The following is a 288,358-nucleotide window of genomic DNA, read 5'->3' on the forward strand; positions in this document are numbered from 1 at the left end:
GGCGGCGGCGCCCGGGTGCCACCCGGAGCCCCGCTCACGTGCTCCCGCCCGGCGGCGGGGTTAAAGGGACAGGCCGGGGATCGCGGGCCGGCTCGCCGTCGGCCTCGCCCCGCCCGCCGCCCGAGGTCGCCCCAGGGCGGCTGTCTTAGGAAGGCGCGGGAATGTGGCTGCCCTGGAGCCACGTTTAGGGGCTTGGCCTTTACCTGCACCTCCACAATGCGGAGCCAGCACTCTGCAGGAAGCGTCTGGCTGCGCGCGCGGCAGAGTTCTAGTTCCCTGGGAGTGGGGAGTAACTGAAGAGGAGTGGGAGCGGGACCCCAGCAGCCCTGCTCTGCGTCGGAATGCCCTCCTCGCAGATCGCAGGACCCAGCGCGCGCGCACACACGCACACACAGAGACACAGACACACATACACACGCACGCAGATACACACGTACACACGGGCACGCAGTTACACGTGCACACTCCCACAGGCACATGCAGGCATAAACACGTATGTAAACAAACGCTCGCATTTACATGCACACATGCACGCAGATACACATGCACATTCGCAGACACATGCACACGTGCTGACAAAGTACACACAGGCACACGAAGCGCGCCAGCCTCTTTACTGAGCCTTTTTTTTTTTTCTTCCCCTGGGAAGGACTAGAGGCGATTTGAAGTCTCCCTTTGGATGGTGATATGCACCCGGGTTCCAATGCTCTTAGGGTAGAGAGGCTGCCCCACGCCGGACCTCATAGCTTCCTAGCTCCACAATTGCTCCAACTGTCCAACTCTCCCTTCGACTTACCTCGATTTAACCTTATCCCTAGGAATTCCCTTTCTGCCAAGTCCTAATTTTATAGCCTGGGCTGTTTGAGTTATGTGAACACCGTAATGACCACAGTCCGTTTTTAAAAGGTGGAGTACATTTTAAAATGTACCTCTTTTCATCCTTAAATAACAAAAAACTCTGAAAAAATTAGGTTCAGATTTTCACACATCACACCCAAAATTATTTTGGACCAAATCCAAAATAAAAACTTTCACCCAAGGAAGAATTTTTTTCTTTCCCCCAAATATAGACCACCGTGGAATAAAAAACGCCTACTTTACAGCCCCAAGCAAGGGGTTAGGCACCGCCAGGTTCCGCTGTGCCTGTGGAGGAGGCGCGTGTAAAGGTCTGCTCCCGGCGAGGCGGCGCTGATTGGTCCGCGTTGCCATTTTAAATCCATTTCCAGCTGCCCTTTGCAGAGCTGGGACACTTAGCTGCTCGTTGAGTGCCCTGCAGAAACTCAGGGTTTGTCCTGGGTCTGGGAACGCTTAGCTGTGATGCAGAGGGAGAGCCCCCATCCCTCCGGACGGAACCCAGCAGCTGACCTAGGGAGGGAGGGGTCTAACAGGAACCAGAGGTTTTCTGCTTGGGGCTTGGCTGAAAGATGGTATCGTCATCAAAGAGATTGAGATTTCCCGTACTAACGATTGCAGTGACATTTCCTAACTGCCAAGTTTGCACATATTTTAATGTGATCACATTCGCACAGTGGTGTGTACGTTTTACATACACATACAAAATGGGCTTCTTGGTTTGTTTTTGATGCTTGCTTTTTGCAAGGACTAGAGATAAAATTCTGAGGATGAATGTACGAGAAGTCACCGAGGATTTCAGTCAATCAGTTTTAAACTGGGTGCATTATATCCTCAGACTTAAAAAAAATACATGCACTTAAAAAAAAATATGCTGGCAAGGAAGAGATTCCAGAATTTTATTTTTGCATTAAAGCCTTGATTCTAAGAAAAGCACAGGAAAAAAATGGGATTGGGAGAATGTCCAGCCACTTGTTTTCAGACACTGTCACTTTGCTGTTAGACCATTTGACCCTATTTGAATTTATAACCAGAAGACTATGAAACAAATATTGCATCAGGTTTTGTCTAAATCAGTTTTGTATATTTTCGTTCCTGGGAGCTATATGTAATTTTCCAGTTTCTATATGTTTTCTGCCCTTATTTCTCAACTGAAAGATCACATAATATCTGAGGGTCCTTCTAGTTCTGACAGACTTTAAAACGTGTGTAATAGCTTGTTCTCTAACTGGGTCCTGTTTATATGTAAATTGAATGTAGATTCCATAGAGACAGGTAGTATTTTTAACATCTCTTTTTTGTACCAATTGTGTGTAGGTAGTGTTCAGTTCATGATACTTTTGTTACTTACTACTTTACTGCTATGATTGTTACTCTTAATAAGCTACTATTTTACAAATGTGGCAGAGGATGAGAAAAGAATTACGTATATTAAAATATCTTGAAAATTATTTTGATTAGAAGAAGATGCATCTGTGAAGATACTGAGGTTCTCACAGTGCACTTTATCACATTATATTTATCTTTTAATATATTCATAAGTTATAAATAATTTAAGGATGTTCTCAGATTATAACAAATTGAGTTAATCATGGATGTATTTAATACTCAATTAGAGGGAGATTCATTAAAACCGTATATTTTAGAAGTGAACCTATATAGGATCACAGAAAAATATATTTAGTATTTATTGAACAGAGTGCATAGCATACACACATATATACATATATATGTTCAGAATGTAGAAGCTGAGTATAGTACAAGGTTAACGTATTTCTGAAAAATACTTCTAGTGTTTGAACTCATTTGTACTCACAGTTTTAGTGATCATGTCTTTTAAAATATGCTTCGTATTTAACAAAATGTAATGTAAGAGAGAGAATCTCTTAAGAGTGTCAGTATAGTACCACCAAGAAAGAATATAGGCTGCCAAGTTAACATTTTGGTGGGCGAGGGCGGGGTGGTGGTTTTGGATAGTCTTTCTAGTCCCATAGACAGAAGATCACTAAATAAAATGAATTTGCCCACTAATTCACTCAACAAACATTTGTTGAGTTGGTTCTGCAGTAATCTCACCTATTATTCTTTCAGGATTCAGGAATGTAATGCATTCAGAACTGCAGAGAATCTCTTTAGAAACAGCTAGGTGCTCACTTAAAATCTATTTACCTATTATGTTAAGCCTTTCATTTACCCTTACAAATATTTAGTCTCTTCCGTCCAATATACAGCTCATTCAACAAAGATTTGTTAAATACTGAATATATGCTAGGATTCCCAGAACATTCTTTTTTGATGAAAATCATGGAAGCAGAACAGAAGTGAAACAGCTGCATTTCTATGTCTCACCTATTGACATACTGTCAGTCCCAAACAATCTTAGTCTAGATATACTAGCAAGCAGCTTTTAAGTCAGATATATGAATGGCTGTACCCCTGGTGTATGTGCTGTACATAATCCTTGGGACTATACTTGGGGTTTTACTCCCAGGGTTAGATTCTGATAGATGGTACAGTTGACCTTAAGGAAATTATCCTGGTGAGCCTGACCTCACCATATGTGTGCTTTTAAAGCAGAGCATGTTCTCGGGCTAATTTTAGGAGAGGAAGTTAGAGATTTGGAGCTCAAGAAAGATTTGACTGTCCATTGTTGGTTCAAAGATGGAGAATACTCATGGCAAGAAATGTGGGGAGCCTCTAGGAGCTGAGGGCGGCCTCAGGCTAACAGCCAGCAAGGAAACAGGGACCTCCTTTGTAAAATCACAGGGTTCTGAATTCCGCCAAGAGTGAGCTTGGAAGTGAATCTTCCCCAGAGCTCCAGCGAGAATTTAGCCAGGCTAACACCTTGATTTCATCCTTGTGACGCCCTCAGCAGATAGCCCAGCCATACCTGCCTTCTGACCTACAAAAATGTATGCTAGTAAGTAAGTATTTTAATGGTCTTTTTAGTCGTTAAGTTTGTGGAAATTTGCTATGCAGCAGTAGAAACTGATACAGAAGGGATCTGGTCAGGTAAATGTCCCTTCCTTCTGCATCCCATGGATTGCTTCAAGAAAACAGTTAATGAAGACGTACAAATGGCCAACAGGCACACGAAAAAATGCTCAATATTGTCACTAATTATCAGAGAAACTCAAATCAAAACTACAGTGAAGTATCATCTCACACCAGTCAGAATGGCCATCAATCAGAAGTCCACAAACAATAAATGCTGGAGAGAGTGTGAAGAAAAGAGAACCCTCCTATTCTGTTGGCTGGAATGTAGTTTGGTGTAGCCACTATGGAAAACAGTATGGAGATTCCTCAAAAAACTAAAAATAGACAACATATGATCTAGCATTCCCACTCCTGGGCATATATCTGGAGGGAACTCTAATGTGAAAAGACATGTGCACCCCAATGTTTATAGCAGCGCTATATACAATAGCCAAGACATGGAAGCAACCTAAATGTCTATCGACAGATGACTGGGTAAAGAAGATGTGGTATATTCATACAATGGAATACTACTCAGCCATAAAAAAGAATAAAATAATGCCAATTACAGCAACATGGATGGACCTAGAGATGGTCATTCTAAGTGAAGTAAGCCAGAAAGAGGAAGAAAAATACCATATGATATCACTCATATGTGGAATCTAGAAAAAAGAAAAAAGAGTACACTAATGAACCCGTCTACAAAACAGAAATAGGCTCACAGATGTAGTAAATAATCTTATGGTTACTGGGGGTAAGGGGGTGGGAAGGGATCAATTTGGGAGTCTGAGATTTGCAAATGTTAGGCACTGTATATAAAAATAGATTTAAAAAATTTTTATGTTTAGCACAGGGAACTATATTCAATATCTTGTAATAACCTTTAATGAAAAAGAATATGAAAATGAATATATGTGTGTAAATGCATGACTGGGACATTGTGCTCTATACCAGAAATTGACACATTGTAATTAACTACACTTTCATAAGAAAGAAAAAAAATTACTCATGCAGTCTGTCTGGAGATGTCCTAAGTGGTTGGACCACACCTACCAAGCCACCCACCCCGCTATATCTCTTGGGCTTGTGGTGAAGCAATGGCCAGCATGGAAACACATCATCTGGCATTGCTCTTCATCCTTTCCTCTTTCCTTCTCTTCTCATCCCCCCTGCTTCCCCACTACTACTCTACTTTTATGTCTATCTCAGTACCTTGGAATTCCTGAACCCACCATACTGGAGAGACATGGGGAGAGGTCACACATTCAGATAATTCCAGGTTCCCCCAACCCCTACCTCTAAAATACCCCAAGTTAATGTGAAGTAGATCAGAGGAGAGACCCCTGCTGAACACCGCCCCAATTGCAAATTTATGAATAAAATAAATGTTGTTTTTATTCTTAAGCCACTAATTTTCGGGGTGGTTTGTTACATAACCATAGAAACTGGCCCATCATTTTTTCCTCTAAAACAAATTTTCTTTTTTATTTACCTCATTCCAATTAATAACCTCAAATTGGTGATTTCCTTAGCTAGCAATCACTCTTAGCTAGGAATCATTCTAAATCCTCCTCTTTCCACATTAAATGATCCCTAAGTCCCTCAAGTTCTGCCTTCTAAATATTCCTTGAATCTGTCCATTTACTCTCCACCTCCGGTTGCTGCCTTAGAACTCTCTCCATTTCTCATTTGGACAACTCCAGTGTCTTTCTTTCTGGTCTCTTAACCTTTAATCTTACATTTTAAAAATCCATTCTCTACAATGCTTCTAGAAGAATCTATTCCTTTTTTGGATCAGTTATATTTGTTATATTAGAAAATGCAGGTGACAGAAGAGCAAAAAAAAAAAAAAAAAAAAAGATTCTCCAGTTATCCCACCACTGATAGATAACAATGTAGCATTTTAATCCTTCTAGACTTTAAATGAACTAATATAAGTTCATGCTGCACATTCTATTTCATAACCTATTTTTATGTAAATGATATGTCGTGAATATTTTTTTCATGTCAATGAATGTTCTTCTACAAGACCACTTCTAATGGCTCCACTGTGTTCAGCAGTATATATGTTAAAATAGAACACCTGGAATTAAGTAAGCATTTGATAAAAATTTTTATGACATCTTTGTGAAAAGATGAAGAAATATAGCTTGAATGTTATGCATTCCTCTGTGCTGATGTCAACTTCAAAGGTGGTCTTAGCAGCATCCTGGCAGAATTTTCAAGTTTTCAGGTATCCTAAAGATAGAAGGGATAGCTAACTCTATTGATGCCCAAATTAAGATTTGAAAGATCTCAACAAGCCATAGTATAATTTAAGAAGATGAATATGAAGTAGTCTAAGGAGGAACTAGTTTCAAAACGGAGGAAAAATCAGCCATGCCAGTACAGAGTGAAAAATTGACTTAAAAGCGATTCCTAGGACTGTGTATCAAGCTAACCAGCAGATACTGCTCATTTCCCACCTAATATCCATTCTGCCCTTCTAATTTGCAAAAGAGCACCTAAAGTGTTGAGTATGGCAATGTGCCCAACCATGAAACTATGTTTCCCAGCCTCCATTCTAGGTTGGGGTGTTCATTGAAAGAAGAAATCTTTGGGAAGTACTTCTGGGAGAGCTCTTTAATGGGGACTGATTCAGCTGTGAGGTTTCTCCATTTGGATGTCCAGTTGTTCCAACCTGTTTATTGAAAAGACTATCTTTGCTCCACTGTATTTCTTTTTTTTTCAATTGAAATGTTGTTGATGTACAATGTTATATTAGTTTCAGGTGTACTGCATAATTGTTTTGCCATTTGCATACATTATGAAATGATCACCACAATAATTCTAGTAACCATCTGTCCCCATACAAAGTTATTACAATACTAATGACCATATTCCTTATGCTGTATATTACGTTCCCATGGCTTATTTATTTTATAACTGAAGATTTGTACCTCTTAGGCCCCTTCTGCTATTTTGCAAACCTCTCCCCCACCTTCTCTCTTCTGGCAACCACCCATTTGTTCTCTGTATCTATGAGTCTGTTTTTGTTTTGTTTTGTTTTGTTTTGTTTTGTTTTGTTTTGTTTTGTTTTGTTTTTTAAAGCCATTGTATTTCCTCTTTTCCTATGTCAAAGATCAGTTGACTACGATGGTGTGGATCTATTTCTCTGCTCTCTTTTCTGTTCCATTGCTCTCTTTGTCTATTCTTTTGTGAACACCACACTGTCTTGATTACTGTAACTGCACAGTAAATCTTACAGTAGTGTTAGTCTTCTGAGTTTGTACTCCTCCTTCAATACTGAGTTGACTATTCTAGGTCTTTTTATCTCCATATAAACTTCAGAATCAGCTTTTTGAAAGCCACAAAGTAACTTGCTGAGATTTTGATAAGAAGTGTGTTGAATCTATATAGATCAAGTTAAAAAGAACTGATATCTTGACTATACAGAGTCTTCCTATTTATGAAGATGAAATATTTCACCATTTATTGGGTTCTTTTTTGATAACTTTCATAAAAGTTTTGCGGCTTTCCTCAAGTAGATCTTGTACATATTTTGTCAGATTTGTAACTAAGTATTTCATTTTGGGAAGGTGCTAATATTATTGGTAAAATGATTTTAATTTCAAGTTCCACTTGTTCATTGATGGTATATAAGAAAGCAATTGACTTTTATATATTAACATCGTTTCTCCACCCTTGCCATAATCACTTATTAGTTCCTGGAGTTCTTTTGTCAGTTATTTTGGATGTTTTTACATGGACAATCCCATCATCTGTGAATAAAGACAGTTTTATTTTTTTCTTCTCAGTCTGTATACTTTAATTTCCTTTTCCTTTCTTACTGGTTTTGCAAGTCATCAATTACAGTTCAGATTTTCTTACTCCAGTACTGATTCTGCAGTGGTTTCTGCTCTGGGAAGTTGTGATTCTCTGTATCACCTATCTCTCCAATTTTTGACGTAGTGATTTGCCGTGTGATCTCACTTCTCTTATGCGTCTAAAAGAATTTTTTGTGTTTAGTTTGTTCAGCTTTTTACTTGTTATGACAGAATAGCAACTTAGAAGCTCCTTATATGCCAAATCAGAAACTGGAAGTCCCTAAAACTGGCTTTTATAAATACTCAGAATAAAGAAAGTAATAATATCACTGTATTTTGCCCTTGTCAGTGTACATCAGGAGAATTATATTTAGTTCTGGGCATTGTGTCTAAGACAGATTTGGACAAATAATATGTGATCCAAGTGGGTTTTCCAAACGTGTCATACAAAAGACCATTTTAAGGAAGTAAGACTCTGAGCCTGAAGATCGGCTTGTGGCAATACATCTTGGCAATACCATCTTAAAGTACTGCTGTTTTGAAGTAGGAACTTTAGATATATTCCTTATTGCTTCAAGCAGAGGAATGATGGGTCATCGGATTCCAGTCAAATATGAGAGCTTTCTAAATTTAGGATTTTATGAAAATACCCTGGATAATTGTATTGCAGAATAAATGAATTCCCAGTTGGTGGAGATGGTTAGGCAGGGACTGAGCGACTAAGCTGAGGGACGTTGTGGGGAGGAGGAGGTGAGATTAGGGAAGTTGTTTTCATTCCTTTTGAAGACCAGCACCCTTCTTCAAGTGAAAGCCTGCTGAAGGCTTCTCCATCTATGCCCACTCCTGGAAAGACTCTCTGGCACTTCCCAGAACAGAGCTTAAAAGGACTGGATTAGAAGATAACTCTGCCTCTGATTCCAACACATAATGAAAAAGCCTCAGTTACAGATGAATATTTGCCTACACATGATTTTTGTCTTTGATACCCTAGAAAAGTATTGGGAAAAAACCAGATTTATCATCAAAAAACTTTTAAAATAAAAATGAAGCCCTCTATTGTATATGTCTCATCGGTGAATGATTATTGCATGTTTTAAATATAACAGCTCCATTATCACCAAAAGGATTTAGTCTGTGCCATCACTTTCATAATTTTTTTGGTAAAGTTTACATTGCAATAAATTAGGAACCAGTATCATAATAGTAATAAACAGTAGTAAATACTACTAACACACCCAATTGGTATCAAGCTTTGTTTCAGGTACTTTGGGGAGGGAGGCAGAGTTCAAGGAGGAACATTAAGGAGACAGAGAAAAACAAAAACAAGTCAGACCTGGGTGTGGGTTCAGAGCTCAAAGAATTTACAAACTAGCCAGACTTACATGTACGTAAGTCACGATCATTTAAGGCAGAAAAAGATAATGACTCTCAAGTATGTGCTGAGTGAGTTCAAGGAAAGAAGAGATTTCCATGGTATGGGAATTAAGGGAGGCTACTTGGGACACAGTGGTGTTTGAGAGGGCCTTGAAGGACAGCTAGACACAGAGAGGGGAGGGAAGGAAATTCAAGTAAAGGGAAGATAAAGAGACATGTTGCTGAAACGCAGATCTGAAATTCATATACCAAGAGAGGTTTTACTGCAGTAGTCAGATGCCAGCTGGAAACAGTTCATTACAGATGACTCCTGTGAAAGCACTTGCCTGCCAGGAGTATAGATAGAGATTAGGCAGAGTTATAAGAACAAACAAGGCATGTTGAGGCACCCAGACACCAGCAATATTGGGGAGCCATTGCCACCCTAGGGCTGACGAGTTAGGCAAAGGAAGTAGCATTAAGGACACTGCTGAGAGTTGGAACCCTGCTGGAGGGGCTATCTGGTAAGAGCTGAAGTCAGGGAGGGGGGCAGCCACTGCCAGAGGACAGGCACCAAAGTGGGAGTAGACAGAAAGAAAAACCCTGACTTTTTTCTCCTCTTGCTCTGCTTTCTTATGCCAGTGCATCCTGTGGCCAGCTCAAGAAGGAGCCAACAAGCACGGGAACCTGGATGACTTAAGCCACCAGCATCAGCCTCCAGGTAAGTGGGCCACACACGTGGATGGCTGAGAAGGATGAAAAATGGATCTTGGGTGAGTGATTAGCTGAGAGAACAAAGAATAACCATGAGATGAAAGACCAGATGTTTAGAGAAGATTTTGGAAATCCTAATTACCAACATTAAAAAGTTTCTAAGTTATTTGATAGTTGATGTAGAGACACTGATGCCAGATCAGCAAGAGAGTGACAGGACAAAATTTCCAGAAGTGAGCAGGCCAGGTGGGGCAGAGCTCCATGGTGTTATAAGTGTTCCGTGTTCCTTCATCCGTTCTGCACCCTGGTTCTTAGCATGTGGCTTTCAATAGATTTCACAGGGTCACCTCACGGTTAAAATTGGCTACTCCACCTCTAGTCTCACGTCCGTGTCCTAGACAAGGTCAATAGAAGAAAATCACAAAGAAACCAAAGTTTTCCAGAAGTCCACGGCAGATTTCACCACAGGGTCAACTGCAACTACGAAATGAGGGAGGCTGGGGAAAAAAATCACACTGCTACTCTGAATAAATTCATGGTTTTTTTTTTTTAAAGAAAGAAGAGGAAATGAAATATTGGGTAGAAGCTAGCAGCGTTTGATATAAAAGAGAAGAAAGCTTGATGGGAGAAGGGCACTCTAATTCTTAATTATTTGAAGCTTCCAGTAATTCCAAATTTAGGTGTTTTTGCCTGGATAGAGAGGTTGGGAGAAGGAGTTATTTGGGGAATGAGGAGGGTTTTGGAGATTTGACACGTACTAAATTTTGAGTGACAGCAACATCTAATACATAATGGCTACGCCACGTTAGAAAACAAGAGAGGACAGAACTGGAGATAGGGAATTAAGTGGTAAAGTAGACTGGATTATTGTTCACAACTTCTTACTTTTATACTTAAGAAAATGATACACTCATACCCTTTGCTAGTGCAAGCCAAGTTTCCTTACCAGATACACTGAAGTAGGGTTTGGTGATACTAATTTTTTGGACCATGATTTGAGAGCAGAAGTGACCTGTGCCAGTTTTAAGCCATGGAATATTTCTGTGTGCTTGAGATTCTAAGCTCCTTTATGAGAAGAGCACTCCTTGGTCCTAGGATAAAGGCTCGTGAAGTAGATCAGAACTAATGCCCAGCCAAGCCCAATAGAGAGCAAACCCATGAGGGACAAATAGATGCTTGTGGTTGAAGCTACTGAAGTTTGAGGTGGTTTTTATTGTGCAGTGCTATTGTAGCAGAAACCTAACTAATACATGTGGTCATTCTCAAATACTCGAGAGCAGATGGGAACCCCTTCTCCCTTGCTAGGAAGACTCTGATCAAAAAGACAGATAAAACTGCTTTTGGCAAGGATATGGACACTTGTGCATTGCTGGTGGGAATGTAAATAGGTACAACCTCTTTTGGAAACAGTCTGGCAGTTCCTCAAAATGCTAAAATAAGAATTACCATATGACCCAGCAATTCCATGCCTAGATACGTTACCAAGAGAGATGAAAACATAGGTTCGTATAAAAACATATGCGTGAATATGGAGAGCAGCATTATTCACAGTCGCCAAAGAGTGGAAACAGCACAGGTGTCCATTAACTGATGAATGGATAAACAACATGTGGTATATTCATATAAAGGAATATTACTCAGCAATAAAAAGAAACGACATACTGACACATACTACAGCATGGATGACCCTTGAAAACATTATGTGAACTGAAAGAAGCCAGACCCCAAAAGTCACATATTGTATAATTCCATTTATATGAAAATTCCAGAATAGGTAAATCTATAGAGACAGAAAATAAGTTTGTGGTTTGCAGAGGATGGAGGTAGGGATGAGAAATGACTACTAATGGGTGAGGAATTTCTTTTGGAAGTGATAAAAAGATCCTAAAATTGATTGTGGGGATGGTGTCATTTAGTGAAGATACTAAAAACCAGTGAGTTGTGTACTGTAAATGGGTGAATTGTCCGGTATGGTTTGAAACAAAGAACAAAGGACAAAACCACAAACCTGTGAATAAGACACATGCTGTGAGCTGGGGGCAAAAAACCAGTCACACTGTCTCTCCTGATCCAACTGACAAACAGCACATGTGGTTGCAAAAGCTGGTCTGGGGTTAGTAGATGTGATCTTTGCCAGACAAATGGAGATTTTCTGTATGTGGCACTAACTTCCCTATGTAGGAAAAAGGCAGATATTCATGGTTTCATTAGCACCATGATGATCTCACCCAGTCAGTTTCAAACTCTGTAAGAAATATTTCCTTTAATAATGTGCACAAGCTATACCCAACTGAAATCTAATTGTAGAACATTCAAACAATTCAGAAATATCTGAAGTAAAACAATGGAAGTGTGAAAGTCCTTCTTTACCAGCCTATCAGCTCTACACATTTTCCTCTCCTCCCAGAGCTAATTACTGGAAACAATGTACTAAAACCCTCTGGTCCTTTGTTCTAAGCATTTGCATAAATACATAGACAAGGATACAGCCTTATTTTTACATGAATTGGACCATACTACGCACATTGTGCTGAAACTTGCTTTAAAAAAAGCTTAACATGTCCTAAAGATCTTTTCATGCATTTTTATCAGCTGTATAGTATTCTCACAGTATGGTTATACCATAGCTTGATTATCTGTTCCCTTATTGAAAAATGTTCCCAATTTTTCTATATTGAATTGGGAACAATTTCCTGCTAGTACAAAACAATGATAAAGGCATTCTATATATCAGAGGTATATACACCTCTGAGCATATGTATGACTTTTTTCTGTAGGATAGTTTTTAATTTAAGTTATATTTCTCAGTTGAAGAGAGTGCACATCTTGTCACTTTTTTTTTAAATTAGTAAAAACCTTTTTCCAAGTAAACCTTTACAAGGAAGCCCAATATATAGAAAAGTAAGAGAGAAAATGCATTGATCTTGGACAGAGAAGCAGAGCTTTGAAGCTCTAACCTCTTGGCCTCCTTCTCAGCCTCTGGCCTTCACTGCCCCAAGGCACCTTCATGGAACCCTAGGGTTCCACAGAGTACAAATTAGAAACCATTGCTTTAGTGAACTGAGTTGACATGTAATATTACAGAATGTAAAGGTGGATTTCATACATGGTTTTTGTAACAGATTAATTCCAAATCAAAGAATTTTAGCTACCTATAAGAGTAGTGTATTGTTTTATGTCAACCAATTGGACCATTGTCAACCAGGATGACTTCTGAAAGCAGTAGTGGCCCCAGAGGTTCTAGAAGGAGACTGAGGTAAGGTAGGCTGGTTACAGGAAGGCGCTGGACCTGCTGCTGTGTTCACATGGTGAGCTGCCTGCCCAAGGTGGCTTTGGGATGCTGAGGGTGAGTGGTAGAACCAAGCGTCTTCCTTCAAGTTACCACTTGGCCTGATCATATCATAAATGTTTCATAACAAGTTGTCAGGAAGACAGAATAATTCAGATGCTAGATTTTACACATCCTATTACCTGTGGTTCCATGTGAAATCCCAGGCTTAGAAATATGAGCTTTGACAAAGCTTATATTACCATCAGCTAAAGGAATACATCTGGATAGCAAAAAGTCTTTTGCAATCTAACACAAAACATAAGGTGATGTTACCTAATTCTAATGAAATCTTTAAAAGGTGAAGTTCAGGAGCATCAAATACTTCTACAGCAACTCCTTTCAAATACACCAGCATCATTTAGCTTGGAAACCGTCAGGAAGATATACAACTAACAATCCCCAGTTCCATTTCATAGGAAAAAAAAAAAAAGTAAAGGTAGTTAAAGCTGCACAATTGAGGCACTTATTATCTGAAGCTAAAGTCTGGCTGATATTTAAGAAAATAAAACAAAATGAAACCCTGAACATTCAAAGACATCTCATTCCCACTCCTTGTCACAACCACTCATTTCCCTCATTGAGAACAGAGTCTGTGCCTTTTACCTTTATATCCCTTGGACCTTGCATAAGATTCAATAAACCTTTGATAAATGAATGAAAAATGACTGGTTGCCACCAAATCTGAAAGGAGAAAGAACATAATTTAATTAAAATACTCTGGCCTCCTAAAAGAAGTTCTTAATAAAGGGACAGATCTTTTAAGGAGCAAACCAGTTGTTTAAAATAAAAAAAACAAAACAAAACAAAACACAAGCCCATTAAAAAATTCCCAAATAGAAAGATATAAAATGAGAAGAATCTCCCCCCACCCACACTCTAAACTCTGGTTCTAATTCCACTCCCCAGAGGTAATGCCTGTTAACAGTTTCGTGTTAATTCTAAATGTTTTATGCATTTTTGAGTCTATGCGTAGGGAATACCTCTTACTATTTCTGGTCACACAAGATCAGCATCCTTTCCCTGTGCTTTGGGAATTACCATTTAATACTTAGTGGGGCACATTGAAACTCTCAGTATAGAAGCTAAACATGCCAGAGAGTCCGTTTTCTGGCCTCTCTTGTAGCAGAAGATATAAACACACATTCTAGCCTCCATCGCTTAGCCCCCTAGAAGTTAGAGGTAGAAACTCAAAGAGCAAGAACCACAAGGAATCCACGCGAGTGACGCCGACGTGGGCAGGGGCTTCAGTTAGCAGTTGCGAGTAGCAGTGGGCTAATGGTGCGGGTAGAGCGCTAGCAGCCTCCAGGATTTCCCAGGGCAGCTGCATGGTGCGGACTGGAGCACTGTTACTGGCTGCGTAGCTCAAAGCTGGTTTTCCCCAAGGAGTGCTCTGTGTCTGTGCTTCGCACAGATCTCACTGGATCCCTTCTGACTGTGCTGTGGGCTTCTCCCTGGCATCTTGAGGTACTTTCACTTCCAAAAACCAGCACCTAGATTTTTTTCTCAAGAGCTGTCCTGTGGCTCCTGGAACTAGCTTTTGCCAGAATGCCTGGCAAGCCAGAAGTCCTGGGAATTTGCCTTCCTGGAACAGCCCTCATCCAGTGACTTAGAGGTGCAGCGTTGAAAAGCCCGGCCCCCAGGCCCGGGTTGGGACAGTGCTGAAGTGTGACTTCTGCTGCAGTGTTTCTCTGTGGGATCCGACAGCAACTACCCTCGGGACCTCTGCTTGAGACTGCCCCTTTGCTGAGCTTTCTCCCCTCCCCTGTTCTACTCCCCCCAGTCCATCACGGGTGTCTCCTGGCATCATTAATAAATCACAAATCTTCCAGGGTTCGCTTCTCAGCAGTCTGACCTAAGACAGCCAACTTTCTGGAAACCCTGAACCAGTCAAAACCCTTTTAAAAAATTCTCTCTTTCTGCCTAAATTAGCGTAGGATTGTTTCTCTGGCTTGTAATTTGGTACTGATAAATAACAAGCACATGCATGCATAGATCTCGGTTAAAATATGTGTATACTTTTAACAAAAATGGAATCATAAAAATATTTAAGATTCTGAGAATTTGCTTTTTATTACAGCTATTCATTCATTCTGTGTCCATTTCCACCATCTTTGGAGTCTGTCATTATAAAGATCCCCTTCTCACCCCCGTTCGGATGGTTCCTTGAATTTCTCATCAATCTAGCTTGGGTGGAATTGGGCCCAACCAGCTTCAGGGATAATCTACACTTGGCTTAAAACAACCAGCACATTCCTCGGAACTGAGTTTGGTTCATGGGATAATCACAAGACCGATTCTGGCAAATTGGGGTAACAGATTGTGGGACTTTGTTGGAACTGTGTTTCCCCTACTGTGGATTGAACAAGAAATATGTACCTAGACTCACAGCTGTAGGCAACGTTTTGGGGATTAGGAAGGGGCAGGCTGCTAGGGCCTGGGGTCAGTATAGTGGCAGGAGAGCAAAGAGATGGAGAGATGGACATATTTTCTGAGCTGTGGATAAAGCCTTGCCTGAAGGTATGACCCAACACATTTCCTGTTTTGCTTGAGATAGTTTGGGTCAGGCTCTCTGTGCTTTTCGCCCTGTTGGTTTGTCCTGAGATGACATGATTTAACATATGTAAAAGACTGGACATGGCATCCACTAGATTACGGTTGCAGGGGTAGTAGGCCTGGTCCATCATATGTGATACAGAAATCTTCAGTTTATCTTGTTTGTCTCTGGTGCTCACAGCAGCTTTTATTCCAGCCCCCATTTCTGTATGATTCTAACCACTCCTAGGCACCCCCATTACGTCCTCAACCAGCTTTCTTCCCATTTTCCTGTTCTCTCCCCCATCATTTTGTCTTCCTCACCGACTCTCTCTTCTCAAAACTGGAAGTGGTCAGGGCGTGCAGAGTTTAGAATCAGGGAGAGAAACTCTGGAAGGTGAGGAGAAAGCTTTCAATGCCCTTTAAACTAGATCTCTTTTTTTTCTTGTCCTTAAGCTGAGTTATCTTTCTTCCTTCTTGGCACTGAGGGTCGTGATGCTCCAAAGCCCTTGTTGTTGGTAAACAAATAAGAATCAAAAGTTAACATCATGTTGTACTGCACCGTCTGGGAGAACATGCAAGGGCTCTCGTGCTCCCTGAATAGACGTCTGGCAGAAAGGTAGATTGTTCCACCTTTGAATTCAGTCATTTACCAAGGATTCTGTATGACTTTACCCTTTTTTCCATATTTTCCTTTTCACATAAATCCTCCCATCAAGTATTTATAATGTGTAAGTATTCTTCTTTGTTCGGATGAGCAGTCATGTAGCGCGGGGATAAAAAACCCACTGAGGTGTTTGGATGGCTTCACAGTATAGACAATTGAATCTTTAGTGGCTTGGCATCAGGACTGTAGGATAGAATTTCTTTTGTGGTGCAGTCTCAGCCTTAAAATATACATTTCTCCCAACTCTCATTACCAAGAGACAGCATAAAAATTACGTTAATACTGATACAATAAAATATCATTTTATGAATACACTGCAGTCTTGATTATGAATTTGACTTCCCCTGGAACATATGATGTACACAGACATTTTAAGTGGGAACATTCCAGATTAAATTTTAATGCAGGGTAAAGATACAGAATGATTCAGAGGACAAGTATTTTTCTCATGAAGCACTAACTACTTATGATTCAAATTTATTTCCCCCTGTTTACGTCTTCCTGAATCATTATTTAAATTATTTAATGTTCATCTTCTGACTTTTTAACACCGATCATTTATTTGCTCACACATGCAGTCGAAGAACAACTGCGGAGTGTCTGCTCTGTGCAAAACAGCGTGCTAGGTTCTCATCAGAGGGAGAGAAGGGAACAAAAGTAAGTCCCTCCTGCTAAAGAGGTTACAGTTAATTAGGAGCAAGACTCAACATCCAAGTAACTCTGCAAAATAGTGCAAAGAGACTACGTATGGAGCAGGGAGAGAAAAGCAGCCCAGGCCAAACAAGGAACGGTTAGAAGGAGGACATGAGGATGCCTGCGCGTGACTTGCGTTGTTCCGTCTAGAAGGCTGTACGGGAAGGGCAAGTGGAAGTTCAGGGCAGAGAGCTCAGCTGGGCCACACCTAAGCATTTCATGGTTGACAGATGCCAAAGGTTATTTATTTATGGGCCCCCAAAGGATCAAATTGGATTTTGGGGGCTTTTCAACTTTTGGATTTGTTCAAAATGAAATGCGAATGGTTACAAACCAGAGGCGCTATAACTGATGGCATCATGTCAGGTGTTTAATTTTTGTTAGCTACCTAGGGTTTTCACCAACATTGGTGCACCGTAAATATCGGGGCTGACGGGGAATGAAGAGATGGAGCCCGAAGGCCAAGTCAATAGGCACAAGTCGTCATTCTGTGGAACCCAGGGATTCCAAACACTTTGCTGGAAATACTTCAGGTGGCTCTCTACAAGGAACAGGGTTTTCACCACTCCTGGGACATTGTGGATGGAGATGGCAAATCATATCCACCGTTCTTTTAATCCTATCAAGATGCACCATATGTTTATAAATAGTGCTTTTGTTATGACCCTAATTGAGGGAGATTTAGTACTGTAACTGGCCTATTTCTGACTCGCTATTGTCTAAGATCTTGCATTCTTTCAAAAGTTGAAACAGAAAACTAGAGTAAATTACACGTGTCTGCTGCCTAAAGCATTTATATTTTCCTTTTGTTTGTTCTTAAATGCCATCATTCTACTCATCCGCTGACTGTTCAATTGCAGGACATAGTGGCATAAAGCCAGATATCCTGTCCTGTGGTTTCCCCTCCCCCCCCTCATGAGATTAAGAGGGAAGAGGGCTGCGTGGAGGGAGAAGAGGAAAAAGGCAGAGGAAGTTCTTCTGTTTTACTAAAGACCTCATCCAAAAATAAAAGAAAGGCATGTTAGTGTAAGTACCACTACAAAGGCAATTTCTCGTTAGCCAGGAGCTTTCAGTGTTGTAGCTGGCACTGGTTCACTTCTTCTGTACAATGAGAAATATAAGGTTGCATGAATTTCAACAGCACGTTGAAGTGCTCGGTGATGGCACTGAATCTCAGCCTAATGCGCTGATGGAAGAGACCCACCTGCCTTGCTACCCAGGGCAGGGTCTGACTTAAAGCGTGTGATGACTTGCTGCTGCTCTTAAGAGACTGGGCTGCTGGCCTCCCTCAGCGATGCTGTCTTTGGGGCGCCTGTGTCTTGCATCGGCCAACTGTGCCTATTCATTCTGCAGTCAACTAAGAAGATAGCAAAGGATGGGTTTAACAATATATTCAAAGCAACATGATTTTAATACTTAATGAGATGTATTCCACATTCCATGTATCAATAGGGCTCTTCCTTCCCCCTTCTGCCCTCCCTCTGATTTTCTTCCTTTTCCTCCATCACCTTGCACTTTCTTCCTTTTCTCTCTCCCCCCTCACTTCTTTCTTCCTTTCTCACTTTTCTTCCTTTCAGTCTTACTCTTCTTTTCAAGGGGCAGTGAGCCATTTCATGTCATGCGAGTTAAGAAAGATTAAAAGGGGAACTATATTATGCTTAGGAGGCAATACGCTGCCTTCAGGACGTGGTAGATATCATCTGACTTACATAGTCTACACAGAGAACATGGGTTTGTCTGAGATCAGGTTTGTAACTGTAGGTAGTTAGGTGTTGGGTGCTTGGTCAAGGCAATCTGCATTTTGAAGGCATAGGAGAAGTCATGCTGTTTGTCTTTGGCAGCGATATTAGCAAGCAAACCACAGGCTTATTTCTTGGCTACGTGTTTCCATCCACTGATGCCAACAAATGGTTGTCTTGATAGCCATATCTGTGACTAAAGCAGCTGGTGAAGCATCAGTTGTTCTGCCTTCTGTGGCTGAAACATTCTGACAGCATCAAGAACGAAAGACCTGTACCAGGAGCCGTGTAGGCATGCATTGTGTGTTAGTTTCCTGGGGCTGCCATAACAAATGATCACAAACTGGTGGCTGAAAAAGACAGAAATGTGTTATCTCACAGTTCTGGAGACCAGAAGTCCGAAATCAAGATGTTGGCAGAGGTTTCTTCTAGGGGCTCTGGGAGAATCTGTTCCATGCCTCTCTCCTAGTTTCTGGTGGTGGCTGGCAATCCTTGGCTTGTAGACCTAGCATGTCAATCTTTGCCTCTGTCTTCCTGTAGTTTTCCCTTCTGTGTATCTTGTCACAAACCTCCCTCTGCTTTGTCTTAGAAAGATAGCAGTCATTGTATTTAGGGCTTACCGTCAATCCAGGATGATCTCATTGTGAGATCCTTGACTTAATTATATGGGCAGTGACCTTATTTCCAGATCAAGTCACATGTGGAGGTACCAGGAGTTAGGACTCAGATGTATCTTTTTAGCAGACTTTCAATCCACTACACACTGCTACCTTAAAACAGAAATATCAAAGATTAAAACCTATAAAGTGACTGCAGACCAAATCAACATTTAAGCCAGTGGGAAAGGAACTTTGAGCTCCAGGATTAATCTGAGATTTGTTACTGAACAAGAGAGAAAACACACTTCTTTCGCCCACAACCTTTTTGTTTAGAAGGATTTCTGTGGAGTTCTGTAAAGGGTGCTCTCCTTAAACACTGATGTCATGTTTACAGTCATTTCAGAAACCCCATAAAAGAAAACAATGCTGCTGTGTTGCTTCCAAAAGTTTTACCAAAAATAAATAAATAAATAAATAAAAAATAAAAGTAACTGCAAAGAGAAAAACCACGTGGGTGGCTTCACTAAAGATTATATTGGGGTTAAGAACCATGCTCTATGAACTGAGGCTTGCTCTCTCAGGAGACACGATTCAGAGGAAAGTCAAGAGTAGAAATGATTACATCATTTTAGCAGTTCTCATACACAAAGGTCAGATGGTCAGTTTGGAAAAAAAGAAATCTGTCAACTTCATTCTTTTAATCTGAAACTAAAATCAAATGGTAGATTTCATTTCATCACAAGGATGCCTCTGATAGACCACAACTTTTGCATGCTTCTAATATTATGATCGTGCTATACCCTTGCCTTAGAGTAGGGTGAAAAAAAGCTAGTAGCTGTAATAGATGAGACTTTCCTGTGGACAGGCCAGCCAGCACGTGAATGACTGCGGACAGCTCTGTCTTTGCAGACTCCTCTGCTTTGTTGACACTTCTATTCACTTACCCAGTGGAACATATTTTCTACTTTCAAGTGAAAACCTGCTTCTGCTTCCCAATATATTTTTCAACATCTCAACTATTGACTTTGTGCACAGAGAAATCCTTTGTAAAGCACATACTTAAGGAAGATGATTCGGGGAGCGCATCAGCTTGAAGCTTGGAGACGGGTGATTACTTCCAATTCCTGGGGCACTTAGTTCCAATAGAGCCTTAACCTGTAATTTAATCCTCAGAATCTGTATTCAAAGATGACCACAACAATGCGTGCCACAGAAGTAGCTTTCCCACTGTCTGTCGTTTGGGACGACCCCTGCCTCTCCGTCCCGCCCACAGTGTGGACCATCAAGAGCAGACTTGACCTCTCTCTGCATTTATGTCCAGGGACATTTCAACCTGCTGCCATTAGCTGGAAAATGGTTACAACCGATGCTGTAATGCTCATTCTTATGTAAAGGTGACTTCTAAGATGAGGCAGTGCTTAAATTTTTGGACTGGGAAAAACTGCCAACAATTTGACAAGAGCATATGGTAGTTTGGCATTATGTTGACGTGACAAGAAATACCTGTCAATTCTAACTGCTGGCTATGTAGATGTTTGGAGTTACATATATGGTCCACCAGAAACCCAGAATGGGACTCTCTTATACAGCCGTGTGACTCTTGAGTATATTTATGGATCTAGGCACTAACACCTGTGAAAATACATATGAAATATGAACCTTAATTGAAATATACTATCATGCTTAATTGAAACATGTTCCCAGGAAAGCAGAGGAGGTTTTGCCTACGTAAAAAATTGTAGAATAGGAACCAAAGGTAACACAATATTCTTCTATTAGTGGATTTTTTTTTATCTAATAAAACTGTAAGACAAACATCTCGTGTGCTTGGCTCATTAACAATACTTATTTTTTTTATCAGAATTAATATTCTTCCATATTTTCTTTGGAGAAAGCAATATTGATGTTTATATAAAGTGTAAACAAATGATGCAATGTTTCACATTTTCCAGTTTTTTACTGTGATATATTCTCTAAAATTTTATGTTAGCACAACAACAGACAGAGTGCTTCCACAGTTCATTTCAAGATAATATATTGCTCCTTTATAGCAAACGCAGTACAACTTGGGCTTAGGAACTGGAAGCTAAAGCAATCTTGGGACATGTGTTCATTATACCTTGAACAAGACTCTTTTGGTAGGTCTTGGACCACTGATAAGTTATTAAAAGACATAATTTCCACGCAAGTGGCAAAACCTTTAAAATACATGAATGTAAATATAGATGTAGACAGATATATTTCAATGCACTAACTATATCTTTGAAGAGGACATCCTCGTCAGCAAAGAGAAAATTATAAACATGTACTTCTAAACAATTAAATGAATGTTTCAAGAAAAAGGAATGTTGATTTTGACTTTTTATACTTTAGTGGTTCTGTGAATTGCAGATCTCACTCCATATAATCACATATCTCTAACCTCCACCTGTTGACTTTGTCACTAGAGCATTATTAATATATGCTTTTATGTAGAATTATCTGCATAATAGTTTATAAATATTAAAAAATTTAAAAAGCAAGCTTAGTTTGGAAACTTGTTAATCAATCAACTTCTTGGAAATTTTTGAAAGGAAGAGCTGAGCAGAAGCCTAAAAGTATAAGAAGTTGGATTGAAACAGACAACACTGGTCTGGTCTGTAATATATTCTTCAATTTTATTGACTTCTTGGTGTATGCCACGGATACATACATAAGCTCATTAATCCTCATGAAAATCCTTTGAAATAGGTATCTTGCAGATTTCAAACGAACAACCCTGACACTCAGAGAAGTTATATTGCTCAACATAACATTTTTACTAAATGCTAGAATCTGTATTCTTAACCACAGCCATCTAAAGATGATCAAATTCCTCATTATGTATTTCCTAAGAAAATCGCTTGCATTCTTAAATAGTATATTTTCTATTTTTTATGTTTAATTGAACAAAATAATTTTCTCTCTTGTTTAAATAGAAAAATGTAGGAGTAAGTGAGAATTTTAGGTTGTTAAAGTATTTGAACAATGTACACTAAAGCCAAGTGCTAAATAGCAGGGATGACATGACACATATTTTCTTAGGAATAAGGTCTTTCTGAGAGATCATAAATATTTAAGCATAAACATTCCATAGAGTGGCAACCAGGACAATGTTTGATTTAGTGTGGAATTTTCTCAACCTTTAGATGGCTAACTACACAACCTGAATTTCTCATTAATTGACAAATACCCACTTTGCTTTGGAATGTGCAGATCTTTAAGATCTTACCTTTCCAGATGTTTGACCTTTAAGATCTTGAAAAAGCCTTGTGAAAGTAACGGATAAAAGGTAATAGCCCACAATCATCGATTGTTATGTTCCTACTTCATTCAATTTGGATATTTGGGGGCGGGGGTTCTCTTTTTTATAATTGCTATAACTTTACCACTTAATTTTATTCATTAATAAGAGTTTTACCTCAAATATCCATTCTTCCCTTCTTCTCCAAGAGAGAAGTCCTGAGTCTTAGCTGGACACACGGCTTTCCAGAATAAAGGCTCCCTTTCTTAGCTTCCCTTGCAGCCAGGTGAGACCCTGTGAATATGTTCTAGTCCATGTGCTGTAAGTGGAAGAAAGGAGCCACTGCCTGCCCCTCCTTCATGTTTCCTTCCCACAGACTGAAATGGAGATACTCTGTCTGAAGCTTTAGTAGCCATCTCTGAAGATGAAGTGATCTTGGAATGGAAGCTTCACACAGCCAGGCCACCACCTGGAAGGAGGTGGTCCTTGCCACTGGGGAATGCCATTCCAACCAAGATCAGTTGCCTTCAGACTTTTTAAACATAGGAGATGTATTTCTAGCTTATTTAATCCACTTTTTTTTTTTTTGGTAAGTTGCAGGCAAACCAGTTTATCTACAACAACACACAGTTCACTATCCCATTTGACTTTGATTGCTTACAGAGCTGCCCGACAGTGGCAGCACAGTCTCGTGGAGTTCTGGTAGCGGGCACAGACACGGGGCTCGGGGGACCAGGATGTTGCTGGGTTTTGATTGTTTATGAATTTGCTGGCTGGTTTACACTTCTCATGTTTTACATGGCACAAAGTGATCTTTTCTTTATTCTGGATGATAGCTGACAATGTCCAACAGATTTTGCAGGTGAAATGCTTTTTGAAATAACTGCACGTGCACGCTTACCTTTACAGAGTTTTTTGAAACAATACTTGTGTGAGGGATGGGGAATTAATTTGCATGCAGAGGCCTAGTGTGTGACATTCTCAGGTGAGGGAGGCGGGGTCGGGACGTTTAGTTGATCAGTTTGAAGGCCAAAGGAGACCCTGACATCGGAGTTCCTGGTCAGCTGCTGAGCTCACCTTAAAAAAGACCCCTCTCCTTAGAGGCAAATCAGCAAAGGCACAGAGGCAGATACCAAAGGGGTAGCTTTGCTGGCTTTGTCACAGGCCTTAGTGGCATTTGAACAGCAGGCTGTGACACTTTATCTCGCCTCCATGACTGGTCACAGAGATAAACCACTGTGAGCAAAGCTCCAGTCAAGTGTTCAGTCAGGTTCAGCCCAACTGTAGTTCTACAAAGCCAGTCCTGCTTTTACTCCAGATCTGGGCAGAGCAGGCTGTTCATTGAACTTTGTAAAATACTAAGTGAATTTCGTTTCTGAATTCTCACGTGATGTAACATAAAAGAATAACTGAGTGCTACCTGATTTTACATAAAATCTTAAGTATTTAAAAGGTTGAGTTTTGAGGTATTTATACTTAAAACTCTTTGAAAAAAAAAGTGGTTGAATAACTATTTCCTTCTTGGATGGAGAAACAAATTTTCCTTTAACTTAAAAAAAATCACATTTGGGAGGCAGCCACCAGGGACAGTTTCACTTGGAAAGAGACTTTTTGAGGCAGTTCCAAGTGACTGAGAAAAGAGAATTATAATGGAATTTGCTCCACAACTTTCATTCTGACAGAGGGGCTATTCAGCCTATGGAATTCTTTTAAAATCACTGACCTGAACAATATGCTTCTGAGAATGTTTTCCTGCTTAGCTTATAAAGATATTATTATGTATCGGTGATATAATCACTAGAAAATGCTCCCTCTGGGGCATTTGTTGTTTCTCTAGTTATCACAGTTGATTGGAAAACTGATATATATGTACCCGAAGGTATAACAGGAAAGCAGATACAATCTTTTATGCAAACTGCACCTTCTGTCTTTGTATTGCAGTCTGTGGTTATATATAAAACAGTTGAATTAAAAGATAACTTATAAACAGATATTTTTAATATAAGGGACAAAATTATTGTAACAAGGTTAAAATAATAATTCCTATAGTTATTTGTGATTTTGATGTCAAGACAAACCTATTTTCAACGATAAACTCTGATACAAGCTACTTCTAAGCCCCGATTTCCTTCCTGGCAAACGAGAGTAGCAATCTCTCTCATCTCCTAGGACTGTGTTGGGGATAAAGGCAGATGATCTGTGTGAAAGGTCTACCACAGTGCTTCACTCGCTGCTATCTATTCTTAGTGCTATCCTAGAATTCGTACCAGTCTAAAGCCCGCAGCCGTAAATACCAGAAATATGCACTATATTATACTATCATTAGTTTCATTGTGAACCTGAAGAGAAGTAACTCAATAAAGTTAACCAACTACGAAGAAATTGTACCCTTCAACTGTCATTTAGGTCTCCTCAATTATTCAAACTATTTGGGAAGAGATTAAGTTAATGTAAAACAGAAGATCAGAGATTAGGTAGTAAAACTAAAAATTCTTTACATTTGGCTTTGGAATATGTTTGGTTGTTACATTTGAAAATTGGTGTGGCTGGTGGTCTAGATACTCCCTGCAAAGAAAATGACGAGGACAAAGTGAGGAGACGTGGTTCAGGCGCAGAGAAAGATGCCCAGTCTCCCTACTCATCCCCTCCATCCAGCTATTCCCTTAATACGACAGCAGAAAATGCCTGCTTCCTTTAACTGATGAAAATCTGTGCTCTCCCAATACGTCCTTATAAAGTAGGGAGGTGGCTAAGTAGTTGAGCTTCAAAGGGCTTCTCTTCACGCAAAGTACGCAGAGGAAATTTAAGTGTCTAAAAAGCTGTAATTAATCCGTGGCCACACTAACTGCATTGAACTTGAAAGCAAGCTGATTATGGACAATTTAAAACTCTGGTAAACCACCCAAGGACAATCGTGATCAACTTCAGGGTCCTTTGAATATTTATGAGGCATAGATTTGAATATATTAAAACAAACCCTGTTATCACTGACTGTATTATTTATTTAGAGGTATTAATTTCTTTTTAAGTGAGCATCTAAAGAGCTGATATAGTAATAACATTAAGCTGGAAGGATTTTTTTTTTGAGAAAAAAAGCCATTTCTAGGAAATTCTCAAATTCTTTATTTTAGATAAAATATTTAATATTTGATTTGAATCTGATGGAAAATAGTTTAAATAACGCACATTAAAATGCACTTCAATAACAAAACTTGCAACGCATATTTAAAGCCACACATGAATTTATGGCTAATGACAGTAAAATAAACTCTTGCAAGGAGAAGGTGGCATTTTAGCAAAGCAAAGATGTTTAATCAATCTTTAAAAAAACTTAGAGAAAATAATATGACAGTTGTCTTTTTTTTTAAGTATCAATTAAAGAACAATTTAAAAAGAAAAAATTGTTCATTTCTAAAAGATTTAAAAGAAGCTTCGGGGAAACTTGATAGTATGTAATTGTACAGTGATTTTTAACATTCCAACAAAAGCGTGAGCTGCAGTGTTTATGAGTACGACATGGAACAGGGTCCAGGGTCAAACACTGGATTATATAAAGTTAAATGCAAATTTCATTATGCATTAGTTATCTATTGCTACATAACGAACTCCCCCCAAGTTTAGCACCTTCACTGGGTGGTTCTAACTCAGAGTATCTCGTAGGTTGCAGTCAAGATGTAGTCCAGGGCTGCAGTCATCTGAAGGCTTGACTGGGGCTGGAGTAGCCACTTCAAAAGAGGCTTGCACGTGTGGCTGTTAGAGGGAGGCATTCATTCTTTGCTGCCTGGGCTTTTCTTTGACATTCAGCACCTGGCTTCTCCCAGCATGTGTGATCCAAGAGAGAAAAAGAGGAGACCTTAAAACCTTGTATGACCTTGTCTTAAGACTAGGGAGTAACACATTATCACTTCTGCCATAATCTAGTCATTAGAATTTGGTCACTAAGTTTAGCTTATCTGCAACCAGAGGGGAACAAAACTCTATTTTTTTAATTTGTTTTTTATTTTTTATTGACCTATAGTTGATTGATAATGTTGTGTTAGTTTCTGGTGTATAGAATAGTGATTCAGTTTTATATATATATATATACCCTTCATATTATTTGTTATTGTATGTTATTGCAAGGTACTGAATATAGTACCCTGTGCTGTATAGTATACAGGATCTTGTTTATCTATTTTATTTATGGTAGTTTGTATCTGCTAATCTCAAACTCCTAATTTATCCCTCCCTCCTTTTCCTCTTTGGTAACCATAAGTTTGTTTTCTATGTCTGTGAATCTTTTTCTGTTTTGTAACTAAGTTCATTTGTGTCTTTAATTTAGATTCCACATATAAGTGATATCATATGATATTTGTCTTCGTCTGACTTTCTTCACCAAAAATGATAATCTCTAGGTCCATCCATGTTGCTGCAAATGGCATTATTTCATTTTTTGTGTCTAAGTAATATTCCATTGTGTGTGTGTGTGTGTGTGTGTGTATGTACACACACATATATATATACCCCATCTTTATCCATTTATCTATTGGTGGACATTTAAGTTGCTTCCATGTCTTGGCTATTGTAAATAGTGCTGCTGTGAACACTGGGGTGCATGTGTCTTTTTGAATTAGAGTTTTCTATGGATATATGCCCAGGATTGGGATTGCTGGATCATATGGTAAGTCTGTTTTTAGTTTTTTAAGGACTCTCCATACTGTTTTCCATAGTGACACACCACATTACACTCCCACTAACAGTGTAGGAGGGTTCCCTTTTCTCCACACTTTCTGCAACATTTATCGTTTGTGAACTTTTGAATGACAGTCATTCTGACCAGTGTGAGGTGATACCTCATTGTAGTTTTGATTTGCATTTCTCTGATAATTAGCGCTCTTGAGCATCTTTTCATGTGCCTGTTGTCCATCTGTATGTCTTCACCGGAGAGATGTCTGCTTAGGTCTTCTGCCCACTTTGATTAGGTTAATTCTTAAAGGGAGAAATAACGAAGAACTTGTGGCTATATGTTAAAAACACTATACATCTCTATTGAATGTCTCAGAGCCTTCACTAGTTGAATGTGAATCCATTAGTATATGTCCTGTTTCCCAAGCTTACTTGACCCCTGAGCTCATTTTTGTGGATTATTTTGCAGATCTGGTGTTCCATGGGAGACACTCGGGGAAACACTGGTTTAACACTGCCATCACAAGGGAAAGCATATGTATGTCTTCAAGGCTACAATGTATGATATTGTTAGCTTTTAGCAATGGCAGTTCATTATCATCTTGGTGCTAGGTGCAGATTTCTTGGCCTTAGATAAATCATCAACTTCAGTCAAAGAATATTTATTACTATTTTCTGTGTGCCAGACACCATCTAATAGTTGGCTATTAAAGGCTATTAATAGTTGGCATATGAATGATCCTGGCCCCTGATGAGCCAACAAATGAGGCATAGTCTAAAATAGCTCCAGTGAGGTAATAGCAGAGACATAGAGCATAAATTATGTGCCTTGCACCATTCTAAGTGCTTTGTGCATATACCTTGTTAAACTCCACAATAACCCTGTTAGGTAGATCCTTCTTTTACAGATGAGAAAACTGAGACAGGGAGAGGTTAAATAACTTACCCCAGGTTACACCGCGATTATATGTCAGAACTGGGATTCAAATCGATGAGGAGTCTGGCTCTCAACTTGAGCTTTTCGCGTTATGAATATGGCCTTCTAAGTACTATACTACCACATAGTTGTAGAAAAGAAAAGAAGATTGCAGATAGCTCTGATCTAGGAGGCTAGAGGAAAGTGTCACAGAGGAGGCAACGTTTGAGTTAGGTCTTTAAGGGTAACCAGGACTTAGCCAGGTGGAGAAAGAAGAAAGGCAATTTCAGCCTCAGGACCAAATGTCCCCAAAGGCACAGAGTCCTGACTGTGAATTGTGGCTTAGAGAATGCTCGTATGAATAGAGGGTACCATTGATGATGGAGGGTTCCGGGACATGAAGCTGAAAAGTTAACGGCAATTACCTGGGAAGTAAAATTCAGAACCACAGTGTTATTTAGCTCCTATCTGCAAATGTTTACTGTCAATATCCACCTTTGCAAAGAGTGATCCTTTAAGCCAGGAATATCTGTCTAAGACAGTCTCGCATATGGGGTGTGGTGGAACCTTTTTCAGGGATGAAGGACTTAACTCTCCCAGATGCTGGGAGTGCTTCCAGCAGAGAGTCCTCAGCGGTCAGCCCCCTCTGGGGATTGCATTGGCTGAAGAGAGCTGCCTCACCCAGGGTTACAACCCTTTTCCAGGACGCCTGCATCAGTGTTAGGATACAAAGGCTGGCCTCTCACTCCAACTCAGGACAACACAAAGGGTCATCCTGGCTTTAGAGATCCCTGTGGAGTCGGCTGCAGACTTGGTTGAGACTGCAACCCCGCTTGACTTCTCTTTTTCTGCTCAGTCCTGCTTTCATCTCTCCTCTTCTGCGGGAAGTGGTCCCAAGAGGCTCTGTGATAAAACTCTCAAATTCTAATCTCCGTCTCAGAGTCTGCCTCCTGGGGAAACCCGGGGTAGTACAGGGAATGGCTGGGAAAGCAGATACTGGGATGGAATTTTGGAGCTCTTGGCTGGCAATTCAAATTCCATTACTAGGATAAGTGGTGCCCAGGTAACCTCTAGCACAAGGTGGCAGCACAATTGTGAGCACCTTTGCCTGTGGTGAAGTAGGATGGTATGTGGTGATCCGCGGAACAGAAATCACTAGTTGGCGTGGTGCGGTAGGAGTTTGAGAATGTGTGGGAAATGGTAACTGCGAGGTTGGTGGAATTGGTTGGCTATACCTAAACTCAACTGACACTCTGGGAAAAACAATTAGGACAAGAAGCCAAGAGTGACTGACATTTAAAAGCTAAGAATGAAAGCCAGAGACAACCTCCTTGGCAGCATAAAGAGGCTCTCATCCTTTGGAAGGAGGGCAGAGAAAGCTGAGGACCAGAGGACTTAATCATGACAGGAGCAGAGCTCAAAAGAAAGTTAAGCTCCCAAACAAGGCAGATCTGTTATGCAAGGTCAGGGCCCTGAACGGAGGGGGAGAGAGGGGGTGACCCTGGCACATGGACAGGACATCTGGATTGATGTGCATGAGAATCATGAATTCCCAAATTCCCCTGAACCCACTGAGCCTGCACAAGAGGCCCACTCTTCTTATTTAAGGGTAGTCCTTCCTCTCACTTGTTATGAGGTCAACAGCTAGAACTCAGTCACAATATAACCGAGCTGAGCACATAACTGGGCCTGATAAGTGAGGAAAGGGACTAGACCCCAGTGAGCAGGTGAATGGGTGGGGGCCGATGGAGGTGCACCTGTCTGGATTCTTGGAGGGCGTGGGGAAGGGGGGTGGAATGTAAAGTGGGATCAGGGGAAGTTTATCCCGGATATAGGATTTAACACCCTGGCAAGGCCCCCAGGAGATGCTACAAACACACGACCAAGATGCCCCCTAGAAAGAGCAAGGAAGTGCACTAAGTGAGGCAGACATGCCAGAATGGCCTTGAGAGGGAGAGGAGGGGTTTAAAAGCTCGGGGGAATGGGCGTGCTGCAGTGGGTAAGCTATGTCAGGCTGGAAAACCACTGGAGGCCTTTGTTCTGCGGGAACAAGAGAGAAGCATCATTTGCCAAGTAACAGACATATGATGGTGAGAGGGCCCCCAGCATCCCTAAGAAGAGCTCAGTGGTGACTGTCCCCTGGGGGCTGGGCCTGACGGTAGGAGACGCCATCTCTGGTAACAATGGGGGTGACAGGACCCCCAAGTAGACAGAGTTACCATCATGAGAGGTAAAGTCATACAGGCAGACCGAGGGGTCTACGCTCAGCATATTATGGACACTGTTAGAATACAGTATCCCTAAGGGCAAAATCGATGGGCAACCAGGGAGGGTACTACTCAATCCATAAAGTCAAAAGAAACCAAGGATGGATGATCTTGCTGTCGGCAGTCATCCCAATAAAATGTTTCTAACCTGAGCCAGGTTTGGAATGTGGCGCCTAGTGGTTAAAGAAGAGACTAAAAGTCCCCAGGAAGGAGGGCCCTATGATACCACAGCAAGTGAGCACTGTAATGATCCCCCCCGTCCCTGCCTAAAGAAACCTGTGGCCAATTACTAGAGAGAAGGAACACTGATACCCAGAGACCCAAAGAAGCGTTGCCTTAGCTCCCTCTTAGCATGTGGTCACATGGGGGCCAGGTTGTTGATGGAGTCCTGGCCCGTGTCTGACCACCAGTGAGTCTCCTGGGACTGCGGTCATTTCCAGTGGTCATTTCCCTGGTCCCCATATATACCTGAAATAGATATACTTGGTAGCTGGCTGACCTCCTGCATTGGGGTCAGAGCTATCGAAGAGTCCAGGGGAAGACCAAGCAGAAGTCTCCAAAGCTGCCCCTCCTTCCAGCGCAAATGGTAAATTGACAGCAATATTGCATCCCAGGGAAACGACAGAAGTTAGGGAGGCAAAGAATGTTTGAACTCTGTGTATTGTCTACTGAGATCAGGACCTTCCTAGCCAGCTCACTTTAGGAACTGGACATCAAGTCTAATTCATCTCCAAACTGAAAAAAATGATCATTTCTAGTGATGATTTCATTACAGTCATTATAACCCAATTCCATTATGACTAAATGGACTTTTAAAATGGAATTTTGCCTATATGTACTGTCTCTACAGGCACTCTTAAAAAAACACAGTTAAAGAGTTCTAAAATTGTTTGCTGGAAAACAAAAGCTTTTCATGAAAAAAAGCATTTTCATTGTGTGTGTTTGTATAGATGGTATGATTGTTCTTAATATAGATTTTGATCCATAATGACCTCAGTTTCTAAAATACGAAAATTAAAGCTGACCTTATAGAAAATGGTAAAATGCATCCATTCAGTCTTTGTGCTGCTTTTTCTCCCCTTCACCTCTTCAAACTTTTCTTTGCTCAGCTTAACTTGCCTCCAGTAACTTTACGTGAATGTTTTAAATAATGTCTCAGAGAATCCAGAAAAATTAGGCCATGGCCATGTTATAATATTCAGCATTTGATATATCTTTTTCAAAGAGAATTTATTTTTTTCATCATTGTGATTTTTAAATGGGCAAACTTTAAGGAAAAACTAGCCTAATGGGACATTTTAATCACCACTGGATAAAGATTTTTGGTATTTCAGTGAAGCAGCCTCATTCTACAAGCGTGAACTGGGGTTCCTTAGAGTTTTTGCTTCAAACAACAAGATGGCAATAGTGCATTTTAAAAGATTCTCAGAAACTACAGATTGTATCTTTCTTCTTTTTATTGAAGTATAGTCGGTTTACAATGTTATGTTAATTTCTGTTACAGCATAGTGATTCAGTTATGCATGTACATATGTATATTCCTTTTTATATTCTTTTTCATCATAGGCTATTACAAGATTTTGAATATAGTCCCCTGTGCTCTACAGTAGGACCTTGTTGTTTATCTATTTTATATACAGTAGTTATTATCTGCAAATCCCATACTCCCAATTTATCCCTCCACCCTCCCTTTCCCCTCTGGTAACCATAAGTTTGTTTTCTACGTCTGTGAGTCTGTTTCTATTTTGTAACTAATTTCATTTGTGTCATTTTTTTTTTTTGACTTCACTTATAAGTGATCAGATTGTATCTTTCATAGATTCCTGTGTACTTCTCATAACTAACTCAGTGTTTGGCAGGAGGTGATGAAAGCACGGGGCCCTGACAGCTCATAAATGGGTCTGATTTCCGCAGGGTTTCCGTAAATGCTCACCAGTTCTCTACATTCATCTGAACCGGGTAGACAAGGCCCTTCTGCCCTATGCTCCATACCAGGGGCCTCCTCAAATGGTTAAGGATGTAATTAAGAGGAACTGAGGGCAGTTATTCAGAATTATTTACATGTCAACTATTTTTGCTCTTGAAACACACACACACAAAAAACAGGAAACCTGAAGTTTACATTCGACCCTTCTGTTGTTAGCGTGGTGCTATGTATTAGTATGAATGAAAAAGATAAATATGTGCGAAGCACTTAGTTATAGGCACTAGTAAGAACTATAAAAGAATCTGAACAATACTGGATTCTTACTATGACTGTTACTGTTATTATTGTCTAAAAATATTTTGATCACATACCATGGTTCATAGAGCATCCACTTTTCATTTGGTCAACACATTCAACTTTTAAAATTAGCTGGTAACATTTGAAAAATCAGGGCATTACAAATCTTGTCCATACTGGCTGCTGGATCCACTTTCTCTTAGGGCTCAGTCGGCAAGTGGCCACTGCAGGACCGCGTCCAGCTGCCCGCTCCCCTCCCCGCTCCCTGCTGTCCCTGCCGCTGAAGCAGAGTGTCAGTAGCTATTTATTGCAGCATTTGTGCTGTTGTCTTTTCTCATAACTGCCTGCTTTTCTTTTTCTTAATGTTCCTGGTCCCCGTGGGCATTTCAGTTTGCATGCCCATCAATCTGCAAATTGAAAAGGACCTTACAGTGTTGTGATGTCACTTTTTGTCCTTCTTTTTGCTTTGGTCACTGCATGATTGCTACTACCAGCCTGCTTCCTTCTTTAGACAAGATGGCCTGAGTGAAGGCTTTCTCCTGGTACCATACCTCTCCTGGGAAGAGCGTGTGTGGCCTCTGTGCCCAGCCACCTCATAGAATTTTCCAGGTTTAGTCATTGTTGCAAACATAATTTCTACTAGTGAGTGGAGCAGAAGACAGGGCTGTTTCATCGAACCTGGGAGCTTTTATGCTTGCTCCCAGCCCATCCCCACCCCCTCCAAAATTACATTCTCATTCATGAAATTGAGTAGGTAAACACCGAAATTCCTTTTACCAAGAATTCTACGGCTTTGTATTCTGTACAGTTCCAAACAAGTTGTAATTTAGTCAATTCAGAAGGAATTAGTTATTTAGTGTTCTGTAAATGAAAAAATTCTGTATTTTTGTTTTCACTTTTTAGCTCTTTGCTCGGCAATGTTTAGACAGCCTATGGGAAATTATATTCACTCTCACTTTTATAACTCACTTGATCTTTTCCTAGTATTCTTTTGGGACTAAGATTCACCAAGTAGAATTGAGGATGACAAGTTTGGCAGCTTCTTTGTGGAGTATTTCAGTATTTAATTCCAAAAGTTACTCCAGATTTTTACTGTCATTTGTCTTCAAAAAGACTTCATACCAACAAATGTGACTTATCATCCTTTTGAGTAGCAATCGGTTATAGTATTGAAGATCTTAACCAAAATCTTAATCTTATTCAAAAAAACCTTCAAGAAGATAACAGTTGTAAGCGGTTGGCTGACTGATTTCACATCAGTAGATGGTAGGGGAAAACCAAACTTCTCGTTTCGTTCTTCCACTCCTCTTCAGATTTGATTCCTGGGTCGCTTCCCTCCCTCCACCAGATGAAATATTGTCTAGCTTTTTCCATTGCTCTCGGGTAATAAGTGAATAGTGCCTTCATTTTGGCATTTAAAAGGATCCAGTCTATAATTAGATGACCTTAGCCTGGTCCACTGTAATAATCATTTTTATGCAGTTTAAAGCTTTCCCTTTAGATGTATCTGGGCCTGGGCATCGCTGTTTTCCTCCCCCTTCCTGGCTTCCTTTCTCCTCTAGCTGCTGTTTCTGCCCCTTAGAGGGTTGGATCAGAGAACAGAGATGATGAGAGACGAGCTGAGACATGGTGTTGGGGACCTGGGCAAGGCAGATGCTCACAGCTGCTGCTTTTTCTCGCTGACTCCACAGCGCTCCTTGGCCTGGACCTCTGACTGCCACCACCTTGCCATAGTCGGGGGTCTGATTAACACTGCCCCTTGAAGGGCATTTGGGCACCTACTCCTCTATTAGGGTCACATCATCCCTCCAGGTAGTCACTTAACTATTTGGGGAAGACTCCTTCTAAGGCAACGCCAGGCTGGTTCCTTTCCACATGGTCCACATCTGAGCTCCAGGAAATGCTCACATTCTCTCACCATCACTGGAAGTGAAGTTTGTCCCATTGCCGCCCTCCTTACTCTGTGGCCAGATACAGTGATGTGGCCATGGCCGCAGCCTTACACTTATACCATTCTTAGTGGGTGTCAAAGGCACCAGTCCTTATGTTTCCAAACTCCAGGGGTGCTTGTAAGTTCTCTGAGACATCCCTTTGAAGTCCCTGTTATTTATGCTGAAGTACACAACAGCTTTTTCTAAAGATGTTCCCTCCCCACCTCTTCCAGCCCAACTAGAAGGAGGTGACGTAGGCAGAGCCAGCTTAGGGGTCACCCTCTTTGCAAGTCCCATGTGGATGATCTACCATCTCATATATTTATAGGGGGTACTTGGAACCAATTGCTTTATTCTTTGGACTTTGGTGCTTCCACCAGCACTGAAGCAGAATGACCCCAGTTTTCTCATCCAGTTACATAGTCCTCTCGACTCTGGCTCAGTGGTACACTGGAGTTGTTAAGGTTGTTAACCATGGCCATTATTCAAATGTAAATGATACAAACTTACAATTAAATAAATTATATATTTTTAAAAGGTAGCAAATACTCAGATTGTCGCTTCCTAATTATTTTGCTTGATTTTACTATTATCTTTGCTCTTGAGACTTTTTAAATCTATTGCATCTGTATGGTAAAACTATTATGGGATGGTGTGCCACTGCACGTATCTTCCCAGCTCTGCATTCAGTGACCTCATCTTGGTAGCTTGAAATCGGCTACAGTGGAAAGATTTACACCAAGGAAATTGGCAAATGTAACAATTGGGGTGCCGCCCATCCCCACTCCCCCGTCCCGCCCCTATGCCTCCATCTGGTTGTTAAAGATGTACCAAAGCCCCACTGCTCAGGATGCACTCTTTAAGGCTGTTAAAAATGAGTAAGATAGCAGGTGCAGTCCAAGTTAAGGCAGCTCATTTCAATATTAAAGGGTTGCTTTGTAAGTGCTAACACTTCCTAGGATCAATAGATTCAGCGTGTTCAAACAAAGTGTGTGTCTCTCTCTCCCATGCTTTTAGCTCTTGGGAGATCAAATTGATTCCTCTTCACAGGTATCCACCCTTAATACATTTTCAAGTAAAAGTCTGAGATTAGAGAAAGAAGCTCCTGCAGCTGCACATTCCTTGGCAGCCCACATCATAAATGCTTTTGCAAAAATGCCTCACCCAATTTTTTAAACTGTTCTGGGCTGCATTTAATAGACGATGAAAATAATGACTTTTAAATATGCCACTGCACAATTAGGCCACTAAAGTAACTGAGATACTTTGGGAAGCTTGAGCCTAGGAAACAAGACAAAAGTACCTGTAGGAAGAAAGCAAAGCATCCACAGGGAAAAGGTGGGACTTGGAGGTCAAAATTTGCATCTACACAGTCAAACTGAATAAATGTGAATGACACTGTAAAAGAAATAACCTCTCCTTTCTCATTCAGAAGTATACATTTGAGCATTAAATAAGCTTTCTGTTGTATTTTGCTCTTTCAGACCCAGGGAAGAGCTCATGACACTGCTGTTACCCAGGAGTGGGGGCAGGGAACGGATGCTCACTCTCTAACAGTGGAGTTTATCTTAGAAGGAATATGTTGACATGATAGTTGTTGAAAATATGAGAGACTTAAGAAAATTATGTGAAAGCAAATCTGTGAGACATACGGAACAGGAAAGTTGCTGAAGGGAGGTGCCTCCTTTATGAGCTCGACCTCTCTCCTGTCTCACACTATCTGGGGCCCCCACACATCAATATCTGAACCTGGAAATAAGTACCTTTCCACCTGCGTTGTGAGGTATGTTTCCCAGCAGGCACCAGTGTGAGCATATTGCTTATGGCCAGCATCCTTTCTGACTGGTTGCCCCCTGCACTGGACTGGCTGTTGAGCATTTTAAATATCACGTTGGATAGCCCTTTATATCCCACCAAGAACATTGAAGTCCACCATTTTAGGTAAGCTTCACAGCCACTCAGTCAAGTAGGAAAGACAAGCATTATTGGCTCCTCTTAAAAAATGAATTGGCCTCGCTTTCTGGGCCAATAGCCAGTGAAGCTGCAGCCAGAATCTGAAATGCCTGTCTCCTGAGTGTGGGTCCAGCAGAGCCTAGTGGAAAGAGTATATACTCATCTTCTGTTGCTGTGTGAGAAACTGGCACAAACTTAGTAGCTTAAAACAACACCCATTTGCTATCTCAGTTTCTGTTGATCAGAAGTCCTGACGTGGCAAATCCAGATTCTATGCCTAGTGTCTCACAAGGCTGAAGTCAACATGTTGGCCACGCTGTGCTTCTCATCTGGATCCTTTTCCAAGCTGGTGCAGATTGTTGGCAAAACTCAGTAACTTGAAGTCGAGGTCCCTTTCCTCGGTAGGTGTGTGCCAGGGGTCAGGGGCCAGCTCAGAGTGCCCTCAAGACTGCCCTCAGGTCCTAGCCAAGTGGCCCCCCCTCAGCATGGCAGCTGACTTCTTCAAAGCCAGCAGGAGACTCTCCCTGACTTCTGCCAAGACGGAGTCTTAAACACCATAATGTAATCAAGGCATGACTATCCGCTTATATTCACAGTCCCACCCACACTCGAGAGGAGGGAATTACACAGAATGTGGATATCAGAGGAGTGGGGAGTCTTGGGGGCCATCTTAGAAGTCTGCCTAGCACAGGGCGTGAGCCTCGGACACACGAAGGAAGCATCCACTGTCAACTCTGCATTAGCTTTATGACTTAAGTTCTCTGAGCCTCTTGTTCCTCCGAATTAGGGAGGAACTACCCATAGATTGTTGTGAGAAGTAACAGCGCTAACATCTGGACAGTCTTTGACACATGAAACTCCTTCAGTAAACGCTTGCTCCTGCTTCTGCCGCGGCATGCCACAGCGTGTACCGTCCATGCAGGTACCCCAGGTCCGCTCAGCATTTTTGTGTGTTATAAAAGCAGCATGTTGCAAACCACAGTGCATTGACAATAGAACACGGAAAGTGAAAAATGATGACTAGCTCACCTGACTTATCCTTAATAAGGATCTCCTGTATCTTACATGCTTCCTGTGTTAGCTCGTTAACCCTAAAAACCCTGCACAATAGGTCTCACCATCCCCACTTAGCAGGAAAGGAAACCAAGGCTCAGAATATTTTCCTGTGTGCCCAAATCCTCACAATAAATACGTGGCAGAGTTCAGGACTGGAGATCTCAGCCTGTAACAGGGTATCCTACTAGAGAGCCACTGAGAAACCAAGACATGTGTGTGTGTGTGTGTGTGTGTGTGTGTGTGTATGTGTGTGTGTGTGTCTGATTCATCAGGAAGGAATGCAAAGAATTTCCCCTCCCCTCAGGGAGAAGGCTGGGCCCCTTTACCCTCAACAGAGAGTACACAGATTTTAAAATGTTGAAAAGGGCCATCAATTCCTATTGTGAGAGGAAAGGAGCTGAAAGAATATTTTGTAAATAAGGACTCAAGAGAGAGGGTCTGGAATTAGTGATTGCAATCTGTTTCTCCCACAATTTAGTGCTATTTTTAAGGTTCAAAATAAAACTTCTGTTGTTGTTGCAATGTCATTATTTCTATATCTTAAAAAAATCCTCAAAATATGGAATAAGATCAATGACATAATTATTCTCAATTAAAAAGAAAAAAAAAAAAACTTCCTACCCAGAGGATTATATGCTGAACTAAAATTTCTAATTGAAAAAAAAAAAGATATACCCTTTTAGAAAGATTACTCCAAAGCTCTCAAAAATGAGCAGAGACTTGATCATTGACAAGGCAAAGTTTATGTTGCAAAAATATTTCTTGCTTTAAAGATTTTCTGAAAATGAAGAATAAGAACATAGCACTATTGAAATGGATGCCAGTCATTAGACACAGCCATTTGCACTTGGTAAAACGAAGGAAGGGGAAGCTGAACTAGAAATATTTTCTTTGAAATAAAAACATCTCCCTAGCAATAAAAAGTCTCTGCAAAAAGAGAAAAACAAAGGTTGTTCAAAATAATCTTGGAAGTTATGGAATAAGAGATGAAAATCTTTGAAGCTGAAGGCATCAGAGAGAAATATTTGGAGATAAATTATTACCATCTCTTCATCATTTCACTAACTGGTAGAAAATCAGAAAGAGCATTTCAGCAGCTGGCTCACTTACCTTTCACTTATAGATGATTTAGCTCTGAAGAGTAATGACTATATTGGATCTAAAAAGATTTTCATAGGCTGAAACAAGCACTTTCTAATAAGGTAAAGTTTAGGGTCCTTTGCTCGTAAACAAACATCTAACTGTAAGCATGAGACAAGACAGACACATGAGTTAGCAATAATATGCAGTGGGCAGAGACTGTGTGTTGTTGCCTACCCATTTCTATTTTCCCTTCTTATTTGGAGCAGCAAAATAAGTACCTAGCTAAGACTATACTTTGCAGCCTCCCAAAAAAAGATGGTTTGGCCAATGAGCTATAAATGGAATTCCTGGCAAATAATTTTTAAGATAGCTATTGAAGGATATTGACTCCTATAGGAGAGGTATCTCTTTTGCCACTTGTCCTTCCCTTTCTTCCTATCTAGAACATAGATATAATGGCTGGAGCTCTAGCAGCCACATTGTGTCATTGATGATGGACAAGAATAAGGGTGGCAAAGAAAAACAAAGGTACACTGGGCCCTTGATGACATTATAGAGCCTCTATACCAGCTCTGAACTGTACTACCTCTGGACTTTTTTAATGTGAGAGAATAAACCCTTACCTAGTTATCCTGCTAGTTGGATTTCTGTTATTAGCAGAGGAACTCAATTCCTGATACTGGGCAACAGTACAATGTGATTAAGAAAATGGTCCAAATGACCTGAGACTGCATTAATAAATATTTTGTGCCTGGGTAGAAGAACATACAGCAAGAGAACAAAAACAGAACAACAGCAACAAAAATTGAGTGGTGCCTAACTTTCCTTCTACCACAGGCCCCCAAGAGAGGCCAAAACTATTTTCTGTAAGGCCTCTGAGGGGATATAGTCTGATCCAGAAGTGAGGAAGTCAAAGGATATGCTTGGACAGTAAGGGCAGAAGTGGCTGGCCCTCGGGACCAGCGGGTTCTGCAAGCCTGGGAAGAGAACGGAGGGACTGCTTAGCATCCTGGGGAGGTAACAGAGGCTTAGAAGGAAATGGCTGCACAGTGCATCAAGGACAGCTGGGCACCAGGCGTCAACATTTTCATTCTAGTTTCGGCAAATATTCTGATGTCCAAGCTTGTCATGAAAGGAACAGAGCCTCCTGTCTTCGCATGGACTACAATGGATTTGGATCATGACATTCTCATGGAGGACCGTGATGGCCTAAAAGTAAGAGGCACATTCCTCAGCCCTACTCTGTGTAACCCTAAGGAGGCAATAATGAGTAAGGGACATTGAATTTTACATCAGTAGTCTCAGAATTAGATTTAATTTCACTTAGAAAAGTGAAAGTGCCTTCTTGCATCTGTGTGTGATGAAATTCATATTTTTATAGTGTGTTATCTTAAAAAAAAGAAAGCAGCGACAGCTCTGTTCAACTTTGGCAACAGCACTCCATGAGTGACCCAGGAGAGCACTGGGATGATATGGTAAATACAACTGGTTGTCCCCGGTATCCGTGACCGCTTCTTCTAAAGCAACAGTACCTCCAAGGGTTAGCAGGACAAACGGCTCCCTAGAAAACATGGCTCTTCCCAATCTCTCTTCCTTAGATGTGCAAGCAGGCAACTAAGTTTGGATCAACGAGGTATTAGCAGGATTGGCCATTTCTGGACACTGTTCCTTAGGAACAGCACACTTGGGTCTTTCTGTCCTCTCTCTCCTGCTGCTTACAACTTGGGTGCTACCACTCAGACCTTGAGATGGAAGCCATGCACAGATGCCCAGCAAGCCAGAGGGAGCCCGGGTCTGCAGCACTGTGGAGGGCCATCCTAGTCAGAGATCACCTCCCTGAAATTTTAGACAGAAAAATACACTCACATCTTGTCTAAACTGTTACTGGTTAGATTTTCAGTCACTTGTAGCAAAACCTAACTAGTACAGAGGTTTGGGGAGTTCATGACCATGGCTGGGGGTTGAAGGATCTGAGTCGACTTGGCCGGAGGAGAGATCACTCAGAGGGAGAAGGTGGCTGTTTTTAAAAACCTACAGCTTCTTGCAGAAGAGAGAGAAATCTTCTCTTTGGTACCAGGAAGAGAACTCTAGAAAGAAAAAGATGGATAAAATATAGGACAAATTATAAGTATCATTTTTAATTGAGGTGAGGATCTGACCTGGACACTGTCACTGGCTCTATTATCTGATATGACTGGTTAATTTAATCAAAACATTCCTGGACTATTATATAAGCTCAGTGAGGGCAGGGAGAGCATCCCCACCCCCTTACCCCCTCCCAGACTGACCACAATGCCTGGCCTCTAGCAGGTACTGGAAAAAAGTTTGTTGTATAGATGAAAGGACAAAGCCAAACTGCATGGTGGCGTGAGAGGCCTTTGCAGTGCCAGCGGAGTGAGCTTTGAGGACAGTCCCTCCCCTAATAGCAAGCAGAATCTCATTGCTTTTTAAATTTAATCCTTTTTCTTGTTTGGTAAAGTCAAAGCAAAATCTACTTTAAAAGGGGAATGCGTGCAAAAGTGGCCATTATCACATAACAGAAGAATATATGGGACAGTAATGATTCTAGGGAAGAGACAGGGAAATTCTCCATTTGCTTTCTCCAATGTGTGTGTACATATGAGGAAATATCTAAGGAGAAATACAGCAGGAAATACGATATAAGACCTTCACCACTACCACAGATACGTAGACATTTACCATATTTCTCTTATTCCCTTCAGCCACATTTCAAGGCATGCCATCTTGATCCCATTCAGAAAATTTGAACTTTGCAAGTAAAACTATATCAGATGTTTTGCTCACAATTTTCTTTGTATTCCTTTTATCCCAAAAGCTAATTCAGGTGTGCCCTACTTTATGAAAGTCAAGTACAGTATACTAAAACCCAGACTTGACAACATGTAAGTTAGGGGTTGAGAATTTGCATTACAAAAGGAATCTGAATGTATCTCCTTGAGAGAATGACAAACATATTAAAAGTAAAGCCACTTCATTAGAATAAAACTAAAATTTCCCTGAGATTATGATGCAAACCAAAAGGGAAATACTATTTTAAGGACACAAATTCAGTTGAGACATCCTTGTGATCAGGGCATTCATTATAATAGAAGTGATTAGCTATCCTTGGAATCTGGCAAAAAACAAAGGTCTGTGACACACAGAATTGTTGTACAGAAATCCTCCTATGTTACATTGGGGGAAATTATTATTTTAAATAAAATTGACTTGCAGAAAATCACCACAATGATGACACTGTGTTTTACGATGGTGCTTTTTATATAGGAGCCCTTTGAATCAGATATTTGGTCCTGGATCATTCATTCATTCATTCATTCATTTAGTAAACATTACTTAAAGCCCACTGCCCCCAGGCCTAGGCTAGCTGATGGGTATTCAAAGAATGAGTCATGGAGGTATCTTCAAGTTATCCATTCACAGACAAGTAATCGTAACAGTTTATGGTGAGTGTAAAAAGGCATTGCTGATCTGGAAATAAGCTTTCCAAAGAGGAGTTGTGGCACAGGCTACCTCTTGTTCTTTGAGAACAGAGTGAATTGTACAGTCCTCTTCAGCATTTCCCACCAGGTTACAGCAGCGTCAGCAGATGGGGCCTGGATTAACAATCACTGTTCCTAAGGGTTTTGATTGTGTTCTGTGGTGGCCATGTTGACCGTTGACTTTGAGAGAGTTTTGGCCTTTGGATTATGCTTAGCTTCAGTAGAGGATCTGGAAAGGAAAAACAAGAATTAGCTTTAAAAAAAAAACAAAACAAAAAACCTTAGGATACATAATTTCTATAAAGAGGAGGGGATAGATTTATCCAAAAGCTGGATGGACCCAAAGACATAAAATGGCTACCATAAAACACTCCAAGAGAAACTTTCCTTACATTAGATTAGAGACATAGGAAATGGAAGCCAATATTTCCTTAATTTTTTTTTATTGAAGTATAGTTGATTTACAATATTTTATCAGTTTCAGGTGCACAAAGAAACCAGTACTTCTTGATTATCTCTTATGTGTTGGGCATTGTTCTGAGGAAACTTACAGGAAGTGTTCTGCAAGGTAGCTGTGCTCTGAACAGCACTCCCGTCTTACAGATAAAGAAATGGAATCTTAGGTCAAACCAAGTGTCAAGATCTCAGAGCAAGAAAATGGCAGAACCAGCTTGGTAACTCTGGTGTTACCCTCCCCGAAGCTGAAAGTAAAGTTTCTATTTCCAAAACTATGGAAAAAGACCTCTTTTTCCTTTGTATTTCTGGAAGTCAGAGCTGCCCGGAGGGACTCCATATGTCTTTTCATATGTTCTTAATCCAGAGACTATTTCTCCAGAGTCAGATCTTCAGGCTGAGACCCAACTGATGCGGAGGGTATAGAGAGGAATGGGTACAGCTGGAAGAGATTAAACCTTTGTCCAGGGAAGAGTGGGAAGGAGAGTTGGAGCATCTGACACCCCAACAAATGCCACACTGGAGTGAGCTTCCTGTAGGGAGAAGGGATGCTGTCTGCTGGGATATGCAGCAGGGGCAGGGGAGGCAGGCTGACCTTGGCCTACGTGGAATGTGGTGGGAAAGGAGCGAGCTCCGCAGGCTCCTTGAACCAGAGAAAGACACCTTGGTCTAACTGATGAGTTTGGAAAGAGGAGCTGGATGTGCGTTGACCAGCCATTCCTCTTCATTTTATTTTTGGGAGCTACCTCTCTGTGAGAAGATGGCACATGGCTTTACTTTTTTGTGTTATAGTTTTACAATAGCAGGTCCCCTCTTTGGGGAGGAATTAGGGTCACTGGATGCCAGCTGTGCCTGGGTTGGTAAATCTATCTCATCCTGGAAGCCAGCTTGCTGATAGAGGAAACATTCACCAACATCAGTTGTATCAGCAGAAAATATATTTTGTCTTCCTGTCTGCCTTACTCTTTTGTCTTATTTCTGTCTTGGTCCAGAATTCAAGTGTGGGAAAGCAGGTACATTATTAACTGGGCCCCCTCGAATTTTCCACCGGGTGAAGAGGAGGAGGAAGCAGGGTCTAGGGGGATGTATAGCTTAGGTACCACAGGTAGAAAGAATCTGGAGCCACACACAACTGTGCTGTGATGCTGGCAAGAGACATTTCGGTAGGAGGAGCAGAGAGGTATGCAGACTGTATCATCTGAAACTCTTCTGTTTTGGAGAGGTGGAGTCTGCATGAAGACCTCCCTGCGTCAGGCAAGCAGCAGTCAGGCTCAGCCTAGGCAGAAAGGAGGTGGAGGGCGTTTAGGTTGGCCCAGTTTTGCTCTAAGCCTAAAGAGATATGTCCTTTTCTTTTTAAATCCATTTTTTTTTCCTGCTACCAGAAGGTCAAGTGGAAGAATATGACTTATGCTTGTTTCTATCCTAGGTTTAAAAAAAAGTTTTTTTTTAATGGTGGTACTGGGGATTGAATCCAGGATCTCATGCATGCTAAGCACATGCTCTACCACTAAGCTATAGCCTCCCCCCAACCCTCATCTCCGATTCTAGGTTTTTAGCTAGAAAACCAGAATCTGTCTGGAACTCTCAGGGGCCAGTTCATCAGGGTAGGTCATTACAAAGGGATCATAGCACCAGCTACTGACCAAATATTTGGAGCTGCCTCTGTGTACAAAACGAGGTAACATAAGGGAAGGTGGCTGGTGCAGAGATTCAGGATCTGGTTCTCTCTTCTTCGGGTAAGTGGACCAGGGAAGAAAAAGGAATTTCTGCCTCAAGTTTAGAATAAATGTTTTTCCACAACCATTCTCAAGTATATACACACACATACATACACATATTACTTTTTCTAATTATATAAATAGCATATGCTCACTGTAGAAAAATGATAAGTTGAAAGAGGAAAATAAAAATTTTCAAACTCCTTATCTGTTAGGATCATGCTTCGCTGCAACAATGAGAAGTCCAGAGAAAGCAGTATGAAGATGGTACCCCAGCTACATGATTCCTGTAGGAATTGGGCTCTTCCTGCCTTTCCATCTCACCATGCTTATCATAAAAGCCTTTGTCTCATATCTGGTGCCTCATGGTGACAAGATGGCTGCTGTGGCTTCTAAGGCAGGGAGAAGGGGAAGCAAGAAAGAGTACTACCTGTATAGTACCTCCTAGAACATCTTTTTTACCTATAGCACCTCCTCTAACATCTTATAACAATCCTGTAACAGCTTTTTTGGAACTCACTTCAATTCTCATTGGCCAGCACTCTTCACATGGTCTCCTAACTGCAAGAAAGTTCAAGAAAGTGAGTATTTTGGGCTGGGCCCCTGGCTCCCCAAAGTGAAATCAGGATTTTGTTGGTAAGGAAGAGGAAGAAATATTGTTGCAGCCAAGCATGATCCTAACAGGATAGGAAAGTTAGTGCTTCCTTCGGTTCTGGCTTACCCCATGTCCTGCCTCTTTTGCCCTTCCTGCATCACCCATCCATTTTCTTGGTAACTCCTATGCTGTTCTGTCAGCCAGGTTGAAGCACCAGGGCTTCCTCCAATTTTACATTTGTCTTGCAAAATGAGAATCTTCATCTTTTCTAGTTATGCATCCATTTGAGACTACTGCACCTTTTCAAAGTATCATATAAACTTTCCATACCATTTCATAACCTGTCCTTTTCTCTTAATGATATATTTATTGTCAGTCATTTGGCAGCAGTGAAATTCATTGCATCCCAGCTGCACAGTGTGCTTCCTTGAGTCGTTCTATAAATACATGCCAGGCAGTATTGAAGGTGAAGAGGGTAGACACGGAACAAAACATGCAAAGTCTTAGCCCTCATGGAGTGGATGCTCTGGTGGGAGAAGACAGTGAACAAATAAATGAGTAAGGACACAACAGATCAGATGGCGATAAGTATTAAGGAGAAAAATATAGCAGGGGGAGGGAAATAGGGCATGTCAGGAAGGAGAGGAGTCCTAGGTTATATGTATTTAATAGTCAGGTAAGGTTACACTGATAAGCAGAACCCTGAAATAAGGAAGAGCACGAGTTGTGTGCATTTCTTGAAATTTCGCAGGCGGAGGGAACAGCGCATGAGAAGGCCCTGACATGGGAGCCTGTGTGGTGTGTTTGCGAAACAGTACCAGGGACTTTGTGACTGGGTCAGGGATAGCCAGGTGAGAGTAACCAGAGGTGAGGCAGAGGCAGCACTAGAAGTTCTGATATAGTCCGAACAGCATGTTTTTACTAGTTGCATAGTATTTAATCATTTTGTTAGACATTCAAGTTCTTTCCAATTTTTCACACTTATAATGAAATTTTTTTTTAGAGGTTCTGGGCCACTGGAAAAACTTGTTGATGCCAACGTTAAAATAATAATTGACTAATTTTGTTTTTTGAAAGTTTTAAGCAACAGCTCACCTTCTTCTAAAATAATGAACAAGAAAGAAAACCAGTTCCAAACTCCGACTTCATTTACAAACAAATATAAAAATGTGGTTACTTACCTTAGGAATGTGCTGGATATGGGAAAATAGCAAAGGATAAAGCGAGAATAAGAGAAAGAGGAAAAAGGAAGTGAGAAATGCAGACAGAAACAGAAGTAAAGCTTCCTGAAGTAGAAAGGGGAGTGGCTAGTCGGATCTCTGGCTACGAAACAAACCACCCTAAGTTGGTGATGTGAAGTAGCAGCGATTTATTGAGCTCGTGGCTCTGTGGGGTCATGGAGCTTGGGCTTCTGCACAGCACGGCAGCCCTGGAGCTGTTAACTTGTTACATGGTGGCTGGCTTTCTTTCAAGCGGCCAGGATGTAAACCTCCACGGCTAGGCCTGGAACTGGTAACACACACAGCACTACTTCTCCCAAACTCTGTTGGTCAGGGCAGTTGTAGGCCAGCCCAGATTCAAGGGGAGGGGAAATAGACCCCACCTTTCACCGAGAGGAGCGTTGAAGAATTGGAAGCTGTTTTTAGACAGCCAGGTCCCTACCTTTTGCCCATGGGAGGTCCTCCCATGACAAACAGGGCCACAGTCAGGGTCATGCTGGCTTCCAGTCCTGAGTCGGATCCCTCAGCTACATCTCATATATGCTTTATCCTTCTCTAGATCTTGAAAAGCCATCCTTAGTAGATAATAAATTACGACCTTCCTCTCTAGTCTTTAGAAAAATACCGTCCTGCAAATCTTTTTTGTCTCTTGCTTTTTCTTGGTGACATGCTGCCTTTTTTTCCGATTTCGTGATAGAGTAAGCTCATATGTGTGGCCTTATAAACGGTAACTTGTCCAGGGTAACAATTTATGCCGGGAGAGTCTACGAGAATGTTGATTGTATTTATTTTACTACCTGTGTACTTCCTGAAAGGGGGGCCGTTTGATAAAATATTACTGTGAGGCTGCTCTGTTTGGGGTACTTATTTGCAAGGCTACATTAGCTAATTCCCTCCAGACTTTAGGATTCATGTCATCTGGACTCACTGATTTCTGTATGTTCAGGTTTTTCAAGTATTCCTTTACCTGCAATGACAGAGCATATATTTGACAGAATAATATTAAAAAATATAAGATGGCAAGCAGATGGTCAGAGTCTTGACTGGAAGGAGATCTTACTGAAAATGGTTTGTGAATGCAGACCGTGCTTTTGTTTATGTGAATGTCCTTTTAAATACTTAGTTTGATCCCCAATGGAGGTCTTGAAAGAGCCCAGTGCCTGCAGAAATATGTTAGCTGATATCCTCTACCTGAAGTAATGGCTCCCTTAAAAACAGAGAGAAAGAAAGGATAAAAAAGTTTTCTCTAACTCCTTGCTGCCAGATGTCTGCGTTGTCACCTAAATCACGGAGATGAAAAAAAAAAAAAAAACCTTTTCCTGAGCCCCTATGCCTGATGTGGCTCCTCTTTCAGTGAAGAAAGGCATGAATTCCATCCAGTGAAAGTAAGAGGAGGCAAAAGAAAAAAAAGAAATGGAAACACAAAGACTCACACTGAGAAGAATTTCCGAGAATCTCAAGTTCAGCTCCATTGTGTCGGGAAGACAGATCGGTGAGAAATCCGGGCTCTGCGCTGATTCCTGGAATGAGAAAATGAACACTTTTATATTTAAAGAATAGAAAGCTCTATTTAAAATCCGAGACACTTTGCACAGGTTGCAAAGGGAAACAAGGTAATGTAATACTTGAGTTTTTTTCTGCAGACTTTTCTTCCAAGGATGCTAGCATCCTATTAACAGAAAATAAGGTAGACCAATATTTTGACAGTGACATCTAGTACCTTTTATTATTCAGATAGTCAATTCTAGTACCTTCTTGCTATCAGTCTCCGGCTGTCACCACCGAAAACATTGGTGAAGTGGTTTGTCAAATGTCACTGGAATTTCAGAACCCATGTCCTGTCTTTCAGTCCTTGGATCCCCATTTTAATTGCTAAGGTGTATGGATAAGGTGAAGTTGACAAAGCAAGCCTAGAAATTGCTTACATCTGTTACCCAATATTTACTGCTGAGTATTTTAAGGAGGTAGAATATTTTGGGAGGAGGAACCTTCTATCTTTAATACACATAACCTTCTTTGTCTCATCCTGGAGAACACACCCATGTGCATGAGCACCCACCCAACTCTGATGGTCCTGTGCCATTTTATTTCCTCAGGCGTATTTCCTCTGTTCCTTGCAGCCTTAAGCATCGTTACCCATTTTTCTACATATATTCTTCTTCTCTCTCCCTTCCTGTTATGTATAGCCAAGTTGTTCTCTCTTTTACCTCCTAGCCCATACCTCTACTGGAAGTGGTGACAAAGCCATTTTAGTGATTAAAATGTAGTCTTATGTAGAATGCTATCACATTGAAACATGCAATAACAAAGAAAGATTTTTCACAGTCTAAAGACACTTTAGGAGAAATTTTCCTTCACGGGGAATGCTGGAGTTTATTATTATAAAGCTGTATGGCTGGAAAATATGGCAGAAGCTTCCTCCACCTGCTTCTAGATGAGACTGTTTTTGGCAGTGCACACAACTGGGTCTCCCTTGGGAGAGAGATGATTTTATAAGAAGTAGGCCAGTATGTAGAAAATCAACCAGATAGTAAGCCATTGACAACCAATCCATCAAAGAATTAGTTTGCCAAAAGACCAATTTTTCAATGTTATTTATTTACCAAGAACTTGTTGCTTTCTCGTTATTAGAATAATTGCTTGAAAAACTTCCAATCTTAACACTATTGAGCACACTTGTATCTTCACACCCTCCTTAGATCCATGCATGCACTCACTGTCACATGTGCACCAGAGTCCCTCCCTATCCATGGATAAAAGCCTTCCCAGTGAATTTCTTGCAATCCAACTCCTTCCTCTCCCAGTCAAGAAAGAAAATCTATCAATTATAAGAAATCGAAAAAGCGAAAAAGAAGTAGACTGGGTTGAAAATAGATTGGAAGATAAAAACTCAACATATGATTTTTAAAAAATCACTGAGATTGGTGAAATGCCTGATACCAGAATTTTTAAAAACCCAGGAAATTGCCTTTTCCCAAAGTAAGCTGTATATTGAACAGCCTGACTGAAACACACATCCCTGTTACTTTATTACTTGTTAAAAAAAATAATGAAGCCTTAAGTGGACAAATTGATTTATTGACAAATGATTACTATCTGAAAGAAATTCTAATGGACTCATCTAGAACATAAGTTCTCTTTTAAATAATTCTAGAACTTACAAATTTTCTCTTCAGAATTTTTTGCCTTTAAGTCTAAATTCATACAATTTTTTTTTGATTCTCAGCAGACAGACCAATGAGCTCATTGAAACAATGAATTTACTCATTGATAAAATACTCTTTGAGGACTTAATATAAAATATTTTATTAGACACTTACAGGTGAAGAAAAGAGAGAAAATACAAAAGAAATAGGTGATGAAAATTCGGTTTTTTACTGACTCAGAAGACAAAATATTCATATGTTGGCTGACTCGGGAACAATTACAAAGCATCCTATCAACGAGTTTACAGTGGCACTGCAAATAGTGATGTGCAGACAGCTCTGACCTCCTGTTGGGTCGTGCCCACAATCCATTCCCAGTGTCCACACATGAAAGCAACTCTTTTCTCCTCTGGCAGGATGTCTTTTTTTCTGTCCAAGATAAGACCTCTTTCCAATTTTCAAATCACAAGATATTTTTTCCCTATGCAAATCATTCTAAATCCAACAGGTTTTTTTTTTTTTTTTACACTTTCTGCTGTTTTCTTATGTAAGTCTGTTTTGATTTTTCAATTCAATGGGAAAAAAATTGACTTCAGCCTTTATATTTCCTAGCAGAGATGCTTGAAAATATACCAAGACAATAGTTTTAAAAAATACTTGTGCATGATGATTTTAAGCAATACTTCAGGGATCAGATGTCTGTAAACATCTACTTTTGATATCTTTCTTGTGTGCAGAGAAAGTCTGGCCCAACTTAAAAGTCCAGGTGACTAACCAGCGAGCCAGATGAAGATCTACAGAGAATACAGGAGGCTTAAAAAAACTATAATTTCAAAAGGTGGGTTTTCTAATTAAAATGCAGCCACAGATCCCAGGGACGCAAAAAGACATCTAGTGGGTAGTAGGTCCCAAGGGTTTGGGCCTCTGACATTACACATAATTTTGTCAGACATGCATCCTAATTACTTGAAAATACCTAAAAAAAAATAATGAAAACATTATAACAGGTCCTGAGGCATGAGAAGAGAGTCCAAGAATTGAGCAATGCTGTTCCCCAGGGCCAAGACCACATTTCCTCTATTGTTTCATGTAGTGGTGTGCGTAAGGTTGCTAGTCAATAAAGAAATTAATAAAACATCCCCATAATTACGGGCTTCCATGACTGGAGGGAGTTTTCATCGAAGATACAAATAATATTTTACAAACACCGACAAGCAAAATGGTACAATTATGTAGATGGCTTTCTCTCAAATATTTGTTGATGTCAATATAATCAGACATGGCTCACTTCCATGTTTCCAGCCTTAACTGTCTTTAGAGACTACTCAAGATTTAACTGACGCACTGGATACATAGTTTGCTTCATTTGAGCATCAGAATAGTAAGAATTAACAAAACAGAGATACCTGTTTTTGACATACCCATTGCCCTTCAAGCCTACATCTGCTGTCTTGATCTTAGTTCATATACTTTATGAGAAAAAAATTATATATATATGTGTGTGTATGTATATACATACACAAACACACACACACACACACACATATAAAAAATGCTGAGTTTTTAAATCTTTGAAGCACAGGGTTGGAGGAGCCTTTAAAGATGTTCTAGTCCAGCCATCCAAGTCCAAATTCTTCCACATTCTAGTCTAGACGCAGAGATGCCTCGCTGGACTGCGACATCCGTACATTTTTGTTCTGCCCAAAGCAGGGGTAGGCAGACTGTTTCTGTAAAGGCCAGAAAGTACATAGTTTAGGTTTTGTGGGCCACACGGTCTCTGCTGCAACTGCTTCCCTCTGCCTTTGTAGTGCAGACGCAGCCACAGACAATATGTAGGCAAGCGGAGCGTGGCTGCCTTCCATTAAGACTCTATTTACAAAAACAGGCAGTGGGTCAGATTTGGTCAGGCCCTGGTCTAAATAATTTGCTATGAAGCATGGAGCATGGATAGAAACAAAACAAAACAAAAAAAAAAGCCTAAATAACATGAATAAAATTCTCATGATGAATACCAACAAAAGCTCTCCCTGACTTCTCAGTCCAGATGACTCAAGATTTTTAAAGGAAATTGGTCTTCTTGCTAAATACTCCTGTTGGGCCTTCTTAAGTAAGGATCACCTCCTCCTGCCCTTCCCCTCTTGCCAGCCCAAAGTTGAGGTAAAAGAGAGAAGCTAGCAGATATTCCTACAGTCACCTTCATATCTCCTAGACATTCTTTTTTTGAACTGAAGTATAGTTGAGCTACAATGTTGTGTTAGTCCTAGTGTACAGCATAGTGATTCAGTTATATGTATATATACATATTCTTTTTCATTGTGGGTTACTACAAGATATTGACTGTGGGTCCCTGTGCTATATAGTAGGAACTTGTTTATCTATTATATATATACACACACACACACACACATATATATACACACATGCACATATGCATATATACATATATATATACACACACACACACATATGTACATATAGTTGTTTGTATTCCTGGATATTCTTTTTTTTACATTTTTTTTTATTGAGTTATAATCATTTTACAATGTTGTGTCAAATTCCAGTGTAGAGCACAATTTTTCAGTTATACATGAACATACATATATTCATTGTCACTTTTTTTTTTTTTGCTATGAGCTACCACAAGATCTTGTATATATTTCCCTGTGCTATACAGTATAATCTTGTTTATCTATTCTACATATGCCTGTCAGTATCTGCAAATTTTGAATTTTCAGTCTATCCCTTCCCACCCTATTCCTGGATATTCTTAAGGGTGACATTATTTTAAAACGAAATTCGATATACTCTGGTTGATCATGCAAGGATGTTATAACGCTGTCCGAAGAGGATAGGACACAACCGCGTGCAGATAAAGGGAGTGATGCAGGAACACAGGATCAGGAAGAGAACACAGAGCTCAGCTCCACATGGAAGATCATGCAGTGAACCTGATTGTGAAAATGAGAGCCAACCTAGCCTGGTATAAACGCATGGGCTTTGCAGTCAGAAACGCCTGAATTTGAATTGTTCCTGCAATTTAGTAATTCTGAAACATTGGAATGCTTCTTAATTTTCTTAAACCTCCAGTGCCTCTTCTATAAAATGGGGAGAATAGTGTTTATTTTTCGGGATAGTTATAAGGGTTCCACTAGGTAAGGCCTGTGAGGCTCCCAGCACAGTGCCTGGACACAAGAAGCACTGATATTTTCTACCGAGAGAATAATTGACGCTCTGTTAATAAATTTTGCCAACTGATCACCATTTAGAAAAATCTGCAACCTGTGGGACAAAACCCTAGATTTTAAGGAAATATTTTGCTTTCATATTTCCATGGGAAAATGTCAACTGCTTCCACCATACTGCGTAACAGTTATGATCAAGAACTTATAGAAAGGCATTGAACTGAGCACAGAAGTTAACCTGTTTCTCTCAATTTTATTTTCCCTATAACACTCTGATTATTCAGTCAGATTTGGGGCCAGATTTAATTACTTAGGTTTCTTCTCAGGTGTGAACTCAGGGACTCAAGAAATAGAGATTCCAGAATACAGTCTAGCTCTATGCTAACCAGGTCCTCAAATGATTAGGAAGGAGGGAAAATCCAACTTGTTTCCCTTTGAAGGCAGCCCTGAGACCACCCAGGAGCTTGCAATGCTTGACAAAGTGGTGGCATGTTTATATAGGAATGTGAGCTGTATAGAACATGGAACACCTGTGCTCTGTGGTCTTCACAGACCCAATTAGCTTCTGGAAAGAATTCAGGGTCGAAATCCTTAATGGGATACCCTCGAAAGTGCCTCAATTCTGAGCACTGAAATAGTTTCTTCAGCTCTGCTAGCTGTATGTAAAACATATTCACTAATAACTAGTTAGTTACCCAAGTGAGTGCTGTGAAAGAATCCTTGACATTCAGAAAAGAGATTCAAAGGGGGAGGATATAGCTCAGTGGAAGAGTGCAGTGCTTAGCATGCACGAGGTCCTGGGTTCAAGCCCTGATACCTCCATTAAGTAATAATAAGAAATAAATTAATAAATAAGCCTAATTACACCTCTCCTCCCAAAAAAAAAAGATTCAACTTATCTATAATGAGAACTTATAGTGATGGCACAGGAAACTGACTTGGGGCTTACTATGAGAAAGGACTTTCAAAATCCAGAACCGTTCATAAAAGAAATGGGTTTCTTGCAGGGTAGCAGATCTCTGTGGTTAGAAGCAGTGACCTTTTAGAGGTGTTGTGGAAAGTATTCTTGACATGAAAGAAGTTTTGACTGATTTGTTTTATTCCTACATTTTTATTTAACAAGCATTTATTTTGGGGCACCTAATACGAACTAGCACTTTTTAAGTTCGGGCACACTGATGAAGGTTAAGAATATAAAGATAGATATGAGGGCATTTTACCACGAAGGGCTTAAAGATGAGGGGGAAGATAGACAAGTAGCCAGTAGTTACAAGAGAGCACAGGTGCTGTGATAGAGAAATGCACAAAGATGGGGCACCTAACTCGGCAGATAACGATGAGGTTCCTGGAGCAGGTGATGCTGAATCTCAAAGGGTTAATTCATATAAGTTAGTCAGATGCAGGAAGGAGGGAAGAAGCCATTCCAAGCAGGAGGAGCAGCATACACAAAGGCGTGGGGTCATAGAAACACAGTACTTCAGCCATTCTAGAGGACTGTCCTTGGCGGTGGGTAACAGGACTCTGTCATGTTGTAATAAATGTCGTATATGAAGGGCCCCTAATAAAATTTGTGAATAATGTGAGCCTGAAATAACACATGATACATTTGAATAGCAAAATTAAGACCTCCAAAATGACACAGTGAGGAGTCAAATAAATAATTGTGAGTCGGTAACTCCTGACAGGGTGGTTATATGGCTGCAGAAATACCGTATGTGGGAGACCTAGATCAGTAAGAGCACTTATGAAGAAAGAAGTAGATAAAGCGAGCTAACATCTGTTGATCTTGGTGATGTGTGTGTGGATGTCTTCTCTTTTATTTTCTGCATCTTTAAATATTTAAAAATGTTTCAAAACTATTAGGATTTTGGTAACTATAATTCAACAATGGGACATAGTCACTAAAAACCCAAATGAAATTTTTGGCTGGAGTTAACAAAAGTCAACATTGACAACGGTATGTGTGTCTGTCCCCTCTATTCTATGCTGACCTGATCACATATGGACAGTCTGATCAATACTGGGATTTCTACGTAAAGACACATGTTTGGATTTGTTCAGCAGAGAAGTAAAGAATGAGGGGCTCAAAACCACGCTCTGCGAGAAACATTTGAAGGAAGGTGATGTTTCATGTGGAGCAGTCTAGAGAGTTCTAATAACTGTCTTCAAAGGTTTTCATTAACCAGATATTAGACTTGCCTTAGGTACCTTGGAAGATAGGCCTACAGTGATGTCATGTCGTTTGTTTAAAGGACGCAAATTCAATTACAGGTGGTCTGCAAAAAATAATCACATTTTAAAGGGAATAATACAAACCAAATAGTATGGCTGGTTCCTCCAGCCGTGAACTTAATGAGCATATGTGTGCCCCCAAGTGTGCAGGAGGCAAGTGTGAATCACCCATCTCAGGACCATTTTGTCTCTCAGAGCATAAGCATCTCCCCAGTCTGTGTGACTCTAGCCTTGAAAAATAACAGGGTTTTTTTTGGTACATATATCTTCTATATGCAAGCCAACTACTGTCCCTGGTTCTCAGCTAAAGAAACAGCAATCAGTTCCAACACTGAAGGGAATGTTGGCTGAGGGATCATAGACTGATAACTACTCAGGTGCTTTCCTGAGGAACGTTCAAGACCAAGTTTGGCTATATGCAATTGTTGCATTGTGTTCACTTTAGAACCAAATCTCCTGCAAAAGATGCAACTTCACAATGGAACCAAAAGATAATAGTTGACAGGGAGAATATTTTAGCTTAGCCCAAGGAAGAAGTCTCTAATAGTTAACTTCTTTGAAAAGTTAAGAGGTCTCTCCCTGACATCAAAGATAAAATCAGAAACTAGATGATGACTGTTCAAGTATGTTTCAGATGGGGACTCAGGAGTTTGATCAGTGGTGAATTAGACAAATTCTAACTGGCCTCATAGAATTTTGAGATTCTGAAATTCTGTGATAAAAAGATCAGATTCATTACAAGTTCATGACTTAGCTTGTGTTGCCTTCTGCTAGCCTACCCAGCCTTCTTTCTTCAGATTCCTCTTTTTTTGATTTTTTGATGCCAACTACCTCTGTCAAAAGCATCTTCAGTTCATCTCTGCTCTAGTACAATGGATGGTGAATTCTAGGTTTCCAGGAGTGGTACCCATTGCCGCATTATTAATGATAGCTACATTTGCTCTTAAACTTCTTTTTCTTAGTCCATGATGACTTATTTTGCATGGAACTTTCACTTCTTCCTGGGGCTATATCTTAGGAACTCAAGATCTTGGCTTACATGGTTCCGTTAGATGTGGCTGTTCATATGTGTAATATTTATAGGACCAACAACAAACTCCCAGTGGGAGGTGAAAGTTCAGGGTGGGAGTTATCTATCGGTGCTTAAGAAAACACCCCAAATTTAGTGGCTTAAAACAACAATCTTTTTTATTTGCTCACAAACCTGCAGTTTGGACAGGACTTGGCAAGGACAGCTCCACGGAGCCTGAGCCAAGGTGGCTCAAATTTTGGGAATGACTCCTGATGGCTGGGATCATCTGAAGGCTCAGTCACACACACGACTGGTAACTGATACCAGCTGACAGGTGGGGCCACAGCTGAGTTGTCAGCCAGAACACATGCATGTGGCCCCTCTATGGCATCTTCACAGCATAGTGGCAGGGTTCCAAGAGCAAGTGTCTCAAGAGAATTAGGTAGAAGCTGGATCCCCTTTTATGGCCTAGCCTTAGAAGTCGCATAGTGTCACTTCTGCTGTAGTCACAGGCTCTCTCCTACTTGAGAGGAGTGGACACAGCATTGGATCGCTCTGTCCAAGAAGGGTCAACCTCAGGTTGTAAGAATCCCCTTATGCATGATGGGAGATTTTACTGCAGCCAACTTGGGAAGGACAGCCTACCATGAAAGGGATGATTCATTTGGAAACAAGAAAACCTGCAACCCGCTCAGTTTGATTTTTTTGCATCCTCTAGAGCAAATATATTAGGAAAAATAGCATACACTTCCTCTTCACTCTGATAATCCCCTTGGATGTATGGTTTCAAAAATCTAAAAAAACCCAAACAAACAAAGAAGCTACAAACGTTATTTAAAAACCAGAAATAGACTCATGGACATAGAAAATAAACTGTGGTTACTGGGGAGAAAAGGCAGTGGGGAGGGATAGATTAGGAGTTTGGGATTAACAGATACATATTACCTATATATAAAATAGATAAGCAACAAGAACCCACTGTATAGCACAGGGAACTATATTCAGTTTCTTGTAATGAGCTGTAATGGAAAAGAATCTGAAAAAAATATAAATGCATATATATGTATAACAAAATTGCTTTGCTCTACACCTGAAACGAACATTGTAAATGACTACACTTCAATAAAAAATAAGAATTAATCAAGAAAATCTATAGGCTTTTATTTTAGATGGCATGGCTGCTTTATTAAATAGATGCAAGGAAGGTCAGATAGGTGTCTGAAGTCGAGGTAAAGCTCTGTGCAGACATCAGTTTGATGAATAGTCCCTTGCGACTACGTTAAATGACAACATCACTGTCAACACTAACCGTGTAAAAGACCTCTTCTCTCCCATGTGTGGAGATAGCTGGGCATACGCTGATGCTTTGTACTTGTCCTCAGCAGAGCAAACGTGCCACAGTTTCCTGTGTCCATTAGCACAGGGGACTGGAGAAAAGAAGATTCTGACTAGTTTGTTCCCACTTCTTCTGGTCCCCTAAAGCCCCCTTCTGCCACTGGGAGCAGAATTTCTAGTCGTTGCACTGCTTTCACTGCTGTACCCTAAACTATCCAGCCAATGAAATGAGAGAACCAAACCAAACCAAGAACTCAGCATCTAATTAAAGCACCTGAACATTGTTTTGCATCGCATCAATGACTGGGCTCATTGCAGTGTGCACATATGTGTGTGTGTGAATGTAAGTGGACAATCATTCCAAAGCTTTGCAAGGATCTCTGCCAAGGACTAAATATTTTTTGTTTGAGTAGCTTTCTCTGGTTGACTGGAGTAAGAGAGAGGAAAGAAGGGATAGAGGGAGGAAGGGAAAAAGGAGAGGAGGAGGGGACATGGGAGAGGGGGCACTGCCCTAGGTATTTTGACACTGAATTCTCCCTCTGTGGACATATTGCTACTGTTCATTTCTGGTGTATCTCGGGATGTCATGAAGGTGGCGACTATCATGACATGAATGCAATTCTGCAGCATCATGAATGTCAACAAAACTAACATGGAATATGTTCATACAACTTTCTCTCTGAAACCTCTACTAATTCTTAAAGAGTACAGTGACCAATTGTAACTTTTTTTTGTTACTTTGACTGCTTCTTCCAAAACTGTGGAGAAATAAGGCCAATAAAACTATGACAGCTGAACAGCATCTCTAAAATAAAAGTTACGCTAGTAGGCTCTGCTCAGACTATTTCTTTTCCCTCCTTTCCTCAAGAGGACAAAACACTTCTCGATGTCCCTGTATCCCCAAGCCCATCTTTCAGCCACCACAGCCAAATGGCTTGCTCTTCTGAGCGCCTGTTAGGACAGAGCCCAGGTGGTGAGTTCAGTGGGGGTGACGATGTGGTGGAGGAGGCCAGCGCACCTCATCAGTACCTGCGTTCAGTCAACCCACTGGTTGAAACACCCAGGTTGGGAGATACTGATTTAAAAGTTCCCTTAATATAATGGAAATCATTCCAAATTTCTAAGAGGGCCTGTCCCCCCTTTCAGGGTTCAAAGGTTCAAGGGAGGTTTGTGTATGATAAGAGAGTGTTAAGTTTCTGCTCAGAAATGTTAGGGAAGTTAGATAGAATTTTTTTTTTCAGGCTCAGACCGATGCTCAGGAATACACATACATTCAGTATGAAAAGGGAGGGAGTGTCCCCTCGAGATGGGGTCACGGCTCAAAATCCCAGTGGTCAGCTGGAGTCAGACCAAACACACACCTTGGGAAACAGGGACATTAATCTGTCTGGCTTGCGGGTGTGAGATGATTCTTTGGAGACCAAGGGACAATGAGGTAACCAGGAACGAAGAGGAATAAAGGGGGATTTGTGAACAGAGGGAGAATCGATAAAAATGAGGAAGAATTGTGGGGTTTTGCCTACTGAGAATAAACAAGGGGTTTCTGGTGAGATGGATTCAGGCACAGGAGAACCAGAAGTTCAGGTGACATAGAGGCTAGATAGGGAAGTCTGTACTTACCTTTGTTATAATGTAGGGATTTATTTTATAAGGTGCTAGGTCTGATATTGGGGAGGTGGTGGAATTCTCAACAAGACATTCCAACGTGGGCTGCATCGGTCCAGGGGGATTTTCTATCAGAACCAGCAAGTATCCCCCCAAATAAATATAACCCAGGGTGGTCTCTGGGCACCCGCCCCCTTCTCCCTGCAGAGAGTTGGGGGCTTCTGATAGCTGGCAGGCCTCCCAGCTAAGAGTCATGTGTCCCTGCCACCCTGGCAAATTTACAAGTGAGCTGTGGCAAATTTACAAATTTACAAGAGTGCTGCAGAGCCGGGAAAACACTGGCCTAGTGGGATGGCTGAACGTTCTCCTGTTTCTTCGCAAGAGCATGTCCTTTCTCTTTAAGAGTGTTCACTTATTTTCAGTTCTGCTCAGCCACTCAAAACAGACCCTTCCTCCCCTACCCTGATGAAAACTGGCCAGTTTTAGCAAAAACTCATTTTTCAAAATAAAATTGTGGTACCAGTTCAAAAAATGAGCTTCTTCGACAGTTGTTTCTCATTAAAATTCTTACCTTTAGGATTCAAAACATGATTTCACAGCACAGCCCCTCCCCTCACCCAAAGGATTGCAGGTCTCAAAATCCACTCAGGGCTCAGAGGCCTGACATCATTTTACATAAAGACAAATACGCTGTGTTTTCCACCAAGCACTGAAAGTGAGAAGTATGCTTGTGTAAGAAGGTGGAGATTAGGCTCTTCAACAGGGAAAGGGCTGTAAATGCATTAGGAGAGAAGGGGGGACGTTGCTGCAGTCTGTCTCTGGGAATCTGGCTGTTAGGCAAATCCAAGCAAGTACAGAGAGCATGAAGAGTTCAGAAATGAACACCACTTTCCATATCTGAATCACAGGGATTGTGACACTGTCTCCCCACCTCTCCCCTCAAAACAGGCAGTTTAGATGTCAAGGGAACCTCGTGTTTTGCAGCAAAATAGAAGTTCCGTGCTCACCAGCTTTCAAAGGGAGACATGGTATTGACGTCTCAGATGTTAGGTGGCTTGCTGAAGGCTGTTTTCTCAGTAACTATGCCACTGTAGGTCCTTCTCACCCATGCTGGGTGATTTACTGCACTGATTACTGAAAGAGTGATCACAGAATTCCTGGGACAGTGCTGCTGAGAGAGGCTTCTGTATGAACACTGCGGAGAATGTCAGATGGCCAGGTCTCCTCGGTGCGAGGAAAAAGTAGGGGAAGGAAGAGATCTGGGAAATGGGTATGGTGCTAAAACCAACCTTGCTGTTTTTGGTGGTGCTCTCCATAGGATATGACCTCAGTGGCATCATTTAGGCTTTGGGGACCAATAATCCCAGAGGATGCCTTAGGAAGAGAAGAGAACGCATGTTTGCCAAAACATCAACAAACTTAAAGTCCTGTGACCAGATTTCAGAAAGTTGCAGTCTACAACCCAAGAGGAGAGTGTGTACAACTCTTGGTAATGTGGAAATTTTCTGGTAGTGTGTTTCACCAGAATCTTGTTAGGTAGTTTTTTGTTTTCTCTTTCTTCTAGCTCGCTCGTGTGGATGCTTTTTGGTCAAAATGATTCAATCTATGTAGCTCAGGGTTAACAAAAAAGCTAACAAAATAGCCCCGATCAAGGTCATTGTATCTGTTGCAAGAGTGTGCTTGCTGATAAAAATTTCACATCACCACATAGTTCTCGTGGAAGAGGTTGGGGAGGCAATGGTAATAGGTTTTCCCTAGCCTGGACTGGTTTTTTTTATTTGCACAATGCACCTTGTCTATCTCCAAAGTCTTGTGGAAATTTATGATTTGATTTTGGTTTATTCCTTTTGTCTCCAAACATTTCCACAAATAAGTTGAATTTATGGTTCAGTATAAAACTTACCACTTACTTACCTGGGGCTTAGAGATAAGATCAGTTCTTACAGCCTTGGAATGACTTAAATGCCCATTCAGCTAATAAGATGAGAATTAAACCTTTAGGCCCACAATTTTATGTTCTCTCCAGACTCCATGGAGTCCCAGAAACTCACATTTTAATTTACCTTTCATCTTAAGTCAGTTGTGGCACTTCCAGAAAGGACCACTAATCTTGATATCTTCCAGCTAGTAATTCCTATATAGAATGAAATACATTTGAAAAATAGGTAAAATCTCTCATAGCTAGATGGATATCTGTTGGCTGGACATACAGCAGCTCAAAAGTATACGCTAATCCTATTGTAATGCGGTGGTAACCTGAGAAGTAAGCCCTCTCTCCGGGTTCAGATTCTCATCTGGATGGTGGATGTCATAAGCTAGGGCTCTTTGCTGAAACACCGTTAATAGCCTTAAGGACAGCTGCTGTGGAAACATCAACAACATGGAACTTGAAGATGAGTAGAGCCGGCCATTTGAGCTCTTGCATGCAATCTCTGGTTAGAAAGTGTTCATTCAAGGGGGATATCTGTTGTCTTCCACAAACGAGTATGAAGTGAAAATGGCCACTTTTCTCTGTATTGGTTATGGTTCTGTAGGGAGAAAAAATAATTCTTTGTCGTAATTGGTCAATCCAATTATATAATTGGTCAATTCTCACTTTAAAGCTTTTTATTTGTGAAAGGCCGTAAGAGTTTACTTTCTTGCTTAGAGGTGACCTGGTAGGCAATAAATCTAGGTTTATACAGTTGTTTTTCAAGTGATGTTTAAAAATTACCTGACTCAAGTCAAGTGTAGGGTCTCCCTTCATTAAGGATTTTCTCTCTGGAGATGAGCATCTTCAGCCTCTCCTCCAGTGAAGTGCAGTTGCTTTGTGTGTCTCATTCACACCACCCAAAGGCAATTGGTGACTTACAGGTGACAAGATCACCTCAGATGTAGCTTCCGTTTTTGTGGCTGACTTTTTATAGTTCTTATATCCCAGCTGACTTAAATGCATTTTTGCTTCTGCTAATACCACCAATTCTAGCCATGTCAACAAATACTTATTGGGAACCCAATTTAATAATAACAGCAAACATTACCAAGCATTTACTTTATTCCAGGCACTACTCTAAGAGCTTTACATGCATATTTTTTGCATTCAATCCTCATGACACCCGGGTGATACAGTTTTACTATCCACTTACAAGTGAAGAAACTGAAAAACCCAAGAGATTAAGTAACTTGCCTTGGTAGCTGGCTAATAAGTGTCAAAATAGGATTTGAAAGTAAGCAGTCTGGACATTTCAGAGTCTCAAAATTTAATCCCTATCCTATACGACCTGCAGCCCCTCACAGACAATCAATAAAGGCAGGAAAGAAAGTAAAGCATGATCCTCCCTGCCCTTTGCACTCCTTCCTCCCTGCCCACTTCCATGTAGATCAGATTCCTGAGGGCAGCACACACACTTCTCCACCTTTGCTCAAGTGCTAGTCCCCTAAGCTGAGTGCCATCTCTATCCAAATCTGACTGTATTCTTCAAACGCAGTTTAATCTCTCCTCCCACCTGTCCTTCCCCACCGTCCACAGCCACACTAGCTCACTTCTGTCTTCTCTCTTTGACCTTATTACAGCTAATCAAACACTACCACTGCCACTGTTAGCTCCATGAGGGTTTCATGCATGTTACTTCTTTTATATTCTCTAGAGGAGGCTGAGTAGCCAAGCTGCTTCTACAAGGCACCCTCAAATCTACTTCTAGCATCCAGAAGTTTCTTCTTTTTGGCTGCCCCACCATTATTTTTTGTTCCTCTTCCTCATTCGTTTCCTCAGTATTATAAAAGTAACATCCATATACTCATTTTACCTCTCCGTTGTTTCTGATGAGAGGTCAGTCTTCATTTGTATATCATTCCCATGTGTATAATTTACTTTCTTTTTCCCTCTGGCTGTTTTACATTTTGTTTTTGGTTTTCAGCAGTTTGACTATGATGTGCTGAAATGTGGTTTTCCTTGTATTTATCTTGTCTGGGGTTTGCAGAGCCTCTTGGGTTTGTAGGTCATTTTTTGTTTGTTTATATGACTTTTTCAAACTAAATTTGGGAAATTGAGGGCTATTATTTCTTCCAATATTTTTTCTGCCCCATTCTCTCTCTCTTCATTCTGAGATTCCAACACACACATTAGGCTGCTTGACATGTTGCTACCACTCACTGAAGCTCCATTCAGTTTTTAAATAAGTCTTTTTTCTCTTTGTTCTATGGACTGAATAATTTTTCTGGATCTGTATTTAGGTTTACTGGCCCTTTGTTCTGCAGACTCTAATGTGCTGTGAAGCCCATTCAGCAGGTTTCTCATTACAGATATTATAGCTGTCAGGTCTAGCATTTCCATTTTTCTGTTACCAGTTCTCTGCTGATAGTTCCCATCTATTCACTCATTACGCCTGTCATTTCCTAAGTTCTTGAACATATTTATAATCACTGCTTTAAAGTCCCTCTCACCTAATTCCATCATCTGAGGAACCTCGGTATCTATTTCTATCGATTGCTTCTTTGACTATGAGTCACATTTTCCTACTTTTTTGCTCAGTACATTTTTATTATAAGCTGGACCATTTAGATGATCCATTATAAGGAGACTAGAACAGGTTATCTTCCTTTAAAAAGTGTCTATATACTTATTTTAAAGTGCATTTGAAGTACAGAGAAAAAAGAAATTAGCCACTTGTTCACAGGCCGGTGTAATCATCCTTTTAAGTCATTATTTCTCTAGCAGACTGTGTCCTCCATCATTCTCCAAAAAGTTACTCTCAAGAGCTGGTGTCTTTGTGGTGCCGGAAATGTACTCAAACAGAACTTACTCCAAGTTACTTGCTAAAAAGATAAATGAAAATTGAGTTGCAGTAACAAATTCCAGAGTAAGATTTGAAGAAAAGTTAGAATTTTGGGGAATCGAAAAGGTGGGAAGTTTATGCCAGGCACATGGGGCATGCACGCAACCATAATTTCTCCATATCTTCTTAAAAGTATCAAGAAATGATGTTCTTATTTCATCCCTTTCCATTATCCTGTTGACAACATACAGAGAATATATAGTATGTTGTTCATAGATCTCCCTTGCATGAAATCTTTCTTGCCACTTTAGTCTTCTAAACTGCCATAAACAATTGCTTTATTCCAGAATCTGATTCAAATCTTTTGCTTTCAGGGATTGGGTGCACAGCACTTGAAATAAAGAGAGGTATGTGGTTTACCCTGACAGTTTCCCTTCAGCTTAATTCCTGTGTTCCTCCTGCCCTGCTTCAGCACTGCTGTCACCCTCTTTGACTTGGGTGGATTGTCTGGGATCTTAAAAAGGTAAATCCTGAATTTCCACTTCTGTGATCCATGGGTCACATGGGAACAATCTGAGCGGCAGCCCTAGTTTATAGGCAACTTCCTAAGTCCAACTTCATCTATCTCCTTTTCCACTAAGCCCATTTTCAGTGTTACCACCCCAACACATTCCCTGCTCCTCCCTTCCCCACCACTTCCTTTTAAGAGAGAACAGAGCCTGCCAGTCAGAAGTCCTAAAATCCTATACCTTTTCTAAGCCTTCAGGCCTCTATGCCTCCTGGGAGGTGGAATAGGAGTGGTTAGAACAAGAGATCAGACTAGACTTTTGGTTTTAATACTTAAATGCTGGGATCATGTTTTATGGAAGATGCTTCGTTAAGTACCCACTATCCTTCATTCTTCCTTGCTAGCGGAGATCTATTTGCCTTGTGTTGGCAGTGTGTCCAGGCCCAGGCTTCAGCTCATAATTGTGATGGTAATGCTCAGGTCTTTTGCAGCTCAGAGTGCTCATTTCCCCAATTCTGGCCAATGGGATGATAGGAAATTTGTTATGGTGGGATGCTGTGGGAAAATTTTTGCTCTCCTCATTAAAGAACAGTCATGTGGGCATTGACCCTTCCTTATTCTACCCTGCATTGATTATGAATGTTCCAGGAGCAAGAGCAGCTCCGTGACGCTGAGAAAACGTCAGAGATGAGCAGAGATGCCATAGAATCTGCCCCAGCAGGCCTCTCCCTCAGGCTTCTTATAACTTGGAAAAAATTTTTGTTTCCGTTACTGGTCATCAGGTTTTATTTGTTGTTTTATTTTTGTTTCTTTGTTTCTTGTAGCTGAAGCATTCCAAACTGATACGTTTGGGGAATTTTTTCTTACTTATATTAATAGGAAAAAATGAATAGCAGAAATAAAAAGATCAGTGGAAGAGAATACAGATCAATGGAAGTGCCTGTTTCAAAATACCTATAGCCCATGGTTGATAGAGGGTGCTATGGTCTGAATGTTTGTGGCCCCCTCCCCAAATTCATCTGTTGAAACCTAATGCCCAGTGTGATCGTATTAGAAGGTGGGAACTTTGAGTGATGATTAGGTCATGAAGGTGGAGCCCAATGAACTGGATTAGTGCCCTTATAAAAGAAACTCTAGATAACTCCCTTGCCCCTTCCCCTATGTGAGGACATGGCAAAAAGGTGCCATCCAAGAGGAAGTGAGCTCTCACCAGGCACCAGATCTGTCAGTGACTTGATCTTGGACTTCCCAGCCTCCAGAACAGTGAGAAATTGATGTTTGTTGTTTATAAGCCAGCCAGTCTATGGTATTTTGTTATAGCGGACCCAAAGGACTAAGATAGAGAATATTGTTTTAAAGTTATGATACTGTATCTTAGATTTTTCCCCCTTCAGGCAGTTTTTTTCCTAGAACACTTCATTCAATCATTCATGCATTCAGCAAACATTTACTGAGCCCCAGCTTTTTGGTTTGCACTAGGAGAGGTAATAGGGATACAAAAATAAAATGAACACTGTAACTTCTTCTCTCCTCATGAAACTCAGTCTGGTAGAGGAGACACACAAGTAAAGAAGCAGGACTGGTAGGGGAAGGAATCAAAAACATAACAAGGTGAGAGAACTGTATGAACAAAGGTTCAATGATGAGCTGGCATATGGTATATTAGAGATGAGTGAGAGCTTGTAGGGCTGAGGGGCGGGAGGTAAAGTTGAAAAATAGAGCAGGGCTAGGTGTAAAACTCTTGCTTGCCAAGCTTTATAATTTGGTATCACCTATAGGCAAGAAACCATAGGTAATCTAAACCTTTTTAGTTTGTCATATTTTAAAATTGTTGGGTTGACATGATCAGATTTCCTTTGGAGGAAAATTGATGGTAGTTTAGAGGACTAACTAAAGTGAGGAGAAATCCATGAAAGGGAAAACATTGCCACCATCACAGAAAGTTCTATTTGACAGTGCTAGTTAAAAGTTTTAAAAGACTTGAATGAGGAATCAGGGAAATGTGAATTTAAATGACATTTAATTTCGCATCTGTGAGATCGGGGGAAATAATACCAAGTGTTGTTCAGGCTGTGGGGAGAGCAGGGGCCTGATACATGATTAATGAGCAAGCAGATCATTGTAAGCACCTTGAAGAGCAATCTGGCACTGTCTAGTGAAGATTAAGGTATTTAATTTTTAAGGACCCAGCAATTTAATGTTTAGGGACAAAAGTAAGAGAAACACTCATGAGCAAACAAGGAGACCACTCACTACAAGGACATCACTACAACATTCTTTGTAATAGGAAAATAAAAAGGTCCTCTACGTGTTCGTACTGGGAGGACAAGTAAGTAAATTTTGGAATATTCATTTAATGGAAAACTATACAGCAGTTAAAATAAAGATCTATGTGTCTTGAAATGATTATATCTCAAAACTTTATTGTTGAATGAAAAATTTTGTCTATACTGTAAACAATATACAGGAGGGTATACTATGTTCATTAATGCCCTGTCATAGGGTTAGTCTGCATACTGCCTCCATACTAACACCAATTTTTCTAAAAAGCTAATCTGGTTATGTTAACGCTTGTCCTTTCTTTTTGTTTTGCTTTGTTTTAATGTTTTTTTTATTTTTTGAGGGGGAGGTAGTTAGGTTTACTTATTTATTTTTTTTTCGAGGAGGAACTGGGGATTGAACCCAGGACCTTGCGTGTGTGCTAAGCAAGCACTCTACCACTGAAACTATACCCTACCCCCTAACCCTTGCCCTTTCTTTAAATAGACTGAAAGCTTTCTCACTGAAAAAAATATATATATAAGTTGTCATTTTCTGGATTTGAACAGTCTGTGTCCAGTTTTGCCTTGTGTTCACAAATCAGCACTTACGCAGAGTGTGAAGTTGGGTCATAAAAGTAATAAAGACAATGCAAAGTTAGAGAATATTACCTGTTGAGGAAGGTAGGCATTCTTAGCCTGGAAAACAATATGAACTCTGAGGTATTTAATGATGGTTTTAAGAACTTTCTGTGTTCTCATTTGGATGTGCAGGATCAGTCTGGTTTAGCTTTGAAGATGTAAATCTAACCTATTTCTTTCAGAGGATCTGAGATTCCTCTGGGATTCCCTACCCTATCCTCCTTTTCGTTCTCCCCTTCTCCTTTCTCTTCTTCTTGGAACCCTTTATATAACATTTTAAGTGTATTCGATAATGAGTTTGGAAAGCTTCAGGGAAAAAGCTAATTCTGTTGAATTCAACATCATGGAAGGCACAGCTACTGTTTATTTGCCCAGGCCCTTGTACTAGGACCTGGAGCCATGGAACTGAGTAAGTAACACATCCCTACCCTCAAAAATCTCGTCATCTAGTTGAATACAGATCTCTATAAACTAGTCATGGTACCCCTGAGAGATCAATGCCAAAACAGAGTACTTCAGCGGCTTTAACTATTCTATGCAAAATAGCCTTTATAGAGTCGAGAAGAATGGCTGTAAAGGAATCACTCGGTCACGGCGACCACCCAGGTGGTGCCAGAGTTGGAAGCAGCCCTCCTCCCGCAGCCCCCGCCGTCAATGCGGCTCAGAACGAATCGGCTTTTCAGGAACGCGGAGAGCAAGGGAAAAGGCAGCCAAATCTTCCAGGCAGAAGCAGTTCCGATCCGAGGATTAGAGCCTATCAATGAGGGGTGACCGAACTGGAGGGAGGAAAGAAGGAAGGAAATAGGGCTTAAGCTCCGAGGGAGACTCTCTCAGGAGACAGGGTCAGGCACCAAGCATCCGCCTTCGTCGGAAAGTTCTCTCCCGCCGGGTTGTGGGGAACAGGCTCCTGCAGCGGGGTGCTCGCGGCTGCGGCCTGGCAGGGCCCCCAGTCCCGCCCGCGCCCCGGGCCGCCCGCGATCTGCGTCGCCGGGAGGAGGACCTCCAGCGGCCAGGCCGCCTTTGAAGTCTCGGCGGCCGACGGGAGGGGAGATGGATGACACGAGGGACAGGGACGGGGCGGAGGGGCCCTGCTCGGTTCCCAGGATCCGCACGAGGGGCCCGCCGGGCGTGGGCTGGTCCTAGTGTGGGAGCTGGAGTGAGTGCGGGCACGTTGCCGGAGGAAGCTACATGGTGAGAGGAGCCGGCCGGGAGGGAGAGGAACCGGTGCACGTGAGAGGAAGCAGGGATGTGTGTGAGAGGAGGCAGGGGTGAGTGTGTGAGGGAGAAGGCCGGCGGGACGCAAGTCTGGGGCAGGGGGTCTGCTCCCAGGAGTGTGGGCGGAGCCGAAGCCCGTGCGGAGGCCGCCGAGGAGCCGCAGCACTGCTCCCCCCCGACCCCCGGCACCGTGGTGAGCGCGGTCCCTGCCCTTGCACCGGCGGCCTGGGGCAGGTCGGTGGAAGGAGACTCAGGCAGGAATGAGGTTCCGTTTAACCTAGGAGAGCAGCGAGAGCTATTAACTTGTCACTGGCATCCGCTCATTCTTGAAAGAAAAAAATCCGCGAGCCAACAGACCCCCCAGGAGGGAGCGCCGGGGGAGTGGCCGTCGCCCCCTCGGCTTTCAGGAGTTAAGTTTCCGAGCCCGCGCCCGGCCCCGCCTCTTCTCCCGGCCCCGCCCCCCCAGACTGCGCGGCGTCGGCCCGCGAGCCAATGGGAAGCTCTCAACCTCCAGCCCCGGCTACAAATCACCGCAGGAAGTGTTAGGCGCGCCGCAGCGCCAGACAAAATCGATTACTTTTCTCCCCTCCGTGGTCCCCCTGGGAAACGGAGAGGAACCCGGGTGGATTTTTGTCGGTCTGCCCTCGGGCCAGGAGGAAGCCAGGGCTGATGGCCCCGGGGGCCCAGGAGGTTTGCTACTAACCTCTTCCTCCAGCCTTGCCAACACGGATAATAACGCGCCCAGTTTGCAGCTGAGAGAGAGGCTCATTAACTGGAAGGTACACAATGAAGGCTCTCCTGGGGAGGAAGGCAGTCTTCTCCCTTGACCCCAAATTATTTCCGGTGAGGGTCATCGAATAAATCCACAGGTCACATCTGTTCAAAGGGAACTATTGCAATATTTGTTGACCAGGAGTGAGAGTTACATCTGAGAGGGTGTGTGTATATTTGTGTGTGATGTTGGAGGGGACGACTTTCCCACCCGTCAGAATGCACACAATGGGAGGATATGAAGGAGTCTGAAACGACAACCAGTTCATATCCCCCTTCTCCCTCAGTCTCGTGTTTGAATAGTCTCCACGTTTGAGGCAGAACTTTGGGCTGCAAGGTAGATTGGAATCCGCAAGATTTAGTGGTTAAGGAAAGCTTTGAAGTGGGGGAAATATTGTACAGAAAAATCTTGGACAGCAAAACCAAAAAGGGGAACGTGAAGGGGGGGAGATAACAAAATAGGTAATACGAGACACAAAAAGAATATCGGGTGAGGGGGAAGTACACCTCAAGTGGTAAAGCGCATGCCTAGCATGCATGAGGTTCTGGGTTCAATCCCCTAGAAATAAGTAAATAAACCTCCACCCCACCAAAACAAAACAAAACAAAAAAAAAACTCATCTGTATTCTTCAAGCTCAGTAGGCATTCCTAGAGACCTCTGCTTTCTATGGCCATGTCAGAGCTCAAATCTCTGTCCTTAGGGAGCTGCAGGTAATGGTGGTTTGTTGCTTTATAGTGAGAGAGCCCGATAAGGTGCCGGTGGCTACAAAGTTTGTAGTGGTGACAGGCACCTCCTTTTAGGTCTTTTTTAGAGTTCCAGATTTGAAACTAAAGATGGTTCAAATTTTCTCTTCCCTCTCATCCATTTACCTCTAAATTCAATTTCTCAGAATTTCTCACTGACTACACAAAGCAATTGCTTTGCTCCTTTTGACTGGGACCAGCATGTACCTGTTACTGCTTTATCTTACAGGAAACTCAAAGCTGACTTCCTTTTTCTGCTTCTGAAAGCAGTTGCTCATCTTGGTGTTTGTTTCAGAACATCTTTATTTAATGAACAATGGTTGATATTCAGCAGCAAATATACCTTAACAAAGTTATCAAATGCATGGTACTAGAGCAAACAGGCATTACAATTAAAAGGAAAGCATGTTAATCTTCATGAATTGATAATTCTTGAATATGTGAAATTAAACTGCATGCTCATTTCTTTAATTGATCAGACATCTTCCACCTTTTTTTATTTCCTTTTTCCATTTGGCAAATTTAGAGACAGATAACATGGGAGAGAGGGGAGTTGTTACTTTCTTTTACTAAATAAACAATTGGATTAATAACAACTATTCCTATAGCTTGTGTAGGGCTTGTGACTAGAAATAAAAATATACCAATGCAAAGCAGAAGTATGTTGAAAGGATAGACAGGAAACTTCTACCATGGTGTTGTCCTTACCTTAACGAGCTGTCTCAGGAATTCACACTGTAAGTTAAACACATCCAATATTAGTTGCCATCCTCTCTTCTTTATTTTTCTCAGCCCTAAGGCCGAAATTTTCCAGGGTTTTCTTCTCTCGGTGATCGCATACATTCCTATGGATTTTAATTCCATCTGTATGTTGATGGTTCCAAAATATCTGTCCCCAGAAAAGAGATCATCCCTGAACCCAATCTTACACTTCTATCTGCTTGACAACTTCTCAGGCATTTCAGCTTTGACCCAGCCAAAGCTGACCTCCTGATCTCACATCTCCAGAACGTTTCTTTTCCGTCTTCTCAGCAACGTAAATAATTCCACCAAGCACCTAACTCATCATCAGAGACCTGGAAGTCATTTTTAAATTATCTCTTCTTTATTCTCCACTCCCAATCCATCACCAAATCTCCAATGTTCCACCTCCAAATACATCTGAACCTCACAATTCTGTCTTCTTTGTTCTACCCTAGTCCAAGCGTATCTTTCACCAGGATTGCTGCAATAGCCTTGTTTGCTGGTTTCTCTTTGCTTCTATTACCTCCTCGTCTCTCCTGCTCACCTGGAAAACACACAAGATGACTTCTTTTAAACCATAAGTTGTGTCTTGTCATTGCCATTCTTAAAAATGTTCAAACATTTTTTGTACGGTAGCCCACCTGACCTGTATGACTCAGCCTCTGCTTACTTCTCCAAGCTCATCTTGAGCATCTTCTCTCTGACCTTCTGTGGCTTTCTCTTTGGGTTGTCACCCAGGCTAGTCCCCACACTCTGCATGGATGTCTCCATCTTATCCTCTAGGTTTCAGCTTCAAGAAAACCTCAGGGAGCCCTTCTCCTAAGAGATTCCATACTTTCTTAACCCTGTGTCTGTTTCCTTTGCATCATGTTTCAAGTTGCAGTTATATGTTATTTTGTTGTTTATTTCCTTTTTGTCTGTCTACCTGTAAGCATCATGTGATCACGGACTGTTTCATTTTCTCTGTCCACGGTCTTGCATAGTATTTGGCTCTCAGTAAATATTAGTTGAGTGAATGAATGAGGAAATGACCAAACTCTGAAGATGAATATCTCAGTAAAGTGCTAATGTCCTGTATCTTTGGGCCACATCTCCTTCCTGAGCTGTATATACATATATACACAAAGGTCTACAAGGCATCTCTACTGGGATTTCCATCAGCACACTGGACTCAACAGGTCTCAAACTGACTTCATTGCACACCCCGTTCCTGCGGTCCCTGTTTCCATCAATGAGACCACCATGCATTTGTCCAGTCCAGAAATCTGGCAATCACAGGAGATTCCTTCCCTTTTCTCACTGCCTATATCCAGCTGGCCATCAAGCCCTGCAAAAATGGACACCTCCATCTCTTTCTCTCTTTTTCACTTCCTCCCCAGTTGGTCAGGGCCTCCCAGGTTCCCACCGGGTTTACCACACTGGGTTCCTACAGCTCTCTTCTGGGCAAATGGATCTCAGACATGCCAAGCATGCCCCTCCCTTGAGATGGTGTCCTTGTTCTTTCTTCATGGCTCACTCCTTTACTTCTTTCAGTTCAAACATCTTCTTTCAGAGATGCCTTTCTAAACCAGCCTACATAAAATAGTAGTCAACCCCTTCACTTTCTACTCTTAATTTTTTTTCTTGGCACTTATGTTATATATTTATGTGCCTTTTTGTTTATTATCTGTTTTCCCTCGTAAAACATAAACTCCACTAAGGTGAATGGGGATTTTGTTTGTTTGGTCATCACTGAACCCTCAGTGCCTCTGTGTGCAGACATCATAGGCGCTCAGCAAATGTTTTCTGAATGACAGTTCTAACAATTCTCTGAGCTGCCATATCAGAGTGATCTGCAAAACCCAAATCTGCTTCTCTTCTGGGGCACCCTCAATCTACATCATGAAGTCCAATCTCCTTAGCATACACTGGATAACTGTTGCCCAAGGTCACCTAGCTACCAAGTGTCAGAGCTGGGATTCAGATCTGTGTTTGACAGACTTCAAGCATCCAAGTCTTCAAAACTCTGTTTTTTCTGCCTCTTTATTCCAGAAACACCGGGACTCCTCAGGCTTACAACACCATGGGCTATTTCACACCTCTGGGCTTGGCATTTCTATTCCATCTGCCAGAAATGTTCTTCCATTTCTTCCTTATTCACCTTATAAATTCCTACTCATCTTTCAAAACCCAACCCAAATGTCACTACCTCCAAACTTCACTGATCCATCGACCTGAAAGAGTCACTCCATTAGCTGTCCAACCACAATACTTCACACATTTCTGTTTTTGCATTATAGCTCGATGTAATTATTTATTCACTTGTTTTTCATCCACACAATGAGTATTCAATCAATGACTATTTAATATTTTAGAGTCCAATTTTGATAAATGCTATGCTTAAGATGGATGAATATCACATTGAAAATTACAGTTTTGGTTTTTTTTTAACCATCCTAATCTTCAGCTTAGCTGCTCCCAAGTCTTTCTAGACTCAGAACTTAATTGACTAGTTAGAGAAATTGGAAAGTGTAGCATTCAGCTGCTAATAACAGAGAGCGGAAATAACATTGGCTAAAATGCGACAGAAATTTTCTTTTGCAGGACAGTTCATGGCTAACAAGGCGGCTTCACAGCCGTCAGTAACTCCTTGTACATTTTTGTTCCACTTTTCGTAGTAGGCAGCTTCCATTCCTGAGGCCGCTTCATGGTCCATGACAGATGCTGGAGCTGCAGCCATCACATCTTTTTTAAAGACAAGAAGCAGGAGAAAGGGTCATTAGAAGCACGGAGCCACTACATAAAATTTTGTAGATCCTGGATACTTCTTGGGCTAGATTCTAAAAACTCCTCCTGCCACAGCACAACAAATTTATTATAACTAAGTTAAAGCATCTTTCTACACGTAGAGGTGATTTTAAAAATTGCTGCAAATCCTTTTCTTCTCTGCCCATTGAGAGGTGGCGTGCATATCCACTTCATTCCAATCTGAGCAACCTTGTTTTGACCGATAGAGTGTGGCAGAAGAGATGCTCTGTGACTTCCATAGAGAGACCATCAAAGGCCACAGATCTCCTCTCTGGCTCTCCCGGGCAGCTTGTGCCAGGTTAAGCCAGTAGCCGTGTAAGAAGTCTGAGTATCCTGAGACCGCTATGCTGGGCAGGCGACATGTAGTCACTCCACTGATGGCCCAGCTGTGCTCTCAACCAAGAACCAGCATTATCTGCCCACCCATGTTGGATGTGCCAGCTGACATCTTAGTGCAACCACAGGAGAAACCCCAGAGCAGAACTGTGCGGCTGAGCCATGCCCAAATTCCTGAGCCACAAAATTGTGGGCAAAATAAAATGGCTATTTTAAGCCGTTGGGTTTGGGGGATATTTGTTCACAACAATAGATAACTGAACATTACCAGACTGTTCTGACTAGTGTGTGCCAGTCTTTACCAAATTATTTATTTCAAACAACTCCTCTGGTCAGATCCTGTTTACACTCATGATGATCTATCAGCAACTCTCTGTATCTCACCAGTTATAAATCCAACCATAGTTTCCCATAATTCCTCTGAAACTTTTTCCAGTTTTTTATATTCTGAGGCTCTCAGCCTAATAGTTTACCTAGGGAGCAAGTAGGTTACAGATGCAAGTACTCTTCCTTAATGTTCAGTGATATATTGCCTCTTCCTTTGGGGAGAAACTTGCCTAGGACAATGTCAGATGGTTTGCAGGGCTCATCGACTCTCCATTCTGTGGTAAGAACTGGTTATGAGTCACGTGGCATGATTTCAACAGAGATTATTAATTATTCATGGTCTTTAAAAAAAAGATCTCCTTAAAGACATTATGCTTTATGAGATAAGGCGGTCACAAAAGTACAAATACTGTATGATTCTACCTACATGAAGTACTTAGACTCATCAAATTCACAGAGACAGACAGTAAAATGATGGTTATCATGGACTGGGAAAGAGTGGAATGGGAAGTTAGTGTTTAATGAAACAGAATTTCAGGTGAAGATGGAAAGCTTTTGGAGATGAATGGTAGTGCTAGTTGCACCACACTGTACTGTACACTTAAAAATGGTTAAATGATCAGTTTTATATTATGTATGTTTTACCACAATAAAGAAATTTTAAAAAATTCTCCATTCCAACACTCCCTATAAGAATCAAGACAAGCCAGAACTGTCTCCTGATAGATCACATCACAGTCCTTGGAGGGATATGATACAGGACGACTGGGAGCTCGTTCTTGTTTAAAAGTCCCCTGCCGTAGTAAACAGGGAGAGAAACATTTTCCTCTGGTCTGATGACATTGTTTTGTTATCATGAATCAAAAGTGGCCTCAAGAAAAAGTGGTTGCAGTATCTAATACCTGTCAAAAATAATGGCCTAACCAACTATAGTAAAATTAAAGTCGTGGTTTGTGGGTGCTATTCTCAACTCATTCAGTTTCCTTTTGCAGTGAACTCACTCTGGAGTCCCATCAGAAAGCCTCGCGGTTCAGCGAGAGGTTCTGTGCGAGTCCTACTGATGTTTTCCTCCAGCCACTGTGCGTGATTAGGAAACTCTAGCTTTGAAATGTTTTCCATGCCCCAACAGTATGGAACTCCAGGGATTCAATTAAACATTTGTTCAAGTGCTGGAGCACATTCAAAGCAACTTCCTAAGGAAAATTTTGGCTCCCCCTTGAGATGCCCCAGCAGCCTACCTCTAAGGAAAACAGGGGTGGTCTTCATCAGTGTGAATACACTGATTTGCTTCTGCAACTTTAGTAGAAGGATAACAAACTCAGCATTTGTTCAATGGTTTCCCAAACCCTATGAATCTGGACTCTGTGATCTCAAAGTAATACCAACACTCTGGGCTCTTGCCAGAAGGAAGAATCTTTATTTTAAATAATTTGGCCCAGCTCCGAGAAGTGGTATCTGGGGAAGACTGCCCAGTGGATATGTTATTTAGTGTTTAAAGTGAACCCCAATACTGAATTATATTAGCTTAGTCTGCAATGACTTCCCTTCACCCAAGTCTTAGTTTCTATGAGAGGTTATTACAAGAAACAGGGCTGTGATACCCTCTTTTCTTTTCTGTAAAAGTGCTGTTAGGACGCTGCCTGTTACATCCCCAAGTGCCCTTTATGATACTCCATATAGCAGATTTCTTTTAAAATTTAGTTTCATTTGAAAATAGGCATTCTTTGGATTTTTCAACAGCAAGATCAATGTCAGGGTTTTTCTCTCTTTGCCTTGGCTGCTAAGAAGCTCAGAACCAAATCTGAAGCTTCGTCTCAGTAATCATGTTCACTCTTTGGGTTGCCTTATTTCAAGTTTCCATTTTTTTCTTTTCTGGCTTTCTATTTTGATTTTACCAATTTATTTGAATTGGAGTGTTTTCACTCATAGACCACCCAGATTCTTTTTGGAAAGAAGTATTAAGTAAACCACACTTAGCTCGTAACTTTTAACTCCCTTTGTGTCACCTCAGCTCAGCCTCAATTTACAGGAATTGGCCCTTAAAATGAGTGTTTAAGAAACTTCAAAAGGGAAGAAGGTGACGACTTAAAGCTGACAGAAGGAAACATACTGAAGGTTCTAGAAGAGGCAATCCTGTACACAAAGTCTACACAAGGACTTTCTTAAAGGGAAGTAACCTTTAGTGAATCCCTCAGCTTATTTGGAGCCCAAGACAGAGCTGAAGTTTGGCCAGACTCAGTTTAATAAAGGACCATCCTTCAGCCAGAAGTAATCCTTCCTCCACTGAACTCCCTAGTACTTTATTTAGAGCCTATCTTGGGGCATTTACACTTTCTACCCCTTGCCATCTTCTAACTTTCTTCCTATCACTAGATTAGATGATCTGTGAGGGTCAGAGCCCTACATTTATTCATATTCTATCCCTTTCCCAGTTCCTTCTTATCCTTCCTACCATAAGAGGCTTGTCCAAATAGTCATTGAATGAAAATCATTCACATTTGCAAAACAATGTTCTTTCAAAGGTTTCTCTGTGTGTATTACTCTTGGGAATCTGCTGCACAGGTTTGTCCCTTTCTCTGTAGTGTCAAACACTGGATCTTTGCCCAGACAGGATACCAAGATCTAAGGATCATGTGACATTCCTGGCATTGCTTTGCTTCCAGTGATGGTCAGCTGTAAGGTTTCTGATAAGTAAATGGATGTGAGCCTCAGTAGGTCCTTTCTTTTCCTTCCCCAAACTATCCTGATCATTCATTCCACTACCCAAAATTGGTAATTTTTTTGTTTGTCTCTTGTTTGTTTTGAATGATGGCAGTTGGCAGATTTTGGAATACATTCCTAGAAGATTTGGTTGAAAACCTGATTTGTATCAGTATGCCATTTGTGATTTTTCCCACCAGGGATAGGTTTTTAAAAAATACGAAATAGAAATCTGCTATAAAGAAATGTTAGCCAACTTCTAATACGAAGTAAAAAGGAAAAGAAAGAAAAGAAAAAGAAAGAAAGAGGGGAAAAAAAAGAAAAAGAAAAGAAACAAAGAGAAAGAAAAAAGAAAAAAATCTAGTGGCTGAATCCTTGCCAGGGAAACAGGGCAAGGGGATGAATTTATAAAGGAAAGTCTGACAAGCTAACCTGTAAGAAAGCACATATGCATGTTATGTTTGCGGATGGGTGGAGGCTGCAGTTCATTAGTATTTCTTAGGTGTCCCGAATGACCCACGGCGCGGCTTTTGTGCTTAAAATAGCTTTTGGGTCGCGTCCTCCCCCTCCCGCAGTAACAGTTAGCAGCAGTTCGCCGCTGCCCCCTCCCCGCCCTATCCGGTCGCGGGCCAGGCTGCTGCGGCGCCGGGAAAGCCCAGCGCGGGCTCCGGGGGACCGCCCCGCTGCACGGCGGCCCCCGCGCGCTCGCTGCCGCGGGTGATCGGGATGCGCCGCCGGAGCCGCCCTTCGCTGGCGAGGTCACGACCATTGCCGGCCTCCGCGCGGACCCGCCGGGACCCCCGCTGCCTGGGGCGCGGAAGTTGCGCCCGGGAACAACTAACGCTTCCATCCCGAGGACGGCGCGGGGAGCCTAACAGACATCTCTTCCGGCCGCAGGGGGACCGGGGCCGAGCACAGGGGGGGGCTGCTCCCCGAAGATGCGCCCCGGGTGTCCACCAAGGGTGTGCCCGCGGTGGCGGCGGCTCCCGGGTTTGCGGCGTGCAAGTGCCCGCCACCAGGGCGGAGCGAGGGGTTTTCAGTTGCTCCCTCCTCGCGGACGCCCCTGTCCTGGCCTTCCGCTCAGCCACGTCCCAGTGCGGGGCGCTTTGACTTTCACCAGTTAGGGGGCACGTTTAGAGCCGGCATTCGAGTTTAAAAGTATTATTAATATTTTTAAGCGTTCCGAAGAGGGAGGGGCCGGAGTGAAAGTGGAGGGGAGGAGGGGAGAAGTGTTAAAATCTCTACCAAACCACGAGAAATCTAACTGGTTACGAGTTTCTGACGGTTTATTAACTTTCCCCAAATGTCCTCAGATTAGCCTGACAGCTCCTTCCCTAAAAATACCGAGTTAAAGCCCCCGACTCGGGAGCAGTTAAACGATGTCACTGAATCCAGCCTCAGAGCCATTACGAAGTTAATTCACATAATAAGCAAATCATAGAGTTGACAGATTATTATATGAACACGGACAAATTGTTACATAAAATATCTTGATACTGATTGTTTTATTAGTAATGTTAAGCCTCTTTATGGCCGTTTCTGTTTCTCGGGACTGACATGTTAAACAATGCTCCCTGCTAAATAAATAAACCCAAACGGTGTGAACTAATTGTCTCCGTCATTTAACTGTACACTTTCATTAACATTATTAACACGATTATTGATAATTCTACCCGATATTTACACGGGTAAGATTTTTCAGTAACAAATGTTACCCACAGAGGGGGGAAAAAGCCAACTTAAAGTGGACTTGAATAACATCCAGGTGTGAAAACTGATCTTTTTGATGTTTAAAGATACATTAAAGGTTGTTGTATCATAAGACTATTATGATTTTAAACTGCACATGCTTCAGCTATTAAAAGCAATTTCAAGTATTAATGACAACCACAACAAAAAGGTACAAGGGGTATAATCATAAGTCAAAACTTAGAAAAACATGTTTTGCCTAGCAAAGAAAAGGGAGTTATAATTTATATTTCATTTTATCAAAGGAATCTCTGTGCAGTTTACTTGGTGCTGTATAATTATGATTTTTAGTTTTAATAGAGCCATATGCATATAAGATCAGAATGATTAATAGGTATTTTGCTTATAAAAAGAAACACAGCAACTCCATCTTTACATTTCAAGTAAAGCTTCATTGACAAGGAACATTTTTAACCAATGAAAAGTCTTTAATAACTTAAGTGGGGTGTTATTTATCACAGAAGTAAATGAAAAGTCAAATTTTAGATTTAGCTGGGGTTATCACTTTCTCTCAGAACCCGGAATCTTACCTATAAGATGAGGTGAACTTGGTAGGGGGGGACTGAAGAATTGGGAAAGAGGAAGAAAGAAACTAAAGAAATTTTAGCTTATGCATAACATAAATACCTCAGTTAATCATTTACATCTTTTTCTTGTAAAGAATAAATAAAAGTACATTGGTAAAACTTGTTACAATTTCCTGCAACACAGGCTCAAACAACACCTGTCCTGTCATTCTCTTTCTGGGCACTGACTTAACTGAAAAATATGTTTCCTAGTAAGAGAAGCAAGAAATCCAGAGACATCACCGAAATAGTGTTGTTTCTCAGGGGGCAGCTTTGCACGTGCAATATTAATAATCTTGAAGGGACAGGCTGTGGCATGAAGTGACCATTAGAGCAAAAGTCAAATTTGCCTCTCTATTTTAAAGAACAATCTGAGAACTGGAAGTATTTCAGAGGAGAGCATGGCCAGGATTAGAAATTTAAGGTACAGCAATTGAAAGTATTAAAGGAGTTAAGTTTATTACCCTGAGAAGGGAAGATTTAGGATGACTAATAATCATATTCAGGTATTTAAGTAGTATCCTTAGAGAACTAGAGTTGGGACATACTGAAAGATTTAGTAAGAAGAAATGAGTCTTCAATGGCAAGGGGAGAATTGGGAATTATTGTCTGAAGACTGTCCTGATCATAAGGTTATTGAACAGTAACAAGTCACCAAGCAAAGCATTCACAAGACTATATATTGACTATCTATTTAATGTACCTTAATGTTCAGAATTTTCTAGACCAGCTGGTGAAGAAAGCTGGACTTGAGAGGTCCTTCTGGTTGCTGGTTGTGAAGTTCTACACAGAAATAAAACGTGTGCAAGTATATCCCATTGAGATATTATTTTTGATGATAGGTTCTTCCTTTGTCATTTCCGCCCCATATTCCTATAATTTATTTGAATTTTTATAAGAGTAGTCATCTGCTAGCTTGGACTGACTACACAAAGTCTCTAAGCCTCATTTTCTTCAACTATGATAATTATTCCTATTTCACAAGTTGTCTTGATGATCAAATATGGTAATGAAGTAAATTCATGTTTTAAAAGGGTAATTATTATTAAAAGAAACTCTTTAATATTTATATTGTGGATGATTACTTTCTATATTTTTTGTTGCTGTATTTGGTTGTCTTTTTCCAAAGTGGTTAATAGATGAAGAGCACACTCGCCTTTCCTTGTTTTTTAGCTGTAATTAAAAATTTTTTTTTCTTTTGAGAAGTTAAATGAATACACTAGTGGAGATCTACCTTTATTTAGCATGATGGCTGAAGGAATAAAAGGAACCTCACTATTAGAGGTGAATATCAGATTTCTGATGGTGGTCCCAGTGACCCACCCCTGACCCAGTGAATCATGCACTCTAAGGGTGGGATCCCGAGATCCTAGTTTGAAAAAGCTCCACCAAATAAGATGCCCTCAAATCTGAGAACCCCTGTCCCAAGAGTTAAATTTATTGCCTTCCCTCTATAGCCAGATGTGCCAGTCATGTGTGTATATTGAGACCACAGAATGATCTAGGTTATGGTTCTTGTCTTCACTCCCCAATCTTCAGGGAGATTGCAGAGATCTGATGTTCTCTGTCGCCTGTGAGCTACTCTGGCTCATACTCCTTCAAACTCAGAAAGGCTGATAGATGATTGGGTCTCCTAGAGATCTCAGAGCCTAAACTTTAGGATGAGCTTGAAATTTGCATCCATCTCTTTTGGGAGTGTTAGATGTGCTCTTAGTAATTTGGCTGAAATAACAGGTGTCAATTGTGTCCACCCTAAACAAATGCAGATATACAGTCAGCCTGCCAAACTTAGATTAGGCTTTCTGGAATCATCTGGAAGCATCTGAAAGATCTCAGAAAACCCTCCATAACCAAGGAGTATATTCCGTCTTTTTGGTTCCCCCAGATCCTGACTCTTGCTGAAAAAGAGGTCTTAGGATGCCTTGAGGGGTCCAGAGTGGCCCTGGCACCCAGTCTGCTAGTCCTAAGAAGAAGAGGAACACCTCCCCTGAGGACACCCCTTTCATTATTCTGTTAAGCCCCAAGTCTTCAGATAACCAAGAAATGTCATAAGGGTTAGTGTGTCCGGGGGCTCCTGAGTTGCTAAGTCCACGGCTGGTCCTTAGGCACCTCTCCCTCCCAGGCAGAGCTCCGCCTGACCCTGATGGTGAAATGCAACTTCTCTCTCCATTTGCTGATCAGTTTCTCATTCCCTAGCCTTCTGTGAAAAGCTCAAATGTTTTACAGGCCTAATATAATTAATTTTTCCAGATTCTTCCTCTCTCTCTAGGCCTTTGTAGTTATGGAATGGCCTTAATCTTTTGTTTCCATTCTTTCCTATCTGTTGACATTTTCTTCTCTTCACTTTCCTCTTTTCCACATTATTCTTTCTATCTGGATACCATGACAGGAAGCCTGACTAGAGGAAGGCCAAAATTAACATATGAGGACCAGATTGAAAGACTAAGAGGCAAGGTGTTGGTTGAAAATTTTTATAGAGTTTAAAAGATCTTTTCGGAATAAGTGCTCAGGATAAAAGAGCAGAGGAAGAACATTTGAATCTCAGTGTTGCTTTTGAAAACGTAAGGATTTGTGGAGTGTGTGTGTGTGTGTGTGACCACAGACTTTATCATTCCTGAATTCTGAGAGCAGCCAAGAGATTGGAAATAAGCCACATCAATCCCAGGACTTATTTTTCTCTCTCTCTCTTTTTTTAAATCAAAGTATAGTTAGTTTACAATATTGTGTCAATTTCTGGTGTACAGCATAATGTTTCAGTCATACATATACATACATGTATTCATTTTCATATTCTTTTTCATTGTAAGTTACTATAAGATATTGAATATAGTTCCCTGTGCTATACAGTAGAAACTTGTTGTTTTGCTATTTTATATGTAGTATTTAGTATCTGCAAATCTTAAACTCCCAATTTATCCCTTCCCACCCCCTTGCCCCCATGTAACCATAAGTTTGTTTTCTATATCCGTGAGTCTGTTTCTGTTTTGTAAATAAGTTCATTTGTGTCTTTTTTTTTCAGATTCCATGTATGAGTGATATCATATGGTATTTTTCTTTCACTTTCTGGCTTACTTCACTTAGAATGATGATCTCCGGGTCCATCCATATTGCTGCTAATGGCACTGATTAACCTTTTTTGTGGCTGAGTAGTATTCTATTGTGTGTATATATGTGGTATATATATACCACATCTTCTTTATCCAGTCATCTGGATAAAGATGTCCATTCTCCAGGGACATCCATGTTGCTGCAAATGGCAATATGTTATAATTTTTATGGCTGAGTAGTATTCCATTATATAAATATACCACAACTTCTATATCGAGTCATCCGTTGATGAGCATTTAGGTTGCTTCCATGTCTTGGTTATTGTAAATAGTGCTGCTATGAACATTGAGATGCATGTATCTTTTCAAATTAGAGTTCCCTCTGGATATATGCCCAGGAGTGGGATTGCTGGATCATATGGTAAGTCTATTTTTAGTTTTTTAAGGAATCTCCATACTGTTGTCCATAATGGCTACACCAAACTACATTCCCATCAGCAGTGTAGGAGGGTTCCAGGACTTATTTTTGATCATTCAGTGTCAGCAACAGAGACGAGAATAAAATACAAAGTCTGTGAGAACAGTGTTTTGTAACTTTATGTAAGGACCAAATAACAAGAGGGAGAATGTGCAGTGGTCTCTCACATCTCTCACATTCAGTCTTTATGGAATTTGTTGCCAAAGCTGTTTTCTTCCGACTATTTTAATCTTTTCATATGTATATATTTTCAATTCCGTGCTGCGCTTCAATATGTCTCATAAGGTAAGCACATTACTGCTTCTTTCTTTATAAACCGTAAACTTCCTCTCCATTTCTACAGATGAGAAGACTAAGCTGCTTTTATTTGTAATCCATCTCTGAGTTCTCACTAAAGCATGACCCCCTGTGCATCATCACAACACTAAACGCCTTGCAATTTACTTCTCCCCTTTGGACTGAAAAAATCATGAAAGAGATCTTAGAAAAATAAGCTTAGCATTTCTAGAAGAATGGGATGAACATTTCATATAATAATATGAACATTTCGTAGAATAAAATGTAAAGTCAGGAAGGGTCACACCACTGAGGACATCACCTTGTACACAAAGCATTTGTCATTTTTATCAAGCTTTTCCACAAATTTGGCTTAGTTGGGGGCAAATTCTTGCCCTTTTCAAGGTGAAAGAGATTGATCAAGTTAAAACCATAAAAAGTTCCGTAGTTTCAGCTTTCATTTTTAGGATTACTGGAGTTTGAAATAATGAGTTCCAAAATCAAGGGTGCAAATTCTTAGAAAACCAAAACCAAACTAAAAATAATGGAAACAAAGAAGAGGTTCCTTAAATATTACAAGAAGTCATTTTTCCAGCTTTGTAATTTTACTCCCCTGGAAATTGAAGATTTTACATAATCATATATCTAGTAAAAGTAAAATCATTCATCTGAGAAAGAATTGTGTAACCTTAAGAAATGTACAAGAAAACAATTGACTATCTCACTAGACCAAGTGTGAATATTCAAAGTTTGATCAGATGTCTTTCTAAAAGTCATTACATTTTTAGAAAGCTTTTCCAGGAGAGAAGTTGATATTGTAAAATATTTCACAAAAACAAACAAAATACAATTCTGACCTTTGGAATTACCATGGAAAAGAAATCCAAGATATTGACATAAGCTGAGAAGCATACCTGGGAATTTAAAAACATTTTACTTCTCTGCTTATCAGCTCCACTTAACAGGGGATGAAATACAGTCTGCCCTTTTCCTCAATTAACTTTCTATTCATTCACAAATACTGTGGGCCTGGCCCTGGAATTAGATCTTTCATTCTTAAGACTGCTTGACCTGTTAAAGTTTTCAACTAAGCAAGGAAACAAAATGAAAAGTGAACCAGCTCCAAGGAACTAATGCTGTTCCCTTAGGGTAGACATAGTCTCTCATCACAGTTCTACAAATTCTTGGGATTCTCTAAGAAGTGAAGATTCCCAAGTTTAATTTTCCTCTTAATCAGCAGTTAACAAATCTCATAAAAACGTTAACTGCTTACCATAGGGTAGAGAGAGGAAAGGGAGAAGGGAGGGAGAGAGAGAGAGAGAGAGAAGCATCAGATTTGGAAGGAGTTAGAGTGTTCTGTGTCCCTACTTCTCCTGTTTATAAGGAAGGAACAGTTGTTAATGAAGATCAGACCAAGTTAGAAACCAAAATCTCTGTTTGTAGGGTCAAACAACTCATGGGCATTTAAATACTTAAAAAACAAAACAAGTTGCGCAATCAATGTTATGCTTTAAATAACCTACTTAAATAATCTTGAGTTGTTTCAGATTTCATTCCACGAAGTAAAATGAAATCCAGAAACAGGTTTGTAACATACATACAAACAAACAGTAAGCACATATACAGATATCTGACTTTCAACGTTTTAAGATTACAGGCACCTGAGTCATTAAATTAGAGGAAGTGCCACAGGTCTGTTTTAGTAGAACATGAAATAAAATCTTTTTGTCCTTCAAGCGGCTGGGATTACTAGTATAGAAGCTGATAAATAAGACCTTAAGTCTCCTTGGATCACACTATGTCATCATTCTAAAGGCTCTACATGTTTTCCTTGGAGAGTTAATAGAGTGGATCATGGGCCCCTCTAGGAACTGTGTGTGTCCCAGTATAATCAAGACAGAGCAGCTGGCGTGGGAACCATGCTTGGATATTTTAACCACGCCATTTATCACGATAATGAAACTCTGTCAAAACCAGTGGTCAGGACGATGTATTACATGGCCAAATCATAAAGCATGGTTACCACCAGTACCCAAAGACCTCAAGACTTTGGCCACCTCACAGACTGGCTTGACGTTTGTCCTCTGTGATAGATCCTCTGCACTCTGTCAGCTGTATTTATGATATTGCAATGCTCCCCTGGTGTATGTAGAGGTAGGGTCAGTCTGCTTGCAATTTGAGGCAATTTTAATTTTTAACTCATGTAGTTGAGATCTTTGCTCAGTTTAGATTTGTAAGCTGGACCACGGGACCTTCCAGTTGACTAAGCACCATGCCTGTTGCTGACCATAGATGGATTTTAATCATGGATTTCAAATACAGCTGATGGAATACAGAGGGCTTGAGGCCCAGGACCAGATCTGCCTCCTTACTCCATAATCCCTGCTCCAGTCCTTCCCCTCTGCCCCTTAATGTTATTCTTCACCCAGGTCTAGCTTACCTTTCTCAGAGGTGTGACTGTAAAGATGCTATGGTGTTTTTTTTTCAACGTCCTCCTTTACTCTGTGCCCATCACCTCCACCTTTTTTTTGCGCCAAGGACTGACATGGGACAACTTCCTGCAGCGAAAGAGGGTCCAACGTGCAAATAGCTTTCAGTGAGTTAGCATTTAATTTTAATTCATAGTCCAGTGTCAATGACCTGCACAGCATAAGGTTAACAGGCAGTATCTGGTGTAAGGAGCACTTCACAAGGACTTCATTTACACGACCGTCCCCAGTAAACCCTAACTATCCCCATTTTACTGCTGAGGACAATGGGATCTAGGGGAGTTCAAGTAAATTGCCTAAGGTTACTCCAGGACAGAACCCGGCCTCACCCACATTCATCTGATACCAAAGCCTCATTGAAGCATTCAAGGCTACTGATTAGCCCATGAGCATAACACCTAACACCACTCTATGCTGATCCTTTTTTTCACCGGTATCTCCTTTACTGTTTCCCTAAACGCCACTAGCCTGCTTTGTCACCCTCTGTCCTATCTGTGAGAACCACCTATAAGCTCCATTTAGAATCTCTTTAGCCTGGACTTTATTCCGAAAGATTAATTTCTTCCCTTTGGTTCAGGGTTCTTAACCCAGGACCTCAGAAAACAACTTTTAGGAGGCAGGGTATCGGAACAGGCAAATGCCTTGAAATTGTAAATTTTCATGTATATAAACAAGAGCGCTTTTTTTTCAGGAAAAGTAGGCCTCATGGTTTCCATCAGTTTCTCAAGGAATCTGGGACCACAAAATATTAAAACCATGGCTTGATTCAATTTCCAAGGCATAGAAGTGTGAGAGAATGAATTTGCCTAGAAAGGGGATTCTTGGTGAAATCAGAGTAGGACAAGAACAATTTACTTTGAACTTCACAAATCTGCCTGAAATTTTCGATATGACCTTTCAGAAAAGTGTTACCCACTGTTCGGTTCTGCGTGTCTTGTCCGTGATCAGCAACACGTCAGGTGCAACGTGACAGGGGACAGGTATATGAGGTATGGTGTCTGTGGAGCACATAGTAGGCATTCTTAATGCACCACATACCCAGCTGGCTCTTGATGGAAAGGGTTCTTGGTCTCAGACTTGACTGCTGGAGCGACAGTGCCCCGAGTTTCCCGTACGCTCAAAAAGAAGTTGAGGAGAGTGGGAGAGGTGGTGAAGATCATGGTAGAGGGTGCCTGGTAGCCACGAACAATCTCCTCAGGTTCCTGAAGATTGTTCAGTAGCTGCACGTTTTATGCTGTGGTTCACTCGGTCGTGCAAGACGAAATTACACACAGCTGTCTGATAAGATCCGATTATTTTTATCATCATGAAAGTGTTAGGAGAATTGAACACAAGTGAGATTTCATGCAAGTTAAGGAAGGTGTTTAGTGGTGAGTGGAGACATAGAAAAAATTGAAGAGGAAAAATGTACCTTTCAAATGAGAAAATATTCAAATGCAAGGAAAAGAAAGGCTAACAACTGATGAAGGAAATCCTAGTTCTAATTACTATTTGAGTATTAATAATTAGAAAAGGTTGTAACCACCGGATGCCTATACTTTCTCACTGATGGAGAACACAATGAAATCTTTAAGGAAAATAATTTCCTTCTGAAAAATCATGTTGATTTTTGATCTGGGGGTGGCAGGGAGATGGAAAGAGGGATGAGTCAGAAATGGTACTGTAGTTCTTTCTACTGAAAGTAAAGTAACAGGTCCAAGGTGGTTTAGCACATGTAACTAAAGCTTCGGGGAGCTGCACTGAAGATGGCAAGGAGTACTGTGAAGTCTTGCCGGGGAGGCTGTGGGAGGCAGCTGGACTGACTCCAGGTCAATGATCCCAGGCAGAAGAAGGAGAGTCAGACTGGGAGGGACCAGGATGTACCATTAAAAGTCTTAAAAAAGAAGGACAAAAAGGATGCTAGGAGACCATGTGTAGAGCATCTTTTGTGGCTCCCTAGGGAGCAGGCGACCCGGAGAAGGAAGCTGGACTCAGAGGTGGGTCTTGACCATAAGCTGGAAAGAATCTTCAAGATTAAGTTAAATGAAGACATTCAGCATGTGGGAGAGAATGGTTCTTTTAAACCCTGGCTAAGGCAACAAGACAACATGAAACTATAGTATTAGTCCTTCGATATATATGGTTTGCATTACCAAATTCTCTGGACACACAAAAGTCATACAAACTCATTGTAAAATATGTTTTACAGTGTGTACAAAACTATACAGAATTGTATAAACTCCGGATACAAACTGTAACATAAAAATCTACATGACTCCTTCCTGATCCCATTACTTTTCCCAGAGGCAACCAGTGTTAATAGTTCTATATGCACCAAACACACACATACACACACGCACACCATTTTTTCACATACATGTGTGTATTCTGTGATTTACTAAACAGTATATCACTGTCTTCTCACCATTTTAATTCATATAGATCTCCCTCATCCTATTAATGTTTGCAGATTATTTTGGAGAATCAAATACTGTAATTTATTTAACCATATTCCTTCCACAATCCTATCTTTAGCAGAAATCTCTCAGATGCCCTTTCATTCATTTATTTATTCATTCATTGGATCCTGAACATCCATAATCAGTATGGCATCATGTCAAACACATGGTTAGTACAAAGCTGTAAAATATATGCTTTTTATACTCAAGGCTTAAAATCAAGTGGAGGAGATAAGAACCTAGTTGTATTAATCTAGTTGTAAAATATAAGACAGTTTAAAGCCACACTGAATCCTTTCTGCTCTAAGCAAAGTGTTAGTAGGAAGGGAGTCAATGTAAACAAATAAATAACCAGTGTGCGGCCCTGGATTAATGCTGCATGGGGAGTATAAACAAAGAGCCACTGGAGTTCAGAAGAGGGAGAGCTGGCTTCCAGCAGGGCTCTCCCGCTCCCATCCCCTCCATGCAGCCCCACCAGATCAATCTTCCACAGCAGTGCTTTGATCATGCCACTGTTCTTCCCAGAAACCTCCTGTGACCCTCCACGGCCTGCCCTCTTTTCCCATCTGCTGCAGAAATTACTCTATCCATGTCACCATTCCATTAGAATAGAGGTCATTGTGATAGGGTTGAAAGTAACCCGGAGTTGTTACAAGGCCTGGGTGTGAAACCTGCTTCTGTCACTTCTCAGCTGCGTGACCTTGGGTAATCCACACAGCTTCTCCAGATTTGGCTTCTTCATTTGTCAACTGTTGATATTACCCTTCTCATGCGTTTGGTATGAGAATTAAAGCAGAGAGTGTGGGTGGAAGTTCTTCGGTAACTATGAAGTATTTTGTGAGTATGAGAGATACATGCATATGTGGCGTAGAGATTTATAAAGGCACCGGATCATCATGTGTTTATAAATATGTCTAGTACTTCTGTATGATAGGCCTGGAAAAAAGCCTTGATAATGTGTTTTTGACTCTGAAGGATGGATGGGATTTTGAGAGGAAAATGGAGGAATGGCATGAGAATATGTAAAGGGGCTGGAAGGCCCACTGGGAAACAGTGGATCATCTGACCCGCTCAAGTGTGAGGTTTACCCAGAGGGGAGCAGGAGCTCGCATTGGGAAGAGCTGGGATCAGCTCTTGTGGAGGCTCGCAACTGCTGGGCCGGAGGTCTGCACCTGGCTCAGCAGGCACTGGGGACCACGAGAGGCTTTTTGAGCAGAGGAGGAGTGTGACTTGAGATGGTTAAATGCCCTGCATTCTGAGGGACAGACAGACAGACAGATGGTCAGAGGTAAAGAGGGTCCCTGAGAGACTGTGGCTAGGCCAGGTGGCAAATGAGAAGTGACCGAGCCAAGATTCTGGCAGAGGAAATGTAAAGGAATAGAGGTAAGTTAGTGAGGTTGTTGCGAAATCATTGGTTGGATTTTTCTTGGTCATTGATTGTCCCCTGGGGAGGAGGAAGAAAGACAGATGAAGGAGATTTTAAGCTTGATGGTGACTTGTGGTTGGGAAATGGACCCACTGAGGACCGCAGGAAATGGGGGTTGAGGAGAAGTGCATTTATTTGCGTGGGATATGGTGGCAGTGGAGGAGAAAACAGAACATGTAGCCAGCAGTGATGACTGAACTAGCCTGGGAGGCAGCAGCCACGGCCCTGGGTAATGCCCTTCCGTTTCTCACAAACCTCACTGATTCAGAAGCCAACTGAAGCACACTGTTAGTGTTCTCTGTGAATTCAAAGAGTATCCAGAAATCTAACAGTGAAAATGCGTCTTGGGGAGACTCTTACATCTTAAAGGAACAAACTGTTTTCAAAAACTGACTTATTAGAAACAATTGACTTGCTGATTATAATTTATTCTCAACTGTCTCTTCTATTCATGAAAGAGTTTCCTTCAAAGGATTTAGCTTCGAAACTTTATTAGCCCTGTTTCAATGACTGTATATCCTTAAAAGGAATCCAGATGCATTTCTCTACAAATAGTCTTCAATTCAGACATTTTACCAGTTCAGACCCACTTTGATTTCTAATATGTTTGAATAAATAAGGCTATGCCACAAAACTGATCTGTTTCCTGAGGATTTGAGAAAAAACTTGGAAATCAGTTGTAAAGCACTGTTTTCTAGGAAAACCCACTACTTTGTAGCCAGAAGATGCCCAAAGCACTATAATTGAGAAAAATCCTTCATCTGCATTATTCACCAAAGGAAACAGGAATTTCTTCCCATTGTCAAAACTAATAGAAATTTCTCTATTTTATGTGGGTTGACTCCATTTCATCTTATGATCTGCTATTATGTATACTGAAAGAGGCAACAAAATGTAGTTCACCATAAAAATAAGAGTCATTGAAGTGTAAAAGAGAATTTGTCATGCAAATAGATTTTCACACTGGGACAGTCACTAGCGCAGGGAAAATCAATGGTGTAAATCCTAGACTTTAAAAATACACAACTTCATATTGTCTCAATTTTTTTTTTTACCAAGATCTATACTGCATTTTAAAGGACTGACTAGAATTTTTTTTGGTGATTTTATACTTGAAATTATATAATGAACCTTCTTGAAAAGTTACCAACATAATTAGAAATAGTAGTTTTAGATGCTAAAACTTTGTATCGTTGGAGGTGGTGATTGGATTCAAAAGCAGCAAACATGTCTGTTGAGGGAAGTAAAAGCAAACACTTTGGAAACAATCCGTCAGCGTATGTAATGAAGTGTCAAGAAATTGATAGTCTTTTTGACCAGTTCATTGCTAGCAGCCACTGAGACTAATATCAAATGTCTTTTTTTTTTTCCTTTTTGAATAAAAGAAAAAGTGTTCACTGTAGAAGTCTAGCGAAGGCTGCTGAGGATATGGAAACACTGGAATGAGTGTGTGGCTGTGAGAAGGAGCCACAGAAGTCTCTATCTTTACTCCATATGGTCCAAAGTGAGTCTGATAGATCATGGTCAAAATAGCCCAGGGTCCTGCAAAGCTCCTGAATGAAAACTCTGAACTTCTGTATCAAAACCTCAAATTCAGGCCAAGTTTGCTGAGAGGTTTGCTGAGGCTGGAGAAACTCTGAGTGAACCTGCCTCCAGTCCTCAACTAGATAGGGGTACGCTTCCAGTGAACCTGAGATGAATTATGGTTTCAGGTGGAAATCAAGCGAAACTCAGTTTCAGCTGTGCCTCCGTGTAAACTTAGAGTGAGACTCCACATAAGCCAGAAATGTGTGCTCCTTCCCAGCTTCTAGTGAACCTCACACACAGAAAACACCAAACCTCCAGCCGCTCAAGTTAATGAAGTTTTTGTAACAGGCATGCTTTTGTCTTCTACAAAAGTATAAACCCTCAGCCACATCACTTCACTGGGATGGAGGCTTTGGGATTCCTGCAACAAAGGATGAAGGTACCGATGTTCTGGACATGTTTCGTGTGAATATCTGGCGTAGTACCTCAACCCATCCTGAAATAGTATTTTGTGCTGGTAGCTTTTTTTCCTCCACTTTTTAAAAACTCTTTATTTCCTATTTAGATAAAGGCTTCAAATCTACAGACTGTATAGAAAAAGATTCTAACAGACCCCCATATCCCATCCAGATTTAACAGATGCAAACATTTTCCTATATTTGCATCAGATGCAAACACTTCCTATATTTCATTTTAGAAATAAAATGTTGCAGATACAAATTAAGACCCTGTCCTCTTGTTCTCTGTTCCATTCTTCCCTCCCTCTCTCCCTCGAAGAAACCACTGAACTCATGTTGCCGTAAATCAATCCTGTGTATATTTTTGTACTGGTAGCTTTGAACAAAAATTAAGTTTGCTGGGTAGACATTATTCATAATCCTCTGCTGACAGGATGCACAGTCCTGCATCTCATGGATAGAGAAATCAAGAGGGCCGGATTTCTGGATTACTGATGTTAAGGCCCAGTACTCCATACCCACAGGCCATTTGAGCACAGAAAATGAGGAAGAGCTACCTGTCCTTTGCCCTTGCCATACCTGTCCTGTGTATGCCACCTCTCTGAAGATGAACATAATATGATTTGAGGACCTCTAATAATGTTGTGAGTCCCCCCTCACAAAGAAGGAGGGACTGAACTGGGGGCAGGTAACTGGGGACCTGGCTGTTGGAAACTGAATTTTTCCTGGGTAGGCAAGAGATGTCTGCCCCGGCACAGAAGTGGGAGGCAGGCAGAGAAGGGGAACAGCACCCTGGGGTAGGGGAACTTCTTCATTAACAGCACCCTAACAGCACCCTGAACATAGGCTCAAAATGGCTCACTGAACATTAGCACATTAGCCACTGTGTGTGTGTGTGTGTGTGTTTGTGTGTAGGAAAGTTGAAGGAAGGAAAGCAATCACATTGCTGTGACAGCGATAAGAAGAGAATAGACTATAGCAGTTAGAATAATTGGGTCCTAAGGATAATTCAGGAGTCACCAGAGATGTTGGTGTGGATGGAGAGCAAGTTGAAAGAAGCTGGGGTTCCAACAAAGACACAGGTGTTGGTCCTTCCAATCAACCAGAGCCCTTAAGTTTGTTGCCCTTACGACTCACATCCTTTGCTTTTTACCCTCTCAGACTAAGTGGCCTGGCCAACACCATAGCACGACTATAATACATACCCCTTGCCCCGACCTGTCCCACCGGTGTGTCCTTCATTAAAACAGGGTTTGTGAGAATTTGAACAATTACAGAGCTAGAGATTGGCTCGTATCATTTAAGAATTAGTATATAATAAGACTGTAGGAAAAATGCATACATGTGAGGGAAGTTTGAATTATTCCAGAAATACAAAGAGCTGATAATTCCATTAAATTCTTTCCTATCTATTTGCAATTGTCCGAGGACTCTTTGTTTTTTTTTTTTTTAATTTATTAAAGTATACTCAGTTTACAATGTTGTGTCAACTTCTGGTATACAGCATAACGTTTCAGTCATCTGTATACCTACATATATTCCTTTTCATATTCTTTTTCATCATAGGTTACTGTAAAATATTGAATATAGTTCCCTGTGCTATACAGTTGAAACTTGTTGTTTATCTATTTTATATATAGTAGTTAGTATCTGCAAATCCCAAACTCCCAATTTATCCCTCCACCCTCCCTTCTCCCCCACCGGTAACCATAAGTTTGTTTTCTATGTCTGTGAGTCTGTTTCTGTTTTGTAACTAAGTTCATTTGTGTCTTTTTTTTTTTTTAAGATTCCACATATGAGTGATATCATATGGTATTTTTCTTTTTCTTTCTGGCTTACATGACTTAGCATGATGATCTACATGTTGCTGCAAATGGCATTATTTTATTCTTTTTTATGGCTGAGTAGTATTCCATTGTATAAATATACCACATCTTCTTTATCCAGTCATCTGTCGATGGACATTTAGGTTGTTTCCGTGAGAAGACTTTTTTAAATGACTAATCAGAAAATGGAAAGCTGGACTAAAAACTACCATCAACAATAAGATTATATGAAATGTTATTAAAAAGATGTGAAATACGAAAATATGGTTTGGTGTTCAAAGCAAACAGTTTCTTAGAAGCGAAGGACAGGATGAAGAACATGTCTCCTACTTGTTTTCCTAGATGACAAAACACATCTTTAGAGGTTTTGAACTTAAAATTTTGTTACATGCCAAACTGGAAATATTTTGGTTGCATTTTAAAATGTTCGATTCTAATTAATAAGATATATGCAGAATCTTAATACAAAGTGAAGTGGGGGATAACAAATAACCAGTGGCTAGAGTTAACATCCCTTTTGACATCTGTTTTGACTACTTTTGTGCATTTTCCATATTTTTTTAGCTAAAAACTTAATGAATTCACAAAACAGAATGTACAGATTATTTAAAGAAAAATGTAAAGGTATGCTTGATAATAAGGAGCCTAACATTTTTGTTGTTTTTGTTTCTGATGAGAGGCATATCAAACTTGGATTTCTGCTTCCTGGCTTTGGTCAGATTCTCACTCTTGAACTTGGAAGTTTTATGTAATAAAATTAAACAACAGTTGACTAAAATAAGATGTCACATACTTTTGAACCAAAATTTTTCTGATATATGGAGCAGATCTGAGTGATAGAGTTTTAACATAATGCAGTTTATTCCTAAAAACTAAGAGTCTTTTCGAGATAACTTTTCACTTTCCAATCTCTTTCTCCTCTCTCCCTTTCTTCTGCCTATCCTTTACCTCTGTCCCACACAGATCTAGCCAACTGGAGGAGTGGTTTTTTTTTTTTGTGTTTGGTTTTTTTAACCACAAAACATTTTGCCTGCTACTCTTTATTGACTTTTGGTTTTCATTCCACACTCCAGTATGAATAATCAACTGAACAATGCCTCTAGTGTAACCTCAATGAAACCAACATACAAACTGGCCTGATTTCAACTTAAAGGTAGAGGCAGTTTCCCACATACCTATTTTCAGGTATGTGACTCAAATTCCCTTCTAGGATTCACAGAAAGCTCCTAATAACCTTTGATATGTTTGAACTTTAGGGAGAAAAACAAAGAAACTTGATTTTTCTTAAGGTGAATTTGTTTCTATAAAAATTAATGATTGTAAATGAAAACTGTGATGAAAATGAAAACTAGATGCTGATTTAAACCTAGGCTCTCAGTACACGGACAGCTCCTGAAGACCTTTGAACAGTTCCCTTAAAGATGATGAGGTCAGCCTCCAAACACTGAGTCCTTCATGGGACACCAAAACTCAGATTTGGAGTAAATAATGATCAAAAGACAATTCTTCAGCCCTAACCTCTACCCCTACACCCCTACCCCCTACTTTCCCCTCTATGCAGTGGAAATTGAATACAAACTTTAAATCATCAACTCAGTATGAACTCCTCCCCTTTCCACTTTCCTTATTATGTTTTAACATCTCTGACATCTTACAGTTAATGGTCTCTTATAATCAGTGTTGGCCAGGTGGGAAGTGTTGACATAATTGTCATTGCCAGTGTTCCCACAACCCTGAATTTGGTCGGCATTCTGGAAGCACGGCTGGATACCTACCACTCTTCAATATTTTAGTCAACAAACTATTGAAAGATAATTTGAGGAAGAAATATGAATTTTGGCTGTTGTCTGAAAATCTTCCTTTGATCTGGAGAGATCAAGCAATAACCAGCATTTGCAGCTGTTGAATGTCTGTGACTTGAAGGACAAGCCCAGAGGTAATAGTGGAGCAAATGCAACATTTTGATAGCACAGAGAGCAGTACTGTGTGTGGAGAAAAATGCTGACTCAAAAAATGATGGAAAAAGTTGACTGAATGAAGCAGCTTGAGGGATAATTTGCTCTAGTCATTTCGCTCATATTTTCCTTTGTCTGTGTGCATGAGTGCAATATACGCTAAAGAAAAATCTGTCTAAATAAGCTTAAATGAACTCTTTCAATAAAAACAAAATAAAAATTGTAAGTTACCAAAAAAAAAAAAAAAAAAAACCACAAACAAAAAAACCCCCAAGCCAACAGTATGCCATTTTAATTGGCAGTACCTTTCTTTCTTAATTCTACCTGAAATGTTGGTTAGTCCTGTGATCGGTGTTATCTTGGATTTGATGAAATACAAACACAGTTCTGTTCTTTGTGGAGGGAAACAAAAGAGGGTGGGAGTAGATAAAGAGGGTGAGCTTAGGAAAGGAGTGATTTCTCTGACTATCTTATGAGGCCTTTTCTACGGCTTCCTGCTATTTAGAAGTCCAAAGCTGACACTAGCCACTGGTTGATTCTAAAGATAGCAGACAAGAACTTTACATGGGATTAAAACACGTGTGCCAGACGCCTTCAAAGGGAGAAAATGTAAGCAAGAGGCAAACAGTGTTATTTATTTTATGACCTTTCAGTTGACCATCAACACTTGGTGTTCCTACAACACTTGGTGTTTCTTGGTGATTTCTAACTGTAGGCTGATAGAACTTTGATCCTTTGAGGCGGGGGGTTTGTTTTCACTTCCACTTTCCATTCTTACAAAAACTGAAGCCAATCAGTGCCTCTTGTAAGACCTGAGTCAAGTCGTTGACTTTTGGGGAATAACTGTAGTCCTCTACTTCTGCCACTGGACAGTGTGCTGACTCTATCTTCAGGGCACTGACAGTGCTGCGCTTCCTTCACGCTGAGAAGCTGGCTGTCTAGTAGAAGAGGTAGCCCTGTAAATAACTAAACCCTCAGTGTAACTGGACCAGCCAGTATTGACTACGGAACCTATCTGGGATGTACTCAGTGTCCTAAGTGCTCGTCCCCTCTGGATTTTGTCCAAGAGCAAGAGCGAGAAGAGTCCCGGGAGGAACACTGCATTCTTACGGTTCACTGGGTTTTCTTGGGAAGCGAAATGATGTAAATTGCAGATGAATCCATCGACTCTCCAGACTGTAGGCACTAGCTCCCCTACTCACACCACAGGAACCCCAAGGCGGAACTCTTTCTTGTTTTCTGGAACGTCGGAAAAATCAAAAGAGATATGGAGTTACTTATAGTTACTTTTGAAGCAAACAACTGACTCATATTTATAAATAGAAGTAGTGAGGTATAATGGAAAGAACAAGGCTTTGATGTGGGTCTGAGTTAGCACCAAAATGGTGTGATCGTGGGCAGATTACCAAACTCCTCTGAGTCCTGATTTTATAAGCCATGGCCTGGGAAGATTACACGAGATAAATTAATCACTGGCTTGTGGAAGCTCAATAAATATTCATTCCTGTGGAAGAGAGTGACTGTTGGTATCATTAAGTTTATAAATCACTTTGTAGGATGTGTGATATTACAAATAATGCTACAATGAACATTTTTCTGCACAAATTTTGTCTAGTTCTCCGATTTTTTTTGTTAAAATATGTTCCTATCAAAGAAATGATGAGATCAAGGGTATAGACATTTTCAAAACAGATTTCAACACATAAAAATCTTTTCAGAAAAATTCTTTCACTGAGTAAGAGAATGCCTTCCTCACCTATACCTGATGGGCGCTACATTTAATTTTTCTTGTTTAATAGTATCTTTTATTGAAGCTTTGCTTTAATTAGCCTTTTTGATTACTTATGAAATTGAACTTTATTCTTTATTACTTACTTGCATCAATCACACTTTTTCATGAAATAATTGATTTGTGAATATTCATTTCTCATACATACTAGAGTCTGATTTTGAATCAACTATGTCTTCCATTGCTATGTCCATCCAGACTTGTATCAATATCACATTGTTTTAATTATCATAGCTTTACTCCAAGTTTGAGTATGTTTTGAAAAGCCTTAAGACCACTGAGCTAAAAAATAACAAGGCATCGTAGGATGCTGGGGAAAAAGCAAAGAGAGAAAAAAGAATTAGTGAGACCTAGTCAAAGATAGAATGTTAGGAAGCCTCAACAGACTTCTCAAAGGCTTGCATAAGCCTTGAAATAAGATTCAGAAAGCCCCTTAAGTCTATTACGGATCACGATAGAGATAAAAAGATGGACAGGGAGAGAGTTTTTTCTCTGTACCTTGATCAGCCTCAGTGACCAGACGACAGGTGATGAGTAGATCCCATTGTGTATGCATTCAGTTTCCCAAGGTACTTTTTTGTTCATCTGCAAATCAGATCATATCACTTTTTCGTTGGGAAATTTCCAATCACCTGCCATTACTTAAGAGTGAAATCTACCTGTCACTTACAGGGCAATGAATGACCTGGTCCCTACTGGTCTATCCAGCCCTATCTTCCTTGAACCCTCCCCTTTCTGTGATGGCAGGAGAGGATCTGAATTGCCTGTAACCATATCCCTTCCTGCTCAGCACCTCCGCAGCTCCAGGTGCAGCCTCATCCCTTCTCCCTCCACTCTCCCGAGTTTTTCCTCTGACAAATCCCCATAGTTCTTCACGTTTCAGGTCAAATAGAATCTCCTTAATCAAGTCTTCCCAGCCTTTCTCAGCTGCTCCCCTTTGTGCTTTCTCCATCCTTCCATCATAGCAACTACTTTATTTCACAGACATGTGCCCCTTAGGGGCAACGACCATGTTGTTTCATCTTTGAATTCCTGGTATCTAGCTTGGTTCCTGGCACAGAATGAGTGACTAATAAAGAGTTGTCAAATAAATAATGAGACACGGATGGCTCTTGTACGCCATGTAAGAGATATAGCCACTTCTTCCCCTCCTTGAGAAATACTGCAGAGTTAGAAATGAAACACAACCCTGCAAAATTTTTTTTCAATATTAGTCTTTTGAGTTTTTTAGTTTATTTTTTGCTATTGCCAGAAGGACATGCTGAAGATTTTTCCCCATCTATCTTATTGAGGGATACAGAATGATTATAAAGTTCTTTTTGTAGAGAGGAAACGTATGCCTGGGATAAATGTGGCTCATCCAAAAAAGATGAGTGATATCTCTGAAAAAGCACCATGATCGTCCAAAGATAGGAACTCTCACAAATCCACCCGCTCACTCATCAAAAACACAAGTAGGACAAAAACTCTCAGCACCTTCTGACCACAAAACTAAATTATAAACTTTCAGCTGCCAAGCATCACTTCAGATCATGTTCTTGTTTCTGACTTTTCCACAATTTTCCAGCCTTTACAGGAATCTCAGTTTTGGTGCTAAAAAAAAATAAGGCACATCTTCAGGACAGAGCTGAACAAAAACCCCCACTGGCCTCAAAGTCCAGTGCTTCTGGGGACAGTCCCTGGGAAGTGGGCTAGACAGGAAGAAGAGCCACCTCTCACTTTTACAAGTTGTAACAGCCTTCCAGATCGTGTCTGTGGTCAATGACCGGCCAGAACTGGCCGGCCTCCAGCAGGCTTGTTTAGACTACTTGATGAGTTGACACAAGCTACGACTCTTTCCAGTGCTATTAGTGTCTGAACATTAACAAGCAACAGTGTTCACTGAGACTATTAAAGAGAAGAGGCATTTTAATCTTTGTTTTGGAAGGGAGCCCTCCAAACAAACCCGTGGTGAGGGAACCCTTGTGAGCCAGTGCCTGGATGGCAGCAGCAGTCGACAGGGGATGGGCTGAGTCATTGCTGTCCAAGGATCCTCTGCTCAGGGATGGGGAAGAAGGGAGGGGACACCCCAGCCCCCCACCCTTAGAGAAAGAAAATGCTAAATGCACCATATGACGAATTTTCAGCACTCTGTCAGCAATACTATACGTTTAAATTCCAAGCAAATGGTTCACAAAGGAGTCCCTTACCTTTGCTAACTGCAAAATCAACAAACCTCCAGGAGAGAGGGTTTCTCACCTTACAAAGGAACCCATGCAATTTAGAGGCTGCTAGGATGGTATTTAGAATTATGGTTCTGGGAACTGGTGTGGTTCCCAGGTGTGTCCCCCTGTCAATGGGGATCTTAACTAAAAGTGTAGAGACGGTGGCAAGAATGTGACACATGAGGCTCTATCTGTCTCCAAGAGTGGGCATTCCAAGCCAAAACAAAGGCAAGTGGTTCACAGGCAAAGGAGAAATGTGTGCTGATCTTTGCTTCTTTTTCCTTGTTCTTTTGTCAGCAAACATAAACGCAGAGAGTCACAAAACTTAGAGGTTGAAGGAAATTCAGAGGTCTTCTGATCTAAGATAAGTCTGTTTTGCATATTATTAAGCTAGAAAGTTCAGCTAATGAGGGCTCTAATCATGGTTTTCATCATATAGTAATAGCCATTTACTTTTCCCCCTGGAGACTTATAAAACTAGAATGAGAGAAGATAAATCTCTGCATCCGTGAGTATGAATCAAGAAGAGTTGGTAGGATCTATGACACATACTGAGTTTGTAGAGTATGCATCGGTGTTTATTTTTAATCATTCTTAAATAGAGTTTGCAAACAGCAAGAAATTATTGATGGTTCCACAAAATCTGTTTTCCAACCATTCGGTTAACTGAGTCCTTCATCAATTTGATTTATGTAACAGGGGCTGAAATGAAAAACAAAAGATTTTTAACTGCAGATTCTCTTTCATATGGAATAAAAGTGTTTTAAAATGGGAGTGAGAGATAAATAAAACCATCATATAATATTCAAGCTGAAGAAGAGGAGAAATCAGCCCTGCTTTTCTTTTCATCCTTCCCCTTCCATCACGGAGGAAAACATAAGCATTGGATTGTGACTGCCCACTCAAATAGTAATATGATTGAAATTCTTGATCTTGGAGAACAGTAAGAGGAAGAAATAGTTACAGCTTCAATTATATTTGTGATTGCAACCAGTGACTGCAAGCCGGTTGCAAATATTTCTATGTTGACAACAGTAGGAGTGATGGAAGAAATGCCTTGTGCCCATTTTCAAGATGAGGAGGTATATATGCTGGTGATGACCTAACATTGTCAGAGACAATAATGGCAGCTGCCTTTTGCGTCATGTAGCTCTTTCTTTCACGCATACTATGCAGTTTAGAAAGTTAGTGGTCTCAGATATTAGTATAATTGCCTCTGCCTTGTTCCAGATTTGAAAGTAGAGCTTTAAACTACCAGTCTCCTATTCAAGTCTGTGTCTTCCACTGTGCTAGGCTGACTAGTGGCTCTCTCAAAATACCCGGGTCCCGATTCCTAGAAACTGTGAGAGGTACCTTGTACGACAAAAGGGACTTGGCAGATCTAAGTTGAGGTTCTTGAGCTGGGAAGGTTACCCTGGATTATCTTAGTGGGTTCTAAATGAAATCACAAGTAAACTTACAAGGGAGAGACTTGATCATAGAGACAGAAGGAAAAGGCCATGTGACCACTGACACAAAAGCCCACACTGTTGTCTTTGAAGATGGAGGAAGGGGTCATGAGCCAAGGAAAGCAAAAGAGTGCAATTCTAGAAACTGGAAAAAGCAGGGAAACAGATTCTTCCTCGGAGTCTCCAGAGGGTGGGCAGCCCTGCTGACACCTTGGTTTCCACCCAGTAAAACCATTTTGGACTTCTGGCCTCCAGAACCGTAAGAGAATACATTTCCTTCGGGTCACTGAGTGTGGTAATTTGTTACAACAACCATAGGAAACTAATACAGTCACCTTTCCTTTAACTGGCTTTGTAAATCACTCACAAAATCAACATTTTATGAATTATAGTTGATGTACGTGGGAAACCTGGACTACCTAAGAAGTTGCGTCGTGAGGCAGCACGTTAAATTGAAACACTCTGCCCCTTTTAAATCAGTCATCTTTGGAAAGACATTTTTGCTCAACTTGTTTTTTGGCTTGCAGTTTCTAGCTTGTGTAACACAATTTAAATAGTCTATATTTCTAATGTTATTCTGTTTTTGACACAATTTTTATTTAACCCTTCGTTTCTATTACCCAAGATTTAAAATTTTCCAGTTTGGGCTCATTGCTCTTTTTAAAACAAGTTGTCCTTTCCAAAATAGGTTTTTTCCCCCCTTCTGAGAAATTAAATGAAGTCATGGTGGCGGGCTATGTCGAAATGTTTGTCCTTTAAACTATTTTTAAAAAACCTCTGGGATGATCGCATTCTCAACATATGAAACGGCATAGGAACATTAAGGTCCTTACGATCAGTAAGAAAGTGATTCTGGAGAGAAGAATTGTAGAGAGATAATACTGATGATCTACATGCTTCATTACCAAGCCTGTTTTTTGAGTGCGAACGCTCTCCTTCCTGGTACACTAATATTTACCTATGACACCTTTGTGAAAATACTTTCACTACTTGTCAGACTTTTCTCTTATGTGATCTCCTTAATTCATCCAACACATATTAATTAGTACCGGACCATGGGCTAGATAACAGGGAGACAGTGTTAAGTGAAGACCCAGGTCCTTGCCCTCGGGGAGCTTATATTCTTATCTTGAATCAAATTTAAATTCCTCATCACCAATCTTTATCAAATCTCCCATGTTATGAATTTCTCTTCCTTTCTCTCCAAGGGCATACCAGCTTCTAAATAAACTGGTAAAAGAAGTCATGCTCTCTACATATGAAAAGTTACAGAATTTATGGAGCTTGGAATCCTATTAGAGAGAATACTCTTTTTCTTCCTTATTGGATTTACAATTATTCTCTTGCCTTCTGCACCCCCTCAGCCATCCGGCTACTAATTCATCCTTACGGTTAGTTACCTCCCAGATAATCCTTCAGCTGTGTACACTTCAAAACCCAACAAATCAGTTCTTGGGAGTGTGAGTAAATGTGGAGGTACTCTGTTGATCCTTCTGACCTGGCCAGGAGTTTATGAGGACAAGCCTATGAGATTTCAAGGCAAGGGAGACAGGAAATGAAAGAACTGTATACTTTTTCTCCTATGGTTTGCTGCAGAATGCTATGTCATCAGTCAACGGTAACAAGAGACATTTACTGAACACCTGCTTTGTAGTAGGCACTGTGCTCAGGACTGGAGTTGAAAATTAGGGAATCTTTAGTGAGCTCACAGACCATGAGTTTAATCAGTACCTCCACCATAGTATTGTTTCCTATTAATTACCAAACTCAAGAAGATCACATGAATGTGTGTTAACTGCAAGAAACTGTCTCTTTATGCATGGTGGATTGTGATGTGGTTCACATTAGCAAGGTCCAAATGTTATAGCCGGTTTTTAAGCCAATTGTTTTATCATTTGCTGTTTCTTATCTTGGTGAACAGTACTGCTGAGTGTTCATCTGTGCGTTTCTGCTATGTTCGTTGTGTAGTAATTTTATAAATTGAACGTGAAATAGTGGTGGTGGAAGGGGAAGTGTGGGTGTTAGGAGTCAAGTTATCTATGTTACAATCCCAGCTCTGCTACTTGCTAACTCTGTGACTTTATACACATTTCTTAATGTCTCATTGTCTTCATCTGTAAAGCTGGAGATAATCTCTCTTTTTTTTTAATTGAAGAATAGTCAGTTTACAGTGTTATGTTAAGAGATAATATCTCTTCATAGTGATTTTTAAAAAAGGATCAAACGAGATACATAAGGAATATATCAAACAAAACCCAGGCACCATTGCCCTAGGTAGAGAGACAGGACGTAATAGTGCCATGTTGGAACTGGATCACAACCACAAAATGGGATTTTTTAGGGAGGGTTGATATTCAGCTGATGGGCACTGATTCTGCTAATCTCATTGTTCATAGCTGGGGCCCATTTTGATTGGTTGGTGTTTGCAGTAGACTGGCTACAAAATATTCTGAATTTCACTCGTGCTTCACAGGAGGCGCTTTCCAAAGGATAAAACTACTTGTTAGTCTGCTAGCTCTAAAGCAGTTGAAACAACCTTATAGAATTCAATGCTCCCTTTTTATAATAATCCCCTTATTATTCAAAAATAAAATTCGTAAATAGTACAACCTATCTACCTGCAATACAACCTGCATTACATAAAGGAAAGCTAAGAGAAAGTGATTAATGAGAAAAACCGTACGTGTCTCGATATGTAAATGGCTGGGCATCAATACACTAAAAATATAATAAAATGCTTATATGCTTGTACTTCTTTATAATGAATAAAGATGGTATTAAGAAGATATTATGAAGTTGTTCTGTACAAGCTACATAGAAGAACTGAGGAAAAGTATAAGTGGATTCTTGAATAAAAACTAGTGTTAGGGTACGTAATAACAGGCTATCTATATTTACAAATGATAATAAAAAGAAAGCTAATCTTAATTTAAGTAAGGGGAAATGTCAAGAAGAAATACAGAGTCCAAGGGCAGAAAATGAAGTCCAGTAGTCTTACGAATGGGCTGGGCTCTTTAGAAGTGTAATATCAAAATAATTCCCAATTTATGACATGGATTAGGATAATAACAACATATTAAAAAAAATTCTATCTCCTGTCTTGCCAGACATGCATTCAGTCTCTAGAATTTTAGAAGCCCTTGGAGGCTGTGATTTTTGAAGGATGATGAGGAATAGAGGGTAGGTCGGAAAAGGGAACTGTATTCAAGGGGTTTTAGAGAAGCTGTGTGGTACACCTCTGGGGACCATGTCAGAGTCAGACTGGAAAACAGCAAACAGCTCCTCAAATTAGCAAATACTTTCAAAATATAGTTTTCACAACATAGATTTCTTATTTTATTGCCCCCCAATTTTTGAATATGGTATATGATAAACCAGCATTTTTTAAATGGACCTCAACCTGAACTCTGTGCTGTATGTCTCTACTAATATAATATTCCGATGTTAAATTCACTCAGATACATCTCAGATCTCTTTTACTGTAATTTTTGGTGACATCTATGGATGCAGATTGAAGCAGGTTTGTTGCATGGGCTGTCGAAGACCTCGAACAGCATGACAGTTGATGACATGACTTCTCAAAATGGCAAACAACTCTCACTAACGTTCTAAATCAAACAAAGAATGGCATTCCTTGGATTTACATGGTCTGTTCTTTCCTGAAAAGTCGATGTATATTAAAACTATTCAAAAATTCTATATATATAAAGTAGCATTAGGTTTCAGGCTCAGATAATTATAAACAAATTTCTCACTTATGTGACTGTTTGCTGGGATATTTAAAAGCCGTACAAAACTCAGCTTCTTCATTGAGCAGACTATCCCCTGCTCTGTGGGACATCTAGCCTGCCTGCTCCATCAGCTTCTAGAAGGATACCCCAATCATTGTGAAAACAAAAAATACCCCCATAGATTTCCAAAATGCCCTCTAGGGGGAGGTACCACCTCTGTTGAGAATCAGTGATCCAGATCTGTGAACTTGCAAGGAGTAGGATGGCCATTCTCAGCCAGCCTCTGAACACACATTTTCTCCTTGTTTCTGTGTTGCATTATACAGACAATCCTATGTGATATTTCCATCTTTTAATGGCAAAAGAACTACAAAATAATTAAAATATTTCTTAAGGTAACACTAGGCTAAAATTGCAGTTTTGTTGGACTTTGTTGTTATTCCACTGTTATTAACTATAGAATAATTAAATCATTTCTTAAAATGGCACTTGGCTGGATGCCCATTTGGTTGGACGGTTGCTATTCTACTGCATAACACATGGGATGTGGTCTCATAAGAGATACATTACAAATTAAATCGAAAGACAGGTGAGGGCTTTAGGCCTCTTGACAGCTGGGGTTTGCAGTTGTCGTCTCTTCGCCACCTAGGACAAGGTCCACTTTCCACTTCTGTTGGGTCGAGGTTGAATGAGTATATACTGGCACACATGTTGCAATGCAAGGTAGAGGAGAGAAGGACGGAGTCAGAGCTTGGTATCACACTCATCCACTAGGAAGGATGGTCATTTGTGGAAACTGAGGGGCACACCAGGCTCTGTGATAATCTGGATGGAGCCTATTAGCCTATGGGAGGTGTGAGGCAGGTGGGAAGGGAGAGGATTAAGAAAATGTAGTTCAAGATGAGGTTCTAAAGGCTGGGGGGAGCAGAGTAACCAAGGGTCTTGAGAAAACACCTAGGCTAGCAGAAAAGCTGTTCTACTGGTTCAGAACCCCCATAGTGAGGTTGAGACCCTGGGGCAAGAATACTGGTCTTCCTGAGAGGACCTTCAGGAAGTCCCAGTTGTCAAGGATGTCTGAGGAAGTAAGCAGGGCGAAAGGCTGGACATTTCAGAATGGAGTCAAAGGAAGAGTCCCAGTGCTATGCCCTGAAGGGGAGTGTGCAAGATAGGGTTGGGATGGTGGTGCTGGGGGATGCTGTGGACAAGAAGGGGCCATGGTCTCAAGTCTCAGAAGCAACTGACAGCAAACGGGAGTTTGGGAGTAATGTGGTGGACTGGAGTGTACCCCTGGGCCCGGGGGGAGTTATGAGGGGGACCGGAGTGTACCCCTGGGCCCCGGGGGAGTTATGAGGGGGACCGGAGTGTACCCCTGGGCCCCGGGGGAGTTATGAGGGGGACCGGAGTGTACCCCTGGGCCCCGGGGGAGTTATGAGGGGGACCGGAGTGTACCCCTGGGCCCCGGGGGAGTTATGAGGGGGACCGGAGTGTACCCCTGGGCCCCGGGGGGAGTTATGAGGGGGACCGGAGTGTACCCCTGGGCCCCGGGGGAGTTATGAGGGGGACCGGAGTGTACCCCTGGGCCCCGGGGGAGATATGAGGGGGACCGGAGTGTACCCCTGGGCCCCGGGGGAGTTATGAGGGGGACCGGAGTGTACCCCTGGGCCCCGGGGGAGTTATGAGGGGGACCGGAGTGTACCCCTGGGCCCCGGGGGAGTTATGAGGGGGACCGGAGTGTACCCCTGGGCCCCGGGGGAGTTATGAGGGGGACCGGAGTGTACCCCTGGGCCCCGGGGGAGATATGAGGTGGACCGGAGTGTACCCCTGGGCCCCGGGGGAGTTATGAGGGGGACCGGAGTGTACCCCTGGGCCCCGGGGGAGTTATGAGGGGGACCGGAGTGTACCCCTGGGCCCCGGGGGAGTTATGAGGGGGACCGGAGTGTACCCCTGGGCCCCGGGGGAGTTATGAGGGGGACCGGAGTGTACCCCTGGGCCCCGGGGGAGATATGAGGTGGACCGGAGTGTACCCCTGGGCCCCGGGGGAGTTATGAGGGGGACCGGAGTGTACCCCTGGGCCCCGGGGGAGTTATGAGGGGGACCGGAGTGTACCCCTGGGCCCCGGGGGAGTTATGAGGGGGACCGGAGTGTACCCCTGGGCCCCGGGGGAGTTATGAGGGGGACCGGAGTGTACCCCTGGGCCCCGGGGGAGATATGAGGTGGACCGGAGTGTACCCCTGGGCCCCGGGGGAGTTATGAGGGGGACCGGAGTGTACCCCTGGGCCCCGGGGGAGTTATGAGGGGGACCGGAGTGTACCCCTGGGCCCCGGGGGAGTTATGAGGGGGACCGGAGTGTACCCCTGGGCCCCGGGGGAGTTATGAGGGGGACCGGAGTGTACCCCTGGGCCCCGGGGGAGTTATGAGGGGGACCGGAGTGTACCACTGGGCCCTGGGGGTGGAGCATGCATGCTGAGTTCCAATGAAAGAGAACCTGAGCAGGGTGTTCAGGTAACTCCCGGGTTGGTCTGGAAAGCAGGGGCAGGCTGATCTCGGCTTTGACGGACTGGATAAGGTAGAAGGACGGAAAACGAGCTGGGTGGGTGGTAAGAGTGAGGTGAGGTAGGCAACATCATTCTTAAAGTATAAAGTTGAATTAGGTGATGTATTTTGACCTATAATGTACTGTGAGGTGCTTGAATTATGGTTAGTTTTAACTATATAAGTAAATCACAGGAATTCTTAGTGCCCTAACCAGAGGGCAAGCAGACCAAAATTTCCAGGTTAATTTTCAGTAACTAAAATGTTGGGGAAAGGTCTAAAGTCTTCCAGATGGAATGTAACTTGAAGTGGGAAGCAGGAAGGAGGGAGAAGTGTGTGCCATTTCTCACCTTGACTTTACATCTGTTATTACTTTCTTATTTCCCTGAAATACTAGGCTTGTCTCCACGAAAAACAATCCCTTCTTCATACACGCTAGCTCCTCCCACCTCCCCTCCCATAACAGAAAGAAGGCAGTAATATAAATGTGAGGCTTTTTTGTTTCTAAACCTATCAGTAGGATTGATTTTCTCTGAGCATCAGTTATCTTAAATTTCAGTATTGTCTTATCCGCCGCAAAGTAGTGACTGCTTACACAGAAACAAATAACACATCACTGTTTCATGAAAGGGGTTTGATGATAGCACATTTCACTATAAACAGGAATCTCAGCATAACCTTTTTTTATTACTGAAATCTCAACATTTTTTAGCCGCATGACCTCATACTGAGGATTCTTGGTCCATGTTACTCCTGAACTGAACCCAGTGGGAACCACAAGTAGTTATTTCAACCTAGCCTTTTGTGTAGATCAAAACAGAGAATTGTTTAAAACAACAGAGAACAAATAAAGTAGAAAAAATTTAAGTCAAGGTATCTGTCTCAAGGTCTAATGAGCAATGCTGGTTCAAGGAGAATATCCTATCACCTTTGTTGGTTCATTTGTGGGTTCGATTCAGAAGCCGTAAATTTAAATTCTGGGGTGTTTATTAAGCAAAGGTGAGATTTCTCACCATCATCCTTCATGGTGATCGAATGGCTGTGGACAAGAAATCTATGACAAGATGCTGTGAACCTAATAAAATAGCTGCTAAGGGCCAGATCCTGGCACCTGGATGATAACTAGTGAAACATTGTTGCCACACTGTTCTAGCTGTTTCCCAAGTCCTTTTTTCACATAAGTTTAAAGTTAGGTTAACCTACAGGAACAAGAAAGCCTTCCACACTTAATAAGAACCATGACTGGAAAGACGGTGAAAAGATTGTAACCATGTTGGATAAATTAAGCTTATCATTGCTATTTTGCAAATAGACTGCATTCTCTTCTCCTTACCTAGAACACCCTCTCCACACCTCCACTTATGTAAACACCATGCCTCAAGGCCTAGTGAAAGTCATTCATCATCCTAGACCCTGACCCTCACTCAAGCCCCTTCAGTCCTGATAGTCTCAGCTGCTTCATTCAACCTGCATTTCTTCTTCTTTTCTTTTTTTAAATACATGCTATTGCTTCCGGTGTTAATCTTGCCTCCTCCAATAGAGCACTTCACATATTCCCTTAAGGTAAGTTTAAGGTGGTAAGCATCTTCTGCCTTCAACCGGTACAGAAATGAGTTACTATTTTTGGCAAAATGAGTTTAAGATTTATAAAGCACTTTCCTGTATATTCTCCTTTAATCCTCATGAAAATTCAGTGAGGGTGAAACTATCATTATCCTCATTTTATAGATAAGGAAACAGACTCAAGATCAAACTATTTGCCTGGGATCACCCCTCAGGGAATGGTGGGGCTAGAATTGAGCTCAGTACTCTGAATTCTAAATCCTTGGCAATTTCCACTCTGTAGCTGGCTGCTTCCTAATAGGTTGCTCAATGGACCTAGAAGTTTCTTATGGAATAACTTATTTAAGAGAGGGCATGTTTATGATTGTTGTGGGTTGCAGGATGGAATTTAGTTTGTGAAAATTTAAACATTTTAAGGGTTCGTGCTTGTAAGAACTTTAAATGCATTGATATTGTGGGAAGAGATTGATGTGAATTTCATTTCTGTAATTGCCTGGAGCCATATAGTTTTATACATATATGTAGGTATGTACTATATGTGTATATATACATATAGGTATTTATATATATAATGCTGAATGAAATCAAATTGTAATCTCCTTTGACTTGCTCCTGTTTAAGAGAGAAAATTATTTAACCCAGTTTATTTCTCTCTCTTTTTTTTCAAGGTATAGCAATGTGGTTCTAAATGTTACTTTGTCAATTGGATGAACCCCAAAAGGAAATATTAATACTCTGGGAGATAAACAGAAATAGCAAAGAAGAATATAGTGTTGGCTAACAGTATTTTGAAGGATGTTAACATTGTCCATTCACTCTTTTTCATAACAACATTTTCTTGTGAAATATTTCAGCTATGCATAAAAGTATGAAAATAATAAAACCAACAGCCATGAACTCATCTCCCAATTACAAAAAAAGAAACAGTACAAATAGAGTTGAAGACCCCTGAGTACTCTTCCACATCATAATCCCCTTTTTCCCTATCAGGTTATTTCCAGCTTTTGTACTTTGAGCTCATATATATGTTTTCCTTAATATTTAGCCTTGTTTTATGTATCTTAATCTTTACATGAGAGTTACCACATTTTTTATATTTCTTTGAAACCTGCTTTTTTTCTATGAAAGTCAAGCTTTTGAGATTTATCTGTGTTGGAACATGCAGCTCTAGTTTATTTTTTAATTTTCACTATTGTGGAATACACCTTCGGATGAACTAATCTGAGATTTATACGCCAGCTCTACTAAATGTCTGTTAGTGTGCATTTAGGCCACTTCCAATCGTCCACAGTGATGAGTGGCGCTGCTCTGGGCAGCCTTTTATACGTCCACCTGCATGGGCACTAGGACTTCTTTAGAGTCTATACTAAGAGTACCATTACTGGGTCGTTAGGCGTTATTCTTCAACCACGGTAACGATTTCCATAGCTTCATATCCTCACTGACACTTGGCATTGTCAGACTTCAGAATTTTTTTTTCCAAAATAATGGACATGAAATGGTATCTTTATGTGATTTAATATTGCATTTTTCTAATTAGTGGTAAGACTGAGTGTCTTTTCAGATACTTGTTGACCATTCCCATTTTATCTTCTCTGAATAATCTGCTTAGACGTTTTGGTCACCTTTTTGTTTGTTTGAATTTTTCTTATTGGTTTGGGAGTTGTCCATATATTCTGGATATCAGTTCTATGTCAGTTCTATGCATTGCTAATAACTTCCCCCAGTCTGTAGTATCTTTTTATTTTAATGATATATTTGATCACATAAGTTTTAAGTTTTAATATACTCTTATTAATCTTTATTTTTTTTATGGTTTGAGTTTATATCTTGATATATTTTTCCAAAGTGAGGTCATATGGATATTCTATATTTTTTTCCCAAAGGCTTTAGTGTGTGGGTTTTTTGTTTTGGTCATGTTTAGTTCTTTTTTTTTTTTTTTTTTTTTGCAGTAAGTAAATACTTTAATTTTGAAATAGAACACATATCAAAACAACACAGCTTTCTCATGGAAACAGTAGGCAAAATGCATGTATAATGCCCTTTTTAAATGGCTGGTTACAGTTGTGATAGGCAATGTGAAAAGCAATGTTCAGAGATGCCGTTAGCAACAAGAGTCTTTCTGCTACAGCAGTAAATTCCCAATCACAAGCTGAAAGAGAGAGTCATTCCAGACCTTAAAAAAAATTTACTTTAAAAATGATCGCCATTCCTTTTCTCCTGTGAAAATGTCTTCATTCACTTTTTATGACATAAGTTTCGGGTATGCAGCATTATAATTTGACATCTGTATATGCTACAGAGGGATGACCATACCATCTATCACCCCACAGTTGGTCTTCAGTACAATTTCTACAAGTTTCCATGTAGCTTTTTGATTCTGGACTTCTTATTTTGATCCATTTGCTTATTTGTCTATCCCTGTGCTAATAGTTTCATAGCTCCTTAATATTTTAGGGAAAATTCCGTACTCTTCAAAGTCATTGTGACTCTGCTTGGCTCTTTGTTCTTCTGGGTTCTTAACCAGGTGGCTAAGTTTCACAAAAAATCCTTTTGGATGCTGATTATAATCGCATTGAGTTTATAGGTGTACTATACCCATCTGAGAGTAAATCCTGAAACAAAAAGAGCAAAGTCTCACAATATTAACACCCTAACACCATCACTCACGTATACATACATATTCCTGCACGTGCATATTGTTTATGTCCCACTAGAAAGTTTCCTCCCTGAGAACAGGGACTTTGCCCGGCTTGTACTGCTATAGCACTGATGCCTGGAAAAGTGCCCAGCAGATAGGAGATACTCAATCAACACTTGTAGAATAAATAAATCAATAAATGTAGGTGCATTTTCTTATAATTTTTTTCATCACTGCATTTTTAAATAGTTTAAAAACATTAACAGAGAGGCTAGATCTTTTTTTTTCCATGTAGATTTGTAAAGAATAAGATATTATTCGAAGGAGCGATTTCCCATAATACGTTACACGGACATTAGACCAACAGGAGGCTGTGGGAAGGGTGAGCTCAGTGGGCAAATATGTTTGGGAAATGCCTCATGCCATACTTGTTTCTTAGAGTCATCATGTATATTAGAATAGTCAAGGTTCTGAGAAGTTCCATTGTCATAAAACTAGTTCATTTTTTCCCCCCAAATTATGTGCCCCCTTCCTTTTAAAATACCAACCCTCCTTTTATACCAAACACAAATGCTTTTCTAAAAAAGAGATCTACCCTATTTGGGAAAGGGTAGAGTTGGAAAACATTAGAAAATGTAAAATAATTTAAATATTTCCTCCTATACGGTTGAACACTTACTGAGACGTGCCACAGAAGAGATGAGTTAATGGGACTGACACATCCCTTGAGAAGTCTTCATCTTTAATCACTTTTTTCCTGCTCAGTATTAAGTAAAGTGGAAATGATTAGTTGCTGTACACTTCCCAATTTGTGCTAGTTCCTAGAAGTAACATTTAGAGAAAGACACTTACAAACATCAATTTCATTCATTTTATACTTAAAAGAGAATAAACTTGTCAAAACTCTAGTATTTGTGTGTCTGTGCTGTTATTCTAGTGTTGGCAGAGCAGCCGAGCTACCTCTATGCTACAGCTCTTTTGTGCTAGTCTTTGATTCTTTGGTTCCCAGAGGAGGGAAATTATTTAAATAACTGAATATTATATACTGTGACAGCCATATTTTCCAGATTCTAGGGACTGGTGGTACTTCCTGCCCCAGACCAAACACTAAATTTATAAAATTTCTTCACTGTGACCACTCTGCAATTGATTTTTACATAGAATAACTGTAGTTTACGAGGGCTTTCTTGAGAGTCAGTGTGGACACGGTTCTTACATCAGGACAGTAGACATAAACTAGGACTGTCCCCAGCAAATCAGGCATATGGTCACCTAACTATATGACTCATTTCAAATGGCTCCTTTAGTGTAGGATGACTGTTACTGTCTTACTTTTGAGGGCTTTAGAGCATATATGTTGATTATAATTGATGCAATCATTTAAAAATTACCCATAATTTTATAATTTCATCATAAAATCAAAAGTGTGAGAGAGTTGTAAGTGATAAATATCACTATTTTCAGGCATCAGAAAATGTAGGATCTCTTTTTATAAAGCATTGTTTAACACTGTACTTTACGAAGAACTATAGGATCCTGGATGTGGACCAAGCCAATGTGTTTCTTTTTGTTTGTAGTTCTTTTAAAATAAAATTTGTATATCATAGCTTTCTAAGCTACCCTGGAGGTGACTGCACTGGCATGGGTAACTCAGCTTCAACTTCTGTTTGGGGAGGAGGGTTGCCCTTTCCAAGAGGAAACCTTAAGGATAAAACAGCAGCTAGCATTTTTACATGTTTCCAAATAATGAAGTCAGATTTTGCATGCTATTTAGAATTAATAATTTATCTTTGGAGGAGCTCTTTTCAACATCTCTTTACCAAATGGTAACAAAAATAATCCCCCCCAATTGTGTTTTTTGGGTAGAATCATCTTCCAGCTATGGATGTTTGATCCAGTTGGTCTGTCAAGGTATAACCTGGGGGTGCTTAAACTGGAGCCTTGTGTATACATAATACAATTATAAGCATAGCCAGATACAGATACAGATACACATGTTATAGATACACAGTTATCTATTCTACTTCTGAAGAATTTCCAGGGAGGGCAGTTTGCCTCTTTCAGAAATCAGTTAATCAGTAAAACAATTATGTCACCTATCCAGCAGCATATTGATAAATGATAGATAGACAGGTAGATGCAAGTATGGGTATATCCATATATATAGCATATTCAGATGTAAATATAGATATAAATGATGCATATATAGATATATGCAAATATAGGCAGATACACAAATATAAATTCTCTGATTTATATAATTTATTAAATTACATAATCAGGAAACCAATTCTTCCCTATTTTAATGAATGTATTTAGGGCACCTTAATAACAGCAAACCCTTCCTTTCATTTTGGTTTACTTTTCCAAAATACATTTTGGCTACTATATAAATGAAGCCCAAGGAATGGTTAAGACTCACATTAAAATTGCAGACTTCTTCCCTCTCATGCTAACTTGAGTTGTGAGTCTAGAGAATAATTGATTTGGAAGACCATTCACAGGCTTCTGCCCTCCTGGGTCCCCAGGCTGGAGTGCTCTTTCTGCAGATTTCCAAGGCACAGCATTCATTTCATCTACTCATAAGGGTCTTCTTGAATACTCTGACCAAGGAGTGGGCCACCCCGCAACTCTCTCTAGTATTCTGCTTTGTGTTATTCTCTTACCTTTGTCTTTCCCGATTCCTTCCTTCCGTCTTTCTCTCTCTTCTTTTTCAGCTGTCTCTGTCTCTAGAGGGCTGGGACTTCATTTACATCATTGTATTTTCAGTGCCTAGAATATTGTCGGGCACAGAGTAGGTGTTGAAAATATCTTTGTTACATGAGTAAGTGAATAAATGAGTTAAAGTTCACCCAGTTTAACTCCTGTGCTAATGAGAATTTGTGACCCTAGATAAAGAGGAGGAAACCACCTTTTTTTTTTGTTTGAACTCCAGCTGTATTCCAGGCACTGTGCTAGGGATTGCTCAGACTATCGTTCAGCAAAGTCACACATGTGAAATGGAACTGTTCTTATGTTTCTATAACTGAATTTAATTTCTATTTGGAGCCCTTCTTTTCCTGGGCAGTGGGGACTTAATCTATTTGGGAGTCCATGCCCCTTTCTTTGGGTGGTGTGTCTGTATTTCCAAGGTTGACCTGAACACATGGCCAGCTGCCTCGCAGGCCAGGCTGAGACATGGGACACTCTGCTTCCTTGCTTCCTTCAGGTACCTGAGACCATGGTCCTGCATCCGAGAAGAGAAGGTAGCTGGGGGTGGCACTTAAGGGAACAGATGGAAAACAAGTAGGGGAAAAAGGGCTTCACCTAGATCCTTAGAAGTGATCAAAAGGTAAGATCACAGAAAGGCATCATGGGAACCAAAGAAAGAGAGGATTTTTATGAAAGAGATTGGTCAACAGCATCAAAGACCAAGAGAAATCAGTTGAAACTGTGAAAAAGAGACCCTAGGATCATGTCTATGAGATGCCCAAACGATGATTTAAAAAAAGTGAAAAGAAAATTTAACTAAAATGGTAAAACCTAGACAAAACATTTGTTTGGACTTTGTTTCTTATTAAAAAGTTTTGCCGTTTTTCTGGAGAAACTCAATGAGCTCATGCTGGTCGGGGTGACTTTTTTCACTTTTCAGCTGTGAGGTCACTGACTAGTGATGGTCACTGGCTCTGTCGCCCTAGCCCTTGATTAAACCAACTTGGCACACTTCAAAAATATTTAGAATTTCATCTTAGACTTGTGCTGTTTCTTAAATGGCAATGACCTTCTGTTATGGTCAGTTGATTATTTTCTTTCTGCCCACCCCCCACCCCCCAAAGAAAAAGGTTTTGTAGAGACTTTACACAGAACAGCTGCTTGGAACATGCATAGGCCAGTTTACATTAGGCTGTTTTTTCTTGAGAAAGTCATAGTTTAAACAAATGGTTGTGTCTATTTTAATCATTTTTGCCCTCTTTTGAAGTGTTTTTTCAAACATAAGTTTTTTTTTTTTTTAGAATAGAGTTTTGCATTATAAATTAGTCTGCTCTGTCATGTCCCTTTTAAACACAGCTGTTACTACAATGTAAACAGAGTTTTAAAAATGTAGATAAACAGTTACAAGAGGAAGAGTTTCAAGTGTTTTTAACACATGGTCAGTTTTTGCTTACTTGAATTCTGTGGTTTGAAAGTTGAATTCAAAATACACTTTTTATTTCACAGATGTCAGGCTATTCAATACAGCTGTTCATGGATGCCCTAAGAGGCATCTTAATTTCACAGTCAGCACAATTTTGACAATATCATATTTTTGAAGTCATATTGGTAGTAAACCTAAGATGAATATGGAAATTCTGTAATGGCACGGTACATAATACCCTTCCGAGGCATAAAAGTGGAATGGAAAATGTATCTGGTGGCCCAAAGCTAAAATATGAAAAGATTTTGTGTGGCCAACACACCAATGTGAAATATACAGCAAATTTTAGTATCTTGAATGATAGTCTTAATAAGAGTCCTAATTCTTCAGTGGACCAGTCCTATGTCTATATTCCAAGAATTTGTGCCTAAGCCCACACCTTGAAAAGTGAAAAATTAGGCACTGTTTGAACATAAAGCTATTAACTGATCTACATTTATCATCTAACAAATTTCAAACAAATGGACCTAGATACAGCATGAGTGTCATATTTCCTGAACACCAAACTAGGTCTTCCAGGTACGCAAAAAACACAAGCATTTGGAACTGAGAGAGTATTGGAACTAAAACATTTCAGTGATTTTTGGTATGATGACAATATCTTGAAAATCAATACATCCATGAAATATCTGGAAATCTACTATCAAAATATGCTAATGAATGTTTAAAGGATATAAATTATTATCCAGAACTCCCCAATTCATTGTTTACCTCCAGTAACACGATGTATATTACTTGGGTGATAAATTTGGGAACCACAAAATTTTAGATGATTATTTGGAAAATATTCTCCCAGGTAATGTCACATAAAGTAAAAATGAAAGTAAAATTAAATTCTATCTAAAATGTAGTCTAGTTGGAAAATGGCACTCATTTAAGTGTCCAAGAAAAACATACACAATTTCTACCCATATTGTTCTCAAACCACCATGTCTGAGTTACAGATCTGAGGGAGGAAGCCATGTTACTAAACCTAAATACTCTGTGTTTGGCTTGGAAAATAGCTAACTGATTATTTAGCTATATCACACAACCCAACATGATCTCATTTTCAATAAAAACATATGATTTGATCCAAAGCCTTCCACAGTACTCCATAATTAGACACCTTATCCATCAAGCTGCAAGGAAGCCTTGCTAAAGAGTAAAACAAGAATTTTCATGTGTTAAGTTATACAGCAGAGGGAGTCCCATGAATATAATACAAACATACTGATATTGCCAAAGAAAAGTCAATTAAAATTTATACGCACTCTAAGAGTTACAAAGCTCAAAACGTGCTGTGTAATTTAGGTCAAATAGCCCTTGAGTACAGGTATTCATGAAAATTAGGCTTCATTTATTAGAGTTTTCATCTCTAAGAGCTTCTAAGACTTTTCTTAAGTGAATTTGGGAACTGATCTAAGAAGTATAAACAACATTTTTTTCTTCATCAGAATGTTCAGAATATATTTGTATGTATGAACACACATACTGTGTATTTATAAGTAATGCCATGTTTGGAATCTTAAAATTTCTCCTAAAATTTGATCACGTACATGATCCTTTAATGTTTTTAACTCCAGGACACGTAAATCTTGTTTCAAGGTAAATTGAATTGACCCCCTTAACTAAAAGAGAATCTGGATTTCCTCCAAAAAGCCATCTCTTATTTTTATTCGCTGTGATGGCTGTCCCTTCTACCTCCCTAAGTCATGTAATTGAAGGCTAAGACCAAGATGTTTTGCCAACTTTTTCCCTTGACTTCTCTTTCTTGTTCAGCCTCACACTGTACAATTGACATGGAGGATCTTGCCAAATACAAGTAACGGTAACTCTGTAGAATTCAGTGATTATGGTCCCAAAAGAGCTTTGAATAGTGTTTGGAAATTTAAGATCAAGTGAAACTGTTAATATTTTCCCACTTACTTATTTCTGTTTTTTTAAAACATGTTCCTCTGGGGATTATTTTGCCTATTACTTTAGTCTGTTGATATTATTAGTATAAAACATGTAGTCAGATGTTATTTTATAAACATAATACAAAAGGACCCACCCAACATATAAGCCATTTATTTACTAGTTAAGAAGAAAGAATGAGCGAGTCGTTGAAAAATTTAGGCAAGGAGTTAAACTGCTGCTGAAAATGTGGACTTTCCTGGATGGATAGTTACTGTTCTATTGGAGAAGCTATCTTATTGGTGGACTTCCCTGTTTCCTTTAAATGTTCTTAATGTGATACTGGAAGCGGCTCTCCTGAGGTCAGACATTGAAATGTAAAGTGGTGAAGAGATGATCAAAGTGAAACCTTCACTCTTCATTATTTTAGCATAACACAGCCTTATGCCAATATAATCATTTCTACCAGATATAAAGGGTTCTTATGGAATGATGGAAAGAAAATTATTTCATTTACTGTCATTACATTTTTCTCTTTTGACTTTTTTTTTACAATAAAAAAATTGCATTCTTTTTTATTGAGGTATAGTGCGTTTACAATGTTTTGTCAATTTCTGGTGTACAGCATAATATTTCTATCATACATATACACACATATATTCGTTTTCATATTCTTTTTCATTATAGGTTACTACAAGATATTGAGTATAGATCCTTGTGCTATACAGTAGAAACTTGTTACTAATCTATTTTAGATATAGTAGTTAGTATCTGTCTCTTTTGACTTTTTTATTATTAACTTCCTTTATTCCAAGAAAAAAAGTATGTACCAAGTAGAGGGGAGTAACTTATAAGTAGAGTGCTAGCCAGTGACATTTTTGTAAAGAAAGCCCAAATGAGAGGTAACTCTAGGGAATGCAATCTGGTGAGTATTTTGTAACTTATCACTTCCAGCTTTCTGACCAGCTTTCTCTTGTCCTAGTCCCTTTCCTAAATGTGCCATGGTCCTCCCTTTTTACTCACTCCAGTAGTCTTGTCCAAGATTACCTAGTGACCTTCCTAGTCTTACCTCTTAGTTCCTTTTTTCTCCTCAATCAATGCATTTCCTGGCAATTGACCAGATGGTCCTATCTCCTTGAGAGGAAATACTGGGTTCCCACGGGGGCTTTGTGGCTCTGAATAAATTCCATGACAGCGGTGGTGTCCTGGTCAAAGGATGAAATAATTCACACTCTTACCAAATAAGGCACAAATGTCCCTTGGCTGTAGCCTCAGCTTAGAAAGTTTTCCTGCCCCAAACACCACACCATTTCCACTGGGGCAGCCAAGTTTAAAAATTATAAATATATTAGTATTAAAAAATTTTAACCATCAATTATGTTTTAAATGACAGAGAAAAAAAGTCCAATTCAATCTTGCTTAAGTGATAAGAGAAATTTATTGGTTCAGATCATTGAAAAGCCTAGGAGTAGGTCTGGCTTCAAGTGTGACTGAAGGAACTGAAAGGATGTCATTGGGATCTTTGAGTCCTAGTTTTGCCTTTTCTCTGTTAGCTTCAGGTTCCAGAGACATATATTCACTGATTCAAGTTGAGGGGGAGACTCAGTGCTTCTCCCTGGTGGTTCCCACCGACATCTCAGAACTCATTTCTATTGAATTAGTTTGAGGCAAGTGCACATTTGTGAACCCATAGCTGTAGCTGGGGAGAATCAGTTCCGCTGATAGACAGTGCCTGGGTCACAAGTGCCAATCCTGGAGCTGGGACTAGAGACCATCTAATCACAAGGTCTGAGAGTAGATGACAGGTGGTTCCCCAAAGCTCCAAGAAAGGGAGATGAATGCTGGGCAGTGTTATCCTCACAGCTCCAGGCAGAGACACAGAAAGTCCTAACGTGTTTTGAAGGTGGGTCTTCATTTGACTCCAAGAAAATGAGGCCATGTTCAACGAACATTAAAGTCAAGGATTATTGTCCAATTGCACACGCCACTATCTAGTACAATGGTAGAATTTTAAAAAATATTTAAGCAATATTTGTGTTCCAGATCAGTTCTTTGTCTTTAATTTCCCATTTCTGTAAGCAAAACCACCGTTCTCCTGGTTTTCCAGGCTTAAATGATCCAGGGTGGGTAAGGAGAGTGGAGGGAGGCACTTGCCTTAGATGCAAAATACAAAGAGATGTTTAAAAAAAAATAAAAACAAAACCTCAGTATAGTAGGCTAACAATTGCCCCCCCCCTTCCATCTCCCTCAAATCCGCATCTTAATCTCTGGAACCGGTGAATCCTACCTTATATGGTAAAGACTTTTCAGATATGATTTAAGTTAAGGATCATGAGATGAGGATATTATCCAGGGTTATTGGGGTGAGCCCTAAATGCCATCACAGATGTCCCTACAAGAGAGAGGCAGAGGGAGATTTGACAGGCAAGAGAAGGGAAGGTAGTGGGACTACAAGGTAGAGACTGAAGTGATACAGCCACAAACCAAAGAATGCTGGCAGCTATCAGAAGCTGGGAGAGGCAAGGAATGCATTCTTCCCTAGAGCCTCTGGAGGGAGTCTGGTCCTGCAGACACCTGGATTTCAGACTTTTGGCCCCCAGAGCTGTAAGAGAGTAAAGTTCTGTTGTTTGAAGCCACTAAGTTTGTAGTAATTTGTTACAGCAGCCACAGGAAACGAATGCACTCTGTAATCAAGAGAAATATTTTAATGCAACATTTATTTTTAAAAATCAAAATTAATGCAAGAAATCCATGGTAAACAAAATATCAAGACTTTAAACAAAGACTGGCTCCCTTGGGGTAATTCTTACTTCTTTTGCTCCCACACCCCCCACAGCCGATCATTTGGTTGCGCCTGTGGTCTGTGCCACTATAATTTCTCCTGACCTGCTCTTTCGCTTGTCTTTCCACTGGGGCCACTTTTCCAGTTCAAATGCCCATGATTTCTCCCCGTTGTAATTTCAACAAACAGTAATCTGCTTTGCCTGTCTCTGCCTTCTCCTCCCTTCTAATCCATCCTCATTACAGATAGATTTTTTTCCTAAAACATATATTGGGTCATGTCCTTCTATTTTTCAAAAATCTTTAATGGGTTCTCAGAGCCCTGGGAAACCAGCTTTCCAGCCTCACCTAACATTTTTCCTCCCCACACAGCCTGAGTTACTCAAATACATCCTGCTCTTTTCTAGCCAGGTATCTTTGCTCATGTACTTTCCTTATACTTCTCATCTATTTGTGTTTTATAGAGAGACCATGGTGTAAGTCTGAAAATTAAGGTCCAATATTATGTGTTGTCTTGACAGCTGGTAAAATTGGAAGGACTTCAAATGGCCCAACGGCGAATCCCCTTCCCAGCCTGCTTCTGCAAATAAGGTCCCCTAGCCAAACACCCTTCTTAGTAGGGAGAGCACAGGTAGCTCCTGGTTATCCCTGAGTAGCCGTTTTCAGATCCCTACCAGCCTGTAGGATTATTCACACAAGCCAGTTATGTTCTTCTGTGGAATAGGGGGGTCCCACCCTCTTCATGCTACAAAGCCTGCTTCTCACGGGCGGTGCTTGTTTTCTCTGTCTCTAAATGCAGCCCCTGGCGTGCGGTGTCCTCCTCCCCCAGGCAGTGAGTAGCTGTGGCCAGTAAACTGCTATCCATTTCATCCGTCCAGGGTTGGGTGCTGTGTGTTCAGACATCCTCAGAACCCTAGGGCATGAATCCCTCCCTCACCGAGGAGGTGAAAAGGAGATGATTAAAACAGAGATTCATGTCCAGGTCCCAATATACCACTTATTGGCTTTGTGACTGCAGGAAAACAAAAAATGTAACAAATTATGAGCCCTACCACCTCACTTTAAAGTGTTTTTGTTTTTGTTTTTTAAGAAGCCGACAAAGGACCAGCTTCAAAGTTCAAAACACTGGGACTCTGTGGGTGTGACATCCAATAATGGTCAAAATTTCAGGGTCTGGAGTCAATCTTCCTGGGTTGAAATTGTGACTCCACCACTCTCAGTCTTCCTAAGCTTCAGTTTCCTCAAACATCAGGACAATGATATTATCTACCTGTGGTGTTGTCGGACTATCCATATAAAGGAGGTAGTCCACAGAAAAGCCCTGACACAGTCCCCAGCGCACAAATGCTTGGTAAATGTTAGTTTTTATTATTACATATTATAGCATGAGCCAGGGCCATGGACATCCGTTTGGCTTTGCAACTGAGGTCATATTTAGTTTCAAACGACGAAGACTCACAAGACCCTTGAAGTCCTTGATTTCACAGTTTCATGTCTGCCATTTTATCCATGTGATCTTACCCAGCACAGAAGTGACTTTTCTAAGAATTCTATAGCACAGGCTGTGAGGTTCATGTTGCCCCGTGTAGAATGACACCCAGCCAATTGAGCCCTCACCATTCACATTTTTCGATGATATTGGAAGAAATTCTTCTCAGGTTAGCCTGAGGATTGCCCAGGTGATCATTCCAGCCCTTTTATCAGGCTCCCCACTCGGCACCTTGTAACTGTATTTGGGTGAATGGTGTGCAGGGTCAGGGCAGTAGGGGGATAGTTTGCATTCATACAGCCCCATATGTCTTCCTCCCACATGATTTTTCTCCCAAACAGGGAGCAGGCTAGAGACATCTTTACATATTAGTCAGATCTCTGTGTGTTGTATTTTGCCAAGTGCCAGACACTCTAGGTAAATGAGATTATACTCCATGTTACGCAAAGTCATTTCAAATTAAACAACTTTGATTTTGAGTTTTCCGGCTGCATCCCAGAACACTGTCTGGCTAAACATGTTTTTGTTTCCTTTTAGTCTCTGGGTGTTATTCCGTAAATATTGGTTTTTAACTAATCTTTCTACAGGATTCCATTACTGTCCCCAGCAGCCCTGGGGTTTGCAACAGCCTTAGAGTTCATCACACCTTGTGGCCTAGGGTGAATAAAACTTCCCAAAAGACAAGTAGAAAGATGGCTGATGTCTTCCATTCACCATGGAGCAGGGTAGATTGCCTGATAGCTTCCGTCTCCCAGAGTCAGTTTCAGATCCTGGTGTGGCTAGTGGTCATTTTAGTGTTGCTCCTTTTGAACTTTTAATTTCTGCTTTGGAAAACCCTCCATGGCACTTCTTCTGCCTTCCTCTCTTTTTCTTTCCTCCATCAAAAAGTCCTAAGTAAGCAGACTGGAATGGTGGGTGAGCCAGGTATTGTGGCTATAGGTGACGGTGGGGCCAGGAAGGAGCAGAGAAGGAAGAAAAGTGGCATCAGGAATAGGGAAAATATAATGGGGGAGATTGTTCCCCTCCTATTTCTCTTCAGGGTAATCTTCCTCCCTGGCTAAGGATCAATACGTCTTTGGTTATATTGCTTGTATTTATGGCTGTCTCTTTTACTCAGCGGTGGGGCATCGTTAACAAGCAGGAAACATGGATAAAGCCCATCCCTTCTCAACAGCTGAGAATACGGAAGAGAATAAATCTGAGAGCATATTTCTCAGGCCTACTTCATTGGAAGAAAGAGAGAGCACAAAATTCCACACTCTTAGCAACCTGACCCCTGGGCAAACAGGAACCAGCACAACAGCACGTGCAGGAGGTGGGGGTTCCGGCGCCGGCTGGCAGCGCTCACAGCCCAGAAGGCCCTACTGTCTGCCTCCTGGGCCTTTGTGAGAAAATTCTCACACTGGGAAATGCACACAACCCATAAAAACAGACAGCCATCGCCAAATCACTTCCAGAAACGTAGACTATCAACCCAAGCGAGGACTGGCCTTGTCAGGAAGCCAGTGTTTTGGTGTCGGGAGCAGCTCCTCCCAGCCGTGCGTGATGACGGACCGTGGACGGCTGCTGTTTCTTTCTGCCCAGCATCTAGCTCCTCTTCTTCTGGGAAAAGCACCCCCGTTTCCATCTGGGGAGTCACCCAGCCGCCATCACATGCAGGATCGGCAGGACCAGTTCTTGATTAGCCAAGGAGCAGGAACAAAGTCCAAACTAGGACTTTCCTGTTTTTCCTCCTGGGAATGTGACTATTGAATGGAGTGATACAATAAAGGGAAAGGATCAGATTTAATTCATCTTGACTTAGGTTAATACCCATTAACACCTGTGACTTGAATATTCAGAGCCACTCTAGTGTCTGTCCTTTCTAAAGCCGGGGGCGGCAGACTTCCGCTTAATGCTGGGAGCAACCTCAGACCCTTCTAATAATTCCTTTACTGCTTAAATTAGCCAGAGTCAGTGTCCTTAACTTGAAGAACCCAGGGGAGTCATCACAGGACAAAAGGAGGAGTGACAGACTGAGAGTCAGTCTTTGCTCTGTCCTAAAATATTCCGTGAACCCGGAGGGGTCCCTTAGTTTTTCTGAGCCTCAGTTTCTTCATCATTATATTAAGTAAATGGGTCAGAGGAGTCTAAGGCCCATTCATCTATAATGTTTTGGAATTCTAGGTTATTTTAAAAAAAAGCCTTATAGAGTTGTGTTCATTGCAAAGGTAATTATTGAACTCCTGTTGTGCTAGTCACTGGGGACATAGGACTGACCTTGGGATGCAGAGGTTATACCCTAATGCAGGAGATAAACTATAAATAAGTCAGCAAATAAAATAATGATAGACTGTGGGAAGTTCTTTGCTGATGACAAACAAGGTGATAAGATAGAGAATCAGTGAGGAAATCCAGTTGAGACAGCATGGCCAGGGAAGCCTGTCTGAGGAGGTGAACTGAGATAGAAACTGAAAGATAAGAACAGGTCAGCTGTGTTTCCCCCAAAAAGCTGGGGAAAAGCACATGCTAGGTAGAGAGAAAAACAAGCGCTCAAGCCCAGGGTTAGAAAAGGGGACGGGTCCCTAGAGGACAGTGAGGAGGAGGAGAAGGGTAGGAAAGAGACTGCAGAGGGAGGGAGACCAAGACCAAGCAGGACCCTGTGGGCCAAGGGAAAGAATCTGGATTTTATTCTAAAAGATCCAGTGTACATATTAAGGGGATCTCTCTGGATGCTCTGTGGGGTTTTGATTGCTGCAGGAGAGGAGCAAGACAAGAGAGTAAGTTACTGTAGTTGTCCAAGTGAGAGGGGATTGTGGCTTAGACTACAAAGGTGTCATGAAGAGGGAGAGAAATGAATGGATTTGACATCATTTTAGAAGAAGACCCCAGAGGACTTGGTGGTAAAGGGGTTGAGGAAAAGAGGAATCTAAAATGACCCTTAAATACTTGGTTTGACCATGTGGATGGAGATGGTACCCTTTATCAAAACAGAGGAACCAGGGAAACAGAAAGTATGGTGCATATAATTGTGGGGGATTCATTTTGCACATATCGAGAGTTTGATGTCTTTATCAGATATCCAGCGGGACTGTCAAATTGGAAGTTGACTATAAGTATCTGAAGCTCAAGGGAGGGGTCATGGTTGGAGATAAGTATTTGAAAATCAGCAGCATATTCGGAGACACAAGCATAGATGCAATTTCTCAGAGAAGGGGTATAAACAGGGAAGAGGGCTGAAGACCAAAGCCTGAGACTCTCCGACACCAGAGATCAAGGAGCAAATGAGAGCCTTGCTGGGAGTGAGAAGTAACCAGTAACCAGGATGAAAACAAACAAACAAACAAACAACACCCAACAACAACCCAAGAAAATGTGGTGTGATAGAAACTGAGAGTAGAGAGTGTTTCAAGAAGGAGAGAGAGAAGGGTCAACTGTGTTCAGTGCTTCTGGATGTCTTAGGAGTATGGACTTAGCAGCATGGAAACCGCAGGTGCTGGTGACCAGAGCAGTTTTAGTAGAGTGGTGGGAACTGAAGTTAGACTGGAATGCGCTTAAGATTTTGTGAATGGGAGGTGATTGAAGTGCTGACAGTGTGTTTAGAGGTCTTTTGAGACAGTTTGCTCTGAAAGGAAACAGAGAAATGGGGCAATGGTTGAATGGTTGAATGGAGGGTTGTCAAAGGATGATGCTAACACAGCCCTATGAAAACACTTCAGTAAAGAGAAAGAAATTGGTGATGCACAGAAGAAGAAATGTCCCTAAGAAGTGGAGAGGAGATGGAATCTGAGCACAACTGAAGGGACTTCTTACCTTTTTTAGGTGGAGAGATGATTCTTCTACTATAAAAGCAGGGAAAATGCTTAAAGGGGCAGATACATGTGTAAATTCGTAGGTGGGCCATTGGAATGCTAGGGAGTTCCTTTTCTCAGGACAGTATGCCTGGGTGGTAGGAATATGGAGAGGTTTGAGGCAACAGGAGAATGTATTAAATGTTAACACAAAGAGCAGGAAAGCAAGTTAGAGAGCAAATAAGCTAGAACTATCCAGCAGTGATTTGGGAATTTGGGATGTGGAATCAGGACTTTAAAATAGGTCTTGTTGGTGAGATATCATCTGGCAATATGGATTCATGCACAGAGGTGGGAGAGCTGAGTTTAAGTAAGGTTGGTTTTGTTTTTTCCTACATTTTGTTTTGCTTTGCTTTATTTTAACCAGAAGAGTATGATAATGGAGAGAGAAAAAAGGGGAGTTGAGGGTGTTTGCAATGATACCCAATGGAATCTAAATTGAATAAAAAAGGGAAGTGACGATATGAAGGATCATGAATAGTGCAAGAGTTGTAGTATAAATGAACAGCAAAACAGTGGGGAAAAAAAGAGGCGGGGCCACCAACATGGAAAGTTGTTACAGTGGGAGGCAGCTGAGTAAGTGAGCTGGAGAGGCAGGAGGTAGGGGTCCAGAGGATGGGTTTCTTTGAAATCAAGGCTTTGGAGGAGAAACGTTGGCTGACAGGACTTGTGTTGGGGGTGGAGGGGAGCACACAGGCGATAAGAAGAGCGCTGCAGCGAGAAGGGAATCAGCCCATGCCGTCTGGTTCCATCACGCACCTTGTGCTGCTTGAGTTTCAGTCAAATTCACCTGGTGAGATTTAGGCCTACTTTCTAAAACCTAATGAGGTCAGTCCAAAGCCCAACTCTAACATGGCTTTGAGAGTGTCAGATTAAGCTGGGGCTGGCTGGGCGTGCTCAGATGGGGATGTATTTTGCTGCCAATAATAGAAAACTCAACCAATAGCAGCTTAAGCAACTGGATGATTATTTTTCTAATGTAAGGAGTTTGGAGAGAGGTGACTACTGGCCTTGGTGTAGTGCCTCGACAGTGTGAAGGCTGGAGTTTGTGATTCTTTGGGCCTTTTCCTTTTGGTTACAAGGTGGTTGTTGCCTCTTCACACAACACAACTTCTAGGTCAGTTCTCTGCTGAGGCCAGGTGGAACCATTTCAGATGCAGAAAAACGATGAAAGAAAAGAGTCAAACTGAACAGTCACCAGGGTCTAGAAATTATCATCATCATCATCATCATTATTTGGAAGTGTTATATGAGTGCAAATGAGTATGAAACTAAAAATATTTCCAATCTGTCATCAGCTGTTTCCCTTGTCCCACACCTCCCCATTACCCCCAAAAGATTTGTGTATAGACATGCACACCGGATTCATCAGAAATCCACAATGTGGCTATCTTTGGGTAAAGGAACTGCTCTCTGCTTATTGTTGAGATTCTAGATAGAAATGTAGAGCTACAGACAGCCAAAGAAATATGCGTTTCACCTACAAGGATTTTCCGGCCATTTCTGAAACCTCACTTTAGGCAACCTCCCCCACCACCCATAAATCCTAAAGAATATCAAGTTTCTTATTAGAAGCAGATGGGATGTGTTCAGGAGTTGCCACCTCCATGTCAGTGACTTAAAGTCTAAGTGCTCGGGCATCTGTGGAATTCTGAAATGGATGAATGGGCTAATGAATGGAAAGCAATTAAAATACCACATATAAAACAGTAACCGCCCAGCTTCAGAGGGATTATTTAGCCATTTTCAATTCTTCTAATCTTGCTTATCTAAATAAAAATCATAGCGAGATATTCTATATTTTGTATTGTTTGATCTTTGGCATTTATTATCTTAGAAATATTTGATTTTATTAAATTGTTTAGAAAGATATGATTTCTTAATCCCTTCCTGCTTTATGACTTCATGAAAGTCCATCCTGAGAATTTCTTACTGCTGAATTTAACACTCAGATTAATAAGGTGTATGCCTTCAGTTGAAAGGATGACCTCCCTGTACCCTCAAGTCTTCTGTTAGTAATTGCTACATATAAAATCTATTCTGCGCAGAATTTTTTTTTTTAAAGCATAGATGACCCTGAAAATCAAATTCCCTAGGAAGGGTCAGAATAGCAAGTTTTCATACCAGTACTGGGCTTTAAACAACTGTTACTTCTCAGGTTCACTGAAGTGAACTTCAGTGGCTCTACGCTTTAGTGTTCGATGCTATCCTGATCTGGCCATCTTGTTCCTGTTGCTCTAAAAAACGCTCTTAATATCAGTTGCCTTCCTAAATTAACTATGTCCCCACTTTCTATTTCAGAAAAAAAAGGAAATGAGACGAGACAAAAAAAAATGGGCAAGTTAAATATACATTTATTTTTGACCTTAATGTTGACCAGTGAAGACTCTAATTATTTTCTTATATCTAAAGGGGAAGGGGAGGCTCCTCTGATTTATAATATCCTTCACTTAGTAACACTGCTATCTCAAAGGACTAGAGATCAGCTCACCATCAGTATTGTCATTGTCATAAATAATGACAAAATCTTCAGAAATTGCTGAAATATATGCTTATAATTTCACTTTGATCTCTTTGTCTTTAAGACGTGAGTGACAGCATCTACTTTATGCACCATCACTCAAAAGGAAAATATAAGAGTTCTAGGAGTTTATAATAGAATGACCCACCATGTGGGCAGGATTTATAAGCTAATATGGAAATTCTCCACGAGCACCCAGACTCATATTCCCATTCATTGGTCTGTATCCAGTCTCATGATGTTAGAATGAGTTTAAAGTTCCCTTGCATCCAAAGTTGCAATGGACAGTTTTCACCCAGGTTGAGATGCCATTGGCTTCACTATTTCTCATAGTTTGCTTTATTTTTTAACTACCAGGACTGACTGTGTGGCTCAGGATTTTGATGAGAGATAGGAGATTGAGCTTTTGGGGGGAGAGCAGAGATATGATGCTTGTTCAGAAATCAAGAAATCGGATGTTAATAAACGACTGAATAAAATTTACTGAGCACCTATTTTAGGCTAGACATGACTCTAAACACTGGTGATACCACATAAGACAAACTCTTCTTGCATTGTTGTGGCTCTTCTATTGGAAACTTTCCCAAGTCTTGAAAGAATTAAGAAGGTGCAGGAAGGAAGAGAAAAGATTAGTACCTAATGAAAGAAAGGACTTTTGATGTTGCTTTTCTTATCCTTTGACTAAAGGGATTGCAAAGGTTACCACACTAGTAGATCAACAGCAAAACCACACTTTAAAACTACTAATTGCTCTGTACAGGATGCAGGTGTGTCTCTAACAAAGTCTTTAGACTCCTAGAAACAGTTATCACCCTAGAAGACTAATAGGTCCAGTTTTGTTGACAAACCGTTACAACTACTACCAGGTGTTTAGTGCCGTCTTTGAGTTGAACAGCTCAAAACCTAGCAGACTCAGGAAAGTGTTAACAGCTCTCTTCCCACGCTTGGTTGGCATGCCAGATTGGGAGGTGAAAGACTCTTGGCCTTTCCATTCCTATTAATTCAATTCAGTAATGTTCAATTCATTTAAAATGAATTAAGACATGACTTGTCTTTAGGTGTCTGGAAGCGACTTCATACCCAGTCTGTCCACCTAATCCAGGTCTAGCTGACTTTCTACTGGGTTTTTCAACATGCCTATCTTGCAGACGCCTAAAACTCAACAGGATCAGAGCTGGTTCCCAAACACACTCCTTGTTCCGTGTTCCCTTTCTCAGGGAGTAGAGCACTGTCGTCTCAGATAGCCAAACCTGGAAGACGGGCATCTCCCTCTCCTTCAAGACCTCATCCAATCAGTGCATTCACTTGCTCTAAATGTCTGTGAGGCGGTAGTCTTCCAGCCACTGGGATGCAGCAATGTGTAAAACATAAAACTCCCCACCCTCAGAGAGCTTACGTTCTAGTTAGGGGCAGACAGTAAATATAATCCATCTAAGAAGGCAGTGAGATTGATGGAGTTAAAGTACAGTGAATGGAGTACTGACTTTAAATTTTTAAAAAGGTATTTGGTCAAGTGACTTTGAGAAAAGGTCTGAAGACAAGTGAGGATCTGGGGCAGGAGCCTTACAAGGAGAGGACCTGGTGGGACCAAAGCCCTTGAAGCAGGAGTGTGCCTGGCGTGTCGGAGGAACATCTCAGAGATCAGATGGCTGGCTCTGTGAGCAGGGGGAGGTGAGGGACTGGATCATGCAGGGCCTCACAGGCCGTGGTAAGAACTTTGTCTTTTACTCTTGAGTGAAGTGGGAAGTCGTCAGTGTGGTTTGAGTAGTGGAGTAGAACATGATTTGATATATATTTTTAATGAATCTTTCTGTGGTAACTGATTATAACACATTGAATTAAAAAGAATCTCTGAGTCCTTGTGAAAGTCAAAAGATGAAAGAGGAGGAGTACAAGGAAGAGAAGGAGGAGGGAGGAGGAGAGGAAGAAGGGCAAGAAGATGAGCGGGGGAGGAAGGAAAAGGGGAAAATAAGGAAGGCAACGTTTTACTAAAATGTCTGCTAAAAAAATGGAAGGCATGAGAATATTTTGAAATCGCCATTTTCCCATTTCCAGTGTAATAAATAATCTAGGGAGGATTCTTCATAGATCCTAAAACCAGTGGGTAAAATACTGTTGGGGTAAGATATTTGGAAGGTGCTAAACGTCACCCCCACAATCTTTTACTCATTACAAAGAGGGAAATTGACCTTTCCAGTGGAGAACTCTGGCGGGTCACCACAGCAAGCAAGCGATCAAACAGCACCACTGACAATGGGGTAGTGTGACAGCATGTGCCTCTTAGTGATGCAATGTGAAGCTCGTGACATCTTCTACGAGGAAACTGACACACGCAGAATGCGTGAGACCGTCGATATGAAAAAGTGAACATCGCTTTTAAAAAAGCAGGGGGATGTTTCTAGATTAAGAGAGACTGAAAAGATATAACAAGCAAATGAATATGTGAACCTGACTGGATCCTGGATCAGAAAAAAAAAAAAAGCTGTAAAAGATATTCTACACTGGTCTATTTTTTTTCAACTTTTCTGTATGCTTGAAATGTTCCAAATAAAAAGTTGACAGGATAGAGCTTTCTCATTCTGGCTTCCATGGAAAGAACAGACTGCAGGGGACAGGGGGAGAGGCAGGGAGGCAGGTTAGGAAGCTGGTGTGATAATCCAGAAGTAACATGGTGATGCCTTCCATCTGGGTGGTAGCAGTGGAGGTGCTGGGGAGTGGTCCGATTCTTGGTAAATTTTGAAGTTTAAGCCACATGGATGTGCTGATGGCCGGAATGTGAAGTATATATGAAGAGTCAAGAATTACATCAAAGGTTTGGATCCAAGAAACAGGAAATGAAGTTGCTATAACTGAAAGTGGAGAGGACCGCAGGTAAAAGGTTTCAGAGGCGGTTGCATATTCAGAGTGGAGCGTGCTGAGTTTGTATCTGTGCTAGGCATCCCAAGTGGAGATGTTACATAGGCTGTTGCATATGCAAGTCTAGAGTTCAGGGAAGTGGGAGCAGATGACCAAGGACTGTGCCCTTGGGGTGGGGCAGGGGGTCCGGCTCCGGCATTGAGTCTGATCACCAGGACTGTGAACCAGAGCCCAGACTCCATCACCAGGTCCAACCTCCTCTGCTTCCTTCACCTACTCTCCATTCCCTCTGAGTTTACTTTCATTTGGACTCAACGCCATTTTCCCTTTGGATTGTCAACATAGTCTCCTAACTGATCTGCATACCTGCAATCTTACTCTGCTGTCATCAGGTCTCCTTAACACCTCTGCAGATTGTCTCCTGTCACCCTTCTGCTGAAGCCTTCCAGGGCGCCTCCTGTCTATCAGGAGAAAGTCATAGGGCTCCTCAAGGTCTAGCTCCTGGTTTCCCTCTCTGATCTCATCCCTTACACTTTCCCTAGTAATACTCATAATCTGTGCTCTTTCCCTTGATAGCCATCCTCTCTCCTGACTTCTTGCCTTTCGTGGGCCTGTCATTACTGATTTTGTGCACTCTGTGAACACTCCTGTCATCGCACATGCCATATTTAATCGTCGACTTCCCCCACCACCTCTAAGCTTCTTAAGGTCAGAGGCCTCACCTTAATTCATCTCTCCCCATCTTGATAAGTGGGGCATCTTTATTTATGCAATAAATATTCATTGAATAAATGAATAAATAAAGATTTGCCTTCAGGAATGCTGAAGCTGAGGTTGGTGGCATGCCCTTAATCTGGAAAAAAAAAAAAAGCTAAATGTTTATTGCATACCTACTGCTATGGTTGGAATAGTTGTGTGCCCTCAAATTCATACGTTGAAATCGAATCCCCAGCGTATGGATGGTATTTGGAGGTGGAGCCTTTGGGAGGTGATTAGGTTATGAGTGGGATTAGTGTCCTTGTAACAGAGCCATGAGAGAGCTCCTTCACCTTGCCATGTGATGTTATAGCAAGAAGGCGACTCTCTATGAACCAAGAAGCAGGTTCTCACCAGACACTGAATCTGCTGATGCCTTGATCTTGGACTTGCCAGCCTCTAGGGGCTGCCAGTCTATGGCACTTTGTTATAGCAGCCTGCATTGACTATGACACCTATTTTACTTAGGCCAAAAAGGGGGCATTGCAGGTCTTCCAAAATGAGAATTACAAACCAGTCCAGACCAGTTTAATTATAATCCTACCAAAGGCTCGGAAGAGGTGACCTCGGAAAAGTCCGTTTCAAAGCACTGATTACATGCTTCTGGTGTTTCTCCCTCCGTATTAAGACTCTGAGCAGCTGGGTACCACATTACTGAATCTGAAAAGCTACACTATGTTGATCCACAGCAAAAGGGCCTGTGAGTCAGGTGATGATCCATCCATCAGTCATAGGAAACATGAGGCACTGAAAATTTAGTACAAAACCCCAAACCCACAAAACTAGCCACAGTTTCCTATCACAGGGGATGTGACTCATATCTCAGCAGGGGTACACATACCTTATTACAGTCACAAAAGAAAATGTTTCTCAAACAAACCTTTTCCCCCCCGACATCATTTGCACAGAGCAGTAATTTGGTGAAAATCTTTTGAAACTTACAAAGTAATTTATTTCTTTGTGGTTGGTGCATATTGCTATGCTTGGTTCTTACCACAATGACTCTTAATTTAGGGAACAAAATGATGGGCAATTAATCCTTTAACTGTATTCAGCTGAATCCAGAGTCAAATTGAGGCTGGATGGAAAGAAAAGGCCCTTGGCTGACCTAACCTCTGGACCTCCCAGAAAGTGCTCCCACACGCTAGGGATGCCCCCACCAACGACCGTGGCCAAGAGTTCCTAAACTGACCATCTCAGTCCCGAGTGGACTCCTACAAATGCACTGCTTTTCTTGGTTGTGGATAAGGGAGAGATGCAAAGGAGGGAGGGGTGGCAGAGACAGAATGGGAGAGAGAGATCCCAAAGTACATGTTTAGTATTAATCTGCATTTACAGCAAAGAAGTTTTAAATACCTCTTCAAAGTTGCAGTGAGACTTGATGATTTTGTTCATAAATAAAGAATAAGAGGAATGAATGAGTGGGTAGTATGGAGGTCTCACTTATCCCACCACTCAGTTATTCAGCATTCATTCATCACTTGTCTATTATATGCCAGCAATTTAATAGCAAAAAACTAAAACATGAGTCATACCCTGGAGAGAGCCAGGATGTGGTGCATAAGCTGGCCACATAAACAAGAAATTGTAGCGGCATGATAGAATATTCATAAAAGGTCCCAAAGGGGACATAAGGGATAAAAGCATCTAATTCTGCCTGGAGGTCAGGGGACACCAGTCTGGAGGTGATCTTTGTAAGGTGAGTCTTCCAGAAGTCTTGAGACCTCCTAGAATATGAAACAGAGAAAGGAATTCCAGGCAGAGGGAACAATGTATGCAAAAGCAAAGAGGTATATAGCATCATGGCTTTACGTCCACATAATGGACTGAGGGGTCACAGAATGTTGGATTCTCACTCCTTTGACCATGAGGATGTTTTGAAGCTGAAGTTATAAAAATAAGCCTTTAAATGGAAATGGTAACAACATTAATGCATTTTTGTCAAAAAAGCATTTTCTGCAGTAATTTTCCCGAATCAGTTAAACCATTTCTGGTTACTGTATTTTTCCATTTTAAAATTTTATTTAAATTTTCATGAAGATCAATTCTTTCTTCTTTCAGCCAATATTTACAAAATTTGATTAATCAATCAGCTCTTTGATCATAATAATTCTATGGATTCCAGTTTTTGCTAGGGGGTGAGAGAGAGAGAGAGAGAGAGAGAAATGACTTCAATAAATACTACATCCTTGGGACAAATTTTGTAAATCAAAATTTTCCTCAGTATCTTTTTAGTTGTTAATTTTTTTAAGCTGGGTTTTGTGTATGTATGTGTGTTTCATTGAAGTGTAGTTGATTTACAATGTTGTGTTAGTTTCAGGTGTATAGCAATGTGATTCGATTTTATATATATGCAAATATACATATATATATTCTTTTTCAGATTATTTTCCATTACAAATTATTACAAGATACTGAATATAACTCCCTGTACCATATAGTAGGTCCTTGTTGTTTATCTATTTTATATATGGTAGTGTGTTTGCTTGTTGATTTTAATTTGTGTTAATTATTTCTTTTACTAATATTCATTAGAAATTGAATAAAAGACACATCCAGACATACCTGGTAAATCAACCAGAAAAACAGAAATTCCTTTTAATAGTCTGGAATTGCTCTCTTATAGTATTCTAACTTTTTGATAAACCTGTGTTCACTAACAGTCTGTGCTACTTTAGGTCCAAACAACAAATGATAAATGTTGGAGACAAAATGTTCTGCTTCAGATAGAGCCCACCCATGACACATCACATTCCTGCTGCTTCTGCCTCCAAATGAACCCACGGACCAGCTACAGAATGCCAGATTGCCATTTGGGAATGTTATAATCCCCTAAGACATATTCGCCCAATTAAACAGCATAGACTGCTGGCAAATGGATCCTTTCAGACCAGATCAGTCACCAGTCAGTCTTATAGCAGGCATTCCATCCTTCCTTGGTTCTCTGGATTTGATCCGTAAGCTCCAGGTGCCATTTAAATCGGTACCCTCCTATGTTACACTTTAGCGTAATCTCAGGGTGTCAGATTCAACCCTTCCTTATCATCTGCTCTGTTCAGGCTGTTTTAGTTCATTTGTTTCACAGGTAACCTTTACAGCTATACCATTTAAAAAATAGAATTGATACTCTTCAGAAGTTATATAGAATTTATAATTTTTAAAAACTAAGATAGATCTTTTTAAATCTCATCATTTCAAGGATTATCACCTTAATATATGATTAGATTTTCATAGACAGGATCTCCTAACATTTAGCATGCTGATTAGTTATGTAACTAGTCATTAAGAAAAGTTTTCAGTGAAGTGAAATATCCTTCCTCAATGTGAATTTGCAGCTCATAAAATAGTGGCTCAAGATGTCAGGATTTTACAGCACAATAGGATATATTTGTACTTGTTCTTACTAGAGAATCAGGTCTAATGTTAGAAGTCCAATTAATTCTATTTTCACTTAGAATTCTTGACCTAAGGACATTCTCATGCCTCCATGTTGGTGTTATACATGTATTAGGATGAAAACACCATCAGAATTCATTAGATCTTTTTTTTCTCCTTATTGCATTTAAAGATAAATTGCAGGCATCTCTTGCTCTCAGACCTCACTGCTTTCCTACATACCCCACACCATGTACCAAATGTCTTGAGACTGATGGCCCCTGATGCAGAAAGGGCTCAGGGCTCACAGTTAATTAGTCTAACAAAAATACTTCATATAACTTCCTTTTCTTAATAGTCTCCATTTAAACAAAACAAAACAAAAATCAAACTTTCTTCTTCAAAGTGTTGTTAGACTTTATCTAATATCTTAAAACCCTTAGAAAGAAAAAGAGAGAAAAGAAACTAGTTGATAATTTTCCAAATCACACAGCATGGCTGTATCTACATTTTAAAAAGCCTTTCCTAATTAAAGAGCTAAAGGATATGTTGGTATCTGTATGTTAATTAAAAATGTGAACACTGACATCTTTCAAAATGTCAGTGGAATGGCACTAGGAATTTCAATGTTGTATGTTTCCTTTTTGCTGCAGAGGGAGGTTCTCACTGATCATTCTCCTGGGAGCAAAGATGGGAGAAGTTTTGCAAAGGTGACTATGGCATTATATAGACATTTACATAAACACACACACAAACTCTGTGTGTGTGTGTGTGTGTGTGTGTGTGCGCGCGCGTGCGTGTGTTGGGAGAGGGAGTTTGGGGTGGTAGTGAGGAATGGAGAATAGTTCTTATTTCTTCTACCTGGCCCAGCCAGTAACTTGACTTGACTCATCTTTTATCTGCAAGGCTCTCAGGGGCAGCAAGGGTATTTGCAGTTCATGCCCATATGAGCTGGAAAGGAGCAGCAGGCACAGAAGCTTCCCAGGCAGCTCAGCTTCTCCCCTCAGCCTCTGCTTAGGTAATCACTTCATGACACTATTTTAAAATTACTTCTAAGATACGTATTTTTAAAAATTCAACTTCTCTGACATCAATGGCACTTTACATTTGTTGAGATGTAGTAGCTTAAGCCAAAATGAGGACTTCGTTTTTCCCACCAGTGATTGCTTCTGTTCAATGGTGTGGGAGGGGAAACTTTCTCAGGCCCCCATAGATGTTTTTTCACTCTTAAAAGGGGGCTCAAGAAAGCTGTTTTCCCCCTTCTAGCTTAAGGACTTATGTGCCATCATTATCTTGTGATTATAAGGAAAACAGCCCTGAGAACCAAAGTCGACGGGCTGAGCAGGGCAGAGTAGAACTATGGGGAAAATTGGGGGTTTCATGATGCTGTTTAATGATCTCTGGACCCACCAAAGGAGAATCAGCCTTTCTCTGTCTGGACTTCTTCATATGTGTACAATAAATCTCTTCATTTAAAAATTCTTTGAGTTAACTGGCAACTAAAACCGTCCTGATAGGCATGAAGATAACAGTGAGATAAATGCACCTTCGGAAAGTCCATCTGGTGGTATTGTGGAAAGGGCCCCTGGACGGGAGTTAGGGGAGGTGGGGGGTGTCAGCTTGCACGACTACCAGCAGGCGCTGGTATTGATCAGGTGACTAACTCTCGGGGCTGTGGTTTTCTCATTTCTAAAATAAAAGACCTCCAATTTCTCTGCCAGTTCTAAAATACTTGTTTCTTGAGTGTGTCTGGACCAAACTCTTCTGTTATATTTGAGTAAGAGGGGAGCTCAGAGGGCTTACATGCCGACCTGAGGTTTCTTTAGTAGACAGTGCCCAAAGCTTACCTCTGATTTCTTGACTACCAGCCCAGCGTCCTCTTCTGTTTATGCCTTTTGGCAAAGGCATTTATCAGAACATAGACGATTCATACCAAGGCGTGAGTTACTTAGAGATTGCACTAGTCAGGGTCCTTTGGTTGAAAGAGACAGAAACTCAACTCAAAATAATTCAAGCCAACATATTGGTGTACGTGACTGGGAAGTCCTGGGATTAATTTGGCTTCGCATATGGCCGGTTCTGAGAGTTCAAACGTTTCTCTCTATCTCTTTCTTTTTTCTTTTTTTTCTGAAGCCAGTTCATTCTTAATTAAGATCCCTCCACACAGTGGGAAAGATGGACATTCATAGACGCAGGCTCATATTGTCCTCACAGCTTAGAGGAGTCACCTCCCTTGGTGGGGGCATGTGTTGTTTGCTCAACAAACTTTGGGAAGAAGAAGTCACACCTGTTCTAATCCATATGATGGACGTGGGGGGCAACTCCCTCTCCCACCTAGGGAGGGAGAGTGGGATGCTTTATCAAGCTGGCCAGTCAGACTGTTCCATTCTCCTGGCCATGAAGACTGTCTTAGGGAGAAGCCATTTCAGGACCCCCCCCCCCCCCAGAGGAAGGCAGGGATTTGAAATGAAGTAACCTAGCGATACTTTGCGAAGAGGCTGGTGGTAATAAAAATACCAGCTTGCCTCCCTCTAGATAACCAATATAAGTCAATCCTTTGGAGGGTACTTGTGAGATAGGCTTTGACATTTCCACTTTGATAATTTTGAAATTTATCAGAGTAATTTTCCATTCAGTTGAGGCTTTTTCTCCTCCTCAGAGGTCAGGTCACAGCTAATGACCTTAATGATTTTGAATCGTTGTTGAGGTGGTTTAAAAGCAGAGCTTCTCAAACTTGAGCCTATGTCAGAATTACCGGGAGAGCTTGTTAAAACATAGACCACCAGGCCCTTCCTCCAGGGCTTCTGAGTCAGTGAGTCTGGGGTGGGGCCTGAGAATCTGCATTTCCCAGGGACCTTGCTGCTGGTCTAGGGACCCCACTTTGAGAACCACTGCCCTAGAACATTCACGGAGGTTCTCACACATTTAGACATGTGTGTCATTTTTACGGAAGAGGAATCTTCTAAATATAAGGTATTATATTCATTGTTACAAAGAAAGACTACTGTTGTTTCTCATTGTAGGCATAGGATAAAAGTTAGAGTCAACTAGATGTCATTTTGGAATTAGGGTTTGAAGAGAGACTTTCAATTTGGAATTACCAAAGCACATACCTGCAAATCCTTCAGTGTGCACAGAAATCACTTTATGAAATCATCTTATTAAAACAGATTCTCCGTCGGGGTCTCCGGGAAGAGGCCTGAGAGTTTGCGTTTCTGGCAGGCTGCCTGGAGTGAAGCTAGCCCACATAAACAAGGCTTGCGCGTATAAATTCTTGGGAAACAAAAGATTTTCTGCGTCTGCAGTCCCAGCCCTGAAACATATGCCTATGGGTGAAAAGATGGCTTTCTCAGACTGAATTAATGGATGATCTGGAAGTGGCCCATCCCTTTCCTGCACTGTACTCTCCTGGAGGGCTGGCCTCAGGAAACACATTTCAGCCTGTCTCTTTGGCGGCTTAGTTCCGATTCCCCAACGTTGAGTTTAAGTAGACTCTTGCTGTGACACATAGAATTTAGACTGAAATCCTAACCTTCCAAACACTTTGTCATTAAAGGATCTAGGTGCTGTGGAATATACGTTCAAGTTCTCTAGTGACTGTTTGCCTTTTACACACGGCCAGATGGCTTTATTTTTTAATTAGCTTAGTTCAAGCTGTACTGAAAGCCCTCTTTGCCCTCCAGTGGCCATGCCCACTACAGCTCTGGCAGCTGCTTCTTTCTCCCCAATTCCTACACTGTTCTTGGGAGGTAGGGGGATAGCTCAAGTGGTAGAGAGCATGCTTAGCACACATAAGGTCCTGGGTTCAATCCCCAGTAACTCCATTAAAATAAATAAATTAAATATATATATATATATATATATATATTAAATACAAACACACACACACAAATGTGCCTACTCTGGCCTCTTAATTTTACTCTTGTCTTTTAAGAACTTCTGTTTTTGGTTATTATCTCCAAAGGGTAAAGAAGCTGGGTTTCTCTAAGAATAGTGTTTATACAATCTGGGGTCAGACTTGAATTTTCAATCAGATCCTTACTTCCTCACTCAATGACCCATGGTGGCTCCCTAGTGCTGCCACATCAAATGTGTACTCCTCTGCCTGCATGTAAAAGCAATGTCTGTGATCTGATAACTAGCAAGCTCTGGATTTTTACAAGCATCTTTTCTAATAGAGACAGGGACTTCCAGTATCAAACTAGTAATAATGTAGCCAGTGGCCAGCCTAGTGCAGTGTTCCTCTTGAGCAAAAAGCTGCATAATTTAAGAGAAGGGCTCAATGGGATTCTCTGTCACAGAGCTGGAGCTGGCCATCCTTTCTTGAAAAGTCCTTGGTTCTTTTATATTAATAAGAAACAGGCCAAATTCTTTCATCAATTCCTTGAGTGAATGAAAACGTTCCACTTCAACCGACCAGGGATGCCTCCCTTAGCTTATAAGTGAGTGGGAGTTGCACAAAGGCCAATGAAACTCCACTACATCCGATCTTGTGATTGTTAATATCTATGGATATTCCGTTCCATGTTGAATACAATTTCATGTTGAGTCACTTCAGGAAGTCCAGGCATTCTCATTACACATGGGTGAGTGTGTTTCCTCAAGGAGGGGCCGTGCTTGGCATCTCCGAGATGAGTGTGAATCACCACTCCGTCTGGCTGCTATACAAGAACACATTGTTTTATTGAATAAGAGGGTAAAAAGTCACATAAAACACTGCATACTACAAATGTCTGGGGAATAATTTGACTTGCCTTGGCGCAACTTAATTTACACATTGGACTTCTAGAAAAAAAAAAAGAACATCTCTTCCATAAATACAGCTTAGTCTGGGCACGTAAACCAGGAATGGCTTTGATTATTTTTTTTTTTAGTTGAATTCCTCTTGCCATTTTTTTGAATTACATTATTTTTAAGATAAAACTACTTGAAGACAGGGAGAAAATTAAATAGAATGAGAATAGGGTGGAAGGGGCTTACTGTAGTAGGCAAAATAGAAGAAAAAGAAAAAATAATTTTTTTCTCAGACTACTAAAATATAACCATTTATTCCCAACTCTACTGAATAGAACATACTTCCTTCTTTGAAGGGCTGAAAAAGTTTTCCCCAAACTTCTCATTTTTAGCTGTACTTAAAGTTTGACATATTGTCTCCAGAAAGAAAATATAATGAACTTGTAGTTCCAGCTCAGACAACACCCAGGGGATATTGCTTTAAATAGGATGCTCATGCTGGTTTTGTAAATTCTGCTTGTTCTCGGCGACGTCACCATCTTTGGAATTTTGTATACATCAGAATGTTTGGATACATACTGCATGCAGAGATCCTGATTTGAGCATTTGTATTAGTAAAGGGGAAAATTAGACTATAACTAAAACATTATCTGGACATTTCCAAACATCACATGCATTTGTCCTGAAATACCCAACTGAGCATGCTAGAATGTCTTCTGAGGGGAAATCTGAGTACCTTGAAACATTTACAAGTGACTAATGGATGTGGATATACATGGATCTGGTCTGAATTGGTTTCTACATTGAGTCAGAATTAAGGAAAAAGGAGAGACAGACCCAAAAACCTGTTCTGAAGTTATTCTTGATTCCCCATCCCCTGAGGTTAAAGGAAGCCTTGTTGTCACCTGGGGTTCCGCTGTAGAGCGGAATTGTAGGTACGAATTTCAACGTTTCCTTTATTTCCCATACATTTTGAACTTTGTTTTCAGTATTTCATTGCGTGTTTTTATTTCTACACATCAATTCGTTATAAGCTCTAGCTCTCTTTTTAGAAGGGAATTTAACAGCAGACTAGAGTTTTGCTGTGGTTTCATAAAGTGCTAATTTTTCTGAGATATCCTTTGGGTTCTAGATGGTTCCAGCTCACATTGTCCCATCAGGTCAGTCTGCCTGCGCCCTGCTTTGGTGAGCACCAGGTCTCGGACCCAGCCCCTCTGTGTCACCTCATGGCCATTTTCCTTGTCCTCCAGGCAGCAAGAACCCATCTTTCTCCCTCGACTCTAAGGTGTCTCCCTCGTCTGGCTGAAATCTCTCCCTCTTCGGACTCTCTCCTTTTGCATGTGCTGAGGCTTAGAAATAAGACCCAAGAAGCCCTGTTTCAGACCTCCCGTAGGCAAGGAAGCCCAGCCCCAAACCTTCTACCTGCTTGAATGCAGGGAGAGAAAATGGAAAATATCTCAAAATATGAAACTGCCACATATTTTTGTTTGTTTTTAGGCTCTTCAATTCCTGAATCTGCACCATAATATCTGATTTTCACAACATGACTCAGATATGAAGGGCTTGTGGGAAGCCAGCTTGCCATCACGTTGGTTAAGAAAGATGGATCTCATGTATGTGGACTTGGAGTTGAAGAGTAGAGTTTGAATCCTGCCTCTTACTGCTCAATTATCATGATGAGCAACTTTCTTAGCATTCCTCCTCCTCGTTCCTTTTCCTTCATCAATCCTTCCCCGACTGTCTTTCACCTGGAGCACCATAAAAATCTCCTAACTAGTCCCTTGTTTCCAATATTACCCTCTCCAGTTTATCATCTATCTGGATCACATATACAAATATGGGCATCTGAGGTCCTTGATCAGAAACCCTCCACTGGCTCCCTATTGGCCAGAGGGCAAAGTTCAAAATTCATTACCATCCATATCAGCCTTTTCATGCTTCTCAGTGGCAGATACTCCCAGTTGTCTTGTAAATTTCATTCTACCTTTTTTTATATTAATATACCATAAATTTTTAACTGAGCACATTGTTCACTATAACAGAATCTGTTAGAAGCCTTAAGTGGTAGATGTGGCCACGTGACTAGTTCCGACCAACGACTTATAAACAGAAATGTCCCGTGGCAGCTGCTAAGAATCTCCCCTGAAAGACAGCTGGCTTATGCTTTTGTTTCATTTTTCTTTTCTTTTCCTTCTTTCTGCTGCTCAGAATGTGGATGTGATGGCTAAATCAGGAGTGGCCATTCGGACCAGAAAGAGATCTTGGAACTAGAGGCCAGGTATGATGGAAAAAAGGTCGAATGAATCTTATTTCCTGAAGACATTATTTCATCAACCCACCATACTAACCCAGAACCTTCTTCTTGTTCCTCACTGGGCACGTATCCCCAAGGAGAGCACTCTCCCATCTTATCTTCCTTCGTTCTATACTCACAACCATGCCGGACTGTTTGCTTTTCTTGAATTCATCATATAACTCCTTGCTTCCGTGCCTTGCCACTTGCTGTGTCTGTTTGATGCTTTATCTTTCCGGCAAATTTCTTCTTATTAAGACCCACTGCAAGAACATCCTCCTTTGAAAAGACTTTATTCATTCAGTTGGGCAAATTTGGTCATTCTTTCTTTTTGTCATCATTCTGTCTAGAGCATCGGCCTAAAATAGTGCTCATCACATGACACTGTCAATGTTTTCCTCACCTATTTATTCTACCGAACAGTGAACTCCTTCAGGTCATGACTAGGTTTTTTTCTTCTTTGTATTTCCAGTGCCTCGCATACATTTGGGTCTAAAAGTAAAATAGTTTAATGGGTGAACAATTGAATGAAATCCTATGAACTTCCATTTTCTCATCTGTAAAGTGACAATAATCATAATTCCAACCCTATAGATGCTTTTTGAGAATTATATGAGATGAGAAAGGAGAAGGTTCTTTGTAAACTCTAACACCTTATCCAAAATATCAAGATATTGTGTGTGTATGCAAATTTCTACTATGTAGTCAATCATCTTGCACAAATATGTTTATAGAATCCAGGGCTGCTGACTGACTTTACACCTACAGGAAATGGAAACAAAGGGTGAATCAGAAAGAGGACCCACTTCTGATATTAGCCATGTAAAAGTGAGCGGTATGGCCAAGCGTTCTTACATCAATTTAATTTCTATTGCTAGATAGTTTGGTATATTAGAGCCCACCTATCCTACAAACGCTTAGCTCTAAGTCATGTCTTCAGCCACTGAATGAACATAGCTCCTTGCAAAGTAATTCTACTTAAAAGGAAAATAAGACCTGGCAAGTGGCTTCCACTTGCTGAGATCACTTCTAGAACACAGACTAGGCATATGAGCCAAGAGCTCAGGACATGTAGTCTCCTGATGCCAGCCGCTCCAAGAGAACATGGCACAGTCAGAGCTGGAGCCAGAGCCAGAGGTAGACTACGCTCTTGTTTTTGCCCTATTAACCTAGGCAGCCTGGGAACTCTGGGCATCCTTTGGAGAAGATGGATCCTATGGGACAATGGGACTGTTCAGCTCACGCTCACTCCTCTCTTGGGACTTGTGTCCTAAGCTCGGCATCCTCATGAAGTCGTTAACCAGAGCCGCTGTGTGGTGCCAATTCTGCTGTGCTTCTTCAGCTGCCCCTCAGTCCTTGCTTTGCTCCTCTAAGACTTCCCAGCACCAAGATCTCATGTCTGGGAGTCTAAAAGCCCCCTTTTACAGCAATCAATTTGCTCTCACCACTCCCATGGAATCCAGTCTTGTTTTTGCCTGTAAGTTCCTGTCTGGGGGGTAGGGCGGGGTGGGGGTTGAGAGTGGATAGGTTTAATGTCACCTCTTATATTACGAATCGATGACATAGGCTTTTAAAGCCCAAAGTATTTGTAAGATCTCCTTTTAAAAATCTAGAAGATTTAACTACCTTCATTCTCCTATTTAAACTGATTTCAGAAGGAAATATAGGGTTCAAAGTGAAGTTCAGGCTCTTCTTCTCTGTGTATTTGCAAATGCACAAAGCTGGGTCTGTTATGTCCTGTCTGAAAGGCTATCTATTTGTACAGCTTTATGCATCTCTTCACAGAACACCCATGAAGTTACAGCTCATATTTCTGCTTTAAATATTCGATCTTTTGGCTTTAAACACCCATAAGGGTTATTTGTCAAAACGGATCTTAAACCTCGCCCCACAGCTCTGCAACAGATCTTTAAAGTAATGTTGTAGGGGTGGGAAGGAAAGGGTGGGGGAGACGGGAAAAGTCAGCCATTCAGCAAGCATTTATTGAGTGCCAAGTACGTGCAGCGCATATGGTGTCTAGTAATAGGTGCTGGGAGGGGGATAAAACAGAAATGGAATGCGTGTTCTTGCCCTCAAGATGAAGGAGACAGAAATATAGGCACTGTCAATCCAATCCTGGATCTAGACATTTTAACCTTGTTTTCTAGAGATGTTTGAATGAAGAGCAGGGGCCAGCAACTTGGAGCATGTAAGAACATTTTAGCAGCAGGTGTGCATGCGTGTGTGTGTGTGCATAAGCATTAGAGAGAGGGAAGAAAGAAAGAAATGAAGGAAGGAAGGAAGGAATAGGAAGAAGAAAGAGTCTGTGAGTATAGGATGGGACTGAGACTGGAGAATCGTGCCCTGTGTGGAAGGTCCTTTCTTATTGTGTTTTCTCAACCATATTCTGACCCAAGATGCCTTTTGTTAGCTTTCTGAGACCCCAGCAGCAAGTTCCCATGTTCCCTTCTTACAGCCATGCGTGTGTTCCCACCATCTTCCTGATCCTTGGGATCCAGGCTTCATGGTTTTCCAGACTTGTGTTTCTTTAGGTCTTATATGAAGATCAACTTGCCTTGCTCCTTCCAACCATTCACTTCTACCATCAGCCTCTATGGTTCTGAACTGTATTGTGGCCAGACTCTTGGAAAAACACCTGTGTGAACCCAGGAGGGCTGTCTCCATGTGCTCCACCACATGTGGCCTCCCTTATCCTACCCACAGGAGGCCTGGCCACCCTGGCCCTCGTGCTGTGAGTAGAGACATAGAAACCACTGCAAGGTATGGCTGAGCCCTTAGAAGAGCATGCAGAGTAGTGAAGAGTCAGGCAGGCTTGGCTTTGAATCCTGCGTCCACTATTAACTACCCTAGAAAAACCACATCAAGCCTCAGTTTGTCCATCTGTCAAATGGAAACTCTCTCATGTTATTATGAGAGTCAAATGAATTAATGCCTAGAAATTGCTTAGCATAGCATAAGCACTCAATAAAAATTTTGGCTGGCATTATAACATTCATATAGTTTTCATTACTGTTTATGTGTTTGCCCTGAGACTTTCCTTTTAGGCGTAAGCTAACATTTGTTCTGTCCTACAAAGTCGATGACTAAGAGGAAAGCAGGAAATGTGACTTACTCTATCCATTAAACAAGCTTTTTTTAAGTGCTGACTGCATTGCCAAGTACTGTATCAATCCCTCCCTCCCACCTCCCTTTCTTCATCCTTCCACAAACATTTACTGTGTCTATGAGGTGCCAGGACCCAGTCTTCAGAGCAGCCCCTTAATGTAACTGTTACCAATTCTGTCCTACTGATAAGGAAACTGAGCTTCAGAGAAATTGATAATTAGTGAAGATTTGAACCCAGGTCCTTATGGACGATGAAATACCATCAATTCTTCCTTCATCATTGATCTTGTGCTCATCTGTTTCCTTTTACTTCCCACGAACTCACCTTGAGTCAGACCTGCATTTCTTTCTGCTCAAATTAGTGCTATAGTTTCCTAACCATTCTCTTTACTCAACTTCCAGCTAAATTCTCTGCCCCAAACCAGACGTATCTCCCCAACCATTCATCTCTTTCCATGGTCTAATGCCTAGACCTAATGCTTTAGTTCTGAAGCAACTAAAAATCAAATAATAATGGTGTTCCATTCATTTACAGGAAAAGAAATGTTTATTTCTTAAAATAAGTATTTAACAGTTAAAATTTTAAATCTCTCCCCCTGAGGTTTTTTTCTTGAACTTTTGTCCTGATCATCAGCTGATACAGAGTGATTTCATATTGCCTGAAAATACTATGGTTTCTAGGAACTCTGTCATTTGTCGATTTGAGATTCACAGTTGTAGATGATAAGTGCTACAATGAAGTCAAGACCCCTAAACTCTGTCCCCAAGTCACATTTCTACTACTGTTTAATCCAGTATCCTTCCTTACATGCAGTGGGTTGAAATTCAAAGCTGGGCACACTAGAGTATGAGAGAATTTAACCCTGCTCGCCACGCACCAATCCACACATCACTCACGGAACATGCTGTGCTACAGAGCGTTCCTGTGCTTTGCTCCTGCAGGGGCCCTTGCTCCCAACTTCTTCCTTTCCTCTTCTTTTTATCACATTTTCAAAGTAGTTAATATTTATGGAATGCTTCTGATGCTCCAGACACTTCCCGAGGGCATTACATGGATTAACTCATTTAAGCTTCCCAGTATCCCCTGTGGGGGGATCTTAGCAAGGCCTCTTTTCGGGCTTCAGTTTCTGAATTTGTAAAATAAAAATTAAAATAATACTAAACTAATAGGATTGTTGTGACGGTTAAGTGAGTTCATATACATATTGCCTAGGACATGGTAAGCACTCAGTGAATATTAGCCGTTATTATTATTATGCCATCTTGCAGTTGTGGAAGTGAGAGTTTATGTTGATTAATGACTGACCAGTCACCGGTAAAGCCAAGATGTGGACTTGGCTGGGTCTCTCAAACGCTCGACTCCACTAACCTCTTTGCTCTTTTTCCTACCCTCTCAAATATCCTCCTGCCCCGCTAGGAAGTCTTGGCCACTCATTTGTGGTCCTGACATCTCCCCTGAACACATCGTGTTATGGAGCATAATGCACACTCATGTAAGACCTTTAATAGATGACATAATTTCCTTCTTTGTTTCCATTATATTAACAATTCGGGACAGACCAATGCAAATGATATAACTTTTCCATTTCCTGTTTGTGTTAGGGCCCCCTAGGACCTCCTGTAGGTTCGGTGATTTGCTAGGAAAACTCACAGGACTCAGCATAGAGTCATAGTCATAAATAAGATTTATTATAGCAGAAGGATACAAAGCAAAATCAGCAAAAGGAAAAAGTCACAGGGCAAACCCTGGAGGAAGCCAGGCACAAGCTTCCAAGAGTCCTCTCCCAGTGGAGTCACATAGGATGTGCTTAATTCCTCCAGTGACAAAGGAATGACAACACATGAGAATTGCTGTCTGCCAGGGGTGCTCATTAGAGACTGGGTGCCCAGGGCTTTGACTAACGGTGGATCACGTAGGCAGTCTCCACCAAGCATGTAATTGAATTCCAGATTGGGAATTCCTTTTTTTTAATTCTTCGTGGGAATGATAAAAGCAGTTGTTCGGCATGAACCGCATTGATCATGCGAACAGTGTAGGCACGGTGAGTCAGTCTTATCAGTTCTGCGGATTGTGGGAACCCTCCCGTGATGCTGAATTTTAAGGGTCAACTTGGAGGGTGCTTTTGGATGAGATTAACATTTAAATGCATGAATTCTGAGTAAGTGGACTGACTTCCATAATATGGGTGGGCCTCATCCAATCAGTTGAAGGCTTAAATAGGACAACAAGGTTTGGCCTCGCCAGTAAAAGGGAACTCTCAAGCAGACTGCCTTTGGACTTCAGCATTCCTGGAGCTCCAGCGTACTGGCACACATTGCAGATTTTAGACTTGCCACCCTCCATACTCACATGAGTCCAGTCCTTATAATAAATCTCTTTCTGTCTATATATACACACACATATCTTTTTGGTTCTGTTTCTCTGAAGAAACCCGACAAATCCAAGTTTCCAGATGCCAGTCCAGGATCAACCTTGCCAGCAGATCTTCTTAAGGATAGCAGACTCAGGACGGCTACGTTAACTCTGTTCTACACACTACTAACTTTTGTAGCTGCAGAAGCCTCAAGGTGGTAATACCAGGAAGCAGCAGAGCCCATGAAAAATAAGAAACTATAAGGTGGAAAGAAAGTGATAGAGAGAAGTTGGCTGGTGGTGGCAGAGACGCGGAAGCAGCACACAGACTCCTGGAGTGGAGGCTTCATGTAAAAGTGGAACATCCAACTAGGAAACAGGAGGTGTCTGTAGCTGGTGGCGGCAGAATAAGCAGGTAACAAGACACTGCTCTATTCCACAAAGCCTGACTACAGAATTGTGGTTTGTGATGGATTAAAGACAGCCAGAGATCCTTTGCCACTCCTTACATGAAGATGTAGAATCTATGTCCTCTCTCCTTGAGTCTGGGGTGAAATGTGATTTGCTTTCACCTGTAGGACACCACAAAGTTGACATTGTGGTTGTTCTAGGCATGAGCCTTCAGAAGGCCTGGCAGCTTCTGCTTTTGTGATTTGGGGAGCCATGAGTCCCATGTCATGAAGTTCATCTACTCTGCTTGGAGAAACCTGGAGAGAAAGAGAGAGACCGAGAGAAATGCCCAGCCAGCCCCCAGCTGTCCCAGCCATCCCAGCTGAGGTTCATGCATGTAAGTGATGTCATTCCGGATGTTCCAGCCCAGTCTGAGATTCCAGATGACAGCACCTGGCTGAGTGACCCCAGGCAAGACCAGCAGAAGAATCACCCTGCTGAGCCCCACTCAAATTACAGAGTCATGAGCAAATAACAATAAAATGTTGCGACCCTAAACCTCACTCTGTTAGGATGGTTTATTTCACAGCAATGGCTAACGGATATGATGAAGCGGCTGAAGAAGTCTGAGCACAGTGGCTTCATTGTCATGCTGGGGCACCGGAGGAAAAAGCAGATGTCTGTGGCTGGGGCAGCAGGGTGTCTCCATGAGACCTGACACAAGGCGCCCGTCTCCAGTTTCCACTGTTTCACAACCCTGACGTGTGTCACTTCACAAAGGAAACAGTCTGTACCCTTCTGAATTAAGCCTTCCCCGAGAATCTTTTCCAGACCTCCCCAACCCTCAAACCGAAGTTTGTGAACAGTTGATTGAGATCCCATGCACGATGAGTCATGTTTGTCTTCGGAATGCCTATTGCCTTAGTGGAGATCTTAGATCATCGAAAGCCCCACGCCCTGGAGCTCGTTTCTTCACTCGGGAAGCCAACGTACAGTGTACAACTTCATCGCAGGCAAAGATTCTCAGCATCGGCCTGCGTATGTAAGTGTAGGATGCCAAGTCGGTGAGTCCAAAAATGTAACTGCTTCCCCCCAAGGCCAGTCTGACTGATTTTATTGACAGAATTAATAGGTCAGGGAGTTGTAGCAGAAACTGGACGTATGACCAATTGTTGCAAACATTTTCATCTCTCTTTTATGGATGAGGATACCAAGAAGAGGAGACAGAGAGAGCCAGCGATCCCATGAGTTAGCGGAGCCACTCAACAAGTCAAAATTGAAGGCAGGGACATAATCAGGGCTCCCGAATCTCCCTTCAGGGCCTTCTCCACTATTGGCAGTGTTAGTTTTCACTGATGTTTGTGTATTTCTAGGCTGGAGAGGGCATAGGTACAACCCAGCATTTTTTTTTTTATTACCTTAGGCAAAACATATTTCCTCTCTTTGTGATATCACTGTTTTACCCTGGACACTTGATTAGTTTCTTATGGGCAGTCTCAACTATCTCTTGGAAAAAAAAAAAATCCAGTAAGAAATAAACTCCCCAGGGATCATGTATTGAGAAAGAATGTATAAACCCAGCCAGCAGAGTGAGCATGGAGAGGCTCTCCCTTCTGATAATCTAGGGAGAAGGAATTGCCTGACTTAGAAATATGACATTTTTCTAGGCCACCTCATTTCATCTAATAAAAAAATGACTACTTTCCAATATGTTCATATTAAAGAAAATGAATGAAAACATAGCTAGGAGGTAACCTAGAATGGTAAATCAGTGTGAGTAAAAATCTACATGTGCATAACCAGTCAGTGGATACTCTGTTTTATTTCTAGCATATGGAGAATTCATTCACTCATCCATCCATCCATCCATCCATCCATTCAACAAATGCCGATTGAACACCTACCATGTGCAAAGCCCTGTGGAGACACGTTAGGTACAGACCATACCTCCTGCTCTCCAGAGACGGCTTTTACAGTCTCATAAAGGAGATAAGACGAGATGTGAACACAAAGAACTATGATCAAGGTAATAAATGAGTAAGTACCACAGGAGAGAAAAATAAGGTGAGATGAAAGTTCAGAAAAGGGAGACATCACTTCTGGCCAAAGGAAATAGAGAGTAGAATGATTTCTTAAAAGTATAATCTATCACCCTCCAACTCCTGGTTTAAAAGCCTCACACAGTTATTAGCTATATGACCTTGGGCAAATCATAAATTTTCTGTGTCTTGGTTTGCTTATCTTTTAAAAGGAAGGGTTGGACTAAATGATCTTGAAGGTCCTTTCCGCTCAAAAGTACGAGGATACATAATTTTTCATGAGAAGGCCTAGCTAAAGATGTGACAATCTATTCTTTATACAACCAGAGTAACTCTTTAAACCTAAATAAGCTCATGTTACCCATGGCTTAAAACCCCTTCATGGCTGCATTTCAAAGAAAACCCAGACTCCTTTTGATGGCACACAAGGTCCCGCAGCAGCTGGCCCTGCTCTCGCTCTAACTCCACCTTCCAGACCTCCTCCTCTCCATCACAGGGACCTCTCCTCTCTGGTCCCTAAAGCACCAATCGGGACCTTCACACATGCCGTTCCCTCTGCCAGGAATGCCTTTCCTCTGCTCTTAAAAAAAAAAATGTCTTTGTGCACGTGTGTACCATTTTAATGAAAGGAATAACAGAACCCAATTTAAAACCGTCAGAAGATGCCACAGGGTCATAACCCAGACCCAGGGAGTTAGGAGGCTGGGAGGAGTAGGAATCATGCTCCAATACGTAGGTTTGTGCTTAAACCCTTGTTTCCATGTATCTCTCCCCTGCTACCCCTGGGCCTGACAAACTGGGTGAAGCCACTCAGACTTTCCATGGGAAAAAAGTCGTCTGGAATCCTGGCAGAATGAGGGAGAGACAGTTGTCTGGACAGGCGGAATGGAGGAGAGAATCTGGGGGTCTAAGAGTCTTTACACTGACTCTCAAACCATTCTGATTCCCTCCTGTACTCCCACCCCTTTTAGGCCACATGTTAGGTGCCTTCAATTCCTGACACTTTTCTGGGTGCTGTGACCTGTCTTCTTTAACAATGACATCCCCTTTGCAAGCACGTGGTATTTTGTATTCTTAGTTTTGCAAACACCTCCTTCCACTTTTTATCTTCCAAAAATGGGTTCACTCTTTGCAACTATAATGATCTCCCTCTTTGCTCATTCTCGTGGTCCTTCTGAGTTTCTTTCTGGTTGATTCTTCTAATACTCAGTTTGGGCAGGGTTTATGGAAGGGGTAAGAATGAAAGAATGTGTTATGCCTTCCATGCTCAACTGGAGTGCCTCTTCCCTTACCTCATTTTCAGCCTTTGAATCACTTAGATACAGCTTCAGAGTTAGAGGTGGACTTTCCCAACCGCACGTCCAAGTAGATCCTCTCGGGTTTGTCCTTTAGAGCACCGTGTTTGCTTCTTTCCTAACATGTAATACAACTTAAAGCTCTATCCTTATTTATTGACTTAACTAATTTTATTTTTTTTAATTAAAAAAAACCTTATTGTGGTATAATTTCTGTACAGTAAACTACACATATTTCAGATGTACAATTTGATTAATTATGATAGGTGTATACACCTATGAAACTACCACCATAATCCAGATATCTAACATTTCCATCACTCCCCAAGAGGTACAAATTTCGAACTCCCAATTTATTGCTTCCCACCGCCTTTACCCCGTGGTAGCCATAAGTTTGTTCTCCATGTCTATGAGTCTGTTTCTGTTTTGTAGATAAGCGTTTAGCTCATTTGTGTCCTTTTTTTTTAAGATTCCACATATAATCTATGAAGCACACGAATATTCACATTATAGGGGTCCCAGAAAGAGAAGAAAGGACTTGAGAAAATATTTGAAGAGGTAATAGCTGAAAACTTTCCTCACTTGGGGAAGGAAACAGTCACCCAAGCCCAGAAAGTGCAGCGAGTTCCACATAGGATTAACCCAAAGAGGCACATAGTGACCAAATTGACAAAAATTAAAGATAATGAGAAAATATTAAAAACAGCAAGAGTAAAGCAACAAATAACACACAAAGGAACTCCCATAAAGTTACTGACTTGCTAATTTTAAATACATATGTTTATTACTTTAATGTCTGTTGCTTCCACGAGAGCGCAAACTCAAGGAAGGCAAGACCCATGTCTGTTTTCTTTAACCAGTTTATAAAGAGCTCTCAGCACAGTACCTCCCCATAGCAGATGCTTATCGATGAATGTTGACCAACATGAGGATCAAAGCTCAGACTCTGCTGACAGCCACCCCAACTCAAGGACAGGCTAGAAGGAAAAAAGACAAAGATGTAGCATATTGCTTAAGAGGAGGAACTCTGGAGCCAAATTTTTCTGTGTTCAAATCCTAGAATGACCACTCACTTAACTGTGCAGATAAATTACATTAAAAGGAGATAATAATAGTACACTTACATCATGAGACTACTGTAAAGATTGCAGTGAGTCAGCATAGCTAGAACGCTTAGAACAACGGCCAGCACGTAGTGAGGGCTTTATTAGTGTTGACTGCTGTGCATCAGAGTACTTGGCCTGAGAGGGCCTTGGCTGGGTGAAGATTGGACTCTGAAGTTTCACTTTGAAAATGTACGTCTAAACTTCCATAGAATACAAACAAGTTGACCTCATGTGTCCAGAATGTTTAGAATCCAATTTTGAATTCTGAGTTCCACTTCTTAGGTTTTCATTGTGTTCCCACTTACGTCAAGTAATTTCTAAAGCAGCTCCCCATGCGGTAGTCCCACAGGGAAGTCTCCTCCTTGGGAACAAAGTATGGTGGGGAGGATGGGGTGATGGATTAAAAGAAGGTGGTAATTTGACAGGCTTAAAAGAAGAGAAGGCCTGGAAAAGTGTGGTGTGAGGGTGAAGAAAGGGGTTTGGGGCACCGGATAGCCTTTGTCTGAAATGCCTGCTCTGCCCTTACTTCTTGTATGACCTTGAAAAATTTGCTAGACCTCTGGGTGCCTCCGTTTCCTTGGTATTGCAAATATGAGATGATGTCCATATAAAACTTAGGCGAGTGCTTGGTAGAGAGGAAAATATTCGGGTATTTAAATTATTATCGCTATGGTCAGAATTTTTCAGGAGACCTGGGTTCTAATCCCGTCTCTGAACCTGACTGGCATTGTGTCCCCTCGGGGATTCATCTTCCTTTTCCATGTCCAAGAGGCTCATCTGTGAAACCAAGCCACTAAATTTCTTTGCAGCTTGTGAGTCGGAATCCTGCCAGTGGCTGCATGTGGGGACCCCCCACACCCACCCCTTACCCATACACGCACACAAAAATTCCTGGGATCCTGGGCCTTTACCAACTTTTGCCAGGACAGCATTTCTACATTTCGGTCTGCAGCTGTACAAAATTAACCTGCATCACAGTGCGAAGAGTCTGAGGAGGCCAGCCCCCAAGATGGCCCTCCTGAGCCCCACCTTCTCCTGTTCACATCCTGTGTCGTCCGCTCTCTCCCATGGAGCTGAGTAGTGTGACCAGTCGGATGTTTCAGAAATGTCAGAGTGTCACTCTGAGACTCGGTCATGAAAGACATGGAGACTTTCCCCTTACCTCTTGGCTCCCTCACTCTGGAGGAAGCCAGCTGCCACGTCAGGGGACACTCGAGAGGCCCTGTGGAGAGGTCCATGAGGTGCAGAACTGAGGCCTCTTGTCAACGACCAGCACTAACGTGCCAGACACGAGAGTGACATGAGCCGCTGGCCTCAGTGAAACCTTCAAGGGGCTAGTCCCAGCCGCCATCGTGACTGCAACCTCCTGGCAGACCCCGAGCCAGCACCACCCAGCTAAGAGCCCCCAAGTACCTAACCCTCAGAAACTGTGTGTGATCATGCATGTCTGTTGCTGTTTCAGGCCTCTGCACTTTGGAGTAATTTCTTATGCAGCAACAGATAACCAGTGCGGGGTCCCTGGGAACAGGGTATGTACAGTTGTGCCAGCGTACAAGTGCAGACGCCCCCGCCAACCTGGGCGCGGGCTGAGACCCCATGAGCCTTCCTGAAAACGCGTTTTTTCCCCTTCCCCTTGAGGTGGTAGGCCTGTTTCCCAGAACTAAACACTTTGGATTACAGTTCCTTTTTTCTAAGTTTTGGTTTTGTTTTTTTCACACTGAGCCTGGGCCCTACTATCAATGGGTTTAATTTGATTGCTCTGAGAGGGGTTCAGAATTTGACAATTGAAAAAATTTTGTTTATTGAAGTATAGTTGATTTACAATGTTTCAGGTATTTCAGGTGGATAGCAGAGTGCTTCAGCTGTACACACACACATATATATATACATATATATAGATACATACGTATATTATTTTTCAGATTCTCTCCCATTACAGGTTACTACAAGATATTGAATATAGTTCCCTGTGCTATACAGTAGGTCCTTGTTATCTATTTTATATATGGTAGTGTGTATCTGTATCTGTTAAGCCCAAATTCCTAATTTATCCCTTCCTCCCCTTCCCCCTTTGGTAACCATAAGTTTGTTTTCTATTATGTACAAAACAGAAATAGACTCATAGACATAAGTTTTCTGTTCTTTGTGTGTTTGTTTTGCATATGGAGGCATTATTCAGAGGTTTCTTGAATACCCAGGCCCACTCCAGGGTCTGACAAATTCAAAGTCCCTCACTTACATGGTTACCTTCCAGGGCCTTGAGAGGGGCCCGTGCACCGTGTTCACACGGGCGTACGGATAATGAAATTTATGAAAGAGCAACAGTTCGCCTTCCCCTGGAGTCCGTGGCGTTAGAGTGGCCATGGGCATCGCTGGCAGTCAGCTAAGGGAACGTTGAGTTTAATTTGGATTTAGTGGGGTATGTTTTTGTGGTTCACAGGCACTTCCTCGTGGAGTTAAGCAATTTCTGGCTTTCTCGGTGCTGGAATGGCTTCCAGCAATGTTCCTGGAAATATTGGGGTGTTAACACAAAGCGGCGTGACCGGAGGTCCTATCGTGATAAGAATATGCCTGACCCCACGCCCTCCAGGCACCGGAAGCCTGTGAGTTGTGGAGGAGAAACAAGGTCAGAAACGTACAGACAAAAGACTGAATTATTTTTCTGTTCGCTCTATAGAGAATTATGTTACAAAGTCGTTTTCATTTGAAGAAATGAATGACCAAAAAAATACAGCCAAAAAAGAAAAATTATTAAAACAAGTACAGAAATGCGTCAAGGAGGACCACTATTTTATTTTTCTGGATTTTGCAAAGTGTGAGGTATTTGTCACCTCCTAAAAATGTGTAATGCCTGGCGATTTCGCTTTCTAAATAAGTACTCCCTTTCAAACCTGAGTTTCTATTTACAATTTCATATTCTTCTTATTTAAAGAGAGTCAGTCCCCAAAATTGAATTTTGCTTTGGGCTCCACAAAACCTGGCCCTGCTCCTGGTCCTCCCCACCAGGCTCCAGATTCTCGCAGGAAGAGCTCCTTCCTTTCTGCAGCCCTGCCTCCCGCTGTGGCTTTGATCTGAGCTGTTATCCGTTTCCAGTTGCTCATTCTCGAGATCGTTCTCACGAGGACCCTGTGGCTCCTCTTTCTCTTGGTTCAGGACCCTTCGTTTTCTGAGTACATTCTCATACCTCCACTGGCAACTGTTGAGTTCTCTTTCCTCGAAGCCCAGTTTCCTTTGGAAGCCCTGGGGTACTTTTGCTTTGCCGGGAGCCCGTGGCAGCCTCAACACCCTGCGCCCTCCCGGCCAGGACTGCTCTTGCGGGTCTCCGCTGTTATTTCCACCGTCAGCTCCATGAGGGCTGGAAACACATCAGCGTGACTCACGCTTGCTGAGGGCAAGTGCAGGGACAGTAAAAGTTCGTGGAAGAAATACATAAGCCCATAAATTACATCGTGTATCAACTGGCATAAATATGAATCTTCATTTATATGATCAGCCTTCACTTACTGTTCAAAATCTTTTAGCCCCAACTGGGCAAATCGCCCTAACATCCATTCACTCTGGGGGAAAGAATATGTCTTCACTGTGGGAACATCCTCTTTGCTTTCCCATTGTTGAGCCTGTATCCCCACGTCTTCTTCTCCTTCCCCTTTTCTACCCTTTTCCCCCTCGCCGATCTCTCCCACCTACCACGTGCGTGCGCGCGCGCGCGCGCGCGCGCGCGCACACACACACACACACACACACACACTGGAGGAATTGATTGTAAATTACCTGAGGCTTGTGGTTAGAGTTATTTTATGTAACACTTAAATTTGTTGCCCAAGTTACTGTTAAATCTGGAGAGGGTGAGAACAGAGGAAATCCTGTGGTCAGGGATCAGCAGTGCCCTTGTGAAGGTAGGCGAGGTCCTGTTCCAGCTGGCAGTTTGCTGAAGATGAGAGACACGGATCTTAAAACGGGCCTCTGGAGAGAACATGCAGGTCTAGGGATAAATCTCTGTTAGCTTCTCATGGTTAACAGGAAGGATGCCTTATTCTCCCAGCAGTAATGCATTTCCTTCACTGAGATAAGTGACCTCTATATTTCCTTGCAAACTAGATTATAACTCTCTAAAATGAAACACCTCGCCTGTGATATTTTTACAGAATGGAATGGACAGCTGTTGCATTTGCCTGTCCAGTATCCGTTACCTGTTCTTCTGATAACAGTCCACTGGGTTTACGATGGTGGGGGCTCCCTCCATGCCTGGATCCAGGCATAAGAATGTATCAGACATTCTTAACCCTAGAAATTGAAACGTGAATAAAGGGTTAAAAAGTGAAAATTGCATCAATTCTTCTATCTCAGCCTCAGTGGCCTGATGGAAGTGTCCATCGATTGCCTCAGATCTGCGAAGCTGTTCCTGTACTAAAACCTAGTTCTTTTGTTTTCACTAAGGAGCTACTCCTTAACCTTTCAATTCTTTTCTTTCTTGTTATCTTTTAAATGTTCCGGCATGGGTTTCTGTAGCTTGCAATCAGGGAACCTAGCAGATGCAGATAAATAAGGTGGATCTGAGATGTCTAGAAGACCAAAATCTGGAGTCAGACCCAGTTATAATGCTACAGCAGAAAAAAAAACACATTCCTCTGACCCCACATTTCCTTTCCATTTTCACTTTGCTGCGAAGCCACAAATTCCCATCCCCACACCACCACCTCGGCAGCGCTCAGTGCCACGGGGCCCTTTCCAGCTTCTTCCTAGCAACCCCTAGTCTCCGAGAAGGCATGGGCCTCAGCCATCATTTATTTGGCCGATACTTTCTGAGCACCTACCATACGTCAGACACCGTTCCAGGTTCTTCGGCTGCATCAGCAAAGTCTCTGTTGCGATGAGGCTTTCATTCTAGTGGTAGGAAACAGACAACTGTCAGGTGCACAAATAAATTAACAATCTAATTGAGCAGAGTGGAATAAATTAACAATCTAATTGAGCAGAGTGGTAAGTTCTATGAAGGGTGACATGATAGAGAAAGACTGGGTGGTCTGGGAGGACTTCCCCAAAGAGCAGACATTTGAGCTGAGATGGGGAACATTTGTGGGAACCAGAACTAATGTTATAAAAGAAGCAATTCCTTAGTGAGCACAGTATTTTTTTTTATCCCTCAAATATTTATTGAATATCCAGATAATCTATTCTGTGCCAGATAATACAGGAAAAGTAAAGGCATTTAGAAAATTAAATTTCAAATAAGGCTTTGTCTTATTCTACGCCTTTTGGAGAACTCAGTAGTGTAATTTCTGATTCTGGAGAGAAGTAATATTCCCTTTCTATTTTCAGTTGTCACAGTGGTAGATTGGAATGCTCGTCTCAGTTTTCCGCTCTCACCTTAGAAAACATTCTGCTTCCATACCGCTTGCCATGTAACTCTGCAGTGCCTCTTGGTAAAGCTGGTGGGACATTTATCTCTGACGTGGGCTTTGCCTTGTCACTCACTTTGGCCAGTGGAAAGTGATCAGATGTGTTTTGAGCAGAGACTTGCATTGCGCCTGCGTGGCCGGGCTTGTCCTGGGCTTTTGCCATCTGCCGTGAAATGAGCAAGTCCCAGTCAGCCATCGGTCCCAGAATGAGAGACAAGGGGAGCAACCCTGAAACCAACCCAAAGCCTGAAACTGAGCCGCCTGCCAATCCACAGACCCATGAGCAAAAAGTTAATATTTGTTGCTCTTATGATAAACCACTGAGATTTGGGGGGTGTTTGTTCCCCAGAATTAGCACATTAAAAATCTGACCAATATCGTCACAAATAAATACGATGAATATAATAATCATGGCTCTCCTTGATGGAATTTCAAATGGAAAAAAAAATTCCACCTTCCATTAAAATTGGAATTAGAAGGCATTTCCTAGTTTTTCTTAAAGCACTGATAAACCGAAATTGAGGCACACTTCCTAAGGGAAATATGATTTAAGGTATGATTCTAACAGAGGTAAAATGATTTTGTAGTAAAAGAACAGAAAAGTGAGTCCTAGCCGACTGTGTCCCCTAGCCATGGGATGTCTAGTCACCCCTGGATGGTCCTGCATCCAGAAAATGAGGGCATCCCAGTAGGCGGTTGCTAAGGTATCTTTGTGCTCTAACATCAGATTAACCATTCTTATGTAGAAGCAGAAGAAAAGTTATTACGTTGCAATGAAGTACTCTACTGATGGACAGAAACAATTAAGAACTTTTTAAAGGATAAAAAAAATTCTATGCAACTGATTTATTCTGCTTATTATAAATAGAATTTAAAAAGGAAATGGAAAGAAAAAGGACAGCCCAAACTGAACCACATCAAAAGGATACAACTCCTGTAGGCAATACAGGTTATTCTGCAGAAAGGCTTGTGAACATTTTTCTTTGATACAAAAACGAGTGGAAAGCAGAGTATCCCTTTTGTTTATAAGACTAACCTTTAAAAAAACAAAACCAAAAACCAAGTGACTAGAAAGTAAGCATGTTTTTCTTGTCTAACTTTGACAGAGCAAATGCTTGGGTCAAGAGTCCAGGATGCTATGATATCCCGTTCAGTGTTCCTAGAACTGCTTTTGCAGAACTGATGTACTGGCTTTGCCGAGTCTCTCTCCAGGTTATTGTCCAACATCCTGGGGGCAAAGGCAGAGCTGCCGAAATGGTTATCCGCCGAAAGGCAGTTTATGGGAGACATTCCTTTTAAGTTGTCTTTTTTTCCTTCAACTGTTCTTTAAGAAAGATTATCTGTCTCAGTAAAATGTCTTGTCTTTTCCTGATCACTTTTTGCAGTCTGCTACAACAATCTGCTTTGTTCTATCAGGAGCCCTGTCATGTCTCGAGGCAGAGAGAATCATCAACGGTATCTCACTTCAACAAATTAGCCACAGTGTTTACACTGCAAGTCCTGGGGGCTGAGCTTTCTTGCATCTCAATAAATTCCCAGGATTCTAATGTTATTCCAAGTGAGAGGGTTTGGATCCAATGCAGTTTACTTCTTTTGCTTAGCATACATTATTCTTTGGGATTCTACTAAATGTGTTAAACTGAAATCTTGGAAATATGCACATACATGTGCACACACACACTCACTCACTCATCCATGGATGCAAATAAAGAAGGCAGTACGGTGCAGGGGAAAGAAACTGATCTGAAAGACAGGAAGTCTAGAGATTTGCATTTTCGTTCTAGCTCAGGTAAGCCAATCATTAATTGTGTGACTTTGGACAAATCACTTCTCCCCAGTATTCTCTTTTCTCTGCTGTAAAGTGAAGACTGAGGGACTGGGCTAGATTATTCCTAATAGCTCTTCTAGCTCTCATATTCTATAACTTTATACTTCTAACTGGTAGCTTGGTTGGGATGACCTTTCTTAAGGCAAGGCTGTATGAAACAAGCATGAGTCTATCCAGCGATCAGCTTTCATCTCAAGCAGGAGGAGTCCTCATGACGGGGACAGACTGAAAAGACAGCCCTGAGAGACCCACAGACCCTTGCCTCGATCCCCAGACATTACCAACACAGCTAGAAAACATGCATGACGAGGCTGGTTCTGCTGAAGCCACCTCTAAATTTTATTGTACTGGTCCTCATGCAGAACCCAGAGGTCTCAGCCCTGGAAGGGCTCATGCTATAAGGGCCAAGGCTACGGGAACAACGTAGAAAAACATCACAGTCAGGGGCGACCTAGATAACTTCCTGAGGTTCCTTTTAGGCCCAGGAGTCAATGTGTAGGAAGAATGAGCTTATTAATCAAAAAATGCTGACCTGCTCAATGTCTAATCCCTGTCACTTGTGTAGCCCACATCCCAGCCTGACATGGCTTCCCTCTCTGAAGCTGCATGGCTATATTTGCACACCAGTTTTTAGTTGATCTGTGTATTTTCTGGGTGACATGTCTCTTCCATGTGACAGTTCAAAATTACCCAGAGAAACACTAAAACCTCCCTATAGAGCAACCCAGCAACCCAGACCACACAAACCCTCTCTCTCCTCCGCTCACCCCTTCTCCCGGCTCCAGTCTTCTGTTAAATTCCCAGCCATCTCTCAAGGCCAAGCTCAAATCCTTCCTCCTCCGAGAAGCCTTTCTTGATCCCCTCCCCATCAGACTTAATCCCTCCGTCCCTTTTACTCCCCAAGCACTTTGTACCTTTATTGTTTTAGCGCTTACTTACCTGAGTCTGTCTTATATTAAACTTGTTTTGTGCATTATGTCTTTCCCGTGTCACTTTGAGCTGCTAGAGGGCAGAAATAAGTTTTATTTTTCTTTCTATTACCTCTGCAGCATCCAGTAAAATGCTTGGAATGCAGTAGGCACTTAAAATTGTCCCATGAAGTGTGAAAGTAGAAAATGAGTGAAGCGGGAAGCATGTCTTACCCATTCTTTTATTTTCGATAGCAAAATGCTTTTTACGTAGTGAATTCTTAAAAGTTACTGGGTCACTTAGACATGCATTAAACAATGCAAAAATGCTAAGGTTGAAAACCAGTTAGCCCCATAATTTGTTCGTTTCGCATATTAAAAGAAATTCAGTCTATTTAATCAATGTCCAGAATGAAATTTGCCAGTAATATTCATTTAGAAGTAAAAGCTCCTTTCATTCACCCAATGAATTTATTTATAACGAGTCTCTACACACTTTAATTTGGAAGGAATGCATACGTTTAATGAAACACTCAGAGTATTTAATTAATCATTTACAACAAGCCGTAAAAGACATGAAAAACCATCTTTCCATTTAAATGACTGTTTCCTAGTATAACAGACTTTTCCACTCCTACTCAAGGCAAACTACAGTAATTTCTGCTACAGTATTTCACATTCGTCAATTTTGCCATCTCCTCATTCTTTTTGTCCTTTTTTTTTTTTTTTTTTTGCGCTCAATTAAACTAAATCAAAGGCTGTTAAAGTAACCTCGGGCTATCTCAGCCTCTCTCTGCTCCTTGCTCTACTTCATCTAATGTCATAATATCCTTAACGTACACTTCTTAAAATCCCCAAAAGTATTCTCTGAAGTTTGAGCTTTATAGACTTGTTAAAAAAAAATGCAGTATCTTGCCTAATTGCCATTTCCCACACCTCTTTTCCACGCAGGGCTCTGCGAAGTTCACTAAAATCCAACCCTTTTTGGATAACTTGTGTTCCTTGGGCCAAGTTAAGCAAGAAATGTACTCACTGTCTATGACAATTATGTTTTGTTCCTTCCCCGTGATAATGCTATTATAAGATGATGACGTTAGTTTGATATAATCAAATGCTTCATCTGCTGGTATAGAACAGTTCCTTTGGAGGGCGGTTCCATTTTGTCTTAAACAAAAGACAGAGAAACATACGTCAAATTTTTGACAATGACCATTCATTCAACAAACAGTTGTTCGCTGTTTACTGAGCATCTGTTATGAGATGGGTGCTGTTCTAAAAGGGTTTCTCATCTTGTCAGGGAGAGAGATTCTCATTAAACTTTTCAATACAGGGCAGACAATGCTGTAATAAAAGTACATGCTAGAGTTACCCATGGGACAAAAGTTAAAATAATCTACAGAATGTGAGCAAGAACTGTACAAGGTTTTATGGAGAATCGACACAACAGTAAATCAGACCCTAAAAAGTGTGGAGTATAGAGGAGAGGGTATAGCTCAGTAGTAGTGTGTGTGTTTAGCATGCATGAGGTCCTTGGTTCAATCCCCAGCACCTCTGTTAAAGAAATTAATTAATTAATTAATTAATTAGTTAGTTAGTTTTTAAAAACCTAATTACCTCCCCCCAAAAAACACTAAAAAAAAAGCAATTTATGGTATACGTTGGTATCATTTCTTTAAAAAAAGTGTAGAGTACAATTTAAAAGTTAGAGTGTGTGCTTACATGTTACTGCTGTGGCAGAGAACCTGTTAGTATCAGAAGAAAGATAAAGTCACGCTGTAGGGAGGTTGCTTTCAGACTGAGACATGAGAGGTGTCTTCAGGGAGGAGGTGGCATTTGAGATTAGCCTTGAAAGGGGAGGAGAATACAGATGCATAAGGATGGGAAAGAGAGAAGCTGGGAGAATGAGTCTTGCTGAGACTAGGACAGCGCCTGACAGAGTTCTGCCCTTCCCTTTTCTGAGTAGACACCAGGATACTACAATGTTGCCTTTCGCTTTTAAAAGTGTTGCTGTGCTACCAAATAGGCATGACCTAACCAGTCCTCCGTCTCTCTCTTTGACCTTCTCATCTGCTGCTAATTGTGACCAGACTTTCCCTGGTCCTCCTCGGCAGCCAGGGAATAAATGCGGGATGGCATCACCTGAGTGACTTGCCCATTTTCTCCCGTAAGCTTACACCTCACACTGTTTGTCACCATTAAACAGCAAATGCACCAGGCAGGAACGCTGTTTTACAGAAGAATCTCTATGGTCTTGGCCTTCACTCGGTAAACAAGCAAAGACAATCGCAGCACCATAGTGCAGAGCGTGGGCGTCAGCTGCTGTGCCTGTGATGGTGGCCACTCGCCACGTGAGGCTACTTAGATGTAACCTAGGTTTTTTCAAAAAATTAAAAGTTCAGTTTCTCAGCCACCCAAGCCACATTTCGAGTGTTCAACAGCCACATGGGGCCAGTGGCTCTCCTGCAGGGCGATGCAAATATAGATCACTTCTGGCATCACAGGAAGTTCTATCGCACAGTATTGCTCTGGAGCCTTATGACTTGGTGACCTGGTGCAAATGTACTCTGTGCCTCAGTTTCCTCATCTGTAAGTGAAATAATAAATAGTGCCTATTTCACAGGATTCCCATGAGGAGTAAATGAATTAACATTTGTAAAGAGCTTGCATGGCACAAGTGTATGTTAAACAAATAAAAACACAATTTACATATCGGAAACATGGCGGCCACGTCTGAGTAACACCCAGCTGAATCAGCGTTGGTGGGTGAGGAATCAGTTCCTATTGTTTCCCACCAGCTGAGGTTCTCTTCCCACCTCTTCCCTTGGCCTCTACTCATGTTTGTTTTGTTCAGCTGGGAAGACCACCAAGCAGGAGCTCTTTTCTCTTGCACAGTGAGTGCTTCACAAATATTTATACTAGAAATAATAATGATGTATATGGAAAAGAATCGTTCCATCATCTTGGAATTGTAGCCACTGCCAAAAAGTAGATGACTTCAAGCCCCTCGGCTGTGCTCCACAGCAGATTAGGAGAGGAAGTGAAAAACTCAACTTGTTTGGGGATTTATGATGAGAAATAGTTCTGTTAACCAAAGTCTCTTGGATCCAGCCCAGACTGGTAATCCCACTTGGATATATATTTGGGTGTTTTATCATAAATACAAAAAAATGTCTCTTTGCCTGAGACACTCAAAGTGTGTGTTGTTGAATGAAATTCTTCCTCACTTCCCACTTCACAGGGATGATGGACAGATTGTGAAGAGAGAAACTGATGTCATTAGGGTATGTACCCAAACTTCAGACATCGATCTCTCCTGGCCTGGGAAAATTTTATATCTCTGCAGAATATAATATGTGTGAATGACCGGCACAGTCCTCATCATCAAATGACAATTTGCCTTCTCTTGGGCCATCCCTGCACCAGCTTTGCCCTCTGCCCACCTCTTACAATCTGAATTCTCTTCATCCTCTAGGTCCCTATAAAATACCCTTCCCTCTAGGAGGCCTTCTCTGATCACCCCAGCTGGGCATGCTCTTGTCCTCTTCTGAAATCTTTGTGTCATTAATAGAGTATTGCCATATATAATGTCTATGTACCTACATGTTTGTTTTCCCTGTTGATCTAAGGTCTTTGCATCCTCTGCATCTAGCGCCGTATTTTCAACATAGCAACTGTTGCTCAATGTCTCAGACTGCTAGCTAGCGGCCTTCTCCAATATCCTTTCCCCTCTTTTTATGTACAAAAAAAAAGCCCTGATGTTTAGGCAGTCTTCTCTATTTTTAAAAAAATTCAATATAAATTAAATAGTTAAAATTTTGCCACACTCCCCGACGGGTAGGTGTGGCCATTTGTCTAAGTGCCTGAACAATGAGATTGAAGCAGAAGTATAATATAAAACTTCCAGCAAGTCTCCATGAAAGGGAGGAAGCATGCCTTATTCTCCACTTTTCTCATTCTCTGCTTCTTAGAAGGCAGATGTGATGGCTGGAGCTCTGGCAGCCATCCTCAGGTCATGGGACAGTGGTTAGGTGCTGAAGTGAGAGCCTCAGCAAACCTATAAGCCTTGGTTTACAAAGTGTTTATGGTGTCACCATTCCATCCCAATACTACCAACTTCTATGCTTATTTTACATAAGAGAGAACTACTCGTTCATCTTTCCTAAGATTTTGTTGTTTTTTTCTGTCATGTATAATCCTGAAACATGCATTCAATGAAAATTTTTATTCATTTCTGTGTGATTATTATGTAATTATACCCACTGTCTACTACATAATTTATTTAGGTTTTATTAATTAATAGACTTGAGTTTTTTAGAACAATTTTGGTTCACAACAAAACTGAGCAGAAAGTACAGAGTTCCCCCACTGGACGCCCAGCCTCCCTGACCATTAACATCCCACACTCTGCTTTGCTACAATCATTGAAGCAACACTGACACATCATTATCCACCAAAGTTCATAGTTTAATATGGATTACTCTTTGGTTGTACACTGGTTACAGTCTATGGGTTTTTTGACAAACGTATAATGACATGCATTCATCCTTATAGTATCATACAAGATAGTCTCACTACCTGAAAAATCCCCTGTGCTCCACCGATTAATCTCTCCTCCCCTCCTCCCAAGCCCCTGGCAACCACTGATTTTTTTTCTCCTTCCATAATGCCTTTTCCAGAATGTCATACAATTGGAATCACACAGTATGCAGCCTTTTCAGACTAGCTTCTTTCACTTGATATTATGCCCTTAAGACTCCTCCATGTCTTCTTACGGCTTGATAGCTCGTTTCTTTTTAGCATTGAATAATATCCCATTGTATGGCTAATACCACAGTTTATCTATCCATTCACCTACTGGGGGACGTCTTGGTTTGTTCCAAGTTTTGAGCATTATGAATAAAGCTGCTATAAATATCCATGAGCAGGTTTTGTGTGCATATAAGTTTTCATCTCCTTTGGGTAAATACCAGGGAGCACAATTGCTGGATGGTATAAGAATATGTTTAAATTTATTAGAAACCATCAAACTGTCTTACAGAGCGGTTGTACCATTCTGTATTTCCATCGAAGGAAATGAGAGTTTCTGCTATCTCGTTTTAATTTGCAAGTCCCTACTGACAATGGATGTTGAGCATATTTTTATAATTATTTTAAATAAACATTCCTTCCTACAACATTGTGAGGAAAGGTTACGTTGTTACCATCTCTACTTAGCAGAGGAGACAGACCCAGAAGACTTCTTGGTTTGCCTGTGTAATCTTTGTAGGTAAGGAACGATACATCACAGGGAGACCTCTCAGCCATGCAGCTCATGGAGGCTTTGTTGTTAACGTCTGAGGGTTGCTCCCTCTGTTTGATGGGAGCCAAGAAGCTTTCTCAGCACTTTGCCTGTGTGGCCATGTCTGTGTGATACAGAAGAAAGGTGATGTTTAGTAAATCAACACCTGAAAAGAAAGAGCAGTAATTGACCAGGACACACTTGGCCGTCAGGAGCATGTCGGGTTGGGCAGCACTGTGCTTGCTTATTTTCCGACCAACCCTTCTTTCTTTCATATCTGAGAGACAAAAGCAAAAAAGCCTTCAGACAAAATAAAACAAAACAATCAACAAAACCAAAAACGCATAACACAAATCATACCAAGTCCCTCACACACGAAGCACCAAAGTAACCAGGAGACCCACAGCATTGCAAACACCACTTTCCTGGCGGGCTTTGCCTGCCTCTTACACATTTCAGGTGTGAATGCTAAATTTTTGAAATCCATAGAAACTGAATTTCCTCTGCGTTACTTTCGGTACGGAAATTTGAATGCCTTGGCAACCAATCAGCTCTGTTTGTACTTTGAGCTCAGGATGGTATTACTATTAATCAAAAATCCAATAGATGTGAAAAAAAAAAGTGTAAGCCTTCAAATTAACGCAGTTACAAGATATGGCACACATCACAATTCCCTGCTCTATACAATGAAAATCAAACTCTTCAAGGGTAGAAATAAGGACAGGAACTTCCGAAACAAATCAATTTTTAAAATAGATATGTTCCCTAGAGCAGAATTTCTCCCAGGCCATTGGGTTGTACCATTTTCAGTAACAGTGGTTTCCATTTTTAGTTTAGGATATACGGAGTGGAAGACATGCCAGTGTGGCAAATTAGTTTCTAGGTCTAGAGGATGTAAAATTTGGGCAGTGATGGTGGCGGGGAAGGGGGAGAGCTGGATCCCTTTGGAGATGAACTAAATCTCTGCTTATTCAATACAGCGTGTCCCAACATTCCATACATACATTTTTGGCACCGCTCTGAGTCAATCAGCCAGCTTTCTTTTTATTGCTTTACCATACTGAAGAAGTAAACAACATCAGAATCGACAAAAACAAAATAAAAAAGTAAAAGAGGTTCCCTGAAGTCAAAGTAAGAAACAAAGAATAGGTTAGATTGTGGAAAGTGATGAAGAAAGGAAAAGAAACATTGTGGGAAATATGGAGTTAAATTCTCCTTTTCTTTTCCATAGTGAATTGTAACATCTATAATTCCTGCTTCCTCAGTAATAATCAGAGTGTTTGTGTCCTTCGGCTCTGGCAAGATTAGCCAATGAGTTCTCAGTTCACAGTCAAGCAAGTCCTAGATTTCTACTTTTTCCAGGAGGAATGTGCCACACTACATCTATGAATACCAGAGACATGAGATGGCCAGAGGCCACCGGCCATGTGTGCTTTCAGGGCTCTGCGCTCTGTTGGAACACGTGGCAGCCTTTCCACTGGATGTATTTAATTAGAAGGCTTTGGGTTGTAATGGAATATTCATCTGAAAGTGGCTTCAACAAGAAAGAGTTTCCGAAAGGTAAGCTAAGCTCATCTTAAGTAGCTGGGACTCTTGAGCAGGGATGAACCCATCCTTGAAGTACTGGCTATTTTAACATACTCCTTTCATCTTAAGCAGAAAAGTGAAATGTGTTTTTGAGCTGCAGTATTCAGAGCTTGGTCATGATTAAAGGTCCTGGAGGAAGAGATGGCAGATTTTGTTGGGCTAAGTAGGTTTTCACCCACCATCTCTCAATGGGAAATTTTGTGAAACTATTCAACTCCAGTGGTTCAATGAAAAACATTTGGGCCCCAGGGAATCAATGTTACATAGTTCCAAAAGCAAGAGGTACCTGGCCCTGGGATTGAAACAGTGGCTTCATGTTATAATCACAACATCAAGATGTTCCTTTTATCTCCTCAGTCCCACCGAAGTATCTTTGCTCCTCAGGCTTGTCATCTCAGGATTGCAAAACAGTGGCTGCAATTTGAAAGCATCATATTCTTTCACAATGGCATCAAAGAGAAGAAGAAGAGGTAGCAGGGAAAAACACCCAAGAAACAAAAAAAATCCTCTCCTCCCATCTCTCTCTCCTTTTATCAAAAAGGAAGAGGTTTCCTAGAATCCTTCAAGCCAGAAATGGCCAGAACTGAGTCACGTGGCCAACCCTAGGGACAAGATAGAGCTGGAAACTGGATGCCTCTCTGAAATTTCAAGTTTTTATCACTGCGAAGTAGGCTCTGCTAAGGAAGGCGGCACAGGAGAGTGAACTTGTGTAGACAGGAGTGTCTACCGCTGCCATCAGTTCAGAAAGATAGCCAGCAATCCAGAGGCAAAAATCCCTCCTGACACAAATGATGTTTAGAGTTCTTGCTGGCATGCAGGACTGTCACACAACCAAATAATTTAGACTTGGGGGATAAAGCTAACAAAGGTCCTACAGTGAAAATCTACCATCCCTGATTTGATTGAGCCTTAATCTAGTTTTAATAGGGAAACCTATATACTGAGGGAGCCACTGGTTATAAGCTGAAAGACTAGCCGTTTGTACCATGGAGTTGGTTTTGCTCTTCCTCCGTTTCTTAATTCTGCTAGTCGCAGGTGGGATTCACTCTATAAAACATAGCTTTCATTGATTCCCTGGGGCCCAGATGTTTTTCATTGAACCACTGGAGTTGAATAGTTTCACAAAATTTCCCATTGAGAGATGGTGGGTGAAAACCTACTTAGCCCAACAAAATCTGCCATCTCTTCCTCCAGGACCTTTAATCATGACCAAGCTCTGAATACTGCAGCTCAAAAACACATTTCACTTTTCTGCTTAAGATGAAAGGAGTATGTTAAAATAGCCAGTACTTCAAGGGTGGGTTCTTCCCTGCTCAAGAGTCCCAGCTACTTAAGATGAGCTTAGCTTACCGTTCAGAAACTCTCCCAATCTTTTTAGTTGCTTGAACAAAGTGTTGGTTGGGTATTTGTAATCCTTCCCATGCTCGGAATGCAAATATTCTTAGCTCTCATGAAATGATCTTCTCTTAAGAAAAGAACAGAGAGATCACCCACAAAACAAAATACTTAGTCTGGGTCCAACTTGAGAATTGAAAATATTTGTGTTATCTTGGTTTTCAATAGGAGTTGCCTGGTGGGATCAAATCGCTGTTTGTCAGGGCTAACATCCCCACCTCCTGTTTAGCCAGAATCAGATGTACTAGAGAAAAGGAAAAGGAAAATAAAGAGGGAGAGTCAAGCTTATTGCACCTGGCCCGTTGTGTAACACCCCACACTGGACTGCGAGGTGGGAATTCCTTCTTGCCCCTCCTTCCCCATGTGATCAATTTACATCCTGGAACTCGAGACTTCATTTCCTTGTATCTTTTTTGTTCTAGCTCACATAGCTTTAAATGCTAGTCACGCTCGTAAAATTATCTAATCCTTTCTCAAATCCTACTCTCCTCTGCCTCGGCAGCTCCCTATGCTAGTAAATGCCACAGGCTGACTAAGCCGGTGGGGTCGAAGAGAAGCTGGTTGACTGGCATCAATCTCTCCTGTTTATTTGTGTTTTCTGTCATCCAGTTGCAATGGATGTGCCTTGTTCTTATTTGAAACAAGTTAAAAAAATGCATTAAAAAATCTTCTGGGAGTTTCCTTTGATCTTGGTTAAATGGGCTTATTTGAGAATTCTGTTGTCCCTGATACTAGCTAAGAAATATGCTCTGAAAATGAACAAACTAAAGTGGAGGCAGGTGCGATGGAGAATTGAGGATGTTGCCTACAACAGCCTTTCTCGGGGGATGTCTGAGCACAGTCTGCTCCTGGTGACTGCTTCACTGTAAGAACTCCACAGTCAGACGGAAGGGACACTTGGCATACCACCTCCCTGCAAGCTTCCAAACCATAAGTTAAAGGCTCTGAGAGCCTGGCAGCAAATAGGAGACTCCTGGTCACATTTATTTAACCCAATGTTTCCCAGACTCATTTGTCCTTGGAACTCTATTTCTTCAGACACATTTTAATTTCTTGTAGAACCAATGTTTGAGAAATGCTGCCTAAACAATTTAGGCAAAACATCTTCTTTTGTATAAGCAACTGAATCATCAGTCACTGCTCTGAACTCCAGGAGTATTTATGCCTGGAGGCAAAGAGCCATATGCAATAGAGGAAAGAGCACAATATTTGGAGTCAGAGAATCTTGGTTTTAGCTTAGGTCAAAGGATGAAATTCAGCTTCTTAAATCATGACACGGAGATAGACGTATTACTGCTTGTCAAGATTTCTAAGAAGAATGAGTAAAGCAATGAAGGAAAGGGTCTTGCGGAAGAGTAAAGCATTAGGCAAATGTTTTATTTTTAATTATATTCTACTATTTGTTTGACACTTAGAATTTATTATCTTGAATTATTTACTATGTATGTAATTTTCTGCTATAAATTGGGATAGAGTTATTGCAGGAACAAATAGTCCTCCAATCTCAATGCCCTTATAAAATAAAAGTCTCATCCTTCTCACTGACACTGTTGATTTCAGATGTTCCTCTTCAGGTGGTTCTCTGGGCTCGTTCACCTCTAAGCAGAAACTCGGGACCCCAGGTCCCTTCCGTCTTGTGGCTCTGCCATGTTGTGGCTGCCAGGTCACCCTGGCGCTACCCGGCCAGCAGACAGCAGGGCAAGTAGGATCTCACGAAGAAAGCCACAAACTTACGTAGAGCCGGGAAGTGTCATGAACCGCTTCTCCTCCCACTCTGCCGGGCAAAACTAGTCATGTCGCCCCCTCCTCGTTGCAGGGGGCCTCAGAAATGTGGTATTTCTGTGCTTTGGGAGGAAAAGAAATATCTGCATAAATATATAACGCTGTCTAAGACACCAGGCCCGATTCACAACCAGTCTATAAGCCCTTCTGTCCCTAACCCTTGAGCCCCAGCTCCCAATAAGAGTTCGTGCTAATAATGAAGCAATTTAAATAAGTTTATTTTTCTCCCTGAATTATTTACAATGACCTCAATCAGTTGACAGTTGGGACAAAGAGCTTCCAAAGCACTATGCACCATCAGAGAAAACACAGGGAGGATAGTCTCGGGGAAACCCAGCCTGATGAGGGAGAGAGAGCCCACATAAATACATCCAAACACCAACTACAGACTCTGCCAAATACTCAGAACCAACTGCAGCTATGCAGGGGAAACATTCACCTGTAGAGAGTGAGAAAGGCAGTAACGACAGGGGACAAGTGGGATGTCTGAATTAATTAGAGCCAGGAGGAGACCACTGGAGAAGGCTAAAGTTTACACAGCATTTTTCAATAGCATATAATTTTCCTAGCTTAAAAGATACAAAATTTAGAAAATGCAGAAAAGTACAAAATATTTTAAAAAATCACCCATAATCCCAATACCCAGCCATGCTCCATACATGGCTATCTCCATGGAGATGACTATAATTTACCTTTTTGTATAGGTTTTTCCCATCTTTTTTTCTAAGCATACATTCCCCACCTCCCCAGATATCATACTCTCCAGGTTTTGTGGTTTTAAAACTCACCAGTGTAGTCTGAATGGACCGCACTGGTCATATTCAGAACATGACTTTCAACTGTCTGCATATTCAACTATGATCAGGAATAAATTGTTTTAAATTTTCCCCTCATAAAAGATGGTGGGTTGAACGTCTCTTTGTAGCCATCTTTGTACACGTCTCTGGTGATTTTGCCCCCAGAAGAATTGTAATAAGTAGGGACTAACATTCATTGAATTTTATGATGTGTTTATCCAAGAATTAAGTTCCTTAGAGGCAGTATCTCATTGACTCCTCAGAACAACTGTCATGCCAGTACTAGAAGGTGAGGAAATAGTGAACGAGGGAGGTAGAATCACCTGCCCAGCGTGGCATGGCTAGTGCGCGGCAGAACTGAATGCAAGCCTGGGCTGGCTGACTTCAGGAGCCCAAGTTCCATCCACTGTGAGCGTACCCTGCCCCAGGAGTCCACTTCAATTCTCACCAGCAGATTAACCCCCACAGAAAGCTGACAGAGTAATGGATGTGGCTTGAGAAGAGGCATGTATAATCAGCATGAATGGTTTATGCTTAAAGAAGAGAGAGAGGGTAAAGTTTTATGAGGGATAATCACTTTGCCAGGTTGAAGTAAAAAAATATGAGCTAGTGTGTCCAGGGGGGTGAATTCATTTCAAAGGAGGGTCTCCAAGCCAAAGTTCAGTTGTGTTGAAAAATTATATCAAGAGACAATGAGAGTGCCTGTCCGGTCATACAAAGAGGGGTGAATGTCAAAACAATACTTGATAAAGATGTACTTGGTTTCATTCGCTGATTTAGGAAAACTGGCTTTCAGCTTGCAGAATGAGATAAGATCCAAGATTCAGAATTCCTTTCGGAGACCTTCCGTCATAATCTTCTCCCAGTCTGACATGTTCTCTGTGGGAATGCAACTCTCTTCACGGTAGCTGTAGAGTTTTAAGGGAGCCCGAAAGGCATGACCTTGGAGGCCTTTTCCATTTCCAGCCTTTCTGCATGGCCACTTCTCTGAGCTCATTCCAAATCTTAGATGGAATCAGGGCAGGAGCCATTGCCGACAAGAGACAAGAATGTTCACCAGAGGCATTTTTCGGGGCAGAGAACAGCAGGACGCATATGCGCTCTCTCTGACCTCCCACCACCTGGATTCGAACATGGGCCCCACCACTTCGTGGCCACTAGGACGCTGGGCTATTTACTTATCCTCTCTGTGTCTGTTTTTTCAATGGTAAAATGGGGTGTTAATAATACCTACTGTAGAGGCTCACTGTGAAGATTAAATGAGTAAAAACAAATCATAAACATTAGCTATCATTAGCTGCACAAGGTAAAAGGCGTAGCTTGGTGATGCTGGCACTCAGGCTGGCTCTTGGAACGCTGCAGGTCCTCGGATCGACGTGCCTGCACTCAAACCAGGAGGCCAGTTCTTCCTAAGTCAGATCATTCTTGCTCCCGAGGAAGGAACATCTGTTTGCGGACTATCTTATACATCCGTGTGGACAACCACAGACAGACTACCCCTATCACTTTTGTTTTCCCTTCTGCACTTCCTGGGCAGTCACACAGAGGCCCGGGGCCAGCACTGCTACCTTGTGAGCAACACAGGGAACTCTCAGACCACATCCACCCCCCCCCACCCCCCCCACCCCCGTGTGTGCCTTTCTTCCTGGCTTTGCTGCTGTTCACCGCTTAGGTCCTCTCTACGCACACAATTGAAACCTCTCCGCTCGTTTCCTGCTTTCCCGTTTCTTGTCCTGCTACCTTTGTGGTTGTGGAAGTTGAATGGAGGCCAGGGAGGGACGTCTCTCTTCCTGTTTCCTCCTTTAGTCATGAGCGATCAGATGGAGTCAGACAACTAGAGTCATCTGTCTTCAGACTTTTGGAAGTACCCCGAAGCCTTCTACAGAAATTATTCGAAAGTTTCCCTCTACTATCTCAAAAATCCATCACTGGAACTAATCTTCCTAGATGTTAGCATTTCAAACATGTATAAATCAATCAATTACTGTTGTGCCCAATTAATTAAGAATATTAAGCGTAAAAATGGTCATTCAAAAAATTCACAGTAGTCTGCTGCAGCATGGGTTAAAAAGCACTTGAAGGGCAGTCTGGGAACGAACTCCTGTGGGTGACATTGTTTCTATGGGAAAATGCACTCTGAATTCCAGACAACCCATTTACCCACTAACTTTTGGGATATGACCCTTGAGTACGTTGGAGACTGACTAAAAATACCAAATATTTTTATGTATTTTTTATCAATGCATTAAAAACACATTCTTTGGCTTTATCTTAATAGATTGAAGCAGATTCTAGACTCTTCCATATGAGTTGCTTTCCTGACCTCTGAAGCACAATTAAAAGAGGGCTTGTGGATTTTCTGCAAAGAAAAGGTCTGGCTATTTTAATTAGTTTAATGTATGTAAGATCAATTATTTTGAGACAGTAGACAAACAAAATCATTCATACCGTTGGCAGATTTGCACAAATGATTTCACAAGGGTAAATCACCTTCAGGTTACAAAGGACAGATGCACGCAGTCCATGTGGGAATGTTTGGAAACTATTTCTAGACTCCCTTTTTTCAAAGGCACATGCTATGTGTGGAATTAACTGGACTCTGTTTCTTTAATTGTTTCTTAACCCCATACAGGAATGATGGTTCCTACTCAAAGAGTGATGTGACATTTATATGCTATCAAATTTCCTGTCCTTTTGACCATTTTCTGAAGGATACAATATTTTTCCTTTGCCACTGGAAGTTAGGTCCCCTGTGAGGATTTACGCCAGAGAATGAGTTGAGGAAATGTGTGTATGGTGGACAGTCTGTTTGAAACTCATTTTAACTGAAACAAAAACTGCTTTGAGTGGCTTTGAGCAAGTCACTCACCGCAGAGCCTCATTATCTTGACCTGCACAGGGAGGGGTTTGCATCCATGACCAGAAGTTCCTCCCCAGCCCTGTGTTCTGTTTCTGTGGTGGGTGATCACGTAAGGATGGGGAGCCTGCGTCCTTCCAAAAGCTTGTCCCTCCACTCACATCACTTCTGTGGGGAGCAGAGAGGAACTGCCTATGTCACAATCACATATCTTCGGTTTATATTAACTTTAAAATGTATTTTAACAAATAGCAAGTTAGGTGTCTGTGAAAAACAATCTATGTTCTCCAAGTTTGTCTTCTCTCTTTCCTTCTTTTTCTGTCTTTCTCCCTCCCTCTCCTTCCTTTTTTCCTTCCTTCCTCCCTCCCTCCCTCCCTCTCCCTTTTTCTTTCTTTCTTTCTTTTCTTTCTTTCCCTTTGCCTTTAAGAGGCGGAGACACGGCTTTGGCTGGGGAACACAGCTCGGCAGGTCAGGCTCTCACAAAGGGAAATCCCCCGTGTGCTGGAACCTTGCAACTCCAGAAATGGGCCATTTATGAAAGCTGAAGTACCGCTGGGGTGAGCCAAGAAGCCACTTACGATTCCAGCCAGTTGTCCCCAGTCCAGACCATTCAGAGGGAAAGGCTCTGCTCATCTCCTGCCTCCAGCTGTCCCAGTCCAGGCGGTGCAGCGTTTGCTCCGGGAAGCCACCGCGTGAGAAGAGATGACTACTCGAGAGGGCGTAGTTTCTCTTTTGTGTTGGCAAAGCAACCCTTTCCTTAACTTTAAATATTCTTTCCCTGGATTTTTTTCTCCCCTCTCCTTTTTTTTTAAAATCAAAGTTTAGTTGACTTACAGTGTTGTGTTAGTTTCTGGTGTACAGCCTAGTGATTCAGTTATATATATATAACTATATATATATATAACTATATATATATATATATATATAACTATATATATACATATTCTTTTTCATTGTAGGTTATTACAAGATATTGAATATAGTTCCCTGTGCTATACAGTAGGTCCTTGTTGTTTATCTATGATATACAGTAGTTTGTATCTGCTAATTCCAAATTCCTAATGTATCCCTCCCCTCTCCTTTCCCCTTCGGTAAACATAAAGTCTATTTGAAGACGGTTTTCATACATTTAGTTTCATGCTGGTTAACTTTTAAAACTCATGATAAATGGGAGGGAGGGAGGGTGGGGTCTGGAAAAGGGTAGGAAAGGGGTGGGGGAGGGCTGAGAGAAGTGGAACGGGGTGGGGATTGGGGTAGAAGATAAGGGCAGGCTGGTGTGGGAAGGGGAAGGGTGGAGATAAAGGAATGAATAAATAAAAGACCTAATGAAAGAACAAGCAAAAAGCAGCAGGCAAATAAGCAAACCAAACGAAATACTTAACGAGCATCTACGATCTGCTTGGTGTTGTGCTGGGCACCAGGTGTATAGCAGTGAACAATGCAGCCAGGTCCCCCCTCCACTAAATGGAATTTCTAGTCCAAGGAAGGAGGACATTAAACAAATAATTAACCAAATACTTTAACAGTTACAATTGTGATACAACTGCAACAAGGAAATCAGGACCTCCACCTAATCCAGGAGGTAAGGATGGTGTCCAACAAAAGCTGGATATTTTTATACCATTTTCCAAATAGAAATCTAGAAGAAAATTATATGGCAATGTGGTGTATGTTTTTTCCACATGAAACCCAAGCACACATCCTGCTCTGCCCCACCCTACACTCCCACACGGGAAGCTCCGTCTGGTGTCTCAGGATCAGCCTGGATGTTCTGTGGTTCATACTCCAATCAGATCTCCTTCCCTCTCCTCCCAGGCTCACTGTAGGGCGCCACCTAGAGTCTGACTGAGGCATTCCCAGAGCCGTAGAGCACAATGGTGTTTTAAAAAACTAGGAGATGGGCTATTTTTAAAAAATTGAACAAATAACTAAACAATTAATTTAAAAAAATTAAAGAATGAGTGAATGAGCAAAGCAGCTGAAAAATACACAAACAAGACAAAAACTTTCATTCACTGTCCTTGGCATCCAGACTGAATTAAAAAGACTTCCAAGTTTTCTAGGAAGAATGGCTTTCTCTAGGCGCTTTCCAAGATTTGTTTTGCAAAGCTGCCAGGGAGAATTATAGACAATGAATTGGAAGTAACAAGTCTCATGGTGACATCCAAAGTGTTTTAAATCCAAACCTCAGAGCTAGAAGCTTCCAAGCAGATGCCTACAGTTAAATCACATCTGCCTTGTTCTTACTAATAACTACCTGATAACGTACCGAAAAGTCTATGTTACAGAAATACCTATGGCATTAAGACACAACCAACTATTGTGATTTATGAGGTGGGCTGATACTATAGCCATTGAGGAAAATAAAAACTGCATGAGGTTTGTCATTTTTTAAATCACCTTAAGGCAAGTTATCTAGTACTGTTACCACATTCCAATTGGCCTGGTAAGAATGATCAAATGCATTTCAAAAATGTTCTCTCATGTATAAAGATAAAGATGGAACTTATCTTTCTCCCTTACACTAGGCATATCCTTTCTCTCCCAAAAACTTGACCCAAAGGAAAAAAAAAAAAATCCAGATAAGGAAATTCACGCTCAGCCTCCATTCACTCATTTTATTTAAACATTTATTGGGCACCTACGGTGGTGATGTAGAGAGGAAGGAAGATTCTGCCCCAGGGTATTTATGGTCTAGATGGAGTAGGTCTATAGCAGAAGCCAGGAAGGTAGATATGACCAGAGTGGGCTATTTCTAAATACTGTCTAGAAATAAGGAGAAGCACAGGGTGTTGAGAGCACTGCTAAGGGGCTCCTGACGAGTTTGGAGAGAACAGAGAAGGCTTCTCTTCGGTTAGAGTGCTGTGTTGTTAACTACCAACCTCCCGGAAGGCTGTTAAATACAAACATATTTACAAACGCAGAAGAGGGAAGGTATCATATTTACTGAAAACTTTTCCATCTGAGATTTAGGATCAAAAGAGAAAAACATCATCAAAATGAATATTGCTAGAATATAAGTTCCAGGAAGATAAAGACCAATTTGATATTCATTTTGATCTTGTCCACTCCTATAGCTCTGTCACTTTCCATAATGTCTAGCACATAATAGGTATTCAGTAAATTTTTTTGAAAGCTGGATGAATGCTTAGCAGAATTCCTGTTACGCAGAGTGAAAAAGAAATCAGTACGTGTATATTTCCGTCACCCCCCGGTTTAATGAAAGTTGTTTTATTGGTATGCTTTCTTAAAAGCCTTCATTGACTTTCTGTTTTCTACTTCACTAAATTTCAATGCTTTTCCCTATTTTTAATTTGCCCAGTTCCTTCTTGTGTCTCCAAATCTGTTTCCTCCTACTCTTCAACATGAACTGCCTTTGCCAATCAGGTTAGTTAGTTCACAGTTCCACCAACACCACGTGTGTTCCCAACATTCACTGTTTCAGTTTTTCTCCTCTGGATCCACTCTTCTCTCCTCTTCCTCTCCAACCCACCCCTCCCCCAGGTCTATGGAAATTCTTGCTAGTCTTCAAGAACCATTTTGAAGTCACCCTGCTTCCCCTGATTAATCCATTCTCTCTCTCTCTCTAACTCGCTCACTTGCAATTTCAAGCTTACATAAACTCTACAGTCTGTGTCACATTAATGACTCAATTCTGTAACCCCCTTACACCTTGCACTTTTATGGATATCAGTCTTATCTTCTCAACTAAACTCTAAACTAATGGTTACAGTTCATGACTTATTCTTCATCTATATAAAATACCCCCTTGTCTAGGATGGAGATTCTGAACAAGGCAGTGGTGGAGATAAGAGTGTAAGGAAAACTGGGTCCAAATCATGGAAAACCCTTGAAAGCCAGGTTTAAAGATTGACTTTAGCCTTTAGGTAGAAATAAGAGCATGTTCCACCATGTCAGTCAGAGGAAGGGTGGCATCCATAGATACTTCGCCATAATTAGGCAAGTGCTTACCAATCATTCATTATAAAGAAAAATCCTGGAGAAGGAAAAACTTGGGAAATAGCTCTTCTGACTTTCAGCATCTTGATTTCCAGGTTTCATAGTTTTCTGAAAGTTATTATGCGTGTTAGGTAAGTGGGTAACTAAATATCCTACACTTAATTCCTCCTCTCTCTTTCATTGGAAGAAATTGAGTCTGGTGGCCTCCATGAGATTTCTAAGCAGCTGTGTTCTACCCAAGGTTTGGATGGGGTTAAAGTGGCTAATGGTCTTACTCTTGACTGAACTGGGCAAAGCAGCTATCCAGAAGCATCTGGAAGAAATGACAAAAGAATAAAAAATAAAGTACTGCACTTGTGGATCTTTTGTTTAATGGACTCTTCTCTTGACAGGCAAAAATTTTACTAAGAACTTAGTTAAAAAGAAATTTTAGAAACTTTGAAAGTAAATGCTCTTTGTAAAATTCCTCTTTTTATATCAAGCAATGCAAGAAACCAAGAGTTGCATCTTGGTTTGGACTTTGGACTCAGAGAACTTGAATGAGCAGAAACTAAAGGAATGTATTTAGCAATTATCTGATTTTTGCATTCAAACATTTAGGCTAAAAGAGCAATGTTTCATTTTTCTGCTGAAATGTAGGATTTCCTTGCCTGGGCTAGCTTAATAACTATGACAGGAAGGAGTCAATCCACATTATTCATGGATCTTGTAATTACAGATTTGCCAGCTTGCTACAATTTATTTGTAGCCTTAAAATCAATTTTCATAGCACGTTTGCAGTCATTCACCAACATAGACAGAACGGCGAAAAATTTTGAGTTGCTCAATTCACACATTCCCAGCTGAGGCTGAACAAGATGATATTCTGCCCTTTTGTGTCGGCTCCCATACAATAAAAAACTGTCCTTTTTGTGGTATATTTAGTGCCATGTTGTTGCATTTTTGTGCTTTTTGTTGGAAATTTTGCTTTTTAAAATGTTCCTTCCCCAAGTGTAATGCTGTCTAATGTTCCTAAGTGCAAGAAGGCTGTGAAGTGTCTTATGGAGAAGACATGTGTGTTGGATAAGCTTTATTCAAGAATAAGTTATAGTGCTTTTGGTCAGGAGTTCCATGTTAGTGAATCAATAGTATATACTAAGATACTGTTAAACAGAAACACATAAAAAACAAGGCTATGTATTGATTGGTTGACAAAAATGTTGTGATCAAAGACCCACAGGAACCTAACCTTAAATTTCCTCTGAGAGCAATGATTTAGGATTGGCTAATTCCACGTTTGTGGTGACTTTACAACTCGACTACCGTGAATAACAAGAATTAGCTGCACAGGGTTTAAAAAGCTCCATAATTCTTGATGCCCCACTATCAGGACTAAGCGTTTGACAAACTATTAGTCTACACAAAATATAGTGTAGCCTCTGCTTTGATGTCAGATGGATTTGGGGTTAGAACTCAGATTATCTACCCATTAAATGAGCAACTTTACGTGAATCACTTTACCTTTTCAAGGATAGATTTCAAGGTTGCTAAGAGAATCCACTGGAATGTTGTGCACAGAGCCTAGCACAGTAAGCATATGGTAAGCCCTTGCTCCATTGTCACTATCAGTGGTCCCACCTTCCTGCTCCAGTAGTACAATCACCATTTTAATGGCTCATGAAATCATAAGGATGCAAATGACTTTCTGTGGACCATATTCTTCACTCTGCAGAAAATCCTACTTGCATAGAATTGCATGTTAAGGGCCAGATAGGAAGCTGGAAAACCAACTTCCAAATGATCTGCTTATGGTTTTAACCTATCCCCAGGCAATTTTCTATCCAAAGTATGGCCCCATAGTTATCACAGGCCAGGCACGGTCCTCAATTCTACATACACGCATCTCGTTTAAGTGTAGGCAGCAACAAAACGCTCCTACAGTCGACATCCAGTCACAAGCTGAGAGTCCTAAAAATTGTGCAGTCTGTCCTTCAGCTCAAATTGAAACATTATACCCCCAAATCCATACAGCGTTCACAGTGCTGCAGACTAAGGAGGGACTCCTCTGGACTATTCAACTTACCCCTGTGTTCTTTCCTCAAGCAGGAAGCGTTAGTCTTGGGCTGCAAGGAAACGCCACCTGGCTGTGCCCTTGCATATTAGACAGGACTCCTCTCTGCGACCTGGTCTCTCAGACGGCCCCTGGCATGGCCACGGACAGTCACGCCCAGACAAGTCCAAGTCCATTGCTGGGTGGAGAGGTGGAAATGGACTTCAGAGTCTGCTGAGGAAGGCAGGGAGGGGCAGAAGTCCTCATAGTGTTTTGGCCTTAAAGGGAAACATCTGAAAATGAACCACACCTTTCTCACGGAGGAAATTAGCCTCCAGTTAGCGTTTCTCCTTTACTTCCTTATTCTAAAAGAATGGATGGATCCTTTCCAGGCTTGAGTTATGTTCCCAAAGTGCCTCTTCTCTCATCGTACCTGGTAGTTGATAGGAAAGGGAAGGAAAATCCATTTCACCTTACTTGCTTTTCCGAAAGTTGCCATATCTTCACCTTTTAAAACCTTTCTTTCTTCTCCCTTACCTGGCACAATGAAGTCTCATCTCTAATTTGAAGGGGGAAAAAAGAGACATTAAGTAGACCCTGAAAATAAGGAGGAATAGCACTTACTCTCTCAGAATCTCTACTGATTGAACACTGCTGGGGATGTTAATCACGAGGGCTTATTTTCCAAAAAAAAAATCAGAGCACATCTGGAAGTTAAATAAAAAATAATAGGAGGGTTAAAATCAACTGACGTTTCCTCAAGACAGTAAGATGCTGCCCTCAGAGGCACACAGAAACTGATTCTGTACTGCCTAAACAAGACTTAAAAAATAGTATCAAAATTCACCTCAAATAGTTTGGTTTTTATTAACTGCCCTCTCTTGAGGGGCTCCACATACAGAATTGAAATCTGCCTTCTTTGTGTTTGTTTCATTTGATTTGTTTTCGTCCAGACTGAATGAATGAGTGGCCATTTCTAAGTGGTCGTTTTGACGCTGCATCAGACAGCCCCCAGTTACTCTGAGCCCCCAAGGAGGAGGCTATTTGCTGTGGCAGGCACGGATGTGGTGGACACACCTCTCCTGAGAAACCCTCTGATCTGGTGAGAGTCACCAAAGAGCCAAGGCCAAAATCAACTAGATTAGGCTCCCCCATGACAAGACGGAGACGTTCATTTGGAGAAGATCTTCTTTCTTAGCAAGACGGTTGTTAGACGGTACAAAGGAAGAAAAAGGAAGTGACTTCTACCTTTTCCTTGTCTGAGAAACGCAGTGATTACTCCCTGTGGTTTGGTATGGCCAGCTCGTCAGGGATCATGGGGATGGGTGGGCCAAAGGGAGGCAAACGTAGGGAAAGAGCCAAGCCTGGCCTCGGCAGCCCCCCTCCCTCCTCCCCTCCTCTTCTTTGCCATCTCTGCCCATTCTCCTGGCCCTCCAGGTACCCAGGAACCTCAAGCAAGTTGCCAAATGCTCTTGGTGCCCCCACTCTCTTTGAGTAAGCTAACTTGAGTGTTATGGGTTGAATTGTGTCCTCCAAAGTTCATTTAATAAAATCCTAACGCACCCAGTACGACAGAATGTGGCCTCATTTTGGAGACAGGGTCTTCAAGGAGGTCACCACGTTACAATGGGGTCCTTAGGGCGAGCCCTAATGCACCACGACTAGTGTCCTTACGAAAAGGGGCAATCTGAAGACAGACACTCATGGAGGGAGAACATGATGAGAACACAGAGACAACCGTCACAAGCCAAGGAGAGAGACTGAGAGCAGACCTGTCCCGCACAGCCCTCAGAAGGAACCCACCCCACTGACACCCTGATTCAGACTGCTAGCCTAGCCTCTAGAACCGTGAGACAACGCATCTCTGTTGTTTAAGTCAGTTTGTGGTCCTTTGTTATGTCAGCCCTAGTCATCAACTGCACAGTTCCTCTTGCTGGACATGTGGTTCCCAGAGTGACAGCCTCCAACCTGAAGGAGCCTTCCAATTCTTGTCGGAGGCTCTAAGATTTATACAGTCATTTTGTTCTTAATTTAAAGCCAAGTAAATATGCCGTGTGAGTAAAACATGTAGATTGCTCAGCGATCGTCCTTTGCATTACTTTCTGGATTTAACTCTCATCACTTTTTCACTCTCCTCACTCTATTCTAGTTGGACTGATCTCCTCATTTCCTGGAGGGGAACCTGTTCAGTCACCTCAGAGCCTTTGCACACGCTGCTCTCCTTTCCTTAAAATACCCCACATATGCCACGTTCTGGCCAACTGCCTCTAATCCATTAGTCTTGGCTGAGTTGCCACATCTTTGAGGAAGTCTTCCCTAAATTCTGTCAAAATTGAGGCAGATGACTTCCTATGAGACCCCAAGCATCGTGTGCTCACCTCTTGTATCAGTAAACGGTCTTTGGTGATCACCTCTTTATTCGGTCACCTAGTCCACGGGACTGTGGGGCGGGGTGGGGGTGGGGTGGCCTCTTCATGTTCCAGTTCTCATTCACAGCAGCAAACTCAGTGGGTATCACAAAACTCATTTTTACATATTGTAATAATGCAGCAAAACATTTTGGTTTTGTGAATTTTCTTAATCAATAGATACAAAACTATTCTATTGGGAGACTTCACTATATTTAATATGTGAAAAGTGCCCCTCATCCTTGAAAGTTTGAAAACCATTGCTGTAATCCAGAGGTCCCACAACAGCAGCCCTTGGGCCTAACCCAGCCAGCAGACGGGGTGGTTTGGCCAGCCCGGTGCTCCCAACGTCTCTGCGTGTGGACACTTTCCTGGGGCTGTGCTCTCTGTAGGCACCACAGGCGCCCCACTTCCCCAGTCTGGCAGCCCCCACTTGCCTCACTAGTGTTACTTCTCTGCCCCTCTGAGGCTTTGGTTCCTAGAAAACATCCCCCCTTCCCCAGATCCTTCATCAAAATGAACTTTTCTGATATTCCCCTCCCTCAACTTATTAACCTAAGTCAAAACAAAGATCTAGTACGTTGTCTCTCAGGGAAAACCTGTTTATCCAGAGCCGGTAAGGGGGGTTACTGGGGGAGAATGTGGGCAGGAATTTTTTTTCCCCTGTGATCCTGCACAACGAAGCACTCAAAAGAAGGCAGACAGTTATTCCCCTAGTTTCACCTCGTCTTACAGAAAGTATACAGGCCTGGAACAAAAGAATTTTGATCAACTTTTGTGTCCCTTTCTGGACCCTGCCAGAGACACCAACAAGCAGAGAAACAGCCACATCAGGGCAACGTGCGGCGGTGGATGGGGTGGAAAGGGCCACGTGACCGCCAGTCAGAACTGTGGTTCTCTAGGAAACCGAATACTGAGTCACTGAAAGTGAAGTGTAAAATTTTATGAATTCTCTTATCTCTTTCAACAACTTCAGATGGGAAAAGGTAGTTTCATCTTAGGATAGATCGAGATTGCTCTGGGTTCATGCTATGGGAGGTTTTAAATCAAAGAAAATTGCTTAGTCTATTTGTTTTAGAGACTCAAAAAAAAAAAAAAAAAGAAAAAGAAAAGGAAAGAAAGAAAGGGAGGGAAGGAGGGAAGCAGGAAGGAAGGAAGGAAGGAAGAAAGGTGCCATGTAGCTCAGGCTGACAACCAGGACGTGCGAATGCGGTGCCCTTCCAAGTGGAGGTGAAGTCCCTACAAAAAAAATCTGTCTGCTTGCAGCCCAGTTCTTTCCAGAGTTCCCACCCCCCACCCCAACTCCCTTTTATATAAACTTCCCAGAGGGACACCTTTGGTGTCCTGGGAAAGCCCCTTTCCTATGCCAAATGCAGCTTCTCTGATCGCTCTTACGATACTGTTTTCAAAGCTGACATTTCTGTACATAGTTACCCTTTCTTTCCTCCCCTTTTGCCAGCTTTTAGTCCAATATGCCAATTGTCCTACACTTCCATGACTTCAGACCTTAAACATTTTAACCAACAGTGGAGAATTCTGTAACACACTTTCTGCAAAACCCGGTCTATAATCTCCTCCCTTCCCCCAGCCCACTCGCTGGGGGCAGTGATTTCCTCAAAGAATTCCAACAAATTAGTTCGGCACGACTCCCCTTCCTGAAATGATGTTAGCTGTCTTTAATCAAGCTTGCTATTCCAACTGTTCCTGATTTGATACCTTCAAGTTGTGACAGAGTCCTTCTCTCTAACTGAACTAAACTGACTGGCTTATCTTCTTATTCCCGGCAGACCCACAAACACTGATGATATTTCAGGGAGGGGGTGTGGTGATAAAGAGGAAAAAGGTTCATTAAATCTTTTAACTTATCCTACTTTTTTCATAGACAGAGACTTTTTTTGTACATCCCAAAATAAGTGTTTAAAATCAGAATTCCAGAGAGAGGCATCTCAGAATCAGTCCTGGTGCTTTAAAAATGTTAGTACGTCCTCTACACATTTGAACAAATGTTTAAAGTAAGACCACCTTAATTATTTGGTGCCAATGGCATGAATTTCCTACACTAATCATGGCTGGTATTTACTTGCTATTTGTAGTGCCAAATCTCAACTTCTGAAGTCAGGAGGTTAGGTTATAAATACCCCCTATTAGATAGCTGTAAAATATTTGCCTGAAGGCTTTGATAGTTTAAAGCTTTCCATTATACATATAGACAGATATGTATATTCTTGTAGCTATGTATATTTTAGGATACATATGTATCTCCACAATACCTCATGTGTGGTCATGATATCCATCACATAAACTTCTGCATTTTCCAAACCCTGGGATACAATTTCAAACCATATATAAACTGACTTTATACTGCCCATATGCACCGCTCTGGGCCCTACCACGCAGATGGCATCATTATTTCCACACAGTCTGATTCATCGTCCAAACTCAGGAAAGGGTCTCAAGGAAAAGACATTTTAGGACCAGGTTTCCAACTTGAAACTCTCCATGGGAATTTCCAGAATAATTCTGATATATCAAGGAGGGGAAAAAAAGTGAAGAAGAACTGAAAACCAGAACCAAAACCAAACAAAAGGAGAAGCATTAAAAAGTTATGTGATGAAGTGGGATGCTATAAAGTTTTTATTATGACTTGTTTGGAAAGCGCTTGCTTAACAAATGCAGTCATCCTCTATTCAAATGCAAAGCAATAAAAGAGTTTATAGTCCACTATCACATGCCGTAATGTGTACGGAATGGTTAAGCCCAATCAGATCTTAGAAAAGAACGTTTTGCTTGCTCTTCTAGGAAAGTTCACCCTTTAAAAGAGAGAGGGGAAAAAAGTAAAGGAAGAAAGAAACTTCTGCAGAGTTATGGGTATGGAGAACTGTCTGGAAATTATATCAACTGAGGAATGGATGCAGGAAGGAGAGCTATCTCTTTACCTGGGAAAGAGAAAACTAGTGAGGGAAATGAGAGCTGTCTTCACATATTTTAAGGGCAATTTTGTACAAGAGTTATTAATTTTAGAGTTACGATGTGAAGAACTAGATCTAATGGGTAAATGTTGGGGTGAAGGGAGGGGAGGTAGATTTGACTCAATAAGGAATCTTCTGACATCACAGCTTCTCACAGAGGAATGATCTGCCTTGGGACTCATTGGGTTCTCCCTGTCTAGAAGATTAAGCAGAGGCTGTTAGCATCTGACAGGGATGTGACACAGCTGGGGCAGGTGGACTCTGGATGAGCTGACCTATATGGTCCCTCCCATCTCTAGATGTCTACGAGCCTAAGATTTGCATAAAATTCCAAATTGGCAGTTGGAGACATTTCATACCCCCCATAAATCTGAGCATGCACCGGAACAGGATTTTCATGAAAAAAATGTAAAAAGCATAAATCTGTTTTCATTGTTTAGTGTTCCCTATGAAAAAAGATTTCTTTTTTAAAGTAGGAAATGTCAGAAATAAAGTCTTTCATGATCTCAGGTTTGGAGCATGGACTTTTTCTATTGTTCATTCATAACTCTTTTGTCAAATGTCTTCAGGTTGGGAACCACAATATGTTGAAAGGCTGTGGGGAAATTCCAAAAAGTTTAAAGAAATCAGAGCTGTCAAATTCTAGACAGAAATTTGATGTAAAGTATATTAGTTGATTCTTTTCCTTCCACATTATCACCCTGGATTCCTGGGTGTTTTTTCCCCCAAATCGCACATCTGCCAAAGGCCCCTTTTCCTTTTGACCCCCTCCTTCATTTTCACCTGCTGTGTCCCCATAGGTTCAGCTTTTGCCTCCCATAGCATATTTGCTTTCTGGGGCAAAACAAAGGAAACCCAGTTCCTATGGCTCTCTCCTTAATGGGGGAGACCAAGCAGGCTCTCTGAAGAGGCACAGAATAAGAGAGTTGGAGAATCGCTGAGCTGGTCTCATTATCTCACTCCTTGTTTATCCTCAAACTTGCCAAAAATGGCCCAGGAACAGACTTCCTGCTCCATCATTTAAAATGACTCTCTCTTTCTTCTATTTTCTTGCCAAACTTCCTTCATGATACAAGAGACTCTGAGACGGAAGAGGGCAAGCTAATAAGCCCAGGATGAATTTTATCCTTATTAAGTACCTCTCATTCCTCAGAATCCCCCCAGGCCTGACAATCTATATTTCATGCCCTTCCACCTCGCCGCAGAAAGTTGGACTCTATGCTGCGAAGGGAATGCACAATAAAAGCCGAGGTAAACTCGCTTCGCGTCCGATCGTCACTCCCATTATGCACTAGCGTTTCTGGGACACCCTGTGTCGGTCAATGTTATATTACCCAGTCTAGACAGGAGGGAAAGGTCCTCCTGTAAATGGTGTTTCCACACATTTTCCTCTCTTTACTTGCCTTCCTTCTCGGGTTCCCCTTTTGGGTACTGAATTTTCCCTCTCACACAGACTTCTTTTATTTAAATCCATCGTTATCCATTTCAGGAAGTTCTAGGAGCGCATCTACCTCACAGAGCACAAAGCGAGAGGCACCGAGCGAAAGTGTTCCTTTTGAGTTTTTCATTAAATAGAAACCTGTTGTGAAATGAAATAGTGTGAATAGCCCATGACCCCACCCGAAAGGAAAAGACATTTCATTCGCCAAGCAGAGGACAGAAGGACGTATTAACCACACCAATCTCCCACTGGCCACAAAAATATTAAAATAGTTGATCCACAATGTATGTGCTTCGCAGGTATCACCTGTTTTACATTTACTGTCTCATTTATTTCCCGCAACAACCTCGTAAGGTGACACTATATGACCCTCGTCGTGAAAGAGAAAAAGGAAGCGTAGAGAGATTAAGCAAGGCGTGCACCAGGTCATGCGGACGTCTTAGGGAATTGGGAAGCCACGTACTTCTGACGTCAGAGTCTCTCCTCGGACCCACTATTTTCCATCCTTCCTCAGGCATTTCTTCCGGATGAACGTGAAGACAGAGACCGTTTTCACGTTGAGTTGATCTTTCTAATGGCTTCCGTCTCGACGGAGGGTTAATGCAGTCTGTCTTTCGTTGTGACTTTGGGGTGAACCCCCAGGCACCTGGAGTTCTCCATCACTGGGTAGCTCCCGGCCGGTGGAATCTTCCTTCAGGTTTCCTTCCATTTTCGCTTTTCTTTCCAGTCCATCCCTCTCTCGGGTCTGTACTTGAACTTGAGGGCGGGGGCGGGGTGGGCAGAGTGCAGTGCAAGCCTTCTCTTCTCACTGAAAGGGCAGCTGTCCACTGAGTTCACACAGTAACTCGAGTAGGTGTGTTACTTAATACGCCACGAGAAAATGCCCACCCCGAGAGTCTAAAATTGTGGATTTAATAGGCCTCCTGCTGCTGCTCGGCTGCCTTCCAGAGGCCCCGCTGGATTGCTTCCTCTGCAGGCGCGGCCTTCTGCCAGAGACGCGGGGGGAGCCGCGGTCGTTGAGCTGCGGTGAGAGGTGACAGGTGGTTGCTCTGCCATCGCGGGATGTTAAAATCGATATTAAAATATTTTTTTCCGAAGGGTGAAGAGAGACTAGGGAAGGAAAGAAAGGCTGTTTGATACTGCGCCCTCGTGTTTCTGTGCCTTTGGAGGTGTGCTGGCTCCCACCCAGCTTTCCACACTCAGACCTAAATCCTCTAAAGACTAATTCTGGGAAGATGTTGGCACGAGGACGCGGTGGGGATGCCCGAGCCCGGCCTGCACAGAGGCTTGTTTCACCAGGACCCCTCACCCAACCATCCCTCCTCGCCAGCGGCCAGGAGGGGGCTCCGTGAAGGGCGTAACTAGTACTTTTACAGAGGCTGCCGTCGCCCCCTCCCTTTTTTTTCCCCTCAAAAATAGTGAGGCGCTACTACAAATGGGCTAAGACGTGACAACTCAGGAGGCCACAGGCCTTCTTCTTTTTCACCCCTGGCATCGCAAACTTCACCGAACAGACTAGGAGCTTTTCCTGACTCACCACGTGAACCTGTCAGCGTCGGTCCTCAGTCCATCAGAAGTTGCCGCTCGTGAGCTCGAAGAAACCAAACGGCCTTTCGACAAAAGTCATCTCCTCCTGGACACAGGAGTGGGGTCATTTTTAGAAACACTGTTTTTCTTTTCTTTTTTTTTTTGGAAAAAAGTGAGAGATGTTTTGATAGTTCAACTAAAACTTATCAGATGTTTTATATCAATGGTTCCACTTTTGTTCTTTATTCGGGTTTCTATTGTTTAAACCTTCATGGAAATGGCTGCTCCTGAGGCCTGAGCTGTGTGGCTTTCTTACTGCTGGGAAAAACCAGGGGGTTCCTGGGAGACTGCATCCACTCCGGAGACCAGCAACTCACTGTGCAGACCCCGCCTGTCATTCTTCGAGAATGAAGCCAGGCTCAACCCTGCGCCTTTAACACTGGCAGCTGTTAGCACTGCTCTGTCACAGTAGACGTCTGTCATTCTTTTTGGTTGCCCAAGTAGCTGAACTGCTTACCCATATTTGTACACTTCCCCACCTTCAGGTTCTTGGTAGAAGGCCATGCTATCAAGTAGCAGAGAAGCTGAAAATGCTATAGGTGCATTGTCTCCCGAATTTATTTACAGGGAGGGCCCAAATGTGGGACCCAGCCCTCCGCCATCAGGCCCATGCACGGCAGCCTTGGAACCTGGAATCTGTGAGGCAAGGAGCTTGTGTGGGGAGGAAGATTCTGACAGTGGTGGCAGCTACTGAATGACTCAAATCTATTGAGCTACTTAAATAAATTCTCCTAGAGAGGCTTTCTGCCTGCTGCTTACAACTGAAAATCCTGACTTAAAACAACAAAAATAAATTTAGAGTGGATAAAAGTTCCAATTTCTTAAGATAGCAGAAAAATCATCTTAAAGCTTAAAACTGTACACTAATGTAGTCCAGAGCCCACTGAACCCTGTAAGGGGTGCCTTATAAATATAAATACACCTATTTACATAATTCATGCAAGGATATCTGTACACAGACATGGGCATCTTCATGTTTGTATGTGCGTGTGCGTGCGTGTGTGTTTGTATATACACGTCCAAGTCACACAATTCAATATATCACATTTGGGACTGGAAGCCAATGGCACCCAATGCCAAACTTTTAATTCCTTTCTAAAGTTGTTGGACAACCCTCCTTCTCCCGAGTTGATTGCTTTCTGTTCACTCCCTCTCTTTATTGAAAGAACGTATTTTATTTTTATCAAGCATAACAGCATTCTCCTCCTTTTCCAACCAATTTCAGCTGCGTTAATCACTGACACAAAATGAACTAAGGTCAGTGTGGGATACTCAGCCAACACCAGCTGCAGGGTGGCATTCATTCTGAAGCAGAAACGCTGAGCATTAAGTGAAATGTGAAGTTGTTAAAAGGGGAGTGTGTACCATATACCCTCAGGGACGTGTGCTGTCCTTGTTAAGGAAGTCTGGGGCTCTGAAACCACAGTTCACAAAGCACACACACTTTTCTTGCAACAAGAAATCCAATAATGCAGAGGAAACTGAAGCAAATGTCCCTGGAATCTCCACTGAACTGGCATTTTCCAAGGCTCTTAGCCAAAACATGTAAATATTGTCAAAGCTTGTTCCCGCCTGTGGGTTATATCATTGAATCCTTGCAACGACTGTGGGGCGCTGAACCAAGGTGGGGACTACAATCTCGGTCTTACAGACAAAGAAACCAAGGGCCGGGGTCAGCCAGATTATTAATGGTTGAGACGGGACTACAATCATGTGCTTCTGGCTCCAAGTTTATTGTTCTCCACCCTCTACCATGACATTACTCAACGTTTCAGGGTTGGTTTTCTCATTTCCTACTTTTGGGTGGAGAGGCTCACGTACACACGCATACACATGCTCTGTCTATTCATTTATGTGTGTTTATGTGTGTGTATTTAGATTGTGTACTTTATGTATTCATTAAAATATTTAAATATACATAGTATATAAAATACTGTATAATAAAATTACTTCCAGTCAAGGGAGAATATCAGGAAATTGCTTACGTGTTCTTGTTCCAAAAACAGTGAGTGACTAGCCTTCAGGTGAGCCAGCCATGAGCTGGGGGCTCACCTCTGACATCTGCTTTCCTCCCACAAACAACTGCTCTTGTTCCCCTTCCCCAGGGTAACTCCTGCCCTCCTCTATTGTCCAGTGTAAAGATTCCCTTCTTCTGGGGGGGCCTGCTCTGATCCCCAGTAAGGTCAGAGTCCTCTTATTATATGCACTCCTACTAGTGTATTTCTTTCTCCCTTTGTTATTCATAACATATGAGTTAGTCTGATCACTTGTTTCATGACTGGTTTTTGTATGAATTTATCCCCAGGACCCAACCCAGTGCCTGGAGCAGAGTGGGCACTCAACCATCTTTCCATAAAGATGACATGAGAGCACAGGGGAAGGGTTTGTCCACGGTAGGTGCGTCTCCTAATTTGGGACACGGTGGTAGGTCACATGGGTTCTGCAGTCACAATGCTTGTGTCTGAAGGCTGGCTCTGCCACCTCCCAGCTGTGTGGCTGAACAAGTTGTGTGGACTCTGTCCTCGAACAGCCTCATCAGCAAGAGGTTGGTGATACAGTTGCCGACCTCACAGAGCTGCCTGAGAATTAACTGAGCTTGTATATATGGGAAGTACTCCAGACACTGCCTGTTACATAATAAATGCTTAATAAAAATTGGCAGTGTTTATTGTTTTCTATAAGTAGGGGCGCCAGGACCAACGATCATCAGCTGCCCAAGTGCCAAAAAATTATGCTTCCGAAATCTCTTGATGTTGATTCCACCTAAAGAGCCATCGAGCTGCCCTGTGTGTGCCATTCACAACAGAAGCCCTCCCCTCCTTTTGAGAGGCAGTGCTTATTTTTTATAACAAGGTAGACAGAATGAGTGTGAATTAAAACAGGTTCATAGGTTCAAGGCAGGGAAACTGAAGAAGACTCAATGTGAAGACTTTTATTTTCTGGACAAGTTAGAAGATGAGAAGGAGAGAAAGTCTGAATGTCCGAGATCAGAGGAAAGTGTGACAAAGCAAGCTGCTGCACAGGAATCCTGCCGACATCCGTCCCCTCGTGGACACTGCCTCTCCCCACTCTCCCAGGGCTTCAGCTTGGGCACGAAAAGCCAGCTTGCTTCCACACAGGGTGAGCGATCAGAGTCATTTTGTTGACTCTACTTCCAGAATGGAAAACTCAAAAGCTAATGCATCGAGGACCCCAGAGCAAACCATCTAGTCAGCAATACCAAGGCCCGATAGTTTTATACGAATGTGGAATGCACCAGACATATAATTAGGAAATAGCTTTTGCATTCTGGAAGAATCTGGTCCCTTTGCAGAGGTTGTTCGTTTCTGGAAGTTCTGAGATTTTATTGTATCCTTAGGGTGATCAACTCCGTTTCCTTAATGTGTGCAATTGCAGACATCCGTTTGTTGGGGCAGACGAGCTAACCTGTCACTGGGTGATGGATGTTTTCCTATTGCTCTGCTGAGGAGCATTAAGTTAAGCCTTCACTCCAGCGCCACAGATAGCTGAGACAACAGATGGCCTTCTTTGCAATTCCGAGGGACTGCTGCAGTAGGAGTTTCAGAAGAGTGGCTTCTATTTGTTGATGGCTTAAAATAGACTTGGCAAATAAAGAACTATTATTGTTATGTATGCCAGAGAGCACAGTGGCTGAGGAAGGTGGAGCAGGAGGAGAGGAGGCAAAACTCGGTCCAGTTGCCTTCCTGACCTTGCAGGATGCAGTAAATTTAGGCTACTGGGTAGACGGAGGAAGCCAGAGTGGTTCTGAAGTCAAGTTCTATCTCTAATACTTGCAGGTGCTGAATATCCTTTCTGGGGCCACAAAAGTCATCTGAAGCACAACTGGAAGACAGACGATGCAAATCCGTTTTCAAGAATTATTGGTATGTTTCAGTGCATATTAATTCCGTTCATTAAAAATACTTATAATCAAACCCTGGAACCTATGAACTTTTAAAAAATGACAGTGTGGAGGTATATGAACAAGCTTAATATCATTTATCCTGTTTTCTGGGATTTCTATGACCAAGGGAAATCTTTAAAGTCTCTTGAAGCAAACAAAATTGCTGTCCCGTCAATATGTGTGTGTTCCGTCTCGGACCATTGGTGAGACACCAACATTCACGACAATAAGAAGGATTCTACTTCACATAAGACTAGACTATTTGATAAACTCCTGCAATTATTAGCAGTGTGCTGACTACTGAAAATCGTCATTGTTCAGAACTATCAATCCCACGAGAAAAAAAAATCAAAAGCCCAGTTGGAAGATTACAATTGACACTGCATGGTAAAAACCTTGCTGCTGTCTCAACACTGCAATTTAGGGGCTTCTCAGATGGAACGCTGCAGGATGGCCCAAAGCAAAATGCACCCACTGATGGAATGGGATTTGGTGTTTGTAGTGGTCTCACAAAAGACAGTGAAACTACATGGTTATATGTATTAGACGCTAAAGAGATCGCTTCTAATATAAATGCTATCACATGCGGGCAGAGTATCTGCTACTTCTAGGTGCAAGAAATGCAGACTCTGTAATATCTGCAGATTGTCCAGGCACACCAGCCCCACTCAGGTGGCAGAGGATTATTCTACACTCTGCTCGCAGATCAAGGATGCAAAGTGTAAATGCTTTCAGCAGATGCTTTGACTCTTGAAGGTGTATGTCGTTCATGCTTCTTTAAAAGAAATTGCCAAAACTGGTGCCCTAGTTCAAATCATCTGGCATTTGGATCTCGGTTACTTTTTTCATATGACAGTAAAACCAAGAGTTGGGTCATAAAAAGACAGGCCAGTGCAAGGCGGTTGGCAGTTTATGCAACAGAAGTTTAATTCACTTAACATGAACGCGAGGTGAGGATGATGATTTGTAGATGATACGGAGGAACAACAACTCCATGTGTGCTATCTCAGTAACTGGCGGAATGACACTTCACAGTATTTTCCAACAAAGACTTAAGCCTTCAAATCCCAGCATCCTCACAGCAGTGATGCTGCTGGAAGGATATGGTGAGTGTGCTCTTTAATTTTATGCATAGAAGGTGGTAGGTACCCTGATAGGCGCCGGGGATACACAAAACCTCCTAGAGCCAGGGTCCCCTACAGTTATTCCCATTAATACAGCCTGAGGGTAGAGAACAGCCATATATCTCCCCCACCTAATCTCCAAAGCATTTGAGTTTCATAAGAGGAAACCATGGTCATTTCGTCTAGATTTAGTTACTGCATTCACTCAGTTGAAATCTCGAGATGCACCTTTTGCTCTCACCGGGAAACTGGAAAGATTTAAATATCTAACTAAACAAAATGTATCAGTTAAGGTTTTTTGGTTGCAATCAACAGAAAGAAATTCTGAGCTGAGAAAGGAATTTAATAGAAAGATTTGGGGAAGTTCAATGGACAGAAGAAACATGTAAGCCAGGACTCAGAAAGGGCATGAACCAGGGCAGTGTCGGGGACCCAAACAGCAGGAAGGAGTGGAGCATGTGGGCAGGACATCTTCAGCAGGATGGATTTTTTTATCCGACACTTTAATACTTACAGATAAAGCTGAAAAGGGAGATGTTCTCTGAACACTGTAGACTAAGTTACAGGGGTTTTTTAAAAATCGTAGTTGTTTACTGTTTTTTGTTTTCTAGAAGTTGTGATGTGAGGTCACCGTGATTCAGTTCTTCAGGCTAATACTTCATTAATGATGGCTGTCAGCCCCATACTTGATGTGAACTGAGGGCTGGTGGAAACAGTGTTCTCCAGGAACATTCTAATAGACGAGATGTGAAAACAGGGTCTTAGCCTCAATCTCTGTTAAAACATGAATTCAAGGTTAGAGTCTTGAAAAAAAAAACAAACTATAATCACAGTTACTTATTTGCAGCCTGGAGCTTCCTTCTGAGATGTCTTCCTGCCTAGTTCATAGCCCGCATCCATGTGGTAGAGTCCCTGGGCGTGCTCTTTAGTGCTCCCTGACCCCTGGAAGTCCAGACTTACAGGGTCTTTGGGAGAGCCCAGTGTATAGTAATCCTCTTCCCTACTAAGTGGGAACCAATTGAGATCCTGTAGTCAGCAAATGAAGGCAGAAAGCACCTCCTTGTTCAATGATAAAATTGATTTTGGAGACTGTGGCTTGAGTCGGGGGTGGGGACAGGGACAAGGATAAGCTCTCAGTGTTGAACACAGAAGTCACAGACATACTCAGTCCCAGTTCCAGGCAGCAGCTAATCATGTCAGGTTTCTCCATTATTCGGGGGACTGTCCCTGTAAAGTTACACCAAGAAGGAACAAAGGAGAATGTATACTGCTTAAAGGCAGCTTGTTCCAAAGAGGAAGGTAGGAGGAGAGCCATTTCTACTTCCAAACTCATCAATCAGGTAAGTCACAGCACTGCTCCCGGGGAGGAGTTACTGAGAAGGTGGGGAACAATCTATCGATGGGCATCCCCAGGTAGAGATGAAATGTTGTCTCCTTCAAGACCTTAGAGCACAAAGTCTAGAGAGAGACCAGTCACCTTCTCCTGTCTGCCTAAGGGTGACTTCTGAGTTCTAGTTTTCTTCTTGAGGACACACCTCTTCTGGTCTACATGTAATGGTGTACTTTTTTTTTTTAATCAGGCTCATTTTATTTACAATCTTAAAACAGGAATATTGCAAATATAGGTACATTTGTTCATATATATATATATATATATATATATCAAATGAAAAGGAAGATTTTGCAAAATTTCAGTTCTTTTGCTAAACAATCCATCAGACAGGTTGACTCATGTAGTGGTTTTAATGGTGACTTAGCTGGAGGGAAACATCATCTGTCTTTCTGGTTATAACTAGTATATCTTTAATGGTACTCTTAATGTACAACTTTTGTCCTAGAGATATATAAGCTAGAGTAAGAATGGTGTTTTGTTTTGTAGTTTTTAAAATGTTTCCTGTTGCATGGGTATCTAATAGACATATTTCCTACTTCACCAGTTTTTCTACATTAATTTGTGTACCTCAGTTCAATTCCCAACTAGTCTACTTGCATTATCTGCTTACAAACAGTTCTTTGATATTTTTATATTTTATTATATAGCTTTTTAAAAATGACTTTATTTAGACATAATCGACATAGTAAACTGCACATATTTAAGGTGGACGATTAGATCAGTTTTGACAACTGTGTACACTGTGAAACCATCACCCCAATCATGACAGTGAACATGAGTCAAAGGACACAGAATCAACACTCATCGTGTCTCTTTGTAGTCCCCCTCTTCTGCTATTCAGACCCACCCTCCTCAGTGATCACTGATCTGCTTTCTACCACTATAGACATGTTTACATCACACTCTTGTTGTTTAGCTTCTTTCACTCTGCATAATTATTTCGAGATTCATCCATGCTGGTTTTTGTATATCTTTAGTTCATTCCTTTACACTGCTGATTAATATTCCATGGAATGGATATACCACAGTTTGTTTACCTGTTTACCTACAGAGGGAAATCTGGCTATCACAAATAAAGCTGCTATGAACATTTGTGTATAGATCTTTGTATGGACATATGCTTTCCCTTCTCTTCAGTAAATACCTAGGAGTGGAATAAGCAGACAATATGGTAGATTTAAGTTTAACTTTTTAAGTAATTGCCAAACTATTTTCCAAAGTGGTTGGTTATGCCATTTTATATTCTCACAATCAATGTATGAGGGCTCCACATTGGTTGGGTTTTCTTTATGTTTCTCGTGCTTGAAGTTCATTAGGATTCTCAGATCTGTGAAGTTTTAGATGTCATCAAATTTGAACATTTTTCCAGTCATTTCTTCAAAGATTTTTTTCTGTCTCACCCTCCTCTCATTTAGGGACTCTGATTACATATATGCTAGTCTGCTAAAAGTTGTCTCACAGCCTCTGAAGGTCATCATTTAAAAAAAAATTCTTTTTTCATTTTGTGTTTCATCTTGAATTGATTCTATTATTATGTTTTCAAGCTCATTAATATTTTCTTCTGCAATGTCTAATCTTCTATTAATTCCATCCAGTGTGATTTTTATCTCAGATGTTGTAGTTTTTAGCTCTAGTGTTTGATTTTTTTTTTTTTTTTGCATTTGTTTTTCATATGTTCTATATCTGTATTTTGGGGGCTTTCAGAATATAGTTATGATACTCTTTTAATGTCTTTGCTAATTCTAACATCTGTGTCAGTTCTGTGCAGGTTTGAACTGACTGATTAGTCTCCTCATTATAGGTCATATTTTCCTGCTTTTTAGAATGCCTGTTACTCTTTTATTGGATGCCAGACATTGTGAATTTTACCTCGTTGGCTCCTGAATATTTTTGTATACCTATAAATATTCTTGAGCTTTGTTCTGGTATGCAGTTAAGTTTCTTTGAAACATTTTGATCTTTTTGGGTCTTGCTTTTTAAGACTTGTTAGCCTGGACCAGAGCAGCATTTAATCTTGGTAATGTGTCCCTCAGTACTGAGGCAAGACCCTTCAACTACTCTACCCAATATCCCATGAATTACGAGGTTTTTCAGTCTGGCTGGTGGGAACAGCCTCTATTTCTGGTGCTTCATGAGTACTGAATACTTTTTCTTTAGTGCTTTCTCCAATTTGGACAGTTTTCTCATATACATAAACTGATCAATACTCTGATACACACTCAAAGGGAACTCTCTGCTGATCTCCAGAGTGCTTCTCTATGCAGCTCTTTCCTCTGACCCAGATACTCTATCATGCAACTCAAGCTGCCTTGGCAGTTGCTTGAGGAATAAGGTAAACTTGATCCCTATTATTCTATCTTGGCTACAAGCAGAAGTCAAAAATTTATTTTTAAATTATTTCAAACACACAGAAAATGTTTAAGACATGTACAGAGAACTCCCATATTCTCTTTACCCAGATTTCCCAATTATTAATATTTTACCACATTTGTTCCACTTCTCTCTCTCTCTCTCTATATATATATATAATATAATTATAGTTTTATCATTATTCTTTTTTAAACCATTTAAGCAGGAATTACAGACCTGATGATTCATCACTCTCACTTCCTCCAGGGTATATTTTTCCGAAACAAAGACAGTCTCCTACACAACCACAGCACAACCAAAATCAGAAAACAATGCCCATACAACACTGCTGTCCAGTTCACAGAACACTCTCAAGCTTTTCCAACTATCCCAACAATGTCTCTTTTGTTCTGGTGCAGCAGACAAATCAGGATCATGCATGGCATTAAATTGTCATGGATTTCCAATGTCACCCTATCTGGAATAGTTTTTAGTCTTTCCATCTTTCCATTCTGTAGTTATTCCTCTACCTGAGTTTGTCTGATGACTTCTCTTGTCCAGACTCGGGCCATGTGTTCTTTGCAGGAATGCTATGATATTGTGCTTTTCTTGGGACATCACATCAAGAGACACATGAGGTCAGTCTGTTCCACTGAGGTTACTATTCACTAGGTCAAACTGATGTTTACCAAGTGTATTCATCACAAAGTCACCATTTTCCCTCTTGTAACTGATGAGAATTCTGTAGGAAGGTATTTTGACACTGTACCAATATTTAGTTCCTAATCAAACCTCCACGCACCAGCCTTGACATCTATGGATGACTCATATCAAATCCCACAGAACCTGGTCTTAACACGTAGCAATTCATTTTGTTTTCCAAAGGCATCAGCTGTCCTGACAGAAGATCAGCTGTTCTAGCAGTAACAGTTCCAATCGCTGTCGAAGACCAATATCAAAAGAAAAACCATACCTTAAAGAAGCAGTTCCACTCACTTAACAATCCATCTATCTAACCATCAATCCATGTATCATCCATTCATTGAATAAGTATTGATAGCACTTTTACATGGTGCCAGGCTGTGGAGATTAAAAAAAAAAAAAAAAAAACCCAAAAAACAAAAACAAAAAAACAGAAGACACAGTGCTTGTACCTAATAGGCTCCTGGTTTTAGCAGGGAAAGACAATGTCAACAAATAATTACAAGTCAATGTGATTATAATACAACAATGTATTATAATGCAGGTAGGTATAAACTATATGGAGTACTGAAAGAAAATAAATGTTATTAGCGTATGAGATGTTTCCTGGAGAGGTAATAATGGATTGGGTCCTTTAAGGTGAGCAGGAGCTTGGGAGATATTTGCTGAGAGTGGAAATAAGTAGACTGCTCCAGTTAGAAGCAACAGCATGTGATAATGGATGATATAAAAGCATAGGGTACAAAGACTATAGAAGGAATTCACTGGAGGAGGGGAAGGGGGTGAGGGGAGGGAGATTGGTGGCGGGTGGAAAAATAGAGGTGGGGCCAGCTTGGTATGGGGCCAAATTGTTTTGATCATGTTAAGGAGTCTGGATTTTTTACTCACCAGGGGTTCCCACTAAAAGTGCAGATTCCTGGACCCCATCCCAAAGTTATTTAAATTAGAATCTCTGAGGAAGGTCTGCGAATCTGTATTTTAACAAACACCTCGAGTTTCAGGATCACTGCTAGAAGTCAAAGGGTGCTACTGAACGTCTTAAAACAGAGTGAAATCATCAGCTTTGTGTTTTAGGAAGATCATTCTGGGACTCATGGAGGATGTCTTGAAAAGGGGAGCAGGTAGAAACAAACATCTGTGGCAGTAGACACAGCTCTCTCTCAGTTATTTCCAAAATACAGATTGCCAAGCCCTGTCTTTCCTGGGGATGATCTTAGCTGAATTTAAGGAATTTGTGGAGGAGATATGATCCAAGCTGCCAGCATTGTCTCATGCCTCTGAATTGGTCAAGGCTAAAAGGATAATCCAGACACAAAGATGCTCCACAGTGGATTGTTAGATTACGCTGGCCAGCAGGACTTGCCAAGTGTCTCATATGGAACATGTTTGTTACTCCACATTCAACAGCAGGAGTTGCGGCAGATATGGTTGATTGGCATGTAACATCTCTTCCACTCTTCTTCCGGCGTAGTGGCTTTCAAACTTTTTTTTTAAACTCATTCCACAGAAAGAAAAAAACTTCCATTGCAATCCAGTATACACATGCGTGTGTGTTGCACAAAACAGAAATTACCCTAAGTTGACGCCCTCTGAAATTTTTATTCTGCTCTATTTTATTTCTTTCAGTGCTTTCATGATTCACTAAGGATGAGTCCTGATCCCCAGTGTGAAAGCCGTTGCTGTAATGTGCTTTCCTGTCCAACAGAGGCTGGAAAGTGAAAGACTGCGTTTTCCCACCTACTTCAGCTAAAGCTCCAGTTGTTTTCGGCTCTGCAAACCCAATGCCCTCACATTGCTTTTGCTACTTCTGCTGGCAGGTAAGTCATGGAGGGGTTTGGTCTTTCTTGGCAATGCCAGCAGAGGTTTTGCCACTAGCATAGGTGCCTTTTTTAAGAAGAAAAGCAAGGGGTATCCATTTTTGCTGGTGGAGTTTACATCAGGCATAAAATGGTTCGGGAACTTGCAGCATTCATGGCTTTTTAAGCATGGCACCTCCTTAATCAGGACAGCTTGTGACTGCAGTGGTTTCAAGGTTAGGCAGGGACAATGTGGTGCTGAAGGCTGAGGAGTCCTGATCCTAGAGGGGTAGGTGCTGCTTGGGTGCCCAGTACTGGGGTGTGGCTAGGGAGAGCGGAGGGAGGTCACCAAAAGGTCCCCCTAGGGACTGCTTTGTCTGCCCTTCCAATGACACTACCTGCCACTTAAGGACCTACAGTAAATCTCTACTTGCCTGAATTACCTAGAGAGGAGTCTTTTCTCTGTCTCAGAGCCCTGGACACACAGTAATCAGTCCTGCTGAAGTACTAATGAGATATTAAGTCATGGGGGCTCAGAACTTGCCTAAGTCTTCAGCTGTCAAACTTACTCTGGGTCCAAACACAAAAATGAATGAAGGACAACTACATCTAAAACACCAGCAGCCAATCAGAAACATAAAGTTGCATAAAAACAGCAAAACACGCAAGATTATAGTTCGATCTATAAAAAGTTTAGAAAACAGTCAAATTAAACCATATTGCTTAGAGATCCACATTTAAGGAATAGATTCATTTAAAAAAAAAAAAAGGTGTTTATCAAAAAAGTCAGAATGGTGAGCAGGCGATCCATAAGGGTAGTGGAGATACTTCTGAGGTGCTGGCTATGTTCTATTTTTTTACCTAAATGGTGATTTCACAGTGTTTGGCTTATATACTTTTCTGTATGTGCATTACATTTTACATTCTCTCACACACACAAAGGATGAAAATTTGCAACAATAAACAAAAATTTAAATTGGGATTCACACAGTTTATGATCACCCAGTCCATCTACTCATCTGATGCTTGAAGCTCCCTACAACTTTTCTGTCCTCTGTTTGACCCCTTCTGAAGAGCTGGAGTTGCATGGTTGTCACTCATGAGAGCAGTAACACACCCAGGCAGATAACAGGCGAGCCTCCTAGGTTTATTGCCATGGAACTATGGTTGTCCATCCTCTTCCCTCAATTTCCAACAGACAGGCCACTGAAGACCATCTTTAAAGACCTCAAAAGGATCAGCGAATCTAACACTGAAACTTAGCACCGTCAGGACGTAGCCTCCCTCCCTTCCTCTGACCCTTGGGTGATAATATAGCTTCCTTTTTTCAATAGAGGGGCATCCATTTGCTTTTTTTTTTTTTTTTTTTTTTTTACTATTACTTACAAGAGCCAAGACAGCAACGATCAATACTATAGCAGAAAAAGAGAAACTTAACACATGAGTTACCTTGAAGTGTGAGCTGCTCTTTCTTTTAAATGGGCTGCTAAGTTTGGGCAGGGCGACTGGGAGAGCAGAAGTGAGGGGGTGAGACAGAAAGAAAACTCCACCCTCTCTGTAGCCTCATTTCATATTTTCCGACTTTACAGGATGATCTGTTGAGTTGAGTAGGCAAGAGACAAGTGGCCTGAATCTAAATGACCATCCAGTGAAGGAAAAGTCACAACACAAAGGTTTCCACTTCTCCAGTCCTCAAAGAGAGAGACTGTTTGTGGGGTGGGAGGGCACGAATGCTGTCAGGATTAAATGTCAATGCTTGAAATCTTTTCAATCAAAAGGTGCCATGGGGGCTTCAAATAATACACTTGGTTTACAAGCTCAACTTTTTGTTTTGAAAGAAACACAGCCTCTGCAGGAAAACTTCTCCAAAAGCTTTTCACTTTTTCCTGGGGCTTCATAATACTCAGAAGATTTTTCAGCTGATTTGATTTTCCCAAATAAATGGGCATGATACTCAAGGATATTGTCTTTTGTTTGTCTAGTAAATATTTGCTGAATGAATTACAACGAACAGATGAAAAAAAATATGAAAGAATAAATCACTATGATGAATTAGGTGGTTCTTTTTTGATATATACAGAAGTTACACATTTTCATGAGAACGATTTCTGAGAATTATGGGTAGTGATTCTATTATGACAAAAGACAAATAAGTAGAGCTGCCTCTCTACTCCAGGCAGGGAAAGGAAAGTTGAAATGTAAAGCAATTATCTGGATAATTCAGACAAAAAACCAACTATTGAGGGAAAGGAGGCCCTCTTTTTCCTGGCCCCAGTTCATTTGAGCCATCCAATAACACGACCCACTGGAGTGGAATTTGGCATTAAAGAGGCTTGTCTTGGCTCATGTCCAGTGGGGTTTAGTTACTGAATTCTTTAAAGGACATTGTTTAAACATGGTCTCCCATGTAACTGGGTTCTAAGGCATGAGCTGCAAGAACCTTGACACCGCCACGTGACTCCAGGGTATTATTCCATTGGATCAAATTATCCGGAAAATCACTCACATTCCAGTTCACCTTTCTGGGTTAGACAAAAGCAAAGTGTATTGCCCAAGATTTGCGCCACAATAATTACATGTGAATACCTGAAAGCTTTGCCTGAAGTGTGTTAATAAATATGATCCCAGTTCCTAGATGGTGTAGATAGAAGCAGATGGGCCAAAGGTGACAGTTATTTGGTAATTCCTCACTCACTACCCTTGCCTGCCACTTTCTTGGTTCCTCTGAATGCACGCTGGATTACTGAAAGAATTGTGTTGATTTAATGAATGGTAGAAATTACGACATTTAAGTTGCCCACCATTCCAATCTTCTTTCATGGCTCTAACTGAACACTTGTTTACCGATGGGGGAAAAACACAAGGATGTCTTGCAGAGAGTAACCGTGTTGTAGAAATAGCAACTGTGGCTTTTTGCTTTCTTTAGTTGGCTGGCCATGCCTGAGGAAGGTTTTTTGTAAGATGACCTGGGGTTGGGCATTCTGCCCATGCGCACACCTGGCAGACTGGAGCCTCCTATCCTTGGGAACTTGGATACATGCTGAGTTCCCATTTTCTTTGACTGCAAAACAGACAAGGACCAGCTGGTTAGTGCTGACACGGCTCACACTACTGGCGGGAACACTACTTAAGTGTTCTGCGTTTGCTCATTATTTATCAATGGGGAGACATTTCTCCGGAGAAAAGCATGTCCTTTGTCTTCTGACGGAAAGATCGTTCTTCCAATGGGGGATGATCTAGAAAGCAAAAACTGGTAATTCATTTCCCATGTGTAGGCCCCATGTGTAACTCCCCATGTGTAAGTTTTCATTTTAAAAGTTCGAGTTCAAATAAAAGAAATGGATTGTGGCCCTAGAAATCCCAGATACTTAACTTTTCCTGGTAGCAATATGATTTTTAACAGCTGAATATGCCATCTCTCTTTTGAGCAGGTTGCTTTTGCCACCAGTTTGAAGTACAGATCACTGTTACAAGCACTATTAATTACTTGAAGATAACTTCACACTGGAAATAATTTTTAACATCCTCAGCCTCGAGGGAACAAATAACGCAGGGCTGGGTTTACTGTGTTCACGTAGGCAGAGCGCTTTCCTGTCGGGCTACATGGACTTTGCAGGAGCCCGCAGGCTCCGGGAGACAGAAAAGTGGAAAATCAGACACTTAGCTAATAAAGTGTAGAGAAAGGGCTCTTCTGATTTTCCAGCATTATGTGGGATGACATTAAAAAAAGTAATAAAGGGATTTTTTATACCTTTACCTAAAAGTGAAAGCTCCCAGGCTCTCCTTCGTCTCCTCTTTGCCTTCTCTCCCTCCCCTTCTCTGTCTCTGATTCTTTTTGGTCTTGTTAGATGGAATATGGGCGTCTCTTTTCTCTTTGAATTATTCAAGTTACTCCAGTTAACACTGGATTCATATTCATCCGAAGAAGCTTATTTTTGCTTAAGTTTTCCAACCATGAAACTTGCAGAGCATAATGGAAATGTAAGTGATACTTAGCTATTGTCCTGGAACTAGACCCCATTACAATTATATGTAAGAGATATTTAAAAATAACTGTAAAACAGGATGGATATTTATGCTCTTCTGAAGATGAATAGACTTATTTATAGGTGGAGAGACATTCCATAAGATAAGCTAAAATTAATCATATTGCTGAAGTTTTCAAAGAGGTCAGAGTCCAAATTAAATATAGAAGGGCAAACCGGTTTCTTCCTTTTGCGTATTTTAATGAAGACTAGAGAGGCTGGGGAAATATTTATATTCTTTTATTCATATTTTCAGGATTGCCTCATGTCTCGATTTTTTTTTTTTCCAAATCTCTCATTTAAGTGAGGGTACTTCAAAGTGAATATGGGTATTCTCAACTCCTCATATCTTAAAAAAGAAAAAAAAAGAAGAATTAATGGGGCTGGAAATTTAAAAACAACAGATGTACTGAAAGTGTGATTACGGCCATGAGTAAGACATACGGGGGAGTTCCACCACTTTATGGAGCTTTGGTTGAGGGCTGATTGTATCACAGAGAAACTGGAGCCCCGGAGCCTCACTAAGACCATCTCTAGGAAATGACTGCTGATTTCCCTAGGAGTGCAGTAGATAAGGAGTGTTTCTCCCTAAACATAGCTCTCTAACTGCTTTGTGGTTAACAAGACGCCCTGCTAAGAATTGTGGGTAGCTCATTTAAGGATGAATATTGAGATATGTGCTGTGTGGTGAGGGAGGAAATCGTGCTCCCGAGGAAATTGTGCTTCCATTACTCTGATGGAATTTAAAGGTAGAGGGGGATCGGCTCTTCCACTCTGGGGCAGACCTGGAGAAGTGACCTGAACTCCAGAATCCAAGGTCAGAAAGAGGCTTCCAACAGTACCACTTGTGCTGAATCAGTGACATTGCTTCCGTTCTGGCCCCAGGATTTTTTTTTTTTTTTTTTTTTTTTTTTTTTTTTTTTGCCCTCCACAGAGCTACATAGTTCAGTCATGACGCCTTGAGCGAGCAAACGTCTTCAGACAGTGGCTGAGATAAGAAAAAACCAGGCGAGGCCGAGTCTCAGGCACAATGGTGTGCATGTTGATATCACTGAGTTATGAACTATTTCTTTTTAATCCAGTTTCAAAAGATGACTTCCTCCATATGCAATTATTTCTACATATAACTACAAGGAACTGCATATTTCCGAACAGTTGTGTCATCAGTATGAATGTTTAAACAATCTCTGTGGTCTCTTTCCCACAAACTGATTTAACGTGTATATAAAGAGGCTTTTGGGATGAGCATTTTACATTTGCTTCTCAAACTTCAGCGTCTGTTTTCAGTAAATATTGAGGATGAAGCTTCCCCCATTCATTCCTGGAGCACCGGCCAATTGCAACTCAGGAATGCAGTTCTTGGGCTTTTCATGAATAAAATTCTCCGTTTGTGAACCTAGGCTTTCTCAGGCCACATGAACAGGACCTCACGAGAATAGATGTGGGACAGACAGTTGGTTGAGCTGGCCATACACAGATTATCCTAATTAATATCAAAACAGTGGGGGCCACACAGACCTAGGTTCAAATCCTGGCTCCATCCTACAGACAGGGGACCATGTGTCCCGTTTGCTCATGGTGGTCCCAGTTCACTTTTACTGCTCTGGTGAAACTGTTAATAGTGTCCCTTTCAAAACTGTCCCAGTTTGACCTAGAATGTATAAGATCATTCTACTAACACCCAGGTGAGGTCTCCGTGCTCTTTGTTTTTAAGGGAGCAGCAATATGTGTTGGGGTTCTGGTTCTAGAGACCCATTTCACAGGCCCAAATCATCAAAAGTCATCATAAAAATAACTCACGGTTAATTAAAAACACAACTATACATGTGACAGAATAACTTACTGACAAACGAAGGTTTCATTTTTCTCCCCACATATTTGTTTTCTCTTCTTTTCCCATTTCAAGTCGAAACCAGTCCCTGGTGTGCTCCCTTGCCTCAGGGATTTTTGCAGGATGGAAGGTGGAAGCCCCTGTAAAGTCTATGGCTCCTCCTGTTTTTTGTAAGTGCTGGTGGCCCCTGAAGAAATAACAAGGGCACCAGACTCTAATGAAGAGGGATGGAGCACTGGAGGGCAGAGAGTCAGAGAGAGAAGCTCTTCTGCTTAAGGAGGCAGAGGAGCAAGACCGCAGAGCCCGCTCAGGAAGCAAGCAGACGGGGTGGTGACATAAACGCCCAGCAGGATCAGCTGTGCAATTTGTGGGGCCTGGTGCAAAATGAAACGGTTGCCCCTTGTTCAAATTTCAAGATGGCATCAGCAGATAAAGAAGTTGTGATCTATTTACACAATGGAATACTACTCAATCATAAAAAATAATAAAATAATGCCATTTGCAGCAAATGGACGGTCCTGGAGAACATCATTCTAAGTGAAGTAAGACAGAAAGAGAAAGAAAAATACCATATGAGATCACTTTCACTTATATGTGGAATCTAAAAAAAAAAAAAAAAAAAAAAAAAAAGACAAACTTATCTACAAAACCGAAATAGACTCACAGACATAGAAAACAAACTTATGGTTACCAGGGTGGGTAGGGGTGGGAAGGGATAAGTTGGGGTTCGAGATTAGCAGATACTAACTACTATATATAAAATAGACAAACAACAAGTTCATACTGTACAGCACAGAGAACTATATTCAGTATCTCGTAGTAACTTATGGTGAAAGAGAATATGAAAATGAATATGTGTGTGTGCTGTATGACTGAAGTATTTTGCTGAACACCAGAAATTGATACAACATTGTAAACTGACTGTATTTCCATAAAAATATATATATATATAAAAAAAAAAAAGATGGCATCAGCAGAGCATTAAAACAAATTCAAGGCTCTTCTGAGCACAGAACCTTGTGAGACTACACACAGACTCGCAGCCCTGCAGTTAGCCCTGCCCAGAGGAGTTGGCTTCTCCATGTGCCAAGAGGGAGGCACCCTCTGCAAAACCCCCTAACCCCAAATGGTGCCACCAACATCCAGGCCCGCCCTGGGCCTCACAGAGTGGATGCCAGTGGTACCTTCCAAGGTTAGAGGCCCTTCCTCCGTCGTCTTCATTCCAAGTAAACCTTGTGGGTTCTGATGTGACTCTGGGGAGAAGAGGGGTTCCCAACCAGGGTGAGATGGACATTCTTGCCATCTTAGAGGAAGGATGGAGGCTGAGAGGCAAAAAACTAAGTTGATTTAAAGAAATAAAGAAATTGATATGTTTTGCACACTTTAGTTGTTGGACTAAAATTTATTCCACATATGCTTTTATAAATATTTAAGTTTATAAAACCAAATGTTTAATATAAGATCCACACTGTAAATATTCCTTTGAGAGTATTTTTCTGCATGGACTGGGATGGCTAAGCTTCTTAAAATCTAAGTCCGTAAAGTGGAAGAGAAGATGCCTGCTTTCTTGGTAAACCTCCGAGATACCCACAGGCTTTCTTCACCACTACAAGGACCTTTGATCTGCACTTAACATTCAGATTGTTTGTCTCAAACATTTTCCTTATCCATTTCATGAGCAAAAATGCTCTGAGAGTCCCTGAATGGTAGGTTCTGTGGGATGAGAAGTTCTATGGTTTTGGTTCACTGATTGTGTATTTGGACATCTTATTTATGACAGTAAATGTTTATAAAAAATGTAATTCTCTGTAATAGTGTGTTATATTTGAGCAAGTTACTTAACCTGCTACCCTTATCTGTAAAATGAGGATCATACCCACCTCTTGGGGTGCTGTCAGGACTCAGTAAGATGACAGAGAGAGTACTCAGCACACAGGAAATGCTAAATGGTTGCCGGGTCCTGGACATGACTGTGCCGTGCTGATCACACAATGGGGACCCAGCTTCTAGTTCATGGGTTACCTCAAGCTTTTTTTTTTTTTCCTGGTAGTAAATGAGAGAACTCACACTACCATGAAGTTCTGGGAATTTTGTGGTTTGAACATTAAGATAATTGATTTCTCCCCCCAAACACAAGTTAGCACCAATCTCTTCAGAGGCCCATGGACCACGGAAAAGATTATTTCATGCTGCTGCCAGCCCCTTCTGGCCTTGGGCAGACATTGGGTCATTGAGGATTAGAGTCAAAAAGGAGCAGAAATCACAGCCTTCACAAGTGACTTAGAAACTCCTGGGGGCACACAAGGGGCTCCCCAGTATATGTGGTCCCAGATGACTCCTCCCCACTTGTCAGAGGAAACTCCAACTGTTACCTGTTTTATATACTGTTTATCTAAGTAAGATTTTCTTTAACTAAAAGACACAGCTAAAAAACAGAATAAAAAGACCCTTTGAACATCACGGATCTGGCCCAACTCCTGCATTTTAGAGTTGATGAAATTTAGAACTAGGAGATGGTTTTATGGTCCAACATCACCTAGCTGGTTTGCGGCAGGGCCAGGAGGACAGGGAGGTCAGCTCCCAGTCCCGTGCAGTTTCACTCCGGCAGGCTGCCTCTTGTAGAAAGATGGGGCTGACATCGCAGATGTTGTAGGGTCAAGATTTCCACCTTACAAATCAGATGTACAAAAACAGTAGCTTATTTGTCTTCTAAACCAATTTAATCTTGCTCTGAGGCTCTTGTTCCTACAGATGGCAGGCATAAGAGGCTAAATAGCCTCTTCCAGGGTGAAAAAAAAGGAGGGGGACTGAACTCACTCAGTTCAACATTGAAATTTCCTATGGGAACCAATTCCCTAACTTCTGAGGCTCTTCCTCCTCCTCCCTTCCTCCCAAGATGGCGTCTGGATGATGGAGAAGTTTATGGACCCTCATGGAGCAGGAGGAGGGATGTGTAACTCACAGGTTGTCTTTCTCTGCCGGCTCCTGCTGCTCCACAGCTGAGGTACGACTCCTCTCAGTCTTTGGGCATCAGCCTCTATCCTCCCTCCATGTGCTGTGTAAGTGTTTGCAGCTGGTGTAATTTGTGGTCTGCTCTCTCTGCATAGGCAGTCTATGGTGATGGCTCCCAGGGAGCCAGGCCATCTCCTCCTGGGAAAATTCTAACCAGGGTACCAGTGCCATGCGAAGGCCATCTTTAGAGAAGAACTCTCGGCCGTTCAGGGAAGTCTCTCTTCATCAGGCACCTCAACAACTAAAATTAACTCAAGTTTTGAATACATTCTTCCCTTAACTTTTTTTTTTAACTAAAAAATTAAAAGCAGACACACACTTTAAAACATAGGTCTCCTGTTAAAGACAGCAGAATAAAAACACGTATGCCGTTCCTCTTCCTAAAAATCCAATGAAAACAATAAATGGAACAAAGAAAGAAGGAAATATCTCCCTATCATGAATGAAGCAAGGAAACAGCTACAATCCCAAACCACAAACTATGAAGAATACCGGCCAAATATTGTGGGCACGGATAGAGACGAGGGAGGCCCTTAATGCTGACAAATGCCTCCTTGGATCTCAAACAGGATCTATATTTCTCTAAAATTAAGTGAGGCAGCCCTAAAAAGTCAAGCCAATGATCCTTTGCTTAGAGAGGGGAAGTTGCAGGATATGAATGGGACATGGGAGAAATGGGGACCATTTTGGATTTTTCACTTGGCACTTTTCTGAACTTTTTGGAAAAAAAAATATATGAGTACTTTTTGCCAAAACAATAGCCATTCTAGCAATCAGTAAAATCTAAAAACAAAACGAAACAGAAAAAAACACAGTAACTGACTTTATTAACTGTGTGTCAAAGGGTTAAAGGATAATTAACAGCTGCATCAGAATTCTTCTTAAGGAGAGACAGTCTTCATTTAATATTTTAATGGGTCACTTGGTGTGAGAAAAACCAGATCATATCTGGAGTCTAGAGGAAGAGGGGGAAATAGAGGGAAGGCCAAAGTGTTCTCATTCATGTATGGGTACAATTAGTAGGGTCTGACTGAGATAATTACTCCTGAGAAGTAAGAGGGAAGAGAATGAGCGAGGACCCAGGAAACAATGGGCATGAGGGTGGCAGGAGTAATAGAACCTGAGTTAGCAGAAATGGCCAAGAGTCTTTCCAGCTTTGAGAATTCTATGGTTCTTAAGTTACGCCTTACTTTGATATGAAGATCTCCATGGCTTCCCTCTGCCTTCCGCTACACCACAAAGGTCTTGGTTTTTTATTTATTTGATTGATTGATTGATTGATTTGGCTGGTTGGTTGGTAGGTTGAATAGAAATGAAGAGAACCAAAGGAATGAGACAGCACTCTGGAGAAGATCAGCAGAAGTATAAGCTCTGAATCAGAGCTAATTAGGAAAGCCACAAGCTCCTCCCACCCCCAGCCCCGGCCCATCCACTGCCTATTCCAAACTCCTTTCCCCCACCTGCAAAGGAGCTTAAGCCACTTTCATTTGTTCCTCGTTTGTCCTCTAGATGAACTATGTTGTGGGCTTGGGGTTGGGAAAGAGAAGGGTGGGGCCATTTTGATAGAGTCCAAGTAGGAAGTCATGATAAGGAGCAGTGCAGAGGGGGCACGCAGAGCAGAGAGATCGACATGGGATCGACACCTGTCCACAGGCAACCATTCTCCGTCTCGAATGGCCACCTACATACTATCGACACACCCACCATAATTTTTTCTAGACACTTCCCTTCTCCCAGTGCACCAACCACATGTTAAAAAAAAAAAAAAATCCAACAGATGAGGAAGAGGATAACAATGATTCTTACTGGAGACTCTTCAAGACCTCAGTCCTTGCTAAAATAGCAGAATAATATTTTGAATCCAGCAAAGATTCCTTCTCACTCTAGGGTCTTTTTTTCCTTCTGAAGGACCTTCTCTTGTAAATAGCAAGGGCTTCTAAAAATACTTACTTTTTAAAAAACTGTTATTTTCCAAAAGCCCAGATCTCGAAGACAAATCATCTCCCAACACACTCGTTATACAGCAGTGGAGAGGAAACAGGATAACCAAGATTTATAAAGCTTCCAGTTTAAAAAATAGAAGAATAAGAAACACCCAGCGGTCATTAAGCAACAGCAAATAACAAATCCCGCCGAACAGAGATAGCAAATGACTCCCAGCCCAGACACTTCCTTGGTCAGTGACTCTAGAAGCTGCCCTGTGGGGTCACGTCCTTGTAAATTATCCCAGATGAGTTCATCCTGGGTGGGTGGGTGAGAAAGAACATGGCTTTCTTGGGGGATACACAGATTGCATAGGCATCTTCCTGCTGGTGTGGCTCTAAAGGCCTGGGATCTGTTTTCGGGATAAAATCACAGGTGTTGGCCAGGCCGACTTGAGGTGTCTTTGACAATGTGGTTTCCTAAAAATCTTAGTTGGCGTCTGTTCTCCTTGCTTCCTGTCAATGGCAAGTACATGTAGACAACGGCCAAAGATCCTGTGTGAACAGTCTTTAAACCTGAAGATTTCCTCCTTTCCCTTCTGACGTCAGACATCGTCCTTTCCTAGCTCTTCTTCAGTGGCCACTCCTTTGAGACAATTTGAAATCATAGCTTCTTATGGTGAAACACCCCCTGAACTCAAAATTTTCCGATGGGTCCGAACAAGGCATCTTACGGAGGACTGTTAACTGATGGGAAAGAGGCACCGTGTCTTACTAGCTAAGGCGACTACTTTGAAGTCATTGCTTTAACTGCCTCTTTGTGGGATAAAGAAGCAGGTGTCTTTGTGAGCCCTTCAAAGCTCCACATCAGGGGGCTTCTCTGCCTCTTAGGAAGTGGCCACAGTCAAGAGCCCCTCCTCTAGTAACGCAGTACTGGCCAGCCTTAGTACGACGTGGTGCATGACAAAAGGCAACTTGCTTCCGCCCAGCGGCAGCCCCCACCCCCAAGCCCAATTCCACACTTCAGATTCTGATAGAGCCTCGATTCACCCTACTTTCAGAGACCAATTTTTTATTCGTTTCTTTACTTCTTCCTTTTCTTTTCTTCTTCTTCTTCTTCTTCTTTTTTTCTATTGCAAACTGGAATCCATTGATGCTGGTAGAAGCAGCATTCTCTGAGTTACTAGTGGTGCAGTGGCTCAGTGGGAGGTCTGGAGGAAAAGACGCGCAAGGCTAGCTCCTAGGAATGCAGCCCAGAACCGCACACAGAAGTGACCTGCTGAGATGCTGCTGCCACCTCCACTCTTTGTCGCCACACTCACCTGCAACATGGATGTGCAGCGCTCAGAACGCCATCTGTGTACTCGCGTTGCTGCCTCCCAAACCAGGGTTTCATGTGGGTATGCTTGAGTGCTGGATCTTAGGTCACATGTCTGCTCCCTAGTAGAGAGATGCTGGGAAGTTCTTCCCTAGGAAAGTAGGACTAACAATGTGGGAAACTGTGAAAATGTAGAGCAGGGGTTTAGCAGCAATGACAGGTATCTGCTAAAGAGGATTTTGTTCTAATGAGCAATTTTCTTCTAAAAGCTCTTAAAAGATCCAGACCTTAGAGAAGCTGAGTAGTAGAGAAAGTGAGGGAGAAGCAGGAGGCTGAAACATGCTTTGGTTGAAGATGTGTAGAAGGTAGACCTCTAGGGTCCCTCATCCACACCCGTACGGCCAGGCATTCATACTTCGTCCTGTCCCCTCCTCCCTCCCTTCCCCTTAGAAGGCTAGAAGTTTCTTCTCTGTTGAAGTTCCAGGATCAGGATACCAGGTCTAGAGGAGGGCAGAGCCAAAGAGCTGGGCTGAAAACAAGAGATTAAGTTAAATTCTGCTTGCTAAATGTGGGAATAACCTACTTTCAAAACCCTGAATGATGCTCTCAGCTATCTCTAACTATATTCCAGCAGCAGGCATTCTGGGAAACTCCACTCCGATCCCAGGCATCTTTGCTGTGGGCTTGGAAAGGAGAATGGAGGGGTTGTAATGATCATCTGGCTCCCTGCTCAGAACACGTCAGTACAGTGTTCTCATTCACTTCTCTTCTCCCCAGAATCTAGTTTTTAACGGCCCTACTATTTCATTCCTTAGCATCCTATGAGGCTCCTAAGGGTGTCCTGGACAAGTCAGGGGAAAAGGTGAGCCTTATTCATTTCTAGTTTAAGAAATAAGTGGATGGGGTGGGTTTCAAGATGGCGGAATAGAAGGATGTGGAGCTCACCTCCCCCCACAAAAACATCAAAAATACATCTACATGTGGAACAATCTCACAAAAAACCTGTTGAACTGTGGCAGGAGCTCTTATACTAGAAAAGCTACAAGAAAAATCTCCACATCATCAGGAAGGACAAAAGGAAAAAAAAAAGACATGAGTGAAATGGTTTAAGTTATATTTATAGTTTTGTTTCCCCCACAGTGAACTAGACATCACACAAAAGACACAGCTTGATGATCAAGCACAATATCTAACAGCTAAAACAATCACATTCTCACTCCTAACTACAATTTAGGATTTTTTGGCGGAGAAAAGATGGCTCTCCCAGGTTCCAGCGCCTGGGAGCCTGACACCACATGCCACCTGCTGGTGCTGAGCTGTATCGCTCGGCAGTAACTCCAGAGGCCAGGAGGGAACAAAGGGAACTCGCATCCCTTCCACGGGGTGGGGGCGGGGGCGCTCCCACAGGCCCTCTGCTGCAGGTTTTCAATGTGAACAAGTCCAGACCACGAACTTAAGAGGAATGAGGAAAATAAGGACTATCCTCTTTTGGCATGTATCTCAAAATTGTCATCATTCACTTAAGGCTCATAACCACAAAGACATTCCTGCTTATTTTCTCAGGTGTTGTGAAGCTTTGACGTGGGAAGAAAATATCACTTCTAGAAGCACAAATTAGCCTGATTCAGATTGCCCTGATTTTTACACTAACCCTGCTCTCAAAGAACATGGCATCTTCTTAAGGAAGCAGGTCTTGGATTCTATGCAAGCCTGAGTGTTGAAAGATCATGTCCCACTCGATGATCTTCCCCGGGTTTCAAACTTTGTTCACTACCGGGAGGTTTTCAAGGGTGGCCAGAGAGCAGATAATGCAACTCACACCTTTTTCCATAGAAAATATCACTAAATAGTCTTAATTAATGGATGCAAATTCTACATCCCCCCCCCATCCCTTGTGTTAAATTGCCTTTGATCAAAGTTAGATTATTTGAGCAAGACGAGTCTGGCCCAGTCTCCATGGTTTGCCTAGTGTGGAAGCCCCTAGAAAGGCCTTGTAGGGCAACATGTAAGGTTTACTCTCAGGGTTTATGCCCCACTTTTATAAATCAAAACACAAGCAAACATACAAAAGCTTCCCTCACAGGGCATACATTCATATTTGAGCCAACAAACACATCGATCCTTACCTACTAAAAATGTACTTAAGTCTGACCACTGTTTGCAAATTATAGCACTGAATATTCTATAGATGCCAAAAAAGAAAAAAACAAAAGCAAAGATAGTGTTTTCATACAGCCTATGCTGTGGGCAAGCTACATGCAAAGGCTTAGAATTCCAGAAGCCAAGCCCATCAGCCTAGAAGTGGAAGAAATCTCTGTTTCTTGCCCAGTCGGGTCACTTTGATAGCACATGTGTTCTGTGGTATAAAACTAAAATATCCAATGGACTCTTTTCCTTGCATTTTGCACAGCGACTACAATGAGCTATTAATCAATGAAGCAGCTGGCATGGCCCCTGCCCTGATGGTTCCCTGAAAGGCCAGGCCGGTCTAGGGAACACCACCAGAAGGTTTGGAGTTGGCGGAAAGGATGGTGGGAGGCAGGTGTTAGCAGGTGGGTATCTTCCAGTCCTCCACAGATTATCGACAAAAACTTCAACTGGCCAGCATCTTTGTTCCACCCTGAATAGAAGGCCACCCTAATGGCCAAGGTGCAGATTCCCAATTCTTGGGGTAGGTTTTACATTTAAACCTCCAGGTACAGAGAGAAATTGGTGGATGGGCTGGAAGGTATTGAGAATGAGTCTGGGTATCCGGAAAGCTGAGTTCTCGACCTGGGATTGCCAGCAGTTAGCTGAGACCTTCCCAAGTCAATATACCTTTTCCAAGTGTCTATTTTCTCATCTTCCAATTCCTCCTCTTACTCCCTTCTCACTTCCCCCTGCTCACCTCTTGCCCCTTTACAGACTGGGGAGGGGATGGGGAGCAGTGAAAGTCCTATGAGCTCCCTCCTCAAAGTGTTGGAGTAGTTAGCTTCAGTTCCACGGAGCAACTTTTAAATACCGTGCCTGGCCTTCCCATCCCTTAATGCTAGCCAGCCCATCATTTGTCCCCTCCTTCCTGTTTTCCTCTCATTCCTGTCCCTCTCTGTCTACATCAGAAACATCCTTTTTCCGAGTATCTAACCAATCCTTCCCATTCTGTTTCACTTTATTGACCTAAGATGCTATGTCCCTATGGCTATGTGTTATTTCTTTTTCTTTCTTTTTTTTTATTGAAGTAAAATTTATTTACAATGTTGTATTAGCTTCTGGCATACAGCAAAGTGATTCAGTTATTTCTTTTAAAAATAGTGAGTCTGTGGCTAGCCAGTCTTACTGCAGAAATTTCATAAGATGTAGAAAAGCACATAGTGATGTTGGTGAAGATGATGGTGGTGATGATGGTGGTGGTGATGGTGGTGATGATGAAGGTGGTGCTGGTGGTGGTGATGGTGGTGGTGATGGTGGTGATGATGGTGATGTTGATGGCTAAGGTTCATTGAACACTTGCTCTTTGCCAGGCAGTGCTGAAAGCACTTCATATGTATTCATTTGTTCAACACCCTATGAACCCCATAAGATAGTTACTCTTATTATCTCCATTTTGCAGGTAAGGAAACTGAGGCATAAAGAAGTTAAGTGACATAGAAGAGAAAGCTAAAAATTCCTCATAAGATCATGCTGAGAATAACTACGTATAACCAACATGGAATCCTTATTTCTGACTTAATGGAAGGCTACTTGCCTCATGCATGCATTTATTCTTTCAAAAACCATTTTGCCACAACTGCCGTGTGGCCAGTCATGCACTGACAGACTTTTTCTGATAACTGCTTTAGTCATCAAATGCAGAAGGAACTTCAGGCCAGGGGAAGGAGAAGGAGGCTGAAATCCACTGCCATCCTGTATCCTTATTCCCAGATCTGGCCATACCAGAGACAGAAATCCAAACAAAAACTCAAGGTCTTGCCAAGAGCCAGCTTTGGACGTGAGGGTATTAAAAAAAAACCAAAAAGCAGCCGCTCCTTCTGCTTGGAAGCAGTTATTTCAATGACTGACATATGTCCTGGAGGAACAAGTGTCATCTTACTAATGGGCTCTCATTAGTGATGGCAACAACTATAAAACACATACACACCATGCATGTTTAATGACATGGGGAAGTGCTCATGATGTATTAGAGGAGAAAAGAAAACCACAAAACAGAATGTGTGTGGGGGGGTTGATGGCAAACATTGTTCCAAAGAAAAAAGCACCCATAAGCATTGAAAAAGCACTGGAAATTTTTTGAAAAACGAACAACTTAGTAATCTTGCCTAAAGAGAGATTATAGGGGATTTTCCTTTTTTTCTTTTAGTTCCCCAGATTTCCACAAAGAACATTTATTATGGATATGCTTAGAAAAAAGTCCATAATATTATTATTTTTTAAGCTGTACAAGGTGATTAGTGGTTGAGAGGCAACAGATTATATTCAGGTAAAATTCAAAGTTCCCAATTATCTTTTAAAAGGGAAGGAAATGAATATTTATTGGCTAGGCATTTTCTCTTACATTACCTTATGCAAAAGGGCTTCATAAAGCTTTGTAAGGTCAGTATTCTATTGCTGCGGGGGCAGTAAGTACGATGACCATGGTCCCTGGACTGTTAAGGGGTGGAATGTCCAATTCTGCTGACTCCCAGACTCAGACTCTTCTCCAGGCCAATGGTGTTCCACCAGTTTATTCTCTAACACGAGCGTAATACCGTACTTTCATCTGTAGCTCTTTGAAGCAATGATGGAGAGTAAGAAGGGAAAGGGAGGCAGGGGGTAAATCTCAGAAGCTGCTGAAGCTCCCAGATAATCCGATCTGCTCTGACTCTCCCCCCTGGCCACCCAGGGGGTGGTATTATGGGGGTGGTGAGGGGGCGCTGAGTCAGCAGCATGATTTCCAGGGTAGTGAGAAGCCCATCACGGCAGCAGAATACGTCTCCAGAGACATCCTTTGGCTTAAGATTCCTTGTGACTTTAGCTAAGATGCAAATGACTCTGAGCACAAAAATGCCTTAAGCCTTATCACTTCGGAATATAAATAAGTTTGTCAACTGCTCTCCCAAGTGGACAGAGGGGATGGTTATGAACACCCTGAGGAAGACAGATATACAGAAGGCGAGGAGGGCATTGAAAAGCCACTGGAGTCTCCTTGCCCTTCTCCGTGGCCCTGCCTGCCAATGGCTGGCCTTGATTATAATATTTAGGTTTCTGTGTTTATATCCTGTCAAGGGAAAGCAGAATATCACATTCTATCAAGTCACTTGAAAAGAACCACTGATTTACAACTCCAAGGCACTAACAGAGTGTTTGATTTAAAGGAGTGTATCTATGTAACTGTAATAAACACACCACACTCCAGAAAGTCTACAGATAGCTTCTCTCTCAGTAAATGGCAAAGAAGTACTAGGGCTTGTTTATATTCCTTCCTTTCCCTAAGGGTTATCAGGGCCTTTTTCATCACCTTGAAGGGAAAACAAATGATCAAAAGATGGATGACCCCTCGTCCCTTCCATATCTCCTTCTTGGTATGTCAGAAAGCTTTCCAGCAAGGCAGGGCCAGCTAATTATTTTCTTCTAATCAATCAGCTATTTTAATGATGTGTGACACTCCTGATCTATCAGTACCATTAAGATAGCGTCTGCTCTGTTGGTCTGCAGCTAGTTTACAGACAGTTCACTAGCCAGCGTGGACCCTCCAAGAATCCAAACTCATGTCCATCTGGGTGTGGACTCTGGGGCCCCCAGAAGGACAAAAGTCAGCCCTGGAGTCAGTGTCTGGCGGGACTGATTTGAGGAATTAGTGAAATGCAAGGCTGCCCCCCAAAATCTACCACAGAACCTGAAACTTTCACTTGTTCCCTTGAGTTTTTTTTTTTTTCCTCTCTTCAGAAGTCACTGTCAAAATTAAAAAAAAAAAAAAATCTTCTCTGAGGATAGCTAGGCGTTACCATCTATTTCCACGGTACCTCAGAAATCTTTGGCAAAACGGCTGCCTTTAGCAGAGAGCAAAAAAACACAAAAAGAAAGATCTGGAGGATAGTGTAAGTGTCCCAGCTCCATCGATGGAGGGGGAGGCATGAGGGTCCTGAGGGGGGGGGTGTGGGGGACACCACATGTGGCGTCATAAATAGCAACAGAGACAGTGTGAAGATAAGGTGGGAGATCCTGACACGGACCTGAGTTCAGAGACAAACTCCGTTTTGCTCGTTCGGTGGCCCCCGGCCTGCCCTGCAGACCCTCGTGCACGAAGCCGGGGGCCCCCGCGCTCCAGGGCCCGAGCTCGCGGCGCGGGAAGCCGGCAGGGCGGCGGGCCTCGGCCTCTCCTCACTTTCTCTGCGGCTGCCGAGGCACCTCCAACCATCTCAAGAAGTCAGTTGGGGAAGCCGCTGGTCGCAGCCTCGCCAGCTGCCGGTGGCCCCGACCAGATGCTGCACCGGAAGCCTTCACACCCCTCTCCCATTGGGCGGTAATGGCACCCGGGCTGCCGGGGAGGGGCGCCGGGCGGCCGGGCCGCAGCTGGCAAGCAGCTTTTGTTCTGGGTGACTTCAGCCTGAAAATCTGCCTTCAGAATGCTCGCCTCTCAACAGAAGGGAAAACCCCAGCGAGGCATGGACACAGGCTGCTTTCACCTCTGAGTGGGGCTGGCGGGGAGGGGAGGGGGCGTCCCAAACTCCCTGTTCATAGACGGCTCTTTGTTCAACCGGAGGAATGGATTTCGGACGCCACCAACAACCCTGCCCCCTTGGCAGAAGCCACCGAGATTGGCCGGCTTTCCCTGCACCCTGCCTCTTTCTATGGAATGTATACAAATCTGCAGGCTCCACACAAATGTGTATCGTGTGAACACGGCATTCCAGATGCTGGCGCTGGAGGTGCAGTGAGGATCTGCTTCCTGTGCTCAGAGAGGTCACTCCAGGGGAAGGGGGTCCCCCAAAAATAAACATGTAATCACAACATGGTGTCATAAATGCTAATAGAGATCTATATGGGTAGTGAGAAGACACAAAAGAGAGACAGGCGACAGCTTCACAGAGGAAGAAAGGGGTGGTATTAGGTCTTGAAGCAAAACGAGTAGGCATTTGGAGATCAGGCAAGGCGGGAAATGCAGTCCAGACAGAAGGAACCGCATGTGCAAAGGCACTGAGGCACGGGGAGATTTTTGCCTGAGCTCTCGGTAAGAATTAAGGGGAAAGAAATTAAAACATTTATTTATCCCTTTGACAGATATGTGTTGGATGCCATTGTATGTTTCAAGCACTGGGGTATGGTGAGTAAACAGAACTGGATTTGGCCTTCCTGGAGCTTCTAGTCTACTCATGGAGATAGACAGTAAGCACATAAGCAAATAAGCATGTAAACTACAAACGAGGACAGCTGTTTTAAGGTAAGTGACCAGAGTTTCCTAACAGAGAAAAAGAAAGCAAAGGGGATGATTTAGATGGGATGCTAGGGCGGTCTCTTGGAGTCAGGGCGAGCATCATACAGAAAAGATTCTTCCAAGGCTGAGGATACAGCCTAAGCAAAGGTCCTGAGGCAGAAAGAAGCCTGGAAATTTGGGGAAGTCAACAAGGCCAGAGTGAATGGAAGGCAGGGACAGAAGGGAAGAGAAGGCGGTAACCGTGACGAGATCTGAGGGGCCAGAGCATGCAGGGTCTTCCAGGTCAAAGCAAAGGGTTTGGGGTTTCTTCCAAGTGCAAGGAGAAGACACAGAATAGTTGTAAACAGGAGAGAGACATGATCTGAATTTAGCTGGAAAAAATGAGTAAAAAGTAGGAGATCAGTAAGAAAGCCTTTGCTCATGGCCCAGTAAGATGGTGGTTCTCTCGATGGTGTTAACGGTGGATATGGGAGAAATAGATGGATTTGTAATATTAATTTTTCACACTGGTTCTCTTTCCTGTCTCACAATACTTTCTCTTTTTTGGATGTCATAGTTTAAGCACCTCTGAGAACAGTATACCATTTGCCTTTATCCTTCCACTGTAACAAGTACTTGACACATGTCCTTCGATCTAGAAAAGAAGGGAGACTCCAGTTCAATGGCCTTTCACCCCAAGAGACTCTGGGAGCCTCTCTGGCCTCCTTTGTCCATCTTGTCTGTTCAACCCTGTCTAGCGTGCCCACCTCAGGCTGACTTTAGAGAACTGGGCATAGGGAAGGGAAGCTGAGGCCAATCTCCCTCCTCCCAAACACAGTGTGTTCGTTAAAACCTGTTCTCTCTATAGTGTTTTCTTGCTTCCTGGGGCCGGGGAAGAAGATGCGCAGAGGCCCAGCCTGATGCAGGTATTTCTGCAGGGGGCAACCTTGGCACATTTCTGGCCTGTGTTACGTTGTATCATCTCCTCCTTGACTGACAGATTATCCGCCTACTGCCACTCTGGGAGTCTAAGAGCACGCACACAGAAGAGGATCAAAAATACTCAGATTAGTTTATAATTTATAACTTGTCTCCCTTGAAAAATTCTTCAAGAGAAGTCTTAGTCATTCTCAGGATCCTAATTCAAGTTTTAAGAAAGTCTCTGCACAGCCTCCTCTTTTTAAGAAATATGAAGGTTTACATCATAGCCTCTTTTACCAAACTTCATTAGACCTTCACTATGCTTTGCAGTGACTGGAAGATGAATGTGCATGCATGTGTGTGTGTGTGTGTGTGTGTAACCTCCAATATATAAAACAGAATTTATAAAGCACTTTCCTATATATTTCTCTTTCAGTACTTACTAGAACCCCATTTTACAGGTGAAAAAAATGAGTCTTGGAAAGGTAAAGTTATGTGGTAATGGGCACACAACTTTTAAGTTCCAAGAAAGTAGAATCCGTGTCTACATCATTCTCCATTATATCTCCAGAGCCTAGCACAGTGCCTGACACAGAGTAGATTTTTGTTAAGTATTTGTTGAATTAATTAATAAATGAATCAATGATACCTTGACAAAGCTGAGATTAAAATTCTAAACTCTAACCTTTTATCCACTACGTATTGATTCCCTCTTGATAAAACAGTGAAATCTTAACAAATGAAACCATTTACTCAATTGTCTGTAGCCTAGAAACATTTTTGTGTAACACATATCACAATCATGTCCCCGTATGAGTGAGCCTACCCACTTGGCTTACTGGGGGCTGAATGAGGCTGTGCAATGAGGAATTGTCAGATTAGGGTTTCTCACTGTGCTTTGATTCTATGAAACTTTGTAGGGCTACACACCCCTCTCCACCCCAGCCTCCAAAAGGTACATATTCACATACATGTTCTGCACACCATTGTATAGAATGCACAGTCAAACTCCCTACTCAAGTTCAAGACTGTCTTTGGGGTTTTTGTTTGTTTGTTTTTTTTTCAGTCAAAATGTAAGTTGAATGTACAGTAAGTGTCTCTGATAAGCTATATACTCCCACATGGTACACAGCTACTGCTGGGCTTCCAAGAGTAAGAAAGGAAGGAAGGAGACACAGAAGGGCACAAAAGTGGTGCTGTTTATTGCATCTGAGGGGGAACAGCAAGCAGCTCAGCTGGATTTCTAATTGGCTTGGAATGCTACAGGGTAGCAAAGTTGGTAAAACAGTCCTTTCAGAACCTTCTACTCAAGAAATCTCAGAGCAGACTGCTGGTGAGCTGACTAGCTTTTCATTTGTATCTGGAGAAGCTTGACTGTACATCTGAATCCTTGCTGACCCATGGCTGGGAGCTGAGTAGTCTGACACATTGCATCAAGCCCTAGTTATTCGTATAAATACGATGTACTCGGTGATTGATTTATCCTCAGAGAATTCTGAGTCCCAGGCCATCTTTTTTTGCCCCTTTCCCCCACTCATACTCTTGGTAAATACAAATAGAGAGGTTTTTATAAACACTCTTTAAATAAACCCCAGAAATTGAGCCAAGACTAGCATGCACAGTCCTGCTTTCGGGAACAGGCCCCCTTCCCTCAGATCATTATTCCTTGTGAAAATACCACATTCAGTTACACAGACTTGCTGGTGTGGTCAAATGAAATGGTAAAATGCAAAATAAAAAACCTTCTGTAGGGAGGAATGAATGAAGTAAAATAGTTCTTCTGCCAGCTCCAATTCATCTAAACATCTCTAGAGTTCCATGACCTTCAAAATAAAAATGAATTTGTGAAGAATAGCAGTGACAGCCATGGGAAGTAGAGAAGGATAGCAGAGCCCAGCCGAGCTTTTAATGAGGAAAAAAGAATCCAACCATTGAGAACTCAGGGACCCCAAATCCTGTACATAGCAACTGAATGTAATGTAAGGCTTCCCAGATCCTGCTTGCTACCACTGTACCCCCACTTTAGAAAGGCCAATTTCTCCACCAGAATGAAAGTCATTTGCTATCTAGATAAAATATGTATTTTTTTAATTATGAAAGAAAACATATAAAACAAATGTGTACACAGGTAATAAAACAAAATGTATTTAACAAAATAATACATAATAAAAATAGGGGTTAATAGATACCTGTATGTATTCATAGTTAGGCAAGCCCGAAAGCAAGAAAGAATGATGCTAAATGCATATGTAATACTTACCACGTGCCAGGGAGTGTTCTCAGGATTTCATGTACATTAACTTATTTGATCTTCACAACAACTCCACAAGGATACAGTTATAATCCCCATTTTACAGTTGAGGAAACTGAGGCCCAGAGAATTTAAGTAACTTGCCAAGGTCATACATCTGGTAAGGGGCAGAACTGTTTTAATTCCAAGTTGTCAGAATCTAGACTCTATGCTTTTAATCACTACTCTAAAAAAGAGCTCAGTGTAGAAGTTGGAGGTGGAATTTCCCATGGGTATGCTGGAGCTGAAATACACCTGGGTTTGCGGTAGTATCACCTCTGCAGGATAGAATTCACATACCCCACGTGCTGAGCCCAAAATCCTGCCTAGGGCCAGCCACTGGGACATTCTGTCTGATACAACACTAGGAGAACTCTGCCCACTGGTTCAGGCTGTGGCACTGAAGATGTGGAACATCACTTGAAAGAAACAGAGACCCCAGGACCAGTCTGCCCAGGAGTGGGTTCTGAATTCACACCACCTGCATGAAACGGGAGTGAGAAATTAACATAAAAACTGGTCCACAAGCAAACTTTGGGCCTCCCCTGAGTGGTGTCTCCCGTGGCTAACAACTCTCCCTGAACGTGTGCTCAGAGCACGTAAGGAAACAAACTCCCATGAAAGATGGGGCACAGATACACAAAAACAGAGACAACTGAGCGATCTGAAAGAGGTTTTCAACTAGCATTTTAAAAAAATATTCAAGAGAAAAAGAAAGAAATATGCAAAAAGATATTTTGGTTAAATAGAAGAATTTCTAAAAAGAGGCAAATTTAAATTCTAGTTATGAAAAACATAGTCCTTTAAGAGCCTTAACACATGAGTGGAACAGCGAAGTAGAATTGAGGCGAAATTAATAAATTACAGATAGATGTGAGGAAATCACTGAGAACACAGTTCAAAGAGATAAAGAGATGGAACACATAAAAGAAAAGATAAAAGACACAAAGACAGGAGTAGCCCCACATGTGCAAGACAGGTATTATCTGAGGAGACAATGGTAAAAATGTTTTTATGTGTAAAGAAAATTATGAATCCTCACATTGAAAAAGAACATAGAATCCGAATATGATAATTAAATAAAAATCCATATATAAATACATATTACTGAAACTACTTTACATAAAATAAAGGCTACCTAGAGAAAAGGCATACTACCTTAAAAGAAATAACAATCAGTTTAACAGCTGACTTACCATCTTCAGTAATGGAGTCCAGAAGACAATAGACTAATATCTTCTAAGTACTGACAGGACACAACAGTTAGTTTAACATTTTTAAAACCTGTTAAGGTATCACTCTTAAATGATAGCAAAATAAATATCTCTTTAGGATTCCAAAAATCAAAAAAGGTTACTACCAAGACCTTCACTGAAAGAATTACCAAAGGATATATACCTCAGTAGGAACAAAATTTAAGAGTAAGACGCAAGAAGCATTGGGGAAAAAAGAAATTAGCAAAACATATTAGGAAATTTAAGTAAGTATTGTCAGTGGAAATTTTACACTTGGAAAATTATGTCATAAATGTAACATATAGTATGCTAATTGAGTAAGGTGGTGGTTTCTAGTCTGTTAACTAATCATTATTAAATCCCCTGAGATGGCTTTTTAAAAATACGGATTTGCCATGTGCCCCCTTGATGATTCTAGTTCAGTGTATCTGGAGAAGCCCTTTGCTTCTGTATTTTTAAAAGCTCCCCTGCCAATGCTGCTGGGAAGCCATAGTTGGTACTAACTAGCTCAGTAGGACACATCCTGTAGGTTCTTGCTCCTTGGATCTCCGAGATGGAGAGACAAGCTATGAGCCAGAACCCACTGGAAAAACCAAAGTACCACAAGAAGAAGCTCCCGGGTAAGTATCCTGGGGTTATAATGGGAAAAGTCTTTATTCTCCTTGGCATGTAATGTTTTTCCAGGTGATTGGTTTAAGGAGGTAATTTAGTAGATCCTGATAATTGGAAACAAATTATTTTGAAGTGACGATTTAAATTGCATATTGGCAGGAATTGGATATTTAGGCATAATGAGCTTAATTGAGCGTCAGGAAGTGTTTTTTACAATGATGTAATAGCTGCCAGGATTCTGTTTGCAACAGCAGGGAGCTTTACCTGTTTGAAGTGATTCAACAGTACTGCTTGTGAGAAAGTGGTTTTTAAAAATACGTAAAAGTTATTCACTCCTTCTTCAGCCTGGTGACTTCTGTCTGTGACTAAAACAGGAGATCACTTACCAGATCCTTGAGTCGAGGTTTGATGACCTATTTCTGAAGAGTATTTACCAGTGGGACCCATTTCCCGAACAAAGCAATAGATGCTCTACGTATAAAACACCAAAGTCTATGGAAATGTAAATTTACCTCTTTTTCCTAACACTTGCTATACTGAATGCGGGGGATTAAATAAAAAAGATGTGTAAAAGTAGGGGCCATGATGGCGTAGTAGAGAGACTCACAGCTCGCCCTCTCCCCCAAATACACCAAGAATCATGTCTACAAACTCACTGAATCACACAGAACACCTACTGAACTCTGGCAGAGAGTCATTTTGAAATACAGGAGGATTCTCACAAAATCCAATAAATAACAAGTTTATACTGTATAGCACAGGGAACTATATTCAATATCTTGTAGTAACTTAGGGTGAAAAAGAATATGAAAACCAATATATGTATGTTCATGTATGACTGAAGCATTGTGCTGTAATTGATGTAGAAATTGACACAACATTGTAAACTGATTATACTTCAATAAAAATACTTATTTTTTAAAAAGATGTGTAGGATGTTACATCAAGGCCCTCCCCCTTTGTCTGAAGTCTTTGGGGTCTGGGAGCAGTTGGAATTTAGAGATCGTAACCTTCACCTGGAGAGGCGCGTGTACCCCAGGCTGACCCAGAGGAGAACTATCCCTCAGTTTTTCCTATTGACAGCAACCCCAGAAGAGCAGGATTCTCTCACCGCTGTCATAGCGGATTGCTACTACTCCTTGGAGCCTGTTCCCTCTGTTAGCCTATGACTACCTCGAGAGAGGGGCTTGTTATCTGGGCAATCCCCAGGTCTAGCTTTGTGCCTGGCACATAGGGGTACCCAGTATATTTTTGGTTTTGATTGATTGACTGAGTGAATAAACGAAGTCCCTGAGGTCAATGCACTTATCATCATCTCAGAAAAACATTTCCTCCCCTGTTAATTGATCCTCTGCCCCATGTATCCTGGGCCAGTTCAGGACATAGATTGGTACTTTCCAATATGGTAGCTACATGTGGCTAGTCACACTTACATTTATTTAAATTAAATTAAATTTCAATTCTTTGGTCATACTAGCCACAACTTAAGTGCTCGGTCACTACATATGGCTAATGCTTACTGTCTTGGACAGCACGGCTATAGCACTGTCCATCACCATAAGAAGTTCTATAGGACAGGGTTAGCATGGACCCTTGACCCTTCACTGGGACCCCTGGAGCTCTAGCCATCTCAGGTCTAACCAGTTACTGACTGTATGACTCAGCAAATCCCTCAAGTTCTCATGTACATGCTATTCTGTCTGCCTGAAGCATTCTTCTCTCATGTGGTAGTCTGATTAATTGCTTCTCATCTTCCAGACCTCAGAGCCCCAGCTAGGTCAAGGCCTCTCATAGTACCTTACTCGATTAATACCTGTCTCTCATAACAAACCGTCAGCTCCAGGAGGATAGGAACAAGCCTGCATTTGTTGAGCACTGCACCCCCGGCACCTGGCACATAAGTGACATGTGGTAGACACACAGTGTTCTTTGAACAAATCAGTGAATGAACTGTCCATTTCAGGGTCTCTGCCACTGCAAGCAGACAGTGCTCTGTTGTACTAATATTCAGCTAAGAGGCGCAGATACGGTCATATCTTTTGTTCACAGCCATCATCCCTTTGATCACTAAGGATGTTCATTTCTGCTTCATTGTTGTCTTGGCTAAATATTTTCAACATCACCCCTGGTGATTTGCCAGCACGATGAAGACTTTTGAGGTGAATAGACTGACTGTGTCAACTGAATATTCACAAAGTAGAAGAACACAACACTTCACTGAGGATTTGAGGCAGGCACTACTGATCTTCCTATACAGGAGGCACTCATCCAAACTCTCCATCAAGTCAAAAACCTGACACTGAACCCCTGAAGTGTTTTCTAGATAAAACTGTCCTCTATGAAACCAGCCACCTCCAGGGTTTAACTTCCAGCCCAACTCTCCAAATTACATATAGGAAGTTAGAAAACATACAGGTCAATGCTCCAAAATTCTAGCCACCTTTCTCCCAAGTGCCCCAGAGGTTTGCACCTGTCCAGGCTGTCCTGCGCATCAGCCCAGACCTCTTGTTTCAGTGGAAGCTTGAGGAAGCAGGGGCAGTTCCAGCCGAGTCTGCCCTGAAGTGGTTCAGATCCGCACATACCACAACCGTGGAGCACAGGCAGACCAAAACAGCAAGAAAAGGAGCCGCCCACTCAGGCTCCTGTGAGCCTTCACGTCTGAGTTCATGCGGCTCTCACTCAGCAACGGAAGTGGAAAACCAAATAGAGTCAACTCCATGGAGGTCCTGGGGACTTAACACTGAGCAGCCACACGAATACCAGAGTGATGCATCATGATTCATGTTCTTACAATAAATGCCTAAGAAAGTCATAAGGATTTGGCACGCAGTGTAAAGCATTGGCAAGGCAGCTCAGTTTTCTGCCTGTTGTGAAGTGTAGCCTGGGACGTTTTCTCCCATTGAGCAATACACATCAGCATTGTTGTCTGTAGTAGCAAAGGAGTTACTCATAAAGCTTTATTAAGTGATGTCAGGGTTTGTTTTTTTTTTATGTTCATTTCTGTTCTGGGAGAGGCTTTAACAAAGACACGAAGTTGTTGTTTTTCCCAATGTGTCCATAACAGCCCAATAATAGAAGATGAAACACATACCTAGAGGATTAGCAATCTAGGCATCATTGACTTAATACTGTTCAGACTTACGGAATGGACTCTGCAGAAGAAGCAAGTTAAAGCAAAGAGCATTCCTATAGAGCAAATTCCTATATTCTCTATTTAAGGAATCATGAAAAGAAAGACAGAAAAGAAAAAAAAAAAAAAAGACTAGATGGTTCTCCAGGCCCTCACAAGTATGGGAAAGAGTGATGTCTCACCAGGAAAGGGGTTTTTCCATTTAGAAAAACAAAGTTAACAAAATTGTATCTCCATGTGGCTCAGACAGCAAGTGGCCCAGCCAGTGCATCCGTTCTGGTCAACTTTCAGATGGACACCTCCTTGCTGGCCAGTCAACTGTGTGGTGATTGGTGCTGCTTGTTAACGCTGCTAAAACAGACAGGGGAGGTACAGGCCATTTATCGTATACGTTGAATGAATACTTCCATGGCTGATGGCCTGATGTTATGGATTCTTGGTTTAGGATCGAAGAGTTGGAAGGGACCTCGGGAAGAATTAGTCTTTTCTGCCCTCCTCCTTGATATGAGAGGTGCCCAGACAGCATCTCCAATAGTTTCCAGATTAACAGTCTCAAGCAAGATGAGTCAGAGAGGAGATGGAGGGGACATGGGGCACAGTAGCAGGGCAACATCTGCCCATAGCCATGGAGGGCCTTCCACCATCTCTCCTTGGCTCCCCCCACCCCTACACTTCCTTGTGGTGTCACTTGCCTCTAGGTCTTTGCATATGTGGTTCCTTCTGCTTGGGACCCTCTCCACTCCCCACTCCTCATCAGTCTTGCCTGGCTAACTCCTGCTTATACTTGTAGACCCTTCCTTCTGTCAAGAAGCCTTCCCTGATGTGGCAAGTTTAAGTTAAGTGCTGCCCCTCTGGCTCGTCCCACTAGGGTGACCAACCATCCTGGTTCTCCTGGGACTGGGGGGCTTCCTGGGGTGTGGGAGTTTTAGTGCTGAAATCAGGACAGTCACCCTACCTCCCATGCTCCCTGGGCTTACCTTCCCCAGATTTGGGGTCTTCTATTGTAACTGCCCCCTTCCTTATAGCACTGGACACTGGCAGTTCCCTGAGAACAGGGATGGGGTCATTCATCTCTGCAGTCCTGCTGTGTACCTAGCACAGGTCTGGCACATGGCAAATAAACAAAATCCGTAAGTGGAATAGGTACTCAGAGCTGAATGAATGCATGTATAAATCTAAAATCGACATTCTTTTCCATATGAGTCTCTCATTCCTGTTTCCTGCAGCCTCCCCAGCCCTTCCTGGAATCCAGGCGTGGATCCTGAGATTGCTGCGGTACCTCCCCTGCCTGCACCCAGAGCAACTAACGCAGGCCTGGCAGAAGCTCCTGCATCCAGATTAGGGCACCCTCCTTTTCCACTCGGGGTGACCACTTACCTTTAATTACTGGCATAAAGAGACTAAGGCCTAGGAAATATTTTTGTTATTGTTAATTGCCTTGGCTACCATTAATTGAGAGTTTCCATGTCAAGCACTATGCTACGCCCTTTCATTCATTTTCAGATTTAATACTCAAAATATCCTTTCAAGGTATTGCTGCCACCGTTTTCCAAATGGAGACCCTGAGGCGCAGAGGAGTTAAGTAACTTGCCCGCAGTCCCACCCTTGAATCGTTGCCCTGAGTGCCGGAGGCTGCCTGCTGTGTTGAAGGGAGGCTGACTGCGCGGCTTGGCTGGCAAGTTGGTGGCCCAGTAAACTGAGGCCAGAGACACATGAGGCCGTTTTGTCCCTTGCCCATCACCCATCCTGAGGCCGGCGCCTTTGGATGGAAGGAAGCAAGCTTGTTTCAGAAGCCTGTGTCCCTGAATTTCAGGGAAGACTGACCCAGTGGTTTTATGAGAGAGAGCTGAGAATGGCTGATAAAACGGGAAAGTTCTCAAACCCCTTATGTGATCAGTGAGAAGCCGAGATCAAGAAGGGTAGGACTCTTGTTCAAGGTAACACAGCCAGACAGTGGCAACACCAGGCCTGAAACCCTAATCTCTGGCTTCCTGTCCGTGTCCGCTCCCCACTTTCTTCCCCCACCCTTTGACTATTAAAGACACACAAGGCTCTCTTTACCACATTCCTTGGGTTTTAAAGCCACTGCTCCTGCTGTAGTCCCTCCCCAGTCCTAATACTTTTTTTCCTTTTCAACATTTGAAGAAGAAAGTGTTACAGTTAGCAGCACTTGAATTCCACAGTGTCACCGTAACATGTAATAAATACTTTGTATTATTTATTACCACAATGCTTAGGGGCCGTGGAGACTGAAAGCTCTTCTATTCTTTCTGACGCAGCTCTGACAAGTTTGCTCCAGTCACCGGTTGGGGTGGGGGCGATGCGGCTAGACTCGGTGATTTAATCTTCCCACTGCCACCGGCTGCAGCTCCGCAATGACGCGAGGACTGTAGCAGACTGGCAGAATTTACCTTAGTTCAGTCTTAGTGGCCCTGAGAATGGCAGGTTCTCAGACACATCTGCCCTGCCACCCAGGACCACCTGAATGAGCTGAGGGGGAAAGTGGTCCAAGGGGTTCGGTCACCCTGGAACACCCAGTAATCCAAAAGTTCTGTCCCAAAGTGAGGGATGCAGAAAGCACTGCATGTTCAAAGCCAGTTGGGCACACTAACTTGGGGGATATCTTTTGTACTTTTAAAAGCCATGTCCAGAGTTTAAAAAAAAAGACCAGAGAAAAGCCTTCCACACACCACCCCTGCTGTCCTCCATACCTGCAACCCAGGAATTTTGCTTGCACTAAAAAGGCATCTTCCAAGAGGACCTATGAACTTAAAACAAATGCTGTTTAATTTGCTATTCATTAGGGGTGTATCTGGATTGATTTACTGTGCCCTTCTGACCCCACGTCTTTAGAACAGCATTCCTTCACGATTAAACAGGGAAAGGATTCGGGCAGGACTTTCAGGGATAAGCGTGGAAGGCTACGGCGATACTTCAAATTGCTCCGTATCAGGTAACCCAAAGGAAACGCTCTCGACCCAATTCAGCGCTGAATGCACATGAGCCAGACAAGAGTTTGCAAGCTTTTTGACCCAGGTTTCCCCAGCCTTTCCTCAGGGATGTGGCCAGCACAGACCACTATTATCCAGATTATGGGCTTTTGAGTACTTCCACATTCAGGATATTCTGAGAATGCCTAACCACATACAATTGATCACAGAAACTGCAATCCCTTTTGATCCCAAGGAAGTCAGCTCTTCCTGGTAACTACCCAGCAGCAGCAGATTGAAAAAGAGAGAGAGAGAGAGAGAGAGAGGAAAAGAAAAAATAAAGGGGGGTGAAGGAGGGAGGATGTCGTGCACCAGGAGGATAAATTTCTGCTGGCAGCTCAATAGGCCAGTGGTAATCAGAAAATGAGAAAAACCTTGTAAAGCGTTAAGCAGAGAGGGGCTACAGCAATTGCCCTTTAGAAATGAGATCAACAGCGTCTCTTGTGGGTAGCACAAGTTTAATTACAGCAATTAAGAGGAAAGACTACAGTCCTTTTTTGCTCTTAATGTGTAAACAAATAATTCAGGAACTTGGAAGCCGAAGAGAATTGGTACACAGCTTAATTTTATCTACTACTGTGGCTCTCCTAGCTTTAATTGGCTTCCAGGAAAATTTCAAGGGCCGAGGCCTTTGTGGTTGTGGTTTTGGTTAAATACACACATTTACCTGGACCCGGGGCGGAGGTGGGAGGGGGGAGCTTTCATTGGCTACTACTGCCTACCAACCCATGAGCCCCCAGGCTACCTGCGCAGAGTGCCTGGTGCCCCAGGGACAGGGGTCCCAGGGATGGGGCTGAGGGGCCCTGTACTCAGGATGCCCTACGAGGCCCAGCATACTGTGTGCTCCCCCTGCAGCAGCCACGGTTTGATCTGACCTCTACTTCCTGCATCCCTCTCCGCATCTCCCTTTCTCCTACCCCACAGTGGCATGTGCTGGGGCGTCTAGCAAGCATCCTAATTCTCTTTTGTTCTCCATTGAAGCCCGCTGGCCAGAGAAGATATAAAGAGTCTGGAGCAGTGGGTTGGGCTGGGAAGTTGCTCATTTTCTGTGGTTTGGGGCCACCAGGAAGCCTCTGAACCAGCCTCCTCAACAGGGGCTGACATCCTACCATATGCAAGGGGGTGGCTTCCCTAATGATTGCTTAGGATTTTTTAATGCAGCTAAATAAATGAATCCCTGGCTGTTGACCATGGAACTCAGCTACATGGAATTGCTGCTGTGAAAAGCAACTTGACTGCAAATCAAGTCCTGACAATTCTCTGGAGGATGACTTCCTACCTCTCCCTAAAGAATTTGACCCATGTTTCATAGTCTAGCTGTAAGTCAGACCATCCTAAACATAGCCTCTGAGCACAGTGACACTCCATCCAGCTATTTTCTCATGACGTGATAACAGGCCAGCAGGCAGAAAGTTACTTTTATCAATAGAGATTTATTTCTTTGGTTTAAGAATTGCATTAACGTCGCTCTTTTGTAATACAAATGATTTTGCGCTGGTATTTTGGTATACGTGCAAAATGAGAGGATCTTTTCTCAAGTTAAGGCTGATGGGGGAAATGTTCCTGGCTAAGAATTGGGAGACCTCAGCCCTCCTGCCAGCTCTCGTGGCTGTTTGGCTAGAGAACTGAGAAGCCGCGTGCCTGGGCTCTCTCACTATCTTGCACGCCTAGATCAGAGCTCTCTTGCTGCTCCAGGCTGCCTTCTATACTGAAACTCTATCGGAAGCTCTCACCACTCCTTCATAACCTCACAAAGCTCATCTAAATATTTTCTTGATGATCTGAAAGGGGCCAGAGCCAACCAGGAGAGCTGGTGGAGGCTGGGAGACAGCTTTCTGGATTGAGTTGAGGGCCAAGTCAGCACAGCCCACCCGAAGGTTCAGCATGGTGGTGTTTGTGGAGGCTTTTGTCTCCGCAGTGGGACCGTTTATCAACGCTCGCGAAAGCCTGGGCTCAGGGTGGGGGCCAGCAGCTCAGAGGAAAGAGAAACCAGAGGCCCAGCAGGAACTAGGAGTCATCCATAACAAGGGAATTATAACAAGACAATTTGGTTGTTTTTCCCTCCATACCATTCATTCGTGAATGCTCAGGTGTCACTGCGGCCGACCAGCTCATTATGCCCCACTTCACTGTCCTCCAGCAATGACCCAATATGCCGGCGGATGGGGTGGGGGAAGGTGGAGGGTATGGCTTCTGCATGCTCCCAACTGCCCCAACTGAGCCCTGCAGCCTAGTATTCCTTCTCTCTTTCCTGGCTGGCACCACCCTCCAATTCTTCTCTCATTGAAGTCCTCCTGGCTTCACATTCTTGGTCTCACTTGTTCTGCATCATTCAGCTGAGAAGTCTTAACATCTTCGGATGCTCAGTGTCCTTTCTCCATCAAGGCTGCCTAGCTCTATGACCTTGGAAATGTCCTTAACTTCCCCCTACTTTCGTAAATGGTGCTAATTTACATCATGAGGGTGCTAACAACCTTCTGCGGGGTTACTGAGAATTAAATTGAGGGTATTAAATGAAATAATGGATATAGAACCCAAGTAAATACAACTTTAACACAAGTAAACACTCAATACATGGTAGCTATAGGATTAATGTTAGTTCATACACTACTATGCCTTTTTGTTTGTTTCCTCTGAAAATAATGCACTTGTGGGAAGATGACGAAATTATAATTGTTCTAAAAAGAGACCCTCTTTTTCCTGAAAAGTTACTGAGCAGATCTGCCTTGATTTCTATCAGGCACTTCCTCCAGGAGTCCTTTAAGTTTCTCGCTGACTGATGGCGTACACACCTTGCACCAAGAGTAACATAGACACAGAGCAGGCAGAGGGAAGCCTATTTGTGAAAGTTCTCCACCAAGTGTTGGGAAGACAAAAAGAGGTGGAAATAATAGAAGAAAAGCAGCAGGAAATTGCAGATGAGGCTTAGAATATGTGTGGAGCCTTGAGACGGAGCATATTCAGGGGTTGGGGATCTTAGAAACCATCTGCACAACTGGACTGGCTCTGAGGGTCCCTGCCCAAGGCACACTCCTTGCCCAGGAATGGAGAGCCCTGCAGAAGGACTCTGACTTCTAAACTCGCTCTGAGATCTGATGCAGAGCTGAGTTCAGTGACCTCTGGAGCACATGATGAGCTTTTGGCTTTAAGTCGACTTGCACTTCATCAAGCAGAGGAATACTTATTACAAATTGAAGGGACAAAGCTATTTAGTGTCAGGCTTTTGCCAGATCTTTCCATTTTGAAGCACAGGTTTGAGCCAGGGCCAGAAAGAAAGAGCGGTTGTTGGGTGGGGATTGTGCGATGAGAGAGTGGGAGCTCGGGCTGTCATTCTCGGTCTCACCACCAAGTCATGTGGGATAGTGAACCCCTCAGAGTCTCTATTTCTGATGGCAAAGCTAGAGAGAAAAATCTTTAGCACCCATTAAAAGCCTGACCATTCCAAATGGTTTATGATGATTTTTCTGGGAAAATAATGTACAATCGAAATAGCATGAGAGAAATCAATGGGAAAATGCATAAGTACACAAGACTCCCCACACCCCCAATGCTGTGTAATGTCACATCACATCACCGAGAAGAAAATAGAAAGAATAATGTGTCTCCAGAGGGTTTAACCACATCTCAAGCCTATTTGTCCCATGAATATAAATGTTTACATTATATAGCCAAAGTGCCATATTAGGAGATTGCTTCTCTGCAAGGTTTTTCTCAACTGGGTAATTGGCAAATGGGTCCAATATGATAAGGAAAAAAATATTTCCATGCTTCTTTGAAGTTTCCTTCTGTCTCTCGGTTCCCATCTTCTCAATGTTCAGGCAGGACGGGGAGTCTGAACAAGGCTTGGCCCTTACGGGAAAACAGGCAGGAATAGCCATGGGACCCCAGCAACATCTGCGGCAGATCTGGGCATCACAGCTTCCACCCCCTCTGATGGAATGATCAAGCCACCCAGCTGGGGGACACACAGGGAAAAGAGACCTCTTGGCACTGGCTTAAACAAGTCATCAAGTGGTACATTGGCTAACGTCCTGGGTCCTGCTCAGGGAGAAGCTCTACATAGCATGCAAACTTCTTCAGTGGACATCTCGATGACCAGAAATGACAGAGATGGTTCAGAGTCCATTAAGGAAACCCCTCTGCTGGGTTTGAACCATCCCCACCATACATCAGCTGCGTTATCTCTGGTAAGTTACTAAGCCTCAGTTTCCCTGGATGAAAAGTGGAGATACTGGTACCTACTTAATCATTATTAAATGAGCTAATAAATATAAAGCACTGGTTACAGGGACTCACACTTGTAACACTGACTTGCCCATAATAAGCACTCCATAAATGTTAATCATTGTTACTATTATTATTTTTACTATTAAGATTAGAATTATTCTTACACAAGCTTGTCTTCTAAAATGTCTAAAAGTATATGTTTAAGAACTTTGAACTGAGTGCATCCAATGCAAAACTGTGATACAGGCAAAGGGGTTTCTATGTCACCTTCTGGCCAAGTTCTATTAATCATCAGAGACCCCGACCAGACTCTCAAATATCTTTAAGCCCCTAATGGCCCAGTGTGCTCCCTTCACCCTAATCGCACACACCACCACCAAGTACTACCACACACAAACACACACCCACTTACTGACACAGCCCCCAGGGCCCAGGGTTTCTTTCGACCTGACTTGATCAACTTGGGATACAACGAATTAGGGAACTGGTCTTTACGGGACAGCCCACATTACCGTGACCAAAGGCTTCTGTGCACACAAACACCTCCCACCTTTCTGACCTCAAGAAGACAGAGGGGGTGGACTGGTCTCCAGTCTATCTCATGGCTCAGGCTACAGCTTCTTTCCCTGGGACATGCCATGTTCTCCTCTGCTAACGAGAATGCACCTGGAGGGTCAGGACCACACTCTTTAGCATCACAAGATCCCTGCTTAACCTTTCCAGTTCATTCCCCAGGAGTCCTTCCCACTGACATGTCTTGCTCCTCCACACTCACGAGACTTTGCACATGGTGCTTCTCATATCCAGAATTGCCTTCCCAAGATCCTCTCAAAAGCAAACTCTACTCAGAAGCCACATGGCTTGGTGCACTTCCTAGACTTCCTCGGGTGGAGCCAGGCGCTCGCTTTGCTCCCATAGCACCGATTATTCATCTGTGTGTCTGTCTTCCCAGCCAGACCCAACAGAGGTCTTGATGCTATTTTCAAAACCCCACGCACCTACCAAGAACACAGTAGGTGTTTGCCAGGGGTTAATCTCTGTTTTGCTTTCTTTTGTTTGGAAAGTTATTTGGAATTCAGAATTCAGATGCTCATTCACTGGCAGAATTATTATGGCTTCTAACCAGTCTCCCAGCTTCTAGTCCATTCTTGCCACCCAGTTGTGTTACTTCGGTGCATAAAAACCATCACGGCCTCACACTGTGTACAGATAAAAGTGTGAACTCCATAGTTTGGTGTTCAGAGCTTCACCCTGTCTTTCTATCCTCCCCACCACCATTCCCCATGGGGCATCCTAAGTTCATGCCATCAGGAATTCTCAGCAGTTCTTTCCCCTCTATGAATTGGTTTGTTCTTAACAAGGACAAATTATAAGGGAAAAAATTTCTTGTAGACTCCTGAAAATGGATCTGTGGGCCCTCAAGTCCCCATGGACCCCAGTTTGACAAAAATTGACTTAAGGAACTTTAAAAGTTTACTCCATGAAATTTTCTTCAGTTACAGACCATTATGAATCCAAAAGGACTTTTTTTTTTTCTTTTTCACCAGTGAGGTACATTTTAGATTATAATTGAAATGAAAACCACAAAATTAAAAGACAATTGCTATAGAGCTCTCTGACCCTGGAGAATACGTCTGTGAACCCGGACCAGATGATCTTTAAGATGCTGTCCATTCCTCTGCACGAGTCTGTGGTTTTGTGGAGTGAGTCACCAAGCCAGCTCCTCTACTGACTCATAAACTCCCAGAGAGAAGGGCTGTGTCTCTGACCTCTTTGAAGCTTTCAAAGCATTGTGCTTATAGGATGTACTCAGTCGTTTCTGACTGAATGGAAGTAAAGGGACAATGATAGAGAAAACAATAAACAGAATAGTAAATTCACACTTGAAAGCAATATTGACCGTCCCACTCCACTCTTCCAGTGGGGGATGCCAGCAGCCTTGGCAGTGACGGACTGACTCCTAATTGGCTAATTCAGGATCTAATTATAGCTCAGTGCCTGAGCGGTCCTTACTTCCAACCACACTGACAGTGGTAGAAAGTGGTTTAAACAAAACTAATTGGAAGATGACTTCAAAACACAAAATGGGACTTTTGGCCTTCAGGTCCTGCATGATCTGGGCTATCCCTGTCTCTCAAGCCCCATCTGAGCAACTCTCCCTCACCCTTGCTATTCCCTCTGTCTGGAGCACTGTTTCCTGAGCTCTTTGCCTAGCTATCTCCTCTCCATCCTCCAGGTCTCTATTTCAGTGTCTCTTTCACGGCACTTACTTGAGTCCCTCTGTCTAAGTCAAGCTCTTTGTTATGTTCCCTTTTAACAGGGCATCTTTCATATACAGCTCTTATTTGTGTTAGTTTTTGAGTTTGTTCAACTTCTATCTTTCCCACTAAACTGTAGTCTTCACGAGGGCAGGATGCACATCTATTTGATCTCCCTAACACCTAGCACGGTACCCCTCATGAAGCAGGCATCTAAGTGAGTATTTTGTGAATACATAAATGAAACAAGCAAGCAGGGATTATCATTTTTTTAAGCATTTCATATGTGTTCAGCATTGTGTTAGCCACAAGCAGTGGGTAAGTCTCTTAGGCCATTGAAGAAAAAAAATATTCCCTGAAAGTAGAATTTCTCTTTTAAAACCAGCAGCCGAGCCCTTCCTGCCTGTCAAACATGGCTGCAGCAGCCAGATTGACTAAAACCAGATGTACTCCAGGGGCCTGTTTCACACCGTTTCCAATAGGATATGAATCAGACAAGATACCATCAACCAAGCATTCAGTCAGGAAACAGGACCCTGGTAAACCTTTCAGGGTGACCCGCCTTCCACTGCCAGGATCCAGCCCCACTGACAGCATCTATTATAACACTGAGGAATGGAGCACGCTAAACCCCACAAAATGTGCTTTGGAGCCAGGCGGCGGGCCGCCACGGGAAGTGTGCTAAGTGTGGAAATTCCCTTCCAGCTTTTCAAGCCGCTCGAAACCATGAGCTAAGGAGGGACTTCAAAACTCCAAAGAGAAATTCCACTTTCCTTTTCCTCGGCCCTGGTCTTTCCATTCCAAACACAGTCCCGCTGGTTTGAGCCACTTCATGAATGTGGGATTGTTAGGGTCGGTCCAGAGCCTCGCCACTATTTTTCTTAGGTTAAACACACACACACACACACACACCACACACAATTTGGCATACACGTTCTCTTTCATTTGCCCTAAAGAAATCAATATCCCAGTCTGGGGTTACCAGCTGTGGTTCAGATACACCCTGAGGCATCGCTGCTTTATTTTATAGCTGCCAACATTCTTCTCTGGAGCCCCAGACCGACTCTCTGGTCCAAGATCGAAGATGATCTGATGAAGTCTCTTCTTATTCGCAGTCACAAGGACTCACTCAGCATAGGAACCAAACTCCCACCTCCACTCACTTTTTCCTGTGCACCTTGAAGGGATTTCTAAGTAGGCAGAATGTTATCTGTTTGTTTTACAAATTTAAGGAAATTGTATCTTTGTTACTGGCTCCGTGACTAGCTATGGGCTCCAAGAGAAGTCACTTGCCCTCAAAGCCTCAATTTCTTTATCTGTGAAATGGACACAATCACCGTGTGTACTTCATAGGGCTGTCATAGGATTAACAAAGAAACTGCAAATAAGGCACTAAGCACACTGGCTACATGCAGTGTGATAGAGTAAAGATGGTCACAGGTTTGTTTTTTTTGCTATTCCTTCCACCAGAAGTGGAATGTAAGTCCTCTTTTGGGATATGGGCTGATTTTCTAAGACTTCCAAGATTAGGTCATAAGAAACTTTCCAGCTTCTGTCTCACCTCTTAGAAAACTCATTCTTGGGGAAGCCAGCTGCCATGTAAGAGATCCAACTACCCTGCGACCACCATGCTGTGAGGAAGCCGAAGCTAGCCACATGAAGAGGAGAGAGAGAAAGATGGCTGGGCAGTCCCAGCTCTTCAAGTCCAAGCACCTGTCATGTGAGTGAGAAACACTTCAAGTCCAGAAGATACAACTTGGAGAAGAACCGAGGAATCCAGGCAACTTCCAGAACAAATTCCCAGACACCCAGCCCGCAGCAAGCCAACCACTCTCCAGCCATTCAAGCCACCCAACTGAGGCCCCAGTCAACAAGGAGCACAAACAAAGAGCTGTGGAGTTGCCCCTTGCTTGCACAGTTGTGTTGTCTCACACCACTACATTTTCAGGTGACTTATTATGCAGCAATGGAAAATCAAAACACATAGTAAACTTCCAACACATGATGATTATTCCTTAACTAAAACATTATTATCAGCATTTGGAAAAGAATGTCACAACTGCACCATTAAATTCTGAGTTTTGCAGGACACATGCTTGAGGTCATGTGGTGCTAGAAGGATTACAAAGCAACAGAAGAGAGAGTCCACCCCAGAGAGACAGAGACACTCCCAAGTGCCTGCAAATGCTTGGCTTTTCACAGGTGCTCAATCAATGTTTCCTTCATGAATGAACGAGAGACATCATATGTTGTTTTAGAACATCTACTTTACTCCAAGATTATTTTTTCTAACAGATTTTGTTATGGAACAGAATATAAAAAGCTTTAAAAAATTTTTAAGATGATACATTATCAAAATTAAGCCTCCGGCTGACCACTCAGATTTTAAAGCCATTTCTATGGTTATGAATTCCCTCTCCTCTGCCATTGGAAATAGCTAACTAATTCATTTATTTAACAAATATACAAGTGCATATTTTGTAGATGCTAGAGATAGAGTGGTGAGCAAGCAGAAATGACCTGTCTCTTGGAGCTGACATTCTAGTTAGGGGAGGCAGTGAACAAAAAAGTCATGTATATGCTTCTGAGCGCTACAGAGAAAAATGGGACAAGGTGAGGAGGATAAGAAGTACTAAGAAGAGCTAAGAGCCGCTCTTGTTAAAAGGAAGGAGGGCAAAAAGCTCACAGACACAAGGTGACATTTGAGCAGAGACAAAAGGCAGCATGAAAAGGAGTCATGTGGCTACTTGAGGGGAGAGGGTACCAGGCGGAGGGAACAGCACATATGAGGACTTGTTTAAGAAATGATCAGGTGAGCAATATGCCCAAAGTGCTGAGCATCTTGAGGAGACGGCTAGGGGGTGAGATCAGAGAGGTGGCTGGGGACTGGGGCAGACCCTAAAGCACTGTATAGACCATTCTAAAGACTTGGGCTTTTATTCGGAGACATGGGGACCCACTAGAAGGTTCTGGGTAGAGAAACAATGTGATTTGAGTTTTCATTTTAAAGGAATCCTTATGGCTTCTGGGTGGAGAACAAGCTAGTGAGAGGTGGACAAGAACAGAAGCACAGAGACCAGCTGGGAAGCAACTGATACGACCTAGGTGAGGTCTGATGATGACTTGGTGGTGGGAAGGTTGAAAAGCAAATCTCTGGACAGTAAGAGCTTGCACTCCAACTCAGATGTGGTGAAACCAAGGGGCGACTCTCTGTCTCTGAAGTGTTCACCTCCTTGGAGTCTTAAAGATGAAGAAGAAGCAACACTGCAGAGACCTCCCATCCCTTTGCTTGGCCAGACAAAACTACAAAACACACTCATACGCCTCCCGGCTTTGAAGTAGATACTGGTGATGCATTTTTTTCTTTAACAGCCTCTTAAACACTGTTCACATGCCAGTGAGGACAGTCCCATTCAAAGTCACCCTAGGAGGCCACACAATTTCCAGGTATGTTACTGTCCCTCAAAGCATGTTGGACGTGCGCACTATTTTGAAATCACTTTCAGGATGGTATATGAGACTCAAAAGAAGCCAGTCCCATTACTGCATAAATGACACTTTTTTTTTAACAGTATTCCATTGTTTCATCACTCATCTCCCGTTTAAGACTTAGCTCCTTTTTTTTTTTTTTTGATGTTTTCATCTCTTGCAAAAGCTTTCTTCCTCTCCTCTTTCCCCCACTCCAGAGCGCACACGCACGCACACACACACACACACACACATATATATATATACACATATATGTTTTGAAAAGTTTTGAAAAATTGAGCTGATTCTTTCCCTGATACCTAGTACATTACCCAGCATAAAATACGCATCTAAATGAATACTTGGTGAATGAATAAATGAAACAGCTAATGGATTTTTTTTTTTTTAGCATTTCATGTGTGTGCGGCACCGTGCTAGTTTCTAAAAATGAAGTTGAACCATCTGGATGAATTCTGGGGTAAGTGGCTGACTAGGTCAGGAGAGAAGATAGTAGGAAATGTGGTACAAATGAATGAAAAAGCAGAGGACTTGAATTTTCTGTCCTCTTGGGCCCCAGGTCAGAAGCACAGGAATTACCACCTAAATGGCCAAGGTTCTGGCAAAACATAGCCCCACTTTGTAGAGAAAAGAAATTCTTTTACTTCCTCCCACTGGTTGGGTTGTAGCTATAGAGCAAGAATAGAGAAAAACAGGAAAACTGTCGTTTCTGGCTAGTAGTTGATATGGACAAGCTATTCCAGGGGTTCAGCTTCAATGCTTCATAGAGGTTACTTACCAAAGGGACGAAGTGTGGGTGGGCTGCTTGGAGGGATGCCAATGACAGCAGCACCAGTGAGTCAACTCTACTGGCACAGGGCTGGTCTCATAGGGCATCGGATAGTCAGTGTCTCTACTGCTGCATAACAAACTATCCCCAGATGCACTGGCTGACCACAGTGTATTATTTCTCATGGTTTTCTGAGCCTGCTAGTCTCATTGGGTTGATTCTCACTTGAAGTATCTGATGCTGGAGTTATTTGAAGACTCAATGGACTGGACATCCAAGATGGCTCCCTCACAGGGTCACAGTCGATGCAGGCTGTTGGCTGGAAGTTCAGCTGGGGATTGTCAACTGGAGTGCCTACACCTGGCCTCCACATAGCTTACACTTTTCATAGCATGGTGGCTGGGCTCCTAGGAGGAACATTCCAAGAGCGAGTAATCCAAGATGCAGAAAGTAGAGCTGCCGTCCTCTCAAAGGCTCGGCACAGAATTAGTACAATGTCACTTTTGCTATATTCTATTGGTCAAAGCAATCACAGTCAGCCCAGAGTTTAGAGATGGAGGACAGATTTGACTTCTTAATGGAGGAGTAGAAAGAACATAGAAGGAGAGAAGGGAGTGATGGCATCCATCTTTGAAGGCAAGCTACTACATAGAGCATCTCCAGAAAATATCTTATAGGTTCACTGGGGACCCACTGGGCTCCCACTGAATGGATTGGAACTGGTTGCCAGACAACCGAAGAGTTATGGAGAAAAAGATAAATAAAACAAAATAAGTGTATTTGTAAAAACTCATCTCCACTCTCCCCTCTCTCCACCCCAGTGTTGTTCTCCACTTCACACATGTACATCTGGAGGCAGAATGCGGTGGTTGAGAATCCTAGCAAGCCAGCTGGTGGGGCTGAGCTGTAGAGTAATGGGCTTATGTCACTGTCTTATCATCATATATTCCCCTAGGCTGGTATGGCCTGGAAAATTACCTGTTACACTTAAGTAAAAATTCAGACTCAAAGGACTAGGGTTTACCCATCATCAGGGCAATTCAAAAGAATATGCTGTAGGTTTGAAGACGATTTCCAGAGAGACGTGCATTCTCAGAATGTTTTCTGTAATGGCAAAAATCACTGGAATAAGCTGTTGACCTCCCCCTGGGGGACCATGCTCATTAAGATGTATGCGTCCAGGACTGTTAAAATTCCAACTCATTACCTAATAGTTGCACCTTGTGCACTTGGATACCTCTGAAAATGCTTCCAGCCCTTCCATTTCAGTCATAATAACCAACTGACAGTCTCTTATACCTTTGAGAGGCTTTAAGAGAATGTTGCTGTAGCAAAGTTTAAAATGAAAAGGAGAAAACTCAACAAGGAAGTACTATTGATAATCCTCTCTGTTCATTTTCTTTGAATTAATTTAAGATGCATGAAGAATGAATTCTTCCCAGCTTTGAGGTCAGTGCTCAAGTCTTCAGTCATTCTTTTCTCTCGTTAATTTTGACATTGGCCAGGGAAAACAATAATCCAACCTCAAGAACAATTCCAGAGTCTAAGCCAACAGTGTCTCGGAGGCAACAGCAACCAATATACATCGATTGCTAACATCTGTCCGTCAGGATCAAATACTCAGGCATCCTTTGCACTGAAAGCTTCCTCTCATCCTTCTTTCCCCTGGTACAGTCAAATCATTCCCACCACCATGCTCCCTTTACTCTTCCATTAGAACCTTTGACTCTTTCTTCTCCCTGTATTTAATTCTCTTTCTTACTAAATTTTTAGCAGCTTGCTATCAGGGATCATATGCATTCATCTTTGGATAGCCGGCACCTAGCGCAGTGCCTGACATCTGAGGGAGCACTCTGTCAATGTTTGCTGAATGAATAAATGTGATGGGTGGTTCTACAATCAACTTGCCAAGGCAATGCACTGAGACGCCAACAAGGTCAGTTTAATTACAACCAGAACAAAAGGTGCCTGACTTTAACAAGGTTGCATTAAAGAATGAGAAGAAAACTCATTCACATGCAAATAATTATCATACGAGGCAGGACGGAACATGGGACAGAGAAAGCACACTGGCTTATGAGATTTGGGCTCCAGGCCCAGCTCAGGGGCTAAGGAACAGTAGGACCTTCTGCACACCATCCAACTGTTTACGGATCACCTTCTACAACTCACGTATACCCATTCCTTCCCTCACTTAAGAACTTTTATTTGTTCCTGAAAACACTTCCACTAAATGAAAAACTATTAAATGCCAAAATAGTTTCATCAGTATTAAAGGGAAAAATTATGACATCCTTCCCTTCTATCTAAGATACTAAAAATTTTTTCACAGATATATAAATACAAAATTGAGCAATGAAAAGAAGTATTTATAAGTACTAAACTTCAAAGGGAAATAAATTTAAAGCAATTTAAGGATGATGTTGTAGTTGGTGATGTGAAGGAATTATTTGTAGAATGGTGCATTCTTTCTGCACCATTTTAACACCAATTTTTCCAAGTTTGAGGGGGTTAATGATTTTCTTATAGGCTCAAACTGTACTTACAAAGTTTTAGCACAGAAAAACATCTTTCGGGGGCACAATTTGAAAATGTCTAAACACAAGAACACTTCAAAGCACATGGAACAAAGGCATGCCCACAAGAAACTGAAGAGCTATAGATGGCGCTACAACCCTCTTGCCTGACTTAAGTATGGAAAGTAAAATATCTGGGTTCATCTCAATTTAGCACATGATTCAGATTCGCCTATATAATGTTCCCTAGCTGGGAACTGTTGGGTTGAATAAGTTGGTGAGTTTTCTTTGCCCAAAACTGCAATGTTGAAAAGCACTTCTTACGATGTATTGTTTTAAGCCCCCCAAAAGGCATTATAACAACAAAAATTTAACAGCTGTAGTGTATTCTCTATTGCATCATAACAAATTACCTCAAAATGTAGTAGCTTAAAATTACATATTAACAATCAAAGATAAATATTATCTTATATAGTTTCTGTGGGTTAGAAATTCAGAAACATTTCAGCTGAAGGCTTCCAGCTTGGGGTCCCTCAAGAGGTTGCAGTCAAGATGCTGGCTGGGGCTGCAGTCACCTGGAGGCTAGACCAGGGTTGGAGGATTGCTTCCAAGACGTTGCCCTCACACGGCTGCCAAGTGGATGCTGACTGTTGGCAGGAGGCCTCAGTTCTGTGCCACATGGACTTCTTCGTAGGACGGCTTGGGCGTCCTCACGATACGGAAGCTGGCTTTCCTCACAATGAAGTTATCCACAGAAACAAGGCAGAATTCACTAGTCTAGTCTCAGAGTTTATGCTCCATCATTACTGAAATACCCTATCAGTTACATAGGTCACCCTATTCAGTGTAGAAACAGACTCTGCGAGAGTGTGAGAGCCAGCAGGAGAGAGTCATTGTGGGCCGTTTTGAAGACTGGCTACAACAGATGGTTTAATTTTTCAACAGCCATTATGGTGAACGTTTGTTGGTTGAACAGACAAGATTCCTGTTTTTATGGATCTCATGTTCAAGATGAGAAGGAGACAAAAAACAAGGAAACAAATACACTGGGGATTTCATCCAGTGCTGAAAGTTGTGATTAAAAAAACAGAGTAAACTGAGATGAAGTGTGGTGAACAAGGGCCTTGTTTTCTAATGGATAGTCAGGGAAGGTCTCTCTGAAAAGGTAGCATGCCACTGGAGATAGGAATGAAGAGAAGGGCCGAGCTGTGCAAAGATCTGGGAAAGACTGTCCCAGACGGGAAGATGAGGAACAAAGATCCTGAGGCAGCAGCGGGTATGACATAGTCAAGGAATGGACGGAAGCAGCAAGGTAAGGAAGGGGGAAAGTAGTCAGGGATGAGGTCCGAGGTGCAGCAGGGGCTAGAACACAGAGCCTTGAAGGCCAGAGTAAAGAATCTGAATTTTATTCCAAGTGTGATGAGAAGCCATTGAAGGGTGTTTAGCTGGTAAATGACCTACCCTAATTTACATTTTCTGTAAACCATTTTATCAGGGAGATCTTTTAACTGTTTTAGGGCTTTTGCTACCTAAGGATATTCCTAACGGTAAGAGGAAAAGACGCAGTTAGGAGAAAGGAGAGAAGAAAAGGAATAGGGCTTCCCCAGACTGGTGCTGGCAGGCCGGGGAGCCACCCAGATCCACAGATCACGACGCACACTTCAAGGAGCAACCCTGTGGCTCTCCGCTCCCTGGGCTCGTCCTCCTAGTGCCTACTGAGTGCTCAATAAGAGAAGGAATTCCCTAGAAAGGTGACTACCTCCCCTGCAGCTGCCCCTGGCACCCAGAGCCCTCTGTCCTCAGCTGGGGCTTCTGCTGTTGGCCCTCCTGTAGCCCCCAGGGCTGCCCTTTGCCCTCCTTTAAGGCTTCTCCCTTCTAACACCGCTGCTCCTTAAAGCCGGGGGTGGATTGTCTCTGAGCTGCTCCCCTCAGCGTGGGTTGGGATGGGGGTACTTGTGTTGTGATGTAGACCCTAATTCTCTCCTGCCTTTCATTGCTAGCTCTGTGTTCCACCCCTCTGAGCACCGGGCACACAGGGGTGAGGTAGGGGGTGCTCTGTAGGTTATGCTGGACTAGAGAGAGGCCTGAAGTCATGGCAGGTGCGCCGAGCAGCTTGGTCTCCCCGCGGGGACAGGAAAAGAGGCACACACATTAAGTGTGTGTTTGGGTGGGGAGATTTATGCTTAGTAACCCCACTCATTTCTGTTGTTTACATAAAAACGAAGAGAAAATGCTCTAGCGGGGAACTTCCCCGCAGTATGTCAAAAAACACCAGGGTGAAAAAAGCAATTCCAGGAAATGTTTTACTTCAGGGAGATGGTCGGGGCAGTAAGATACTGCAGGCCCTGCCTTGGGCATTCATTAGCTCCCAGCAGACATGGTTTTGCTATAATGTAGTATCCATCATGGTCTGACTTGATTTGCCCCCAGGAAAGTGACTGGGTCGTCACATCACACCCTGCAAGTTAAAATTACTCCTGTTTCTTGGTTCTGACCCGGGGCCAATAAAGCCTTCATTTCCAGCAATGTCAGGATGTGAGTTTGAGGTATCACTCAGCCTTTGCTCACAAATTCCCAGTTCGGGCTTCTCAGGGGGCAAAATGACGGCTTGATATGAGTTGCTGTTTTCTGTTGTAGTCCCTAAGTATGTCCCTCTTCTCGCCTCATTTTTCTTCCTTTTTGGACTGCGGTGCAACTGATCTACCCTGAGCCTTATCAGACGGCCTATCCCTGTTCCTAGTCCTGCAGAGTAACCTGCCTTGCTCTCCAACAGCGTCCGTGCATTAATGCCAAGGAGCAAAAGTGTATCTTTCCCAATTTTTGCCTCTGAGGCTCCTGGGACCTGTGTTCTGTGGACAATCCTTCCTCATCTTGCCTGACCATCTTGCACTGTGGTGAGCCCAGCTTTCTGCTTTTCCTCAGGCCTCACCTCCCCTGCTCTCTCTCCGTGGTCGGAGATTAATCCCCAGTTCTCTGGGAAAGAAAAACGCCCCCTTTCCCTGCTCAGCACTCTGTGCTCAGGTTGGGAGCAGAATGGGGCTGGATCCTATCCCCCAGGAAGGAGAGAAAGAGGAGTCTTATGTTATTCAGCCCGGGCTGCCATACGAAGTACCACAGCTTGAGGGCCTTAAAGAACAGAAATTCATCGTCTCACAGTTCTGGGGGCCAGACGTCCAAGATCAAGGTGTTGGCAGAGCCGGTTCCTTCCGAGGGTCCTGAGGGAAGGATGGGTCACGGGCCTCTCTCCTTGCATGGACGGCTGTCTTCTCCCTGTGACTCCACATTGTCTTTTTTCTCTCTGTGTCTCTATATCCAATTTCCTCTTCTTATAAAGACACCAGTTATGCTGGATCAGAACCCAACAACCTCCCTTCAACTTGATTACCCCTGAAAAGACCCTGACTCCAAATATAGTCCCATTCTGAGGTACTGGGGGTTAGAACTTCAGCATGTGGAACCGGAGTGCAGAGGAACACGGTTCGGCCCATAACAGATCCTCACTTGATCATGGAGGCTGGATCTGGGCTCAGGCTGATGCCCGAGTGAGCACCGGCCCCACCTCCAGGGAGTGTAACTCATGTGCTGGGCTGCTGCCCCCGGCGGCCTCTCAGACTGGCTCACCTGTCTGACAGTGGCCTTCCAGTGTGGACAAGCTCATGACGTTGGAGCCCCTTTCAACTTGGTGAGGCAGAATATGCCTCAAATCCATGGATAATTACTGCTACTTTACAGCTACTGCAAGACGGGTGAAGGAGGAGAGGGGAAAGCCCGTGGAAGATGTGACGGCACACCTCTTAATGGGCTCTGTTCTTCCTTCTTATTTACTTCTTGGGTCACACTGCAGGTAGGGGTGAGAGTGTGGAGCGTGTGTCTTTCGCGGGAATTCAAATATCCTTTATCGAAGCCTTCCTTGTCGATCCCCACCCACTCCCAGAACCCTGGCAAAATAAAGCTCTTCTTCCTGTGGATTCTTGCATTTCTTTGACTATTAACCATGTTACTATGATTATCTGTGTATGTGTCTATCAGCGCCCACCAGCTTGTCAGCCCATCAGAGAGAGTCTCTTAGTCCATTCGAGCTACTCTAACAAAAATTCCATAGACTGGCTGGCTTATAAACAACAGAGATTTATTTTGCATAGTTCTGGAGGCTGCGAAGTCCAAGATCAAGGTGCCATCAGATTTGGTGTCTGGCGAGGACCCACGTCCAGGTTCATAGACGGCCATCTTGTCACTGTGAACTCACAAGGCAGCAGAAGCAAGGGAGCTCTCCAGGGTCCCTTTTATAAGGGCTTTAATTGCATTCATGAGGGCTCCACCTCTGCGTCCTAATCACCTCCCAAAGGCCCCACCTCCTAGTACCATCACATTGGGGGGGAGGTTTCAACATAAGAATTTGTTGAGGAGATAGAAACATTCGGTCTACAACACCCATGGCAAACTTACTCATGCTTTTATCCGAGGTTAAGTGACTAAGTAAAAGAGTGACAAGATGCCAGAGCTGATAGTACTAGCAACTTCTGTCCTAGGACCAATGGTAGCTCTGTAATGCCTGAAAGACTAATTACAGTGTGTCGGTTCAGGCTCCCCGAGAAGCAGACACCAAGCCAGGGATTTAGACACATAACAGATGACTGTTGTTATTGGAGGAAGTGTCTGTCGGGGAAAACATGTTTGGGGGTAAGCAGAAAAGGCAGGGGGAGCCTTCAGACCCAATGTACGTGAGTGTGACCCCTGTGAGGGAGGATGCGGTGGGAGAGTCTCGTCGGCAGCCCAGTTCCCAGAACAACTGAGCCAGTCTGAGCACCGGGGGAGTCCCCGAGCTCCCGCTGCTGTCAGGGGAGTCCCAGGTCTGTCAGGAGTGAGCCTGCAGCGGCGTCCCTGCCACGCTCCATCAGTGGCTGGGAGCACCCATGCGAAGTGTGGCCTGGGGACAAGCACGGTGCTAACAAGCCTTTAGAGCACAACAGCTGGGACCATCTATTGTATTTGCTCTTTATTTTCTGTGCATGAGGATACTTTGACATCTTAAAAACCCTTTTCTGGCTAGAGAGAGACTGCTTCTCCAGGAGCTAGTCAATCCTAAGAGCTAGTATAGAATTTGGCCAGATGCGTACCTTTGATGTGCACACTAGCCAATTCAGAGCCATGCCTCCTTTATCTGGCCTGAACAGCCCAGGGGGCAATATCCCTCTGCCTTAATCATCCCAGGACCAGTTACCAGGCAACTAGAGACCATTCCAGAGCCCAGAGCTCACTGAAATTATTCAAACTAGGCAAGTCCTGGGCTCTTTCCTCTAGCCAACCCTGCCTTTCCTGCAGAAACCCCAGCAAAGGCAACAATGGCAAACCCCTAGTCGTCCCCTTCCGACTTGTCTTCTGCCACTTGACCAGAGTCTGGCTCTCCCCCAGGGATCCTGTGCGGCAAACAGTGACTCCCTCTCCAGGATCTGTGAGTGTAATGAACTTTGTTTTCTTGTGCCTCTCCTGTGTCCTGTCTGGTGGCCGTGCCTGACTGACCATCACATGAAAGGACATGGGACAGTCCACAGTCAATCACTCTTGCTGCTGCAGGAGGTTTGAGTGGCACCGGTTTGTGGCAGCCACAATACAGAATAATAAAAATAAAAACAAATTTTAAAAAATATAATACTACTAATAATAAGCAGGTGTCGGCACTGTGTTCCGTTTTCCGTGCTGACCCTATTACAGAGCTCACATGAACCTCAGGGGACAGATGAGAAAATACAGGAGTTAGAGTTTACGTCTTCCCTCTAGCACTTTCTCCAAGGAGCTGGTCAGAACCCAGTTGGTATCCATGAATCCTGGCTCAACTCTGATGCCGGGAACAAACGGGAGACCCTAAACACCTTGCAGCCAGTCTCAGCGTCCCCTCACACAGCAGCCCTGTGGCTCTGTCTGGCTCTCGACAGGCAGAGGCCTTCAGCCGCTCAGCCGAGGCCGGGGGGTAAGCGTAGGTGCCCGTCTGGGTCAGAGGCACGTTTGCGCTCGCCTTGGGAACGTGCCTTTGGAGGTGCACCGCTGCAGCGTGCGCTGCTGCCCGTGCTGACACGACTTAGCTTTATGTGACAGGAAGACTCACACCGGCCCTGAGCCATGTGCTGCTGGCAACCAAGTGTGGATGCTCTTTGTTAAGCTCCCAGGGTCTGGAAGGAAGCAGCTATGCTCTTGTTTAATTCCATATGAGCAGCTTTTTTATTTTTACAAATAGTCCTCTTGCTGTTAGGGAGTGAGTGAGCGACATAAATCATCATCATGTCTTTGGCAGCCAGGATGTCTTGGGCATGGTCCTCATTAAAGTCTTTAGTTGCAGGGTTCCTGGAGACCTTCCTTTGATACCTAAAAACGTCAAACTGAAAAAGCCATGGCGAGGAGGAAGAGGAACGGGGGGTGGGGGGATGATGGGGTGGAAGCTCACAAGGACCCCAGAATTGCTCTTGGGAAATGGCAAAGCCAAACTAGAATGATTCTTATTCATGGCTACAGGGGGAAAAAAAAGAAAAGAAAAGAAAAGAAAAGAAAAGAAAAGAAAAGAAAAGAAAAAAAAAGAAAAGAAAAGAAAGGAAAAGAAAGGAAAAGAAAAGAAAAGAAAGGAAAAGAAAAGAAAAGAAAAGAAAGGAAAAGAAAGGAAAGGAAAGGAAAGGAAAGGAAAGGAAAGGAAAGGAAAGGAAAGGAAAAGAAAGAAAGAAAGAAAGAAAGAAAGAAAGAAAGAAAGAAAGAAAGAAAGAAAGAAAGAAAGAAAGAAAGAAAGAAAGAAAGAAAGAAAAGGACAGGAGCATGAGCAGCAGAAGCAATAAAACTTCCCTGCAAAACAGACTCCAACGTGCCCATACAAAGAGGAGAGACAGCCACACAGGCAGGAAGGGTGGCTTCTCAGAGGTGATTCATGAAAAAAGGAAAGTTCCCTGAGCCTTCTCCTCCCCAGACCTCAGCCCAGCAGGCTGTGGCAGTCAATGAACTAACCTTTTCCTAAGGCCTTGTCTCCCTGCTGGGCGGGAATCCAATTCCCGGGCAAAGGTCACTGGGAATACCACCGTGCTGCTGGCAGTGGCTGTTCATTCACAAAATGAGCTCCTTTGTGATAAAAGGAGGGAGCGCAGAGCCGGGTTTGTGTGCATTCCAAGCGGGCAGAGAAGAGCTGCCAACACGCTAGGTCAGTGGGAACCCGGCAGCACATGCATCTCAGTTTACACGATTGATGTGGCCCTGCAGAACCACGTACATGGAATTCCTATAAATCAAGTCGCATTTTAAATGCACTCGGGGAGCTTGTCTTTTAAAGGGACCCTGCAGTGAGTCTTTGGGAAAAGTGAAAAATCACTGCTGAATGGATCGATTTTGCCACGGAGTAGCAAATATTTACTGAGTGCTTATCATGCCAAGCATCAAGCGCTAGATGTCATGAGTATTTCTTAAAATGGGGGGAACTACTAGGCTTGAGAAAAACCTTTGAGAGGGTGGTTGTTGGTTTTGGTTAAACCAGGGTGAGCTGAGTACAGAAGGAGGAGGAGGAGAGACTGCAGCTGGAGCCGCAGCCTGTCACTGCCGACGAAGGACATCCACCAGGCGGTCTCCCTCTGAGTGACCAGGCAATATTTCTCATTCACGAAGACAAGCAATGCTCGGTGTCGTTTTAAAGCCTGAAGCGGGAGGCTACGGCCAGGGGCTCAGGCGACAGACCTGGGCTCCCTGTCAGAGAATGTAACCGGAACCAGGTTTCCACATCAGTGTCTCCCCGTAGCAGAAGCAACCATCTCTTTCTATGCTTCTTTCCAGGAAACTCAATGTCCGCCTTATTCATCCTAGGATCTTGTATATAGTTTTGCGTTACACAGATTTGCACACAACTTGAGTCGAATCATATCTCCAAGCCATACATGTAAAGTTCTAGAACTCTAACATTTGGGAAATGTATTGTACTTGCAAAGAGAATCTAAAATAATTGAGGCAGCGGAGGGGAAAAAAACAAACACATTTGCACGAATGCAGATCTAACCTGAAGGTTAAAAGAACACAGACTTAGGTGTTAGACAGCCTGCGTTGAAATCTCAGTCCAATAAGTTGTTACAGGACCTTGGGAAAGTAATTTATCAGCTCCATGTTTAAGTTTGCTTATCTGTAAAATGAGGATAAACAATCGACTCTACCTCATAGGATATTTGTAAGGATGAAATCAAATGTGACTTTACATGTAAAGGCTTAGAAGAACATCTAATAGTTAGTACTTGTTCAATAAAGTTAGTTACTGTGATGTTGGAGTTCGCTTAAAAAACGGAACTCTGGACATACATTGCATGGTTGAAGAGGATCCACTACCTGGTGGTAGCTGGCTGTCAACTGGATGGGGCATCGCAAAGAAGGGGCAGTACATGCTCTGAAGTCTTACCGCTAGTAAAAGCGCATCATGTGCCTCCAAAGGGGAAGGAACTCTGAGCAAGCCAGCTAGACCTCTGCAGATATTATTCTGAAAAGGATCCTTGTCACTTAGAATGGAAAAAAGATCTCGTAAATGGATTATTGGGTCTAAGCCCTTAATTTCTAATGAGGACAAAGCAAAATACTCAGATGAAGCAAGAGGATATATCTTCTTGGTTAAAAAAAAAAAAAAAAAGACAAAAATTTGAGTCTCTGGCCTTCCGATCTTGGATGCATGCTTCCCAATGTCAGTCTGAAACCTCTTTGAGAGTTTCCCAGGTGTGGTCTAAAACCGACCCCCATACTCACAGAGGGCAGGTAGAGGCCAAAGAAAGAGGAAAACCACTCCCGATTGGCATCTGGCAGTTTTAATAACAAAAGGGACTTACTTATGAGACTTGTCTCAGGTGGCTGCAAAATGAGTAGATTTCTACACCCAGCCACCAAAATCTTCAAAGTTTATATAGAAGAAGGTTTAACTGGGTTCAGTCACCTATATCAGCCAGATGGTCTCAACATCACATTTCTATGGTATTTCTATACGGACCATATTTCCATACAGTCAAGGCTGTATCCTTGGGGCAGCCTCTAGGAACAGGGAAGGTAAGATGGATGTACATTCCAAGACAGAGGAGGGAGGGGGAGCCTCCAATTGCCCAGGCCCAGCTCATGGATCACCAGTGGTCATGTCTTCTCAATGACTTCCACCAACACCCAGTGAGAGAGAAGAGTTTCCATGACTAGAATGAGACACGATGTGCTTCAACAAACAAAGAAGATGGTTATCATCTTCCTTGCGGTAAGTAGCACGGGGCAGGTGGGAGGAGAATCGTTATACACCTTGTCCAGCTGGAAAGAAAAGCAGACAGGCAACACACAGGTTTAGTGATAGAGTTCTTGTTTCTAAGGGGAAAAGTTCGTTCCAAAGTTCAAAGGAGACAGTTAGTGGTAACCATGCCCTCAACTGACAAAAGCTATAAAGGGTACAATGAAGAGTTGGGGGTACTGCTGACAAGGTGTTGCATTTCCCACGCCTGAAGGAAACGTGTCACCGGACAAACCTAGATAACACTCATGGCACTGCCACATGGGGATGCTGATCAGCATGGATAAGAAATCCTCCGTGGGACACAGCTGCAACAGCACACCAGTTTTCTGTGCAAACCATTACAGACGTGGGATTGTTACAACTCAACCTGAGCCTCTTACCATGAGCAGGGAAGATTTAGTGGCAATAAATCCACATCGGCCCAACGATTGTGGATTTACCATAAGCAGAAAAAATTCCTTTTACCTATAGCAGCTCTGGGGGCTGCATGTGCTCCCCAGATGCTGTCTCCTTAAATGTTCTTTATTAAAACGGAATGTACTGAGATAACGTCCCTTGGAAACCTCTCTGGCGGAACCCAGATCCCAGGGAATTCCCAGAGACCACCCCTTCCATCTGGGCAGAATCCACACTACCTTGAGGAATCTCCCTTCCCCTCACATCTTCTAAAACGTGTCTTCCCCAGCTCTGAAGCAGAGACTTGCACTCATTCATAACCAATGACAAGGTCATCTCTGTCCCGGGGCTGCCCCAGCATTTCTTCAGGAGCATGGCTCCCTCTTAATGTCTTCTCCATCCAGTGACCTGGGAGAACCACTGGAAAAGTGCCCCAGCTACATTTAACCATGTTTGAAAGTTAAAGCTAGCCACAGCATTCAAGGTACTCACTGACTTGAACAACATCCCAAAAGCTGTCTCAGGTCAAAATAGAGAAAAATAAGGCTCAGACAACCTGGTTCCAGAGGAAGATGAAATCAAAGTCCAGATGACAACATCAAGAATTGGACATAAAAGAGGACAGTGCAATTCAAAAATATAAGGGATAAAACATCAAAGGCAGCTGAAAATATCACAGAAGGTGAGCAAGAAAGCAGTATGCGTCCCCTCAGGGGGCCCTTAGTCTTAGCCACCTGTGGGCTGGCTCCTCTCCACCCCTTCACTCCCATCCCACCCACTCCTATGAGGAGAGGCCCAGAAGATGAGCAGGTCTGGGTTTTCCCCTCACCAGTCCTGGAGCCACTTCAAGCCTTCACGTCTCCAGAACCCACTATTATTCCGCAGAGACTCTAAGTGAAAAAGAGAAGTGAATGGGGTTGAGGAGGAAGGTTTCTTAAGCCTTGTCTGTTCTCCTGTTTTTGTTAGAGGTACAGATCCTCACTCTAATTCAAAAAGAAACATGCACCCCAATGTTCATAGCACTATTTACAGTGGCCTAAATGTGCATTGACAGATGACTGGGTAAAGAAGCTGTGGTATATTTATACAATGGAATACTACTTGGCCATAAAAAGGAATAAAATAATGCCATTTGCAGCAACATGGATGGACCTGGAGATCATCATTCTAAGTGAAGTAAGCCAGAAAGAAAAAGAAAAATACCATATGATATCACTTATATGTGGAGTCTAAAAAATTGACACAAATGAACTCATTTACAAAACAGAAACAGACTCAGACATAGAAAACAAACTCCTGGTTACTAGAGGAGAAAGAGGGTGGGAAGGGATGGGAAGTCGAGATTTGCAGATAGTAACTACTATATATAAAATATATAAACAACAAGTTTATACTGTATTGCACAGGGAACTATATTCAGCATCTTGTAGTAACCTATAATGAAAAAGAATATGAAAAGGAATACAGGTATGTATATGTATGACTGAACTATTATGCTGTACACCGGAAATTAACACAACACTGTAAACTGACTATACTTCAATTAAAAAAACAAACACCTCGTCGGTGAGCAGAGTTGGCCTCTTGAGGAGGAGAGAGTGAGAGAAAGGCTGACCCTGGCTTCCGTTGCTCCTCATGGCAGAGCGAGGTGAGCGGTCAGAGGTACCTGTCTGGAGTAGGGACAGGGCAAAGAGGAGCAGGAGGTTTATTCCTTGTGATCTTGAGGAGAAAGGAAAGCAGAGGACAAAGGTTGAACGGGGCATTTACTTTGCCAGAATTCTCCTCACCTCCCCTGACCCACCACCATCTTCACCCTACTGGGGTTCCACCGAAGCCCTTAGATGCACCACTCATGGGCTCTGAGCTGACAGCCCCCAGTCTCACTGTCCAGCTAGAAGCATCAAGAAAGGATAGAGAGGAAGCTGCCCATCTCACTGCCTGGGCCAAGGGCAAAACATTATGTCCCTATTGACCAGGATGAGTTCAGGAACATATTTGCCAAGGAGATCTGGGAATCAATAATGAGGCTCAATGGCCAGGATCCCAAGAGCCTAGAAACCCAAGCATGCTTGAAACAGCGTATACTCTTGAAAACAAAGAAAACCCCCAAATCTGTGAGAGATCATATTTTCTATCTGCTAATTATATTACAATCACGAGGAGAAGAAGACCAATCTACCAAGTTTTGGGAAAACAAAGGCTGGAGAGAGGTATGCCTTTTATAAAAGAACCTGGCACAGTCACAATTATTCTTCTAGGAATCTGTCCAAAGCAAGTAATCAGAAATGCACAAAGGTTGAGATAAAAGAAGACTAACAGAGTATAATTTGTAGGGGAGAAAATTTGGACACAACCTAAAAATTTATCAGTAAGGGCACGATTGAGCAAGTCTTGCTATATTCAAACAGCGGGATCTTATTCGGTCAGTACGTGGGAAAATGTTTAATAGCATGAAGAAACGCTCAGAATGTATTGATGAAGTAGACAAAGCTATATAATTAGTATGACCCCAATTATGTAAATATATACACATAAAGAAAAGACAGGAAAGAAATACTGAAAAATGTTAACAGAGATTATACCTAGGGTATGAGATTGGGCTATTTTTTTCCACCATTATATTCTTTTGCATTTAAAAATATTCCTATGATTAGCACATTTATTTTTTTCAATTATAAATGCATCTTAATATTTAATTAAATAAATGATTAAACAATAGAGATTTTTCAAAAGAGATAGCCTTGTTGATGACCAAACAGGACTTGACTGCTTTCTTCTCTCAACCACCAACCTGCCAAGAAAATAGGGGCAAGTCCTTTAACCCTCGCTGTAAAAAGACACAGCATTGGCTGTACATTTTTTGTATCTTAATTATTTTTAAGGTCTGTATTTGAATTCTTCTGCCATGAAGAAGATCCATGATTTCCTCTTTAGAGGGAGGGTGAGCACCCAGGTGACTTCTAAACCCCCTTCATCCCACACATTCCCCGATGGAAAACCCCAGAGCCATGCCACTGAGCTGATCACTGTGGCAGGTGTCCTTCTCCGTGTGTTGCCCTTAAAGAAGATGGAAGACGGGCAGACCCCAACAGAAGAGATGCGGAGGGGGTCCCAGGAGATGTCTCCATGAGGTCTCCTGCGTTGCCTGATCTTGATGATATGTCAAGGTCCAGTGTCTGCATTTCAGCCTTGTGTGGTTCAGAAACTCTGAAAATGGATCTGGATCCACAGAGGGCAGATTAAGATGGAAACAGGCGGGGGGGGGGGGCAGAGGGGGTGGAGAGGGTTGTGCTTGTTTTCAGGTGACCTCTAATTATCCCTTCTCCTACCTTGACCTTCCTCCTCTCCCCTTCCCCCACCAAACAACCCCAGCAGCACCACCACACACACCCCAGCCAAAGTGGCCACGATTTTCATTGTTCTTTTTTTTTTTTTTTTCCCACAAATAATCTAAAAGTCTTTCTGCTGTGACTGGAAAATTCCAACTTTAGAAACATTCCTCCGCATGAGGGACCCTCAACAACCAAACTGTAACTGGACCACTGAGATAGGAATGTTAACATAGGTAAAGTTCTTAGAACAGTGCCTGGCTCAGCGATGATTAATACTACTATTTTACACTATCCTGAAGATAGTGTAGTTCCCAGAAGGCAATATGGCAATGTGTATCAAGAACCAGAAAGCTGTTCTTGCCATTTGGCACAATGATTTCAATTTCTAGAAATCCACAACTAAGAAAATAATTGGAGATGCAGGCACACACACAGATACAATGACATGCATCACGGTGTGATCTAATCATCGCCAGATACCAGAGATGCCAAACCCCAGGCTCAACACCATGGAACTTGTTAAACAGACAGAAGTGTATCAATTTGATAGACTGTTTGCATAGTTACTAAATCTAATTTTTTCAAAGAATACTTATTTAATGATACAGGAAATGATGATGATTAACTAGAAAAAGGAAAAAGCATAATAAAACATAGTCTTGTTTTATTACATAACCTACAATGGCAGACCCTGGTTAGAGCTGCCAGTCAAGGTCTTTTTAGAGAAGTTAAGACTAATGGTTAGTAGAGATTCCTTGAAAAATTACATATGTATATACAGCTTAACAGAGTAGCCAGGAGATGTGCTGATGACTACCATACTAACACGCTCGTGAGCCCTTAGCTAAGTCCACGCTCTTGGACAACAAGCAGAAGGTCTGTAGAGAGATGGTATGATGTGCTCAAAGTGACTGAGACTCTGGCCTGGCTCATGGGAAAACATGCTATGATCGACTAGTTATGCCTGCCACAGACACAGGAGGGTGTGCCGGCAGCATATGCAATATATATATTTGCCATCCCTGACACTAGTGATAAGGTGGCCAAGGAATCAAGGTGATCTCATCCAAGAAAAATGTCAAAAAAGTTTCCAGATTCTTGATAAAATTGAACTAGAACCTTTAACTTGTAAATATATAACATGTCACACCAAAACATGGGCAACAACCAGCAAAGGACTGATTAGATAAGGAAGAAAAACTGGAGCGCCAAGTAGGTTAGCCTGGAGATCGAAAGTGGAGGACTAGACCACGTAATTCACTCCGTTTGTTGGGAGGTTGTGAAAAGCCAGGGTCTGCGGTGATCTTGGTTGGGACTAAGGAGGGTGCTGGTACCAGGAGTCAAAACAAAGATTATCAAGCCTTTCTCAAGCACTGGGAGCATGTAATCCTCCCAGCTCCCTCATATGATAGGAACTGTAGTTCTTATTGTACCAATGAGGAAACTGAGGCTCAAAGATTTTAAGGTCACACAGCTAGAAATTCCAGAGCTCTCTTTAATCACAGGTCTGTCAGATGCCAAGGACTGGAGGTTTATCCAAGCCCCCAGCCCAGCTCTCTCTGACAGTAAGGGGAAACCTGCTACCCTGCGGATTTTGGGAGGATTCTGCCATGAGAATAAAAACCAAGGAAGAAACCAGAAATCCGAAGCTTCCCACCCTGACTGTTTCCCTAGTTTGCTCTCACACTGTATTTCTTTATCAATGTTTTCTAATTTGGCTGAATCAATTAATAATAATTTTCAAATAGCCATACACAGAGCTAAACACTTATCTTGTTTAATCTTCACAACCATTCTAAGTAGTAGGTATTATCATCGTGTCCATTTTGCAGATGAAAAAACTGAGGCATTCAATAGTCTTCTGCAAAATGCATAGGGGTGCAATGATGGTAAAAAAAAAAAAATGTCCTGGGAGGGTTTGTCCTCCAGGGTGGGAGGTGAAGTGTGTACTGAGAATGTCAGAAAGAGAGAGAGGGGGGCCTGTGGGCTCGCAGGTGCTAAACAAGTCCAGGATAGACCTGAGACCTGGCCCAACTCCAGGCTCTTCTCACCACAGACTCAGCAGCAGGGTCACCAAAGGCCAAATTCAATTCAGTAAACACAGACTTCTGGTAAGCAAGTGCTCTCACTTTTGCTCGGTGTCAGCCGGAGGCTGCAGATGCCTCGAGTACTAAAACGTTCTGCAGAGAGGCCAAGTCCAGAAATCTGTACCTAAGATTTTCTACTTTTACAAGAAGAATGACCATGTGGGGCGCTCAGCCAAGGTCAACCTAGAATTGGAAGGCTGAGCCCAGGCTCTGTGGAGCCAGAGCCAAGGTGGAAAGCTCCAGGCGCTGGGAGGGCAGGGACAGGGCGGCTAGAGTAAAGGGCCAAGTGTGGGAATGTTTATTGAAAAGAACGTGCTGGGGAGAACCCAGCCCTCGCACCTCGGGGATTTGGGAACTGGCCGTCTGCGACACAGAGCCCTGCCAGATGAGTTCAGCCATTTCCACTTCGTAAAGTTCTTGGTACAAAAATGAACGGCAAACCCAGCCGCAAATGTGATTTCTGAAAGGAGATCATTGAAAAGATGGTTCCGCTTTTCAGATTTCTCTTCTGGTGGTCAGGAGCAGGGAACAAGGGGGGAATGTTCCCCGACACTTACAAACATCCTCGTGGCATTCCAGAAACCACAATGCCCTGAGGGCAGGGCGAGGGGGTGCCATATCTTCCACGGTGTCTCAGGAGGGGGAGAGGGCTAAAGTCTGGGCCAAAATGAACCCCAGAGTCTGGATCTGGCTGCCGGAAGACAGTGGAAAAATGGCAGGGGTGACCCTGAAATAACATGACCCTAGACTTCCCTCTGGGTGACAGAACTTCAAGGCGTACATTAGACAGCAGCTCGAGGAAGAGACACACTGATTACATATCTAATTCTGTCACTATCCTCATGACATCACATATGTCACTGTGGTTTTCCGGATTACTCTCGACTCTCAATATCTGAATCTGTTCTCCCTGATGAGTTGGTTTGAATTTTTTTCTTGGCACTGGCTTCATTTTCTTACTTCCTGTTGGCCTCGCTTCTTAGATCTCTGCTGGTGTTTTTGGTGTCTCCCAAACTCCCATGTGCACAGGAGCTTTTTCTAGACTACAGAGTCTTCTGGCCTTTCTCTCTCCTGATCACTCAAACGATACCAAATTGTCTGGCACTGCCGCTTCTGGATAGATAGGGCCCAGCTTTCCCCCACTCCCGAGTCTTGATCTTTTTCACTGTGTTCAGGGCTAGGGTGAAGTGAAGTCATCACAACTGCTCTTTCAAGCTTAAGGAATTTGATAAATGAAGTTGTGTGGGGTCCTGGCAGGCAATATGCTTAAGCAAACTACAATGACCATCTGTGGACCAGTCCCCTTATCCCTTGATTATAGGCACATACTCAAGTTCAAATTGCTTTGTTAAACCTTTTGTGTGTGTCTCTCTCTTTTTATATTTCAGCTTTATACAATTATTCCCAAATCTTCCAAACTGACGGTGAGGGAGAGTAATTTGAAAGGACTGTTCAACTTAAGTCTTTTGAAGATTTGCACCATAGCTGCATTTTTCTAATTTCCTGGCATCTACTCTATTCTCCTGGATGAAGAAATATAATAACTGATTCCATCAATACTCTTAAGACTATCCTTTGCACTTTCTGTTTTTAAACATTTTAGATTTAAAAAATTCATAGAGCATCTACTAATCTTTCCCCAAAAAAGACACACAGTGCATGCTCTCAAAGATCTTGTGATCTATTTAAGGACAAGGAACAGGTACAGATTCATATGTTGTCCCTAAATATAGAGGCTAATGTCTGGAGAAAAGAAGAAGGTGAATTAATTAACTGTCCTTACGTTTATAATTACAGAATTGATTTTGTCCACTTTATCAGCTTGGGAAATCAAAGTCATACATTAAAAAATTTTTTTCAAATAAAATGTCCTATCTTGCTCTCTAGAGAGCACTTTTTTTTTCCCCCTCTCTGACAGCCTTTCCCTTTTGCAATAAATATAAGAACTGAGGGTCAGTTCTAATCCTAATTGCTCCAATAAGTTTTGGTTTAATCAGCAGAGATTTTGGCTTTTGAACTGCTGAAGGCATCTTACTGCCTCACGGCATAACTGGTCACCAGCAGAGTTTGCTGCAGTGAGTGGCTAAGATACGCATTGCCATCTCTGTGGAACTGGAGCTGAGCTCAGCGTGCTCCTTTGAAGTGGCAGGACTGCCACCACCCACAAAAGCTTTGGGGGCTCAAGTGATGCTTTTATAAGCCAAAACGTTTTCCCTCTGCCAGTGAAAGCCAGAACTGCTCCTTGTTTTGACTGAAATTTCAGTGAACTAACAATTTGGAGAGAACTGACATTTTTTTTCAATCTTAAATCTTCCCATTGAAGGACGTGATATGACTCTCAGTTAATTTAGGGTTTCTAGCATGTCCTTTTGCAAAAGTATGATAATTTTCATCACATCGATCTTGCCCATTTATTGTTAAATTTGCTCTTGTTGCTTTTGTGAATAGGGTCTTTCTTTCTTTTACATTCTCTGATTGAGCATTACTATACTATTGTGTTAGTTCTAATGGTTTTTCACTCGAGCTTCTTAGATATTCTAGATAGATAGTGTTCTTTTTATTTCTAATCATTATAGAATTTTTTCTTAACTTATTGCAATAGCTAGGACCTTCAGTGCTGTGTTGCATACTAGCAGTGACAGCCGGCATCATTGTTCGGCATTTGGGCATCTGCTTTAATATTTCACCAGCAAGCATATTATTTGTTGTACTTTTATGGTAGATACTCTATGTGGGGTTCAAAAAAAGAGACAGATTTTCTACCTCAGATTTGTTAAGATTTATCATAGAAAAGATGCCGAACTTTATTAAATGCAAAATCTCATGAAGCATAGAGTTTTCATAACAAATGTTGATAATTTGGAATAAAGCTTATCAAACCACAGTTTTTATGCTTTTACAACCTTTCCAAATCTATCAGTATCCTATTAAATTATCTATAAATAAATGTCCTTCTTGAGGAAAAGTGGGCATTTTTTTTTTTATCCTTGTGGGATCCCATTTTTAAAGTTGTTAGCAGGGCATAATGCATAGTGTAAATCATTGTTCTATATGAAGTCCATGATAACAGAATAATATTTTTTAAATAGTTTAAATTGTGAGAGCTAAAACCCAAATTACATTTCGTGCTCTGATGAAGAGAGAACAACCTCAGATCCTACCTTTATAAATCTGATCAGTTTCTTCATTCTGAGTCTTCAGATACTCCCACCTTTCACAATATATATCTTGTCTCCCCCAAACTGCTAACTCCCCAGTCCCAAAATAGGACCAGCTAAAGAAAAAATTGTAGTTCTCCTCCATACTCAGGAACCATACTTCAGTTAAAACAAACAGTTGGTAAAAATCCAGACCCAACAGGGATGGAACACTCAACAGCTCTGCCTTTCATGTGGAGAAGAGGGAAACAGACTGTTACAGAATGGGGACCAATATTAGCTGATGTCTGGAAATGTCAAAACGATTAACATGAAACACTAAACTTATGTGAAATTGGTGCTCTAACGGTGTGACTGCTGCGTGCTCTCTGTACCATGCTGCACACCAGGATGAAGAAAACAGTCCTTGAGTGTTTCACAATAGTGCCCTCTCCACAGCTGACCCCGTGTGCTTTCCAAAGTCCTTAATTCTGCCACTTTCAGCATCCCTGTCTCTGTGGATTTATGATGTGTTGCCAATATTATTACTTTCCCTGCTTCCACCCCTTCCACCCCAAATATTTTAGGCATTGTAAGTAACACATTTCCACATAAGGGCGCTGAAAAGTCAAGAAGCAGAACTGCTCAGCAAAAGGAGCTGTAGGTAAAGGAGCGCCCCCTTCGCCTTCTAAGCTGGCATGCAGAAGGCTCTGTCCACTATTAAGAAACATGGAACAGCAGGAACAAGGATATGTCGAGGGAAGACAAGGATGCTTAAGGGAGGAGACTGGCCTTCATTTCCCAACATGGTGAACACCAGGCCAGCTCTGGGAGCAAGAGAGCTCCTCCAACTGTGCAGGGCGCACTTGATTCCCTTAGCAAGAACTGAATGCCCATACCTCTGGACCTGTGGGCTACTTGGTAGCATGAACGTTTTATTCACATACACCATCACTATGAGAACTTGCACACTGGAGAACCAACCAGTCCTTCTAGTGTCCCATCATTTTCATAAGAAGTTAAACATTGACATTATTACTTGGCTTTTCATGACAAATTCCCTCTAACTCTACTGGACTAGAATTGCTATTGTCGCTATTGTCACTGTTACTTCTTTCTGAATATATATACATACACACACTACATACGTATACCCACATATGCTTTTTTGTACCCTCTGCATATTAAATAAATGCTTGTTGACTGACTGACTCGTTGATTCCTTTGTTGATAATGCAAAGCAAAAGTAGATCAAATAATGACTGCTCTCACCTGTTAGATAATTTCAGGCAGAAACCATCCCAATCCCTGTATCAGATTACGGCCACCAGTAGTGGATACTATGGTGCCCTACCCAGACTACCAGCCATCGCCTTTAGGACCAAACTTCTCAACTCCCCAGCTGCCAGGAGTGTTGGCTACTGAGAGCGCACAGCTGAGTCTCTCTCCAGGACTTGCATTCAGCTAAAGGGAGCTGTGTCACCCAAGGTTACAAGGCCTCTCTGAGGCCAGCCCACATCCAATGACTGGTCATTGGGATAGGTAATAAGGTCTGGCTCCCTTGCCTCCATGGGGACAAGTCTGAGGGGTCAACCCAGCTCCAGGGCTTCCCATGGCATCCTCTGCAGGCTCTGCTGCAAGATGCATGACAATTCAGCTTTTCCCTTTGCCCAATTCTGCTTCTCTCACTTCCTCACAGGTATTGGTCCTGCAAACCCTCCCCGGGTTCACCTGCACATAAATCTCCATTTCAGAATCTGTGTCCCAAGGAAATAAACATAAGCTCCTTCCTCCCGCTGTTGTTTGGTTTCTGTTTTTCTATCTGCTTTTTTGCATCTTTATAGAAAAGGATGTCTCTATCTATGATATGTGTATATATTGTGTGTCTGTATTGTAAGGGCATAAAGGTCCTTTTAACATTTAGTCCATATCCAGTCAAATCTGGACCTGATTCCAATGACGACAATCTGATCTGAGATGGCTCAAGCATAAGGGGTTCTACTGGCTCACAGAATGGGGAAGTTCAAGAAGTCATCTGGCTTGAGCTTGATCAGGGTTTCAAACGATGTCACCAGGACCCATTCTGTTTCTCTCACTCTCTCTCTTAGCCCTCTCACTGCCATGTTGGCCTCGTTCTGAAAAAGGCTGTTATCAGTCAGCTATTATCACAGTGCTGCTGCCAAACCAGCAACCGCAAAATATCAGAGGCATTCCACAATGAGCATCTCCTTCTTGCACATCTGCTCGTCAGCTGATGTTGACCGGGCTTACCCACTCTCTTCGCATGTCGGTTGAGTTAGATTTTGGTGGCTCTGCTTTACATGGGGTCCAGCTAAGCTTGGCTCCTCAATGCAGGCTGGGGGTTCACCTTGAGGCTGGGCTGAGAGGGCAGCAGCTACCCTGGGAGAGTGCCCCCACAGCCCCAGTAGAAGCACAAAGAGCCAGGGCACCTGCACGAGCCCATTTTCAAGCCTCTGCTGGTATTACAAGTGCTATCTTCTCATTGGCGAAAGCAAGTCATGTGGCTGAGCCCAAATATAAGGGTTGCCCACCATAAAGCAAGTTGCACAGCCAAGGCTGACATCACTGTTCTGAAGGAGTATACTCCTCTGATGGAAGTGCGTGGGGGAGAGGGTACATGTCTGGATGATAATCAACTTAAAACAGAGTTCTTCACCTATCACAGTCCCAACATAAATACAATCTCTTCAGTATTTACTTCTTCCTAACCTCAAGTCCAAAGGAGAAGGAAGCTTCAAGTCTCAGCAAAAGTCTCACTACAGAAAAGAGAAAAAAGTCTCCCTGTTTCTCACTGGTCGCGGTGCATCCTGCACCAGTTACTGTAACAAGCAGGATCACCTGTATTGACTGGAGCTGGGAGGTGGATCACCTTGTTCAAACTGCATGGGGTAAATTCTACAAAAAGAAACTAGGACACAGTTACAAGAAAGAGTGTCAAAGGATCCTGGGCTGCAAGAAACCACTATGTCCACTGAGGGGACCCCACTCCTCCCACCTCCATCCCCCAACTCTCTTCTGCTCTTGCTGTTAATGCTGGGGCTATTTCATGGCCTTGTATCCTTTATGCTTCCTGTCCTCTCCCGGGTTCTGCACACAAGAGTTTGCTTTGGCCTCTGGAGTGCTGGGCTCAGTCTCCCAAGCTAGCCTCTCAGACTGCCCTCTAAATGCGTTCAAAATTGCCCTTTCTCAACTGGGCTTCCTCCCCCAGAGGATCAGCCCCAGAAAACCTATTTCTCTATGGATGCCTGCTCTGGCTGCTGGCCCCTGGGATCAAAGACCTCACTGGCATCACCCTTCTCCTTCCTAAGTCATCTTGACACCCCCCACCCTCTGGCCCTGGCCAGGGACTGCAACCTGCCAGGCCACACACTGGCCACCCTGACAGCCAAGTCACTGGACCTGATGGATCTCATGCGGCTGGCCTGGGGCCTCTCTCAGGTCTGTTCTACAGGAGAGAGATTTATTTCCCTGAAGTTGCAGGGCAGGAAAAGACTCACTTCCTGGAGGCATGCCAAGAAGGAGGCAATCCACCCAGGAAACAAACAAGACCCTTTTCTCTATAGTCTTTCCTGATCCCCATGTCAAAGCCTCCCTGCTCCCCCCGAGTGAAAGGAGAGCTGTCAGGATCAAAGCCCCGTATTTGAGATGAACTGCTGCTGGCTGGACCCGCACAGGAAGGGCTGTCAGCGCTTTAACTCCTTCTTACCCACTGTGTGCTGGCTGCATTCATAAGACTTCTGGAGTCACGTTTCAGTAAATGAAACATCTTTTTATGAGCAGAGAGCCATGCCAACTGGAAAGTTTGAAAGAATGATGAAGGATTCAAAAGGCAACAAAATCTGCCTTGGAGTATTTCTTGATCTCAATTGCTCCATAATAGATGATCTAATTTATTTGCCCCAGAAGAGTGTAAAGGCTAAGAACATGGGTTCTGGGGGCAGGCTGGTTGTGTTAATTCTCTCTTCCACCTCTCCCTAGCTGGAAGATGCTGACAAAGCTCTTTGGCCTTCGTGCACCTCAGTTTCCTCATCTGTAAAATGGAGACAAGAATTACAGGGATCTGATGGTGTGTTTGGAAGGAAGATATAAAATCAATGCATATGATACACTTAACCCAGTGTCCAGCCTATAGTACAAGCATCGTTAACCTTCATTGTGGTTATCATTATTACTTTTAGTATTTATTATTACTATTATTATTCCAAAGGAAGTGAGAGGGCAGTACCCAGGATTGCTGAAAGTCAAATGTCTTAAGTTCCAAGACATGATCTGTGTAATTAAAAATCACACAGCCTGAGTCTCTGGGCTTTCAGATTCTGTTAAATAAGCATGTGACAGAATCTTTGCCACACCTCCCCAGGCAACAAAATGTGATCATTTCCCAAAGGAAAATGAGTTACAGACTAAGATTAACTGAGCAATCCTATGGACAGAACCGGAAGCAAGATTACGTCATGGGCCAGCCCCAGACCCTTCATCCTCTAAATATCTTCTAAGGACCCTACCTTCACAATACAAGAGTGGACAATAGGCGTCTGCAAACCAATGGGAGAAACAAAGATACACATTATCTATATGGTAGTGCATATGGTGTCTGTCGTAAGTGCTCAAAAATATTAACTCAAACGCTCTGGAGGATTTTGCAGCCTTGCACTTGCTTAGTGCCACGCTTCCTTATAGACGCTGTAAAGTCTTCATTATGGAACCCATCTTAGGTTACTTCTAATTCGTGGCAGAGGTAAGTTGTTGAGAAAGCACTCAGTGCTTCTGAGATTCTGGATTATGTCAATGAATTACAAATAAGAATGGGCCTGAAAAGTCTCAGGCAGGCGACCTGGAGACCTTGCCAGTTTGGTCCTGGCAATTTCTAAGACATTTCATGTCTTGTCAAATAATTTTTTATGATATTTAACTGGGGTGACAGCCATGAAAGCTTTCTGACACCCACCACCATCACCCATCCTGGATCTGAAACTGTTGTAAACCCCAATACCCCAACTGAGGATGGCCACAATGCCGAAGGGAAACCACAATGAAAAAATGTGTCGCTTGTGGTTTATTTTCCTAGAACCATATTGAGGAGAAACAGGATGGTTTCAAGAAATAAACTGTTATAAATTTATTGAGTGAAAAAAAAATCTCAGTTTTATTATAGTCTGAACTGCCTATCTTGGCAACCACCTCGCCCATCACGGTGTAACTTGTGGAAATGTGGAGTCAGTAAGAAGGCAACAAACGAGGGGTAGCTTGTCTTAGCACCATGTAGGAAACCCACTTCCTCTCCACTTGTTGAATGAGCCAAGTAGATAGAAAATTAATGAATGGTAAAATACTGAGATAAGATTCTTATCTAAAAATCCAGTAGAAGTGGCAATCACAGTACTTGCAGACCTTTACTTACCCCTATGATATTCATATGAATGGGAGCACTTCCATCATTACTGGACTGAAAATGCTGTCAACTGGAATCATAATTTTTATGGATTGTAAGGAACTAACAGGCAACTATACTCTAAGACCTTCCAATTCTCTTTTGTGCAAACATGTTTTAAAATGTTAAGAGAATAAGAGGTTGATCTGTTTAAAGACTTCTGGCAGAAAGTTGGATTCAAAAAATTTTGTGACACTTTAGGTTTGAGCAAAATTAGCTTTGACAAAGAGAGAAGAGGGAGTTGAGAAAAGCAAATGACGTGGTAATACAGTTACCAAGAGAAGTCTCTCCTCACTAAAACGAAGGAGGAGGTGGAGGAGGAGGTGGCCGAGGGGGAGGAGGGGGGAAATGAAGTACAAGAAACAGAAAAGGAGAAGGGGAGGCGCAGATAAGGACATGAGGAGGAAGAAGAAGACAGAGTGCTTCAAGTAGACCAATAATAAAGTCACCAAGCACCTTATTCTAATCCATTTTTTTCATGTCGCTGATTTAAAAGAGGAAAGGATCGGGTGAAAGGCATGTGAAGTCTTCCCTGTTGCTGCTAAAGTGATCTCTTACTAATAAGAGACCTTATTATAATTTAGAGAGAGAGAGATGAGCAGTGACTTACAGTGAAAGAAAAACTGAACCAACATTGATTTGATGCTGTCAGTCAGTTGGTGCTGCGGTGGCAAGAGAGGGGACATCTGGTAGACCCGAAGCTCTTGGTTGGCTGTGTGGACCCTGAGTGAAAGAAAGCCGTGGTCAGGAAGACGCTAAATTTTGCAGGGCCTGAAGCAAGAGTCCAAGTAGAGGCGGCTATACCTTATGCGTAAATATTTTAAAGTTTTAAGTCACGCTCACAGCCTCCTAAATGAAATATGTTTCCTATGCAACGAATTTATTTTTCTATTTGACAAATAGTCCTTCACAGCAATAAATTTAAACTAGGGGTGTAAATATATGTTTTTTATATATCTGAAAGTCAGTAAAATTGCCAACGACTAAATTTCATTATTATTGCTCGGGTTTGGGTATTCTACTGAAGGCCCATGATGTTTAGATGGGTAATAAAATGAAAACGTACACAATTCACAATTTGTCTTCATTTCATACAATAAATAGTCCTTACCTCCATTTAAATAAAATTTATGTTCAATTGACAACAATAATATGAAGGATTGAAATATAAATAAAATTATATTCAATGTATATAAAATGTGCCTATGTCTCAAAATGTAAATTAAGCAAAATCCAAAAATATTCAGGATTCATAGAAGTTATTTTCCACTTCTTAAAATTAAAAAGCAAAATAAAGTAATTAATGAATATGAGTTTTAAATCCTATTTATTTAAATAAAGCTGAATTTTTATTTAACTTTTTGAAAATCTTAATTAAAATCTTATTCAACATTTTTCTAAAAAATAAAACTATTTCCAGTTCTAGACAATCCAGTGTTCACTGATTATCAATGTAAAGAATTGGTATTTTGCTTCCTGCATTTCAAGCCTAGACACGTGTGTGTGTGTGTGTGTGTGTGTATGTATTATATAACACAGACGTTATTAAATATATATGTGGTAATGTAAATTCAACAGTCATATGAATTGCTTAATGTCACAAAATATTCCTCAGCCACCATGCACAGCTATTTTATGAATACACAGTAATTCATGTGTCCCTCTGGAACTACTGTTTAGAATACAAAATACAGCAAGTAAATAGGCTCTCAGGACTATGAAAATAATGCAAAATCTATTGCCTTCATGCAGAGAAGAAGGACTTGACAAGTAATAAAAATTGTGTTTTCTCTTAGCTGAGTGCTTCTGCTGCCCCAGTCCTTCTTGCAATCCCAGCAGCAGAAGGAACTATAGACCTTCACAGTGTTTGGACTGTCATCCTTGTCCACAAACAAGGGCACAAACATATGGAGAATGGGTTCCCTGGATCCTAAACACTGTAAGTCATGAGAATGAGAGTTTAAGGAGGATGGGTTGCACAAGCACTCAAAGTGCATTTGTGACACGCAAGGGATCTTCTAAAGCCCAAGCAGGACCATCTCGCCTGGGTATAAGAAAGGTTCCAGCTTCGGTTCATCCTTGAGGCAAGAAAGAAGAAATTCGGGTCGGACTGTAAAATTGTGATAAACAGTACCAAGGCATCAAGCTGTATCTGTTCTTCTACAGTTCTTTAAACTTTGTTCCTACTTGTGTGTTTCTCCCTACATGTTTCCTACAGTGAACAGTTAATACATGAAATAATGGCTACCGCATGGGACCTTGGGCCAGTCGTTTTCCCCTCTGCTTCCTCATCCGTAAACAGAGGCAGATGGACTATGTAATTTCTCAAATTGCTGTCTTCTCGCTTAAGGAGAAGGAGGCTTTAGCACAGGGGAAAGAGAAAGGGCTCTGGAGTCAATGAGACCTGATGAGTTTTGTGACTCGGGGCAAATTACTTAATATCTCTGGACCTCAGTTTCTTCATCTGTAAAGTGGAGACAATTATGACTGCCTTATAGGATAGTGTTCAGGATTAAATGAATTAATGCATAGCACGTCCCCAGCAGAGTGCCTTACCTACCAGAGATGTGTATTATGTAATGCTAAACTCACACTTGGAAGAGAAAGCAAAAGGGAATGTGTGTCCATGCACTTGTCTGCCTACGTGTGTGCCTGCATGGGCACATTTACTGGAAGAATCTCCTCCGATGTACATAGCACAGGATCTGGGGTGGGAATGAGGAGGAGTGTGTTGGAACTCATGGAGCCAGGAAAGAAATTGCTGATTTCTGAATTGCACTTGGTGATTGGGAAAAATTAATTTCTCTACATTAAAAAAAAATGAGGGGGGAGCATCTACGTTTGCAAGTAAACTTTTTCTTGAAGTGTAACATACGTAGAGAAAAGGTAACAATTCATAAGTGACTGGTTCAAAGAATTTTCACAAAGTGGGCACAGCCATGCATCCAGCATGTAATCAAGAAATAGAACATTATTAGCACTAACACAGGCTCCCTTGTGACCCCTCCCATCTCCTCACTAACCATCACCATACCCCCTGTCAAGGGGATCCCCTTGTGTGACTGCTAGCTTAAAGATTCCTCAGCCTGTTTTTTAACTTTTTGTAAGTGGAATTGTGTAGTATGAACTCTTTTGTGCTTGACTCATTTCTCTTGAGTACTGTATTTGTAAGGTTCACCCATGCTGCTATGTGCAGTTGTGGTTTGTTCATTCTCCGTGCTGTCTAATATTTCAATGAATCAATATGCTTCAGTTTCTCTACTCACTCCACTCTTGCTGCTACGAACATTCTAGTCTGTGTCTCTGGGTGAACACTTTTGCTGGGGGTGTAACTAAGAGTACCATGGCTGGACCACCGGGCATGCGTGTGTCTAGATCTTGTAGATTATGCCAGTTTCCCAGGATGGTTGTGCCAACCCACATTTCCACCCACAGCACAGGAAAGTTCCAGCATCTAATTTTAAGATACTGACTTAGAAAGGACCCAATACCTTGGCTTCTTGTGGTATTGGGTTTTGGTGAGAAAGTATAAACTACTTCTCTTCCCATTCTCCACTTCGGCTTGCTACGCAATGTGACGACGCACAAAGACCTTCACTACAAGGTCTGCCTTCAGGGGTATTTGGTGAGTCCCTCTCCACGTCCCTAAAACTGAAGGCCCTTTTCGGCGACCAGTGTAAGCTGATGGTCCACAAAGACAATCAGGATTCAAACACAATATACGTACACAGTGGAAATGATTTTGCACAAAGGAAATATTTAAGAAATATTTGTGGAATAAAGGCATTTAAAGGACAATTTTGCACCAAGTACAATGTACTTCACCAATGGGGAGTGTATTTTTGGCTCAAAGTCCCCCCTTCCTCAGGCACAATTTCTCGGGCCTTACCATTACTGTAGTCCCCACTGGGCTCGGACATGACCCCAAATCTGCTCCCTGTTGCTGTGTGGGAAATGCTGAAACAACCATCCATCCCTCCCCCACCAGATTCCAGCTCGTGGAGAAACGGTGACGCCAACGCGCAAAGCTGACACTGTCTAATTGTCTCGGGGCAAGAAAGTCTGAATGGCCCCATTTGAATCTCACTTTCATGTGGCAATGGGAAAAGCAGGCCGTTTGCACATGACGGATAGAGTGCAAGCCTTGCTGTAAATGTTGTTTATATTGCCTGGGGCAGATCAAATGGCTTGAAGGATTAACGTATCAGAATAAAAAGACTCAGATGCGTGAGGAAAAGCCAGAAAACCCCACTCTCCTCAACACTGAGTCATTTTTCGACAGATTCAACTTGGCAAAAAAATTACTTTGGGATATAGTCCCTGCTCTGTTATAGGAGACTTTGTTTGGAAGCAAAATGTAAAAAGGCAACTGCTGCATGAAACCATTAGGACCCAGATTCAATTCTCTTCCTCCATCCACTCTTTCAGGGATCTGCAAGCCAGAGGGACTTTGCAGATGAGCTGTGCCCAGAGGATGATCTTCTCCCTGCCCATGTCTTTTCTTCTTACGTTCTCAAGGAGGAAGACATCCAGAGATAGTACTAAGTCCTTCTAATAATCAGTAGTGCCTGCAGTGATGAGTTCACTCCTGAGCCACTTACACATTCCTGCCCTTTCCACATCCACAGGTAACTACTGGGAGAATGGAAAGATCACCTGGGCGGATCATTTTCAGAGAGCCAGCCTTCCTTTATATACCATGCTTGTCTGCCAGACCCCAGCAGTCAGTCCCAAGCCTACTGTTTATGTTCCCCTTCACATCCCTGTGACATATTACAAGTAGCACTAAATTCTTATTGCTACCTTTTGGGGTGAGGGTTATAGTATTTTTCCAGCACTGTTTATTTTAAAATTTCAAGTTATTATTGTTATTTCTTCTTGGTGGTTAAAAGTCCAGTTGGAAAGGTTTTCCAGAAGCCTGAGAATTCCTGAGAAACCCTGACAATATTCAGCATTCACGATTACCTAGACAGACATATTTTATGAAAATTGCATTGCCTTTGAATGCCTTTGCTATGAATGAGCTCGAATGTTGGGCTTCTGTTAGACTGGATTTCAGAACGTATTTAACATATTTCCATCTGGCAGCCTTGGGATGTCTCTCAATAACAGTGATTATGGAAGGATTGTTATTTGGTATAAAAACATTTGCTCAGGATGGACAAGACTTCCTGAGAATGTTGTACATCTTTATGGCTGACATTTTTGTTGTTTTGAATTAAGTGGATTTTTTTTTCACCACCACTTTGAAATATTTCACTATAAAACTCTTTCTATCCTACCTCAAATAAAGCTGGTAATTTTCCTCCAGAATTGTAAGAACTCAAACTAAGTCACATCACAAAAATATTTTTATTAGTGGGAAGCCCAAGTTTCCTATACTCATATAAATACAACGATGCTTGTATAGTTTCTCACTTCTTAGGCTGGTGATCCAAGGAGCTGAAAGCGGGAATACTCCTTAAAAATTAATTTTTTAATGATGGACTTCATGTTTAAAAGAAATTAAGATTTTTTTTTTCTTTCAAGTCCCCAAAGATTTCTTAAATAAATATGTAAGGGTTACAGCACTTAGGAATATGCAAATAAAATAACACTAAGGATCCAATCGTCTGTGCAAGGGGAGAAGCATTAACACGAAGCAAAGTCAAATTCAAGGAAAAGATAAGGACAAGACAAGGACAAATGGCACAAACTCCTGGAGAAGTAGGAACTTATAGAAGGCATCAATATTCATTCAGGGCAAACGTGAAAGTCTTTACCCACAGATCTCTTTCAAGATTAAAAAAAAAAAAAAAGGTTGAAATCTTTTTCCATGAAGACTATTTCCATGAAGGATGATGTTTGTTCTGGCATCCCTTCTGAAGGCTTTATCATCTCCATGGGCCATTTAAAGGTGTCCGGTGTTGACTGCCAATCCAAATGTCTAAAATCTCATCTATGAAACCCAAAGCATCTCCTTTTATCTGACCAGCTATCCACATCTCACTGGAAAGAATCCCAAAGTTGAAGAGGCTACTCTTTGAATATATGAACTTATGGAAGCTAAAATAATTCTTCTACACTATATAAGCAATCAGTTTTGAGGGGCTTTTAAGTTATAGCAGAGTTTTGAAGATGGTAGAGTAATGCACTTTCCACCTCTTCTTCCTCTTAAAAATTACCCTAAAAGGAAAAGAAGAAGAAACAGAAAAACAGAGACTCCAACTTTGATTAAACTAGAAGACACATGCAACCACAAACTGCAATATATGAAGAATGAAAGTAGGTGGAGAAAATTTAAGTGACACAGTAGAGTGGCGGAAAGTCAAACATAAGGATCCTCAGAAGGAAATATTGATTAAAGTTGTCCTAAAAGAAAAGACAAAGGAATTGGAAGCTCCAGGTACTCCAGATGAAGTTATTCTTACTCAGATTGGAGAATGAGGTGACAGAGAAATTAGTAAAAGGCTAAATAGGAGGAGACATCTGCTTCTAGCAGTACGGCAGATTTGATACAATAAAGTTCCCTCTGCCAAAATGCAATTAGAGTCTGGATAAACTACAACAAAGACCACATTAAGGCCCTTTGGGACTACTAACAAGTAAGACAAATCTCCAGTTTCCTTCCCTGTACTTCCTCTGAGAGGAAAATAAAAAAGCTAGCTGAAATCTGAGTACAGAACCACAATAGTAAGTAAATTCCAGTAAATAAGTTCCTGAGTTGTCTGCTGGGATCATAGGAGTAAAAGTGTCAACACTTGAGTTGGCGTTGGGAGACTCATCATGGCCCCATGTGAAGATGAGAGAGATGAACATAAAGCTCTCAACTGATCCAGGGCTGGAAGGTACACACATGGCTTCAACCCAGCACGTGTAAATTTCCTCTGGAGGAAAGCATCTTAGAACTCCCAAAGATTAATTTCTATAAAGAGTGAATGCACAATCCAAAATTAACCAAACAAAAATGGAAAGAGGCCACTTACAAGAGATGAATAAAGCAACAAACTCAGATTTAGACCTTAAGAATCTCAAACTTTGGAATTAATCAGATATAGAATATGAAATAACCGAGTGTACAATATTTAAAAGACTGAATTTTTTAAAGGAGCCAACAACAAGAGACTACTAAATATTGCTAACCATACTGGAAGAGTGAGCAAAAGAACTCAGAATTGGAATATATAATCATTGACATTTTAAACTAAATGAATGAGTTTACCCATAGACTAGACTCAACTTAAGACAGAATTAGGGACGGAAAGATAAAGCTGAAGTAATTATCCATAATGCAGCATAAAGAGGCAAGGAATTAGAAAATATAAAAAGGTAATTAAGAAACATGGCGAATAGATTCAGAAAGACTTATGTTATATGTATTATATATATATCAATTATAATTCATACATAATATAATATGTATAAATTACATATGTATAATTAGAATCGAAGGTTAAAAAGGCATAGAGAAATCACCTTTAACTTCCTTAATCAATGTTTCCTTATACAATGTCTCCATGTATAAGTCTTCCACCTCATTGGTCAGGTTTATTCCTAAGTATTTTACTATTTTTTGATGCAGTTTTAAAAGGGATCATTTCTTTACTTTCCTTTTCTTATATTTCATTATTAATGTAAAGAAATGCAACAGATTTCTGTATGTTAATCTTGTATCCACTACCTTGTCGAATTTTTTTATCAGCTCTAATAGCTTTTGTGTGGAGCCTTTAGGGTTTTCTATATATAGTATCATGACATCTGGATATGGTGAAAATTTTACCTCTACCCTTCCAATTTGGATCCCTTTTCTTTCTTTTTCTTGTCTGAGTGCTATGGCTAGGACTTCTAACACTATGTCAAATAGAAGTTGTGAGAGTGGGCATCCTTATTTTGTTCCAGATTTTAGCAGGAAGGCTTTCAACTTTTCACCGTTGCACACTGTGTAGGCTGTGGGTTTGTCATAAGTAGCTTTTATTACATTAAGATATGTCCCCTCCAAACCCACTTTGGTAAGAGTTTTTATCATAAATGAGTGTTGAATTTTATCAAATGCTTTTTCTACATCTATTGAGATCATCATGTGATTTTTGTCCTTCCTTTTGTTGATGTGGTGTATTACATTGATGGATTTGCATATGTTGAACCATCCTTGTATCCCTGGAATGAATCCAACTTTATCATAATGTATGAGCATTTTTAAGTGTTGTTGGATTCTGTTTGCTAATATTTTGTTGAAAATTTCTGCATCTATATTCATCAAAGACATTGGTTTGTAATTTTCTTTTTTGGTAGAGTCTTTGCCTGATTTTGGTATCAGGGCAATGGTGGCTTCATAGAATGAGTTTGGGAGTGTTCCCTCCTCTTCAGTCTTATGGAAGAGTTTGAGAAGGATTGATACAAGTTCTTCTTTGTATGTGTGGTAGAATTCCCCAGTGAAGCCATCTGGGCCTGGACTTTTGTCTGCAGGGAGGTTTTTTTATTGCTGATTCTATTTCAGTTATAGTCATCAGCCTGTTCAAATTATCTATTTCTTCTTGATTCAGTTTTGGTGGACTGTATATCTCTAGAAACTTGTCCATTTCTTCTAGGTTGTCCAATTTGTTCCCATATAGTTGTTTATAGTATCCTTTTATGGTTTTCTGTATTTCTGTGGTGTTGGTTATAATTTATACCATGCTCTTGGATTGGAAGAATTAATATTGTTAAAATGGCTATACTACCCAAAGTAATCTACAGATTTAATGTGCTCCTTCCCAAATTACCAAGGACATTTTTTACAGAACTAGAACAAATAATCCTAAAATTTATATGGAATCACAAAAGACTCAGAATTTCTGAAGCAATACTGAAGAAAAAAAAATGAAGCTGGAGAAATAACCCTCCCAGACTTCAGACAATACTACAGAGCTATAGTAATCAAAGCAGCACGGTATTGGCACAAAAACAGACATATGGATCAACTGAACAGAATAGAGAGCCCAGAAATAAACCCACAAACCTATGGTCAATTAATCTTCCACAAAGAAGGCAAGAATATACAATGGAGAAAATGTCCTCAGCAAGTGGTGCTGGGAAATCTGGACAGCCACATGTAAATCAATGAAGTTAGAACAATTCCTCATACCATATATAAAAATAAACTCAAAATGACTTAAAGACTTAAACATAAGACAAGACACCATAAAATTCCTAGAAGAAAACACAGGTAAATGGTTCCCTGATATAAATCTTAGCAATGTTCTCCTAGGGTAGTCTACCCAGGCAATAAAAATAAAAGCAAGAATAAACAAATGGGACCTAATTAAACTTATAAACTTTTGCACAGCAAAGGAAACTATAAACAAAAAACCAAAAAAGACAACCTACAGAATGGAGAAAATATTTGCAAATGATGTTACTGACAAGGTTTTAATTTCCAGAATATATAAACAGATCATACAACTTAATGACAAAAAACCAAACAACCCAATCCAAAAATGGGCAGAAAACCTAAACAAGCATTTCTCTATAGACGACATAGAATTGGCCAACAGGCACATGAAAAGATGCTCAACATCACCAATCATCAGAGAAATGCAAATCAAAACCACAATCAAAACCAAAATGAGGTATCACCTCACATCAGTTAGAATAGTCATCATTAAAAAGTCCACAAAAGATGAATTTTGGAGAGGGTGTAGAGAAAAGGGAACCCTCCTATGCTGTTGGTGGAAACATAGTTTGGTGCAGCCATTATGGAAAACAGTATGAAGATCTCTTAAAAATTAAAAATAAGACTTACCATATAATCCAGCAATCCCACTCCTGAGCACATATCTAGAGGAAACTGTAATTCAAAAAGATACACACACCCCAATGTTCATAGCAGCACTATTTACAATAGCCAAGACAAGGAAGCAACCTAAATGTCCATTGACATATGACTGGATAAAGAAATTGTGGTATGTATATGTGTGTGTGTGTGTGTGTGTGTGTGTGTGTGTATTTTCCTCAGCCATAAAAAAGACTAAAATAATGTCATTTGCAGCAACATGGATGGACCTGGAGATTGTAATATAAAGTAAAATAAGCTAGAAAGAGAAAGAAAAATACCATATGATATCACTTATATGTGGAACCTAAAAATTTGATGCAAATGAACTTATTTACAAAACAGAAACAGACTCACAGACATAGAAAAGAAACATGGTTACCAGCGGGGGAAGGGGGTGGGAAGGGATAAATTGGGAGTTCGAGATTTGCAGTTATTAACTACCATATATAAAATAAACAACAAGTTTCTACTGTATAGCACAGGGAAATTTATTTAATATCTTATAGTAACCTACAATGAAAATGAATGTGAAAGGAATATATGTATGTGTATGTATGACTGAAACATTATTCTGCACACCAGAAATTGACATAAACAATACCAACTATGTTTCAATAATTTAAAAAAAAAAGGAATAGAGAAAATGGAAGAGAGGCAACATTTGAAGAGATAAAGGCTGAGAATGTTCCAGAACTGATGGAAGAGACAAATCAACAAATATAAGAAAAACAGTACATAAGCAGGATTTTTAAAAATGCAGTGGAACTGAAGAATTCGAAAGAAAAAGAGACAATATTAAAAGCACCCATAGAGAAGGCCACCCACAAGAGATTAAGAATTAGGACAGCTAGAAAAGGGATAAATAATATGTTCAAAGTGCTGAGAGAAAATAACTGTCAAATTAAATATTGTACCAAGAAAAACAACTTTTGAGAATGACAGTAATGAAAGTTTTTTTCAGATAAACAAAAAGAGATACCAGGATTTACCTTCAAAAGACATTGACTGTTTCTTCTGTATAGCACAGGGAGCTATGTTCAATATCTTATAACATATTATAATATCTTATAATAACCTTTAATAAAAAAATATGAAAATGAATATATGTATGTATATCCACGACTGGGACATTGTGCTGTACACCAGAAATTGACACATTGAACTGACTGTACTTCAGTTTTTTAAAATTAAGGAAAAAAAGACACTGACCAAAGAAACTTCTAAGGGATGAACTTTGGAAACAAGAAAAATAGCCTCAGAAGAAAGGTTGGGGAAGCAAGACAGAATAGTGAACAAAGAAATTAGTAAACATGTCAGCAAGCCATCATAATCTCTGTGTATAGTCAGTGTAAATAATATTTACAGTGTGACAGAACTAAAATTATGTATCAAGAATACCTAAGTTGGGAGGTGCCAATGTCAATGACAGTTGCTCAGTGTCAAAGTAGACTCAAGTTATTGAGTTATTCAGATACTGAAAAACTTAGATTCTGTTAAATTAAATATGCATGGTAAATTTCCATGGTAACATTTTAAAAAGAGAGGGAGGCTATGACTTCCAAACTAACAGAAAAAGGAAATGAAAAAACAAATAAAGATCAATTTAAGGCAAAAAATAAGAGCACAGAATAAGCGGAAAGAATAGAAACCATAAAGTAAGATGGCATAAACAAATCCAAATATAGCAATAATTCTAATCTGTGTGTATATATATGTATAAAATCACCAGTTAAAACAGATTATAAGGTTGAATTTTAAAGAAGAAAAATTCTACTATACATTGTTTTAAAATAGAACCACTAAAATATAAGGTAATGACAAGGTTGAATGTAAAAAAACACATTCAAAAATATATATGCCAAACAATAAAAGCTAGAGATGCTGTATTTTTTTACCAAACAAAACAGTTACTGATTAAAACCATTATCTGGGATAAAGAAGATCACTACCTATTGATAACATTTAATTCACCTGGCAGAAATAATTATTCTAAACTTGCATCACCAAAAATTACCAAAATATACAAAATTCCAAAAGCTAGAAGTACAGGGAACACTGTCAAATCTGCAATTATATAAGGAGATTTCAAACTATTTTTGTCAATTACTATAAGTCAAGCAGACAGAAAAAAAAAATGAGTGAAGATATATAAGAATGTTGCAATGAATAACTATCACACAGCAGAACCAGTGGTCAGAGTGCAGGTTATTCCTCTAGCACACGGAGAACATTTATAAAATTTGGCCACATTTTAGGCTATAAAACACACCTCAGCAAATTTTAAAAAATAACTATTATTCAGGCTTTGTTGTCTGACCACAATGAAATTAAAATAAAAATCAATAATAAAAATATAAATGAGAAATGACACTCCTAAGTATTTCATAAATCAAAGAAGCAAGGATAATGGGATTTTTAATAGAAATGAATGACAATAAATTTTATTACATATAAAAAACAAAATTTGTAGGACTCAAATAAAATGCCATCTTGAGGGAATGTTATAGTATCCAATTCTTACAGCAAAAAAGAAGAAAGAAAATCAGTAAGTTAAGCATACAATTTAAGGAGTTAGGAAAAAGTATCCATATAAAGTAGAATGAAAAGAGGTAATACAAAATAAGAGCAGGAATGTAGGGAATAGAAAACAAAGATTCAACCCAGAGGGTCACCAAAACCAAAACTTGGTTGTTTCAAAAAATAAAATAAAATAGGCAAATCTTTGGTCATCGTAGTCAAGAGAAAAAGAAGGCACAATTCAAATGTAGCAGGAATGGAAAGGATAAAAACCAGAGCCAAACACAGACATGGCAGACATTAAAAGGGTCAATACTGTGAACAACTTGATATCTATAAATTTCAAAACATACTCACAATGAACAAATTCTTAGAAAAATTAAACCTAATAAAAATGAAATCAAAAAGTAGTAGAAAGCCTGAAGAGTGTTATAACCACTGAAGAAATAAAATCAGTACTTAAAATAACTCCACAATGAAAACATTAGGCCCACATGTTATTACAGGTGAACGCTACCAAACTATCAGAGAATGAGTCAGTCCAATCTCATAAAAACTCTTCTGGAGAACTGAAAAGAAGGGAAAATAGCCTAACCAACGCTATAAAATCCGTATACTGTAATGCCCAAACCAGCTGAGGACAGAATGAAAAGGAAAAACTACAAGGTCCTCTCACTCATGAACCCAGGAGCCGAAATCTCACCCAAAATACTGAGGAACCAATTCTACCGAACTGGGTTCCTCTTAGAAACAAAAGAATGATTTAATACTGGAAACCCTATACATGTAAATTGCCAAAATAGTATATCTAAAACTAAAAATGATACCATAATTTTAATATATGCAGAAAAAGCACTGATTAAAATTCAACATCAATTCATGATAAAAACTGGGACCAAAAAGAAGGGAATCTGCTTAACTTGATAAAAATAATCACTGAAACCTACATAAATAGCATTCTTAGAAATGAAAAGAAAGGATCATTTTTCTTTAAATCAGGACCAAGACACAGATTTCTCTAACACTATGATGTTCAACTATGTACTGGGCTTTCTTACGAATACAGTAAAGTAAGAAAAAAAAGTGGTAACCATGCAAATGGGATAAGCTAGGATCTGGGACCTGGGACTCTTCACTGCAGTGCTTGCACCTGGACAAACGTCTCCCCCAAAACAAAACAAAACACAAAGAAACAATAATGGATTAAAAATAACTATACACATGTGCAATTGGAGCAAATTATGAACAATATGATATAAAAAGGCCAAAATGCAACTGCCACTTCTGAGGTACCAGGAACAAAAGCAGGGGACTATGCAAGCTCTCTGCACACAGCACTACCTAAGCCGCCCCTCAACCTGACCCACGGATCCGCCCCTGCCCTCACCCCACTAAAGGGACCAGCTCGCCCCTCTCACGGAGCGAGCAAGGGTACCCGTTATCTGTTTTCACTCCCTCGTGCTGTAGCATGAGTCCCAGTAAAGCCTTGCCTGAATTTCTCGCCTGGCCTCTTATCAATTTCTATTGACTAAAGAGTCCAAGTACCTGGGTCAGTAACAGAAGGAAAGATTGATAAGTGTGACTACATTCAAATTTGGAATAATTGTTCACCAGAGACAAATGATAAAAAGTATCACAAAGAAAGTGCGATCAGCAACAAACTGGGAGAAAGGTTGCCACATGTCTAAGAGAAAGAAGATTAATGTTCAAAATGCAGAAAAATAACTATGAGTAAATTTTTTTAAAAAGATAGCCAAGGGAAAAATGGCCAAACCTCATGGGTAAGCATTTTTTCACAGCAGAAGGAACCCTTGGCCATCACATAGGAAACACTCTGTGTTATCGGTAATAATGAAACTTCAGATTAAACCTGGGATGATTTACTCACACTAGATCAGCACAAAGAAAGACGTCCAATCACACAAAGTATTGACAAGGATACAGGAATATCTATGTATATTGTTAGTGGAAGTATAAACTGGTACAAACATTTTAGAAAATTATTTTGTCATTTTCTTGTAAAATTGAAAACGTACATACCCTATGACCCAGTAATTTCATTCCTAGAGATCTGCCCTAGAGAAATTCTTGCACATTGTGGTAGACAAAATAATGGTCCCTCCCCAAAGATGTCCACATCCTAATTCCCAGGACCTGCAAACACACTGCCTTACATGGCAAAAAGGACTTTGCAGATGTGATTAAGGTTAAAGACCTTGGGATGGAGAGATTATCCTGGATTATCTGAATGAGCCCAGTGTAAACACACAAGTTCTTAGGAGAGGAGAACTTTTCCCAGGAGCTGCGGTCAGAGCAATGGCAGTGTAGGAAAGATGTGATGCCGGGTTGCTGGTTCTGAAAGAAGGATGTACAGGAACCAAAGACAGGCTGCTTAGAACTGGAAAAGGTAAGAAAATGGATTCTCCCCTAGAGCCTCCAGAAAGAAATGCAGCCCTGCTTACACCTTGATCTTGGTCCAGTGAACCCCATGTTGGACTTCTGAACTACAGAACTATAAAATAATAAAGTGTTGTTTTAAGCCACTAAATTTGTGGTCATTTGTTATGAAAGCAATGGAAAACTCATACATGTACACCAGGAAAAAATGTAGAAGAAAGTTTTATACAGCACTGTATGTCGTAACAAAAAACTGGAAATAATCCAAATGTCCATTTACAGAAAAACTGATTAAAGATTTAATCAGGAATAGTACACAGCAGTAAAATGAATGAAATACGGTTAAAAACAAGGTGAATGAATCAGAAAAACATTGCGTGAAAAATAAAAAGTCACAGAGGAAAATGTATAGCATGAAACCATTTTTTAAAAAGCATAAATTAAAGCAAAGCTAGACAATATATTGCTCATGGTTACTTACATATGTAACCTTTTTTTAATAAAATAAGATGAAAACAAATATAAAATTCAGACCTGGAGAGGGAATGGAAAGAGATAGGCAGAGAGCAAATAGATTAAATTCAAAGGTATGAATATTGCTCTCACTCTGAAATGGGATGATGGGTTAATGAGTGTTCATCTAAAATTATATACTAAAATGTACAAATGTATTACATTGTCTGCTTGTATTAAATATTGCCTTGTAAATTATAATGTATAGGTGTATATATAAGGAACGTTAGACTCCCCAATCTCCCTCCCCGCTCGCTATAGCCAGGTGACCTCCCCTACCTCCAGCTCCACCATTGTCGACCTGAGGAGATACATTCTACAACTGCACCCAGACTCTAGACTCAGAGGCAGCAAGAGATTGGATGTCTTTTCTTCAGAAAAGCTGCATTATACCATAGACAACCAAATTTTCAAAAGTGGCTATACCGATTTACGTATCTGTCAAAGTAAAAACAATCTGACTTTTGGGGTGTCCCATAGCAGAAAAAAAGGACAGCCTGATCCTACTATAAGCCCCCCAGGCAGCACGCTCCCCCCAGGCACAATCAGCGGCTCAGTGTCTCACTCTGGCTGGATCTGAACAGCCAAGGATGAGCAGGATCTTGTGGAAAGCCTCCGCATAGAAGCCAGGGGCCAAGACAAACAGAAAAGGAACTCAAAGAAACACATGCAGAGTGGAGAAGTAAAATATTTTTATTTTTATTTTATTTATTTATTTTTTAAGTAAAGAAATTGTTCATGTTTAAGCTATGTTTAGTGCTATTTGTTTTGTTTTTTTTTTTACATTTTTTTATTGAGTAATAGTTATTTACAATGTTGTATCAAATTCTAGGGTACAGCACAATTTTTCAGTCATACATGAACATGTATACATTCATTGTCACATTTTTTTTTTGCTATGAGCTACCACAAGATCCTGTACATATTTCCCTGTGCTATACAGTATAATCTTGTTTATCTATTCTGCATTTTAAAATTCCAGTCTGTCCCTTCCCACCCCCCGACCCTTGGCAACCACAAGTTTGTATTCTGTGTCTATGAGTTTGTTTCTGTTTTGTATTTATGTTTTTGTTTTTGTTTTTTTTAGATTCCTCATATAAGCGATCTCATATGGTATTTTTCTTTCTCTTTCTGGCTTACTTCACTTAGAACGACATTCTCCAGGAGCATCCATGTTGCTGCAAATGGAGTTACGTTGTTGGTTTTTAGGGCTAAATAGTATTCCATTGTATAAATATACCACATCTCCTTTATTCAGTCATCTGTTGATGAACATCTAGGCTGCTTCCATGTCTTGGCTACTGTAAATAGTGCTGCTATGAACATTGGGGTGCAGGTGTCTTTTTGAAGTAGGGTTCCTTCTGGATATATGCCCAGGAGCAGGACTCCTGGGTCATATGATAAGTCTATTCCTAGTCTTTTGAGAAATCTCCATACTGTTTTCCACAGCGGCTTTCCTTGCTTTTCTCTCCCACTCTTACTGATTTAGATGTCTTCTTTTACAATTTTGTGTTTATTCTTTTTGTAATTCATGGCAGTTATCTCCTTTCCAGTTAGAGTTTCTCATTTTTGTAGCATCCTGCTTCTTTTCTAATTAGAGTAGACCTGTGAATATTTCTTTTAACATGGGTTTAGTGTTCCTAAACTCTTTTAGTTTTTGCTTGTCTGTGAAAAATATTTTTAAATTATCATTAATTTTCTTAGAGGAATGAGAAGCTACTGACTTTTTTTTAAAGACAAAAGGATGCTGTAAAAACAGAGCAACCAGAGAATAAGAACTCTTGGAGATACACACACACACATATATGTGAAAGTGAAGTGGTTGTAAAGAAATGTAAGATAATTTCCTAGAAATGAGAACAAAAGAATGAAGTAATAGAAAATTAATTAAATCAGTCCAAGAAGTGCAACATCTGATAACAGACATTACCAAAAAAAAAAAAAAAAGGGAAAGAACAAACAGAAGAAAAGTTACAAGCAAAGGAATGATGAGAAAATCTCTCAGAGTGGAAGGACACACGTCTCTAGACTGAAAAGACTCACCAGGTGCCCAGCAAAATGAATGAGAGAAGACCCTCCCTGGAGTATATAATATTTTTCAAACTCTAGTGGCAAAGAAACAGCTCAACATTCAAAGGACTAGAATTCCCAGGGGCTATCTCAACAGCAACTCTGCAAAATAGAAGTCAATAGAGCAATACCTCCAAATCTGAAGGGAACGTGATTTTCACAAGGCAATTCTAGCCTCTGCCAAAATACTAATAAAGTGTGAGAGCAGAAGAGTTATTTTCAACACATACCAAGTCTCAGAAGTTTAACCTTGAGTGCACCCTTTCAGAGGAAACCAAAGACCTGCTCTACTGAAATGAGGACGTAAACGAAGGGACCCAGTACCAAAGGAATCGGCACAGAAGAAGTGTGACAGGAATCCTCAGGATGATGACAAAATGAGGACCCAGGGCATCGGCTGTGCAGATCTAGAGAGCAAGCCGTCCAAACAGGAGTGGGGAACTTCAGAGGCACGTGTGTGCGCGCACGGGTGATGGACTCCAGTATGGGTGTTTCTAGGAATAAAATGTAACATGTATTATCTGACGTATTTGAGAAAGAGGAACATGGTTTTGAACGTTATTTTACAAAGCTGTTGGAAGATGTAGGAAGGCTTGACTAGAGACTTAATGAAAAAAAGTAAATAAATGAACAGGTGAAAACATGAGACGATTAACCCCAAGGAAAATCAGAAGTCATACAGAAAAAGAAGTGTGATGATCCAGTGCTACCTGGCTCAACAGTAAACAGTTGTTTTCACTGTTACAGTAATGAAGACCCTAAATCAGGATGCCACCAAAAAGCGTGATGTGACTGTGTTGCATGGACGAGGGGAGGGAAAAGAGGGAGGAAAGAGAGTTAAAAGAGTAAGTCAATAGATGGTGTCTAGAATTAATTAACAGATGGCTACATGGAATATTATTTCAAAACATGGATACAAGTGGGCAGGATTAAGAGTGACTATGCCTGGGAAATAGAATCAAACAAGAGGAAGAGCCAAGGGCTCTTGTTGCTATGTCTTTTAGCACAGTTTTGCTTTTTAATTCCTTTAAAATTAAAGATTTTAATTCAATTAATTTCTTTAATTGAAAACATACTAAAAATATATATATATCATAGGCTAAGTCACAATACAGTACAGACGTACCTCAGAGATATTGTGGGTTCAGTTCCAGAGCACCGCAATAAAGTAAATACTGCAATAAAGCGAATACACGGATTTTTTGGTTTGCCATTGCATATAAAAGTAATGTTTACACTATACTGTAGTCTATTAAGTATGCAATAGCATTATGTCTAAAAAAATGTACGTATCTTAATTAAAAATACTTTACTGCTAAAAAAATGCTAACCAGCATCTAAGCCTTCAGCGAGTCATAATATTTTTGCTGACGGAGGGTTTGAAATACTGTGAGAATTACCAAAATGTGACACAGAGATGCAAAGTGAGCAAATGCTGTGGGGAAAAAGAGGTGCCGACACACTTGCTCGAAGCAGGGGTGCCACAACCTTCAATTTGTTAAAAACGCATTATCTGTGAAGCGTAATACAGCAACGCCCAGTAAAATGAAGTATGCCCTCAACTGAGGTTCCAAGGTGTTAGGGACTTTCTTAAGATCGTGGCTGGGAAATAGGATGGCCAGGACTTACCGTGTCTTTATTGGACCTGACTGATTCCATTAATGGCTTGAATTTTTCATGTCTTCCTATACCCATCCCGTTTGGCAAGGCCTCCCCACACCAGTTCTAGGTACGACCATGTAATTTGCTTTTGCCAAAGGGACAGTAACAAGCGACACAAGCAGAGGTTTGAAACAGCACTTGCACGGTTCTACTTTCTCTCTTAAACCCCTGTCACCACCATGAAAACATGCCCAGGACAGCCAGTTGGAGGGATCTGAGAGACATACGCAGGACAGCCACGTTGTCCCAGGAGTCACCATGTTAGAACAGCCAGCCCCCAGCCGGCCAGTCCTCCAGCTGACCATGGACACGTGGCATAAGACGTGCCACCATGGCAGAGAAAAGATGCTGTCTCTGAATCTTACGTTAAACGATGAGATGGGAAGTGCTAGCCAAGCTATTCTTAGTTTTGTTTTGTTTTGTTTTTTTAACAGAGAAATAAAACACTTTCATCCCCAATATTTGTAATGTTTTAAACTACAGCATACTAAATAAGTTTTTGTTTTCCTTTTTATTTGCCTCCACACTTACAAGAGACTGTAAGAGAGCTATCAGTGCTTTAACCAAAATTTTTGAGACTCATGAAACAACTGGAATTTTCCCAATTGATTATTAAGATCAATTTGCATGGTTTCAGCTCACATGGTAATTTTCGTGGTCGCACGCTACCATGAAAAGTAGGACTACCCGTGTCTGATGTGAGGGCTGACGCTGGTGCCCTCACTGGGTTCATGGGGCCGATGGTCATGGGTCCCACACAGGGTCAGGGGAGCGTGGGAGGTCTTCACCCCCGGTGTTGCCCAGAGGCCCCTGCATGGGTGTCTCCTCAGGAAGGTCTATGGGTAACCTACAGTTAGAGAAGCGAACCCTCAGAGTATCGACAAGTACTTTAAGATAATTTCCACAACTAAAGTGCAGACTGAAGATAATAAAAATATAAGCCCAGATGACCCTCAAGTAAACAACAGAGATGCTGCTTCTGATTAGAGCTTTGTGTCAGCCACGTTCTGAGGTGTAAGCAACAATCAGATCCAACAAGAAGTCGGCAAAAAAACGTGAGGTGATTAGGATGAGAATACGAAATACCAGTTTACACTCACTGCTGTTAACAGTGAACTTGCTCTCAGTAGACGTGGTGCTTTGAGTTATTAACAGCTGATAATATGAGACCATCACAGTGAGCTCAACAGTTAGGTATCGAATGCTCAGAATAGGATAACAAACGTCACCATTTTTTTTTCAGTGATGTTTAGCATCACATAATACTCAGTGCACTTCTTTACCAACTTTCCATAAATGCAGTGATTCATGTTCAGTAAACTATGAAAAGCCACACACCAACTGTTTTTCCTGCCCCAGTGAAAGTATCCAGAGTAACACGAAAAGAAGATGGTAACAAACCAACACAGTAAATGCCAGACAGTTTGCAGAAAGTAAAATGCCACTGGAAGACGCAGAGAAAACACGCCAAAGACGCGAAGAAATGAGTCACAGGACAAACTGCTTCGTTTCTGGAGAAGTTTACTTTGCAGTACATTAAGGTATAGACCTTTCTGTCCTGTCTCAGCTTATGGTATTTGCTAGATTTTGTTTCAATAATGAAGAACTACTTTTTTTGTCAGCCAGTAAAGGAAAGGTGAAAATAACCGATTTAATAAACATCATGTCTATGGCAGACTCACCAGTGCCATGCCTGCTTTGACTAGGGTCCTGGGGGAAAGAATGGTTTCCTCGAGAAGGTTCCAGGAAGACCTCTGCACCTGAAAGTCTCCCCCTTCACATATTCATGCACCAACAGACCCTCTCACCAGGGGATTGAAACCAGAAGTGCTACAGGATGTCATTGGTATGGTTAGTTTGATAAAAAATAAGTCATGGAAATATGATGGGCCATCTTTAAAATATCTTGCAGTGAGACAGATAACAGCTACGAAAATATTTTATACTTGCCAGCCATTTCATGGAAGGGTTATCAATCTTAAAAACGATTTTCTTTTTAAGTTCCAAATTATTCAACATTTTCTGTGATGACAAGTGTCTGTTACTAGTATTCTATCTAACAACTATCTTTGAAAAATACACTCAGTCCATTCATTTAAGGTAAAAATGACATCTCAACAAACAATAACTACTTTTCAGAAGAAATTCAGGTCCTAGAGGGAGCATTATGAAAATGGGTATTTGGAACTGTTTCCATTTTTGTGTGATTTTCATTGCCAAAAAAAAAAAAAAAAAAAAAAAAAAAAAGTATGTGCCTTATCTTAAAGAATCTTTCACATCTGCATGCTTAAAAAAACTTAACATCAGAATTCAAAAGCCTTCTTTCAACCCTGTTCAGTGGATTTTCACATTTGCTAAATGTTTCTTTAAATATATGAATAATTTGCAATAATACCTTATTGATATCTGGGAATATGAAGATCTGCTAATCAAAATTCCATGGACACCTTTGTACACCAGTGGTTGGGATTTAAAAATGAGTGTCACCATCCATAAATGAGCCCACAGTGCAGTTTTCGGTTGGGATGTTGTGGAATGCAGCTTTCAGCTATATCAACCACCAAAGTAAGTATTAAAATAAACTGAACTTTGATCCAGACCTTCAAACATTGTTTCAAAAACTTACGTTAACCCCAGATTTTAAAAAAAACAAAACCAAAAAACAATGATGTATTCAAATCACATTGCTTTCACTAAAAATTTTACCTGAAATCTTAATATTTTAGTAAAGGGAAAAATATTTTTGGCATCCTTAAAATAACACTTAAATTGCTTTAAAATTTGAGTTTAAAAAATTTTTAACTCATCTTT

General features: G+C 41.7%; 1 long non-coding RNA gene and 1 other non-coding gene across 2 annotated transcripts; one reads left to right on the forward strand and one right to left on the reverse strand.

The window, feature by feature from the left end:
• The first annotated feature begins 9,630 nt into the window (after positions 1–9,630).
• On the forward strand, positions 9,631–200,957 carry LOC116156381 (uncharacterized). Its single transcript, XR_004140152.2, has 5 exons — positions 9,631–9,708; positions 190,053–190,140; positions 191,545–191,631; positions 198,846–199,036; positions 200,605–200,957. It is a non-coding gene; the product is annotated as an uncharacterized LOC116156381 (long non-coding RNA).
• On the reverse strand, positions 190,431–190,564 carry LOC116156642 (U11 spliceosomal RNA). Its single transcript, XR_004140485.1, has one exon. It is a non-coding gene; the product is annotated as a U11 spliceosomal RNA (small nuclear RNA).
• Positions 200,958–288,358: the final 87,401 nt, after the last annotated feature.

The sequence above is a fragment of the Camelus dromedarius genome, chromosome 11 (assembly GCF_036321535.1).
Source record: "Camelus dromedarius isolate mCamDro1 chromosome 11, mCamDro1.pat, whole genome shotgun sequence".
NCBI lineage: Eukaryota > Metazoa > Chordata > Mammalia > Artiodactyla > Camelidae > Camelus > Camelus dromedarius.